The 283,694-nt window shown below is 50.3% G+C and overlaps 3 protein-coding genes across 9 annotated transcripts; 1 reads left to right on the top strand and 2 right to left on the bottom strand.

The window, feature by feature from the left end:
- Nucleotides 1-1,255: 1,255 nt before the first annotated feature.
- Nucleotides 1,256-20,635, bottom strand: CCDC92B (coiled-coil domain containing 92B). The gene is made up of 4 exons (XM_012740812.3): nucleotides 20,527-20,635; nucleotides 9,730-9,882; nucleotides 4,925-4,972; nucleotides 1,256-1,845 (listed from the first exon to the last, which is right to left on the bottom strand). Exons 2-4 carry the CDS (start codon nucleotides 9,857-9,859, stop codon nucleotides 1,256-1,258), a joined length of 768 nt encoding a protein of 255 aa, XP_012596266.3. The 5' UTR covers nucleotides 9,860-9,882; nucleotides 20,527-20,635.
- A 26,891-nt stretch (nucleotides 20,636-47,526) lies between these two features.
- Nucleotides 47,527-261,203, top strand: RAP1GAP2 (RAP1 GTPase activating protein 2). 7 transcript variants are annotated; one of them, XM_075994247.1, is made up of 25 exons: nucleotides 47,527-47,699; nucleotides 66,953-66,988; nucleotides 147,516-147,600; nucleotides 198,659-198,694; nucleotides 202,263-202,307; nucleotides 203,035-203,067; nucleotides 203,457-203,669; nucleotides 204,876-204,979; nucleotides 217,276-217,354; nucleotides 218,460-218,513; nucleotides 221,472-221,555; nucleotides 226,497-226,597; nucleotides 228,686-228,815; nucleotides 231,000-231,155; nucleotides 235,945-236,016; nucleotides 237,013-237,099; nucleotides 238,503-238,637; nucleotides 246,367-246,504; nucleotides 248,488-248,606; nucleotides 254,460-254,573; nucleotides 254,815-254,932; nucleotides 255,337-255,463; nucleotides 259,020-259,096; nucleotides 259,350-259,388; nucleotides 260,215-261,203. In XM_075994247.1, exons 2-24 carry the CDS (start codon nucleotides 66,966-66,968, stop codon nucleotides 259,356-259,358), a joined length of 2,139 nt encoding a protein of 712 aa, XP_075850362.1. In that variant the 5' UTR covers nucleotides 47,527-47,699; nucleotides 66,953-66,965; the 3' UTR covers nucleotides 259,359-259,388; nucleotides 260,215-261,203. The 7 variants fall into 7 exon arrangements, 6 of the variants coding, with proteins under 6 accessions (XP_075850362.1, XP_075850359.1, XP_075850361.1 ...); XM_075994244.1 differs by lacking the exon at nucleotides 47,527-47,699 and adding an exon at nucleotides 63,049-63,189; XM_075994248.1 differs by lacking the exon at nucleotides 47,527-47,699 and adding an exon at nucleotides 63,268-63,424.
- A 12,216-nt stretch (nucleotides 261,204-273,419) lies between these two features.
- LOC105878827 (olfactory receptor 1D5) lies at nucleotides 273,420-276,433 on the bottom strand. The gene is made up of 2 exons (XM_012778590.3): nucleotides 275,445-276,433; nucleotides 273,420-273,591 (listed from the first exon to the last, which is right to left on the bottom strand). Exons 1-2 carry the CDS (start codon nucleotides 276,383-276,385, stop codon nucleotides 273,420-273,422), a joined length of 1,113 nt encoding a protein of 370 aa, XP_012634044.3. The 5' UTR covers nucleotides 276,386-276,433.
- Between the last annotated feature and the right edge of the window lie 7,261 nt (nucleotides 276,434-283,694).

Raw genomic sequence — 283,694 nt, 5'->3', positions numbered from 1 at the left:
GCATGGCGGCTCTAGGGGTTGTGTTTCTTTCTAGGCCGGGCTTGGGGTGGGGGCAGGGAGCTGGACTGAAACTGCACCTCTTCCCTGTCGGGGCAAGGGAGCTGGGGACAAAGGGACTTAGGAGGTGGGGCATCCCACTCTCCATTTCACCACTCCCCAACCTGGACAGAGCACGAGAACCCTGCCACTGCCAGGTTCTGACATGCTTGGGGGCATCCCTGGATGGGGGCGAGGCTGGGGACTAACCTGTGCGCCCACCTTAACCCAAACCTCTCTCTGTCTACTAGCTGCCACTTCCAAGAAGCCAGGCCCTCCTTATTCCCACCTCTGGGTGCAGCCAGCCGATTAGGAAGCTGGGCAAGATTAGCACCAATGAACAGTCTTAGGAAGCTCCTGGCCAGCCTCTTGGCTCCCTGCTACCTCCTGAGCGAAGTGCAGTTTCTGCCCTTCCACAAGCCTGGCCCGGCAGCTCGTCTCCGCTCCACCTGCTTCCCCAGCGCGCCCGGTCTCCCGCACACCAGGGGTGGCAGAACTCAGCCGGAGACCGCTCTAGACCAGGCTCCGCCACCAAGGCCCTTCTGGAATCCTCTCTAAAGGGGTCTATGCATTCTATCTTCCAGAAGTTTAACTTCCGTCACGCCACACTTTCCCCACCAGGGGCTCTGGGAGGACGCGTCTTCTAAAGTGTTCGGTGCTCACCTGCAAGGACCTATTAACGGGGTAGGGGTAGGGGACACACGGCTTCGGAGTAAAAGGACCATCCCCTCGCCTGAGCCTCCCCTCAGAGGAAGAAGGCTCGGCGGAAGGCCGTCCGCGCGGGGCTCGGGGAGGCCGGGAGGGGCGCTGGAAGGCCTAGGGGTGCCAGGTGCCACTCTGCGTTCCTTTCCTAGGCCAGCCCAGCCCCCCGCCCCCTAAGGATTGTCAGCTTTCTCAGGGCAGGGCGTGACCCCTGCCGTCTCCCCTCCCGGTGGCACGGTGGGGACCTGATAAGGACCGGTAATGCGAGTCCTCTCCACGAGACAGGTGCGATCGCTCAGCCCCGCAGAAGCGCTCCCTCGCGGGAGGGGAGAGCTCGAAGCTTGGAAACGTTGGGAGATAAAAAAGGCGAGGGCGGCTGGGGCGGGTGGGGGCGCTGGGGCCGCCTCGGCCTTCTCCCCGGAGGAGGGGCGGCTGCCCTCAGCCCCCGGGACCTGCCTGCGGGGCCGGAGCTGGGCCCCAGCCTCCCTTCCCCGCACGACCCCCGCCACCCCCGTGCCTACTCCGGGTCCCCCGGCGCGGCGGGCGGGCTCCGGGAGGGCGCGGGCTGCGAGCTGGCTTGGTCCGGGGGGTCCTGGGGAGGCGGCTGGCGCGGGCTGCGGCCACTGGGCCGCAGGGGCCTCCGGGCGTAGAGGAAGAGCGCGGGGTCGGGCATGGGGTCGGCGTCGTCCAGGGCGCGGGCCGCGCGGTCCCAGGAGGCCCAGTCCCGGCCGGGGCCCTTGGCGGCGGGCTCGGCGGGCGGGCGGCGGGCTCGCTGTGCGCGCCGGCGGGGTCGGGGCTCGGCGGCGCCGCCGGGGCCGGGACGCGGGGCCTGCAGTCTCTGGCGCGCCGCGTGCAGCTGGCAGGAGAGGTAGGCGGCCGCCTCGGTGTGCTTCTGCAGCTCGGTGCCGAGCACCGTGGCGCGGTGGCTGCGGCGACGCAGCTCCTCCAGGAAGCGGCGCTCCTCGGTGCGCAGGCTGCAGCGCAGCGCCGACACCAGCGCCTCGCGTTGCGCCACCTCCCGCCGCAGCTCGGCGTTGGCCGCGGCCCGCGCCGCCAGCTGCGACTCCAGCGCGCGGCACTTGCTCTCCAGCTCCCGGGACGCCGCCTCTAGAAAGGGGACACAGAGGCGCAGGTGATGGTCGGCCTGGCTGAGAACAGAACCTGGGCAGCTCCTCGGGCCACACAGCAGAGCCCTGCTCCTCCCCGCCCCGCCACCTACACGTTCCGCAGCGCTCCCAGTCGCCGCCCACGCATCGGCTGCAGCGGCCTTCCTGGTTCTTCCTCAGGGCCCTGGCACCTATCCTTCCCTCCGCTTGGCCTCTCTAGTTCTTCAGGGTTCAGCTTAAATGCAAACCCTTCCCTGACCCTTTGTTCATTCCACAATTTGTTGCGCCCTGCCTATGCACTGTGTTTGGCGCCAGAGATGTGGTGGCTAATAAAACGGTCCTCATGCAGCTTACAGCGCAGTGGGAGAGGGACAGTAAATAATCACAAAGAAATGTGAGATTGCAACTGTGACATGTGCCGGGGAGAAGTAAATCAATGCTATTATGACTGTAACCAGAGAATGTGACCTAATCAGGGAATGCTTCCCGGCAGAAGAGACAGACACTTGGGCTAGGATCTGAGGATGAGTAGGAGTTAAGTAGTGGAGAGGCGAGAGAAGGACGCTTCAGACAGAGGGAACAGCTTGTGTAGAAGCCTGTGGCTGGAAGCCATGCCAAGCGCAAGGGACTGAGAGAGTTGGGAGTGTACACAGGAAGGGGGAGTGAATGTCCTGGTTTCCTTGATAGAACGTTTATCACATTTTGCAATTTTTTGTTTATTTGTCATTGTCAGCCTTTCCCACTGACCAGGTTTCAACCCTGGATACACACTGGATATACATGGAGAGCTTTAAAAAATCCTGTTTCCTGCCCTACCAACTGGATCAGAATCAGAATCTTTGGGGTTGGACCTGGGAACTAGCATTGCTTCAATCTTCCCAGGTGATTTTAAGGTACAGCCAGAGGCGAGGACCCCTGCCTGGTGGATCCTGAGCTCCATCTCAGCAGGACCATATCCTAGGATGTGGCACACGTGACACAGGTAGTTGAAAGTGGCAAAAGGTGACCCTGGAAGGGACATAAACATCACGAAGTGATAGGAGGACAAAGAGAGCCCATTGAGAGAGAATATAAAAACCAGGACATTGGAGTAGTGATTTGAGCTCAGATGACTCCAAAAGCCCTTTCAGAGGAAGAACAGTAGGTGGGGTGAAAGCTGCCGTTGTCACAGAACTGTCCTTATCTGGTATCTGGGATGTGTGCTGCCTTTCTCCAAGCACCCAGGCACCAAGAGGTCACTGATGGTTGCCATATAAAGAATTGGGCAGAATTAGTGCAAGTCCATAAGTGTTTAGATGATCCCTAGCTGATCTACATGCATGAATACATAAAGCAATCTGTAGGGCTCCTAACATTTTAGCTTAAACTTACAGCCTTCCCTGTCCCCAACTCTTGGTCATGTAGCTCTCCAGCTATAAACAACATAACAATATGGAGGGAGTCAGTCCATTCTTTTTTTTTTTTTTTTTTTTGAGACAGAGTCTCACTTTGTTGTCCAGGCTAGAGTGAGTGCCATGGCGTCAGCCTAGCTCACAGCAACCTCAAATTCCTGGTCTTCAGCAATCCTGCTGCCTCAGTCTCCCGAGTAGCTGGGACTACAGGCATGCGCCACCATGCCCGGCTAGTTTTTTCTATATATATTAGTTGGGCAATTAATTTCTTTCTATTTATAGTAGAGACGGGGTCTCCCACTTGCTCAGGCTGGTTTTGAACTCCTGACCTCGAGCAATCCCCCCCCCCCCCCCCCCCCCCCCCCCCCCCCCCCCCCCCCCCCCCCCCCCCCCCCCCCCGCCTCAGCCTCCCAGAGTGCTAGGATTACAGGCGTGAGACACCTCGCCCTCAGGGAGTCCATTCTTAATAACTCTTCTGACCAAGAAAGATTATTTTTGTGATTCATTTTTAAGCAGTTACTGAATCCCTCCACGTTAGGTAATGTACCCTGCACTTCAAAGGCAATGAGTAACATCCAGTTCCCATTCTCAGAGATTCTATAAGCTGGTGATTAAGATCTCAACAATACAATCCTCCCTACCATTTTAAAAACTCTTAATTGTGGTAAAAAAAAAAAAAAAAAAAAAAAAAAAAACCACACATAACAGAATTTGCCATTGTAACCCTTTTTTTTTTGAGACAGGGTCTCACTCTCTTGCCCAGGGTAGAGTGCAGCGGCATCATCATAGCTCACAGCAACCTCAAACTCCTGAGCTCAAGTGATCCTCCTGCCTCAGCTCCTCAACTAGCTGGGACTATTTTTTTTTTGTAGAGACTGAGCTCACTGTTGCTCAGGCTAGTCTTGAACTCCTGGCCTCAAATGATTCTCCCACCTTGGCCTCTCAAAGTGCTAGCATTACAGGCATGAGCTACTGCGACCAGCCAATCATAACCATTTTTAAGCGTACAGTTCAGTAGTGTTAAGTATATTCATGTTGGTGGGCAGCAGATCTCTAGAACTTGTTCATCTTGCAAAGCTAAAAGTCTATACCTATTGAACACTTTCTCCCTAACCCCCCATTTTATGGGTGGAGTAATATTCTGTAAACAAATATTTTAGTGGAATTGCTACAACAGCAAGAAGTCATCTTTTTGTCAAATGCAGGATTTGCTAACATGTGGGTGTCTATTTTCTCCTCATCTAGACGAAGTTTCTTGAAGTCAAGGACCCCATCCTGCCATCGTGTTGCATCTTGACACTCACCCTTGACACGAGAGGGTGTGGACACAGACTGTGTGATCCTTGTGCAAGGATGGGAAGGACTGGGGAGGTGGGTCACAGAATTAAGTGGGCCAGATGGAAGCAAAACACATAGCCATCTCCTTCCTGCTTTCCTTTCTTTCCCCTTTCCTTTGGACAGACATGGATGCAGGCTACTATGTGTGGTGGTGCAGGCTGTTCACTGCACAAGATGATCCAGCTGAGCGGGCAAGTGGGGCTGACATACTGTGTTCTGCTCAAGAAGCCAAGGTGTGGCTGTCCCCAAGTCTAGGCTGGGGACATAGAAGGCTTGTGTACTATTAAGGGTTGGGGAAAACTCTGCCTGTTGGGCCCCATGCCACTTCCCCACCAGCAGTCTTTCTCTTACCTTGCTGGTGAGATTGGGCCTCTCTCATTTCCAGGTCATGGGTCAGTTCTGGGGAAAGAGAAAGAAAAAGGCAGTTTTTTTTAGTGTGCGGCAATAAGGATTTTTGTTTTTTGCTTTTTGACAGAGTCTCACTCTGTTGCCCGGGCTAGAGTGAGTGCGGTGGCATCAGCCTAGCTCACAGCAACTTCAAACTCCTGGGCTCAAGCAATCCTCCTGCCTCAGCCTCCTGAGTAGCTGGGACTACAGGCATGCACCACCATGCCTGACTAGAATCCTTTTTTTTAGAGACAGGGTTTTGCTCTGTTGCCCAGGCTGGGCTTGAACTCCTGGGCTCAAGGGATCCTTCTGCCTCAGCCTTCTGAGTAGCTGAGCCTTCAGGCACATGCTACCGTGCCTGGCTCAATAAGGATCCTTAGAAACTATCTAAACCACCCCCATACCTATTTTACTGCAGCCCAGTAAAGGGAAGAGATGAAGAGACGTGCCCAAGGCATAGCTGGGTCTGACTGGCTTGATTCAAAGCTCAGAGATCTTTCCAGAATGAGCTTTGAGCCTGGGTTTGAAGTTCAACCCCTGTGGGACTGGGCAGCCTGTCTTGTTTTGGGGCTGGGGGAGCATTTGCCCCTTCCTAGGGTGATGTGCCAACCAATCAGGGAAATTCTGGAAGACCCTTATGGAGTAGGGCTGGAATGTCCATTGCTGCTTGGGGGCATTGGAGGTGGCGGCTACTTACCAATCTGGACACATGCATTTCACAATTTTAACAGCCAGTACTGCTGTGCCTATGTTATTATCAGAACATCAGCACAGACCCTTCCCAAGCCCCAGTTCTGCCATATTCCCCAGGGCAGGAAAGGTTGGTGGGGTTCAGGGAGGGCAGCGCCACCTAGTGGTGGGAACCCTGCAGCGGGCCTGGATTGATCCTGAGTGGGTGGGGCGGGCAGCCAAGGAGCAGCTCAAAGCCACTGGAGCAGCAGCAGCTTCCTCCTGGGTGCTGGCGGCCCAGCCATCACCTCTCTGCCTGCCTGTCCTCCTGGTCCCTATTCCTCAGTGGCCAAGATGTCCCATCTCAGCCCAGCTGAGACTGATAATTTTTCCAGCCCCATTCCATTCCCCCAACTCCACCAGAGCGCAAGGACTGGGAACCGGGCAGAAGGGAGCCAGAAGCCACAGCCGCCTGCGGTGGAGGAGACCTACTCAGGAGCACCTGTGTGCACCTGCGGGGACAAAGTCTGGTGCCCAAAGGGAGAAGGCGTGAACCTGGGGTTGGGGAAGGTAGCGCATCTCTGGGCCACCACCTCGCAGTGCCTACAGAGCCTTGTGGCCCCTCTGCCTGCTGCTTCTCACTGCCCTCCCTGGGCTCTTCTAGAGGCTTTGCGAGAGCTGCCTTCTCTGGGGAGGCAGCTGTTACTAGGAGACAGACAGCCCAGGATGCCTGCGCCTTCTGCCATGACCGGAGCCTGAACCTCTTTCCTGGGGCCCCTGTGAGGATTCTCCTGCCTCCACCCCCCAGGGATTCTTGGGACCAACTTGGCCCTCCTTCAAGGCATTGTGATGCAGCCCAAGGGACCCTGGACCACGTTCAGAGACTTGGGAGTGGGGAGATCTGGGTCTGGGCACTGCCACTAACTCGCTGTGGGCTGGTTTCTCTTCAGCCCTTAACCACCGGATTTGGGGACGGGGGAGACAGAATCCCAGCTGGGCTCCATTCCCCCATCTGGAAAATCCCCCTGCCCATCTTCTGGCCAGAGTCCCTGTGGTCTACATGAGCATGCAGAGAGGTCAGACACACTGCGTGACCTTGGGCCAGTAACAGCACCTTTCTGAGGCTCAGTTTTCTCATCTGGAAAATGGGAACAAAACAGCACCTCCTTATAAGGGACTGTTGCCAGGGTTAAGTGGGATAAAATGAACACAGGGCTTGGCTCAGGGCTGCGTTGGTGCTGAATAGATGGGAGTAGTTCTTGTATGTCCTGCCACCCCAGGACACACCCACCAATCTCTGGAGCCTTTTATTCTGAGTCCTCACCCACCTTCAGCCGCCCCCAGGCAGCCTGTGTTCTGGGCTCTTACACCAGCCCCCTCCTCAGCCCTCCCCCCAGCCCCTGGGTCCCTCTCTAATTGCCTTCCCCTTATCTCCTCCTTTGTTCCTCTCCCTTCTCCTCCTGCCACCTCCCTCTTGGGTCATCTCCAGCCCAGCCCAGAGTTATTTTTATCTCCTTAGTCGATAACCAAGAGGCTGAGGGCCCATACCCATCTGAGACGGGCAGTGTGGGCCAAGGGCCCTCTCTTCCTGCCAGTTACACTTTTTTGGGATCTATGTCCTGAGTGGAGGGACCACAGGTCCTCAGAGTTCTCCATTTTCCTTTACTCTTATTGCAGTGAAAAAGTGGCATCAGGCACGGGAGAGTCTGTGTGGGCCAACCCTGTCCCCTGGGCTGGCCTTTGCTGCCAAGTGGCCTTTGGGGGAGACTGCAGTGAGCTGGCCTTGGAATGCGCAGCAGAACCTGTGTGTGGAACGGCAGGAGGCCGTGGTGGCCGAGAGTGAGCACTGCTGGCTGTCCGTGCCACAACGTGAGAAGCCAGGTGGGTCACTCAAACCCTCTGGGCCTCAGAGCTTCCCTCTGGGCGGTGGGGAGCCTCCCATGAGCAGGGGCTGGAAGGGAGGTCGTGGTCTGAGCGTCTTGGGGAGGACCTGCAGAGAGATGCAGAGGGACTGGGAGTCTGCAGCTCTGGTTTTTTTTTTTTTTTGCATGGTGGAGAAGTCTAGGCTTTTAATTTACCCGTCACCTAAATAGTGTACGTGGCAGAGCTCTGGGTTCTGATCCTGACTCTGCCACTAAAAGACTGTGTGACTCTCTCTCTGGGCCTCAGTTTACCTACTTGTACAATGAAGAAGTTGGGCCCTCCCAGGTAAGATGGTCTATGAGCCACTGGCTGTAAAGCCTGTACTTGGAGACTTGGCCTCAGGGAGCATTTGGGTCAGAGCCAAGCCTCTGAGAGGCCCAGACAGCTGAGGCCCCAGGTCCAAGAGCAGAGGCCAGGCCGGGCCTGGGATTTCACTGCATCTCTGGTGCCTCCCTCTGCTCAGCTCACAAATCCAATCAGTGGCCGATAAGTCCCTTCAGCCTGTGTCCCCCTGGTCCTCCCCTTTCCATCCTCTCCATCTCTGCCCTGGACCATTCATTGGCTCTGCCACTCGTCTCCCTGCCTCCCTCTCACACCAGCTCAGCTTCTATACAACAGCCAGACTGGGTTTCTTAATACAGTATAATGCTGATCGGGCAGCACTCTGCTGCTCAAAAACCCTCAGTGGCTCCCCACTACCCAGACCAAACTCCTTGGCTATCCTGTAAGGTCTTCTACACTCTAGTACCACTGGACTTCTCACCAGTCTCCTTTAAGCACAGCTTTATCCAGTACAATAGAACTATTTATGAGCTTTTGGTTTCCTACCTCCTGGCCTTTTGCTGTTCCCTTCATTTGGGATGCTTTCTTCACTCCCTTCCCCTGTAACATCTTAGTGTGTGTGGTTTTTTTTTTTTTTTTTTTTTTTTTTGAGACAGAGTCTCACTCTGTTGCCCAGGCTAGAGTGGCATCAGCCTAACCCATAGCAACCTCAAACTCCTGGGCTCAAGTGATCCTCTTGCTTCAGCCTCCGGAATAGCTGGGACTATAGGCATGCACCACCATGCCCGGCTAATTTTTTATAAATATATATATATATGTTTTAGTTGTCCAGCTAATTTCTTTGTATTTTTTTTAGTAGAGACTGGGTCTCGCTCTTGCTCAGGCTGGTCTCGAACTCCTGAGCTCAAATGATCCCCCCGCCTTGGCCTCCCAAAGTGCTAGGATTACAGGCGTGAGCCACCATGCCCTGCCAGTCTCACTCTTGCTTAGGCTGGTTTAGAACTCCTGACCTTGAGCAATCCGCCCACCTCAGCTTCCCAGAGTGCTAGGATTACAGGCGTGAGCCACCGCGCCCGGCCTATCTCGGTGTGTTTGCACATTACTGGGCCTTCTGCAGGCTGAGTCTCCTCCTCCATCACCTGCCCCTCAAGCTGGACACCATCCTGCCCATGAGCTCTTGCTTTATTCTCTGCCACATCTTGGTATGGTGTGTGTTGGTATCACACATTATCTGTTGGTATGTGCGTCTCCCCAACCAGACTGACATCTTCTTGAGGGCTGGGAGGTACTCCAGAAACAGTGACTTGAGGACAGGACTCCCCAGGAATTGTCAGGCTTCCCCCCACCACCTAACCAGAGCACTTTGTCCCAAAACTTTTTTTTTTTTTTTTTGAGACAGAGTCTCGCTGTGTTGCCCAGGCTACAGTGCTGTGGCAGCAGCCTAGCTCACAGCAACCTCAAACTCCTGGGCTCAATCGATCCTCCTGCCTCAGCCTCCCGAGTAGCTGGAACTACAGGCATGCGCCACCATGCCCGGCTAATTTTTTCTATATATATTATTAGTTAGTCAATTAATTTCTTTCTATTTTTAGTAGAGACGGGGTCTCGCTCTTGCTCAGGCTGGTTTCGAACTCCTGACCTTGAGCAATCTGCCCGCCTCGGCCTCCCAGAGTGCTAGGATTACAGGCGTGAGCCACTGCTCCTGGCCTGTCCCAAAACTTTTATCTCACCTCCCCAAGTCTCGGTTTCCTCATCCAGAAAAGGAGGAGGCAGGATTGGTGTGAGGCGCACAGCGGCTCATGGTGGGCACAGACAGCAACTGTGATGGTAACAGTGACCCTTCCCTGCTCCCTGCACTCCCCCACCCCCAGCCTTTGCAGCCCTCCTGGCCTCACCTGAGCAGCGTTTCTGCAGCCTCAGGATTTCCAGGTGCAGGTCTCGCAGCAGGGCCATCTGCTCCTTTTTCAGGAAGCTGATGTGGCGTTGCACGCTCTGAATCTGATGCTCCAGGGACATGGTATCCATGGCAACCCAGGCCTGGGCCCCACCTGGGGAGGACGACAAGGTGAACCCGCATCTTTGGAGCCCATCTGCCCTGACCCGCCCTCAGATCCCTTGTTGTCTTCATCTCCTCCACTCTGGGGTCCTGTTGCCACCAGGTAGACAATTCTGCTGCTGTCGTTTCCCCTCTAGTTACTCACTCGAGCTTCACGAAAAGCGGGTATACTGGCAGGAAAGTATAATTATTCCCATTTAACAGATGAAGAACCAGAGGCCCAGAGGGAAATGCCCCACTCTCCTGCTCCCATGTAACTTTAGTCTCTTCTACTTCTTAGGGAGGAAGACACACGGAGCAGCCGAGTCAGCAGACAGACGTAGATGACTCGGGCTCCAGCCTGCCTCCGTCACTGGCTGTGGGACTTGGGGCGAGCCCTCTCCCTCTCTAGGCTCTTCGTTTTCTCATGGTAAAATGAAAGACTTGTGGAGTAAAGGACCCCTGAAGTCTCTTCCAGCTCTGACATCCCACAAGTCCGTCAGCTCCGCGCACAGCCCTCCCCATTCAACCTGCTCCTCCCACTCGACTTCGCCCCAGGGCTCTGGGCTCCTCCAAGTCACAGAGGAGGAAGATCGGGCTGCAGGCAGGTGGTACAGTCCCTCTATTTTTCTTTTTTTTGAGACAAAGTCTCACTCTGTTGCCCAGGCTAGAGTGCTGTGGCGTCAGCCTAGCTCACAGCAACCTCAAACTCCTGGGCTCAAGCGATCCTGCTGCCTCAGCCTCCTGAGTAGCTGGGACTACAGGCATGCACCACTATGCCTGGATAATTTTTTCTGCATATTTGTAGTTGGCCAATTAATTTGTTTCTATTTTTAGTAGAGACAGGGTCTCGCTCTTGCTCAGGCTGGTTTCCAACTCCTGCCCTTGAGCGATCCTCACGCCTCGGCCTCCCAGAGTGCTAGGATTACAGGTGTGAGCCACCGCACCCGGCCGGTATAGTCCCTTTTTAAAAGAGGAATAGGACAGGGTAAAAAGGACACCTACACAGTGACTCCCATGGTGGAAACTGGGATGGGATGGGGCGGTGTGCACCCCTGAATCCTAATGATGGCCCGGCTTTCCAGCTCTCCTCCGGGCCACGCCCCCTTCCCAGGGAGTCTCTTCTGTGGTCAGCAGCATCGTGGACAGGCAGAGGCAGAGAACAAACACGGGAGGCCCAGGCCGCTGCAGCCCAGGACTCAGAGCTCCTGCCTCCTCTGCCAGGGACTCCCTAAGCTCTTGAAGGACCTGCCTCCCTCTGACCCGGGAATTCCCTGGGCAGTGGGAGGGGGAGACCCGTAAGAGGGACAGTTCTTTTTTCTTTTGAGACAGAGTCTCACTCCACTGCCCTGAGTAGAGTGCCATGGCATCAGCCTAGCTCACAGCAACCTCAAACCCCTGGGCTCAAGTGATCCTCCTGCCTCAGCCTCCCCAGTAGCTGGGACTACAGGCATGTGCCACCATGCCTGGCTAATTTTTCTTTTTTCTTTTTTTTTGTTTTTTTATTTTAAAGTGTCTAAGTGAATAATTTTTCTATTTTTAGTAGAGACAAGGTCTCACTCTTGTTCAGTATGTCTTGAACTTCTGAGATCAAGTGCTCCTCCTGCCTCGGCCTCCCAGAGTGCTAGGATTTCAGGCGTGAGCTACCGCGCCCTGCCAGAGGGACAGTTCTATTCAGCAAATGGTCCTCTCCAGACTGGCTTCCATGTAAGTCTCTGAAGGTCCATATTTTCATTTGTAGGCTCACATCAAGCAGGTCAAGCTGAGAATCTCACATCCTCAGAGGCTCCTCTCTCTGGGCCCCTTCCCTGGTACTCCCCCGACTCCCCTAATCCAACCAAACAGGCCTTGCATTCCAGCAAGGGCGGCCTTTTGGCCTGTGGGGATCACTGGCTGCATTCCGTGACCTTCGGTGATGTTCGAGGCACTTTATACACATGGTCTTACTTCTGCCCCCCGCTCCTCAGTAGGTACTGCCACCCCCATTTCACAGACACAGAAACTGAGACTCAGAGCCAAAGGCACGTGTGCCAGCTCATACGCTCAGTAAGCAGGGGCAGACCCAGTTCTCCGACCAAGTCCTTAGAATCCAGAGAAGGGAACAGTCCTGGGGTTGAATCCTGGCTCTTTCAGTCACCTGCTGTGTGACTTTGGGCACAAAGTCTCTGAGCCTTTGTGTCCCCCGCCATACAATGGGGCCGTGAATAGTAACAGTCCTAGGGGTAGCCGTGAGGATTCATCGAGATGAGAAATGTAAAGCACTTAGCACCGGACCCGGCTCAGTCCATGCTGCATCCCTTCCTCCTCCTCTTCTCTGTCCGTTTAATATACGAGTAAGTTAATTTCTGTCTTTTTCTTTTTTCTATTTTTAGTAGACATGGGGTCTCACTCTTGCTCAGGCTGGTCTTGAACTCCTGAGCTCAAGCAGTCCTCCCTCCTCGCCCTCCCAAAGTGCTAGGATTACAGGCGTGAGCCACCACACCCAGCCAATTTCTGTCTTGATTTGCTCATTTTTTTCATTCATTTATTCAATGGTCTATTATTGCCAAGTGCTGCGCTGGGCGCGGTGGCTCACGTCTGAAATCCTAGCACTCTGGGAGGCCGAGGCAGGAGGAGCACTTGATCTCAGGAGTTCAAGACCAGACTGAACAAGAGTGAGACCTTGTCTCTACTAAAAATAGAAAAATTAGCCAGGCATGGTGGCACATGCCTGTAGTCCCAGCTACTCAGGAGGCTGAGGCAGGAGGTTTGCTGGGCACGGGGACATGGTGATGAACACAGCAAAGTCCCTCCTCTCAGGGGGCTCAGGGGGCAAAGAGAGAGAAACAAATAATGTGTCAAACAAAAACGTATATAGCTGCAATCTGTGATAAGTGCCACGGAAGAGACCTACAGTGTACTGTGAAAGAATATAGAGTGGGACCTATTAGTTTATTTTATTTTTCTGAGATTTTACTGTACTTGCAAAGGACCTATTTTAGATTTGGAGTCAGGAAAGGTCTCTTGGAAGAAGTGACTTTGAGGCTGGGACACGGTGGCAGGCAGAATTCTAAGATGGTCCCCAAGAATCCCAGCGCCTGGTGTCAGGGTTCTCCTGTCCTGTGCCTCCCACTTGAGAGTGGGTGGGACTCTGGATATGGTGGGTGTCACTCCTGTGATTAGGTGACGGGATTTACAGATGTGATTAAGGTCTTCAATCAGTAGACTTTGTTTTTTCTGGTTTTTTTTTTTTTTTTTTTTTTTTTTTTTTGAGACAGAGTCTCGGTTTGTTGCCCAGGCTAGAGTGAGTGCCGTGGCGTCAGCCTAGCTCACAGCAACCTCAAACTCCTGGGCTTGAGCGATCCTTCTGCCTCAGCCTCCCGAGTAGCTGGGACTGCAGGCATGCGCCACCATGCCCGGCTAATTTTTTATATATATATCAGTTGGCCAATTAATTTCTTTCTATTTATAGTAGAGACGGGGTCTCGCTCTTGCTCAGGCTGGTTTTGAACTCCTGACCTTGAGCAATCCGCCCGCCTCGGCCTTCTAAGAGATAGGATTACAGGCGTGAGCCACCGCGCCCGGCCTTTTCTGGTTTTTTTTTTTTTTTTTTTTGAGACAGAGTCTCGCTGTGTTGCTCAGGCTAGAGTGAGTGCCATGGCGTCAGCCTAGCTCACAGCAACCTCAATCTCCTGGGCTCAAGTGATCCTCCTGCCTCAGCCTCCCGAGCAGCTGGGATTACAGGCATGCACCACCATGCCCAGCTAATTTTTTGTATATATTTTCAGTTGGCCAATTAATTTCTTTCTACTTTTTAGTAGAGACGGGGTCTCGCTGTTGCTCAGGCTGGTTTCGAACTCCTGACCTTGAGTGATCCTCCCGCCTCGGCCTCCCAGAGTGCTAGGATTATAGGTGTGAGATACCTCGCCCGGCCCAATCAGTAGATTTTGAGTTAATCAAAAGGGGGGTTATTCTGGGTAGTCCTGACCTAACTGGGCAAGCCATTCAAAAGAACTCCGAGTAAATGACCCAGCTAAAATGTGCCAGATTCTTGGCCCTTAGAAACTGTGAAATAAATTTATTTATGTTGTCTTAAGCCTCTAAGTTTACGGTAATTTGTTACAGAGCAATAAAAAACTAACACAGACTTGAAGGAGGGGTAGGAGTTAGTCAGAAGAGTAAAGGGAAGAGCATTCCAAACAGGGAACGGCATCTGTGAAGGCTCAGAGGCAGGAAAGAACTAAGTGGTGATAATGATAAGTTACATTTACTGAGCGCACCTACTACTGTCCAGCTTTGTGCTAAGTGCTTCGCATGGTCTGTTGAGGAACCGAGACGTTGCCACTGCCAGTGAGGGCTGAAGGGTAAGGTATTGGCGGAGGGTCGCAGGAAGGGAGGCTAGCAAGGGAAGGATCGCATGGGGTTATTGTAAACTATGTTAAGAATCTTGGATTAAGACTAAGTGAATTGGAAGTTACTAGAGGATTTTAAGCAGGGGAGGAATATGATATGATTTATATTTTTAAAAGATTACTCTTGGCTGCGGCGGGGAGAGCAGACTAGAGCCGGCAGAATGGATGCAGGGAAGTCGGCTGGGAGAAGGTAGCAGTAGTCAAGGCGATGGTGGCCGGGACCAGGTGATGGAGGTGAAGAGAGAGAGAAGTCCCAGGTGTATTTTAGAGTTAGGATTGGCAGGACTTAGAGATGGATTAGATTGGCATGGTGTTGGGGCGGGAGATGTCCAGGACGTCTCCCAGTTTTTTGGCTTGAGCAACTCAAGTATAAACATACCTTTGCTGGATCTTTCTCTGTTTCCTAAATTTTCACTTGGATGTCTTCTTTATCTGTAATCACTCCCTAAGTGATCTTGTCCCATCCCATGGCTGTAAATATTATTTACATGCTGCTGATCCCTAAAATAATTATCCTCTGAATGCTAGACTGGCTACCTGACACCTTCATTTGCATGTCCAGTGGGTCCCTTCAAACTTACAAGTCCCATTGCTGGACTCTCACGTTCCCTCCTGCAAACTTGCTCCTGCCCACTGTTCGTCATCTTGACAAACTGCACTGCTATCTGCCTACTCAGTTGCTCAGACCAAAAACCTGGGAGTTATCTTTGATTCATCTCTTTCTTTATATTCCATAGCCAATCCATCTGCAAACCCTGTTTGCTCTACCTTCATAATATCCCGAATCCAATCACTTCTCACTGTCTATATCGCCATCTCCCTAGTCCAATCCACCCACGTCTCTCTGGTGTACCGTTGCAGCAGCCTCCTAACTGCCTTCTTGCTTCCGTGCTTGCCCCTTGCTTTCCATGCAAGAGCCAGAGTTCCTTTAGCAAATGTAACTCTGATCATGTCTCCCTGTCCCAGACTCAAAACCCTCCAATGGCTTCCCCTCACACTAAAACCAAACCAAACATTCTTACCAGTCCCCATGCAATCTGCCCAGCTCTCTCTGCCCTCACTTACCCTTCTCCCCACTGCTGGCTCCTTCCCAGCCACTCCTTGCTGTTTCCAGAACCTGCCAAGCACATTCTTGCCTTAGGGACTTTGTATGTGCTGTCCCCTCTGCCAGGAATGCCCTTCACCAAGATATCCTCATGGCCTGTTCCCTTCCTTAACTCAGGACCCTGTTCACATGTCACCTCCTCAGTGCCTTTCTCTGATATCCCTATTTATTTATTTTTAGAGACACAATCCACTCTGTTGCCCAGGCTAGAGTGCTGTGGTATCATCATAGCTCACAGCAACCTCAAACTCCTGGGCTCAAGTGATCCTCCTGCTTCAGCATCCTGACTAGCTGGGATTACTCAGGAGGCTGAGACACCACCACACCCAGCTAATTTTTTGTATTTTAAAATTTTTTTGTAGAGACGAGGTCTTGCTATGTTTCCCAGGCTAGTCTTGAAATCCTAGGCTTAAGTGATCCTCCCACCTTGGCCACCCAAATTGCTGGGATTACAGGTGTGAGCCACCTTGCCCAGCCTGATCCCCCGATTTAAAATAGAAATTTCTGCCACCCTCTACTCCCTTAACCTGCATTATTTTTCTTTCAGGTACTTATTACTGCATGAATATATTAAATTTTTGTTTATTGTCTGTTTTACCTGCCTGATTGTTAGCAACATAAGATGAAAAACTTTGTTTTGTTTCCTCCTATTCCCTAGTACCTAGTGCAGTATCTGGCAAACAGGAGGTGCTCAATAAATAACTGCAGAATGTACAAGTGAATGAATTCGTAGGGATGAGGTAGATTGATGGAGGGGCAGATTTACAGAGAAGGTACAACCAAGACTGACACATGTTAGGTTTGACATGCTCAAGAGACCTCAAATAAGGAGAAATAGATGTCACATAGACAGTTGAATATGCTGGTGCGTAACTCAGGAAAAACAGGTGAGCTCTATGTCCGTGAGACTGTGTGCCTGAGCTGGGATGTGTGTGCTTATATGTCCGGGCATGTGCCCGAGACTGTATGTGTGCACGTGTGTTTGTGTGTGTATGTGTGTCTTGCTTTTCTCACATCTGTGTGTCTGCCGTGTGTACACCTGGGGAATGAAGGTGTGTGGGCCCATGCTCAGGACAAAGAGAGAAAATGTCTGTTCCCAGCCGCCGAAATGCAAATGTTTCTGAAGAATAAAAGCCCTTCCCTCCCACACAGCCCTGGAGACTGGACCCTGGCCACGGAGAGAGGCTGAGCCAGCCAGCTGTTTCTGCGCTTTCCCAGAAGGACTTGAGGATTTGCTTCCAACTAGGCAGGCTGCTCTTCGCAGGGCAGAAATTTGGGTCACAAACGATCTTGGCAAATATTCTTTCTCAGACGATATTGTTTAGTTTGTTTGCGGGAGGGTGGGAGACAGAACAGAGGAGGGAACTAGGGGGAACCTCTCTGTGTGGCTGGCGGGTCCCAAGCGCTTCAGGAGACCTGAGCCAGGAAAATGCCAGGTTCTCACATCAGAAATGCAGTCCCAGGACCTCTGGGCTTCAGAAGCTTGGGCCTGAGGGCTTGGTCCAAGCCAATGGCAGCAGCTCAAGGGTTAGAGCCACCAGGGCCACCTTCTCCCCACCCCTGGCCCTCATGCCCGGCCTCAAGAGTGAACTTGCTCAGTGAAGAGGGTCCCTCGCCTCTGTCCATTGTCCTGACCACCTCAGGGCCTGCATTGTTTCTGCCTCCCTCCTTCTTCTGGTGCTCCTAGTTCTTTTTCTTGTTAATTTTCTAGCTTAATGAAAATTTAACAAAAAAAAATTCATTAAACAAATTGTCACCAAGAATAAAAAAAGTACTTGTAATAAAGGTTCACAACTTATAGGGTTACTTCCAAGTACTTTTTTTTTTTTTTTTTTGAGACAGAGTCTCGCTGTGTTGCCCAGGCTAGAGTGCTGTGGCGGCAGCCTAGCTCGCAGCAACCTCAAACTCCTGGGCTCAAGCGATCCTCCTGCCTCAGCCTCCCGAGTAGCTGGGACTACAGGCATGTGCCACCATGCCCGGCTAGTTTTTTCTATATATTTTAGTTGGCCAATTAATTTCTTTCTATTTATAGTAGAGACGAGGTCTTGCTCTTGCTCAGGATGGTTTCGAATTCCTGACCTCGAGCAATCCAACCGCCTAGGCCTCCCAGAGTGCTAGGATTACAGGCATGAGGCACCACGCCTGGCCAATTCCAAGTACTTTTGACATGGCTCTCGTGTGTCTGAAAGTTACCAATATTTTCCACCTTGGGGAAATTGGTGGGAGAAGCCTTCTGTGCTCATGTCCCCAACTATAGGCAAAGTGTCAAGCTCAGGAACCTTCTGACCCGGGCAAAATTCTGAGGCCTGGGTTTCTGATTCCTGAAGGTGACCTCATTGCCTGCTTGTCTCTTTGGAGAGTCTGAGGACCCATGTTCCTTCACAGCTATCTGCCTGCAACTTGCAAGTAGGAAATTGTATTTCTCTCCCCTCTTCAGTTCTTACAGCTCTTTGGGTTGAAAGAACCAGACAGTACAGGATCATAGTACTCAAGGCTCAGAGGGCCTTCAAAATCAACTCAGTTAGTGGTTTTCTTTCTTTCTTTCTTTTTTTTTTTTTTTTTGAGACAGAGTCTTGCTTTGTTGCCCAGGCTAGAGTGAGTGCCGTGGCGTCAGCCTAGCTCACAGAAACCTCAAACTCCTGGGCTCAAGCAATCCTGCTGCCTCAGCCTCCCGAGTAGCTGGGACTACAGGAATGTACCACCATGCCCGGCTAATTATATATATATATATATATATATATATATATTAGTTGGCCAATTAATTTCTTTCTATTTATAGTAGAGACGGGGTCTCGCTCTTGCTCAGGCTGGTTTTGAACTCCTGACCTCGAGCAATCCGCCCTCCTCAGCCTCCCAGAGTGCTAGAATTACAGGCGTGAGCCACCGCGCCCGGCCAAGTTAGTGGTTTTCAAATATTGCTCTATAGACAACCAGAATTCTGCAGAGGGGTCTCAGATATTGCCAAAAGGATTTGGGCCTAAGGCAGGACTCAAGGCTTTGCTTTTTTTTTTTTTTTTAACCCTTCTTTTATACGATGGGCTTGTGCATACACACTCACAGGGGAAAAGGCTTCTGCTAACCAACAACCTGAAAACCAGGTTCATAGTCCACTCTTTTCTTGGGTGTCTAAATCCCACCTTCTCCGTACCGCTTTAGTCTGTCAGTGTCCCCATGGCCTCTGCTGCCCTCCCCTCCCCCACAGGCAGATGAGGTGGCTGGGACAGGAACCGGAATCAAGGCTTCGTGCTTTCTGCTTTGCATGGAGTTCGCATCTCCTGCCACCCCTCACTCCCTGACTGAGTCTGTTGTCCCAGTTTCAATTTCATTCTTAGTGTTTCTTTTCTTTTTTGGGACTGAAAATATTTATTGAGTCAACAAACATCTCTGCACCATTCTGAACAGTTAATACCCGTGTTCTGTTAAAATTCTTTAAGTGCGTATGCCTTCTTGTTTCAAGGAGAATGTTAAACTTATTTTTATCATTCTTATAACCAGGGCAGGTATATTAGGACAGGCACAGTAACGAAAGAATACATAAATGAATCAATGGGATTTTTACTTTTGTTAGTCATTGTTCCTCTTCACTACCTGACTCAGAGCCTGGGGCAGTAGGAGAGCAGGAACTCAAGAAGCCTTTCTCAGATATGGCATTAAGGCACAGGGTAATAATACTTAATAGCAATAATACGTGATCGGCACTGTTCTTAGCATTTTACATACACTAACTCATTTATCTGAACCACCACCCTACATGGAAGGTTTTGTTAGTATGTCTGCTCCATAGGCAAAGAAACAGGGGCTCACAGAGGTAGAGTGGTTTGCCCAATATGCACAACGACAGTGCCTGGCAACTGGGAGCTCCCCAGTGGGGGCCTACCTTGGCATTTACAGCACTTTCTAAACACAGTCCACATCTGCAGGTTGCCCTCCTCCTCTTTTTTTTTTTTTTTTTTTTTTTTCACAAAAACACTGAATTGCACTTGGGTGCCCTCCTTCTCTTTTTGATTCTACTTCTTGCTGTTCTCATGATAAACTCTCCCTGTAGCCACAGACATCCCCTCCCTTAGTATTCCCTGCCCTATCTCTGCCTCTTGAAACCTGACCCGTCCTTCAGGGCCCTTCTCCGATGTTACCTTTCCCAGGAAGTCTCCTCTGATCCCGCACCAAACTGGAATGATTCTCTCCCACCTCTGCGTCCATCAGACAATTTACTGGAATGGGCTGGCAGCTAGCACCACATTCTGCCATATAACCTCTCTTCCTTCTGTGTGTGTGTGTGTGTGTGTGTGTGTGTGTGTGTGTGTGTGTGTGCACAAACACCTGGCTTCTGCTCTAAGTCAAAGCTTCCTGAGGGCAAGGCTTTGTCCCAGGGAATCCCTTGCAAGGAACGGGCACACCATGAATGTTGGTGGAACAGGGAGAATGAGCGGAGTCGTACTGGAAATCACCAGGACACATAAGTACATGTATTAAAAAACAATTACGCTGCCTTCCTCTCCCAAAGTCCTTGGCTCTCCTGGGTACTTGAGTCTGGAAGGAAGATTCAGCCTTTGACAAATGTCTGTTACTCTGTCTGCAAGGTGGGGCTGCTTGGCCAGTGGTGGAGCCACGTTCCCCAGGGACCTTGTGGTCCTCTCCACTCCAGGGCCCCTCCTCCCCTAACACCCCTCAACTCCGACGCCCCCTCCACTGAAGATCGCAGGACCCCAGCCTCAGCAAAGCTGCGGATCCAGTCACACGGGAGTGGGGTGTATGGGGAAACTGGAGCCCCCCACCCGCTTCAGGCTTGATATTCTGCCCTGATTATGACTCGAGTATGACTCCCAGAGAAGGCAGGGGTGGTGGGGATGTGGAGACTACGGAGGACGGGGACGAGAGGTACCAGAAGGCAGGCGTAAAGAAAGGTGTGTCTGGTGGGAGGTGGCGGGGGCTCGACCTCGGGCCGCTCCGGACTCCCCGCCAGCACCAGGAAGGGTCCGGGTCTGGGCGCTGGAGGACAACTTCTGCCAGCAGCCCGCCGCGAGTCCTGTCCGCCTCCCGCGCGCTGCGGTGCCCAGCCCCGCGCCAGCCCTCCCGCGGGAGCTGGAGCCCGGCCGCGCTGCTCCCCACCCGGGGCCACCCCGGCTCCCACCCCCCCATGCCCACCGACCGGCCTCCTCACCTTCGGGACCGGAGGGAGCGACCGGCCGGCGGGGGCCTGGGTCTGGGCCGGGCTGGGTGCGGGAGGCGCTCTTCCCCCCGCGCTAGCTGCGCCCGGGGTTCCGCAGCGCCCGCCCCGGCTGCGGCGCCATCAGCTGCTGCGAGGCTGCGGGGCGGTCGGGCCGGGGCTCCGGGGGGCTGTGGGGCGCCGAGGTGGGGGGTCTGGGGCGGGCTCGAGGCGTAAACACCCAGCAACGTGACCGGAACTGGCGAACGAGCCGGAGGGGGGCGGGGGGGCGGGAGATATGAGGGGGGAGGGGAGGGACCTGAGACAGGCGGGGAGGGGCCGTGGGCGGGGCGGGGGGAGGGGAAGCTGGCGGCGCGCGGTCGGGGGAGGGGGAGCCCTGGGAGCCCCGAGAGCCCCGGGAGCCGGGCCTAAGGACCCCGGCGGGCAGCCGGACTCGCAGAGCTGGCTTCGGCTGGGAGCTGGAAGGGGAGCCCGGGCAACCCGCCGGCGACTTGGCGAGCAAGGGCGCGGCGGCAGATCAGCACCGCGGACAGCGCCCAGGCTGTCAGGCCGCGGTCCGCTCCGCCCCTCTGCCCGCCCCGGCGTAGGAAGGAGAGACGGTGCCTGCACCCGCCCAGGCAAGAGTGGGGTGGAGGACGACATAACCAGGGGTCTGGAAATCTGCCCCGAATTTAGGTGGCAGTAAAGGAGCCTCAGACCTCTCAGTAGCTGTGCGACCTTGGGTGAGTCGCATCACCTCTCTGGGCCCCAGTTGATAAGACACCATATTTCCACCTATGTGAGGGTCCCAAGAGCCAAGGGAAGATCCATTATAAACTCTGAAGTTCGGAACAAGTGCGAGGCATTGGTGTTGATCCATTTTCACTGCACATGGAGGCTTCCACGGTCTCACTGCATGGCTTATCATTCTGGCTACACCACTATCTTCCTCCTCCCTGGGGCTTGGCCTCCTCATCTGTGAAACGGGGATAATGATGATCTATGCAGCTCATACAATTTGTGGGTTGTTGTGAGCATTAAATGAGTTAATACATGTAAAGTGTTTACAACAATGCTGAGTGCTCCTTAGGCCTTCGTGCTCATGACAAGGGACCAGGTAGCACTGTGTGAGCAGTAGGGTGGTCATTGCTCGGTGCTCCCTCTGGGTAAATCATCCTCATCCCTGCCTGGAGAGATAGAGGAACAGACTCAGTGGACTCAGACTAAAGGGCTGCTCTGGCTTTTCCCATTCCATTGCCAGCCAAATACTCCCTGGCCTTTCCTCCTGGGCCAGATTTTCAGAGAAACGGTCTACTGTTGTTTCCAGAACTGGGAAACCCACACCTGCTATGAGGACTTTGGGGGAGACCTCAAAGGCACCCTGCCTCTCTATGGGTCCCTTTCCTCCCTGTCCTCCCCAGTCAATGTCCAAGGCTTATCTGGACTTGGGTGTCAACAAATAAAAGCTTCATCTGTTCCTGACAGATTTGAGGACTCAAAGAGTTGAAGGAATTACTCTCTTAGGTGGTTTGACAGGCAATGGAGTTCGTATTATGCTCAAAGGCCTCTCAAATCCCACCTTGTAGGACCTCTAGCTTTGAGCTGCACTGCTGGTGGCTCCTCTTCATCCTGCCTGAAGAAATTTCTGGGAGAGGAGCAGAAAGGCCAGAAGAGTCCTGCTTCCTAGCCCCTTGCTGTCCCTCCTAGAGGGCAGTATTCCTGGGCTGTGCAACTCCTCGCCCTGCATGTCAGTTTCCTCAGCAGCAATAGGAGTTCGGATGAACCATCCATAGCCTCTCAATTTCATGAGATATCAACAAGAAGGATGAAAGGTATGTTTTGTGCCCCAAAAGACATGCAGTATGAAGGAGCCTGAAAACCTGGGCTCGATCTCTGCTCTGTCACTTACTAGCTGGGTGATTCTGGGCAAATCTTAGCCTCTCTGAGCTCCAGTTCCTTCTCAGTAAAGTGGGAAGAGTAACATCTATTCCACCAACAGGACCCTTGTGAGGGTGTCACAAGGTACAAGTGAAGTGGTTTTGTAAAGCACATGTGGATAAGATTGTTATGACCAAGTCCCAAATGTTTTTCTCCTTTCTCTGTTTCAAGAGGAATCCTGTTTTTCTCCTTAATCTGAATCCAGGAGGAACTATTTGCTTTAGCTTCTCACCAGCTAAAGCAAACGCAAACGGTCCCAGACACCTGTCTGGAGGGTGGCTCTGACTGTTCATGGGGGACTCCAGCTTTGGCACAAGAAGTGCTTCTTGCTGAATCCTGCGCCTGACCAAGTTCCTGGCTGGGCACGAAAGGCCTCTAAAGCTGCCCTCAGGAAATTTGCTACATATTTTGCTGGAAAATATCTGTATGTGAAATGACAAGCAGCAGGGACAGCGCACTCAAAGAACAAGTGAAAGTGACTCAGCCAGCAGAGCTGAGAGATTGCCATGCGAAGGCAGAGCTAGGGCCTGGACGTGGGGGCCAGGATACTTACGGCCACCTCCTTGGAGGAGTTTTAGAAATCAGTAAGTCAATACACAGAGTAATATTGGGCATAGACGACTGCCCAGCACTGTACCTGAGGTTGTGGGGAGACCAGAGACATATCATGAAATGAGACCTCAGAGATGATGATATTGATAATAATAATGAACATTTATTAAGCACTTTGTATGTGCAGGCAAGTTACTAAATACTGTTTAAGAATCATTTCTCTATTTTCAAAATTAAACTTGTAATGAAGTAAAACTAAAGTGTATGAAAAGCATACCTTTTGCCTCAGATGTAGCCATTATTTTGAGCTCAGCCCTTTACCCACATAACCTCACTTATTTTATTTAATTTTTAATTTTAATTTTAATTAATTTATTTTTTTAAGTCAAAGCACCTCGTTGAAATTATTTTTAGAAAGCAGATTTTCATTAAATGTATTTTCCTTGGTATGCACATTTGGGGTCAGAGGAATATATGCTTTGAGAATGTGTACGTGTGTCACGCGTGTGCACACATTGGGTAGGAGCGATACTGATTTATCCGCCTTGTCACACTAGTTCTTTTTTTTCTTTTTTTGAGACAGAGTCTCGCTTTGTTGCCCAGGCTAGAGTGAGTGCCGTGGCGTTAGCCTAGCTCACAGCAACCTCAAACTCCTGGGCTCAAGCGATCCTCCTGTCTCAGCCTCCCTAGTAGCTGGGACTACAGGCATGCGCCACCATGCCCGGCTAATTTTTTCTCTATATATTAGTTGGCCAATTAATTTCTTTCTATTTATAGTAGAGACGAGGTCTTGCTCTTGCTCAGGTTGCTTTTGAACTCCTGAACTCAAACCATCCGTCCGCCTTGGCCTCCCAGAGAGCTAGGATTACAGGCGTGAGCCACCGCGCCCGGCCAAAAAGGTTAAATTTAACATCACACAGTTTGGAAACAGCAGAGCCAAGATTCAAACTCTAGCCTAGCCTGAGCCAGAGGGAAGCTTGTAGCCACAGCATCATCGGGCCTCCCGGAGAGGAAATGATCCCGCCGTGCCTGAAGGCGCCTGCATTGGTTATGAGCTTTAGGGGAAGGTGAGGGCCAAAGTGTGCAAGGCCTTGAATGCCAGCTCAGAGAATGAGGTGTCAACGGCAGAGAAGGCCTAAAAGTTCCTCTATCTCTTATGACAGCCAGAGATTCTGACTTTCTGAGTGTGGTTTGGGTTATAGTTCTGTACCAGTCAGCATCCTCACAGGGAACAGATGACACATTTAAAATGGATGGTTTGGAAAGGGTTAAGGAACTATTTACAAAGCTTCGGACAGAGTTGAAGGGGTAGGAGAGCACCATGAAGCTGAGCTGTCACCGTCTTTATGCCTGGAGGGATAAGTGAAGTGGGCAGTCATGGGGACTCAGACAGGTGAGGGCTCAGGAGAGGGCTTTCTTTAAAGGGACTTAACCTGGCAGGGAGAGAGTTGAAGAATAAATATGCCAACCTCACTCCCCACCTGCTTCCCTCCTTCCAATCCCCTGCTGGTGTTTTCTCCGCTCAGTCCTAACCAGAAGGCAGAAGTTGAGGGAGTCCATTGATACCGCCTGTACAGGTTGGCTTCCCAAGGTACAAGCAGGGCTGAGAAAGGTGGGGACAGGTCTGCAGGGATGAGATATCTGGCATAACCTTTCTCACCAGCATGGGCTGCATTTGCTGTCCCCTGCCAGGCTGCTGCCCATTGGATGCTCCGGCATTGGTGGGCACCAAGACCCCCTCTCCATCCATCCTACACTGTTACAGTGGTGGCCTCTTTCCTTTGTAGACTTGGCCATGCCATCCTGGCCTCCTTAGCTCAGCTCAGGGCCCCCAAAGACTGCCTGATCTGAGTCCCTTGGGATTCTGTGGCTAGAGGGATAGTGCGTGGGGAGCTCTGGGACTGGAGAGGCAAGCTGGAGATCACTGTGGGTAAGCCTCAAAGCCAGCTCACTTTCTGAACAAAAGATCCAACTGGGACGAGGCTATATTCTCCTCGGAGGTGAAATGCCTGAATTGGACAAAATGGTCCCTTAAAAATCTTAGCTCTGTCTTTCAGAGTCTTTGTTCATTCCTAAACCACTAGCATGGCAACAGAAGATAAGGAATGTGTGTGTGTGTGTGTGTGTGTGTGTGTGTGTGTGTGTGTGTGTGTGTCTACTAGGCCACAATTTGACCTCAGATATATCTCTTCTGCCTCAATCAACCCTGCCCACATACTCGGCCATCTAGGGCAGAGGGCTGGCGAGCTCACCTGACAGGTATCATCTAAAGGATTATCAGGGGTTCCACTGCCTGTTCCCAGAATCCCTCCATTTCAGATCAGTTTCCATAATCTCGGTCAACTGGCTCCCAAAATCTTTGGTGATAGGGCTTAACTGTGGCCACTTTTTTCCTTTATTTTCCCATAACTTAATTATTTTATTTTATTATTTTATTTTATTTCTTCTTTCTTTTTTCTGTGTCCTCTAACTTTATATTACCTTTTTTATGCATAATGCTGTACATTTTGCCTTAAATGTACCACTTCCTACATCCAGATATATTTAATATTATGATTTATTAGAAAAGTATTAGAATTATACTTCAGGAAGGTTTGTAAATACAGTAGCAAAAATGTCCCTGTAATCCTACTGTCCTAATGCAACTAGTATTATTTTTGTGTATTATCTTGTAGTATTTTCAGACACATGATGATTTACATTGTTTCCATGGCATGACTATCTGCTTTTTTTTTTTTTTACTTCATTGTATTGTAACTTTTAAAATTTTAAAAAATATTTTATTTGCTGGCTGGGCACGGTGGCTCACGCCTGTAATCCTAGCACTCTGGGAGGCTGAGGCAGGTGGATCGCTGAAGGTCAGGAGTTCAAAACCAGCCTGAGCAAGAGCGAGACCCCATCTCTACTATAAATAGAAAGAAATTAATTGGCCAACTAAAAATATATAGAAAAAAAATTAGCGGCGAGGCATGGTGGCACGTGCCTGTAGTTTCAGCTACTCGAGAGGCTGAGGCAGAAGGATCGCTTGAGCCCAGGAGTTTGAGGTTGCTGTGAGCTAGGCTGACGCTAGGGTACTCTAGCCTGGGCAACAGAGTGAGACTTTGTCTCAAAAAAAAATTATTTATTTTTTGAGACAGAGTCTTGCTCTGTCGCCCAGGCTAGAGTGCCATGGTGTCAGCCTGCCTCATAGCAACCTCCAGCTCCTGGGCTCACGTGATCCTCTTGCTTCAACCTCCTGAGTACTTGGGACTATAGGTAGGTGCCACTGTGTTCAGCTGACATTTACCTTTTAATTTTATTGTGTTTTTGTGATGTGCAAATATTAAACACTTATATTTTAGTCAAATCCATTAATCTCTTCCTTTCTATGGCTTCTGTCATTGATATCATGGTTTAAAAATCTACCCTCACTGTAATATAATGAAAATACTTACCTATGTATTTTTCTAGTCCTTTATATGTATTTATACACTTACATTTATAATGTATCTGAAATATATGTATATATATATATATATTTTTTTTTTTTTTTGAGACAAAGTCTCACTCTGTTGCTCTGGCTAGAGTGCCATGGCATCAGCCTAGCTCACAGCAACCTCCAACTCCTGGGCTCAAGCAATCCTCCTGCCTCAGCCTCCCGAGTAGCTGGGACTACAGGCATGTTTCACCATGCCCGGCTAATTTTTCTATTTTTTGCTAGAGACGGGGTCTCGCTCTTGCTCAGGCTGGTCTCCAACTCCTGAGCTCAAACAATCCTCCCACCTCGGCCTCCCAGAGTGCTAGGATTACAGGCGTGTGCCACCATGCCCGGCCTGAAATATATTTGTTGATGTAAAATAGAGACCTTTCTTCCCCCCACCCTTAAATGATTGACTAATTGTCCCATCACCATTTCTTCACCAATTTGAAATACATATATTACACACACACACACACACACACACACACACACACACACACACACACAGGGTTGGGGTGGGGGGTGGGGGGGCAGTGGTGCCAGGGATGTTCCCAGACCTTCTCTTTCCTTGGTCTCTATGTTAATTCTGTTCGGGAAGTTTGAAAAAAGGGTGCTGAAAGGGAATTGCTAGCTTCAAGCTAGATGCTCCATTTAAGGGTCAAAGGTGAGCTGCCAACCTACCTCCTGTGTCTCTTTCCCCCTTCTCCTTCACAGGGTCCCTCCCTATTGGATACATTGCTCATCCCCACTTGCTTCCTGTCACTTCTTCAGCTGAGACCTAGTGGAAAGCCCAGGTGGGGATCCTTAGGATTTATGTCATCTTAATTTTTTTTTTTTTTTTTTGAGACAGAGTCTCGCTTTGTTGCCCAGGCTAGAGTGAGTGCCGTGGCGTCAGCCTAGCTCACAGCAACCTCAAACTCCTGGCTCAAGCAATCCTCCTGCCTCAGCCTCCCAAGTAGCTGGGACTATAAGTATTCGCCACCATGTCTGGCTAATTTTTTGTATATATTAGTTGGCCAATTAATTTCTTTCTATTTATAGTCAAGACGGGGTCTCGCTCTTGCTCAGGCTGGTTTCGAACTCCTGACCTCGAGCAATCCGCCCGCCTCGGCCTCCCAGAGAGCTAGGATTACAGGCGTGAGCCACCGTGCCCGGCCTCATCTTAATTTTTGTTGAACACTAGACAGGGCACCTATGGATACAATGACAAATGTCAGTAGCACTTCCATTCCGCTGGGAGCTCTTCCAGTGCTCCTGGGCGTGGGCCCACAGTTCCCACAAGGAAGCCGAGCTCCCAGGATCTCCACGTTGGCAATTCAGTTTGTTCCTCTCTGTGCATAAGTTTCCCTCCTGCAAAGGATGTGGGTTTTCCTGATACGGAAGGCAGGTATTTGGGAGGGCGACGTGCAATATGTGGACAACTTTATAAATGTTTTCAAAACTCAGCTCCTTCAAACCAGGCTGGGGATGCATGCTCCCCATGATGTTGTGGGCCAGGCTGGTCTCTGCTCCACTGCAGAATGAGCAGACTGGGGTGGAAGGTGGGTTGGAGGCCTGGGTGGGGCTGGTCCTAGGGCTGGGCAGCATGCTAAGCTAATGTCATACTGTTTTAATTACTGTCTCTTTAAAATAGTCATTCACAGGGCACATCAGTTTTTATTTTAGGTATTTATTGTCTTTTTTTTTTACTGTAACCTACTTGGTTTTGGATGAATTATTTTAGGTATTTAGAGTAGTGTAATATTTTTTATGCTTAACTTTCTGGGTAGGTAGAAAAAGATGCTGTTGTTGTTATTATTATTATTATTATTTAAAGACAGGGTCTTGCTCTGTCGCCCAGGCTCCAACTCCTGGGCTCAAGCGATCCTTCTGCCTCAGTCTCCCGAGTGGCTGGGACTACAGGTGCGCACCGCCACGCCCGGCTCAATTTTTGAGTTTTTTGGTAGAGACAGGGTCTGGCTCGTGTTGGCCAGGCTGGTCTGGAACTCCTGGCTTCAAGCGATCCTCCCGCCTCGGTCTCCCAAAGTGCTAGGATTACAGGCGTGAACCATCGCACCCGACCTAGGACAGGTTTATGAGTGGGTAAGGCACCGGACATCGCGCTGGGACAGGTTTATAAGTGACATAGCACTAGGACAGGTTTATGAGTTGGTAAGGCACCGAAAGATGAAATGTCACTCAGCAAGTCAGATTTCTGTCTCAGTGAGACTTGGACAGCCTGACTCCTCGACTAGTGCTCCCGCGAAAGCTGGCACTTCGGCGCGGGGAAGGACGTGGAGACGAGGCTGCGGTCCCAGCCGCTGCTGCGGGGCGCGGTGACCCAGTGCAGCCGGCTGTAAGGGCGGGGCCGGCGGCCGCACGGGGCACGAGCGCCGCACCCTCCGCACCGCCCGGGCTCCGACCGAGCCGCGCGCCCGCGCCGCCCGCCCGCCCGCCCGGCCCCGCGCCCCGCGCCAGCGAGCGCGCCCTCGGCACTGGCCCTGCGGCAGCCGGCGGGGAGCGGCCGGACGGCGAGGCATGGCGGGCCGCCGGGCGCCGGGGGAGAAGCGCTGGCAGCTGGTGCGCTGGTGAGTGGGCACCGGGCGGCCGCGGGGCCTGGTGCGGACGCGAACCCGCGCGCGCTGCGTCCCGACACCCGCCCCGCGCGGGAAGGAGCGGGGGCGCTGGCCCAAAGTTTCTTCCCGAGCTGAGGTTGCGGGGCTGGGTGTGCGGAGAGGCGCCGGGCTGCCTGGTCACAGCCACCCGGCGTCCCCGCGCCGGTCTTTGCGGCTCTCCAGAGAGATCCGCGCTGGGAGCCGGACCCTGTACGAGACGTCAGGCTTTGGGGAGAGCCCGTCCTCCTGCCACTGGCACACCGGAGGAGTTGCTCTCCTTCCCTCTCCCCCCAACTCAGCTTTCCCATCCGTGCGGTGGGGGCCCTCGCCCCCGCCCCGCCTGCCTCCATTCCTCCTGCTGCCCGCGCTCGGGCCCTGGACTTAGGCCCCAGGAGGGCACAGCCTACACCCCCCAACTCCCGTGTTCAACGAGATGCCTCAGCACACCAACACAGGGTCCCTGGGGGTGGGCACCTTGGGCACGGGGGCTTTGAGAAGGGGGCTGGGAGGGAAAGAAAGGGGCAGGGGTCCCTGGTGTAGTCGAGTAGTTGCCCCTTCCCCTACCGCAGTGCCGCCGGGCTGGGAAATCAGAGCCTGCAGTGTCAGGTTACCAAACTGCAGGCTGAGAGGGTTTCGGAAGCATCGCAGTCAAGTCAGCTGGGCTGGGGCCCTGGAACCTTGTCCCGGCGTCCAGCCGCCCCAGAGGGCCTGACCTCTGCTTGGCTGGACTTAGAACGCAAGACAGCCCACTCAGTATACCCCGGACCTCAGGGGACTCCAAGATTCAAAGAAGAATGTCGGGCTGAGACCCCTCCCCACCCCAAACCATCCTGCCCACACCCAGGGTCCGAAGGCGACTTTAAAGTTGCTAAAGTTGCGTTCCTAGACACATCTCACAGGGTGTGTTCCGTAGCCTAAATACGAAGAATAATAATAAGATCAATGATAGCAACTGAGGTTTCCTGAGCACTTCCTACAGCTCTGTAGGAATCAAGATTCAGACACTGACTCACTCTTTGGGGACTCAGAGGAAGGAATTAGCACCCCCATTTCGCAGATGAGGAAACTGAGGAGCGGAGAGGGAAAATGATTCGTAGCATTACCTAGCAAGCACATAGCAGAGTCAGGGTTTGAACCCAGGTCTTGCTCAGAGGCTTAACTGTGTCTCTGTTTTGCTTCTTATTTCCTAGGTGGTCCCACTGGGCCTGGCCACACATCCAAGTTCACATTGTCAGAAAATCCCAGCATGGTCAGAGCAGGAAAGGTCAATGGGCTTTCAAGTTTATTATTTAGCAGTGGAACCACTCTTCAAAGGAAACTCCAATATCTAAATCAGATAAAAATAGAGTCATTCTACTTTTGAAGAACTGGTGGGGGGGGAGGGGGCAGTTACTTAGTGCCCTCTTCCTTGAAATGAGGCACCACCACCAGGACTCTAGAACCTTCCAGATCCGTTCCTCACTTCACAGAGGAAGAAACAGGAAGAGTTTTAAAAGGTAGAGCTTGGATACCTGCTTTGACTCATCCCCCCAAGTCTTGTCCCTGGCATTGTCTGGCTGGATTGTTTCTTGGGCTGGACCTCATGATGCATGAAATGTTGTTAGTGCCCTCGTTGAGTTTTGGGTCAACCCTCACCCCCAGGTAAAAGCACATCTGTCTGAGAAGGCCCTGAGGATGTGACTTGAGTGGTCGAGCAGCCTGGCGGGGAGCACTCCTGAGGGCAAAATACCCTCTGAGCCAGTACCGTGCTCCAGACAGGGGCAGCCTTGGCCCTGGGTACAGGACTTCACACTGAGTCAGTTTACTTTCCCTGTAGATGAGTCAGGATTCTTTCACTTCCAGCTTGTAGAAATCAACTCAAAGTGGCTTAAAAGAAAAAGGGAATTTGTTAGCTCACTGAACTGAAAACTCCAGGAACTCTTCATGTTTCAGGCACAACTGGATTCAGGAACTCAAATAGTGCCACCAAACAGTGCCTCTTTACCCTCTGCTTTCCTCTGTTCCAGTTTTAGTCCTCGGGGTGGCAAGGTGGTCACCCGTAGCGGCAGGCAGCCCTCCACATTGGAAAGAGAAGCTTCCTTTTTTTCCAAGAAAGTGGTTCCAGCCCAACTTTCTTGATGTCATCTCATTGGCCTGACCTTGGTCACATGCCCATCCTTGGGCCAATCACTGTGGTCAGGAGATGGATAGCTCTGATTGGCCAGGCTGGGCCATGTGCCCACCCATGGACCTGGGAGCTGGGGTCAGTTCTCTCCAAACCATACAATTTTGAGTTGGGGAGAGGACAGTGAATGGTTATTGGTTAACAAAAACAACAGGAGGGTCCATTTAAGCTCGCAGAGCAGCCATCTTCCTTTGCACTCTCCTCCAAACTCTTCACAAAGTACCAAAACTAAATTAGAGTTTGATTGGAGTCATGAGCTCAACTTGTTAAATATGTATGATTTTTTGGCATTTCCATTATGTCTGAGGGGCTGTGTTGTGCTCTGCCCAGTTTCTAAAGGTGGGGGCTCAGAGTCTAGGAGAGGGAGCTGATGGAGGGTAGAGGCTAAGGTTGTGTGAGTAGCTGAAAAGTGGTGCAGAGTGCTCAGGTTAATGTTCTTTTTATGGGCAGCAGAGTATTCCATTGTAAGTTTGAACCATGATTTCTTCCTTCCTTTCTTTCTTTCTTTTTTTTTTTTTGAGACAGAGTTTCACTCTGTTGCCCGGGCTAGAGTGCCTGGTTGTCAGCCTAGCTCACAGCAACCTCAAACTCCTGGGCTCAAGTGATCCTCCTGTTTCAGCCTCCTGAGTAGCTGGGACTACAGGCATGCGCCACCATGCCTGGCTAATTTTTTCTATATATTTTAGTTGTCCAATTAATTTCTTTCTATTTTTTAGTAGAGATGGAGTCTCGCTCTTGCTCAGGCTGGTCTTGAACTCCTGACCTTGAGCGATCCTCCCGCCTCAGCTTCCCAGAGTGCTAGGATTACAGGCATGAGCTACCATGCGCAGCCCATAATTTCTTTACCAAGTCTCTACTGATCTTTTTCTCTTAGAAACTTTTATTTATTATTACTATTATTATTATTATTTTTAGAGATGGGTTCTCTCCATGTTGCCCAGGCTGGTCTCAAACTCTTGGGCTCAAGCAGTCCTCCTTCCTCAGCCTCCTGAGTAGCAGGGAGTAGAGACATGCACCACCATGCCCGTCTCTCTTCTGATGATCTTTTAGGGTATTTTGAATATTTTGATACTACAAACATTGCTGCAGTGAATATCCTTGAACCTGCATCTGTGCACAATTGTGCAAAGATAATGGTTGGATATATTCTTTGAAGTAAAATTGCAGGGAAAAACATGAGCATGTTGTAAAAAATACAACATGCCTAATTGCCAAAGAAATTGTGCCTTTTTCTATTATGTCCAGTGGTGTGTGAGATACAAGTTTCCCCAGAACTTTGCTCACACTGAAATTAACAAACTTTTAAATTCTGGCCACCTAAGTCTCTCATTGTTTTAATTTTCATCTCTTATAAGAGAAGTTGAACATTTTTTCATGTTTATTGGTCATTTGTGTTTCTATTTTTGTAAACTACTCATTCATTTCCTTTGCCCTTTTTGTTCTTAATTGTTTGCTCTTTGTATATTGTTATGTTGATCTGTAAAAACTCTTTGTTTATGGTGGGAATTAGTCCCCCCGCCCCCGCCCTTTTTTTATTTTTAGTAAACCTTATATTTTATGCTAAGTGAAATAAGTCAGCCATGGAAAGACAAATACTGCATGATCTCAAATGTGAAGTCTAAAAAAATCGAATTCATAGAAACAGGGTAGAAGGGTGGTTACCAGATGTTGGAGGATTCCGGAAATGGGGAGATGTTGGTCAAAGGGTACAAAGTTTCAGTTATAAGATGAGTAACTTCTGGATGTTTAACATACAGCATGGTAACTATAATTAATAATTTGTGGTATATTTGAAATTTGCTAAGAGTCAATCTTAAGTATTCTTATCATGCACACACACACAGAGGTAACTATGTGAGGTGATGGATATTAATTAGATTTATTGTGTTAATCATTTCATAATATATATGTACATAAAAACATCACATTGTACACCTTAAAATATACAATTTTATTTGTCTATTATACCTCAATAAAACTGGAAAAGAACTTTATATTTTAGAACAGTTTTAGATTGACAGAAAAGGTGGGAGGGTAGTACAGAGTTCCCAATACCCTACGCCCAGTTTCCCCTGCTATTAACATCTTACATTAGTATGGTACATTTGTTACACTTGATGAACCAATATTGATGTATTATTAATTACAGTTCATAGGTTTATCAGATTTCCTTAGTTTTCCTTAATTTCAGCAGTCCCCAACCTTTTTGGCACCAGGGACCGGTTTCATGGAAGACAGTTTTTCCGTGGACCAGGGTGGGGGAGGGGATGGGGTAGGGATGGGGAGCAATGGGGAGCAGCTGTAAATACAGATGAAGCTTTGCTTGCTCATCCTTTGCTCGCCTCCTGCTGTGCAGTCTGGTCCCTAACAGGCCACAGACTGGTACTGGTCCATGGCCTGGGGGTTGGGGACTGCAGGCTAATGTCCTTCCACTGTCCTAGGGCCCCATCCAGGATACCACATTACATTTAGTTGTTAGGCTTCCTTTGGCTCCTCTTGTCTGTGAACATTTCTCAGACTTTCCTTGTTTTTGACGACCTTGACAATTTTGAGGAGTACTGGTCATATTTTGGAGAATGTCCCTGAAATGGGATTTGTCTGGTGTTTTTCTCATTGTTAAACTGGGGTTATGAGTTTTTAGGAGGAGGACCACAGGGATCAGGTGCCATTTTTATCATGTCACATCAAAGGTGTATACCCTGGTCTCTACTTGTCTTTGAGGGATTGGTTTCAGGATCCCTGCAGATACCAAACTCTGAGGACGCTCAAGTTCTTTATAAATAGTGTATAGTATTTGCACATATCTTAGTACATCCTCCCCTATGCTTTAAGTCATCTCTAGATTACTTATAGTACCTAATACAATATAAGTGCAATGTGAATAGTTGTTATGCTGTATTGCTTTTTATTTGTATTTTTTATTGTTTTTGGCATTTCTTTCTTCAGGAGAGTTAGATTCAGATTGCCCTGAATGCAACCTCAACATGACTCATCACTGTTGAGGTTGACCTTGATCACCTGGCCGAGGTGCTGTTTGTCAGGGTTCTCCACTGTAAAGTGACTGTCCCTTCTCCCCCTTTCCATACTGTCCTCTTTGAAGGAAGTTACTATGTGCAGCCTACATTTAAGTAGTGTGGAGTTTTGATCAACCTCCTTGAGGGCAGGGTATTTGTGTAAGTTGTTTGGAATTCTTCTGTGTGGGTGTCTCCCTCCTTTGTGTAGTAATTCAATCATATTTAGATTGGTATGCACTCGTGATATTTATTGTTTTAAATAACAGCTCTGTTGAAATATAGTCTCATACCACACAACTAACCCACCCATTTAAACTGTAAAATTAAATGGTTTTTAGTATAGTCACAGAGTTGTGCAACCATCACCACAATCAATTTTACCACATTTTAATCACCCTCAAAAGAAACCCCAGAGTCTTTAGCAGTCTCCCCTCATTTCCTTCCAACCACCCCCAGTCCTAACCAGCCACTAATCTACTTTCTGTCTCTATGGATTTGCTTATTTTGGACATTTCATATAAATGTAATCATACAGTGTGTGGTCCTTTGTGACTGTCTTCTTTGACTTAATGTAACATTTTTAAGCTTCCTTTATGTTGTAGCATGAATCAGTACTTTGTTTCTCTTTATTGCTGAGTAATATTTCATTATATAGATACCCCATGTTTATCCATTCATCCGCTGATGGGCATTTGTGTTGTTTCCACTTTTTTGACTATTATTAATAATGTTGCTACGAACATTTGTATACAATTTTTTGTGTAGACATATTTTCATTTCTCTTGGGTATATACCTAAAAGTGGACTCGCTGGTTATATGCTGACTATGTTTAATGTTTTGAGGAGCTGCCAGACCGTTTTACAAAGCAGTTGCACATTTTACATTCCCACTGGAAGTGTATGAGGGTTCCAGTTGCTCCACATCCTTGCCAACAGTTGTTATTATCTGTATCTTTGATTATTGTCATCCTAGTGGTCAATCTCTTAACCTTCCTGCCCACTTCCAAACCCTCCACATCCTCTGGTAGCCACTGTTCCCACTCTCTACTTCTATGAAAACATTTTAGGTTCCATGTATGAGTGAGATCACGTGGTATTTGCCCTTCTGTGCATGGCTTATTTCATTTAACATAATATTCTCCAGTCTCTTCCATGTTAACTGCAAATGACAGAGTTCCTTTCTTTTTTATGGCTGAATAGTATTCCATTGCATTTATATACCACATTTTCTTTATGCATTCATTCATTGATGGACATTTAGGTGGAGTCCATATCTTGGCTATTGTGAATAGTTCCAAGGAGCCATTTCAAATTGGAGAATGGTATTAGAAACTAAGATTTGGTTGCTAGTTATGCTCAATCCTTTGGCTTTTAAAGCTGCCAGTATTTTCTTCAAATTTGTCAATTCTTTTAATATATGGAATGTATACATTTTGAATGCTCTTTTGTATTTAAAAGCCTTCTGGAAGGATAGTATTTTGGCAGGCAGATAGGTGGTGGTACGGGACATTCCAGGTAGAGAAGACACATGGAGGCTGGGAAGTGCAGGATGTATTTGGAACAATAAGAGCTGATGGTTTTGGCTGAGGGATTCAACCTGTGTAGAGAGGAGTGTAAAATAGGGCTCAAGAGAGATTAGAGCCACGTGGTGATAGGGCTTGAATGCCAAGCTAAAGAGTTTATATTTAATTTGTTCAACAGTGGGAGTCATTGAATGTTCTTGAGCAGGGAAGGATCCTCAGCAATATGGTTAGTGGGTAACAAGGAGATTTTCAACTCCTACTAGGCAAGTGGCTCTCCTAGTTGATACAATATTGACCTCAAGGGATACTGTTTAAGTTGAAATTATTTGGTTTACAGGTGAAAGAAACCTGCACCCAAACTGGCTAAAGCAAATAAAATTTAAAAACTACCCCCATCACCAAAAGCCTCAAAACTCATTAGTTCATTTTTCTTTTCTTTTCCTTTCTTTTCTTTTCTTTTCTTTTCTTTGAGTCAGAGTCTCGCTCTGTCACTCAGGCTTGAGTGACACTGCGTCAGCCTAACTCACAGCAACCTCAAACTCCTGGGCTCAAGCAATCCTCCTGCCTCAGCCTCCTGAGTAACTGGGACTATAGGTGTGTGCCACCATGCCCAGCCAATTTTTTCTATATTTAGTGCAGATGAGGTCTTGCTCTTGCTCAGGCTGGTCTTGAACCCCTGAGCTCAAGCGATCCTCCTGCCTCAGCCTCCCAGAGTGCTAGGATTACAAGTGTGAGCCACTGCTCATGGCCCTTGGTTCATTTTTCTGAACTGCCCTGCCCTGGGAGTAATGGCTTTAGGCATGGCTTGATCCAGAAACTATTTTCCAGGCTCTGCATCTTCTGGATTGGCACCACCAAAGGAGCATCAGGGAAATTCTGATGGACACTCTTCAGACTTTTCAAGGTGTATGTCAGAAGAACTGCTGCAACCATGTTTGCTGTTTTTTTTTTTTTTTTTTTTAATTATGCACCTTTGATATACGTCTCCTTTGGCCTTTGGAGCTTGGCTTCTGGAAAGAGTACTGACCTGGAAACAAGAATCCTCACTCTGTTACTTAGGAGTTCTGTGATCTGGACCAAATTACTTCTCCACTTGGGAAAGTCTCAGTTTTCTTATCTGTGAAAGGGGAGAATTATGCCTGCCTGAAATCTCCCAGGGTTCAACTGAGAAACTAGGTGTAGCCTGTAAAGGGCCCGACTCTCTTCTCTTTTGGCAATGGGCTGCACCCTGAGGGAGCTGCCACCCATGCCTAGAGCCTGGGGCCTGTTTCTGTGGGTGGCTCCCACCCTTCCCCTTCTCTTCTCATTCCCACCAAAATGTCCCCGACTATGCCAGCTGTCTTAGTCTGTTTGAGCTGCTATTACAAAATACCATACTCCAGGTAGCTTATAAACAACAGAAATATATTTCTCACAATTCTTGGAGTCTGGGAAGTCCAAGGTCAAAGAACTGGTAGATTTGGTGTCTGGTGAGGGCCTGATTCCTGGTTTGCAGGTGGTGCCTTCTTGTTGTGTCCTCACATGGGAGAAGGGGCTAGCTGGCCCTCTGAGGTCTCTTTTATAAGGGCACTAGTCTCATTCATGAGGGCTTGGCCCTCATGACTTAATCACCTCCTAAAAGGCCCTATCTCATCACTTTGGGGTTAGTATTTCAACATATGAATTTGGGGGGGGACACAAACATTCAAACCACAGCACCAGGTCTCTTCACGTCTACTCTCCCAGTGATAATCTGATAAAATAGTTCTTGCCAAAGCTTTAATAGCTGATAGTGGCTTAAAAGCTTGGCCCTTTGTGTACTAGCTCAGTGGCATTTCAGATATGTGGCGGGTTAATAGGGAGAATATTTGGGGATGGTTGGTTTGTTTTTCCTTATGTTCGATGCAGTCCAATTCAGCAAACACATTTTACTAAGTTAATACACTCCACTCATTAATGGAGGTAATCAACACAGGATCATTCCCAAGGATGTGATGAGTTAATCACTGTTGCTGTTGTGATTTTTTTTTTTTTTTTTGGAGACAGAATCTTGCTTTGTTGCCCAGGGTAGAGTGAGTGCCATGGCGTCAGCCTAGCTCACAGCAACCTCAAACTCCTGGGCTCAAGCAATCCTGCTGCCTCAGTCTCCCGAGTAGCTGGGACTACAGGCATGTGCCAACATGCCCAGCTAATTTTTTCTATATATATTAGTTGGCCAATTAATTTCTTTCTATTTATAGTAGAGACAGGGTCTAGCTCTTGCTCAGGCTGGTTTCGAACTTCTGATCTCCAGCAATCTGCCTGCCTCGGCGTTCCAGAGTGCTAGGATTGCAGGCATGAGCCACTGCGCCTGGCCATTGCTGTTGTGATTTTTACTGCAGGCTGGCTGAGAAGACCAGAGGGCTGTGTGAGGATGTTGCAGGATTTCAGAGATGGATCAGACACAGTCTTTGCACTCTAGCGGGGAGACAGACAGGCACATAAATAACTCATGTACAGGCAAGCACAGAGAAATGTGTGATCAAGGTAAGCAAAGCATCCCGGGAACTTCTGCGCTGACTTGGATTCTGGGAGGCTGGGGACAGATTCTAGAGGTGGTGTGGGCTGAGTGGTTAGAGCAGGTGGGCAGGCTTGAGATAGGAATGGGGGGAGGGGAGACCAGCTAGGAGCAGAGCCTGAGCAAAGGCCCTGAGGTTAGGAAAGGCAGGGCATGCTTCGAGAAGGACTCACAGGTCAGGAGCACAGGGGCTCCCCCCCCACGTGTGAATGGGGGGGCAGCGTGTCATGGTGGGAAAGGCTGCAATGGAACGAAGTGGGGAAGGATTGGATGTCTCAGCTGAGCAGTTTGGAGGCTATTTGATATGCACTGGGAAGCCACCGACCTTCTTGGGCAGGGGAAGGGCTGACAAGATCTGTGTCGGGAGGTGGGGGCTGGTATGGAGGGGGGAGAGGATGGGGTGGATGGGGGACGGGTTAGGAGGAAACTGGATCCCAGGGGCTGACGGTGAAAGGAAGGCCTGGCCTTTGCTGCTTCCTGCACGTACGACCTTGGGCAAGTTCCCTTTCCTCCCCTGAGCCTCTTCTTCCTCATCTCTAAAATGGGACCGCCCAGTTCCACGAGGTTTGATGTGAGCTTAGAGGAGAGGGCGCAGGGGTGGGTCTGCTGTCAGTGAAGGCGCAGGACTGCAGGAGGCCGATGGGGATGGTGGGAAGGGAGGGTGGAGATGAACATGTGGTGTTATGTCATTTCATCCTCCCCCAAACCCTTCAGAGTGGGTATTATTATTAATATCATGATCGGGGACTCACGGCGGGAAATCCCTCCCCCACAGCTGGCGGGGGGGACCAGGCTGGGGTCTCGCAAAGCCAAGGTAGCCGCTTTGCTGCAGGGACAACAGTCGTTTCCACTTGCCTTTGGGAGAGGAGTGTGGGGGCAAAGGGGAGGGGAAGGGAGGCTGGGGTGGGGTGGGGCAAGGAGGCGGAGCTGGCGCTGGTGGCTGAGGTTGTACCCACACAGTAGCAGAGTGAGTGGGAGTGAGGGAGGCTGGAGAGGGGGATGGCTCCTGAGTGGTCCTACTCTTCCCTCTCCTGGGGCCTGTGCGCGCCTGGTGTGTGGTCTGTCGGCCGGGAGGGTCCCTGTGCCTGCTCTGGGCCTCATGTCCTTGTCTATAAAATAAAGCGGTCAGACCAGATGAATGACTTCTTGGGATTTGTTTTGGCTCCAACAACCTATGACTTCATGATTGAAAATTATTTACTTTTTTTTTTTTTGAGACAGAGTCTCACTCTGTTGCCAGGGCTAGAGTGAGTGCTATGGCGTCAGCCTAGCTCACGGCAACCTCAATCTCCTGGGCTCAAGCGATCCTTCTGCCTCAGCCTCCAGAGTAGCTGGGACTACAGGCATGTGCCACCATGCCTGGCTAATTTTTTCTATATATATATATATATATTTTTATGCCCTTTTTCTTTTTTTTTTTATTTCAGCATATTATGGGGGTACAAATGTTAAGGTTACGTATATTGCCCATGCCCCCCTCCCCCTTTTTCTCTATATTTTTAGTTGTCCAGCTATTTTTTTTCTATTTTTAGTAGAGATGGTGGTCTCACTCTTGCTCAGGCTAGTTTTGAACTCCTGACCTTGAGCGATCCTCCCGCCTTGGCCTCCCAGGGTACTAGGATTACAGGTGTGAGCCACCTAGCCCAGCCGAAAATTATTTACTTTTTGAAAACACAATATGGTCACATAGTTTGAACTCAAAGGCGACCAAGGCAAGTTACAATGCTCCCAGCCACTGGGTTCCCTGCCCTGGAGGCAACCATGTCACCAGTTCATCAGTGTCATCAGCTCCTCCCACAGAGATGGCAAGAGCATGTCACTCAGGGCTGAATCCTGAGGAGCCCACGGTAGGGAAAGACAGGGAAACTTGTCTTCAGAATAGAACGGGATTAATCAGGGTGGGCTTCCTGGAGGAGCCAACTTTCGAGCCATGTTGTACAGAAGGGGAGTCATCTTGGGGCAGGAAGCAGGTCACAGAGGCGGGTCATGATTGTCTCTCCCGAAGCTGTCCTCATCTGGCATGAATGGCTCTGTGGCCAGCCATCTGCACAGACCAGGAACTGGGGGACAGCTGTGTGACCTGTCTTCCCCCTGACCCACGTCCACCCAGCGCCACCTGCTTAGCTCGCTCTCGAGTCTGCCTGTGTCTGCCCATCTCCACACCTCCCCTCCCAAACCACCCCTGCAGCTCTCCTGAGCCTCCAACCTGGCTGCTCTGCCCTTTCCCGCCCAGAAGCCAGATGACCCTCCCCAAATGCCCATGGACCACATTGCAGAGAGCGAAGGGAAGCAGGCGGGGCCAGACGCTCTGGTTGGGGGGCCACAGGAACGGGGAGCCCCGTGCTCTCCAGCAACCTTGACTTCTCTCCGCTCCTCGAGGGCCCCATGCTTCCCCCTGACTCCGGGCTTTGCCCGTGCTGGTCCCTCTGCGGTGACATTGCACTAGACTCCCTTCTCCCAGTGAGGCCTTGGAAGGGACTGAGTGTGTGTGTCCCTCACCAATTCCGGTGTTAAATGCTAATCCCTCCAGGAGCTGGTTTTTGCAGGTGGGGCCTTTGGGAAGTAGCTAGATCATGAAGGCGGAGCCTCCATGAATGAGATTAGCGCCCTTATAAGAAGACACATGGGAGAGATGGTCTCTCTGCTGTGTGAGGGCCCTCCCCAGACACCGCCCCCTTGATCTTAGGACTTCTGAGCCTCCAGAACTGCGAGAAACAAACTTCTGTTTATCTGAGCCATGCAGACTGTGGCATTGTGTTATAGCAGCCCGAACTGATGAGACCATCCTCCTCATCCATTAGTGCTCAGCTCAAATTGCATCTCCCCAGGGAGGGCATCTGCAAAATCCTTTCCCCCAGCAAATAGCCTGTGGCCCCTCGGGCAACATCAGAGCAGCTGCACACTTTTTCTCTTGGCACTGTACCCAGTGTGTAATTACACACACACAGACACACACATTTGGAATAGGTAACATCTCACCTGTATGAGAAGATACCTTGTTCAAAGGTCACTTTCCCATGCTCTCATCTGCCCTGCTCCCTCTTCCCCTCACCTAGGCAACGATTTTTATTAGCTTTTGTGTCTCTAGAGTTTCTATATGTAAAGATAAGCAAGTGTGAATTTCTACTTTATTCCTTCCATCCCTTTTAATGTAAATTACATGTATTGTTCTGCACTGGATTTTTTTTTTCTCTTAACAAAGTATCTTGGAGATCTTTGCATGAGAGCACACAGAAACACCCTCATTTACAACGTTTTTTATGGCTGCAGATGATTTTATTATATGGATGTACCATAATTTATCTAACTATTCCCCCCCCTCCTTTTTTTTTTAGAGACAGAGTCTCACTCTGTTGCCCAGGCTACAGCACAGTGGCCTGATCATAGCTCACCCTGCAGATAACCTTGTCCACAAGCTGGAACTGTAGGTAAACTCTCCAAAGGCGGGATCGTTGGGCTAAAAGGGAAATGCATTTGTCATTTAGACAGATGTCGTCAAGTCTTCCTCCAGAGGGGCTGTACCAGTTGCCATTCCCACTGGTAATGCATGTATGGGAGTGCTCATTTGTAATGATTTATTTATTCATGTGGCTATTGGATGGTTTCTCTCCCCACAGGGCTGTAAGCCCCAGGAGGGCAGGGACTATGTCTGTTTTGCTCATCATCACAGACACTCGATAAATCTTGAATTAATCAATAGATTCATGGTTCTACTGAGAGGGGTTGGCCAGAGTAGGAGGGAGCCCATCTACCCTTTGTGTTCACCGTGCCCAGCCCAGCTTCCCTGATCCTTCCGGAGGGCAGCTGGGACCCTGGGAGAGAGCCTGTAGGTTCTGGAAGACCTAATGCTGATGGCTGACTGCTGGCCCCACTCCAGAGTAGCCCATCTCCTACTGTGAAATCATGGAGTCCAAGGCTGGGCGTGGTGGCTCATGCCTGTAATCCTAGCACTCTGGGAGGCCGAGGTGGGCAGATTGCTCGAGGTCAGGAGTTCGAAACCAGCCTGAGCAAGAGCGAGACCCCGTCTCTACTATAAATAGAGACAAATTAATTGGCCAACTAATTTGGCACATGCCTGGTCCCAGCTACTCAGGAGGCTGAGGCAGGAGGATTGCTTGAGCCCAGGAGTTTGAGGTTGCTGTGAGCTAGGCTGACGCCATGGCACTCACTCTAGCCTGGGCAACAAAGTGAGACTCTGTCTCAAAAAAAAAAAAAAAAAAAAAAATCAAGGAGTCCAGTGTCTTAGCCCTGTAAGGGGTCCTAAAGAATAGACCCTTATCTGATGCATGGACCCCCTGCCGCCCTCTGTTGACATGTCTCCAGTGACAGGGAACTTACCGGTTCCAAATGACTCCTTTCAACTTCCGACAGGTAGCTTTTGGAAAGCTTTTCCATCTATTGCGTTGGAACCTGCTCCCTGTAGCTGCCCCTCTTTAGGGAATTTTAATTGTGGTCCTCTGGAAACAGGGCACCCTGGCAGACGAGCAGGAGGGATATTCGGGGACAGGTTCCCCTCAGCAATCTTTCTCCAGCAAGTGGGGCCAGCTTCCTGAAGGTGCTCTGCAGAGCCCTGCCCGCCTCACTCTGTCCTGTCCTGTCCTGCCCACAGGTACGTGCAGGAAGGGCGGTTCCGAATCGAGGAGAGGACGCTGACAGCCTTCCAGTGGCTCTACAGCCCACAGCAGCATCGCATTCTCAGCCGTGCGGACCTTGAGTCTCCCTCCAGGTAAAGGGACCTGCTGCTCTTGCCCTCATTCTGGGTCCAGGCCCCCCAGCGGGTACTTATGCAGCCAGCCTCACAGGGGTCCATAAATCCACAGTGGGGAACTTTATCCTGGAGTCATGGAGTCACCTCCTCCCAGAGTCCTGGAAAGTATTTATCAGCCTGGGCACCTGCCAGCCTGGAATGCACTGAGTAACTTGAGGCAACTCACTGCCTCTGCTTTCTCTTCTGTAAAGTAGGTATGATCATATTTTTCCTGCCTTCTCTCATGAGGTCATGGGTCTCCAGTAAAAGGATGCCTACAAGATTTCTGAGGCCTGGAGATCAGCTGGTTCAGCTTTAAGAGGGAGAGAGGCTGGTGAATTGGCTGGGCAGTGCCTGCTTTGTCCTGGATGGAGCCAGCCCTGCCTCCGTTGTCTGCCTCCTTCCCCACGCTAGAGAATCCAGCTCTGATCCTGAGTGTGGGTGGGGGGCTGGGAGGGGGGCTTTCCCCAGTCACAGCTCCAAGGCCTCTGCCTGCTCCTCCCCCACCATCGTGGACACGTGTGGCCAGCATTAGCGGTCTTCACAGAGGCATCCTGGCAGCCACACCCCTTCCCAAGGCCTCTGCCAGACCTGACCCTGGGCCTTTCTTTCTATTTTTCCTTTCAAAACCTCTTTGCACTGGACCTTCACAGCCAAGAATGAACAGGGCTTCCCTTCCAGGGGTGGGTGAATGGAAGTGATGTCATTTGCAGGGTGTGTCATGGGCTGGCTGAAATGAGAACAGGCTTGATGCTCTTAGTGCAGCTTCCCAAACTGGCCCCAGGAATAAGGTTTAGCAGTGATGGGACACTTCACCTCCCCAGCCATCTGCCAGGAGTCCTTCTTAGCTAAGAGCAGTGCATCTGCTCCCTCCCGTCTCATCGACAATTTCAGAAGACACAGGAAGCACCAAGGCAGACAGCTAGCCTGGGCCCAGGTCACAAGAATGAGCAAGAATTAATTGAATGATGATGTGGAAGTGACAGGAACCCTGGGAAAGGGGACTCAGGCCACCTGGGAGTTCTTGGTATTTAGGGAATGGGTGGTCAAATGCCCTGGACTCCAGGGAGCGGATTTCAAACAAGGTGGAGAAAAGACAAAATCCCAAGAACTTGAAGCAAGGGCATTGGGAAGTGTGCAGAGATGAAATTCTGATTGTACGGTTGTAAATGCTTGCAGGGAAAGGAAAGGGGCCAGTGTGGCTGCCCTGGGAGCCTGCGAGTGAGACATGGACTTGAAGGGCACTTGGTCTGATGTAGTTTCAGTCAACCTGCAGAGCCCTACTGTGTGCCAGTTGTCGTCTGACATAAAGTAGCTTCTCCCTCACCTTTTTTTATTTCCTTCAAAGATGCCAGCCTTTCCTGACATTATCTCATTTGTCTATTTGTTCATCGTCTGTGTCCCCTGTAAGACTGTAAGCTCCGTGGGATGGGGCCATTTCCTTCTTGTTCTCTGCTGTGGTCTAGCACGGTGCCATTAAAGGCACGGAAATTATAACAAAGGAATATAATGCAGGCTCTGAACTTGTAGGAAGGCAAGCTCACCTGGGCCAGCTCAAACTGCCCAAGGTAATAGCAGGGGAAGAAGAGGGTGAGACATCCTGCCCATGCTGGTGGTCACAGGCTAACGGAGCTGCTCTGTTTTCTGAACCAAAGAACAAGAATGCTCTTTGGAGTCACAGAAGCAGGACTGAGTCCTCCAAGGGGGAATGCAATCATAAACCGGATGGAAACATTTGAAATAACTTCAGATTTCCAACTCGAGAAGGCTACATCCCCAGAGGATTTGAAGAGGAGTTTGCCATAGCTCAGTGATTGTACTCATTTTCGTGATAGAATAGTTATTTTTTCAGTGCTTATTATGTGTCCTGTTGTAAATGCATTGCAGGAATAAATTGATTTAATCTTCATGGCAATGCTATGATCTAGGTACTATTGTTCTCCCCATTTTTCAGATGATGAAACTGAGGCACAGAGGTTAAGTAGCAGTAGGGAGGTGGCAGTGCTCACAGCCACCTGCCTCTCAGTATGAGGCCCATACCTGAAGGCAGGAAACAGGGAAGGAAATTTCTATTATTACAAAGAGCAAGAAGGTGATGTCCACAAACCATGAATGGGTGGACTTAGCATCAGTCCTGGTCAAGTTTCAGAGTCTGTTATCAAAATGGAAGGTTTGGGGACACTTAGACAGGGAAGAGGTGGGTGATTCTTATTAGCGAGTGAACTTCCTGAGAACACACCCTGCTGGGGGAAGCTTATTGCTTTTCTGATTAGTTTCTAGACTTGAAATAGGATTGGGGGTGGTGGAGCAGGAGACAGTGGTTCTGAGTTTCAGCAAGAAACTGTTCTTTTCTTCCTGTTCAAAGCCTTGCAGGTGACACAGAGGAATGTGGGCTGGTGGATGGCGCAGCTAAGGAGGTTAATGAGTGGGCTGCCCTGGGCTGAGTCCTGCTCATCGTGTTTTTCGGTGATCTGATGAGGGAGGACGTGGATGGCATGCTGGTGACATTACTCGTGGCAGGAACCCGGGCACCATCTCAGCAGATGAGATGGCAGAACTGGGGCTCAAAGTGCCCTGGAAGTGAGACTCCGGGTCCAAGTCTAGTAGATATGATTTAACAAGTATAAAGAAGAAAAACCTTTTGGCCTCTAATCCTACCTGCACCTGGGCAGCAGGGTTACGGAGTCAGAGCTGGCCGAGGAGTTCCCACTGAGTAGAAGCTTGGGTGTGGCCCCATGCGTTAGGTGTTTACCAAAGAAAACACTCGCATTTTGGGGCTGCAAGAGCTCAGGGCAGAGTCCAGAGCAAGGGAAGGGAAGGTCCTGCGGTCCTGAGGCTCAAACTCTAAGAGGCATGTTCCTTTGTTTGCTCATTTATTTGGAGGACAGCAGTTTAACACCTTCCCTGTACTCTGGTACACTGTGCCAGATGTCACCCTTGAACAGCTGAGCAGGTGTATTTCTGGGCGATGGGCCAGGCTGCCGAAGGGTCCATAAGCTGGCCACCCCTGCTGTCCTTTCTTCCTTCCACAACTGTCCACTGTGGTCCTGCTCTGGGTCAGGCCCCTGGGGTACAGTGGTCCTCAAGGCAGACAAGGGTTTGCCTCCAAGGGACACACATTCTAGAGGGAGAGACAGGCAATGAACATGTCAACACAGAGACAAGAGAGTTTCCCAAGGTGATCAGAGTGCTGAAGAAACTAAAACAGGGCATTGAGATAGTGAGTGGCCAGCAAGCGTGTGGGGACTTTGGAAGAGGTGGAAGGCCTCTCTGAGAAAGTGACATTTGAGCTGAGTCGTGAAGGGCACAAGGGGCAGCCATACGGAGGAGCTGCTGGTGAGGGGTGTTGTGTGGATGGGGGTGAGGGGGCACAGGACATGGGGTGGAAGAGTCTTTCTGCAGGGGTTCTTGCAAGTGCAAGAACCTAGGTATGTTCTAGAAGCAGATAGCCAATGTGGCCAGAGCAGAGGGAGGCCATCACCAATGGAAGGGAAGGTTTCTGTGCAATTAAAGGAATGGCTTTCTAGCACTTAGTGCTGCCCAAGGACAGCGTGGGCTGCCCCTGAAGGAGTGAGCTTCCCAACACTGGAGGTGTGCGAGCCATAGTCAGCGCCCACCCTCTGTGGAGGTCGTGGAGGATGAGATTCAGGCAACCCACAGGTTGCTACAGGACCTTTCATTCCTTCAACCCCTTCAAGTTCGGGAGCATCCTTGCTTTGGCAGAAGCTGGGAGGATGTCTGTGGAGAATGAATGAAAGCTCTGGGCCACCAGGGTCAAGACAGGGGGCAGATTCAAGGGTTTTTTAGCAGTCTTTGAAGGTCGCCAGCCACTTCCGAGTCCCGATAGCACTGTGTCACCTCCCCGGTCCCACCCAACGCGGAGCTGGAGAGAGCCCCAGAGCGCCTTCCTCAACAGACCAGGAGCCCGTGGATCTTTCCGCACCCCCGTTCCCCAGGGCCTCGGACCCCATTCTCCAGGAGCCTCTGTGGGCAGGTGGGCTACTCCCTCCTCTCGCCCCCGGGTCCCCTGGGCGCGCCTGCCCCGCCCCGCGCCTTTGTTCTGAAGGAGCCGCTTCGGGCAGTCCTCTGGCAGCGGCGACACGAGCGTCCCCACGGCGGGCGCAGCGCTCAGGACCCGCTGTGCCCCCACACCGCCCGCCAGGGCCCGCTCCCCGGGGCCGCCCCGCCGCCCCTTCTCCGGCAGCTGCGCGGCGCTCGTACGGGCGAGCCCGGAGCGCACCGCCAGGACCCGGGCGCGGCGCGGGCGGCGGCGTCGCGGCGGGCGGGAGCGCCAGGTGGGCGCGGCGGGCCGGCAGCCGGAGGACCCCAGGCCGCGCCGGCGCGGGCTCCGGGCTGCGCGTGCGCGGCTGTGGCGGCGGGGTCGCGCCCGCCAGGTGTGCGAGCGGCCGCGGGCGGGCGGAGGGCGCGGCTTTGTGCGCTCCGAGGCGCGGGCCCGGTGTGCGCGCGCGCGCCGCGGTGACGGGGCACGCGACTGGGCGGGCTGCGAGGGAACCCCGCCGCCCAGGAGGAGGGGGCTCGGGTCCGGATGGACAGGGGCGGACGCCGCCGCTGCCGGCGCGCTGGCTGGGCGAGCCGCCGGGACGACTGTTGACATTCCGTCGGCGTCGGGGAGGGAGCCGCGGGCGCCGGCGTCACAGAGGTCAGTGGCTCCGGGTGCTGTGTAATTCCTTAGCCAGCCTGGACCGGGACGCGAGTCCCGGGGTGACCGAACGTGGAACGGGAGTGCGCGTTGTGAGAGGTGCCGGCACGTATGCGCCGCGCGAGCCGGGGCTGCGAGCCACTGAGCCGCTCGGCGTGACGGGCTGTGCTCGGGAGGTGGGGGACTGTCCTCAGATATCCGCGCGGGTGGGGCGCTGCACACACATCCACGTACGCGGGTGTGCGTGCTCGAGTGGCATCCGATGCAGCCCCCCATCTCCGGCCAGAGTGGCCTGCAGAGGCGGGGAGGTCAGAGGTGCGGTGTTTACAGGTGGCAGCGGAAGGAAAATGCCACAAACCCCGGGAGGACCCTGTAGCCAGGCGCGGTTGGTTTGCTTTTTTCCCAAAGGGGCATAAACCCACCCCAGCCTCGCTCCAACCTGTGCCTGTTGCAGAGAGAGGAGCTAGGACGGGCAGTGCTGGCCGAGGGGCCTGTACGGGTCTTTGGGGCAGGGCCAGCTTCCAGCCTGGTGCTCATTTCCAGAGGCCATGAGTGGGTGCGTGGGTGCCGGGGTGCCGGCCCTGGGTGGGGGTCCAGGGCAGGTGTGTGTTCAGGAGACTTCAGGAGTCCGCGTGGATTCCACTGTGGTTTTGCCACCGCCAGAGGCTGTGTGTCTGGACCTGGGGACTGGTTGGGGGGTACCCTTCTTTCCTCTCCTCTGTTTTCCCTAGCTCCCCCTACACCCTTCTTAACAAACCCAAAAGGCATTTACATGCAAGTGGGGTTTGGGCTCTGAATACCCCCATCAGAGCAGCCTCCACGGGGAATAATAGGGTTGTCCTGGGCTGGGTGCCAGGGCTCTCAGGATCTTTTCATGCTTTGTGACCCTGGGGCCGTCCCTTAACCCCCTAGGCCTCAGTTTCCCACGAGGAGGGAGAAGGCACTGCCCTTCCCTGTTCTTCCTGCTGAAGGGTGAGGAGTAAACAGAAAGCTCACACAGCCTCCTGGGGCTGGGAGGCTGGGAGTGACTCAGGGCCTGCGAGGTCCTGCGCAGAGATCACCTCCAGGAACGTCCCAGCACATCTTTTTGACTTGGGCATGAGTTGGAAGAGGCTGTGTCCTCACCTCCGAGCTGTGGTGCTGGATTTTCTGAGTCCAGGGTGGGGCGGGTTGGGTGTCTGCATGGTCTGGCTGCTCAGGCTTCACGAAGCTGCCTCAGATCCTTCCTCCCTTCCCAGATGTTGAGGGGCAGGGGGCGCTGGGGCCTGGGGGTGTTGGTAGCAGGTGGATGGGGGACTGGAGTTGAAGAGCTGCAGCAGTTACTTTTGGCTCCTGTCATTGATGTTTTTGGGAAGAGGCAGACACCAATTAGGGTAAGGCCAGGACATGGCTAGGTGGGACTCATGCTTAGCCCAGGGTGTGGAGGTGATTTGGTGGGAGGTGGTCTCAGTTCCAGAGAAGAGGCTGCTCCTGGGGCAGGCACCCTTGATGCCCTCCCCTCCCTTTTCCCCATGACCCTGTCTGATGAGGTGTGGCTGAGCCCCGAGGGAAAGGGACCCTGGCATGGACGGCGTGGTGGCAGCGTAGCACAGTGGTTAAGCATGAAGGCTTGGCCATCACTCAGACCTGAATCCCAGCCCCAACACCCACTCGCTGAGTCTCCACCTGCTTTCCCTGCAAAGCGGAGCCTCAGAGAAAGGCTTGCATGCAGCAGTTTCTTTGGGAAGTGACCTCAGGAAACAAGGGTGGGGGCAAGGAGTACAAAGGAGAGAAAGGGAAACAACACAAGGATGCACTATTTCTGTCATCACCACCACTCTCTCCTGGGTGGTCTTCTGAGGACCCTCATAGACTGCATGTCAGAACTTGTCTGTTGTGGAGAGAAACTGGGAAGCATTTACCATTCCCCTGTCACCCGCTGGACAAGGGTGGCTCTGTGGGCATGAACTCCTGTGTGCTTCCAGACTGCACATGTGTGAGGCTCGGGTGGTTTCCTGTGGGCATCCCACAGTGCACCTTCAAAGAAGGCCCAGCGTGGCCCTACCTGAAGCACTGCCACGTCACACCTGTGAAATGCTGCTCAGAGCCTGCAGGGAACTGCAGGGGTCCAACACACTGCAAGACCTTGGGTAAATTTCCTTACTTCTCTGAGCCTCAGTTTCCCCATCTGAGTGTTACGAATTTTAAATAAGATATTTACTGAATTTTTGAACATGGTGATGGGGTCATAGCAAGGGCTTCACTAATAGAGTATTTCTTGGTAGCCAGGAAGACCACATGCTGGGGGTGGCTCAGATATTCATTCACTCAAGTGACACTATGGAAGGTGACCTTTAAAGACCCCTCCTGGGCATGGGATCTGGGCTCAAGGGCTAGATTCCTGACACAGTCAGTTCCTCTGGGGCCACAGCCCAGTTTCCCAGACCTCCTGAATGCTTCTGTTTTGCAGTCTGTGAGTTGGAGCCAGGGATGTCCTGCCCCTGGGCTGGCTGCTCAGATGTGCTTCTCCCTGGTCTCTGACCCCAGGAGGACACGGGAGCCCTGCAGTGGGCAGAGGAGGACGAGGGGAGCAGACAGCTTGGAAGCAGGCGTCTGCTTGGAAGAAGAGTGGGAGGAGTAGAGGGAGGGCGGTTGCAGGCATTTGGAGCTGGCAGATGGTCGTGGTCACTGGTCTGGGCCATCGCAGTCAGTGGGGAGACAGGGCTGGGGGGTGAGGGAGGGCTGGAGAAAGGGCTAGAGCAGGAAGAGAGAGGAGAGCAGGTTGGCAGAAGGTGGCCAAGAGTCATGGAATTGCCAGGGCTGGGGGTGAATTGGGCAGCCAGGTGCGTGGGGATTAGCGGTGTCTGGGGTGGCAGGGACCAAGTAGGAGAGTGATGGGGTGGCACGAGGCAGGGAAGGCAGTGGCTGAGGATTAGTTTGGGAGTCCCAGGGCGTAAGCCAGGGCAGGCTTCATATTTCAGGGTACAGCACCCATAAGCCTCCTCATTCTTCTTTTTTATAATGTGTCCACCTGCCCCTCCCAGGCCACCACCCCCTTTGACAGGGGAGGCACTGTCTGCAGACACTCAGGTCCTATTACAAGTGGCGACTGGAGAAGGTGCAGCTGTGCCTCTGCCAAGGCCTGTTGCCATGGTACCATGGTGGCCCTTGTCTTCCTACCCTCTCCCCTCTCTAAGCAACATGCTACCCGCTCTGGGAGAGGTCACAGGATGGGGAAGGTGTCCAGCTGCCTCTTGCTTGTGCATGGCCAGCTCAAGCTGGCATCACAAAGGTCACGTGTCCATCCCTCTGCCTGTAGGCAAGGTCATCCCCGCCTAGGCTGGGAAGGTACAGCAGCCGGTGTGTTCATGTGCAGTCATTTAAAGACTACTCTGACCTCTGCGATTTGTTTTTAATAGGTTTGGTAAGAAATAAAAACAGTAATGCCAGCCCGCCCCTCTACTCCCCTTTTAATGAGCACATTGTGTAGGTGATATTCTCTTTTTGTCCACCTCTCCTAATGTTCTGGAAGTTCTGCCTCACATCTGATCTCAGCCTCCCATGCTACACTTGTGTGTGTGTGTGTGTGTGTGTTTTGTGTGTTTGCTGTTCTCTATTTGCTGCAACCCTTCAGGGCTTCCAGATGGTTACAGGGGGATTCCTGTCCACCTGCTCACGATGCGAAACAGCAGTAGGGGCTCCCAAGACAGGTGCGATGCCAAGGCAAGGATTGAGACATGACTCCATCCTTGAAGCTGAGCTCCCCGCCCTGCCTGTGCTCCGGTCCTGGGCTTGTGGCTTGCTCTCGGGGCCAGCTGGTATCCTGCCCCTTCCCTTGTTCAGATCCAGGGTTGCCAGTCTCCTTCCTGGGTCCTTCTGGGCCTGCTGGCTGGGCCTTACTTGGTCTGGCTCAGCAGATGGCAGCAGGCATGGGTACCTGGGGGACCCTGGCACAGCCAGGGCCTGCTGATCAGAGGGCTAGTAGTGAGCAAGAGCAGGAGGGTGGTGATGGCAGTCAGGCACACTGAGGTTGCCTGTGTGTGTGCACATCTGTGTTTGGTGTGCACGCATGGCCTTGGAGGGCTTGTTGCTGGATTGCTGTGTCTCTGTAGCTCTGTGTGGCTATGTGGGCTTCCTCTGAGCATGTTTGTGTGTGCACAGTTGTGTGCTCCAGTTTGTTCACGGGTACTTTTCCCTGGGTATGTGTCTGGCCACCCACTGGGTGCTATCCAGGGTCCTCAAGGGTGTGCCTGTTTGGTGGCAGGTGATATTTCACCCCAGCAGGATTTCCTGGCCCCCTGAGGCTTTCTGAGTCTTCTCCCCTGCCCAGTTCTGCCCTCTCTCGGGGCTTCTTTACTCCGTCCCTCCCTCTGCCTGGAGGAAGTTGCTTCTCCCCCTCTGGCTGTGTGGGTGCCCACTGCCTTTTGGGCAGGGCCTGGGGAGGGACAACCAATCCGATCTCTGACTCCATCTCCTGAGCTCTGAGCTGAGGGTGATGAGCATGAGCCCTGGGTTGAGGAGATGAGTCAGGGATGGCCGGAGGGGTGGGGGGAAGCGTTCTGTGTGTCAGCATGCTGCAGGCAAGTGTGTGCGCTGCCCCCAGCCACCTGCCCTGCCCTCAGTGGCCCGGGCACCGGTGCAGCCATGAGAAGGCCCCCTGCCCAGGCTGTTCATACTCTTCCCCAGCAGCCTGGGTTGGCACGGGTTCCTCATGGGGAGCAGAGTGGTCTCTGGGGCTCCAGACATCCCACTGGGGGCCTTGGCCTCAGCATAATTCATCTCACCATGATCATGGTCACTGATATTCATGAAGCTCTTCCTGCACCAGGCTCCGGACCACACGCTATACTTGTATTAGTGCATTTATTCCTCAGAACAATTCGGTCCTATGAGGTAACAATCCTATGAGGCGGATTCTAAAATCGTCTCCATTTTATGAGGAAGTAGATGGTCAGAGAGGTTGGGTCACTTCCTCAAGGTCACACAGCTAGCAAATGATGGAGCCAGGTTCTGAACCCATGTCTGTTCTTTGCAATTGCTGCTGTTCCCCCTCTCTTCCCAAAGCTGCATCCATCTCACCCTGGCAGTCTCCCTCAGGCTGTTACAGATCATCCCCTCTACACACGTCTCCCCACCCGTCTGGTCCCCTTTGGGTCATATGGCCCTATTGTAAGTACCTGCATAAAGGTATCCCTCTTTTATCCTCTACCTCCTCACCTTCCACCCAGAGCAGGGATCTGTCCTGTTCACCAAAATATCCTCAGAACTAGCAGAGAGCCTGGAACACAGCGATGCAATAGACATTTGATGGATAAATCAATTAATGAAAGAAGACAGATCTGACTCCAGACCCAAGCTCTAAAACCTTCCTTTGTACCATCTCTCACTCAGCAGGGACCACTGCAGAGTGGCCCAGGAGGACAGACTCTGGAGCCAGCTCGCTTGGTTCAGATTCTGGCTCTGCCAGTGTTCTGGTTATCTAATGCCGCATAATAAACCACCCAAAAGCGCATGGCTGGAAACAATTTTTTTTTTTGATTCAAGGTCTTGCTCTGTCATCCTGGGTAGAGTACAGTGGCATCATCATAGTTCACTGCAACCTCCATCTCCTGGGCTTAAGTGATCCTCCTGCCTTACCCTCCCAAGTAGCTCGGACTACAGGCGTGTGCCACGATGCCCAGCTGATTTGGCTAATTCTTCTATTTTTAGTAGAGATGAGGTCTTGCTCTTGCTCAGGCTGGTCTTAAACTCCTGAGCTCAAGCGATCCTCCTGCCTCGGCCTCCCAGAGTGCTAGGATTACAGGCGTGAGCCACCGTGCCTGGCAGAAACAATTTACTTTCATATTTATTTTGCTCCTGAATCTGCAATTTGGGCAGGGCTCAGCAGGAATAACTTGCATCTCTACTGAGCGTCATCTGGGGTGCTTCACGGTCCAGGGGCTGGAATCATCTGAAGGCTCAATGGCTCACATGTCTGGCGTTTGATGCTGGCCGTTGGCTTGGAGATCTCCGTTCCTCTCCACATGGGCCTCTCCATGTGCTCCCTCCGTGTGCTGGTTTGGGCTTCCTTCCAGCGTGGTGGCTGGGGTAAGGGGCAAGCATCCCAAGAAAGAGAGCTAGGCAGAATTGATTTCACCGTTTTTTGATGTCACCTCGGAAACGATGCAGTGTCACTTCTGCTGTAGTCGTAGGCCTGCCCAGATCCAAGAAGAGGGAACACAGACCCCCTCTCTCGGTGGAAGGATGTCATTGTCACGTTGCAAGAAGAGCACACGGGAGGGGAGATATAGTGTGGTCATCTTTGGAAGGTACAGTCTGCCATGGCCACTCACTAGGAGTCTGACCTTGAGCAAATCACTTAGTCTCTCTGTCCTCCCATGTCCCCATCTGTAAAATGGGGACACTGTCAGCCCATACCTCATCAGGTCATTCCTTTACCAGTGATGACACTTGTGCCCATGGGTCCCCCTGGCCACAGGTAAGGCGTTGGTCCAGGTTTCCCCAAACTACAGGGTGTGTCCCCAGTTCCCACCCACTCTCACGTATTACAGGGGGCAGCTTACTGTGGGCCCTCCTGGGGGTGGGGCCTGTGATGGGGAGAGAAAGGGGAACTTGAAGGGAAGAGGCCTGTTCTGTCTCAGTTTGTTCTGTCATTCCAAGTCAGCCTTTCTCCCTTCAAAGGGGCACAGGCCCAGTGTTGGTGGTGGAGGTGCCACGAGGCTGGGGCTCTGAAAGAATTGCTCTGGCCCCGGGGGTGGGTGGGGTGACCCCCATCAGGACCACCGTCTTTGACCAGGGAAATCAGGGTGAATGCATCATGAACATGCTGTGTTGTGGGCTTTTACAAAAAGTGCCTGAGGGAGTTCCCTACCTCTCCAATGCCCCCCCCCACCACCTAGCTGCTCCTCTGCCAGAGGTGTGAGTCCCTCCCCCCCTCCGGCCACCTTGCCAGGTCCCAGGGAAGCTCATCCTGGCCCAGGTTGGGGCTGCTCCTCTGCTGGGCATCTGCAGGGGCCCCAGGAATAATCCTGGGGCCTGCTCAAGCCCCACCTGGCAGGGTCTGGCATCTAACCCTGCCTTCACTTGGGGCCTGCTCTGCTGCAAGCCTTCCTAAAGGAAGAGCAAAAGGGTCCAAAGCCAAAGTCTTGAGTTTGAATCCTGCCACTGCCACCTTCCAGCCCTGTGACCTTGGGCAAGACGCTGAACCTCTGTGAGGCTCCAGTTCCTCATCGGGAAAGAGGATACGGTTGTGGCGAGGGTTTAATGACATACCTTTTATCTGGCTCATGGCTCGAAAGAAATGACTGAAATTATTCTTCACTGATGAAAACCCTGAGGCGGAGGGAGTTTAAGTAGTTCCCCTACAGCTGGGGCTGGAGCCCATGCGTTCTGACACCAGGGAGTTGTTGCAGAATCCCCCACCCCAATCTTTGCCAGCGGGCAACATGGCTGTGTCTTAGAACTGGGAACGAGACGACTGCCCCTTTCCTCCCTGCACCACCCGAACTTGCCTGCAGAGGGCGTGAGTGCCCACCTTCTGGCCCGTCTCGGGGCAGCAAGTACCCAGTTACTTCTTAGTAGAGGAGGCTTGGGAGTGACCCAGCTGGATGGGGGTGGGCAGATGGCGGTGTGTGTGGGGGGGACACAAAGAGCTGGCTGCGTGTGGTCTCCTTTAGTGAGACTGCCCCCTTCAGACAGGCGGCAGTGCACAAGCCTTTCTGCAGATAATTCCAGGGCCACCAGTGATAGTGGGAATATTGTAGTGGATTTCATTCCAGTGTTTCTCACTGGATCAGAATCATCTGGGGAGTTTGTGAAAGATGCAGATTCCTGGTCCTGCCCGAGAACAACGGGTCAGAATTTCAGTAGTCACACCAGCGGACAGGGCGACAGGTCTGTGCCAGGCACTGCTCTGCAGGCTAAACACGTGCAAACTCATGGACCCCTCCCAGCAGCCCTGTGAAGGAGGTGCTATTGTTATTCTTGTTTTATGGATGGGCAGGCTGAGACCTAGACAGATAAAGGACCTTGACCAAGGTCACACCACTGTCAAGCAGCAGGGCTGGAGTTAGATGAAACCCATGCTGTTCAGTCCCTAAATGGCTGTCAGGCCCAGTACATTTGAGAACCTACGTTATAACCCTCCGCCTGCCCTCTTTCTTGCCTCCTTTTGTGTTCTTTTAATTTTCATTATTTTAAAGGGTTTTTTTTTTTTTTTTTTGAGTTTCACTCTGTTGCCCTGAGCAGGGTGCCATGGCGTCAGCCTAACTCGCAACCTCAACCTGCTGGGCTCAAGTGATCTTCCTGCCTCAGCCTCCCAAGTAGCTGGGACTACAGGTGTGAGCCACCATACCTGGGTAATTTTTTCTTTTCTATTTTTAGTTGCCCAGCTAATTTTTTCTATTTTTAGTAGAGATGGGGTCTCGCTCTTGCTCAGGCTGGTCTCGAACTCCTGTCCTCAAGCGATCCTCCCGCCTGGGCCTCCCAGAGTGCTAGGATTATAGGCATGAGCCACTGCGCCCAGCCTAAGGGGTGCTTGTTGAGTTTTTCTGATTACAAAAGTAAGGCCTGTTCATTTTAGAAAGCTTAGAAAATTCAGACAAGCACAGAGAAGAAAAAGAAATCATAATCCATAATCCTACCTCCTGAACAATATGGCTCTGAGCATATTATTTAGCTTGTTTTATTTGCACCCTGAAATTTACTATGACTGTTTTCCCACATCACTGTGTGGACTTCTGCACCTGCTTTATCTTGGCTGAAATGTGCTCTGTTGTTGGGAGATGCTATATTTCTGTAACCTGCCCTCTGCCGTTGGATACTGAGGTTGTTCCCAGTCATGACAACCGTGTGATCGAGACCTTGAAAATACACCTGTGCAACATTTCTGAGTTTTCCCCCTTTGGATGGAGTAGAATTGGAAACAGAATCGCTAGGTCAAAAGGCATGCATACTTAAAATAATCTTTTTACTGAGGCGTAATATACATACAGAGAAGTGCACATATTTTAAGTGCACAGGTTGATGAATTTCCATAAACTCGACACACCCATCTAAAACCAACATCCAGATCCCCAAACCAGGCTGTGACCTATCTCTACAAGCCCCCTTGGCATGCACATTTGGAAGGATTCTGATTCATATTGTCAAATTCCCTCTAGCAAAGTTGTATTTTGGTCTCCTTTTGTTTTTTGTTTTTTTTTTTTTTTCTTAGTATTGAAGCACAAATTCTTTGCTTAAAAGCAGAGAGGATGGAAGAGCCATCTGGAGTCAGCAGTGAGAGACCTTGGTCCCCCCTGTCTGAGTTAAGACAGACTTTCCCCTCAGGGTAGAAGGGTGGACCCCGGGCTGGAGTCAGTGGTCAGTTTGAGCTCTAAACCTTGAGTTTAAAGTTTTTAAAAAATGTCTTTCTCGCCCAGGGTGGAATAATACAGTGGTGCAATCATAGCTCAGTGCAGCCTTGAACTCCTGGGCTCAAGTGATTCTCCTGCCTCAGCTTTATGAGTAGCTGGACTATAGGCATGTGCTACCATGCTTGGTTAATTTCTTATTTTTTGTAGAGAAGGGGTCTCACTATGTTGCCCATGCTGGTCTCAAACTCCTGGCCCCAAGTGATCCTCCCACTTTGGCCTCCCAGAGTGCTGGGATTGCAGGCATAAGTCATAGCACCTGGCCTAAAATTTTGATAGATTGTATTAGTTGGGGTTTTCAAGAGACACAGAACCAATAGGATATACAGGTAGGTAGACAGAGATTCATTATGAGGGATTGGCTTACACAGTTATGGAGGGCGAGAAGTCCCACAGTGTGTAAAGTGGAGACCCAGGAAAGCCAGCGGTAGAGTTCCAGTCCAAGTCCTGAGGCCCAAGAACCAGGAGCACTGATGTCCAAGGACAGGAGAATATGGATGTCTCAGCTCAATCAGAAAATGAGTTTGCCCTCCTCCACCTTTTTGTTCTATTTGGGCCCTCAGCAGATTGGATGATGCCCACCCGCATTGGTGAGGACGATCTTCTTTACTCACTCTGCCAGTTCACATGCTAATCTCTTCTGGAAACATCCCACAGACACACAGAAATAGTGTTTGCCAGCTGTCTGGGCATCCCTTAGCCCAGTCAAGTTAACGTATAAAATCAACCATCATGTATATATTGTCAAATATCTACACATAAATGGGATGCCTGTGTCATTGTACCCTTACATCATTATCAAGGTGTGTGTGTGTGTGCGCGTGTGTGTGACAGAGTCTTGCTCTGTTGTCCAGACTAGAGTGCAGTGGCATCATCATAGCTCACAGCAACCTCAAACTCCTGGGCTCAAGCAATCCTCCTGCCTCAGCCTCCTGAGTAGCTGGGACTACAGGCATGCGCCACCATGCCCAGCTAATTTTTTTCTATATATGTTAGTTGGCCAATTAATTTCTTTCTATTTATAGTAGAGACGGGGTCTCACTCTTGCTCAGGCTGGTTTCGAACTCCTGACCTTGAGCAATTCGCCCGCCTCGGCCTCCCAGAGTGCTAGGATTATAGGAGTGAGCCACCACGCCCGGCCTAATTTTTCTATTTTTTTGTAGAGACAGGGTCTCCAGCTCCTGGCCTCAAGCAGTCCCCCTCTCTTGGCCTCCTAGAGTGCTAGGATTACAGGTATGAGCCACTGTGCCCACTCTCAAGGTTTTTATAAACTTTATTGTTGGGTGGATAAAAGTGATGCCTCATTATTATGTAAATTTTTTTAAAAAAATGAGATGAGGTCTTACTCTTGCCCAGGCTGGAGTGCACTGGCGAGATCATAGCTCACTGCAGCCTCAAAATCTGGAGCTCGAGTGATCCTCCCATCTCAGTCTTCTGAGTAGCTGGGACGACAGGTGTCATCCACCCTGTCTGGCTATTTAAAACTTTTTAGCTTCTTTAGTCTGCAGCCACATATTGCTAGCAGCTCTCTTGGTAGAGGGGCCTTGCTGAACAGATAAGGATAAATTATGCAATCATCCTTTGTCTTGGTCTTGCTCTTGGAACCCCTTTTTCACAAGTACTGTGCTTGCAATCTCTCCTTATCTTGCTTTTCAGTACTTGTGTGGTGGGAAATTCAGTCTGGCCTTTGAGATAGTGCGGGGCAGTGATCTGTGCATTGTAAATCACTATGCAGGTGCTAGATGCTGTTTTATCTTGACCCCAAGGTGTGAAACCCTAACTGCTGTGGGGTTGCTGGCTTGGAATGCCCACTGTGCCCTGTTTCCCTGGAGATCAGAGTGTCTTTCTCTGCCATTGTCCTTCCATCCTCCTTTACCTTCACCTGGCTTATGGAGCAGAGGCCAATCTAAGTCTCTCTTTTGAGGAATGGTAGATTGAAGCCTCAAAGAGTAGGTGACCTGTGCACAGTGACTTGGTGGTGGAGCTGGGATGAGAGCTGAGTTCCATGGGGACAGTACTGGTGCCAGCTCACACTGTAAGGAGAGGGTCGATGTAGGCTGGAAGATCTGGTGCCTGCTTCTCTGGGGGCCTCTGTTTCCTGAACTTCCTGTAACTGCCTGGCTCCTCCTGTCTTGAAAGCCTGTAAGAGCTGGATGGGTTCCCTGGGACTCTGCCCTGGGGTTGGGGCTCTCGCTGGGACTTGCCCCCAGGCTGGTCCTCCAGGAACACCCACGGCCCTCGTGACCTGTGACCCAAAGCAGGCCCTGGGAAGGGTCGAGGAGCAACATGGAGAGAGGATCCCATCTGGTTAGGTGTTGGGAAGACCTGGGCACTTGCTCTTTCCTACTTCGTCATTGTTCTCTCTCCGTGGTTGAGCTTTCCTTTCCGGGCCTTATTTTTCCCATCTGTAAAATGGGCACTGCATGAATTGTGCATTTCTGTGGGCTCCAGAATCAGTGGGGCAGCTTTGAGCGGACAGCCTTGTCAAGCTGGGTGGGTTTTGTCAAGTTCTTTAACCTCCCTGAGCCTCACTGTCCCCAGCTGTACAATGGGATAGCAGTGGCACCATCTCAGAGGAGGTTGTGAGATGAGATGAGCTAAGTCGTTCGGCCAGCACTGGCCCACGGTAAACTCACACATGCGGGTGCTGCCCCAAGCTCCCTTGTCCCCCCAGTTTGTCCTTGTCCCTGCTCTGACCTCCCAGCTGGCTGCCGAGTCAGCAGAGCTCTGGGAGGAAGCTGGGCGGTGGTGGGGCCAGGGGGCTGGGCCTCCTTGCAGAGCGCTTCCCTTTTCTCTTGACTGATAGCCTGATAGCCTTTCCCAGAGAGCCCACGGCCCCTTCGCTGCCCACCCCGCACAGGAGAGGACCCAGGGCTCAGAGCCGGGGGTCAGGAAGCTGAGAGGGTCTGAAGCAGGGGTGGAACCCTAAGGGGCAATAATTATAACAGCTCCCATCAGGGTGTGGTAGCCCCTGCGAGGTGCTTACGCTTACTGGTAACTTGTGAGGTTGGTGGCAGCCACCACGCATCATAGAGGGGAAACCCGCGGCCTAGAGAGGTCTCAGGGCTTCAAGCTTGAGAGGCTGGAGCTGAGAGAGGGAGAGCGGAGAAGGCTCTAGAATGGCTCTCACCACCCTTCCAGAGCTCACGGAGTAAATGAAAAGCCGTCTGGGAAGCTCCCTGCTCTCGTTCCAGGCCCTCACTCTGGGGGCGAGGGGGGTGCTGGGTGCTCCTGGCTTCTCCAGGGGTCCTGGATGCTGGCGGCATCGAGGCAGCCCAGGGGGCCGTGAGTCCTGTGCCTGCTGACTGCAGCCAGGCTACCGCCGCTCCTCGGCCGGGTGTCCGGGTCCTTTCGTGGCTGCCAGGAGCTGCAGTCCCAGCTGGGGGAAGCTAGCCTCAGGGTGGCAGCAGCTGAGGCCTTGAAATGCAACCGCTGCCTGGTCCCCAGGCTGCCCTGCTGCCCTTCAGAGGTTTGGGCCTGGGCCTGAGTCCTTCCTGGTCCAGATGTCCATCCCTGGGTGTCTGCCGGGACCATGAAGCCCCGTATGAGAACATCTGTCGGCTTTGTGTTCCCCTAGAATACGCGCGATGGACAGCATTCACACGTGGTCAGTGTGGGCGGTGGGGTGCGCCCTGGTGTGGTGGGGCTTTTACCCCACCTCTCACACGTGAAAGCACATCAAAGCCTGCTCCAAAGGTGTGCTCGCCGTCAACTCCCTCTAATAGATAAAGCAGCGAGTAATTTGCAAAAGGAATTGTGTTATTGGCAGCTCTCATGATGCCCACTCCAGCAACTTTGGGGTGAGGCTGCGAGCTGGGTCTGGCTCACGCTGGTGCCTTCTGCACCTGGCCTGGCACGTGGCCTAGAGCAGGAGTCAGTGTGGCGGGGGCAGAGGGGAGAAGGCAGAAGGGACGGTGGGCCCACCCTTCTCCCTTGCATTCATTCTCTCATCAAGCTCTTCTTCCTAGTGGAGACTTTCTCAATGGAGAGTGAGAGATCCAACTCATGCTGGCTCTAGGGACGCAGGGACGTATTGCTTGCCTCTTCTCTGCCCAGGGGTCAGCTGGCTTCCGGCGCAGCAGGGTCCACGAGCTCAGATGATAATCTTAAGACCTGATCTCTCTCCTGCTTCTGCCTCTGCCTTTCTGCAGGTTGGTTTCACTTTCCTGCAGTCTCCACAGCCCCAGGCTTTCATCCTGTGGTTTAGCAGGGGAAGTGTCCCGGGATCCAGTCCTACTGGGTCCGCTGAGGTCACTGCAGCCAGGAGAGTGGGAGCCCTGGTTGGCCGGGCCTGGCCAGATGCTCCGTCCTGAGCCCGGGGCGGGTTGAGTGCAGAGGGCTTCTTCTCAGAGGGAGGCCACATGGAGGCAGGGCAGGTAGGACCCCAGGCGTGCACGGCACCTGCTGAGCACCTCCTGGGTGTGGGTTGGGTGTGGCGGGGTGAGAGGCACATGTGGCTCTCTGGAGTGGATTTCCAGTGGGAAGCCAGCAGGCTGAAGCCACCCCGAGAGTGAACCACAGGATCCTCCTTTCCTGGGGCAGAGCTGGGGGTGGAGGGGGAGCCTGAACCGAGGACCTCCAGGCTCCTGCTGGGGCCAGCTGCCTTGGAGGAAGGGAGCCACCTCCCCAGCCCTGCGCTGGGCCGGGACCCCGAAGCTGCTCCCCCAGCCCACCCAGGGTGCTGCCTTGGGGCCGTGTCGTGTCCCCTGCTGCAGAGGGGTCCAGGAGATAGAAATCCTTGTGCCCTTTGTCCACAGCCTGTGGTTGGCCCCCGGCACCTCAGCACGGAGTCTCTGACTTCTGAGTGTCAGCAGGTCCTGGACAGGAAACTGCGGCGAGGGCTGGCCAGAGGGAGAGGCCAATGGAGGCAGCTCAGTTCCCTTTCTCCACTGCCTGGGGCGGGGCGGGGGCCTGGCGCCTGGCTGTGCTCACCTACCCCAGTGTCTGCTATAGTGTTTGTGCCACTCCCCCCTAGGGTCATCATTAGTAAGCGCCTGCTGTGTACCTGGCATGGTCAGCACTGGTGCATGCAGAGATGAGGACTCGCACTGTGGTTCAGCTGGGAAGACAAACATGCCTGCACACAGATGCCGCCCTCCCACCCCCACTGTAGGCGCGGGGCATGGCGCTGCTCTGACCTCTGCCTAGACACTCCTGGGGTCTGACAAGTTCACATCTGTACCCGAGTATGTGTATGGATACGTAGGAATACACCTTACAGGTGTGTGTGCGGTCTGAGTGTGTTGATGTGTACATGTGAGCACATGTGTCTCTCTGTGTGTGCATGTGTCCATATGGGGATTTGTAAGCACATGACAGGTGTGTGCAGGTGTCTCTGTTAATGCCTGTACATACCTGCATGTGAGTGTGCATTTGTGTGCATGAGTGTGCAGTGCCTGTGCTCACATGTATGCAGGCACATAATGACATGTATTTGAGCATGCATGTACTTGTATACCCAGTGCATGTATATGTGCCTGTGCATGTGTATCCCATGTGTCCCTGCACACTGTGTGTGTGTGTATACTTATGTCTATGTGTGCTGGTGCGGTTACATGTGTGTGGCTGGTTTATCCGACACTCGTTGAGCCCTGTTGGAGCAGGCAGGTGAAGGTCCCTGCCTCAGACAGCCCCTGGGGAGCTCCCTGAGGCTCCCAGCCAGCCCCCCCTCCCAGGCATGGTCGTGGGAATCCTCGAGGCTCCTTTGGGTTCCAGGAAGCCAGGGCTGTGTGGGCCGAGCTGCCAACCGGGGCTGTGGAGCAATCTGCCAGCCGAGCCCCTTCCGGAGCTGCGGGTTCCTCTGGGTGTGGGGAAGCTGCCCTCCACACCCTCCCCTGCCTGTGTTGGTGCCTCCCGAGGGCAGGACACACCTCCCACCCCTGCAGCCTCACCCACAGGAAGCTCGGGTTGGGGGACAGGCGAGGTGGGAGGCGCCGCGCTGGGCGCCCCGCCCTGTGCTGGCACTGACCCTGCTGCACCACGGACGGACGGACGCACGGCCCTCTCGCCGACAGCCCCGGGGCCGAGGCTGGGACCCGGGGCCGGGTGGTCACAGCCATGTTTGGCCGGAAGCGCAGCGTCTCCTTTGGGGGCTTCGGATGGTGGGTGACAGATGGGAGGGCGGGTGGGTGGTGGAAGCAAACTTAGAGGTGCAGTCCTGTCAGGCGCCTGGCTGCCTGGGGGAGCAGAGGGGCCGGACTGCGCCTGAGAGCTGGGCCCGCAGGTAGAGCTGGAGGATCCTGGTGGGGACATCAGCAACTGTAAGCTTTGCTCGCTGACCAGGGGCACCAGGGAACGCAGAAGGTCGGAGCTGGCTGCCTGTGGGCAGGTCGAAGCGTGAGTGTGTGTTGACTGTCGTTGAATGTGTCTCCGTCAGTGGGTTCCCGAGTGTGAGTGTCTGGGACCGTTTGTGAACGTGTGTGCATGCACCTGAGCCTGCGTGTGCAGGCATGTGTGTGCGACCGAGACTGGCTGTCTTTGTGACTGTGTGTGAGGCGTGTGCCCATGCATGTGATCACACGTGCACTCCGTGTTTCTGAGCAGGTGCCCATCTGCAACTCTGGTCCTCTGTAGCCATGTGTGCTCGAGTCTGTGCTTGTTGTGTTACGCTCCTGTCTACGCCGTTGTTGTCACCGCGTGGCGGGGGAGTCTGTGGCCCCCTGGACCTCCAGGCTGCCTGGGCTCCGGGTCTGAGTTGTGAGAGGAGGGGCAGGCCCACCTGCGAAGGCCCCCTCCCCCCCGAGAAGGGAGGTGCTCCTCCCTTCCCAAGGGGCCAGAAAGTGGGGGAACTGAGGTCAAAGGCTTGTCTCTGGTGACCAGCTGCTGGCAGCTTCTCCCCAGCTGGGGAACAGAGTCTAGTGGTTTTCATTATCGGTTTCCTTTCAGCGTCTGGGCCTGGGGCGTTGTCAGACTGGGAGAGGGTGCTGGGCGAGGGCAGCCAGAGGGTGTCCTGGTGTGGAAAGTGGTGGGCCATTGGGGGTGGCATGGAGGGCGAGAGAGAGGGCGGGAGGCACAGGAGGGCTGGGGAGGGCGGCCCTGTTCCTCGGGGCAGGTCCTCGTGTCCATCTGTGTGCAGCTTCGTGTTCCCTTTCCCCCTTTGCCGTCCGTCCTGGGGCAGGCAGGGTTATGCTCGCTCCACGTTCGGGAGGTGGGACAGTGCGGATGAGGTATGCCAGGTGTGGCACCGTGTAGCCTCGTGCCTGCTCATGGGCCATCCTGATGCCTGGGCCAAGGCGCCACCGTCCCGAGGGTGTCCGCTGTCTGGGAAGCAGCCGAGACCTGCCTTCCTCTGGGAGGTGTGGCGCAGACAGAGGACGGCCATCGGAAAGCTCCCTTTGCAAGGCTCTGGGTCTCCAAATGAATCCCTGTGTATCCAGACCGCTGCTCCAGAGCCTTGGGAAAAACCCAGGCCAGGTAAGGGGGAAGACAGGAGTGTGGCCACCCAGGGCTGCCCGTGAGGCAAAGATGAAGGCAGGGCAAGGGCCCTAGTATGCCCAGCAGACCCCCGTGTGCCAGCCACAGTGTCCACTGGTTGTGGGTTCCAGGACGGCAGGAACCCTCCGCTATTTGCCGTGGTCTCTTGGATGCTGGGCACATCACACGTGCTCAGCAGGAGCTGGGGCACTAGCTAAGTGGGGTGTTTTGCACCCAGCAGGCATTTGGTTGGGGCCCCATGAGTTGGAGGGGGTGGCAGGGCCTTGTGGTGGGGTTGGAAGGTTGGTGCAAGCAATAGCGCTGGACTGGAGTTTGGCATTCTCTGGGGACGGTTGTCAGCTAGGGGGATATCACAGATCCCTGGAGCCCTCCGGACACGGACCAGAATCTCTGGGGTGGTGTTTTCAAAGCTCCATTGGATGCAGGGTGGATCACCCCTGGTGTCAAGGGCAGACAAGGTGATGAGGGTGAGGGGGAGACCCAGGGGAGGGAGGGGTACCCAGGGACGTGGGCGCCCTGAAAGAGAAAAGCCCCGCAGCCACCCTGCCCCATCTCCCATCTCAGCCTTGCCCAAACCACAGGCCCCGCCCTGCGGGGGCCACACCCCTGCGTGGGAACCCTGGTGAGTGTGGACTGGGCTCGGGGCCAGGGGCCACTGTGACCCAAGGAGCTGGCAGGCGACGTGGTGGTTGGGGCTGACCAGACGGAGGTCAGGAAGGCACACACCAGGAGTCCGGGGGCTCGTGTTGACCCCACCTTGACTATTGAGGAACTCGAATGGGACACTTCCCCTTGCTGGGTCTCAGTTTCCCCACGTGTCAGCTCAGAATTTCTGCCTCACCCACAACACAGAGACGTTGTAAGAATTAAAAGAGAACCTTGAGAAAATGTAAAATGTAAGGGCTTATTATTAGGGGTTACCAGTGGGGGCAGCTCTGGGTTACAGATGGTCCACAGGATGTGGGGGGCTGACTCCCGGTCAGATCTGGGGATCTGGTGGGCTGCGTGGGAGAGGAGGGGGGTCTGCATGCCAGAGGGGGTTGGGGCCCAGGGTGAGAGCCTCAGGGACCCGTAGTGGAAGTGCCAAAGAAAGGGGCGCAGGAGGGAGTGTGGGGAAGAAACCAGAAGGGATGTGGGCCAGGACGCCAGGGATGCAGCTGGTGGGGGCTGCAGCCGGGTGCGGGGAGCTTCCTCAGCGGGAAAGATCCCGCCCCCCCAGCTCCAGGCCTCGGGGCTGACTTGCGGGGGGGTGGGGTGGGGGGGCGGCACAGCTCCCTGTCCTCACCATGTGGCCCGACACCTCTCCTCTCCCCCTGTCACCATGTGTTTGGGAAGCTTGAGGCAGAGCTGAGCTGGCTAGACAGGGTTGCCTGAAAGAACTTTCCAGGATTTTAAGCGTCCTGGAGGCGGGGGTGGTTTTGGTGGCACTGACAGTGGCACAGGTTTTGGCACTGATAGTGACAGTGACACGGATTGTGATGATGACGCTGGTGATGACACTGCGGGTGGTGACCCTGTCAGTGACGGTGGCACATGGTGACATGGGTAGTGATGGTGACACTGACAGGGAGGTGATACGGGTGGTGGCAGCACTGGTGCCGGTGGCACCGGTGGTGACACTGGTGGTCCTGACCCCTACACAGGAGATGCCATCAGTGGGAATCCGGCCCACCTTTCTGTCCCTGGAGAGGGAGGAGGGGCCCCTTAGTAGCCGCCATAAGGGCTGGCATATGCAGGGGGTAAAAATAGCAGCTCAGCAGCGCTGGCTCCTCTCCCAGCGAGGGTGGGCGCAGGCTGGGGGCGGAGGAGCTGGCTGCGGGGACAGTCTGCAGCAAACGTGATCCTCCCGGCTCCAAACTCCTGGGTCTGAGGGAACCCACCTGCCAGTTCTCCCTGGAGCCTACTGTCTGTCGGGTTCTGTCTCAGCAGTGGGGTCTGCCTCCCCGGATGGAGGGTCCCTGGTGGTGGGGATGCTTGCATCTTCCCTTTCTGGTCTTGCAGAAGCCCAGAAAATAGTGATGTCCACCTGTTATTGACCCATGAAGCTGGGTTGCAGAGTCTTCTTGTGGGGGTAGCAGTAATGAAGGGAGAGGCCGCATGCAAAGTGTTTAAGATCCTTGGGTCTGGAGTCAAATACCTGGATTCAGACTGGGCCAGTGATTTTGCCCTCTGAGCCTCAGTTTCCTCATCTCTAAAATGGGTCTAATAATGGTAGTCATCTCATAGGGCTTTGTGTGGGCCCAGCCCTCCCAGAACTCACAGTCCTCCCTTCCTCAACTTGCAGGGGGGACCTGCCCCCTGTAGCAGCTGTCCCCTGCAGAGCCCTGCTGGTCTGGTGGTCTGGGCTGGCCTAGGACCCTCTCCCCTGCAGGTGCTGTGTGGGAGCCTGCAGCCCCGGCACTGACCGAAGCCTTTGCTTTCTCTTGGCAGGATCGACAAGACCATGCTGGCGAGTCTGAAGGTCAAGTAAGTAGCCACTTCCTGTTCTGTGAAGGTCAGAGACGATGGCAGACCGGAGCTCCTCTGGGGCCCTCGTTCCCCCGACGTGGGGGAAACATGAGAGTGGCTGTGGCATTTGTCAGATTTCAGTCCGAGTCTGTGGGGCTTCTGGGCTGGAGGAGGCTGGACCAGGCTTTTGATTTTTGGGGTGTCTGGGGAAAGGCAGAGGCGGGAATGGAAGCAGCAGGGACCAGCATGGTGGGAATGTGCGGTAGCAAGTGTGACTTTCAGACCGCAGACTTAGGAGTGTAAGAGAGACAATTTTATTTCCTATCACTTTAATTTCTATGTGAAGTCACAACCCTATCACACTATCATTCTGCCATTCCCCAGGGTGTGTGTGTGTGTGTGTGCTGTCAGCTGCTCGTTGAGTCATCTGTTACCAGACATATGTCATGTTGGCCAGCCTGGCCCTTGGGGCTCTCTGAGGCTTCCACACCAGACTCAGGGTCTGGGAGTTGTCTGCCTCGGTTTACCATGTGTTCCCAGGTCTGTCCCAGCACACCTCTCTCCTGGAACCTCTGACCCCTCTTCCCTCACCATCTTCTTGCCTTTTCTTCTTTTATTTCTGGCCAAATCACTTTGTCTGCATCCTGATCCTCTTTCTCCTTGTTTTTTAAGCAAAAAAAAAAAAAAAAAAAAAATCCCCTTTACTCTGTTTCTCCGTTGAGACTTAAGAGTATCGCCTACTTCCTTCTGCATCCTTCCCTTGGGGCAATGAGTACGACTATCACCTGCTCCAAATGAATGAATTAAGAAGGAATTTCTAGGAGGAAAATAGCATTGGCCACTGGTTCAAAGTCTTCTCCTGCCACCTGTGACTTAGCTCGTGCGTGAAGAATGCCTGCAATGGGTTGCCCTCCTTCAAAGGCAGCTCCTTGGGGCCGTCACTCCCCCATCTCAGAGGAAAGGTTTTCCTGGCTGGTCTCCCTACCACACCATTCAGCTGCCAGCACTGACTGTCTGTTTCTGGACATAGGTCCGGGGGCAAAGCACAGCCAGTCTTGAGGGCTGGCAGACATAGGGGTCAAAATAAGAGGCTTCCCACCCTGGTCTGTGTTGCTCAGAAAGGTAAGGGTGGGCGTTAGCAGGGCTGGTGTGGAGGACAAACCATTCCTGCCCTTTGAGAGCTTTCGGTCTCTCTGTAGAGCTGACACCAGGAGTGCCTTGGAGCAGTCCTAGAAGACTGCTGGGAGGAGGTGGCTTCTAAAGCAGCTCTTAAAGGTGGGGCGAGACAGTGGGCCCCCCGTGCCTGTGCTGACTTGGCATGATGTGTGCCTCAGCGCAGCCCAGTGCTCAGGGCAAGTCACCCCGGGCAGGACGCTTCCCTTCCCTGGGCTTGTTTCCATATCTTTTGTCCAATGGGCATAATAATGCCTGGCCTTCCTAGAGCTGCCCAGAGCACGTCTGCACATCGAATGAGATGATAGATGTGAGGGTTGCTAAGAGGTATGGAGTGGTAGGAGTGCTCTTTTGGTGCTGTCTTGGGACATCTGGTTTAATTTCACAAGCATTTATTGCGGATCCGTTTGTTTGAACAGATAATATTTACCATATAATATTTGTAACCTGGAAGGGAACCAGTTATGGACTAGGGTGAAGGGGGGGGGGTCATGGGCCAGTGTTGACATTGGGACCCCAGTGGGGTCTCTGGGTATCTGGGGAGGTGGCGTTGAGATGATGGTTTGGGACAGTGTGTAGCACTGTGTTCCTAGTTTTATTGGTAAATATTCTTTTGATTGCAAGAAACAAAACCCCAGTATAATCTGGTTAAACAAGAGATGGAATTTATGGAAAAAGTATCCAGGTGCCTTAGGGAACCCAAGGGGAAGAAGTGGAGCGACAGCTCAGGAGAGGTTGAACCAGGAACTGGAAACCCATGACCCTTTCAAAATCCCAGCTAGCTTCTTTGGTTGGTCCTAAAATTCATATATTCAAGGATAAAGTGGAAAAAGAAGAACAAATTTGGAGGACTCACACTTCCTGATTTCAATACTTATTGCAAAGCTACCATAATCAAGACAGTGTGGTACTGGCATAAAGATAGACATATAGATCAATCCAATAGAATTCAGAGCTCAGAAATAAGCTATCACATTTATGGTCAATTGATTTTCAACAAAGATGCCAAGACAATTCAGTGGAGAAAAACAGTCTTTCAATAAATGGTGCAGGTACAATGGCATATCCACATGCAAGAGAATGAAATTGGACCCCTCTCTTATACCATATACAACAGTGAACTCAAAATGGGTCAGAGACCTAACTATAAGAGCTAAAAATAATAAAACTCTTAGAAGAAAACATAGGGGTAAATCTGTGTGACCTTAGAAAAGGTGCTAGTTTCTTGGTTGTGACACCAAAAACACAAGCAACAACGATAATAAGAAATAGATAAATTGAACTTCATCAAAATTAAAAACTTTTGTGTTGGAAAGGATACAGTCAAGAAAGTGAACAGACAACACACAGAATGGGAGAAAATATTGCAAATCATTTATCTGATAAGAGACTTGTATCTGGAATGTATTGATATAAAGAACTCTTACAACTCAATAATACAAAAACAAATAACACAAAAATATAGGCAAAAGATTTGTATAGACATTTCTCAAAGAAGATATATAAATGGGCAATGAGCCTGTGAGAAGATGTTCAACATGATTGGCAATCAGGGAAATGAAAATCAAAACCACAAAGAGGTACCACTTCATACCCACTAAGATGCTATAATAAGAAAGACAGATAGTAACAAGTTTTGTTGACAATGTGGAGAATTGGAATCCTTCTACACAGCAGTGGGAATGTAAAATGATGCAACTGCTTTGTGGAAAACAGTCTGGTGGTTCCTCAGAAGGGTTAAAACGTAGAGTTACCATACGACCAGCAGTTAAACTCAGGTATATACCCAAGAGAAATGAAGACGTATATGCCCACACAAAAACTTGTCCATGAGTGTTCATAGAGGCATTATTAATGACAGCCCAAAGTGGAAACAACCCAGATGTCCATCCACAGATGAATAGATAATTGAAATGTGGTCTAGCCATACAGTGGAATATTATTTGGCCACGAAAAGGAAAGGAGTACTGAGACATATCATAACATGGATGAACCTTGAAAACATTATGCTAAGGGAAAGAAGCCAGACACAAAAGACCACGTATTGTATTATTCCATTTCCATGAAATGTCTAGAAGAGGCACATTGACAGAAATATTGTAGATTAGTGGTTGCTTAGGGCTTAGGGGCTTGTTGGGGGAGGAGTGGATTGTAAAGTCTTTTTTGGGGGATGATGGAAATGCTTTGGAATTAGATAGTATGTAATGATAGTAGTAATGGTCGCACAACCTTGTGAATGTACTAAAAACCCTTGAATTATATACTTTAAAGTGGTATATAAATTACATCGCAGTAAAGCTGTCAAATAGAATCTGGTCTGGCTGCTGGTGGTGCGTAGTCCTAGTTCAGTCAGTATAGCTGGAGAAACGGGGTCATATGGATGAAACCTCGCTGTGTGGGAAGGGTTAGTTCTCAGGGAAGAAAGATGGGCTGTGGGATGGGCAGACATCGTGAGAGATTTTATCGAGCCACCCCAATACCCTTGGGACTAAAGGAAGATCAGTTCCCACCTCCCTCCCCATTGGCAGCACCTAATATAGAATTCTGCCCAGATGCCCGGGGTGTGGTTCTGCTCACTGGCAGGTCAGTTAGGCAGCCAAGTGCACACTGCTGGGGCTCCCCCGGGCACCAAGAAGCCTCCTTCCTCTGACCTCTGCTCCCCAGAGCCATCTTTCCTTCTACTGGTGCAGCCCGTGGAGTTCTGCGCTGAGCAGTGGACATTCCCCGGCTGTGGCTGGTGCTCCCTGATTGCCGTGGGACCTGGTGCTCTTGACATGAAGACAGTCAGCCATGGAACGGCTGGAGGTGCCCCTGAGGCATGCAGCTCTGAAGATGGGGGCTCTGGTCTCACCATTATTAAGCACTTACTGTGTGCTAAGCTTTCATTGTTTTCCCGAGGCTTTGCAGCCATCTCATGAAGCAGGGACCATTACTGTATGCATTTTACAGATGAGGAAACAGAGGCTTGGAGAGTTCAGGAAACTTGTTCAAGGTCTTGGAGTTGGGCTTTGAATCTGGGTCTGTGCTTTGTGGCTGGTTCCGTCCAGGCTGGAGCTGAGTGGTTCTCAGCACCTGCCTCCCTGCCCGACTTTCCTACTTTCTTTTCCCGGTGTGCTCCTGGGCTGTGTTTATAGAGGCCTTGGCCACAGCTTGCACCCCTGCCTCACAACACCGTGGGAGAGGGTGCCCCTGGCTTCCTGGGGCTTATCCCCCTGCCAGAGGCCCAATAAATTATGTCTGTGGTGCCTGGATGAAGAGGACCCCTACAGGCAAGAACTTACTTAACTGCAGTGGGGGGACAGGGGCCATGGGCCATGCAGGAGCACTGGAGGGGGTGGCGGCACGACCCTGCAGGAGAACGAGGCTTGCAGTGTGTGTTGGCAGGCCCAGGTCATAGCCCCAGGCTAACAAATGAGCAAATCGTTAACCTCTCTGGGTCTCAGTTTCCCCATCTTTAAAGTGGGAGGGTTGGGCTAATATACAACCTCCTCTCTTCCAGCCTTGACATTCCAGGAGTTGACATTGGTGGCTTATGTGCTTTCGTATTGCTCGCAGGTCCCTGGCGATAGTGGGCGCTCGCTGTCGAATACACCCGTGTATTCTGCGCTCGACGTCTGGGAGCGCAGGGGCTCCGCACGATTCCCCTCTGGCCCCCAGGGGGCTGACACAGAGCTTGGCACAAAGCAAGTTCTCGGTCCATATTTGCCGAGTGATTCAGTCATGGCCGTTGTGCTCCGCCTGTCACAGGCAGGTGGAGGGGTGCAGGGAGAGAGGCAGGCTTAGCCTGTGGGGCTCCCCCTTCTCCAGTCTGCTCTGGGTGCTGGCTCGGGACAAGGACCTCATCCGCAGTATTGAGTCAGACTAAACTTCCTCAGAGGAGGGCCCGGGTTGGTGGGACCGGGTGTCCGAGGGGTGGGACCGGGTTTTCTCAGGGGGGTCCTTGAAGCAGCGTCCAGAGGGTGAGGACCTGAGCAGGAGCCTTGAGACTTTTTGCTCTGCTCCGTTTTCTGCCCCTGCCCTCCCTCCTTGGAGACCCCTTTGCTAAAGAAAGAGGGGTATATCTGTGTGTGCGTGTCTGTCTGCCTGGCTGCCGGGGGGGGGGGGGCTCCAGCCACCTGAGACAACCGTCTTACACAGGGACTGGCCATGGCGGGATGGAGTGAGTGCGGTGATAGTTCAGGGCATCCTGTCCCCACTGCTGGGGGCACAGTGCTGTGCATGCCCCCATGAGTAGGGAGGTGAAAACCCATTGCCTCGTAGGAAAAAGAATCCACCCCAGGTCTTGGTCCCTAGAAATGGCGTCTCTGGTTGGGGGTAAAGCGTGTAATGGGGCCTGGGTGTGATGGTACCCTCTGATCTCTTCCCCGGGAGAGGGACGGAGGGGTGTGCGGGAGCCCACGCCTGGCTGCGGGCAGCATTTCCGCTGCACCGTGGTTTGGCCAGAGACACCACACAGTCACCCCTGTTCTAAGGTTCAGGTTTAGCCAGCTAACAATGCAAAATCCCATTAGAAACGTGGTGGCCACACAGGGTGGGAGCAGACAGTGTCTCAGTGTAGCTCCCCTTGGCCCCTGGAGCCCCTGATGACCACGGCTGGAGACATTGTCCCTGCAGGACAGGGGCTGCCACTTGCTCTGCAGCAGCCCTTTTAAACTCAGGCCTCTGTCCCCATTCTGTGAGAGTTACGCGCCAGATCTAGGTGATTATCTTTGCAGACATCTCCTCTCCTGGCTCTCTTGGCGTTAGCGAGCACATTCTGGGCACCACACCTGTGTCTCCAGCTTTCAGCCTTCCTCCCAGAAACCCCATTTCTCTGCAGTTCACCCCTGGATTCCAATGCAATGGCTTTTCCATGCCCTGGTTGAGGGCCGTGATCACCAACTCATTTCCCCACCTTTGGCCGCCGCCAGGTCTCTGTTTATTGTAGATTACAAGAATCTTGGGGCACCACAGAGATGTTCTAGAACCTTCTGGGGCTGACTCATCTTAGTCAGCTCCTCTCCTACACATCTAGGGCGTCTGCTGAGTTTGCTGGGGCTGTCAAGGACAGGGGGAGCTTGAGGTTTTGGGGGGTAGAAAGCTGAGTCAGCTCAGCTAACATTTCCTGGGCACTGGCATTCCACGGGGGACAGACAGTTGCCATGGGATGGGACTAATGCTCAGATGCCCTTCCAGAGGATGGAGAGGGGGTTCCTGGAAACCTGGAGATGCTGAGCTGTCTCCAAGGGTGTGTAAGGTCGGCGGGGAGGGAGAGGCAATCCAGGCGGCAGCAACTCTCACGCACGCAGGAAGGCAGGCGGTGGGGCGTGAAGCAGCTCTGGCAGGCCGGCAGGACCTGGGAGCTGTTATTATCACCAGACAGAAAGTGGGGGTGGGAGTGTGGGGGCGGGGGTGGGGGCGGGGGGGGGGCTGGGCTTGATCCAAGGGCTTAGAGCCGGGAGAGTGACAGGGTCCGACTGGAGTCTGAGGGCCCCTTTGGCTGATCCGAGGGGCCAGGGAGGAGGTGGGCAGGCTGGGGAGGGGGCAGTGGGGCTGGAGGGAGTGGACTTCCTAGCCTGGCGCTGGTTTGGACGTGCGGAGGGCGAGGAGGGGGTCTAGGTGATGACTTCCAGGTTCCCAGGTGAGGCCTGGGTGGATGCTGGTCCCATTTGCAGAGATGGGGAACAGGGGAGTTTGGGCAGCTTGGGGGAGGGGAGGGAGGAAGGCTCTGAGTATAGAATCTCCCCTGCTCTCCCACCCAGACTGTCTTCCATCCTGACCCTCACACCTCCCACCCCACCGAAGGGGGCCGGGGAGAGGTGTCTTGAGGGCTGTGAGAGTCAGTCTGTGGCCAAGGGCTGCGGTGGCCTGGGCTCTGGCTGCCATCCTGCTCAGCGACCGAAGTGCCTTTAGCAGGTGGGCTCCAGGTGAGCACCAGCAGACGGGGGAACTCAGTTTCGAACGTGCTCCAGGTGGGGCCGCGGGGAGCCTGCCCATGTCTGTCTCGAGTGTCAGACTCTGGCTCATTCATTTGTTCAGGACGGGCCCCGAGCCCGAGAGCAGCGTTAGCGTGTGCGAGCGTGTGTAGGCATGCGTGGGCGTGTGCATGCACGCCTGTGCAGGTGGACACGAGCTTTGGGGGCCCATGTGGGTGCCTGTGTGGTGCCTTTTTTGGCTTTGGCAAGTTCCTATGGTAACCACGAACATGTCTGTTTTGGGATCTGAAGTCTCGGGGCGTGAGTGGCTACAGGGAGAGGCAAGGCAGGCGGGCGCTTAGCTGGCAATTAGGCTGTGGCTTGATTTCATTACCAGGCACTGGGGCTGCACCTGGAGGTGCCATTTGCCAGGCAGCCAGGTCTGCAAACTCCAGGGACCCGTGTGCTCTGGGCCTTCACCCCAGCTGGTCCCCACCATGCCCAGGAAGCCCTGGTGAGTCCCTCTTCTGGTTTCTCGGTGGACAGACAGCTCCCCTGGACATGGCCAGGTCTGGCAGGTATCTGCTGGTGGGCAGGCAGGGACCCGGCTGGTGGCCATGGCCCACAGATACTAGGAATTGGGGCTCTTCGGAGATGGGTGTGGGGTGGTGGGCAGGAGGGGTTCTGCTTATTCCTGAAGCCTGTGAGGGTGTTTCCCTGCGGCTGGTGGAGTGGAATGTTCCTTGTTGGTCCCATGGGATGGGGCTGTGTTAATGTGGGGAGTGAAAGCAGGGATGCAGGAGAGGAAACTGCAGGTGGGGCAGCCTGTGGCCCACCAGCCCAGGCCCAACCATCCCTGGGGGGCCTCCCGCACCCCATTCCGCTCCTTAATCCTCGTGGACCTCCAGCCTCCCGCCATGCAGTGGGGCTTCCTCACAGGTCTCCCCAGGCCTAGAGGCCTGCTGGCCTGGCCTGGACGGAAAGGCTCAAGGGCCTGTGGAAAAGGAGGCTGGAGGACTGTCCTGGTTCACCAGAAGCTGGATTTGGCCAGGGCTGGGGAGGAATTGCTCCCACTGGCCTTCAGAGAAAGGCTCTTGATTGCTCAGATTGTATATCCCTTGCGCTTCTTGTCCACATACTCTCCAGCCTGAGCTTGGTTACCTCTGGTGATGGGGAGCTTATTACCTCCTAAGGATGCCTATTTTATTGCAGTACAGCTCTGCTTGTTCAAAGCTGACCATTATTTTCATCTGAAGTCTCTGTAACTGCCACTGCTTAGTGCAGTCTTATCCCTTGCCCCCTATACCCCACCCCTAAATAAGGCCAATCCCTCTTTCTTCTGAGAGCCCCTCAGATGCTGGAAGGCTGCTGTTGGGCGCTGAGTCTTCTCTTCCCCTGGCTGGTCATCCCTGGCCTCTTTGGCTGTATTTTGGGTGCCTCACTGCCTGGGCTGATCCCTGTTGGAAGGATTAGGTTTTCCTGGCAGCCTTCAGGAGCCCTGTGGACATGAGGATGGACAACTAGAGACCACGAGCTTCAACCTCCTGATTTACAGATCAGTAAACTGAGGCCCTGAGCAGGGATGTTCCTGGCTTGAGATAGTGTGGCACCGAGGCGGTGGGTGCAGGGTCGGGTCGCGGGAGGCCAGTGCTCTGTGGGTGTGATGGGCTGCCCCCCGCCGCCGCCTGTCCACTCCTCCTCCTTCGCTGCTGTCTGACTTAGGACCTCATCCCTTCTTTCTGAGGACAGAGCCGGATGCCTGCGGGGACCCGACAGGACTGGATACAACTGCAGGGAGGGAGGGGGTCTGGGCACTGGCGGGCACGTGCCTTGTCCGGAAGGACCTGCATGACCCGGCGTTGGGCACCCTGCGAGAACGCTGGCCTGTCTCACCAGATCTTGCGCTCCACAAGAGCAGCTGGAAATCTGGAGTTTTAGCAAAATCTTGACAACTAACTCAAGAATTTAAAGGACAGAGCTGTGTGTGGTCCATCCTGCAGAGCAGATTCAGCCCGGGGGGGGGGTCACCAGTGCCACCTGTGCTCTGGGAGAGCCAGCCCCTTAGGTCTCAGCTCCTGCTTCTCTGTGGCTGACTCCCGAATCCTTCTCCCTGGTCACCCCCCCCCCAGCGGTGTTCTCGCGCCCCCCCCCCCCCCCCAGCTGCTGGCGGGTCATTTCCGGCTCTGTTTCCAGACTGGACTCACTCTCAATTAACCTTTCCTCGCTTTCAAATCCAGTTCTATCTCTGTCACGGGTTGAGAAGCCTCTGAGTCATGGGGGGGGGGGTTGGTCCTCCTGCCTCCCGGTTCTGGCCATTATCTCCCGCCCAGACGGTGACAAAGGCTGTCTAATTAACCTCCTCCTCCGGTCTCTGCCAGCTCTGACTAATGCCTCATCCCTAACACCGGCCCCAGCTCGGCCCTCCCCGCTCCAGGGAGGCTGAGACCGGATGGCAGCCCTTGTTAGTGCTGATTCCACAGGGGTCTCTCGTCCCTAGGGTGCTAGTGTAGGGACGGCCCCCACCCGGCAGCTGGCGGGCGACTGGGCAGTCGTGCGACTGGGTTTACTCCCCAGTGACGTCTCTTTATGGCATCAGCGTCCACTGTCTGGGGCCACAGCAAATAGTTTGCCCCCTTCTCCCCTGCCCCAGCGCGGCGGTTCCCAAACTTACCTGCCCTTAGGTATCACCTGGGGGAGGGCTTTTCAACATTCCGATGCCCAGGTTGTACCCAGTTCCAGTTATGTCAGAACGTCTGAGGATGAGACTCAGCATCCGTCCTTTTTAACAATCTCTGGGCGGTTCCAACGTGCAGCAAAAATTGGAAACCAAAGTCCCAAGGGATTAATAAACAAGTGTGATGATCGCCAATGGTTCAGGTCTGGCCGGATGTTAAAATGGGCTGGGGGAGGTTTGTGTGTGAGCCACTCCAGGCCAGGGTTGCTACTGACATTTTGGGCTGGATTCCTTGCCGTGGGGCGCCGTCCTGTGCGTTTGTAGGGTGTTCAGCGGCATCTCTGGCCTCTGCACGCTAGATGTCAGCCATCCACCCCTAGCTGTGACAATGAAAAATGTCTCCAAACATTGCCGTATTTCTGGGGCGGCGGGATAAAATCTCCCCCACGCCGCTGAGAACCACTGGTCTAGGCCTAACCTAACCACTAGGTCTTAGGCCTAATCCACCCTTACAGCGTTTTCAAAGACAAGTGCAGAAGAAAAGGACACCACCGGGGAACCTCATCTTACTATCTAATTTGCATGCTTTGGAGTCCGGCAGCCTCTTATTCAATCCTGCCTCCATCCACCAGCTGGGTGACCTTGGGCAAGTTACTTAACCTCACTCAGTTTCTGGTGTTGTTTTGTTTTCTCACACAGGCCTGTTGACCTTTAGCTCCAGCCTGAGGGTGAGACTTGCCATTCATTGCCTGACATTTTTGTCATCTGTATCTGTGCTTGTGCCGTTCCGCCTGTGTGGAACATGCCTTTACCCCACCCCCCTCCGCCCCCTGCATCAGTGTCTGCATCCTGTGCATCCTCCCAGGACCGGCTGAGATGCAGCTTCCCCCATGCACGCCCCTTCCCCATCAGAACGGAGCTTCCCCTTCCTCCTGTCCCCGGAGCAGCTAGAACCCCGAGGGTCACATCTAGCTCCTCCTGTGCTGTGGTGGTCTGGTGGTTTCTGTCTACGTCCCTATCCTCTTGAGATCTGAGACCATGGGAGCTTCTAGGGTGTTCAGCAGCATCTGTCACCGTTTGTTGCCCAGGTGAGGTGACGGTCCCCTCCCTGCCTCGGGCTGAGCCCTGAACCAGCAGGTTACCGCAATGCAACCCCTCCACACCCCACACCCGGCTCATTCTGAGAGGGTGGAGTAGGCGGAAATCCGTGCCTGGTAGGCCACAAAGCCACATAACTGACTTTTGGAGCCCTACCCTGGGGGAGTGTGTGTGTGTGTCTGTGTGTGTGAAATACAGCAGCCACTGCCCCTTTCTTGAGTGCTTTGCTGCTAGCAGCGTCTGCATTCCTGGAATTGGGGAGCTTTTGGTCTGTGGACTTTTCCAGGAACAGGACTCAGGAGACACAGCCCCTGTCTCCACCATGCCACCTCCCCCCTGTTCAACCCTGTTTGCCAGCTGAACCCAGGAGGACCGATGGCTGCCCACCCTGGCTGCAGTGTAGACTGGCCCTGGGGGAGTGTGTTAAAATGCAGCTTCCGGGGCCCCACCCTGGGAACTGGGGATTCTGCTTCATCAGAGCTGGGTGGGGCCCAGGAAACCTGTGTGTTATCAGTGCGGAGCACGAGGCAGCTGGGGCTGCAGCTGCTTGGGAACCAGTGCCATTTAAAGCGCTTTCTCCCCGCAGTGCAGACTCGGTGGTTAGGCTCATGTACTCTGGGTGACCTTGGGCATGCTACAGAACCTCTCTGTGCCCCAATTTCTTTATCAAGGGATAATAATAGGACCTATACATAGGCGCCCTTGTTGTGAGCTTTAAATGAGATAATCCCGGTGAAACATGGAGCACAGTGCCTCGTGCATACGTAGTGCTTGGTAAAATGTCACCTGCCTTAATGTTTCCGACCTTGTTAATAACAGTCCCGGGCTGTGTGGTCGCACACATGTGACCGTGTGACCTGCCCACAGGCCTGCAGGCGTACTCCCCCATATGCACACGAGCAAACTGGATCAGTGTGCACCCAGAGCCCAGCCTGCCTGCTGAGGACAGACGTGTGCCAGTGGCGTTATCACTGCGGGCACACGCGCGGACACGCGGTCACTGGCTAGACGTGGTCAGGAGGGCAGACGTGTGTGTACACAAGGCCCAGGCAACTGGGCTTTGATTTTATTCATGCTCTGACATTATTCCTGGAGTTAGCAGCACCTGGGCTGAGCTCTGGGAGCCTGAGGTGCCCCTTGTTCCCATGGCAACCACAACGCAGGAAAAAGAGGAGGAGGAGGGAAGAGACGGAAAAGGCCCGAGCCGGCTGCAAGGGACATCCTGCCTGCTGCGGGCCTGGTTTCCACATCCTCGTCCCTTCTGAGGTGACATGGCAAACCTCCGGGGACTCAGGACCCAGAATTGACGGTTGTTAACATTTCGTCTCATTTTCCTCAAACCTCTTATTGTTATTTTTTATAAATATACAAACCATAAAATTTACCATTTTGACCACTTTTAAGTATACCATTCCACGGCATTAAGTACATTTATAATTTGTGCAACGGTCACCACTATTTCTAGAACTTTTTCACAATCCCCAAACTAAAACTCTGTGTTCATTAAGCAACAACTCACCAGTCCTCCTCCCCCCAGCCCCTGGCAGCCACCTTTCTACTTTCTGTCTCTGAATTTGACTACAAACTTTGCATAGATGAAATCATACAATACTTGTACTTTTGTGTCTGGCTTGGTTTCACTTAGCATGATGTCTTCAAGGTTCATCCATGTGGGAGCATGTGTCAGAATTTCCTTCCTTTTAAGGCTGAATGATATTCCACTGTGTGTGTATATCACATTTTGTTTATCAGTTTTATTCATTGGTGGACATTTGAGTTGCTTCCACCTTTCGGCTGAACGATGCTGCAGTGAACATGGGTGTTTTGAATCTCTGCTTTCAATTCACTTGGGGTGGAATTGCTGGATCATATCGTAATTCTGTGTTTAATTTTTTGAGGTTTTTTTTTTTAATTAAAGAAAAGAATCACAGATAAAGTTAAGTTCTTGCAATCATTCCTTCTTGGCCCCATTCCCTTTCCCCCATCCATAGGGGCGACCACTATCAGGAATTTGGTGCCTTTTCTCTCAGCTCACGTTTTTAATACTGTCATACCCATGCACAGGTATCAAGAAACACGTTTTTTTGTGTGTATTAAAAGTTGACATACAGCCGGGCGCGGTGGCTCATGCTTGTAATCCTAGCACTCTGGGAGGCCGAGGCGAGTGGATCGTTTGAGCTCAGGAGTTCGAGACCAGCCTGAGCAAGAGTGAGACCTCATCTCTACTAAAAATAGAGAGAAATTAATTGGCTAACTAAAAATATATATATAGAAAAATTTAGCTGGGCATGGTGGCGCATGCCTGCAGTCCCAGCTTCCTGGGAGGCTGAGGCAGGAGGATCGCCTGAGCCCAGGAGTTTGAGGTTGCTGTGAGCTAGACTGATGCCATGGCACTCTATTCAGGGCAACAGAGTGAGACTCTGTCTCAAAAAAAAAAATTGACATACAGCCAGGTGCGGTGGCTCATGCCTGTAATCATAGCACTCTGGGAGGCCGAAGCAGGAGGATCACTTGAGGTCAGGAAATTGAGACTAGCCTGAGCAAAAGCAAGACCCTGTCTTTACTTAAAATAGGAAAAATTAGCCAGGTGTGGTGTCCTGTGCTTGTAGTCCAAGCTACTTAGGAGGCTGAGACAGGAGAATTGCTTGAGCCTAGGAATTTGAGGTTGCTGTGAGCACTCTAGCCCAGGTGACAGAGCAAGACTCTGTGTCAGAAAAGAAAAGTTGACATACATGACGTGTTTTTGGAATTTGCATGAGGTGGTGTTCTGGTGCCAGACTGCCTGGGTTCAGATTGTGGCCCTGCCGCTTAGCAGCTGTGAGACCTCAGGCGGGTTACTTAATCTCTGTATGCCTCAGTTTCCCAATCTGTAAAATGGGACTAGTAGTAAAACCTAAAACCTACTCGTAGGGTTATTTTGGGGATTAAGTAAGTTTAGAACAGTGAGAGGATGCAGTGTGCACCAGATGTGTTAGCTGTTACCATCATAGTTCTGCATTTGTGCCCCTCCACGTGGTTTTTGGAATCTATCCATGGTGTCATAGATAGAGCTAGTTCCTTCTTTTTAATTGCCGTGTAGTATTTTTTTTGTGCAAACATATCCCATTGTATCCCTATTGCTAGATACGTAGATCATTTCCATTTTCTGATATTGCAAGCAGTGTTTTCAGTGGCTGTCCCCTCACTTGACCCTGTGTGCATTTTTGTGAGAGGTCACAGGAGGGGGAGGAGGGACCTAGAAGTGGGGCTGTTGGGTTGCAGGTCTCCTGGATGTTGCCAGATTGCCCTCAAGAGAGCGTTTACAACATTTACACTCATGCTAGGGGTGCTTGAGAATTCTACAGGAGTCCTATTCCCCATGTCCTCACTGGTATTTAATTTTCACATCGATTTGAACAAGAGCACATTTTATTTCATTCTTTACTATACAAACATTAATGTAACTCTGAATAAGCAAATGAAAACCCTCCCGGCTCAAGTGTCAGACTACAGTGTCCGGGTCCCTCTCCCCAGGCCCCGGGGATGTGCTGTATTCTTTTCCTTCTGTGTTAAATCACAAGCATTTCCCCATATGGGTACAGTCTTTCTTTCCCTTTTTAAAAATAGCATTTTCCCTCATTATAAAAATAGTATATGCTCACTGTAGAAGATTTAGAGAATACATACAAATACCCAGATTAAAAAAAATAAACCACCATCTTTCAAAATGTTATCATTTTGATGTGTTTCTTTACAGTCTTTTATGCTTCTTAGCTTCCCTTTAACATTTATTATAATATATAATGATAGTTTTCAACATCATTAGATATTTTTTAAAAACATGATTTAAAATGTTGCGTACTGCCTATGATTAGAAGGTTCTGTAATTTATTTAACCATTGCTTTATTTTTAGATTATTAATTTTGTTTTCAATTCCTGAGTATTTGACAAATAATGCTCTAAAAATATCCTGGAATATAATAAATTTTGTATGTCTCTTGACCACCATGAAGAGTAGATGTTTCACATGTTTATTTATAATTTTGTTGAGAAAACATTTCTGAATGACTCTTGCCCATTTTTCTTTTCTTTTCTTTTCTTTTTCTTTTTTTTTTTTGAGATAGAGTTTCTCTCTGTTGCCTGGGCTGGAGTGCAGTGGCGTTATCACAGCTCACTGCAGCCTGCAACTCCAGGGCTCAAGCCATCCCCATGGCTCAGCAGTCCTGAGTAGCTAGGACTACAGGAACCTGCCACCACACCTGGCTAACTTTTTAAAAAATTTTTTTTGTAGAGACAGATCTTGCTATGTTGCCCAGGCTGCTCTCGAACTCCTGGCCCCAAGCAATCCTCCCACCTCGGCCTCCCAAAGTGCTGGGACATCAGCAATGTCTGGAGACAGTTTTTCTTTTTCTTTGTTGAGACAGAGTCTCACTCTGTGGCCCCAGTTAGAGTGCAGTGGCGTCATCATAGCTCACTGCAACCTCCAACTCCTGGACTCAAGCAATCCTCCTGCCTCAGCCTCCTGAGTAGCTGGGAATACAGATGCACCCCACTACCCCTAGCTAACTGGCCACCCATTTTTCTTTTTTCTTTTTTTTTGAGACAGAGTCTCACTTTGTTGCCTGGGCTAGAGTGAGTGCCGTGGCATCAGCCTAGCTCACAGCAACCTCAAACTCCTGGGCTCAAGCAATCCTGCCTCAGCCTCCCGAGTAGCTGGGACTACAGGCATGCGTCACCATGCCCGGCTAATTTTTTCTATATATATTAGTTGGCCAATTAATTTCTTTCTATTTATAGTAGAGACAGGGTCTTGCTCTTGATCAGGCTGGTTTCAAACTCCTGACCTCGAGCAATCTGCCCGGCTTGGCCTCCCAGAGAGCTAGGATGACAGGTGTGAACCACCACACCCGGCCTGGCCACCCATTTTTCTATTGGAGTCTTCATCTTTTTCTTATTGATTCATTAGAGCTATTTTCTTATCAAAGCTGCTGTCTCTTTGCTGTTCATTTTTTATTTCCAAATAATCAATCTCGGTTTGTCCTTTGTCCATAAATTTGATTCTGTTGTTTTTTTTAGTGAAAAAAAATTTGACTCTGTTGTTTTTAGGTCGTAAAATCTGTCTTTTCATTTGTTACTTCTTTTATTTTATGATTAGAAAAGTCCTTCTCCAACAGCAAATTGATAGTTGCCTGTGTTCTTTTTTCCCCCCTCCTTTTAATAGTGTTATTTCTTTTTAAATTTAACTCTTGAATGCATCTGGAATTTAGGGAGAGATGAGAAATAAAATTATAATTTTATATTTTCCAAATAATCAGTCAATTGTTTCAGCACTAGACTTTAGCAAATATTTTCCATTTCTCCTATTATATTCTGCATATCCTAAGGTCTGTCTCTGGGTTTCTGTTTGAGTCCATTGATATATCTGTTGAGTCTTGTATAGGCGCAGAGGTAAAAAAAGAGCACGGTGTACTCAGGTAACATGGGGCAAGCCTGGAGTCCTGGAAGACAGAGGAATTGGGTCCAAAGGGTGGGGGGCCTGAATTGTGGCGGGGGGCCTGGAAGGTCAGGCTTTGGAGTGCCTTTAGTTTGTGGAGCTAGGGGGAGACAGTTGGAGGTTGTGAGTGGCAGTGTGGAGGGCTCCATCAGCTCTCTTGGAAGGTCACTTCCTAAAGAGTGGCCAGACCCAGTAGAGTCCTGTTACAGGTGGATGGACAGGGACCAGCTTCTGCTCGAGAAGAAGGTGGCTTCGCGTGTGGTGTGGAAGCAGGCAGATGGCTATCGGATACGGCTGGGTAGAGCCTGTACAACGTGGAGGCTGGCACACTAGGGCTGGGAAGAGAGTGGGGAGCCAAGGCGTACGCCCCAGCGTGGCATCTGGCTGGCCTAGATAATTGTTCTATGAACCAGGATTTTTTTCAGGTTGTAAAAACTTACATGATGGTGGTTTAATATAAAGCTGTACAATAATAATGCGAGCAAACTGTGTGAAATGCTTTTATATGTGTTATCCTGATCCTCACCCCCTCCCTGTAAGCTATTTGCTCCAATTCCTATCTGACAGGTGAAGAAAATGAGGCTCACAGAGGTTGTCACTTGCTTAAGGTCACACAACTAGTAATCTGGGAATTGGAGCAGGTTTGTCTGTGTCCAAACCCACACTTGTGTCTGTAGCGGAGGCATAGAAACGTCCTCGGTGGCTCCTCGGTCATGCTGGATCCCAGCTCTTCTAGGGTTGGGGTGTCCAGAGTCCTGGAGGACTGGTGCACTGCCTGGGACCTGGTGGCCTCTCCAGTGACCTGGTCCCTCTCGTCCTTCCTAGCAGGTATCTGTTGCCTCCTGTGGCCTTCTCCGAATGCGTTCTGTGTTTGTACTCCCTAAAACAGGATCCTGTTGGTTAGTTGGTCATCATATGATTGTCGGGACTCTTTGTGGAAGTTGCCAGAACCTACTTCAAACCAGCCTAAATAAAAAGGGGGTGTCCTGGTTCCTGTAACCAGGAGGTCCAGGGGTTTGGTCTATCTGGCTTGAGGCATAGGGGAATCCCGGGACTCAGACAGTCCTGCAGACTAGTGCCATCTAATACGGCAGCCACTGGTCACGTGCGGCAATTTAATTTAAGTGCAATTAAAAAAACTCAGTTCCTCAGTTGTACTAGCCACATTTCAAGTGCTCAATAGCCATGTGTGGCTAGTGGCTACGGCACTGAACAATGATATACAGAACACTGCAGACCATTTCCATCATCACAGAAAGTTCTGTTGGGGAGTGCTGCTTGAGACTGAAGGCCAGACTCCCCTGGGGGCCTTGCAAGGCCTGGATGAGCCCAGAGGTTCTACGAAGTCTGTGGCTTGTCACATGCTGCAGAAATGCTCCCGGACTCCCACTAGGTGGCGCCGAGGAGGCGGCCACAAGCAGGTATCTTGGGCAGCTGGGGCTCAGACTCCCCGGGGCTGGTGCACAGGAGCAGAGAGAACTGTCACCTCAAGAGATTCCTGTCCCACAGTGGACATCCAGTTCAAATGTAATATGATGCGGGCCCTGGCATCTCTTGCATTCATACACACGCAGGTACATATGTTCAGACATGAGCATGCAGGGTCACTTAGGGTCACACACACACACACACATACACACACATGCAGTTACATTAACTCTCAGAAACACAGCCCTCCAAAAAGGCACCAGTGTGCTCAGGGCCACATTCCATTGTAACAGCAGCACAACTAGCTGCCAGTCCCCTGCACTTGCCGCGTTGCCTCGTTCCATCCTCGCGCCCGTCCCGTGAGGTGCTCCTGCTGTCGGTACAAGGAAGAAACCCAGGCTCAGGGAGGCTGGGTGGCCCGTCACACACGGGGACGAGGCGGAGCTGGCATGCAGCCGGGGTGGGCAGCCCCCGCAGGCGGCGTCATTCCGTCGTGTCCGTCACACTTAACCCTGAGCACGGGCACCCTGGCCCAGGGCCACGCGCAGCCCCCGCAGTTCCAGGCGCGGAAGGACGGACTCGTGCCCTGCACTCGCATGGACACTCACAGTAGTGCTGCTGGTCCCACTGAGGCCCGATGCTGGTGCTGGGGGAGGGGTGGGTGTCCTAACAGAGGGGTCGGGTGTGGGGAGAGGTGACTGCTGCCTCCCTGGGGTGTGAAGCTCAGATGTGCAGAAAATGTCTTGGTAAAGTGTAAGTTGCTGTGAACAGGGGTGGTCCTGCTGGGCCCAGTGTTATGGGGGCGGGGGACGGGTGAGGCTGCCTTCCTGGTACCTGACCTCTGACACGTTCTCTGTCTAAACTTGAACCCAGGACTTCCAGGTGCTCTTGTTGAAGCCCTTTCAGCCAGGGAGTAGGATGGGTCCCCTCTTTTACCCCGGCTGTTTGTTTCTGTCATGCGAGACTGGGAGGGCTGTGTCTGATGTCTCCCACCCTGGACCTAAGCTCCCCAGAGTAAACTGGGACCCAGCCTTTGTCTGGGGAGCCCCAGCGATGTATGTCTGCCCCCACAGACGGTGTGGGCTCGGGAACGTGTTAAGTGTTAGAGAAAGAAAACCCATTAGGATTCTGATTCAGTGGAAAAGCCATTTTTCCTTTGTTTTTTTTTTTTCTTGGTGTCTCCGGGATCCATTCTCAGTCCACCCCAAGTACTGAGCATACACCATTGTCTCTGCAGTGGAGGTGGCCCTGGGACCTACAGAGTAATGTGAGCTGTGTGGACTCACAGCTCACCACGTGCCCATCCACTCGAGGTCAAAACAGGCGGTTCCTGAGTGGCCCTGTAACCAATACGGCAGCTGGAAAGAAAGAATGCAAAGTAATCATGGAGCAATTACTGAGCAGACAGAGAGGGGGACCAGCAAAGCTAAGTAAGAAATAGTGCATTGGTCACGAATTCTGTTGACTGAGCAGAAGTAAGGAGGCTTGGCAGAGAGGAGGAGGAGGAAGAGGAGGAGGAGGAGGAGGAGGAGGAGGAGGAGGCAGGTGGAGATGGCCAGTGGTGGCTCTAAAGGGAACACCTGGAATCTTTGAGGAATGTCTGTGCACGGTGTCCAATTTTACCCCCAAACTTACCATGCTGCCCTCCCTTTGAAACAAACAAATGCTGATCAATAGCATTTCTGTAACCTGTCACAGCGGGGCGTTTTTGGCTGGCAGTTTGGGCAGGAGGAGGGAGAAGAAACTCTGCTGTTATAACTGGGTCAGAGTTGGAGTAGAGTGCTCGTGCCTCTGACTGAGCTGTTGACAACACTGAGGTCAGAGGCAGGGGAAATGAAGCCATTTGTTTATCTAATGAATATTCATTGAGCTCCTACTTTAAGCCAGCCACTGTTTCAGGTGCCAGGGATCCCTTTGTTGAATCCTGGCTCTGCCACTCAATACTGAGGTTCCCTTGGGCAGACCCCCGAACCTCTCTGAGCCTCTTTCCCCACCTAGACAGTGAAGATGACGGGGGTCCCTATTGCATTGCAGGGATATTTGAGGATTAAATGAGACAATGCAATGAAAGCACTTGGCACGGTCCCTGGCACAGAGTTAGTGCTCATGACCGCAGGTGTTCCTGAAGACAGAGTGGCTAGGTGTGCAGAGGGTCTGGTCCCTGCATCCAAGGAACTCACAGTCTCTGGAGGAGACACATTTAACAGTCATCTGCAAAGCACGAGGCAATGCAGTAGAGATGTGGGAAGAGCAGTGAATTCTTCCTGGTGGCATCAGGGAAGGCTTCCTGAAGGAGGTGGCCTTTGAAGGTTAACAAGGATTGCCGGGGAATTTCAGACTGAGGGAACAGCAGGGGCACGGGCTCGGGGTGGGTGGGGAAGTGTGTGGAGCCGTGTGGGAAGCAGTGAGTCGGGGTCCAGAGAGGGATGGAGGGATGTGGCAGAGAACGGCACAGAGGCGAGTTGGGGTCCGCATGTGGTGCTGAGGAGGTGACGGGCACCCCGGAAGAGTGGGCTGGGGAGCCACGTGTTTCCTCAGTGCCTCGAGAAAGTAGCTTTGGGAGTCCTGGGGATGGATAACCCCAGGAGGAAATGGCTTCCGTGTTCCTGAGGAGGGGAGGGCCGTCGCCAAGGTGGGCTGGGGCTGGAGGGAGGCCTGGCCGGGGCCCTGGGGAGGCAGAATCCTCAGACAAGGAGTCTGGGCCCATTTAAAGGGGTCTTGTGGAAAGTGGGGTTTCATGCCTGGAGGGGGGGGGTTGCAAAGTCCTCATGTGGGTCGTGCAGGAGGGAAACCCAGTTTGCAGGGGAAGACAGTGACTCCGGCCTTGAACACGCTGAGTTCGAAGACCTTGTCAATCACCTCTCGGAGTTGGAAGTCGGGGTCTTGGCGCGCTCGGCTGCAGGAATACGGAATCATTCATTCAGCAGTACTCGGAGCCAAAGCCTGCTCTGAGTGCCAGCGAACAAAAGGGGACATCCTGCCAGGGGCGGTGGCTCACGCCTGTAATCTTAGCACTCTGGGAGGCCAAGGCGGGCGGATTGCTCAAGGTCAGGAGTTCGAAACCAACCTGAGCGAGACCCATCTCTACTATAAATAGAAAGAAATTAATTGGCCATCTAATATATATAGAAAAAAAAATTAGCCAGCATGGTGGCGCATGCCTGTAGTCCCAGCTACTCGGGAGGCTGAGGCAGCAGGATCGCTTGAGCCCAGGAGTTTGAGGTTGCTGTGAGCTAGGCTGACACCATGGCACTCACTCTAGCCTGGACAACAAAGCGAGACTCTGTCTCAAAAATAAAAGGGGGGGGACATCCGTCAGTCACCCTGTGGGGCCTCATGTGGGGGAGACGGGAACAGAGTAGCGCACACGGATGGTTGCAGGCAATGCCCAGTCCTGTGAGGGCAATAGGGCAGTGCGGTCAGGAGGGTGTGGGCTTGGGGGCGGCTTGAGGTGTGTGGTCAGGAGCGGCCTCTGCATGGAAGTGACAGTGGAGAGGAGACCCAAAGGAAGAGCAGGAGGCGGCCGTGCGGGTAGCTGGGAGAAGAGCATTCTAGGCAGGGGAAAAGGCTTGGCTCGCGTGAAGAAGGCCCTAGCAGCAGGCGGGAAGGGCGGGGATGGGATGGGCCGCGGTGGAGGGGTGGGGGCCGGCCCCGTGGTGTGCAGCGTGGGAGCGCAGGCAGTTCTCCGCTGTGCCAGCAGGTGGCGCCGTTAGCCAGGACTGCCCGGCGTGGCGGGAGAACAGATGGGACCTCAGGTGCCTTGACCTCGGGCTGGCGCCTCCCGCCGTGGGCTCCAGATAGGCGCCGCCCCGACCTGGGTGGGGGGCTCAGCCCTGGTCTGGGGGCAGAAGGGCATCTTTTTTTTTGAGACAGAGTCTCGCTTTGTTGCCCAGGCTAGAGTGAGTGCCATGGCGTCAGCCTAGCTCACAGCAACCTCAAACTCCTGGGCTCAAGCGATCCTCCTGCTTCAGCCTCCCAAGTAGCTGGGACTACAGGCATGTGCCACCATGCCTGGCTAATTTTTTTTTCTATATATATTAGTTGGCCAATTAATTTCTTTCTATTTTTAGTAGAGACGGGGGTCTCGCTCTTGCTCAGGCTGGTTTCGAACTCCTGACCTTGAGCGATCCGCCCGCCTCGGCCTCCCAGAGTGCTAGGCAGAAGAGCATCTTGTTTTCGGTGTTTCTTTGCTCACCTCCTCTCTGGAGGTGACTGTCCTACCCCCCCCCCCCCATTTGGGGATGTCTGTATCTTTCTCCTCTCCCTTCGCTTCCCTCCTTCGCTCTCCTTCTCTGCTCCTCCGCGGCGTCCTCCCCCCTGGCAGCTGCTGCCTGTCTCCGAGATTAATGACTTGCTTTCCAGTTGTAGTTCAGAGGGAGGGGTGGCGAGTTGGGGTCAGGAAGGTGCCGTTTCTTATCTCAGCGCCCACCCCTCCATCCTGTGGCTTTAATTCTCCATGGAAGGCCAGGGCTGGGGTAGCGACCCCGCCAGCAGAGAATGTTCCCAGGGACCCTTCGCTCCAGGACCCCAAAGACCCACCTCCCAGGGCCGTGCCTGGGTCCCCTCCAGCACCTCCAGTGAGCGGCTCTGGCTTCACTGCATCCGGGACAGCGCCAACCAGGCCTTGAACTGAGAAGGGAGAACTGGACAGAGAGCATAAAGCAGCAGAGGAGCTCACCTAGGGATTTTTTTTTTTTTGAGACAAGGTCTCATTCTGTTGCCCTGAGTAGAGTGCAGTGGTATCATCATAGCTCACAGCAACCTCAAATTCCTGGGCTCAAGTAATTCTACTGCATGCGCCACCATGACTGGCTAAATTTTTTATTTTGGGTAGAGACGGAGGTAGGTGGGGGGGTTGCTCTTGCTCTTGCTCTGGCTGGCCTCAATTGATCCTCCTGCCTCGGTCTCCCAAAAGTGCTAGGATTACAGGCATGAGCCACTGAGCCTGACCTAGATCGTATGAAAGGATTATTTTAGTTGACAAAGATAAAGCTTCTGCCCTATACCCAGTGCTCTGAATTATTTGTCAGTGGAGACCAAACTGGCCCGAGCCTGGTGTTGGCTTCCAGGCTGTTAGATGTCAGGGTTAAGGCTGTAGTCTGAGGGACCATTGGCTTTGGTCTGTGAGCAGCACAGTGGCTAAGAGCTTAGTCTCTTTATTTTATTTTACTTTACTTTTTCCCATAAATTAAAAGTTTACAGTGTTTTATTGTGATGAGAACACATAACATGAGATCTACCCTCTTAATAGATTTTTTTAAAAGTGTTGACTATAGGTAAGAGTTTAATCTCTTAAAGTCGCCTGCCCGGTAGGAAGTCCTGCTCTACTCATCGCCAGAGGGTCCTGGGCAAATCACTGAACCTTCCTGTCTCTCACCTTCTTCATCTGTAAAATGGGGATAATAACAGTAACTACTATGTAGATTATTGTGGAGATTAATTGTTTCAATAAGTGTAAAGTGCTTCAACATACACAAGGTAAATACAATGAAATTTCTTGCTATTTTTATTATTTAATAATAATAACATATTTATGAAATATTGATATTAATAACAGCAATAGAATAGTAACATATTATTTCTTTTTCTTTTTTCTTTTTTTCTTTTTTTGAGACAGAGTCTCACTCTGTTGCCCGGGCTAGAGTGCCATGGCCTCAGCCTAGCTCACAGCAACCTCAAACTCCTGGGCTCAAGCAATCCTCCTGACTCAGCCTCCAGAGTAGCTGGGACTACAGGCATGCGCCACCATGCCCGGATAATCTTTTCTGTATATATTTTAGTTGGCCAATTAATTTGTTTCTATTTTTAGTAAAGACGGGGTCTCAGCTCTTGCTCAGGCTGGTTTCAAACTCCTGACCTTGAGGGATCCTCCGGCCTGAATGTTGGTGGATTTCACCTGCGCCGCCAGCCATCCCACCTGGCCACCTGCCCCACGCTGTCATTGTCCCAAGACCCATGTCTGACCCCTGCATGTAGGGGTGTGGCGTGCAGCGGCATCTCTAGGCGAGCAAGCCCATGGACTGCTCGGCAGCCTTGTCTCCAGAGCACAGATAAATGAACCGATCCCCTGTTAGTGGGCATTTAGGTTGCTTCAGATTCTCCACTACCAGAAATGCCAGTGGAGCAACCATCTTGGTGCATGTACTTCCTTGTGTGAATTTATTTCCTTAGGGTATATCCCGGGAATGAGATAACTGGCCCAAAGGTTATGGCCTTCTGTTTTTTGTCACTGTTGCTAAATGTTTCCGTGATGCGCTCCATCAAATATTGTCATTAGACTGGTGCTATTTATTTATAATTTATTTTGAATAGTAAATATATTTACATGGTTCAAAAACCAAAACGAGGCTGGGCATGGTGGCTCATGCCTGTAATCCTCCCAAGGCAGGAGGATCGCTTGAGGTCAGAAGTTCAAGACCAGCCTGAGCAAGAGTGAGACCCCCGTCTGTACTAAAAATAGAAAAAATTAGCTGGGCGTGATGGCGTGCAACTGTAGTCCCAGCTACTTGGGAGGCTGAGGCAGGAGGATTCCTTGAGCCCAGGAGATTGAGGTTGCTGTGAGCTAGGCTGACACCATGGCACTCTAGCCCAGGCAACAGAGTGAGACTCTGTCTCAAAACACAAACAAACACCCCCCACCCGAATCCCAAAATGATTAAAAATGTGTATGGTAGGAATATTTGCTTTTACTCCAATCCACCCTGTCTCTACCTTCTGAAATCTACTTATGAGATTCTTTCCAGTGCTGCTTTATTCATTATAACATGAACATATATCCTTCTTATCCCCTTTTGTTACGTAAGAGGTGATATCCTACACAACACTGTTTTACATCTTGCTTTATTCACTGGGGAATGTATCTTGTAGGTCTTTTCACATCTATTGAAAGCCACTGCTGCTGCTGCATCCCCTCCTCCTCCTCCTCTTTGAAAATAACTGCATAGTATCTATCCTTCGAAAGTGGAGAAATAAAAAAATAAAATAACTGTATAGTATTTCACTGTGTGTATTAACTTTTAGAGACTGATGACTCTTCTAAGAAATGTAATTTCATATTACACAAAGTTTAGATTACATTTTTCTTAAAACAAAAATCAGAACATTAAATCTGTACCCCCATAATATGCCTAAATAAAAATAAATAAATAAAGAAAAAAAAAAGAAAAGAAAAAAAAAATCAGAACATTAAAGTCTCCTGTGGCCATCAATGCCAGTCCCCTTCTCTCCTCCCCAGAGTAGCCAGTGTTCAGAGCTTGGTGCACATTTTTCGAGATGTTTAAAAGATATCTAGATGCCCACCCATACAGATTTAGCTCGTTCCTTCTAATCACTGTATAGTGTTCAGTTTCTGACTATGCCGCACCTTACTTAATGGTTTCTCTCTACGTGGCTGCTTCTGGTATTTCTGACTCTTACAAAAACATCTTTGTGCTTGACTGTATACACGTGCAAGTGTTTCTCTAGACTAGAGTACATTTCAGAGGTGAGATTGTAGGGCAATAGGGAGGCAACTTTTTGTTTTGATAACACTATGAAATCGCCCTCCGATTTCTACACCCACCGCCAGCAGGAGTGCATGTTTTGGTTGTCTGTTGGGTGAAACATCCTGTCTCTTTGCCATGGTTGCATCTCCCTGGTTTCTAGTCCTCTGAGCTCCTCCAGCTGTGCCCTGTCTGCTCTGCCTTCTCCCCAGACAAGCACAGTCCTCTGTGAGTCCGGTGGACTCTTGCCTCTGAAATTCCTAAACCCACCCAGTCTTTGCAGGATGGTCTTTTGCTGAGATATCCTCAGACCGTCCCCTTTTCAGGGCCCCAGGAATCCAGAGGGCTTTACTGACCAGGGAGGTGGCTGGAGGTGGCTATGGGGCTGACTGCATTGACTTCCCGGCCAAATTCTGGGTGGTGGGCATTGGTTTTTCATGGTATTGCAGTTCTTAAGATGCAGGTTCTGCCCTGAGGGCCCCTGGGGGGGAAGCCACAGCTTGGAGCCGAAATGCTTTTCCTTTGTTGATTCAACTGAGCCAGCCCATTCTCCTTGGGCTGCCGAGGGGGTGATGCTGCCTGCCAATCTAAATCCAGGGTCAAGTTCTAAGAACTGGGTCCCTAGGGGGGCCTAGAATCCAGCAGTTGGGTGGGAATGGGCTTCACCATGGAGACAGTTTCTGTCACCTACACCTATCTCCTGTGAAAGAACCTTAAGATAGAAAGGACCATGTCATATGGGCCTTGGCCTTCAAGGCCCTTCCCTATGCCACTTAAATCCTTCACCTTCCACCTGGACCTTTATACAGCATTTGGTGGGTGTGTACAGAAGCTTCAGGCCTCATTTTACAGCTGAGAAAACAGTCTAGGCAAGGGATATAGCAATAAGGACAGGACAGATATGTGCTAGAGGCTGGTTCACCTGTCTCCCAGACCAGCACCCTTCACACACTTGTATTCTGTGTCCCATAATGCATGTGTGCATGTGTCTACATGCATGGTTGCTGCACGTGTACACAGATATACGTGCAGGTCTGAGAGCAGGTATAGGCAAGGGTGGTGTGCTTTTGTTTCCAAAACAAAGGGTGATGTGCAAGGGTGATGTGCTTTTGTTTTGTTTTTTGCTTTGAATATTACCAACTTGCACAAAATTAGAAGACTAGGACAGTGTAAACGCCTGTATTCAGCGAGGCGAGGTGGCTCACGCCTGTAATCCTAGCTTTCTGGGAGGCTGAGGTGGGCAGATGGCTCAAGGTCAGGAGTTCGAAACCAGCCTGAGCCAAGAGCAAGACCCTGTCTCTGCTAAAAAACAATAGAAAGAAATTAATTGGTCAACTAAAAATATATAGAAAAAATTAGCCAGGCATGGTGGCACATGCCTGTAGTCCCAGCTACTCAGGAGGCTGAGGCAGGAGGATCGCTTGAGCCCAGGAGTTTGAGGTTGCTGTGAGCTAGGCTGATGCCACTGCACTCTAGCCTGGGTAACAGAGTGAGACTCTGTCTCAAAAATAAATAAATAAAAAATAACACCTGTATTCACTTAGATTCACCACTTTTCACATTTTGTCCCAGTTCTTGCTCTCTTTCTCTGTGTAAGAGATGGTAAGATAGAGGAAGTAAGTTGTGGACATCCTGGCACCTCACACCTAAATATTTCTGCAGGTGTCTCCCCCAAATAATGTCATTCTCTGACATAACTGCAATGCTATTATCACATAAAAGAAAATGTGTATTAATTTAATAATGTAGTCTATTATACAGTCCGTATCCAAATGTCTCCAGCTGTCCCTGAATTTGAGTATGGACTGTATATCAGGTTATATTATTAACTTATTGTTAATGGACACTCATTGTACTTGGTTGACACGTCTCTTTTGTCTCTTTAAGTATAGAACAGCAGACCTGGCAAAATTGTTTTGTAGAATGTCCCACATTTTGGATTTGTCCGAATGTTCCCCGCCCCCCCCTCCGTTTTCCTTGAACAGTCCTTGACTTTACTGAAGACAGATGAAATGAGTGGCCTGCTTGCTGACAGCAAAGAAAAAGGGAGAAATTCCTGTTTTATCTGCAAGGGCAGATTTGTGCCACCTCTGCGTTCCCCTTGGGTAGGGTGTAGAGGACTCTGCACAGGCTGTCCCCACGTCTGTCCCATGTGGGGTGTGTTGGCACATCTGGGTGTGTTTGGTGTTGGGAAGCAGCTCCGGGGGCTCCTGCCAGGAAGATTTCCTTGTGGTCCTCTTTGGGGGAGGCTCCCCTGGGTGAACGGGTGCTGTGGCCTTCTCATTTGCTGAGAGCTGTTATTCCGCTCCCTTGTGTGTTTCCCTGCCCATCGTGTTAACTAACTAGGTTACCAGTGGCAAGAACCTGACTCTAACTGGCTTAAGGGGGACAAAAAAAGATACCAAAAGGAAAACTGAATTCCAAGAAAACTCTTGTAATTGATGAGTTTAAGAAAACTGGCTTCAGGAATGGCTGGATCCAGGTGGGTGAGACAGTGTCATCAGCCAGTCTGTTTGTCCCTGTCTCTTGGCTCCACTTTGCTTTGCATCCATGTCATCCACCGGCACCTCTCCTCTCATGTTACAAGACAGCCCCCGGCTGCTCCAGGCTCCCACTTTGGAGTACTCAGTGGGTGTCATTAAGCTGCTTCTTTCCATGGTGCCAGTAAAAGTTAGGTGTTCACTCTCTTCGGACCAGCTAGGTTTATGTGTCCATTCCTGAAGCAGTCGTGGTGGCCTGGTGCATAGAACACGGGGATTGGCCAGGCCTGCACCAGGTATTCACCCCAGGGCTCAGAGTGGCTAGGCTGAGACAGGGACAGCCCCACCTAAACCACAAAACCAACGGTGGTGTCAGGGTGCTCCCTAAGGGAAAAGCTAGATGCTGTCAACAAGAGGAAGGGGCCTGGGTACAGAGCAGGCAGAAGAGCAGATTCTGTTTCATCTGGTGACAGGCACGGTGAGCCTCTGATCGGCTGAGTCGGCTCCGAGTCCCCTGGGGTCTCCAGTCCTGTTCATTTTGGATTTTGTGGGAGTCAGTGTCTATCAGGACCCTTTGTGTCTGGGGCTTAGCTCTGCATCTTGGTAGCTGTGTGATCCTAGACAGAAGAATGAACCTTTCTAGGTCTCAGTTTACTCATGGAGCAAATGAGGATGATATTCATTTTCCTTCCTTACGGGGCTGGGAGCATGCAGTGGAAGAGCAGGTGTGAACGTTCTTGCACACTGTGAAATGTTTAGCCAAGGCGTTGTGTTCTTTGCTCTGCAAGGCGATTCTTCTGCTTCAGAGTGAGCAGGGCCTGCCCTTGGAGTTGTTCCTTGGACAGGTGGGGTGGTGACCTGTACTGGGCCACGGACTCCTTGGGATTGCTCTGCAGATGACCACAGAATGGGGCAGAGCACTGTCCCACAAAGGGACCAAGTGCACCCTTTGCTTGTTCTCAGAGCTCCAGATGAGGAAGGGAGGAAGGTGGAAGTAGAAGGATGGGCTGGTGCAGCGATTCCCAAATTGGAACTGGGAGAGGTGACATTAGATGGTACAAGGACCAGCATTGCCTGACACTGGTCACCAGAAAGAAAGCTGCATAGCTCAGACTCCAGAACATATCACCCTCCCTGCTTGCTCTCCCTCCCTCCCTTCTTCCTTCCTTCCTCGCATATTCCTTCCCCTCCTTCCTTCCCATGGCATTTACTGGATGATGGTGGCGACTAGGACATGCCGGAGCTGCCTCCATAGAGTTTGCATTCCACTTGGGCAGACAGACCAACAAATGAGCACACAGACAAATTAATTTAAAAACTCCCCCAAACCCTCAAGCTGGAACAATTATCATGAAGGAAACACACCAGGTGCTAGGTGCAGAATAACCAGGGGGGTGTACTGTAGGTGAGTGGTCAAAAAAGGCCTCTCTGGGGAGGTGATGTTCTTTTGAGACAGATCTACAGCTAGGAAAACAGCTCAGGTAATTTCCCTGTTGGATGGTTCCATTACTTACATTGTCATTTAAATGCCTACCTGCAGGTGACCCCTTTGCATCCCACTGTCTCCCAGGGCAAGGGGGTGGGTTGAGAGTGTTTCTGGTTCAGGTTCTCTAAGAAAGGCAAGAGCTTTGCTTCCCAGGGTCATGAAGAGAGCAGTTCCCACCACTGACATGGGGCCATGCTAAGGTCCCTGCTGGCCTTGCCTGGGGACAGTCTTAGACACCCCCTCCCCGTGCGTCCCCTGCCACGAAAGTGTGACGGATCGTATTTATGCCGCAGCTCGCTCTGAACGTTAGAAATGATCTGATGTATTCAAAAGAAGGAAATTATCGGCACACTGTGGTCCTTTAGTTATCAGCTGTGACCCGTCATTTGTGACCCAGGAGGCCCCTGATCCTACCTTGGGACCCCCAGTAAGCGAGAGGGTGGGATGGGGACAAAATGGGCGAAAGCAAAGAATTTGGAGGCTCAACGTGAAAGGAAAATGGCTAGCGCAGTTTTCTGAAGCTGCTTTGGGACTTAGGCGAGGGTTGGGATTGTGGGAACTGAATGGGAACCGAGTGTTTTTTTTTCCCCTAAGAGTGGAGAGGGTGTTGCTTACAAAAAAAAAGAGCTTTGATTACACAGGGGTGACGCAGGCTAGACAGCAGGAAGAACTTTCCTAATGGCTCGGGTGGCAAGGCCCCAGAAAGCAAACATGATAGAAATTGCAAATTGCAGACATGCAGTCGCTCGGCGGGAGGCTCAGAGCTCAGGGCTGGGCAAAGCTGTGTCAACAATGAAGATAAGCTTTGTGTTTGCCTTTTAGGCTAAAAGGACTTAATGTCAGGGTGGGAAAGATCATTAACACATCAATGAGTTAGAGTCCGGAGTCTGCAGCGAAGGAAGCTGTCGCAGGCTAAGCAGGAAGGCCTTTTTTTTTTTTTTTTGAGACAATCTCGCTTTGTTGCCCGGGCTAGAGTGAGTACCCTGGCGTCAGCCTAGCTCACAGCAACCTCAAACTCCTGGGCTCAAGCGATCCTCCTGCCTCAGCCTCCAGAGTAGCTGGGACTACAGGCATGCGCCACCATGCCCAGCTAATTTTTTCTATATGTATTAGTTGGCCAATTAATTTCTTTCTATTTATAGTAGAGACGGGGTCTCGCTCTTGCTCAGGCTGGTTTCGAACTCCTGACCTCAAACGATCCGCCCGCCTCAGCCTCCCAGAGAGCTAGGATTACAGGCGTGAGCCACCGAGCCCAGCCAGGAAGACTTTGATTATACCTGCCAACAGGGGCATTTTCCCGCTGGAAAGGAATATCCAGCCCAGAGTTCTTTAGGGACTGGTGGAAGAAAGAGATGAGTTCGGATAACGGGGAGATTAATTAGAATCTATCAGGAATCGGGTGGAAAGGGCTCCAACCTGTGAATTCTCTGGTTGACGAAGTCTGTGAGCCCCTGCCAGTGTCTGCCGTCCACACGGCGGTCTGGTCTGCGTGGGGTCGAATTTGAGGGTGTCCTGGCCTCGTCTAGCCCCTGCTTGCCGGGTCTGCTTGGCACCCCCACGCCTCCACACAGACAGCTCTGGCCACTCACAGGTTACGCTCAAGGTGCTTTCACATGCATTCTCATTAAAAATTTTGGATAATACTTATCTTTTTGTTTATAAAAATAGTACATCGTCCTTACATAAAATTTGGAAACGGAAGAAAAATACAAAGACCGCAATAAAAATCAATTCCAACCTTTGTTTCCACTATGAACATTTTCTTTAATCTTTTGCTATGGAACTTGTCCAGCACACAAAGTAAGTAGAGCTTCCCCCTCCTTCAGCCTGAGCAGTAACCAACTTTCTGCCATTCTTATTTTATCTATGCCCTCTACCTGTTCCATTCTCACTCTTGTATTGTTACTATTATTTAGTAGTTTCAGCTCTTTTTCAGAGGTAGAATTTATATACATTGAAATGCACAGGCCGGGCGCGGTGGCTCAAGCCTGTAATCCTAGCAATCTGGGAGGCTGAGGCGGGCGGATTGCTCGAGGTCAGGAGTTCGAAACCAGCCTGAGCGAGACCCCGTCTCTACTATAAATAGAAAGAAATTAATTGGCCAACTAATACATATATAGAAAAAATTAGCCGGGCATGGTGGCGCATGCCTGTAGTCCCAGCTACTCGGGAGGCTGAGACAGGAGGATCGCTTGAGCCCAGGAGTTTGAGGTTGCTGTGAGCTAAGCTGACGCCACGGCACTCACTCTAGCCTGGGCAACAAAGTGAGACTGTCTCAAAAAAAAAAAAAGAAAAAAAATGCACAAATCTTAATGTTACATTTTCGACGAATGCATCCCCTCCTCCCTGTAGAGCATTTCCACTCTATCCAGAAAAATCTCCCACATCCAGAGGCAGCCACTGTTCTAATTTTTTTTGTACCTTACATTGTCTGTTTTGAAGCTGCTCGTAAATGGAATCGTATAGTCAGTGTTTTTCTTTTTTTTTTTTTTGTATCTGGCTTCTTTCACTCAGCATCATGTTTTTGAGATGCATCCAGGTGGCTGCTTGTGTCAGTGTTTCTTTCGTTCCTTTCTATTGTCGAGTGGCATTCCACCGTGTGGATAGAACCCGATTCGCTGATGGACACCTGGGCTGTTTTCAGACTCTGGCTATTTCGAGCAAAACTGCTATGAGCATTAACACACAAGTCTTTGCGGAGACCACGTCTTCTCATTTAATCCTTGCAATAACTCCAGGAGCATGGCACTGCTGTTATCCCCATTTCGCAGATGAAGAAACTGAGGCACAAAGAGATTAATTCCTAGTCCAAGGCCACACAGACAGGAAAAGCTGGAGGTGGGATTCTAACCCAGGTCCCCCTGACTGCAGGGTCTCTGTTTTTCTTCCCTCACCGCCGCCGTGGTGTCTTTGCACCGCAGCTGCTTGGGGCCATTAAGTGTAGGGACAAAAGGGTGTGTTACTTCAATGGCCTGTCAGTTCAGTTCTGCATTTTGGCTCACTATAGTCATTGATATTGATAATAATGGGTCTGAGTCACCAGGAAAAGCTTACATCAAAACTGCCTTTTTAAAGGACCACAGTATGCAAGACATTTTAGAGAAAATTTCCAGCCATTCCAATAGCAGCAAGCTAGCAAGCAAAAAGTTTTGCTACTTAAAGCTCTAGTTGTCTGGAAATCTCACAGAGTTGTAATTCGTCATCTCCCAGAGAAGCCAGGCACAGAAGGTGTTAGTGGATATATAAAATAGTATATAAATAATACATGTATAAGAAGCCACTCTGTTCTCTGTAGAGCCAAACAGAAGAGGTTTTTGGAGAGTCTGCTGGTTCTTGCTTTGAAAGATGTTGCTAAGCAATGTTGCTAATATTATGGAAAGACGGCTTTCTTCCCAGCGTTTCCACTCAGCCCCAGAAAAACCCTAGAGATGGAAGTGGCTTCATGGGTAGCAGCAGCTGGGGGGTTTGGTTGTCACTGAGGTGGGGGCCAGGGACCCTTGGTTGAGAGCTGGACGGTGCTGCAGGCTACTGGTCCTCAGCCTCTTTGGCTTCTGATTCTCTGGAGTGACCTTGGGCAGCCCTCATGCAAAACACACTTCTTCATGTTCCTCATGTTCATCAGAAATTTCGCACACAGAAGAATCCTTTTTTTTTTCTTTTTTTTTAACAGACACCAAACCAGATCCAGGAAGAAGAATCGTTTTGAATGTGGGAAAAATTATAGTCGTGCAGCTTAGCAAAAATTCAAAAATCCATAAAAATAAACCTCCGAAAAGGAAAGAAATATTTTAAATACCTTGAGTAACCCAAGCAGCATATGAAGAACTCCTTTCTTCCTCCCTCTACCCGCTTTTTGTAATCCCTGATCAGGAAATCAGCAAAGTTGGGATGTCGCGTTGCAGGCTCCCCCTTGGTGGCTCTGGGTACCAAATGATGTGCGGCCCGTGGGCTGGATGCCTGCCACGGAGTGGGATCTGTGGGTTTCTTCGGCCTGGTTTCCTTTCCCTGGAGCTTGGAAATGCCACACAAGACACCGAGATCCGTTTCCAAAATCCGAGCCAGTTTACCGTCAGACCCTCTGTTTAATATGATGTGTGTGGCTCTAGGAAAGTAGGGCTGAGCTGAGGTTCCCGACTCTTGTCTTTGAGGCCTCCCAGCCCTGTCTGGGGACGTCCTGGCCTGTTGTTGTCACCGGAGGACCCTATTGTTGGAGGGATGGACCCCTTTGGGGGCTCATCGTGGGCTCTGGGGAGCAGATGTTAGGAGCCGAGAAGAGAGTCAGTATGTTGGCAAAGGCTCTTCCCGCATCTCTGTCTTAAAAAGAGAAACTGTCCTCCCTACCTCAAATGACCTTCTCAATCTTTCCCTTTCCTCCACCCTCATGTGGTGGTGTCCCAGAGACATAACTGCTGTGTCCCGGCAGGGGGCGCCCGTGCACCTGCCAGGAGTGAACGTCAGCCTGTTTCCTGACAGGCACAGGTGTACGCACGGTGCTCAGAAGTGTGAGGTGTGAGAGGGGGCTTCTGGGTGGTTTCCCCAGGCTGGTGTGTGAATGTGTGTACCCCCAAAGCAAGAAGAGAGGAGGGGTGCCGGCCGGTCCTTGTCTGAGGTTGCGTGTTTATAACCTTGCATTGCTCCGAGGGCTGTGCGATCCAGGGAATGGCTGGGGACCTCGCCCCTGCAGAAGGGGAGGGGGCAAGGCGTCTGACTGACATCTGGTTTTCATAAAAGGCCCCACCCTCCTTGCTCCATAGCCTCTCCTGCTCCCATCAGCTCCCAGCCCTAGCTGCCCTGCTGTCACTCTGCAGTCACTTTGCAGAGCAGCGGAGGCACTGGGAGTCGGAGGTCAGGTGGGGCGAGGAGGCAGCGTCTGCGGCAGGCTCTCAGACCGCGGCACTGGCCAGAATCAGCGGGGCTGATTCCTGGTTTCACACGAGTGTGTCTCCTGGAGCGGGTTCCCAGGCACACAGAAGGCCCTTTTCTTCAGGACCAGGCATGCGTGTCTGTCTGTTTCAGCCCACTGGCCCCTTAGGAATGGGCTGCGGCAGCTGTCTGCCCTCTGTTCATGATTAACTTTCCTGTCTCCTCCCTGACTCCAGACTCCCGCCCAGGCCCCCTCAGCCTTTGGGGTTCCCCTGGGTTGGGGCAGAGACCCCGGCTGGCAGCTGGCTGGCACTTGGTTCTCAGAGACTGTGGGGCTCTGGGGTCTGCAACGGGCCTTTCGGGTCCCGAGAGCTGGGCCACTGCTTGCTGGGCACTAGTCGTTGGGTGGGATGGGGTCTGGAAGAAGACCCCTCCTCTGGCTGCTGCAGTCCTCCCCGACTGTGCTTCCTGTGGGCTGTGTGTGTCCAGCTTTCTGGGTCCACCCCAAAGCGCCCCACGGATGTGGCCTTAGAATACCTTTGAGTCACGAATGTGAAAATTGTTCCCTTTCAGTTCTCTTTCAAACCGTGATTTCTTCAAGGATAGTGTTTGGTGCAAGTGTGTCGCTAACACCTAACACTGCCTATTTTTCTTTTTTAAGGAAGTTGCTTCAGGCTAAGAGCCTTCCTCAGGCTGATCAATGTGTATTTGTTTTCATGGTCTGAATGGCAAGTGATAATGGATTTTCATTCAGGGTAGTGATAATGTTTTCTTTTAAAATTAAGTAAAACAGTGGGTTGATTTACTTAAAGCAAAATAATAAGTGAAGAACAGAGTTACATGACATTAAGACAGAAAATTGTGAAGGTGGTATGGGAATGGCCAGACTTTGGGAGGCTTTGGCCGAGCCAACTGCATACGCTACCCGGAAATGGTCTCGTTCTGTGGTTTGGGGTGTGTTAGCCCTGTTTATTTGGGCAAGGGGAGTCTTCCGTTTCTCTCTCTCACCCTAGTCTCTTGCACAAAGCTGCACAAATGGTGGAATGAGCAAGCCCATCATAGACAGTTGTCACATTCTCTGCCATCAGTGAGTTCTCTTGCATTTTGGTGGTCCCTCGGTGGGGCCTGGGTGTGATGGGCTGTAGGGGCTGGGGTAGCAGTTAAGCAGGAGAATCTGGTCTGTGCTCCAGGGGTGGCCAGGCTTGTGGGACAGGGCCAGAAGGAAAACTTCTAGCTCTTAGGGACCCAGGAATCAGGGTCTGAGAGGTTATGGTCTTTTGGAGACAGGCTCGTGTTTTCAGCCACATTGGGTTTGGAAACATGGTGGCTGTGGAGGAGCTGAGAGTGTTTGGAACCCCAGAACATGCATGCATAATGGAACCTGCCTGGTGGAAAGATTTCGTGTTATCATTCCAATGCCCTGTTACCCACTGTGACCTGAACTAGCTTCTAGGCAGTGGGAGATGGGCAGGAACCACTCACATTCTCACCCGCCGGGCACAGGGTCAGGTCTTCCACTGAAGTGCAGCCTTCCCTGGTGTGTGTGGATAAAGTACACCCCATGCTGGGCTAGACCTATGGCCAGTGCCACGGTCACCCTCTCTGCCATCGAGTTGAAGTAGTCCATCAGCTACCTTGTCTGTACTCTGTGCTACCTCGGGTAAGAGAAGCTCTGGCTGTGTGCTGGGGTTCTTCCCTCCTCCCCACCAAGGACACTCATTTCCCTATTCTTTTTCCAGACCTATTCTCAAGTGACTACTGGCATAGTCCTTGCAGCCTGCCTAACTGCCAGTCCCAGGAGTGGGGCCTGGGTCACTCAAATCTCTGGCTATAAATAGATGTCCATGGGTATATCCGTGATCTCCCCCCCACTCCGGGTGGGGGCAAAGCCATTGCTAATGGATGTGTCATAAACAGACAAGGTGCATTTTTGAACCACCCTGGTGTACCCCAGAGAGGCATGGCTGCCCCACCGCGGGCCCGTGAATTATTTGCAGCCCCTTCTCCCTCTCCTGCACCGTCCCCTTCCCTGCCTGGGTTTTCTGTTTGCTTGAACACCAGACTGTATAAAAAAACAAGGCAAATTGCTTCAGGGACCTCTTTGGCCCCAACAGGGCTGTTTCCAAAGATGGACTAATTGGCTTGTTTTAATTCCCCCCAGCCCCCTGGCCGCTTGCCTTCCTCTAGAGGCAAAATGGTTAGTTATGCGTCGGGCGGAGGGGGCTGGGAGGCTCGACAGCAAACGGAAGTGGATGAGGAGCTTACGAGCACCGGCTCCCCCATAGCGGGGACCGGGCCACGGCCTTATCCCCAGGAGCTGGTGTGACCTTATGTCCTGCCGTTCGGAAGTGGAGACGAACCTCGCACACGGTGCGCAGGAGGCAGGGAAGAACGGACGCCGCGGGTGTGCCCTGGCCAGCGCTGGGGCCCCGGTGCCGGTACAGCGGGGTGGGGGCTCCCCACCTGCGTCTCCCTGGCAACCTGGCCCGCGAGGAGGAGGTGTAGTCGCGGAGAAGTTGATCATTGACCCTGTATTGTGTTAAACTCCCCGAGCTGGAAAAGCAAACATTAACGGGGAGCTGACCCCAGCCCACTCCTCCATCCCCCACGACGATCCTTTCCTTTCGCGGACTCCGGGGGGAGGTGGGAGGTAGCAGTCCCCCTAATCAACACGCCCCCCAACCCCGGGCCCCGGCCGGCCGGGGAGCTCGGAGCCAGGAGAGTGGGGCGCCGGGCTGTGGGCACCAGGTGCCCCTGGTCACCGGGCAGCCTGGCCCTGGGGCGGGGGAGGCCCGCGGCGGTGGCCGAGCGCACAGGCAGTTTCGCTTGGACAGAGGACGCGTGTTTCCTCTCCGTGCATGTTTTTTCTCCCTCTGTTTTAAAGGCAGTGACAGCATCGGAGAAGTATCCCGGCGGGCCGGGCTGGAGAGTGCGTCAGCCGCCTCTGCCTGGGGCGGGAGCCCGCAGCCGGCCGGCGGGGGCGCGGGGCCGGGGACGCGGGAGCGCAGGGGAGGGGACGAAGAGGGCGAGGGCGAGAGAAGGGCAGGGGCCGGGCAGCCGGGCTGGCGGGGCGAGCACCTAGGAGAGAGGCGAGGGGCGAACGCGGCGCCGAGTCCCCGGGAGCGCCGGGCGCAGGGGGGCCGTCTGCCTCCCGCGGACGGCGGGGCAGCCAGAACCGCCCGCGCCGCCGGTGCCCTAGGCCGGCCGAGCGCCCGCGGCCGGGGCGGGGAGGCGGGGCCGGGGCGGGGTCCCGGCGCGGGCGGCGCGTCTGAGCGAGAGCCGGGAGCCGCCGGCCCGGGCCGCGCCCGGAGCGAGCCTCGGGAATGCCTGCGCTGGGGGAGCGGCCGCCGGCCGCCCCGCGGGCCCCGAGGAGAAGCTGAAGGTCGCCGGGAAGTGAGCGCCCAGTCACCTGACCCCCAGGGCGCACCTAGGCGGGGCGGGGCCCATGAGAGGCGGGCGGCCGGGGCCGGGGCGCGGGCTCGGGGGCCGGGTGCGGGCGGCGCGGAGCGCGCGGAGCCAGGGCAGCGGGGACGCGCGGCGGGCGGCTGAGGGCGCGGCCGGGCACCGCGGGCGGCCTCGCCATGTCCCAGCCGGCAGGGAGGATGCATTGCCGAAAGGCGGGGATCCGCGCCGCCGTGGTGCTCATCGGACTCCTGCACAAATCCCGAAAACAGAATAAAGAGAAAAGGTAAAGCCCGGCAGCGCCGGCTCCCGCTTCCTTCTGCTCTCGTGCGAAATTCCAGTTTTCTTTGGGGCGGACTTTTCAACGGGCATTTGGCTCCGGTTTGGATGGAAACAAGCCTCCTCTCCGGGCGCCGTCGTGGGGAGCGAGTTCGGAGCTTAGCCCGGACAGCGGCTCGCCCGAGGAAACCCAGGCAGGACATTGGCTGAGTCCGAGGGCGGCTGGGAGGACCATCGGGACTTATACCCCGCAGAGGGTCACCAAGCCCTTCGCCCCCAGACCCTGCACCTGCAGATCGCGGCGCCCTTGCCAAAGCCTGCAGCTTGGGTAGCATTGATCCCGCCCGGGCGGCAGTCCCTGGCTCAGCTCGAGTGGCTCAATGCGCCGTGTTGCCATTTGCTTCTCTGCAACTTGGCTGAGCCCGCGAGGTGCCCGCCTGGCTGAAATCCACTTGCTGTGCGCTCGGTGGCTGCTAGCAAGGAGCAAGTTTGGGGGTTGCACACTCCACCGCCCCCCTCCCCCCCCCCGTTTCTGCTGGGCTCTATCACCGTGTCTCTGTTGTTGGGTTTTTCTGTCTTTGACTCTTCACCTTTCTTCTGTTTGCTCCTGGGTGTTGAAAATCCGTTTTCTCGACACTTTGGACGACTTGTGGGGTGAGAGGTGTGGGATTTGGGGTGGGCAAAGGAGGTCCTAGGGTAGCTTCCTGGGTTCCAGCCCCTAGCTGCAGGCCTGACATCCACCAGACCCCAGGGAGCTGCCCGTGCAGGTTGTTGGCACAAAGGCTTCCTCTTCTGCCAGGGTACGTGGCACAGCCTCTCAGCAACTAGGGCAGGGGCGGAGGGGGGGCATTGGAGCTGACCCCACAGAGATGGTGATGCCAGGATTTGGTGGCCCTGCTGGATCCTAATTTCCAGGGGACTTTTGGAATAGTTAGTGTTGCACTCTGTATAAGACAAAGGCTAAGACAAGGGCGGTAGAGCCAGAGACACCTAGGTGGTGACCAGCAGCCCCTGGACTTGCCCAGAAGCTGGATGTACCTGGGGGAGGTGGCGGGCAAGGAACAGGAGGGACTTTAAGAAGCTGGCATGGATTGCCCTTATGGTGGGTTGTCTCCCATCCCGCTCATCCTTCCTTCCCATAATGTAGTCTAATAAGATGTTCCCAGTGAAATCTCCAGTGAAATGACTTAAAGTGGCTAAGCATAAAATAACGTTGAGTCACCTAGTGAGAAAGTTCTTCCCGTTTCACTTCTCTACTAATTCTTGTGATTTCTTCAAGGGTGAAGTTTCAGGTTGGTGCTAGTCTGGCTTTGACACATTTTAAAAACACTTGCTAATCTTCCTTTTGTAACAAAGAGCAGACCTCTGGCTCAGGCCCTGTAAGTGGGGAGCAATGCCTGCCTAGAGTTTAAAGGTTGTTGTGTTTTTATACTGTTGAGTTTTAGGATTTTTCTCTTAGTCATGGCCAGTGGTACTGATTTTTCCACTTGTGGTAGTGATATAAAGCAGTGGTCCCCAGTCCTTTTGGCACCAGGGACCATGTTCATGGAAGACAATTTTTCCACGGAGCAGGGAGAAGGGGGATGGTTTGGGGATGATTTGAGCACATTACATTTATTGTATACTTTATTTCCATTATTATTGCATTGTAATATATAATGAAATAATTATACAACTTACCATAGGTTGAGGACCCCTGATATGAAGCGTCACTATAAATTAAACAGATGAAGTCATAAGAATGAATCTATGTAATAGAAATAGTAATAATAATAGTACAAGTTGTATCGAATATGGCAGAAAGCCTGCAGGTGCTCTGGGAATGGCTCATGCTAGGGGGACATGTCTAGCAGAAGAAGCTGCCATCAGAACTCTGGAGCTCAGGTCTGGACCCCATTTTCCCCTGGGCTTGGATTCCCTTCCATTCCTTGCCTTTCAGAATTTTGTCTGGAGAGTAGGGATGAACAAGCCAACTCCCTAAAGTTAGAAGGATGCACAGGATAAAAGTCTGAGACAGCTTGGGTCTGCTTTGAGGGATGAAAAGGCAGATGCATCGGACTAGTTTCCCGGCTTTGAGTCCAGGGTGAGTGGTGGGGTGGAAAAGTCCTTGCACAGAGAACTAGAAGTGTTAGTCCTGGCTCATCTGTTGACTATGATGGGATGATATAGATTTAATCTCCCTGAGCCTCAGTTTCTGCCTCCACACAAAGGGCTTGCGAGGCACAACTGAGATAATGCAGGGGAAGATGCAACTGAAGGGTATGAAGTGCTGCACAAGCATGTAGGGGGTTTGATCAGAACTGCTCCCATTCTTCTCTCACTGGGCCTGTGCCCTGGTGATCAAGGTAAGATGTCTGGTGGTGACACCCCCACCAGTAGTAGGCAAGACTAGCTGTGCATGGGCCAAGGAGGCAGCCAGGTGGGCCTGGGGCCTGGGCAGAGATAGTCTCGGGGGATGCAGTGAGGCACAGGGAAGGACCCGAACAGGGACAGGGGTTGGTTGGGACCAGGGTGCCCCAGTCCCATGGCGTCTTGCTTTTCTTCCTGGATGACTGTGCTCTTCCCTGCAATGCAGGCAGACACTGGTGGCCTTCCCAGCCCTTGGCTTCATTGCGTTCTTCTGTTGCTCCAGCCATTCTGAAGGCTTTGGCCATGGACTTAACCTACCCAAGGAGACAAAGGGATTGTTTTTTTCTTGGTCCTAAATCTAGATGATCTTTGCTTCCCTTGCTATTTCTGGAGTTTCTTTGTCTTTAAGTATCTGAAATCAGTGCAGGGAGCACTATTGACCCTTGCTCTGCGGGCAGTGGCAGCCACAGGGCAGGGGAGGGAGGTCTGGAGCAGGCTGCAGCTGTCAGCCTCTCCTAAGCATTCCCCAAACTCCATGCTGGGTGTTAAATTTGCTGAGTTCTTCCTCCCAATCTCATCACAGGGTCAGGCCAGATTCAGGTGCCTCCTCATCCTTCCAGAAGGCTTGATCATTCCATCGATCTTCCCAGCACCTCTAATTGACAGGCATGGGCAGATAACACTCTTGGCTCTTAGCCTTAAGGGTTGAAATGGTTGTGTGTGGCTTGCAGCGACTGCCCCGTGGTCCTTGTCAACGTCCTGCTCTCTGTAGGCCACTTGGAAATACTGCATATTAGGGGAGAGGGAGGTGTGTCAGGGAGGGTGGTAATGAGGCAGGTATGAGATGGGTACCCCATATACCTGTCCCCTATAGGCCCAGAACCAGGAGACCCCCAGGCACTCTTGGCAGTCCCTGAGAACTATCAAAAAGCTGCAGTCTCAGTTTGCCTCTTGGAGAAATGGGTGTGGTGCTCACCAGCCTTGACTTGACAGCTTTCTATGGGAGCCATGGGGCAACCTGGAGGTCTGCCTCTTTCTGGCCATCGTGCAGGGTTTCTGTGAAATGGGATCTTGCAGAAGCAGTGGCGTGTCTGAGAGGGGATTGGGTTGGAGCCTGGTTCCCAGGAGGCATCTGAAGGAGGCCTTCCTGGGGGACTGCAGTTTGGAAACCACTGCAATGGAGAGTTCCTTTAAAGCGCTTCAGTGTTAACAGCCTGCTTTCTTATAGACATGGCAGATGAGGGTGAGGTCCCGAGTGCCCCAGGTTAGGTAGGGAGCTCGGTTCCGCTGAGGAGGAAAACAGGCACTTTCAGCGGGAAAGTTGGAGGCAGAGGAACACAATCAAAATGTGTACGTTCTGAAGGATGTTGAAAGGTGTGGATAAAGTGGCCTTGGGCGTGACATTCTGAACCAGAGAAAGGTCAATTAGCATAAAAGGAAAAGAAATCCACTTCTTATGGGGGAGCTCGTTATTTTGGGACAACTCCCATCATGGGGTTTATGAGAAGGAAAATTTAGACTCACTTATCATTCAGCAAGTACTTACGGGCAGCCTCTGGGGGAACAATGAGTCTATCAAAGATGATCCTGACGCTGTGGACTGTCATGTCTGTGTGAGTTATTAGAAAAAGCTCATCGTGGCCAATCTTGTTTCATTTATTTATCAGCCCACCCCCCCATAAGATTATTTTGAAGTCAATCCCAGACATAAGATCATCTTATTCTTAAATATTTTAGTTTGCATCTTAAACATAAAAATTCTTCTTTTTTTTTTTTTGTGACAGAGTCTCACCTTGTTGCCCAGGCTATAGTGAGTGCTGTGGCGTCAGCCTAGCTCACAGCAACCTCAAACTCCTGGGCTCAAGCAATCCTCCTGCCTCAGCCTCCCGAGTAGCTGGGACTACAGGCATGTGCCACCATGCCCGGCTAATTTTTTCTATATATATTAGTTGGCCAATTAATTTCTTTCTATTTATAGTAGAGACGGGGGGGTCTTACTCTTGCTCAGGCTGGTTTCGAACTCCTGACCTCGAGCATTCCGCCTGCCTCGGCCTCCCAGAGTGCTAGGATTACAGGCGTGAGCCACCATGCCTGGCCTAAACATAAAAATTCTTTTAAAAAAACATAACATGACTGTTATACCTCCCCAAATTAATAATACTTTCTTAATATCATATCCAGTAAGTATTCAAATTTCCCCAGTTATAAAAATTTTCAAAAGTGTTTTTGAGTCAGATTTTAAACAATCCAGAGTGATTGGTGATAGGTCTCTTAATCTGTAAGTTTTCTTTCACCTGTCTTTTTTTTTTTTTTTTCCTCCTTACAATTCATTTATTGAAGAAACTGGATTGTTTGTCTTATGGAGTTTCCCACATTCAGGACTTTGTGGATGGTATCTGCCATTACACATGGTCTGTCCCTCGGGTTGCCTGTAAATTGGTATTTAGTTCTAGGGGGCACCATCAGATATGGGTTTGGTATACACACACACACACACACACACACACACACACATACATGTTTTGGCAAGACCATGGTGGCATTTGTAGTTAGTCTGTTTTGTGATATTGGCAGACACTGACTGATTTGTTCCTAGGGTTTGAACCTGGTACCAGGGAGGATACTTGTGTTCTGCTGTTGCAGACAGCGCTACAGGCTGGCTGGACGTGAGCTCAGAGCCTGTGTGCTGTCCAGGAGTTCTGGCTTTGGAGTCCCAGAATCACAGAGCTGGAAGGGGCAGGAGGCGGGAGTCGATCCACTCCCGGGCATCAGAACAGATGGCTGCTTGTTCTCTTCTTAGGAAGTGGCTGGGTCCTGCCCTTTCTGGAAGGGCCTGTCTCCTGTCCTTTCTTGTCTGATGTTTGAATGCCACCCGGTTGGCTATCATTGCTTTAAAGAACAAACATCTCTCTTTAACCAGCTTCCCATTAGTAGCCTCACTGAGGGTCTGAGGAGTTAGACCCTTAGAGTTTAAGAGACAGAATTTGTGGCATAAACGAGTTTATTTGATTGCGCTTGAGCCACTTTTTAATCTCCTATTGTGTTTCTTGGCTTCTGGGTCCCCTTTTCCATTCTCCTTACGGTAGCCAGAGTGGAGTTTAAAAAATTCAGATAGGGTTAAGTCTCTGTGCTGCGGAAGGCTCTCTGTGGAATTTCCATTATACTTTAAATGAAATCCAAACTCTGTAGTTGGACTGACAGCCCTTGCCCAGTTCTCTGGCCTTCCCTCCTACGTCTTCACCCCTCCCTCACCACGATCAATGGGTTTCTGCTGCAGAGGCCTTCTCTCTGCACCTGGCACATGCCACGCTTGTTTCTGCCTCAGGCCCTTTGCACTTGCTGTTTATAGTGACTTAACTGGCTGGTGCTTCCTCATCACTAAACTCTTAAATCGATGTCACCTCTTCCAAAAGGACTCCCCTGACCATTCTATCTAAACTGCTCTCTCTGGTCCACTGTTGCTTTACCCTGATTTATTTCCTCCATGGCACTTAACACTCAGCGATACTATCTAGTTTGTGCAATAAATGGTGTATTGGCTGTTCATCCCCTAGCAGGTGAAATGTAGGAGAGCAGGGACTTGCCGTTTTCGCCTCGGGGTCCGCATTCCCTGGAATGGGAGATGCTCGGTAAAAACTCATGAATGAATGGGTGGATGCCCAAGAGACTCACCGGCTCCCCCAAGTAGAACTCGCTCATTGCCTGTTCCCACCAGCCCCAGGCCCTCTTAACACTGCAGTGCCCTCTCATATAGGTTTCGAAGTACCTTTTCTTGTTGAGATTAGGGAATCTCTCCCTTCCCTTTCCTTCCTTCCCTTCCGGAAGAGATTTTGGAGAGAAACGCACACGACCACTCGCACAGGTGTCGTTCTTTTGTTATTCCTCTGAATCCCTTCCCTGTCTCTGCGTGCTTTTGGAGATCCGTAGACACGAGGGGCAGGCTCCGCCCTGACCATCCTGAAGCTGAGGCCAGGCGCCAGGAGGGTGCCCCACTCCAGGTTCCTAGATCTTGAGTCTTGGAGCTGCTGCCCCATAGGCAGAGACAGGCTCTCTTCATTTGTGCCAAATAGGGCCAGTGGGCATGTGAATTGGTGAACAGTCGCCATTAGCCAATAGATATTTTTTTTTTCTAAATGAAGTTTTATTTCTTTGGAACCCGCATGGTGCACAGATGGCTGCTTATCAGGATGTTGCCAAATAGAGGGCTTGTCAGGCCTGTTCGGTTAAATCAACGCAAAGCACTCCTGTTCAACCGGGGGCTGCTGAAGGCCCAGGAAGTCTCTCCGTCATTTTAAGCAGATGAGCCCACCCCCCTTCCCTGCCCCCACTACCCCTCCAACTCAGTTTCTTTGCCTACTGAATCCATGAAAAGTAAATGAGGTAGGCAAGACGATTTCAGGTGGACAAGTGCTTTTTAATAGCTACTTTAAAAAATGAATGCTGGCAAGTGATGCTGGTTTTCCATGTATGATAGTTATATAATAACACTTTTAAAAAACAAATTCGTTTTAAGCAAGAAATTGCGAGTCGATTTAAAGAAAAGTGTTAAGAGAAGTAATAGTCAGGTGGAGCAGAGGAATGGGAACAGTTGGGAAGATCATGCGAGAATGCCTGAGGTTTAGGGAGCCGCTGTTGGAAGAGGGGGGGCCCATTCATTGCGCATGTGTCACAATGGGCCCAGCACCACCAGCGTCCGGGGTTGTTGAGGCTTGGGCGGTTGAAACAAACCAACACCTTTTGAGGCTTGCTGTTTGCTAAGCCCTGGACTTACATGTGTATCTGTCTTTTTTTTTTAAATGGAGATGAGTCTCCACCCTGTCACCCAGACTGGAGTGCAGTGGTGCCATCACAGCTCACTGCAGCCTCAAACTCCTGGGCTCAAGCCATCCTCCTGCCTCAGCCTCCCGAGTAGCTGGGACTACAGGTGCATGCCAACACTCCCGGCTGCGTATCTGCCTTAACTCTTATCAGTTATTATCTCTGTTTTCTAGCTGAAGAACTGAGGCGCAGAAGTTGTGGCATATGCTGGGGGCAGAATCAGAGGAGAAGGATTTTTACCCGGGGTCTTTTGAGGTCTAGAGGCTGTGTTCTTAACTGTGATATTACTCAGAGCCCAAGATGAGCACTGGTGCAGGGCCTGGCTTGTGATAAGTGCTTGATACACGCTGTTGCTTTTGTTATCATCGGTGTATCGAAGTGTATAGATGTTAAGGGCACAGCTCCGTGAATTTTCACAGACGTGTCCACCTGCGTAGACCAAGATACAGGCTCCAGTAGGGCCCCTCGCGTCTCTCCGCAGGCCAGTGATAATGAAAGTGCAGCCAGGCCCATCCCCTTAGGGTCCCCACCAGGAGTGTCTGCGTGGTACCCGGGTAGCCTTTACACCACCCAGGATAAAAGGGAAGCGCATGGCTGGTATTCGGGAAGCTGGGATTTCTGAGTGGGAAGTCCTGGTTCAGCCCTGCAGAGAGGATGGTGTCAAAGAACCCACCCTGATTTCCAGGGCTGAGTGAACTTGGTTTAACCTTCCCTTTTCCTTGCAGGCACATTTAGTGGGAACCTGGGGCTGGTACTGTGTTTGTTCGCTGCCCTTGGAGCCAAGGGTAGATTGAAAAATTGTCACTTGCTTTTAAACTTATCAGTTATAGGGGAGGGGGTGAAAAAAAAATAAAAAATAAACTTATCAGTTATGAACACTCCATATCTCGAAGGCTGGAGCTGCAGCCAAGTCCTTCCTGGAGTCCCCAGGGTTGGGCGACCCGGCTTGGAGCTGGGGATGTCTCTGGAGACATGTTGGCCCCATGTGTGTCCTGAGACAGCAGAGCCTGCCAGGCCTTCTGGTTCGTCCACCTCTCCCCAGGCGGGAGGGCGCAGGCCTGTCGGTTAGAGCCGCCCCTCCCTTGCGCTTTTCCCGTCCCCTGCTTTTTTCTGTTTCTTTGCTATAAAGACCTTTACCACCCACACCGAATGCCGTGCAGTGGGATCAGGGTGCTATGATGATACCTGTTGTCACAAGAACAGCCCCACGGGGAGGTACATCTCTCTTCCTTGGTGTACAGACCGGGCTGTGTCATAGAGTCTAGGAAGAGTGGAGGCAGGAGGAGCCCCTGGGATTTTGCGATCATGTCCATACTGCATCATGCCGTCCTGTCTCCCAAGAGTGGGGACAGCAGCGCCCTGCCATCCAGGAGTTTGCAGTCAGAGGCAGAGGTCGGAAACTGGCCCCTGCAGAGTCCTCAGGCCTCTAAGCAGCCAAGTGTGTTCTCTGGGCCAGACTCTGTTCTAGGGGACAGGGACACAGCAGTGGACAGCACAGAGACAGAGCCCTGTCCGACTGGAGTTTCCATTCTCTAGGTCCTTGGTTAGGCCCACATACTTTTCTTTTCCTTGCAAGCTGATATTTTAAAAAATTGGAAGATTCTGCATTACGCATCTGGTTTTTGATCTTCTCTTGAGAAATCGGAAGCTCTGGCAACACTGGCATGGCCCGCCTTCCCTCATCACACCTAGACTGCCAGCTACCTGCCTTCCTGCTCATTGCAGCCCCCGACATCTGGCCACACCTGTGCCGCCTGCCCTACCCCTGAAGGATGGGATGTACAGAGTGGGAAGCAGGAGGCCCAGGGTTGAAAGGTGTCACTGTCTGAACACAGAGGCTAGGGGTTGTGTCCTGGCCCCATTCATCTCTTGGGCCCCATCGTTTTGGGCAGGTCCATGTGATCAGAAAGGAGGTGTCCCGGCAGCCCTGCTGGGCTCCCCATAGGAGCAGGGCTGCAGAATGGCCACTGTTGATTTGCCTTCAGATACTCCTCCTCTGATACTCTTCTGACTTTCCCCCAAATGCAACATAGAACATGGGAGGCTGTGCATGACAGCGTAAAACCTCAGGGATTGTAAGAGAAGAGTCGGAGAGGGAAACAGGCATGAAGCCCTGGGCATGCAGTGGGCTGGCACTTCAGCTTCATTTATCTCATTTCCTTCTCTGCACGACACCTATTATCATCATCTCCATTTTTCTTAGAGGAGAAGCTGAGGTTCAGGAGGGGTGGTGGCATCTCCAGTGTCACCCAGCTTGTGTAGCAGAACTGGGATTTAAACCCAAATCTCTCTGCTACCAAATTCTATTCCCCACCACCAGTGACATGGTGAGCCTGGCTGAGCTACTTAACCTCTCTGCACCTGACTTTCGCTGTCTGGGAAGTGGATTGTAATGCAGCTCAGAGGAGACCAGGTGTATGAAAAAAACTCCAAAACAATGAGAACTCTGGCACCTTAGCATGTTCTGGTTATTTTTTAAGGAAGGGACCTGATGGGTCTCTGGGGCTTCTTTTGAATTCTTGGTCTGGGCTGGGGGGACGATGGATCCTCGAGTGGGGAAGGGGTCTGTCCTGTCAGGCTGCAGATAAGCTGAAAGGTCTCCTGGCTGCTGTCCTCACTCATGAGAACAGAAATTCTCACTTCTCTGTGTGACCGGGAATGTCCAGGCTGCAGCCCAGCCCCCTCCCCCCCCTCCCCCGCCCCCGTGCCATCTGTATTTTAACAGAACATTTATTTTAATAAGATATTTGATCTGAGATGCAGAGGCAGAACCAGTGTGTAAATCAAGAGGTAACTGAAACAGGCCGTCTGAGACCTAGATCTGCCAATGTGCCGGGAAGGGCTGTTGAGAGTGACATCAACAGAGGCCAGTTACCGATAGCTGAGAAGGTCCCCCAAGGGCATAGCCACTGGAGGTAGGACGCGGGCTGTGGTGCAGGTGATGGGAACAGGGACACCTGGCTCCCACGTCTCAGTTCCTCTGACCCCCCATCTCCCCTGCCTGGAAAGGGCTGGCAGCCGTCTCTGCAGCGCTTGCCCTCTCTTTCCCCTCCATAAATCCAAATACAGGCCGCAGTCCTGCTTATAAATGGGTTGCGTTCCAAGCGTTCGTTTGCGCTCTGTTTCAGATCACTTCCATCAATATTTGTGGGGCGCCAGGTGTGTGCCAGGCACTGGACAGCAGGGTCCTGGAGGAGAATAAGATGTTGTCCTTGCCCCGAGCAGCCTGTGCTCCAGAAGCAGAGACCAGCCCTGTGATGTGAGCCTAAGACAGAAGAGGGGAAGTGCTGGGGAAGGGGTGCAAGGTGCCCCGGAGGTCAAAAGAAAGCGGGGGAGACACCCAAGGAAGCCTGCATGCAGTTGGTGGCATTTGAGATGGGTTGTGGAGACTGAACAGGATTACTTTTATTTTTCTTTTTGAGACAGAGTCTCACTCTGTTGCCTTGGGTAGAGTGCAGTCATTGTAGCTCACTGTAACCTCAAACTCCTGGGCCCAAGCAATCCTCCTGTCTCAGCCTCCTAGAGTGCTAGGATTGCAGGTGTGTGCCACTGTGCCCAGAAATCCTGGACGGGATTTCTGGAGGGAGAGATGGAGCGGGAAGTACAGCCCAGTTAAAGGACACAGTGGAAGCAAAGGAGCGGAGGTGGGAAAGGCAGGGGCCACGCTCAGACCCTGCTTTGTGGTGTGGATTTCACGCTGGGGAATGCTGGGGAAAGAAGGGCAGGTGAGACGACAGAGGGTTCTCTGCTCCCTGCCTCTCCTGGACGCACATGGCAGTTTGGTGTCCCAGTGAGCATGCAAATCACAATCAGTCAGTTTTACACTCGACACAGAGTTCGGTGGCATTTGTTTTTTATTACAATTCTATTAATCAGGGGTTTGGGGCCAGAGAGTCTTTTGTGTTGGAGGGATGGTGGGTGGTACCCCCCCCCCCCCCGCCCCAAAATGAGTCTTCTGAGTAGTAATTTAGCTGAATTAGTCAGGAGCCTCTTGGTCACAAGTGACAGACCCCATTTCAAATTAACGTAAAGAAAAAAGTGTTTTGGTGAAGGTAACTGGTTTAGGTAACTGGAACCCATCAAGGAGGATGGGTTCAGGCATGGCTGGATCCAGGGCTCGAATGGTGTTCTTGGACACTGGTTCTCTCTCCTTGTCTGTGGGCTGTGCTTTGCTTTGGGTTGATTTCATCCTCAGGCAGGTTATCCACGAAGATGGACAGTGGCTGGTCTAGTCACACAGTCTGTCAGTTTAGCAACACCAGCAGGAAGGGCAGGTGTTTCCCAGTAATTTCAGCAGGAGTCCCAGGGATGGCTCACATTAGACATAGGGTGAGTTACATACCCATCCCTGAACCGTGGCCAGAGGGCCCAGATACCCTGATTAGCCAAGCCTAGGTCTTGTGCCCACTCCTGACTCCAGGGATACAGTTGCTTGGCTGAGAGAGTAGGAGGGATAGATCACTTAATGAAATTTGATGTGTTGCTATCAGAAAGGCAGGGGATGGAAGCTGAGAAGTAAAGAAACCAACGACTGTCCACTGTGCCAGCCCCTGGCGGTTCAGTTGGTACTGCTCTTGGTGTAGCCTTGTCAACTCGGCTGGTGGCTGCAGCTGGGGGCACCCTCCAGATGTGAGGATGCCTTCCGCTGCCCCTGCTGGGTGTGGTGTTTGTTCTTCCTTGCTGGTGCAGTGTGTTGGGTCCCCAAGCCTCCTGCAGTAAACACACGCCCTGGGCTCTCTTTTCCCGAGTCCATCCCGAACATCGAAGCAGTCCGACACGTGACTGCATAGCCTTGCATGAGAGGACAGTCCGGCCTTGCTCAGGGTTGGCCCTCAGCTCTGGGGCTGGAGAATGCGTCCCCATCCTCCTTTGCTGGTGCTTTGTGGGGGCCCGGCTGCCCTTCAACCCAGAAAGTCTGGATGCCTTGAATACAGATCGCTGCTCTTTCCAGCCGTCTGGCCAGGGGATGCTCTTGGTCACAGTGCTCTGGCTGTGAGTGCGGCCCGCTCTCTGTGATTCATCCCTCTGCTGGAGGGCCAGGCTCAGCGGAAGTCTCAAGGGTCACAGGGATAAGAATCTCTAGATAGCAAAAACGCAATTGTAGAAGGGCAGAGGAGCAGTCTAAAGCAGAAAAACCCAGGGGAGGCAGCAGCATATATGATCTTGAATGTATATGGTGTTAAAACTGTGGCCTCAGTTCCGCTATCTGTGAAATGGGACTAAGACTAATGAATGATTTGCATTTGTTCTTTAATGGAATTTTTCATGTAAACAAAAATCTTACTCAGCAGTTCCGCTCCTACATATATATCCAAAAGAATCGAAAGTAGGAGCTCAAACAGATACTTGTGCGTTATTGGTCATAGCAGCCTTATTCACAATAGCCCAAAGTGGAAGCAACTCAAGTGTCCTCCGACAATGAATGGATAAGCAAAATGTGGTATATCTACACAAGGAAATATTGTTCAGACATAAGATGGAGTGAAATTCTGATGTAACGTGGATGCATCTTGAAAATGTTACGCTACGTGAAATGAGCCAGACACAAAAGGACAGATCCTGTGTGATTCCACCTCTGTCTTAGTCTGTCCAGGCTGCTGTAACAAAGTACCGTAGACTGGGCGGCTTAAAGAACGTTTATTTCTCACAGTTCTAGAGGCTGGGAAGTCCAAGTTCAAGGTGCCGGCAGCCGTGGTGTCTGGTGAGGTCTTATTTCCCGGATGATGTACAGCTGTCTTCTTGCTGTGTCCTCACGCGGTGGAAGGGCCGAGGGAGCTCTCTGGGGTCTCTTTATAAGGCATTAATCCCATTCATGAGGGCTCCGCTCTCACAGCCCAGTCACCTCCCTGGCCCCACCTCCTCACACTGTCACCGTCGGGGTTAGGGTTTCAGCATATGAATTTTGAGGGGATGCAGACATTCAGTCTAGAGCACACTTATCTGAGGTACCTAGAACAGGCAAATTCATAGAGGCAGAAAGTAGACTAGAGGTCACCAGGGGTTGGAGGGAGGGAGGGAGATTTACTGTTTCATGGGTTCAGAGTTTCTGTTTGGGATGATGAAAAAGTTCTGGAAGTGGGTAGTGGTGATGGTTAGTTGCACAGCGCTGTGAGTGCCCCTGAATCGCAAACTTAAAAAATGGTTAACGTGGTAAAAACCAAATCCAAACAAACCTTATTCAGAACCTTAATATGTAAAGTAGGAAAAGAAGGCGTTTCTCTGGTTGAAGATGGGGCGGGGGTGGGGAGTGGCTACAGCCTGTTCCCCATGAATGCTGAGCTGCGCGGGAGCCCGAGTGCCTTGGGGACTCTGGGGAAGCAGCAGTCCCCCCCACCCACCCCAATAGTCTGTGTTCTGAAGGTGAAGGTCCCTAAGGGCTCTGTCCTGCCCAAGCCCACGCCCCCCACCGGTGGTCACATGCTGCTGGGGGGAAGGTCAGGCCCAGGGACAGGTGCTGGAGGCACTGGGCCACCTCCTGCGAGCTCTCCTCTCACCCCCACACTCTCCCAGCTGCAGGCTCACGGACAGCCGTTGACAGGTAGGTGCCTTACGGGGCTGTCCTAGGAGGCCGATGCAGTGAGTGGGCACTCCTGGGGGCTGAGCGAGGGGCCCAGGAGGAGTGTGGAGAGGAGCATTGGCTCTGAGCTACCCGAGCGGAGGGTTTGGGTTTTGTGACCACAGCGCGGATGTCCTTGGAGACCTGCCAGCCTGCCCCGAGACAGGCAGCAGTTCCCCAGGGCGTGCCGACCGCGCGGCGTGGGTCTCTGGGGTGGCGATCTGTGCACCTCTGACCACCGCGCCCGCTCGGAACCTTCCTCTGAGTGCGCTCTGGGCTGCTGCTTGCCAATCTCATTTTTTAAAGACGTGTTTATTATATTTTCAAAATCCGTGTTCCTTGCAGAAAATTTGGAAAACACAGGAAAGTACCAAGACTAAAATAAAAATCATCTGCAATCCCAGATGGGGGATTGCAGAGATAACCGCTATTAACATTTAATATGTTTTCTTCTGGTCTTTTTTTTTTTTTTCCTCTCCAAACACACACCCTCCCACGAAATATATTTTCATCTGCATCTGTTTCTTTATATTATAACAAAATTGGGACCATACTATATGTACAGCGTATTAGTCAAGACCCTCGGTGGCAAGTGACAGGAGTCCAGCTAGAATCAGCCAAACAAAATAGAGGGATTTATTGGCTGGCATAACCCATCTGTGGAAAGGGTGGGCCTCAGGAACAGCTGGATCCAGGACCATCCACAATATCCTTTTCCTGTCACTTGTCTCTGTGTGTCTGTTTATGTTGGCTTCATTCTTTTGTGCCATCTGTCCGTACGATGTTGGATGTGTGGCTGTAGACCACCGAATGGTTTACAAACATTTTGACCCTATTGCTTCCAGAGAAGAAAGAAAGCTCGTTTTCAACAGCTCCACTCAGATACATTCCAGGGAGGATTTCTGATTGGCCTGGATCACGTGTCCATCTCTGACCCAATTCCTGGAGTGGCAGTGGGGAGCAATGGTTGGCGTAGTGTGAGTCAGGGGTTCACTCTGGCCTGAGTGTGCTATGACAGTCCTATCCTGTGGTGGAGGAGCAGTTCCCTAAAGTGAAGGTGGGGAGCTTGCTGCGTACCAGAAGAAGAGGCAAAAGTGAGCCCGGCAGGCAAAAACCACAGACAAAAAGCTGCTTTGTCGTTGGTTCCAGCCACGGGGGTCTGTCTGCATGGTGCGACCCTCATACCAATTTAATGGGAGTTCAGTTGGTACCATCCCATAAGCGGTACAGTTTGGCAACAGCGATCACCATTTATACATGCATATCCTTCTTGGCCCGGTGAGCCGCCTTTGGGAATTTATCCGACGTGCATATTTCCACACACGCGGGATGATGGAGTGTGAGGTTATCCACCGCGGTATTATTTGAAATGACAAAACACTGGAAACAACCAAATGCCTATCAATAGGGAACTAAATTATTTCACATTCATGCCGAGGATTACTACTGTGGGGGTGAGGGGACACTTCCTCTTCCCTCCGGAAGGTTTGTGGAAAGATCAACTCACGCGAAGGCAGACTTATAGGAGAAAGAGGTTTATTTACTGTGCGCACAGGGAAAAATCACAGTGTGATTACCCAACGTCCCAGTGGGGCCCAGAAGTTTATATGCCCTCATTTTAGAGGGGAGGGGGAGATGAGGAGTTTTCTGTTTTAGGGGCAATAAATGGTTACTAGGCAGGATGAATAGATACTCGGGAGAATGAATGGATGGGGGAAACAGATTGACTTGTAAATGATTCGCTGTGGAAATTATAACCTGAGAGAGAGGCAGGTATTATCTTTGAAATGGATTGGGCCAGGTCTGGTTGCATTCTTGATCTTTCCTGCAATATATTGGGGTAACAGGGAGGGGAAGGAAAGGCAACTGTACTTCCCGATGGGTCTGTCTGGTTTTATGCATAGAAGGAAAGCCCCTTCCAACACCTTTTGATCTCTAAGGGCCATTATTATTTATTTATTTGTTTTTGAGACAGAGTCTTGCTCTATCACTCCAGCTAGATTGCAGTGGTGTGATGACAGCCGACTGCAACCTCAGATTGCTGGGCTACAGCAATTCTTCTGCCTCAGCCTTCTGAGTAGCTGGGCACAAGCGTGTGCCACTACGCCTGGCTAATTTTTCCTGTTTTTTGTAGAGATGGGGTCTCGCTCTTGCTCAGGCTGGTCTTGAACTCCTGGCCTCAAGCGATCCTTCCACCTTGGCCTCCCAGAGTGGTAGGATTACAGGCGTGAGCCACCGTGCTCAGCCCCTCTAAGGGCCTTTGAGTAAAAATATTCTTTATCCCAAGGAGTCATATTTTGGGGTGAAATTCCCTGAGCTCCTTTGCTACCTTAATTAAAAAAGAATGGCGATGCTGTCTCTGTACTGGGTCAGGCTAAAGTGAGTGACAGAGAGGCGGATTCTCCAAAACAAAGAGTTTATTTGGGAATAGCAAGAGGTTGCAATTGCAATATATGTGAATGCTGTGGCAGACCACGGGTGCGTCTGAGGGGGCCTGGAGCAACGGGAAGCTTTTAAAGGAAAAAGAAGTCCATGTTAGCTGTTTTGAAACAAAGACCATTGGTTACAGAGGCTTATCGCAGGAGGGCTTGCTCATGGGTGGTCCTGGCTGCTGCTGGCAGAGGATCTTCACAGAAGTGGCTCAACTGGAAAGTTCTAGCTGGGAAAGCCCTTCTTGGCAGTTTCTGTTGTAGACATTTATGCCTGAGGGCTTTTCCTTCATGGGCCATTTTTGTTAGAGTTTGACATAGTGACTCCATTCTGGTACTGACAACTTCAACTTTCTTTCTTTCTTTCTTTCTTTCTTTCTTTCTTTCTTTCTTTCTTTCTTTCTTTCTTTCTTTTCTTTCTTTTCTTTCTTTTCTTTCTTTTCTTTCTTTTCTTTCTTTTCTTTCTTTTCTTTCTTTTCTTTCTTTTCTTTCTTTTCTTTCTTTTCTTTCTTTTCTTTCTTTCTTTTCTTTCTTTTCTTTCTTTTCTTTCTTGGCAGAGTCTTGCTTTGTTGCCCAGGCTAGAGTGAGTGCCGTGGCGTCAGCCTAGCTCACAGCAACCTCAAACTCCTGGGCTCCTGGGCGATCCTGCTGCCTCAGCCTCCCAAGTAGCTGGGACTACAGGCATGCGCCACCGTGCCCGGCTAATTTTTTCTCTCTCTATATATATTAGTTGGCCAATTAATTTCTTTCTATTTATAGTAGAGACGGGGTCTCGCTCTTGCTCAGGCTGGTTTCGAACTCCTGACCTCGAGCATTCCGCCCGCCTCGGCCTCCCAGAGAGCTAGGATTACAGGCGTGAGCCACTTCCGCCCGCCCTGGTACTGACAACTTTCACGGCTGATTGAAAGCCTTCCCAGGATATTTTAAATAGAGAAAGTGCAGAATGGAATGTACAGATATACTACTACCTTTTGTGTAAAAAAAAGAAAAAGGGGAAATAGGACTCCCTCTTTGTGTTGGCTTGAATTTGCATGAAGAAGCTGCAGAGGGGTGTGTGTGTAAAAACCATCTCACAGGCTGGATCGGAAGTGGACAGATTTGGGTGAGACGAAGTAGACCTTCTAATATGAATAATTTTTAGCTTTTGAACCACATTAATGTATTCCCCATTCAAAGGTCAGCAGACCAATTTCCTTTCGAGATGATGAACTAGTTCTGGAATTAAACCGTGGTGATGGTTGCACAGCACTGTGGATGTACTCATGTTATGTTCAGTTCTTGTCCCCAAGGCCAAATGAAGAACGAGGACAAGTGGTTTGAGTAAAAGGAGAGAGAAATTTGTTAATTTGTGGACAAATAAGGAGGATGGCAGACTGTCCTCTAAAAGAACCGTGTTTCTGTGGTTTAAGATACTAGAAACAAAGAACAAAGAACACTGGTCCCTCCCTCTGATTGCTGGCCTTGGGCAGGAATGCAGGTTTTAATTCCTCAAGAAGGGTGAGGGGTTTTAAAGAGACAACTCCTAAAACATTTTGCCTTTTTTCAGACTCTTACTTCTGTTACACTTAATGCCACTGGGTTGTATATTTTAAAATGGTTAAGATGCTAGATTTTATGTGTCTTACCATAATTTTTTGTTATTTATGTATTTATTAAAACTGTTATTTTAAAGATGGGGTTCTTGATATGTAGCCCAGGCTGGGCTCAAACTTAGGAGCTCAAGTCATCCTCCCACCTCAGCCTCCCACGTAGCTGGGACTACAACAGGTGTGTGCCACCATGCCCGGCTACTATAATTTTTAAAAAGTGAAAAAAAATCAACAGACCAAAAATAAAAGTTGGGAGAGAGGAAAAATCTAAAAAAAAAACACAAAAAAAACCAACAGTGTGAGAGCCCCCTGGAGTCATACTGCCTGGGTACAAATCTAGCTTTCTCATTTTCTGGCTCTCTGACCTCGGACAAGTTACCTGAATTCTTGGAGAATCAGTTTACTTATGTGTAAAGCGTGGCTCCTAAACAAATCTGTCCTGGGGATTGAATGAGAAGTCCAGGATCGAGAGGTCATGCCTGGGTAACAATTGCCACCGCAGCCTGGCTTCCTGTCCTCTGTCCAACTGGACAACTGCAGTTAAATGGAGCCTCTTGAGGACTAAAACCAAAGGGAGGAATGGTTGGAATTTCAGGAACTTTCATAGCTCCTATCTGGTCTTGGTGTTTACTGGGGAGTTAAGCTATCAGGGTCCTCACCTGTGGCCCTGCTGGACGTGTTGAGAGCTTAGGAGAGACCGGATGGGACGTCCTGTCTATAAAGGGGGTTGGAACTGAGGTTGACAGAGCTGGAATCAGCTGAGGGCCCCAGGCTGAGGCCGGAGTCTGCAGGAAGTGAGATGGTGGGTGCCACATCACCCACAGGGAACACAGGAGCAGCCACCCAGCCAAGATGACCCCCATGCCTCCTGCAGCCCTGTGCTCTCTCTACCCTGCTTTACCGCAGACTTCTAGAAGACTCGCCCTGGCTTTGCCTCTCACCACTGCGGGGCGGCTGCTCTTGTGACCAAGCCGGTGGTCACCTCTGCCCTCCGCTTGGCAGCATTTGACACAGCTTCGTGCTCCTTCTTGAAAGGCTCTGTTCATTTTGCTCACGACTGTCGACCTTAAGAAGGAAACTGAGGCACAGTGAACATAGTGCGTTTATTTGGGCCAAGGTTGAGGACGGCTGCCCGGGACACACTTCCAGGCTCCCTTGGGGAGCGCTCCCTTCGACTTTTATTACAAGCAGGTTTTTTTAAAACCTTTAGGCAGGAGGGCCAAGGAGTGGGCCGATGCAAAGTAGTTTGGCAGGAATTCTCCCTGGTTTGCGGAGATAACGCTGGTTAATGATTGGCTGGTCACTGTTGAACTATAGGGCACGGGTTGTTGGTGTCCGGCGTGTGGCACTTTGTGGCCACGTGGCGTCAGTTAGTCCAGAGCCTACCTAGCCGGTGGCTTCAAGGGGTCATTATTTAGCTCTTGGGGGGAACGAGAGTGACTGTCGTTGCATTTCAGTGCCTCTCTGGGCCTGATAATCAAAGACAAAAAGTTTCTTTTCTTTCTCAGGACAGTGACAGCTGGCCCCCTGGTTTCCCTCGGTCTCCTGGCCTGTTGGCCACATCTCCTCCTCCTCCTCCTCCTCTGCTTGACTTCCCTGTGGTGTTGTGTCTGGGCCCTTTCCTCTTCTCGCCTCCCTTGGTGGCCGCTGGATGTCTAACAGGTGTCCCATGCGGAACATGTCCAGAGTGGAGTCCTGGCTCCCTGTGCTGGCCAAAGTCACCCTTCCTGTGGCTGCCACCACCCCCCATCTCAGTTGCTTAGGCCAAAATTTTGGGAATCATTCTTGACTTCTCTATATTGTTCTTTTTTTTTTTTTTTTTTTTTTGAGACAGAGTCTCGCTTTGTCGCCCAGGCTAGAGTGAGTGCCGTGGCGTCAGCCTAGCTCACGGCAACCTCAAACTCCTGGGCTCAAGTGATCCTCCTGCCTCAGCCTCCCTGGTAGTTGGGACTACAGGTATGTGCCACCATGCCTGGCTGATTTTTTTCTATATATATTAGTTGGCCAATTAATTTGTTTCTATTTATAGTAGAGACCGGGTCTCGCCCTGGCTCAGGCTGGTTTCGAACTCCTGACCTCAAGCGAGCCGCCCGGTTCGGCCTCCCAGAGAGCTAGGATTACAGGCGTGAACCACCGCGCCCAGCCTCTATATTGTTCTTATTCCCCAAATCCAATTGGTCAGCACGCTCTTTCTGTTGGCGCTACCTTCATAAGGCATCCAGAGTTGGCCCGCTTCCTGCCATTGGCTCTCACCTGGGTTGTTAAGGAACCTTTTAACTGGCCTCCCTGCTGACACGTTTGGCCCCTTTACAGTCTTTTCTCGACCATGCAGTCTGTGTGGTCTGTGAAACTGTGGGTCAGATCACGTCTCCGCTGTGCTTAAAAACTTCCTTCCGTGGCTTCCTGTAGTAAGAGCCAAAGTTCTCACTGTGGTCACTGCCCTGCGTGACCTGCCCCCTGTGACTTCCCTGCTCTCCCTTGGCCCCTGTTCTTTAGTTGTTGCTCCTGCACTAGCCACACTGGCCTCTTTGCTCTTCCCTGACCATCTTGGGTTCCTACCTCAGGACCTTTGCACTTGCTGTACCTTCTACCTGGAATGGTTTTGGATAGCCTCATGGCTTCCTTCCCCACTTCCTTCAGGATTTTGGTAAAATGTCACCTCATTAAGGTGTTCTCTGATGCTGATGACACTATTTAAATCGGCAAGCTTTTTCTCTGCTGTATTTTTCTTTATGGCATTTATCACCATTTGCCGTATGTCGCATTTGAGGTTTTTACATTATTCGGTGTTTAATGATCTCTTTTCCCTACTAGAAGACGAGCTCTGTGAGGGCAGGGGTTTTGTCTGTTTTGTTCTCTGTTTTCCTCCAATGCCTGGATCAGCATATGCCTAGCTCAGTGAGGATGGGGGGGGGAGGTGTGCAGTTTGGTCCCCATGCGGAGAGTAACGGGAAGACAATTCCAAGGCCTTACACAGGGGACTCATCAATTGACATTTTGAGGGGTCCCTCTAGCTCCTGGGGGAGACGTTTTGGAGTGTGACAAGAGTGGGATCATGGGGATTGGCTGGGAAGATGTCAGCGCCTTGGAGATGCTGGGGGAAGGGGCGTTGGGGGGGACACTGAGGGACCCGGGAGAAGTGTAGGAGGCAGAACGACAGGATTGTTGATTGTCAGAGCTGCGCTTCTCAAACCTCCCCGTGCACACAAGTCACCCGGGTGTCTTGTGGAAATGCAGATTTGCACAGGGGAACAGTGGGCCTGGGGGGGGTCCCCAGAGTCTGCGTCCAGGTGGGACCTGGGCCGCTGGCGTGGGACACCCTTTGAGCAGGAAGGGTGGGGTGTCAGGGCTACGGCGGGAAGAAGAGTTGAGACTACTTTGTGCCTTTAATTGAGAGACAACCCCCAGGAGACGGAACAGGTCGGGGAAAATGGGGGTAATTTTTGGACACGTTGGGTTGGAGGTGCCTATGAGGCCGGAGGTGGGGGTGTCCGGGTGGGCTGCGTTGTCTGAAGCTCAGCGGAGACGTCTGGGCAGGAGGTGGAAAGAGGACAGTCGTCCTAGTGAGGCTGAATGGGGAAAGGGCACGGCGGGGACACTCAGGCCTGTGCGGACCCCTCTCCCTTTCTGAAACCCAGTCACTGGCACGAAAGATCCAGCACCAAGGGAAAGGCCTGGGCTAGGACGCCCAGTGGTGCTGGGGCAGGTGTTTTCTTCACTGGCTCGTTGAGGCCTGGGCTCGCCGCTGCTGGTTCAACAGCCTGACTGAGAGAATGAGCTGGAGCCTTTCTCCTGGAAGGAGGAGGCCACCCTGGCAGGGGAGGGAAGGGGGGCAGGGAGCAGGGGGCACATTCTCCGGTTTTGGTGCAGCTGTCCTGGGGGGGCTGTCCTGGTGCATTTGGTTGTCCCTGCTGCCCAGGAGCCCTGCCGAGTGCTCAGGCAAAACTAGGCCCAGATCTTACTTAGCCGCCTGGCAGCTGGGGGACCTTGGGCAAGGCACCTCATCTCTCTGGGCCTTGGTTTTCTCATCTGTGTGATGGGGTAATAACAGTGCCCACAACAGTGGTGGTGAGGGTCACAGGATGGTGAGCCCAAAGGCTGAGCCCAAAGGCTGGCGGTGGCAGGTGCTCAGCCAGGTTGTAATAGTATCTCTGGAGGGCATGGCACAGTCTGGATGGGCTCTGGCCTTGCTCAAGGCTCTGGCCTTGCCCACTTCTTCCCTTCCCTGCCTGCTGCGCACACCTTGCTTGGCCCCACCTCCAAGCCCTTCTTACGCTGACGGTCCCTGCTTCCTCCTCGGTCTCTCTCCTTGCCTTGGACCCTCTCCCTCCGTTCTGCTCAGTGCCCACTGATTTCTGTTGCTCCGAGTCCCACTGGCACCCGGCATTCAAGCTTGTCTCTGTCCGTTCACCCTCCCCTCCTGAGCCTGACCGCAGTCCCCGGGGTAGGGGCAGTGTACTCAGCTGTCCCTCTGTGTCACCCCCATGAGACTTCAGGGTCCTTGAGGCTGGGTAGGTGCTGAGGATCTAGAGGGGTCGAGGTGGGCCTGATCCCTGCCCTCCTGGAGCTCACAGGCCGGCAGGGAGGATGGGCATCAAGCACAGGACCTGGGAATGGAGTGCAGTCGTGGCAGAGAGCACGGGGCCGGGACATTTAGGGGATAAATAGGACACAAGTAGACAAAGCCTGGGGTGGTGTGGGAGTGTGGGCCAGGAGAAGGGTCTAGACAGAGGGAACAGCATGTGCCAAGGCCCCGGTGTGAGTGAGAGGGAGGCTCACAGGGGGACTACTGCCCGAGGCCGGATGGGCTGTTGGGACGAGTGGCCCCGAGGGCACTTACAGGGCTGGGTTTGAGCCCTCGTGGTCATGGGGAGCCCTTGGAAGGAAGACGGCACAACCCACTTCACAATTTTTACCTTCTTTTTTTTTTTAAATCATGGTAGAATACGTATCACATGCAACTTGTCCCTGTAACGGTTGTAAAGCGTACAGTTCAGTGGCATTAGCTACATTCACAGTGTTGTGCGACCATCACCACCCTTCTTCTCTTGAGCGTTTTCATTGTGCAGATGGAAGGTCTGCACCCGTTAGGGGTCACGCCCTGCAGCCCTGAGCAGCCGCCAGTCTACCTTCCGTGTCTGGATCTGCCTGTTCCGGCTGTTTCATAATACAGGTTGAGCGTCCCTTATCTGAAATGCCTGGGACGAGGTGTTTAGGATTTTGGAATTTTTGCATTATCCTCGCTGGTTGGGCATCATATACTCGCTGCCCTGCCCTGAGATTCCAAACTCCAGAGTGCTGCAGTGAGCCTTTCTCGCTCAGAAAGTTTCAGATCTTGGAGCATTTCAGATTTCGGATTTTTTGGGATTTGGGATGCTCAATCTATAAATGGTGGAATCATACAATGAGTGGTCTTTTGTGTCTGGCTTTTTTTTTTTTTTTCCACTTAGCATAATGTCTTTAAGGTTCATCCATATTGTAACACAGTACTTTGTTCCTTTTTAAAGCCGAATAATGTTCCATTGTGTTGCTGTACCACGTTTTGTTTATCTGTTCATCTGTTCATGGACATTTTGGGTTGTTTCCACCTTTGGTTATGGTGAGTGGTGTTGCTATGAACATTCGTGTACACATTTTTGTTTGAACACCTGTTTCCAGTTTTTTTTGGAGTGGAATTGCTGGGTCATATGGTAATTCTACGTTTTAACTTTTTGGGAAGCTGCCAAACTGTTTTCTACAGTGGCTGCACCATTTCGCGTTCCCACCAGCAGTGTATGGGGGTTCCAGTTTCTCTCCATCCTTGCCAACACTTGTTATTATCTGTATTTTTTTTTTTTTTCAATTATGGCCATCCTAGTGGCATGATCAGCTTTTCATTTCAGAATGGTCACCGTGTCTCCTTCCTGGGGAATGGATTGGGGGGGGGTGCCATGAATGGAGATGGGTTAGGGTGTGGGGGCCCCTGTCCAGGTGAGAGGTGGTGGGGTGACAGTGACAGTGTGTAAAGAGGCTGGGACAGATTGGTGAGGTGGTGAGGACTCAGTGATGCCCTGGAGGTCGAGGGTAGGGAAGGAGGGGCTCAAGCTCATGTGTTCTTGCCATGTCCCCCGTGGCGGGTGCTTTGTAAATACTCACTGAACGAATGCCAGATCTCCAGGGAGAAGACATGGGGATGTTGAGGTTCTTTGTGCCCTTACCGAGGGCCCCTCTCCTGATGGCTCCTTAATGGTCTTGGCGAGGTGGGGTTAGGAAAGGCTTTGGGCAGCCCCTCTTCTGAGGGAGGCTGCAGGTGACATGGCTGGGGTATGAAAGGGGGAGGGTGGGCAGCAGAGCAGCCTCTGAGGACCACTTCCATCCTTTCTATTCCAAGATTTGCAAGCCCGGGAGCCCCCCCCCCCCAGGGCAGTGCTGGGGAGCTGGGGAGAGTGGCCTTGGGTGGGTGTCTGAAACCCGGTGGGGGTCGACTGAGGCTGAACTGGCAGCTTTGAGGGGCAGTGAAGCCATTTCTGAGCTCCCCAAGGCTGGTGTAAAAGCACTTCCCGGCTGCAGGTGGGCCTGGGACGCCAGGCGCAGCCCCCTCAAGGGAGCTTCCTCCCGTCAGGGATCTGGGAGGGCCGGGAGGACCTGGCCAGCCCTGTGCGGTTCCCGGTTCCCGTTACCCATCCTCCCACAGGCCTCCGCCTGCTGGGCCTTCTCCAGCGGGGCAGCCTGTCAAATGATGGATTTGGGTCTTGATGGGGAGGGAAGTGTGTTCGATCTAAAAGCTTCCAAAAGCTTCTTTCTCACTTCCTCCTCTCTCCACCTTGTCCATCTTTCCTCTCTCTCCTCTCTCCCTTTCTGTTCTCTGCTCCTGTTTCCTTCTTTTCTCTCCTCTGTTCTGTAAATCTATAAAACAAACTCATTTAAAAATTTTTTCATTTATCTCTTTCATCTGCAGCCCGGAGCAGGATAAAGCTTTAACCGCCCCTCAGAGTTGGCTTTTGAGCCCTGGGCATTCGTCAGCCCCGTTTCTGGTGGCCACAGGTGGATCGGTAGAGAATCCCAGGCACCTGCCTTGGGGCCTAGGGCCTTGCCAGCCGGGCCTCAGGGGCTCTGACCCAGATAGGCGGGTGGGCGGCCCTTTCTCTCTGCTCTGTGCTCACTTTCTGGTCCACAGAGGGACCCAGAGAGAACAGGAAGGGGTCTGGGAGACTTTATTTGTTTTCATTATTCATTTATTACTTTTGTAGAGAAAGGGTCTTGCTCTGTCGCCCAGGCTGGAGTGCAGTGGCATGATCTCAGCTCACTTCAGCCTCCAACTTCTGGGCTCCAGCGATCCTCCTGTCTCAGCCTCCCCCGGTTGTTAGGACGACAGGTGTGAGCCACAGTGCCCAGTGGGACTGGGAGACGTTCGCCAGTCTTTGAGCAATAGCAGAAACTAGACAGGCCACTGCAGTCGTCCACCGGTCTGTGTGGACTGTGGCTCCTGGCACACTCCCCCTCTGCCTGCTCCCCTGTCTCCAGGGGGAACGGATGTGGCCTTTGCTCGGCCAGTTGGGAACTTACTGCTCAGCACTGTTGGAGGCGTGTGTGGAGGGGGAACGTCAGGGGTGCAGGATGTGGTCCCGGGAAGCTTCTTGTTCTCACTAAAACCAGAACCGTCCTCACATGGCAGGACCCGAGCAGGGAAAACTAAATGCACTGAATCCGTGCTTTGCTGTGTGCTGTAGGGCTGAGAGAACTGCCCGCTGCTGAGTGCAGGGGGGCCGCCGCGGCCCTTTCCTCCATCCTCCCACCTGCCCCCTCCGTAAATGGGATAGGTCGGACCCCAGGTCTTGGAGTCAGAGCTCTGGAGTCCGAGTTCTGTTTCCTCTGCTGCCTGGCGTGTTCCCGTTGGCAGATCACTCAGCCTTTCCCAGGTGTCAGCTGATGCATCTATATATAAGATGAAACCATCACTCCTCGTCCCAATCACCCTCACAAAATTGTGCCTGGCGGAGAAGAAGGCCGTCATCAACGTCACGGCAGATTGTTATACACACGTAAAGGCTTCGTAGGAACAGACAGTTCTTGAGGGCCTGCAGGGCAGGAATGCTGCCCTGGGCCCCATGAGCCACGTGGAGATGGGCCGGACAGTCCCTGCCCTCAGCGAGGTTGCAGCCTGGTGTGCAAATAGGCAGATTTCTTGGAGGATTGCTGGAAGGTTCTCAACGTGCTTTCTCCTGGGGCACCGACCCCACAGAGCCCCTGAGTGCTCCAGCTCGTTCAGCAAATAGTCACTGGTGTCCACAGGAGCCGGGAGGGGAGCGGGGAACTGGACCAGTGGGCTCGGAGTACGAGCAGAGGTGAGGCTCAGCTGCCCCACCAAGTCCGGAAGTTGTGCCCGGGCTCCTCGAGCAGAAAGAGGCTCACTTTGGCCGATCCCCGAGTCCCAACCACCCGCACTAAGTTTGAGTCCAGGGGCCTGAGCAGCGCCTGTTTGCTTGGATGGTTTTTCTGGGAGTGGCCTCTTCCTGCCACCATGTGATTTAGCAGACTGGGCCTGGGTGTGCATCTGGGAGGGAGAGACGGAGGCCCTGGGCAGAGACCCTGAATTCTCAGTGGCTCCAGCTGCCTGCCGGGGCCGCCTTCGTGCCTCCCGGGGACAACAGTGCCGTGTCCGTGGATAGACCCTTCCAGCGTTGCTGACACTGATGCATCATCCTGTCCCTTAAGCGACCAGGGCAGCTGGAAATGATTCAGCAGGAGGGCTGAAATGCCAGCCTTTCTCAGCCCTGATTCCCTGCGGCAGGTGCCGGGTCTGCTCCCTGGGGCCCATCGCTCTGGCTTGACATGTCACATCGGAGGAGCAGGCAGCAGATGTGGCAGGGCCCCCTGTACCCAGTCCGCTGCGCTAGACGCCGCTGGAGTGTCTGAGCTTTTTTCCCACTGAGTACCATCGGGAATATATGTACTGACATTTACGGTAAACATTTAAAAATTAGAAATAGCATGATAGTCTCTTACCCAGTGGTGTCCTTCGAAACGATCCAAGAATGGGTTGTTTGCATTTAAAAAGGATATTTTTTTGTGGGCATTTAGCAAATGAAAAAAATAACTTTCTCTCAGAAGAAATAATACCCATCTCAGGTGCTTCCCTACGACCCTTTCTCCAACAGAGGGCTTAGGGAACGATCTCAGTGCCTCTGCCGGCTAGGGCTGCTGGGCTGGGGGGTGGGCCAGAGGTCAAGGTCTCTGAAGCAGGAGTGCAACAGAGGGCGACCTGCCAGAGCTTGCCCTCCCTTAGAATCCCAGCTCTGCCACTTTCTTGCTGTGAGGCCTTCTGCAAATCACTTAACCTCTCTGAGACTTGGTTTATGTTATTAATTTATTAGTATTTTTTTTTTAGAGACAAGGTCTCACTGTGTTGCCCAGGCTGGAATGCAGTGGTGATCATATAGTACGCTACAGCTTCTTAACTCCTGGGCTGAAGCAGTCTTCCTGCTTCTGCCTCCTCAAGTAGCTGGGACTACAGGCATGCCACTGTGCCCAGCCGAGCCTCAGTTTCTTCATCTGTCAAGTGGGAGAATAATTCTGTATCTACCCTATAGGGTTGTTGAAAAGTTTAAATGAAATAATGTATATAAAGAGTTTAGCATAGTGCTAAGTAAATATTTGCTGATATAATGATGAAGATGATGATGAATACTTTTGTTTTCTCCACTTTCTATGTCCAGAGGGGGAATCTAAGGTCAGGAGCAGAAATTAGTTGCCAGAGAATAGCATGAGTTTAGTAACAGATCCAACCGGTGGGGAATGTGTTAATAACTCTGTTTCTGACTCTTATTTTTTTGCTTTTATTATTTATTTACTTACTTATTTTTGAGATGAGGTCTCTCTATGTTGCCTAGGCTGGTCTAGAACTCCCGGCCTCAAGTGATCCTCCTGCTTTGGCCTCCCAAAATGCTGGTATTACAGGCATGAGCCATTGTATAATTATTATTATTACAATTTTTTTTTTTTGAGATAGGATCTCTGTCACCCAGGCTAGCGTATAATGGTGTCATCATAGCTCACTGCAAGCTCTAACTCCTGGACTCAAGCAATCCTCCTGCCTCAGCCTCCCAAGTAGCTGGGACTATAGGCACATGCTATCACGCCTGGCTAATTTTTCTATTTTTAGTAGAGATGGGGTTTCACTCTTGTTCAGGCTGGTCTTGAACTCCTGAGCTCAAGTGATCCTCCCACCTTGGCCTCCCAGAGTGCTAGGATATCAGGCGTGAGCCACTGTACCCGGCCTTATTATTATTTTTAAGTGACACATAATAATCATACATATTTATGGGGCATAGTGTGACATTTCAGTACATGTATACAATTTGTAATGATCAGGATAATTAGCATACCCATCACCGCGGACACTTATCATTCCTTTGTATTGGAAACATTTAAAATCTGCTCTTCTAGCTATTTGAAAATATACAAAAAATTATTGTTAATTATAGGAATCCAACAGTGCTGTAGAACACTAGAACTTATTCTTCCTATCTGGCTGTAATTTTGTATCCATTTACCAAATTCTGGCTCTCCACTTCCCCTTCTTAGCCTGTAGTAACGACAGTTCTACTCTCTACTTCTATGAGATCAACTTTATTAGCTTCCACATAAGAATGAGAACATGCAGTATTTGTCTTTCTGTGCCTGGCTTATTTCATTTAACATAATTTCCTTCAAGCTCTATCATGTCGCCTTGAATGATAGGATTTTTTTTTTTTATGGCTGAATAGTATCTCATTGTGTATACACACCACATTTTTTTAAATTTATCTGTTGACGGGCCCCCTTAGGTTGATTCCACATCTTGGCTATTGTGAATAGTGTTGAAATCCACATGGGAGTACAGACATCTCTTTGACATGCTGATTTCAATTCCTTTGGACATACACCCAGTAGTGGGATTGCTGGATCAGATGACAGTTCTGTTTTTAGTGTTTTTTAAAAAAAATTTTTTTTATATATATATATATCTTTCACCATATTCCACCAGAAGATATTTTTAGTGTTTTGAGGAACCTGCATACTGTTTTCCATAGTGGCCGCACTAATTTACATTCCCACCAAGAGTGTCTTTTGAGCAGGGAGGAGAGGTCAGTCAAAGCAGCTTGTAGTGAACAGACCAAATTGCATGGAGATAACGACAGCCCAGTGCAGGCTCAAGTTGGCCCTCTTAGCTCTTAGGATCTGTGAGTTTTCCATTTGTTTACTCAATTTTTCTGTCCATTCAGTGCCAGGCACCATGCTGGGGACAGGCCAGTGGTCAGGGTGCATGTTAGAGACCAGCCCGAGGGGAAGGCAGGGGCCTCTGTTCTCACTGGGTTGGAACGTGAGAGTGCTTACTTGGAGATCTTGGTTGTGCAAAGGAGCTCCAGGCTGCTGAGCCCTTTTCCTGAACCTTCCAGCCATGACATACCGCAAGGGTCACGGCCAGAGTATGGCCCTGGAGGCTGTCACAGTTATCCTACCTTTCCTAATGTCCCAGAGAAAGAGGCCAGCGTTGGGAGGAGGCAGGAGGTTTTGTTGTTATTGGGTTTGATTAATCTGTGGTGGTTTTTGCAGGTTGGGTTAGAGCATGTTGTTGCTGAGATGAGATCACAAATCTGGTCCCTGAGGGCCAGGTCAGCTGTGCTTGTTTGCCTGACTATGGGGCGGAACCCCCTGTCCTGGGCATTCATCTTCCACTGATGGGCCATGGTCCCAAGCAAGAAGGGGCAGGAATGAGGATGAGCCAGGTGTCTTGTCTCAGTGCTGGAAACAGCTCCAACCATTTGCCTTTCTTTCTTTCTTTCTTTCTTTTTTTTGAGACAGAGTCTGTCTTTGTTGCCCAGGCTAGAGTGAGTGCCGTGGCGTCAGCCTAGCTCACAGCAACTTCAAACTCCTGGGCTCAAGCAATCCTGCTGCCTCAGCCTCCCGAGTAGCTGGGACTACGGGCATGAGCCACCATGCCCGGCTAATTTTTTTTCTATATATATGTTAGTTGGCCAATTAATTTGTTTCTATTTATAGTAGAGACAGGGGTCTCGCTCTTGCTCAGGCTGGTTTCGAACTCCTGACCTCAAACGATCCACCCGCCTCGGCCTCCCAGAGTGCTAGGATTACAGGTGTGAGCCACCGCGCCCGGCCCAACCATTTGTCTTTCTAAAGAGTGAAACTTTCATAGACAAAGAATAACATTATGACAGTCATTGAATAGACCAGACAGATTGACCCTGAAATGCTGTGTCTGTCCCCACCAAGACTGTTATTTAGTTTGAATCAATATTGAAAACCTCTAATCTGGTATGTTACTGAGTAATACCTTATTCAGAAGAGTTAAGAGACTGAGTCTTAGCGTGCAGTGGAGTGAGGGCTTAGCTGGGAGCCAGCCGGCTCTGTGCTAGGGTGGCTGCCAACGCTTACGGACTGTTCGGTGGTTTCTTAGCGTGGATGGTTTAACACAGCCCTGCACTGGGCCTATGAGACGGGTCTTCTCTCCTTGTGTTTACCAGGAATTCAGCCAAGACATGGGACCCTTTAGTACACAGTGAGTGAATCCTTCCAATGGCACCATTTTATGTTTAAATTCAATAATGTGTACTTTTTATGACTGTGTAAATGTTGTTTATTGTTGAGTTAAGGAAGGTTACTATTATTATGTTTCCTTCCTTAAATAACTTTTCAATTTTCCTGGAGTTAATCATTAACTCCTGTTTCTACCATTAGCATAGTTTTCTATATACCTATCTTTATCTTTCTATTTTACTATTTTAAAATTTTTCCTACCATAATTCCATGAATAGTCCCCCCACCCCCAAGCTTATACTCATTAGATGTCCTGTCAATTCCGTTCTTTCCACCAGGAGATCTGACTTCTAGAACCTCCTGTCCTTTAAGGGACTATTGCTTTTTAAAAGTAGCCTCTCAAGAAAGGGTGAAAGGGAGTAAATTTTTTTGAGCTCTTGAATTTTTTGAGCTCTTAAATTTTTTTGAGCATATTTCGGAATGTCGTTATTCTACTCTCACACTTGGTTGATAGTTTGCCTGGGTATAAAATTTTAGGTTGAAAATAATTGTCTTTGAGAATTTTGAAGGTTATTACATCACTGCCTACTAGATTCTAGAGTTGCTTTTGAAAAGTCTGATGATACACTGATTCACATTCCTTTGTATATGGTGTATATTTATATTTTCTCTCTGGAGTCATCGAGAGTCTTTCATTTACCCAGGTGTTCTGAAATTTCCTGACAATTTTCAGGTGGATCTTATATCATTCATTGTGCTGAGTGCTCAGTGGACCCAGAGACTTAGGACCTTCAGTTCCGGCAAATGTTCTTGTGCTGTTTCTCTGATAATTTGTTCCTCTGGTGGTGAAATAACCATTTTATTATGCTCCGATTCCGCAGGTTAGGAATTCAGTTAGGCACATGAGGATGGATGGCCTGGCTGTGCTTTCACAATGTCTAGGATCTTATTCTGGGTGGCTCAGATGGCTGGAGATGGCTGGGATGCTCAAAGGGGCCATATGTCTGGGATCTTGGCTCTGTTGTCCTCATAGCATCTGCTGGGACTGAAGTGTCCAAGACGGATTCTTCAAGCATGGACTGGGGTGTCTGGACCGTCTGGGCATTTGTCTGTGCAGCCTCTCCATGTGGTTAGCCACAGCATGGCAATCTCAGACTTTTTACATGCTGGCTTGCTTTCCCTACAGCAAGTGTTCCTAGAGATCGAGGTGGAAGCTGCAAGGGTTCCTATGACTCAGCTCTGGAAGTTGAGCAAGATTACTTCTGTCCCGTTCTATTCGTCAACTCTGAGTCATAGTGCCAGACCAAATCCAAGGAAGGGGACCACACAGTGGCATCAGTATTAAGAGATACAGCCCATTAGGAGGCCAACTTTGGATAGTAGTTACCACAAATTCCCTCCCCTTTCTCTATTACCTCTTTCTGGAAGCCTTATTGGCCAGATACTGGATCCTCTGATGTTTCTATCTTTTCTATTTTGTTTTCCATATCTTTGTGTTTTTGTGCTATGTTTTAGGAGACGTCCTCAACTTAGTCTTTCCATGTTTCTAGTTTCTTTTCTGTTTTTTTTTTTTTTTTTTTTTTTTTGAGACAGAGTCTCACTGTGCTGCCCGGGCTAGAGTGCCATGGCGACAGCCTAATTCACAGCAACCTCAAACTCCTGGGCTCAAGCCATCCTCCTGCCTCAGCCTCAGCCTGGGACTACAGGCATGTGCTACCATGCCCTGCTAATTTTTCTATTTTTGGTAGAGACAGGGTCTCGCTCTTACTCAGGCTGGTCTCAAACTCCTGAGCTCAAACAATCCACCTGCCTCAGCCTCCCAGAGTGCTAGAATTACAGGTGTAAGCCATCATGCCTGGCCCATGTTTCTAGTTTCTAAGATCATTCCTGTTTTTTTTTTTTTTTTTATTTCGGCATATTATGGGGGTACAGATTTTAAAGTTTCAATAAATGCCCTTCCCCCCTCCCCCCACAAGTCTGAGTCTCCAGCATGACCATCCCTCAGATGGTGCGCCTATCACTTGTTATGTATACCTGCCCCCCTCCCCCCCCTCCCCAATACTCTATTACTGTAGTACCTATGTGTCCACTTAGGTGCTACTCAGTTAATACCAGTTTGCTGGAGAATATATCTGGTGCTTGTTTTTCCATTCTTGGGATACTTCACTTAAACATTCTTTCCCAGTATCATGAATATAAAATCTTATCTTATCTCTCTGAGAATATTAATTTATAATATTTTTTGAAGTTTCCATTGGTCCTTCACATTGTCTATTTCCTTCAGGTTCCTATTGTTCATTTTGGACTCTCTCCCTTATATTGGAAGCTCCTCAAATGTCTGGCCATCCTTGGCTTTGTCTGCACCCAAGAGCGAGACACTAGGAAGAGGATTGGGAGTACTGGGGGCTTCCATGCAGGGTGATGGTGGCTTGGTAGGTAGCAAGCCGCTCTTTCCTTTGGATGAACCCAGATGCTACCTTTTCTCAAGCATTGTTCAATTTCTCCTGGTGGTGGGGATTGGAGGGGTCATCTGGCTGGTGGGGAAGTAATGGGGGTGTCAAAAGGCTCCGCATCTCAAGTACCAACACCACCCCTCTGAGATTTCGGCCCTTCATCTTAGGTGTGTTACCAAAAACTCTGTACTTGTCCACAAGGCCAAATCAAAAGAACCAACACAAGTGTTTTGGGGAGCAGGAAAGAGATTTACTTTGCTGGCAAAGGAGAAAAATGGTAGACCTTCTCGTCTAGATAATCCAAATTTCCTGAACATAGGCAGAAATACAGAGTTTTAAAGGGAGGGCCCCTCACTTCTAGACTATTGTGGTTAATTAATCTCCCGTCTCTGCCAAAGACAAAGCCTGTGAACTCTTCCAGATCCCCCCATCTGGGGGGGGGGGGGCTGGGGCCACCTGGGCGTTATTTCTTTTAACAAAAGACTTAACCTGCCTCGAGGATGCAGGCCAGGCTGCAGTTCCCAAAAAGAGTGAGGAAAGTTTTAAAAAGACAGAAAAAAAAAATATATTTTTCTTCTTCAGGCCCTTCCCTCTGTTACAGGTGCAGAGACCAGGAACCTTCTGGGGTCCTGCGAGTTGGAACCTCCACTTTTCCCACTACATCCTCCCGTGCATAGGCGGTAGCTTCTGCCACCCTGCAAAGACAGCATTTGTCCTCTGTTCACTGCCCACCTTCCAGGGACCTGCCATCTCCCGTAGGCTGAATTTTCCTCTTCTGTTACACCTTGTCCTGTCAGTTCACACTTCCCCCCTTACTGTTACTTTAAGGGGCTTCAGAAGAAGCGGAATAAACGCATGTGGTCAGTCTGACACGTTCATCGTGCAGTCTCAACAGGCTTAAGAATATCTGTGTCCCTCTCTCCTAAAGGAAGTGAGGGCTCATACTTGTCACTACTTAAAAAATGACTGTTATTGTGATAAATGTCATGCATTCGAACTGGATGAATCATAAAATGAACACTCACGTCCTGGCCTTCCAGGTAAAGAGACGCTAACAGGTTGGGAACAGGCTCATCTCCCGCACCTCTGTGCCTCCGTGGTTTTGCGAGGGTGATTCTGAAGCCGGCTGAGGCCGCGACCTTGCGCGCTGGCTGCCTTTGACTGACCATGGTGCGGCTCCCTCGGCTGAGGCCATCTGGGACCAGGGGGGGCTGCTGACCGCCGGGTAGTTTCTGAGTGGTGCACAGGCACTTCGGTTTGGCGATTTCTTTAGTGCTGGGTAAATGGAACCTCTGGTATAACGGGTGACTTGCCGCCACTCCGTCCTCGGCGCTCGCCCCTTCCCTGGGCTCCCCCTCCACTCCATCCCGGCGGGCCTCCGCTCTCAGCTCTCCTTTCCTGCCCCCTCGCAGGGCTCCTGTTGGTTTTTGCTTTGCAGAAAGCCCTGCGTGTTCTGCACGGCCTCATCCCCACCTCTATTCCTGTGATACCCGTCTCTCTGCTTAGGTTTCAGTTCTCTTCCCATCCCGCTCCGGTGTGCCAGGGGCCCTCGACTCGCCACCTGTCCGGAACCAACGCTTTATCATCTGTCTCTTGTGAGGCCGGCCCCCCAGTCTGTGTCGCGGTTGGAGCATCGGTCACTCTGTGTTCCGAAACACGGGTCTCTGGCGTGTTCAGCCCTCTTCCTCCATTGCCTTCAGTCGCCGGGCTGTCTTCATCTTCCCTCCAAAGTGCCGTACGAGTGCGACCCTCTCGCATCACTTCTCTGGCCACGAGCACGGTGGAGGCTCCCATTTTGTTCCTCCCTCTGGCCGCTGCTTCCTCTCTCTGACCCCCGTGAGTCCTCCAGCGAAGCCACTCGGGTCAGCCCCGCCCGCCTCCCTGTCCTGCAGGACGGGGCTGACCTTGCTGAGCGCCTGCCGGTCCTCACACCCTCTTGCTGCTGCTGTCACGTCCGTGTGCATTAGCTAGTTGACATCTTCCTTTAACTGGCTCAGTTTTTAAAACCTTAGTGGACTTGTTTTAGAAGGCAACTTGATGTCACTACCTTAAAAGGAAAATCAGGGTGGCCCGCCACAATTGGGGGTTCACTGTGGAAGGTCAGCAAATGACTCCTACAGTGAAGACCACCGCAGATCACCACGCGTGCCGGCAGGGCTGCCTGTGCCCCACCCTGGGACGCAGTGTGATGTGGAGGCTCCTTTTCTTCCTCAGAGGCCGGGTAGTACAGTGGTTAAGATCATGGACTCCTGAGTCCAACCCTTCCTCTGCTACTTTCTAGTAACGTGACCTCAGGGAACTCCTTTAACCTCCCTGAGCCTCAGTTTCCCCATCTGTAAAATGGGGCTAATATTTCCTCCGAAGGCCTGTGGGGAGTATTAAGTGAGACAGCACAGTACATGTGGATCACTTCAAACCGTACCCGGTACACAGCAAGCCCTTGAGGACTGTTTGTTGGACTTGCCTTTCCGTTTTGGGGGCCTGCCATGTGGCCTCAAGTGATGCGGTGGGGTTCCCCTGTGTTAGCGAGCCCCGCTGGTCCGTCACGATGGGAGTCACTGCCCTCTGTGCCTCTGCCTGCTGTCTCTCTCACAGATAAATGCCGGCCTTTCCCTCTAGCCTAGACCGGCTGTCACCTCCCGTGTGATCCCTTGTGTCCCCCGGCGAGCCGGCCTTCTCTTCCCTGCGTCCCCGTGGCTCTTTATTCCGAGTCTCTGTTTTAACCGGTAACCCACAGTTAACGTGTGGCAGATGGGTCTTTCGAGTGGGAGTGCTATGCCTTCGGGATGGTTTCTGCATTTCCACTTCTCCTGCCCGGATGGTCGTCTCAGGTGCTTGTCAATAACACAGATGTCGCCACCCACGCTAAGACGCAGCCCCCGTCTCCAAGAACTCATGCTTGAAGGACCTGAGGGCATGCCGGCCAGTGTCCTCTCGTCTCAGCCTACCCTGGCACGTGGGCCAGGCCAAGCTGGCTTTCTCATTGCGATGGAAGGAGCAGTGGAATTGGGGTCGGAAATCTTGGGGTCGAGGTCCAACTCTTGCGTTTCCTGACTCTGGGACCTCAGGCCCATACCGGCCCCCTCAGCAGCTCCGCTTTTTCGGGTGTAAACTGTATGGGCTCCACAGCTGCGTGTTCAGCAAAAGCTCATCTTCCCAGGTGGGGTGCTTTGCCCGTGTGGGTGGGTCGGTGCGTCACTCTGGGACATAGGACAGGCCCAGGCTTCCCCCACCAGGGGCCGAGGAGGGTCTCCACGCTGGTTCCCCTGTGTTGTCCTGTTGCTCCTGGCCCCTGCCCTTTCTCCTACACCTGGCCCACTTTAGGGGTTCAGGGTCCTCCAGGGAAGAACAGGGCCGTCCCCACCCAGCGTACCCAGAGAGAAGCCAGAGTGTCCTTTGAAGTTGCAGCCACAGAGGACGGCCTCAGCCTTCCCGCGGTCCCCACGAGCGGCCACATCTTGCTGCTCAGGGCGAGGCCTGCGGCAGAGGCCACACCTGGCTCACCTGCACAGCCAGGCCTGCGCCATCTGTCCCCTCCTTATAGGGGACCTGTAGACCCCTTTGACCCCTCTCTTGCCTCTCCCCTCGCACAAGGGCCCTGGCACTCAGTAGGTGCTTTATACATGTTTGTCAGCAGACTAGTTGTGCGTCTTAACAAGTTCTTCCTGGAGATGCAGCCGCTGCCTTCCAGCAGGCCTGGCCTGAGGGGCCTTGGGAACTGCGCCTCTTCCTGGGAGAAGGGGACGGGGCCTGCTGTGGGACGTGGCAGCTCCCCCGGCTCTCTGGGCCTCTGCGCCCTTCCCTGTCTAGTCGGGCTATTGCATGGCATCTGTGGTTTCTCCCAGGGCTGCCCGTCTCTGCGTCCATGAACCTGGGATTGAACTGGTGCTCTGAATCTTGGGGTCCTCGTAGAGTATGCACTGGGGTGGGCAGCGACACTAGGGTCAACCCTGCCATGGGCTCACAGGTGAGCAACACCTGTTCCTTCCCAAGGGGCTCTTCCAAGGACCATCGGGACGCACTCATTCCACCTGTCAGAGCCTCTCATTACTGAATCCCATATCCCCTCCCTCTCCCTCCATCCCTCACCCACCACCAGGTCTGCTGGGCTCACGCCCTTTCTCCTCTTCCACATTGGCCCCAGCACGGGGGCTTTTCCAGCATGAGCTCTCAGCCTCCACCAGCCTGGCTCCCGCTGTCCCTCCCCTGGCCCAGCGTGCCCAGTGGCCACACCATCCGCTGCCACCGTGGGGGCTGTCTGAGATGCTGGTCACACAGCGGAGTTGGGCGTCAGCCCCCCCACTCTGCAGAGGGGAAGCACAGATCTGAAGGTTCCCGCGGTCCAGCGTGTCGGGGCTAGAGCTAGTCCTGACTTCTGATCCACTTGTGCTCCTGCTGCATCTGTTTCTTCTGATGGTTTCTCTTGAAGCTGTTGACTTTATTTTTTAACCCCTTCCTTCATGGTTTAGTTGGTTGTATAGGATGTGGAAATGTGAAGAGTTAGAACTCTAAAATCTCTCCAAATGGATGCCTGGGCAGCAGGCGCGTGAGAGTGCGGGGAGTGGGAAGAAAGGTGTGGCTTTCAACAGGTGGGAAAGGTGAGGAAGCCCCACGCAGCACAGTGCGTAGGGGCCACCACTGCCACAGAGCGAGGACAAGCACGCAGCCCAGGCCCTGGGGCTCCATCGGCAGCCGAGAGGAAATTAAGCCACGGGAAGGCTGGAGATGGAGCCTGTTCAGCCCATTTCTTGTTGCTCTTTCAAAAATTGAAATCTGACATAAAATTCATCCCTTTAAAGTGTGAATTCAGTAGTTTTTAATATAGTCACAAAGTTGTGCAACCATCACCAGGATCTAGTTCCAGAACGTTTTTATGACCTGCAAAAGAAGCCCCGTGTTCATTAGCAATTGCTCCCTGTCCCTCCTCCCCCCAGCCCTTGGCCACCACCGATCTACTTCCTGTCTCTAGATTTGTCTGTTCTGGACATTTCCTAGAAATGGAATCACACAGTATGTGGCCTTTTGTGTCTGGCTTCTTTCACGTAGCTTGTTTTTTGAGGTGCATTCGTGTCGTAGCTTGTATCAGTGCCTCATATTTTTGTGGCTGAAAAACATTCCATTCATTGGCTGATGGACACTTGGGTTGGTACCACCTTTTGGCCACTGTGAACCATGTTTCTTGTTCCTTTCGGCTTGGTTCTCCTGAGAAGCTCGGTGTCCAGCTGTAAGATTCCTCTAGCTTGGCTATTTGGAAAGCCAGAGAAGGCGTGGCTGAGCGTGGTGGGGTTTCTGGGGAGCTGATGTGGTGAGAGGCGCAGAACAGGGCGGTTTGAAGGTTTGCAAGAACCGTCTGCCGGCGGGAGGCCTTACCCTGGCCCCAGAGCCACCTGCTGCTTGCTAGGTGGGTGCTTTCCCTGTTGTTGATTATTAACCAACGGTTATGATCCTGGGAGTCAATCCCCAGGCTAGAACTGGTGCTTATTTGAGATGCCAGATATGTTTTCCAAGACATTTAAACAGCCCTGGACCCTTGGTTCTCTGTCTCCACTTGGAGACCAGATCACCCTGTTATGGGTTATAAACCATTATCGTCATCATGGTCTACATTTGTGTTAAGGGCTTCGTGTTTTATTTCAAAGCCATTACTTTTAATTCCTTAGGTCATTCTTACTCCCATCTTGGCAAGTGAAGGAACTGAGACAACAGAGAGGTGAGGCGACTTGACCGAGGTCACACAGCAGGGTGGCAGCCAGAGGCACACTTGAACCCTAGGAGGAATGCCTCGATCCCATTGTAGGGCACTCTCCACGGCAACGTGCCAGAGATGGTGGTTGCGGTGACCTCAGATGACATGGGGCAGAGCCGTCTGAGGGTGGGGTGAGGACACTGGAGGCCTGGGTGCTGTAGTGGGGCCCTCCCCCGGGGTGAGTCCGGCCCCATCTGGGAGGGCCATCCTCCCTGCGTTCGCAGCTTCCACTCCTGGCCCCTGTGATCGCTTCCTCCTGACATTTGCATTTGGCTAGGACCTCTCCTGGCCTCCCCGAGTCCTCCCAGCCGCCCCAGGATCTCCCACACTTCTAGGGGAGGAACCCCACGGTGGGGAACCTCCAGACGGCAGGCAGCGGTGATGCCGAGTGGGCGGCGGCTCCAGGACTCCCCAGGTGGAGGGGACTCCCTTCTTTCAGCTGAGCGTGGGATCTTCCTCGTCCCCTCCTCTGCCTGCTTTCCGTCTCTCTTTCCCAGGCTTCCCCCATCACCGACCCCTCCCGTGTGGGGTCTGGGACCCCTCAGGGCTGCACGCGAGTGCTTGGCTGGGTCGGTGGGGGCAGAGTTTTCAACCTCGGTGCCACGACACATGGCAAGATCACTGTGGGTCACAAGACAGTTGTCATCTCCGCTGAGGCTTTACCTGTTGGTTATCACAAATGAGAGCACATTCAAGGTTATCCCTTGATATAATCACATCGCTTTCCCCTACTCACGTGTGATATGTTTGCCTGAGTGGGCGAGAAAGGGCTGGAAGTGCGCCGAGCACTGCCGCTCTCCTCTATCTTATCTCGGCACCAGCTGGTGGCCGGGCTGGGCCTGGCTGTCCTTGAGAGGGTGGCCCACACGCACATGTCACGGGTTGCGAGGGCTGGGGCAGGATGGGGTCGGGCACAGCTGATCGGAGCAGGGTGAGGCAGAAGCAGGATTTCACCCTCCTTATGTTTGGTTCTCCAGTCGCAAGGCCGAGCCTGGAACTGGGGACTTGGGCACTGCAGTCATTACCCAGGACCACAGAGCGTGGCTTAAAGCAACAGCCATGTCTCGATTCTGGAAGCGAGAAATCCAAAATCAAGGTGTCAGTCGGGCCATGCTCTGGAGTTTCTAGGGGAGAATCCCTCCTCACCTCTTCGAGCTTCTGGGGGTGGTGGCCGTCCTTGGCGTGCCTTGGCTTGCTGCGGCATGGCTTCAGTCTCTGCCTCTGTTGTCACGTGGTATATTCGCTGTGTGACTGTGTCTTCACATCCCATCGTTCTTAGAAGGACACTGGTCATCTTGAATTAAGGGCCTGCCCTAATGACTTCATTACTTGATTATGTTACAAAACTATTTCGAAATAGGCCGCATTCATAGGGACTGGGGGTTAGGACTTCACCATATCTTTTTGGGGGGACATGAATCAACCCATATCAGGCATTAGCTCCTAAAGAGGAGGTAGGGCTGGGTCAACAGTGGGGATGGTGCACTATGGCCTGTGTCCCCCCATAGGTGCCACTCTAGGCCATCTGTATGCCAAGGCAGGGTAGATTCTAACTTGTGACCAAGCGCCTGTGTGTTCTCTTAGTTCTGATCTTTTTGAGGGCAGCAGTCATGTCCTCTTCCACCCTGGCATCCCCTCTGGAGTCTCGGACACAGCCCTGGAGCCAGCATGAGGCTGGTCGCCACTGTGCTCATTCCTGCTCCAGCACCTTCCAAGCTCCCAGCATCACCCAGGAAATCCTTCTGGCCGCATCTGCCCTGTGCACCCCTGGGAGTCCCCAGGAGCTTATCCAACATTCAGGGGAAATGGCAGAGGGGCTCAGCCCAAGGAGGGTTGGGTGCTGGGGTCCCTTGAGCCTGACTCAGGGACCTTGGACGGTAATCACATGTGCTCTGGACCCGTGGGCATGGGCATCTTGCACCTTGTGGAAAGAAACAGGCAGCGTCCTTTGTATGTAAGTGTCCCTTGACTGGTGGTATTAGAGACCAGCCAGCATTGTTGTCCTCTAGGGTATGTGTCCCTGGAGAGCCAGGGCTGCTGTTGGTCAAGGTGCCTGCAAGCCAGCTCCAGGGGAGTAGGCCAGAGGTCCTCACCTAAGCCCAGAGCAGCAGCCCCGTAGACTTTGGGTGGGGGCTTACCTTCCTCCCTTCCTGCATGCTTTTCCCTTCCAGGCTTCCAGCCCCCTAGGGGAGCTGTCCTCACCTAGAAGACCCAAGGGTGGCATCCTCCATCCCTGGTCGTCCTTTCTCCCTTCTTTTTCCCCCATTGTGGCTCTCGGGGGCCAGGACCATTGGGGAGGAGCAGTGGCAGCTTGGGAGGGGCCCAAGTGGTGGGAGGGGGCGAGCCTGTGCTGGGCTCAGCTCTCTTGGGTCCACAGGCAGGTGCGGGGCAGGCAGCCAGGCAGGACCCCACCGGGGTAATGTCCAAGACCGTAAACAGCACGGAGGCTGGTGGCTCTAGCTGAGAGGTAGAAGGAGCGGGTTCATTATTTCACGAGTGTGTGTGTGTGTGTGTGTGTGTGCGCGCGCGCGTGTGCACACACGTATGTGCTGTCTTGGCCCTGATGGTTCTTGTGCCACTTACAGTCTGGATCAGGAGGGAGGGGACACCCTCTCCAGCTGTCGTGGGGTACATCAACAAGGTCCAGGAGCAGAGAAGGAGGAAGGCAGATGGCGGAGCAGAAGAGGGGGTTGCCAGGTCGAGGTTCATGGGGTCACGGGGATCCTGTGCCAGGCCAGATATGCGTTCACCAGAGTCCTTACCTGGCTGCTTAGAGGACAGCGAGGGTGGCCAGCTGCAGGGGCAGGCAGGGTTGTTGTGTCAGGGTAGACACAGCCTGTCTCGGGAGGTGTCCCCAGACTGGCCTGCCCCGTGGGCCAAGGGGAGCCAGGATGGCAGGGTGTCTGGGCCCCAGGGCAGGGCTTCCTTCCGTCCACAAGGCTGGAGGGCTGGGCTCCGGAGGGAGGGTGGGCTTCTCTCACCAGGGAGGCTGGGGCTGGAGTTCTCACTCTGCTGGCAGGCTGTGGGCTGAGAAGAGCTGCAGAAGTGTCCTCTCAAGATGGCAGTAGGGGCCGGGAGCACTGGCTCACGCCTGTAATCCTAGCACTCTGGGAGGCCGAGGCGGGAGGATCGATTAAGGTCAGGAGTTCAAAACCAGCCTGAGCAAAAGCTAGACCCCGGCTCTACTATAAATAGAAAGAAATTGATTGGCTAACTAAAAATATATATGTAAAAAATTAGCCGGGCATGGTCACGCGTGCCTGTAGTCCCAGCTACCCGGGAGGCTGAGGCAGGAGGATTGCTTGAGCCCAGGAGTTTGAGGTTGCTGTGAGCTAGGCTGATGCCACGGCACTCACTCTAGCCTGGGCAATAGAGTGAGACTCTGTCTCAAAAAAAAAAAAAAAAAGATGTCAGTTGGGGCCCTTTGGTCATTGGAGCGGGACCCGGCTGTTGGGCAGACTCTCTTGGCTGCTTCCGGGTGGGGCTTTGGGGAAGGAAACATTTGAGACATTGAGGGCGCTGACCGCTCAGCTCAGCACGGTCTTCTTAGGCTCATAATGCTGTTATCTGAGCCTCCCTGTCCCCTCCGGGAAATAGCCGGGCCACATCCAGGACACCAGAGTCCCTTTGCCTGGGGACTCCCCAGGCTCTGCCCAGCTGGCCTTGTTGCGTAAGGGTTGCTCTGAGGGCTTATCTCACCCTAAACAGGCTGCCTGGTGATGGGACTGCAAACAAGCACTCTCTGGTCACCGGCAAGGGCCAGATGGAAAGCGGGGAGTGTGTGAGCGCAGCGAACCTGTTGCAGTCCTGTTGCCATGGAGACACAACTCTGTTTAGCTGCCTCTCCCTGGTCCTAGCCCACATGGACTAAAATAAGTTTTACCTGCGGCTCGCACAGCAGGCAGCCCTGTCCTCCCAGGGTCAGCTCCCTGGCTAGGGCCTGTGTGTGTGTGGACAGAGGGGCCCAAGGGAGAAGGAATCCCTGGCATTTACCTCTCTCCCCCTCCTCCAGCCCCAGTCCTGTGTCTCTCTAGACCAGCGGTCCTCACTGTGCATCAGTCGCCTGGAGAGCTTGTTAAAAATACAGATTCTTGGGCCCCATCACTGGAGACTCTGATGTGCACCTGAGAATTTGCATTTCTAGCAAGTTCCCAGGTGATGCTGGTGGTCCAGGGACCACACCCGGTGGCACCGCTTGAGATTTCAGTACATTGCAGTACAGAAAATGCACCCAACTCTCGTCTTCTGCATTGTGCGTTAAACTGTGTCCCAAAGCCCAGCCACTCTTAGGGGGAAAGAGGGGACGGCACATGCAGGTCCTCACTCACCTCTTCTCTGTTCTTTGTCCCCTTCGCAGGAAGCAGGAGCTGGCCAACAGCTCGGAGGTGAGCCTCCCGGACCGGCCTCTGTCCCCTCCTCTCACTGCGCCGCCCACCATGAAGGTAAGAGGCTTGGATTCAGTCAGCGGGGAGGGGAAGAGTGTCTGGGGAAGTCTCCAAGCCTTGCTGTCGCCTTGGCTCCAGGCCCAGCTGCTCCTGCCCCTCGGGGGCCGTGGAGTGCCCTGGCGTTTCTGGAGGCAGCCTCCCATCAAGCTCACCAGTGTGGGAGGAAAGTGTGACCGGGAGACTGGGTGTCTGTGCCAATAGGCCACGAGGAAATAGGCTGGGGCTGAAATGGGGTTGGCAGCACTCTTGGTAATGGGTGAGAGGCCTTGTGGACTGGTGAGGTGGGAGAGCGAGGGGGCCCGGCAGGGGGAGACAGGGAGAGAGAACGCAGCTGAGTGTCTTAGGGGCTGCTGCCCAGAAGGGCTGCCTGGGGCTCGGGTGGGGGCCTCTTGGGACTTGAATGGCACTTGAATGCTGGTCTGCCCGCCTCTGCCTGGCCCTCCTGGGATGGCCGTGACACCCCAGTCCTGGAGGTTCTGGGGGTGGCGGTCCAGTAGTTCTTTTCCTATCAGCACTTCATTCTTAAGCTTCTCTCCTGGGGAGACCATATCCGAGGGCCTGAGGCTGGGAACCCTCCCATTTCTGGAAAGGGGCTGAGGGGCAGTATCCTCCCTCCACCATGCCCTTCCCCCTTCACTTTTCAGTCCCTCTGGCAAAGCAGAGCCACACAGGCCTGAGCCAGCCCTCAGGGGCACTTTCAGCTAAGCCAGCGTTCCTGCCTAGGCTGTCATGCTCCTCCCTCCCTCCCTCCTCCCTTCACAGTTTGTGGGGTGAGTGAGGACTAGCTCTGAAGAAGTCACCTGCCTCCTGAGTCAGCTGAGGGGACATCTAGGCCAGCACCTATCTCTGTCCTGGGGCTCTGCTCTGAGGTGACTCACAGGGAAATAATTAGGTATCTCTTCCTACTGCTCCCTGTTGCCTCTTCTCTTCCCTGACCTAATCTGTTGCCAGGTGACACCCCCAAAAAAAGCAGCAGATAAAAACCATCCTTCTTACTGTTTCCATTCTATATTGGGGGCCCATGGTGCACAGAGCCCTGTGATAGACAGTGAGGAGTGTGTATGTGGAATGGCAGCCAGAGCTTGCCCTGGGTGGGTTAGGAGTTCAGCAGTGGGCAGGGGGCTGGGACAGAGTGCCGGGCTGACGGACGACAGCTCTATTCTCCCCGTTTTTGAGTACCCAGGGGGCATTGAAAGCCAGTGCTGGTATCTGAGCCAGGTGCTGGGATGGCTTATTTGCACAGGGTAATGCTAAGAGGCATGTCACCATTCTGAGTGTTAGCCCCTTGGTCTGCAGAGCTGGGTGTGGGATCCTTGTCTCCGTCCTCATGGGTGGCGGGAGTTTGCAGGGAGAACTCTGACAGTCTCCAGGGAGTCGCTGAGTTCTCTTGGCTGACCTTATTCAGTTTTGTGCTCATTTAAATCATTCAATGCCCAATATTTATTTGAATATGGTATTAGTCAGGACTCTTGGTTGCAAGTGACAGAAACATAACTCACTTTGGCATAGGCATAAAAGAAAATTTTTTGCCTTTCTAATGGCTAGTATAGATGCCAGATATGGCTGCACCCATAAAATCTGTCTCATTCTTTCTTCTGCATTGGTTTCCTACTTTGTCAAGCTCTGCCTCTGCAGTGGCAGGATGGTGACAGCAGCTCCTACCCACTAAGTAACCCGAGTGCAAAGAAGTTTTCCTTAGTAGTTCTAACAGAGTCCCAGAGAGGAAGTTCATTGGCCTGGCTTAGGTCACATGGCTATCCCTGAACCAATCATTGTGACCAGAGAGATAAAAAGCTCTGATTGGCTAGACCTGGGTCTCATGACCACCCCTAAAACATAAGAACTGAGAGCAGGGGAGGGGTGTCTCCTCAAAGGAAACTTGAGGTGCTACTATGAGAAGAAGGAGAAATGGATTCAGGGCAGGTGAGACCATAGCTTTTAACCGCATGTGCTTTCAATATGCCAGGCCTAGTGTTGGCTAGTGGGGACCTCGTAGCGAACAAGATATCATGATCCCTGCCTTTCTGGAGCTTGTAGTAGAGTTAGGGAGCCAAAAGCTGAAAAAATAATGTCAAGAATGAGGGATGGACTTAATCTTTCTCATGTCTATGAACATTCAAAACTAAAGTCACTTCCGGGAGTCAAGATGGCAGAACAGAGAGAGATACCAGCTGCCAGATCATCGCAGAAAGAAAGAAAAGTTTCAGATGAAAAAGAAAAACAAATAAACAAACATAGATAGAGTATAATTCCAAGGGAAAATATGCCAGAACTTACCAGAGATTCCACGGGAAGAAGCTGTGGAACAGGACAGGAAGGAGCAAGGTATTGGCAGAGATCAATCCCCAAGAGGCTTGGAGTCCCGTGAGAAGAGGTGGAGAGGTTTGTTTCTTCCACCTTGCATCTCTGATGGATGCAAGCTGCTGGAGAGACCTGCCCACACAAGCCCAGAAGCTGCTGTCACCAGTAAGCTGGGAGCTTCTTGTGGATAGGGCACCAGGCTCCCAGTCTCCCTCGGGTGCTTCCTGCCCCACAGACCCAAGCTGGGATGGCAGGTACCATATTGCTTCTCTACCCACTATGTGCCTTTTTCCTCCCCAGCGGGCTTCAGCTCCTCAGGTTTCGTCTCACTCATTCCCACAGAGACATTTTCCAACTCTGGCCTAGACTGCAGAAGCCACAGGTTTCCGGTGGGTCCTAGGTGACCTGTGTGATTCTAGTGTGTGGACATTCTGGGTGGGCGGCCTCCCATAGGGAGGGATGGGCATGACAAGAGTGCTAGCTTTCCTCCATCTAGACTCTTTTTCTCCCCTTCCCCTCCACCACCCGTGGCTGCCAAGAGAGACAATTGAGCCACCGCACTGAGGTTTCCAAAGAGAGTGGGGATCAGACCTTTCCTCTTGGAGTCCTGCAACAGACTGAGGGGTGCTCGCAGTGTGAGCTCCCTGCCTGTCAGCTCTCTCTGGTGCTGCTTGCCTGGTGACTCCATCAGAGTGGGGCACACCCCACGGCAGAGGAACATGGAACCTACTTGGTCACCACATGGACAACTCGGGACCAGCACGTTTCTCCCTGGCACAGTCAGGGATTGATCTTTAGGGACCCAGGGATGGACCCTCAGGCCAGATCCCATACCCCCAGGTCTTGATGGCATTGCTTGGGGACAGGGAGAGGAGATTTGTGAATTAGTCTCGGGAGGTGAGAGAGCCCTCATGGGCAGATCAGAGGGGAGAGTGCAGTGTGGCTCCTAGCTGCAGTGTGCTCACAGGGCACCCATCCCCCCACTGGAGGGCTGCACTCTCAGCTGAGGCTGGAATCCTGGGCAGGGAACTTCCTAGCCTGCATCACAGGCATGGGGGAGCCAGGCTGGTTTGAGCTCCTGCCTGCTGCCAGACACCAGGGGGCAGAATACCTCAGAGCATGGGAAGGTGGAGAAGAGTGAGGCCTACTCCAGACTGTCAGATTATGAATCTCAGATGATCCCACCTCCACAAGCAGACTTTCTGGTTGGGTGGGGCCACTTCAGGCACTCCCAGGTGGCTTTGCCCAGAAGCTAGGAGCAGACCTTTGACTCCTTCTGAAACAGATGCCTTGACAGCTTTTGTGCACCCTGAGGGCAAGCTCACACAACCCAGCACTATCCAGCAGCACTCCCCTGCCTGCTTCTGCTGTGGCAGAGAATTAGGACTTACCTGAAGTTCTGGGTCCCCAACCACCACCTGGGGAATTCTCACTCTGTTGCCCAGGCTAGAGTGCCGTGGCATCAGCCTCCCTCACAGCAAACTCCAACTCCTGGGCTCAAGCAATCCTTCTGTCTCAGCCTCCCGAGTAGCTGGGACTACAGGCACACACCACTGTGCCCAGCTAATTTTTTTCTATTTTTAGTTGTTTGGCTAATTTCTTTCTACTTATAGTAGAGATGGGGTCTCACTCTTGCTCAGGCTTGTCTTAAACTCCTGAGCTCAAGCAATCCTCCTGCCTCGGCCTCCCTAAGTGTTAGGAGTGCTTCTTGTGAGGGACTAGAGCCAGTCACAGGACCCCAAAACAACACTGCAGCTTGTTTCTTCTGGCAGGCACCAGCTACTGACAGGGAGTTCAATTTGCATGTCCTCACAGCATTTTCTGACTCAGTCATACAGGGTGTGGTTGATTCTCACTCACAAGCACCACCTATTATCTCTGAGATTAAACTGGGCATGACATTATCTAAAAATAGAAGCAACAGCTGCTCCAGATGTGAAGATATCAGTGAAAGAACTCAGGAAGTATGAAGATTCAGAGCAAAAGATCACCTCCAAAAGGGAACACCAGCTGTCTAACAATGGATACCAACCAAAATCAGAATATTGAAATCACAGATAGAGAATTCCAAATATGGATTATAAGGAAGCTCAATGAAATACAAGAGAAAATGGAAAACCAAAACAAAGAAACCACACAGAAAAAATTCAGGAAATAAATGAAAAATTCACTAAAGAAATTGAATCATTAAAAAAAAAAATCAAATAGAACTTCTGGAAATGAAAAATTCATTCAAGGAAATGTGAAACTCAGTGGAAAGTCTTAAAGATAGACTAGACCAAGCAGAAGAAAGAATCTCAGAGCTTGAAGATAACACCTTCAATTTAAACAAGTCAGTCAAAGATAAAGAACAGAGAATTAAGGGGAGGCACAAAACCTATAAGAAATATGGGTTGATGTAAAAAGGCCAAACATAAGAATTATACACATCCCTGAGGGTGAAGAAGAAATCACCCAAGGGTTGGAAAAACGATTTGAGGGAATAATAGAGGAAAGCTTCCCTGGTCTTGCTAGAAATTTAGATATCCAGGTAGAAGAAGCTCAAAGGACACCTGGGAGAGTCATTGCAAAGAGGCAGTCACCACAACAATTAGTCATCAGATTGGTCAAAGTCAACACAAAGGAGGAACTCCTGCAAGCCATAAGGTGAAAACATCATGAACTTACAAAGGAAAACCCATCAGGCCAATTGCAGACTTTTACCTGAGACCTCAGAAGCCAGAATGGATTGAGGCCCCATCTTCAGTCTTCTTAAATAAAATAATGATCAGCCTCAGCCTCGAATTTTATGTCCTGCAAAACTAAGTTTCTTATATGAGGGAGAAATAAATACTTTTACAGACAAGCAAACACTGAGGGAATTTGTCAAGGCCAGATCTGCTCTGCAGGAATGACTCAGATTTGCATTATACATCAATCAGCACAACAGAAACCCACCAGTGTAAAATTACCCAACAGCTAAGCCCAGAGCCCATATAAAATAATGGCTCAAGAGGTAAAACAAAGCAACAAGGTTCTACTCAACAGGATGAACAGGAATGAATCCCACTTATCAATCCTTTCAGTAAATGTGAATAGCTTGAATTCCTCACTCAAGAGACATAGGCTGGCTGATTGGATAAAAAAAAAAAAAAATACAAGCCAAGTATTCTCTGTCTCCAAGAAACACATCTCACCTATAAAGACTCATTCAGTCTCAAGGTAAAGGGATGGAAAAAAATATTACATGCAAATGAAAATCAAAAGAAAGCAGGTGTAGCCTTTCTTGTATTAGATAACATAGATTGCAACTCAAAAATTTAAAGAAAGAAAAGAGGTTGGCTGAGTGCGGTGGCTCATGCCTGTAATCCTAGCATTCTGGGAGGCCAAGGTGGGAGGATTGCTTGAGCTCAGGAGTTTGAGACCAGCCTGAGTAAGAGCGAGACCCCGTCTCTACTATAAATAGAAAAAAATGAGCTGGACAATTAAAAATAGAAAAAAATTATCCAGGCATGGTGGCACATGTCTGTAGTCCCAGTACCTGGGAGGCTGAGGCAGGATAATCGCTTGAGCCCAGGGGTTTGAGGTTGCTGTGAGCTAGGCTGACACCATGGCACTCTAGCCCAGGCAAGGGAGTGAGACTCTGTCTCAAAAAAAAAAAAAAAAAAAAAAAAAAAAGAAAGAAAGAAAGAAAGGAAGAAAGAAAGAAAGAAAGAAAGAAAGAAAGAAAGAAAGAAAGAAAGAAAGAAAGAAAGAAAAGAGGTTCATTATATAATGGTAAAGGGAACAATTTATCAAGAAGACATAACAATTCTAAATATTTATGCACCTAACACTGGTGCACCCAGATTCATAAAGCAAACCCTGCTAGATTTAAACAAAGAGATAAACAGCAACATTGTCATTTCTGGAGACTTCAACACCCCACTGGCAGAGGGACAGATCCTCTAAGCAGAAAATAAATAAAGAAAGACTGGATTTAAATGGGACTCTAGAGGAAATGGGCCTAATGGACATTTATAGAATATTCTACCCCAAAACTTTTGAATATACATTCTTCTCATCAGCACATGGAACATTCTCTAAGATAGATCACATCTTAGGCAACAAAACATATCTCAACAAGTTAAAAAAAATTAGAAATTATACCATATATCTTCTCAGACCACAGTGGAATAAAATTAGAAATCAACTTCAACAGAAATACTCAATTCTACACAAAGTCATGGAAATTAAACAACCTACTGATGAATTTTTATTGGGTTAAGGAAGAGGTTAAGGTGGAAATCAAAAGATTCCTTGAGCTAAATGACAAAGGGGACACAAGTTATCAAAACCTACGGGGTTCAGCAAAAGCAGTCCTAAGGGGAAATTCATAGCCTTAAACGCCTACATTCAAAAGACAGAAAGATTACAAATCAACAATCAAATGAATCATTTCAAGGAACTAGAAAAGGAATAGCAAACCAAACCCAAACCCAGCAGAAAAAAAGAAATAACTAAGGTCTGAGCAGAACCAAATGAAATTGAAAACAAAAAAATAATACAGAAGATTAATGAAACAAAAAGTTGGGACTTTGAAAAGATAAACAAAACTGATAGACTCTCACTAGATCCACCAGAAATAGAAAAGACTCATATAAGCTCAATCAGAAATGAAAAAGGAGGTATTACCACCGATACTACAGAAAGATAAAATATCATCTCTAAATACTGTTATCTGTATGGACATAAACTCTAAAACATTGAGGAAATGGACAAATTCCTGGAAACACACAGCCTCCCAAGTTGTGGTCAGGAAGAAATAGAACTCTTGAACAGATCAATTATGAGCAATGAAATTGAGGCAGCAATAAAAAAGTCTTCTAACAACAAAAAAGTACTGGACAGCTGATTTTATCAGACCTACAAAGAAGACCTACAAATTGCAGAAATTATTTCATAACATTGAGAAGGAAGGAAGCCTCCCCAACTCATTCTGTGAAGCCAGTATCACCTTGATACCAAAGCCAGGAAGGGACACAACCAAAAAGAAAACTACAGACCAATATCCCTGATGAATATAGATGCAAAAATCCTAAATAATATTCTAGGAAACCAAATTTAGCAGCACATCAAAATATAATCCACTAGGCTGGGTGTGGTGGCTCACGCCTGTAATCCTAGCACTCTGGGAGGCCGAGGTAGGCAGATAGCTTGAGGTCAGGAGTTTGAAACCAGCCTGAGCAAGAGTGAGACCCCGTCTCTACTATAAATAAAAAGAAATTAATTGGCCAACTAATATATATAGAAAAAATTAGCTGGGCATGGTGGCGCATGCCTGTAGTCCCAGCTACTTGGGAGGCTGAGGCAGTAGGATCGCTTGAGCCCAGGAGTTTGAGGTTGCTGTGAGCTAGGCTGATGCCACAGCACTCACTCTAGCCTGGGCAACAAAGTGAGACTCTGTCTCAAAAACAAACAAACAAAAAAACCCCAAAATATAATCTACTACAACCAAGTAGGTTTCATCCCAGGGATGCAAGGATGGTTCAACATGCATAAATTCGCAAATTTGATTCACCATATAAACAGAAGCAAAAATAAAGATCATATGATTATCTCAATAGATGCAGAAAAAGCATTTGACAAAATTCAGCACTACTTTATGATAAAAACCCTTAACAGAGTAGGCTTAGATGGAATATACCTCAAAATGATGAAGGCCATCTCTGACAAGCCCACAGCCAGCATCACACTGAATGGGGAAAAGTTGAAAGCATTCCTGCTCAGAACTGGAACAAGATAAGGATGTCCACTGTCACCACTTCTATTCAACATAGTGCTGGAAATCCTAGCCAGAGTAATGAGGCAAGAGAATGAAATCAAGGATATTCAAATGGGGAAAGAGAAGGTCAAACTATTGTTCTTTGCTGATGATAATGATCTTATATCTAGTAAATCCCCAGAATTCTGCCAAGAGACTCCTGGAATTGATAAATAAATTCAGGAAAGCCTCAGGTTATAAAATCAATGTACACAAATCAGTAGCATTCCTATATGCCAACAACAGTCAAGCTGAGAATCAAATCAAAGACTCAATACCTTTCACAATAGCTACAAAGAAAATAAAATAACCTAGGAATATATTTAACCAAGGAGGTGAAAGATCGCCACAAAGAGAACTCTGAATCACTGCAGATGATGTAAACAAATGAAAACACATATCATGCTCATGGATCGGCAGAATCAACATTGTTAAAATGTCCATTCCACCCAAAGTGATTTATACATTTAAAGCAAACCCCATGAAAATACCAACGTCATTTTTCACGGATTAGAAAAAATAATTCTACACTTTGTTTGGAACCAGAAAAGAGCCTGACTAGCCAAAGCAACCTGAAGCAAAAGGAAGAAATCTGGAGGCATCACTTTACCAGACTTTAAGCTATATTACAAGGCTAGAGCAACCAAAACGACATGGTACTGGCACAAAAATAGAGACATAGACCAGTGGAACAGAACAGAGAACCCAGATATAAAACCATTCACATATTTCCATCTTATCTTTGACAAAGTAGGCAGCAATATACACTGAGGAAAAGAATCCCTATTCAATAAGTGGTGCTGGGAAACTTGGTTAGCCACGTGCAGAAAATTGAAACAAGATCCATATCTCTCACCACTTACAAAAACATTAATTCAAGATGGATGACATACTTAAATCTAAGACATGAAACCGTAAAAATTCTAGAAGAAAATGTTGGAAAAACTCTTCTAGGTATCGGCCTATGCAGATAATTTATGAAGAGGATCCCCAAAGCAATCACAGCAACAAAAATAAATGGGATTTGATTGAATTAAAACCTTCTGCACAGCCAAGGAAACAATCCATAGCATAAATAGAAACCTACAGAATGGGAGAAAATATTTGAATGCCATACATCCAGTAAAGAGCTAATAAGCAGAATCTACAAAGAACTCAATCAAATCAGCAATAAAAAAAAATCAAACAACCCGTTTAAAAAGTGAGCAAAAGGCATGAATAGAAACTTTTCAAAAGAAGATAGACTATTGGCCTAAAACATATGAAGAAATGCTCAACATCACTAATCACCAGAGAAATGAAAATCAAAACCACAATGAGATATCACTTAACCCCAGTGAGAATTGCTTTTATCAAAAAGTCCCCAAACAATAGATGCTGGTGTGGATGTGGAGAGATAGGAACATTTATACACTGTTGGTGGGACTGCAAACTAGTGCACCCCCTATGGAAAATAATATGGAGATTCCTCAAAGAACTAAAAGTAGACCTACCGTTTGATCCAGCAATCCTACTACAGGGTATTTAGCCAAAGGAAAAAAAGTCATTTTATCAAAAAGATTCCTACGCTAGAGTGTTTATCACAGCACAATTCACAATTGCAAAGATGTGGAATCAATCCAAGTGACCATCGGTTCATGAATGGATTCATAAAATGTGGTATATGTATACTGTGGAGTACTCCTCAGCCATAAAAAGATGAATTAATACCTTTTGCAACAATTTTGATGGAATTGGAGACCATTCTAAGTGAAATTCCGAAAGAATAGAAAAACACCACATGTACTCACTATTAATTGGAACTAACCAATCAGCACTCATGTGCACAGATAGAAGTCAAACTCAACGGAAATCATGCTGGTGGGAGGAGGGGGGAGGAGAGGGGTGAAATCATACCTAATGGGTACAATGTACACTATCTGGGTGATGGACACACAACTTTCACGCTGGTTTCAAGAGTGAGACCCTGTCTCTACTATAAATAGAAAGAAATGACCTGGACAATTAAAAATAGAAAAAATTAGCCAGGCACGGTGGCACGTGTCTGTAGTCCCAGCTACCCGGGAGGCTGAGGCAGGATAATTGCTTGAGCCCAGGAGTTTGAGGTTGCTGTGAGCTAGGCTGACGCCATGGCACTCTAGCCTGGGCAACAAAGTGAGACTCTGTTTCAAAAAATAAAATAGGCCAGACGCGGTGGCTCACACCTGTAATCCTAGCTCTCTGGGAGGCCGAGGCGGGTGGATCGTTTGAGTTCAGGAGTTTGAAACCAACCTGAGCAAGAGCGAGACCCCGTCTCTAATATAAAATAGAAAGAAATTAATTGGCCAACTAATATATATAGAAAAAATTAACTGGGCATGGTGGCGCATGCCTGTAGTCCCAGCTACTCGGGAGGCTGAGGCAGAAGGATCTCTTGAGCCCAGGAGTTTGAGGTTGCTGTGAGCTAGGCTGACGCCACGGCACTCACTCTAGCCTGGGCAACAAAGTGAGACTCTGTCTCAAAAAAAAAAAAAAAGTTAAGTCATATCTATATTATATTTTTAATGTAATTAAATAAATAACTCAGTTCTTTGTTTTTAAAAAAGGAGGGATGGACAGTTAGATGTGATGAAATGTTCTAAAGGAGAAGCACAGCATAGCTCAGGGAGAGTGTGGGGTTAGGGGGTGTGGGACCCTAACCTAGTCTTGGAGAGGGTCAGGTAAGGCTTCTTTGAGGAGAAGATATTTAAGCTGAACCCTTAAGAGTTGGATAGGAGTTAGTTAGGCAACGGTGGCATCAGAGTGGAATAGAATGTTCTAGATCCTTGCTATTCAAAGTGAGGCCAAGGGAGCAGCCTCACCTGCACCATTTGGGAGCTCCTCAGACATGCAGAATCTCACGCTCCATGCCATACCGCCAAGGCAGAATCTGTATTGTACCAACACTTCCAAGCGGTTGGTATGCACATGACAGCACATGACAGCGTGAGAAGCACTGCCATAGGAGGTGTAAATGCCCTGAGGCCACCAAGACAGAAGGTTGCACCAAGAGGAGCTGGAAGAAGACCAGCGTGGCTGGTGCCTCCAAAGTTAGGGTTGCAGAGGCTGAGCTTGTAGGTGGGGACCCAATCAAACAGACACTTGGAAGTTTTGCTCAAGAGTTTGGAGTTTATCCTAATTAGGGCACTTAAGTCATTGAAGATTTTACCCAGAGGATTAAGATGGTGGCACTTTGGAAAAATCACGGGGCTGTTGTGTGGAGGATGCATGGGGAGGAGAGTGGGAAGTAGATGAGGGGGTGGCCCTGCAGGAGTCCAGGGGAGAAGACAGAGGCCTGACTCGAGGGTCTGATGGGGTTATTTCAGAAGTGGTCTGAGCTCAGATTCCCCAAGTAGTAAACTAATGAAGATGTGAGGATTTGGGGTGCCAAAAGGAAAGAAGCCAAACTCTGTAAAATAATTTAAAGAGGTTTATTATGAGCCAAGGTTGAGGACCATGGCCCAGAGGCACGCTCAAGAAGACTTGGGTACATGGACTGCTTGTGGTTGGGTTACATTTCGGGGAGACAGGGATTACTCTTAAGGTTGTAAATCAATGGAAGGTGTACATAGGTTTGGCCCTAAAAGGTGGGACATCTCAAAGTGGCCCTAAAAGGTGGGACATCTTAAAGACTCTTTGATTTGTAATTTGCTAAAGAAATGAAGCTTTGGCTAAAGGCTAGGAGTGTTTCAAGATTAGGAAGTCTGTTAATCAGAGATAAGCCACAGGCCTTACACCTGGTCTCAAGTGATTTGTTGTATAAATTGAGGACCTGCAGGTTTGTCTTGCATAGCCTTAGGCCTGAGTTGCAAGGCTCTCCAAGAAGGGAGGGGGGCACAATGAGGCTGGTCTGACCTCCCTTCTCCTGGCCAGCAACTCAGCTGTAGGCTATTTCTGGGCTCCTCTTAGCCCAGTAGGGGTCCATTCATTCAGCAAGGGGGGCTTAAGATTTTATTTTAGTTCCCAGGGCCCAAGGAGAAGGCAGGAATGGCCCTCTGGGTTTGGAGCAAGTGGATACTGGTGCTGCCATTCTCTGAGATAAGAGGTAGCCCTGGGAGGTGGGGAGAGGGTTAAATTCTAAGCCCCGAGTTGGATGTGCCTGGGGCATGAATGGGCTGTCAGTGAGCAGACCGGGTGCAGAAGGAAGGTGTGGGCTGGAGGGAAAGGTCTGGGAGTCTTTGTCACAGGGAAGGGAGCTGGAGCTTTGGGATGGGTGAGCTCTCCAGGGAGAGGGTGGAGTGAGAAGAGGAGAGGTTCTTGGGTGGCACCATGCGGGGGTCCCCCAGGCAAAGGCTGGGCTGGGCTCTCTGTGGAGGAGGCTAGACTGAGATAGGGAGGGAGGGGTGGGCAGCTGGGCCACCTGCTGCGGAGAGGCCAAGTGCAATGTGGCCTGCACTGCACAGCGGCTACTGGGCTCAGGGCCTGGCGGGTGCGGGGGGATGCAGCTCAGACCAGTCCTGGGGAGGGATGGGGCAGACAGCGGATGGCAGCGTGTTGAGGAGCGGGTGGAGACGGTGCAAGTCAGAGGGTGTAGACGTCACTCCTAAGATGGGGAGACTTGAGTGTGTGCAAATGTTGAAAGGAGGGAGCCTGGAGGGTCCAAGGTGATGCAGGCCAGAGAGCAGGTGGTGAAATTCAGACCCCAGCAAGGGATGGCCGGTGAACATATTCGAAAAATGCTTTGCTGGCCTTGCGTGGTGGATTACACCTGTCATCCTAGCACTCTGGGAGGCCTAGGTGGGAGGATCCCTTGAGGCCAGGAGTTTGAGACCAGCCTGAGCAAGAGCAAGACCCTGTCTCTACCCAAAATAGAAAAATCAGTTGGGCATAGTGGCGAGCACCTATAGTCTTGGCTACTTGGGAGGCCGAGGCAGAAGGATTGCTTGAGACCAGGAGTTTGAGGCTGCAGGGCCTCATGACACCACTGCACTCTGCACTCTAGACAGGGTGACAGAGTGAGACCCTGTCTCAAAAGAAAAAAAAAAAAGAAAAGAAAAAGGAAAGAAAACCACTGTGTGAACATCCCCTGGGTTCCTGTCCCTGCTCTGCGCTGGCCACCACAGGCTGTCAGGGAGGGCGCTTCAGGCAAAGCCAGAGCAGAGCAGCAACCTTCAGGGAAACCTCAGTGACCCTCAGCCAGAAGACCTCCCTCCCTGCCCCCAACACCCCACCAATGCTCTGTCCTTCTCTTTGAGCTCAGTTTAGGGATTTCCCAGCCTGTGACTTTACCCCAAGGGCAGGGCCAGAGCTGGGAACTGAGGCAGATATGAGGGCTTGTCCTGGGGACTCAGACTGGGTTGGGACCCTTCTGTGGTTGCTGTTGGGGGACAGTGTGTGTTGTGCCCCGACTAAGGAGTCTCTTTGTGACTGTCATTGGGGTGTATCCTGTGGCTCAGACAGCCTGTGGCCACAATTAGGCCTCTATCTGTGGCTAGGACATTTTTTCCCCTTTGTGCAACGCTAACTGCCCATGAGGGATTTAAAAACCACAATCCTTACCTTACACCAGCCTGCCCGCCTGCAGAGGGAGTGTCTCTTTTGTGTCTGCACTTATCAAATAGTATCGCACCTCCGCATGGCTGGTTGTGTGACTCTTCCCCTTACATTGAGTTCCTCGAGTGCAGAGACTGCGTCCTGTTCTTTGGGTCCCCAGGCCCTGGCTTGGGTGGGTGCCTGGGAGATGTTTATGGCTGCTGACTGTACGGGACATCTGGGTTGGAGGACCTTGTTCCAAGATTCTGGCTTTGTCTGAATCTGACATCCCAGCAGACCTGGGCTCCTGCCAGCCATGCCCGTCTCTGAGTGTGGGACAGGCATGTGCGTGGTTGACACCTCCCAGCCTCTCCAGGTGGCTGTTGCATACGGAGACCTGAGACGCCCTGGGGTGGAGACTGGACTCTGTCTGAGGTCCCCGGCTCTAGGGGGTTCATGCATCGGTTCTCCACCCCCCCGAACGTTGGGGCAGGAGAGGGCCTCACCTGGTTCCCTTGGCAAGGCAGGCTCGGGGAGGGGGCTGCAGGAATACCCCTTTGGTTGATTAGCTTGGGGGTCACAGAAGGTCAGGGACGGACAATCCACTTCCTTTCTAGATAAACTGGAAGCCCAGAGGTTGGCAATGGCTCGCCCAAGGCGCCACTGAAGCAGTAGAGAACAGAGCAAGTTAAATTCTGAGACCCAAACTATTTCTGGTGAAATACTCATCTCATCTCACCCCCACACACCCGGGGCCAGCCCCCTCCCGTAGCCAAGCACTAGCTGGCCTCCCCCGAGAGCCTCCCCCACCCCCACGCCTGCTGCCACTGGGCCTCTACACACCCTCCCCCACCTCTTTGCTGTTTGTGTTTTTCAGGGGGATTTTTTTTTTTTTCCTAATACGAAGTTGATAAAAAGGCAACCAAAGAGATGCTGAGCAGATGGGCTGAATGAGAGCCCAGTTCCCAGCCAGGGCTCCAACTGGATGGCGCAGGGCGGGCTGGGAGAGGGGCTTGGGGCTGCCTCCGTGGGAAGGCTGGAATTGTCTCCAGGCCCACGTTTTCCACGAATCCGGTTTGCATGCCCAGATGGATCAACAGGCATTCAGGGAAGGCCGACTGTGTGCCCAGAATCGTGCTAGGTCCCGTGGGGTCACACCGAAGCTGCAGGCCCCCACCCTCAAAGACCCTGCTGCCTACAGGGGGCCTTGACTGCGCAGAAGAAACCACACGGCTCCGCATGTGACAAAGCTCAGATGTGCAGTGCGGCTTCTCGGTGGGGTGGAGAGGAGTGGGGAAGGCTGTGGGGGGGCGGGGGGGGGGAGTCGGAAGCGTGGGGCTTGGGCTGCCCCGAGGGTCCACAGACAACAAGCTTTCCAGGCTTCCTGAAGTGAAGGGGTTTGGGCCGACCCTCGATTGTCTCGAAGCTCACAGCGTGCACACGGGGCATTTCGTAGAAGTCGACTCTGCTGGGACTTGATCTGACCTTGATTGGAACTGTCAGGCTTGTCCCTGGAGTCCCACCAGGCCCTGTGCTGGCTCAGGCGGCTGGGAGGTGGCCCTTGCCCGGCTTCGTCTACCCCTCTTTTTTGTGAGTCTGAAGGCAGCCCCATCTCAGACCCTCTTTCCAGAAGGGGATAGCAGAGGCTTGGGTTCCCACTGTCGGGGTGAGCAGGAAGTCGTGGTCCTGCCCTGCTCCTTTAGTGTGTTGCTCTTCCAGACCAACAGATGCCCCCGAGACCCTCCGAGGTAGGTGAGGCAGGTGTGCAAGCTCCCTGTGCCAGGAAAGAGAGTGGAGACTGGGGAGCCTTCTCCTCTCCCTCTCCGTCCCTCGGGGCAGAGCTGGGCTGGGCTCCCCCTGGCCCCTGCTCCAGCTCGCAGCTCTGCCCCGGGCCTGGTTCCAGCTCTTCTGTGTGCTCCTGGTTCCTGTCCCCTCTCTTCTGTCTGGGCTGGACGGGGAGACTGCCCCTCTGTCAGGGTTCAGTGCGGGGGTGTCAGGCCCCCTTGGATCTACCAGTTTTGTATGCAGGAGGGAGGCGGCTCCTGTGGGAAGGATGTTGGATCCTTCTTGGCCCCCCCCCCCAGGACATCAGCAGGGAGGCTTGGTGTCCCTTCTTCCAGAAAGCTCTGCAGTGGGGACAGGAGAGGACAGATATTTATTCCCCCATAGCCACCTCTGGAGGGAGGTTCAGCAGTGCTCTTGTCGGGGCTCTGTGGGTCCCGGGGAGCCGTCTCTGGTCTCCACGTAGACCCCACTCACGTTGCCTGCTCCAGATGTGGCTGGGACACACGCCATCTCCTTGGGTGTCACCGCCCAGCAGCCCTTTCACTCCATCCAGTGGACAGGGAGCCCCAGGGCAGCGCACGTCTGATTTAGGGCAGACCCCAGGAGGGACTTCTTTGGCCACTGAGGGCGGGGATGCTTCCTGGGCGGCTGCAAGAATGGGGAGCTGTCTGCGTGCGCACCTACCTGCAGGAGCCCACCTCCTCGTGCGTGCACACCTGCGAGTGTGCATATTTTCCCGGATTTTGGTCACGTTTTAGGGCCGACTAGCTTACGCTTCTTGCAAATAACTGTCTAGGTGTCACCAGATTTTAGAAAATTTCCAGTCATGGAAATGCACAAATCTTAACCATATACCTCTACTAATGGATACACCCATGCCACTTATACCCTGATCAATTCTACCACTCCAGAAAGCTCCCTGTACCCTTACCTGGTCAGTCCCAACCACCTCCTACAGAAGCAACCAGTGGTCTGGCTTCTTTTTTTTTTAAACCATAAATTTAGTTTTGTCTGTTCTAGAACTTAATTGAAATGGAATCATATACTAAATACTCACTCGTGTGTGTCCAGCTCAGTGAGATTTACCCATGCTGCCGCATGCATCGGTACTTTGCTCCTTTTTCTTGCTGAGTAACGATAGTCTATTGCATGAGCACACCACAATTTGTGTCTTCTCCTGTTGAGAGGTATTTGGGCTGTTTCCAGTTTTTGGCTATAATGAATAGTCAAATGCTATGAATATTTCTGTGTTAAGTTTTTGTTGTTGTTGTTGTTTGTTTGGACATTTGTTTTCATTTCTCTTAGGTAAATATCTAGGAGTGGAATTGCTGGGTCAGATTAGCATGTGACTGTTTAACTTTTATGAAGCTGCCAAAAATGGTTGTGCCATTTTACATTCCCACCGGCAATGTCATTATCGGTCTGGCTGCTCCACATCCTCGCCAATATTTGTCACTGTCAGTCTTTTTAATTTTACCCACTTGAGTGGTAGCTCATTGCAGTTTTTTTTTTTTTTTTTTTTTTTTTGAGACAGAGTCTCGCTTTGTTGTCCAGGCTAGAGTGAGTGCCGTGGCATCAGCCTAGCTCACAGCAACCTCAAACTCCTGGGCTTGAGTGATCCTTCTGCCTCAGCCTCCCGAGTAGCTGGGACTACAGGCATGCGCCACCATGCCCGGCTAATTTTTTAAATATATATCAGTTGGCCAATTAATTTCTTTCTATTTATAGTAGAGACGGGGTCTCGCTCTTGCTCAGGCTGGTTTTGAACTCCTGACCTTGAGCAATCCGCCCGCCTCGGCCTCCCAAGAGCTAGGATTACAGGCGTGAGCCACAGCGCCCGGCCTGCAGTTTTAATCTGCATTTTTTCTGATGACTAATGATGTTGAACACTTTTTCATATGCTTATTGATTATTCTTATTATTCTTTTTATCTGTCCTCCGCCTTCAAAGTTGGGTCGTCTTCTTGTAGGCATTCTTTATGTATTCTGGATATAAGTTCATTTCTTGACAGTGCCTTTGATGAGCAGAAGTTTTGACGAAGTCTAATTTATGGATTTCTTTTCCTTTTATGTCTATAAACTTTGTGTATTCTAAGATCTGTGCTTACCCCAGCTCAAAAAGATTTTCTTCCATCTTTTCTTTTAGAAGCGTTATAGTTTTAGCTGTGGGTCTAAGATCCATCTCACTTTAATTTAATAGTGTATGGCATGATGTAGGGTGCTAGGTCCATTTGTCCCCTTATAGATATCCAGTTGTTCCAGTACTATTTGTTGAAAAGACTTTTCTTTTCACCATCGAATTGCTTTGGGACCTTCGTCAAAAATCCACTGGCTGTATACGTGCTCCCATGCATTTGTATATCTGTGTGTATCTCTACCAGCATGGTGTTTCTTTCTAGATTAGGGATGGAAAATATGTGACATCTGTGTCATCACACCGCCCTTCTGCCCCTGTGGCAGATATTAGCGATTGATGGTGGCACTCTTTCCCAAGAGCTTAGATGGTGGACTCACAATCCTGTCCAACAAAGCACTGCAGGCAGCCACTGACAGTCATTCGGAGTTGTCACTTGAGATAAATTACTTCTGGCATCTCTGATTGAAGTTGTCACAAGAGGTTGAGTTATTTGCTAGCGGTCCCATAGTGGGTGAGTGGCAGAGCCAGGATTTGGACTCAGGTCTGTCTGTGCGCCTCTGAGGCCTGTGCTGTCTTAACCCACTGCTCCAGACTGCTTTGCATGGATCATTTGATCAAGTCACTTAATCCCCCTCACCTCTAATCTCTTTACCTGTCTAATAGGAACAGAGGCCAGTGGGTGTGAGCTTAACGAGGTAATCCCAGAAGTATTAATAGCTAATGGAGTGCCCGACACATAGTAGGTGCCCAGTGATTGGCTGTGATGATAGTGATGATGGTTTAGATGCGGTCTTGCCCTTGAGCAACACACAGTCTTGTCTTCTCTCTAGGGAACCCAGAGCCGCCAGCTCATGCAAGTCCCTTGCCTGTATCTTTGGGCCCCTAGCCTTCCGAGCTGGAGGGCCCAGAGGGAAGCCCAAGCCGCAGGCCTTGGCCTGGGCAGCTGGGTGGGAGGAGCAGGCTATCGGGGCTCTCAGAATCTCTCTGTGGGAACCTTCTTCCCCTCTTCAGTGATTCTCCAGTCCATCCCTTTCCTTCGGACTGGCCCCGTGATCTCCCCTGCCATGGAGGCTAATCCAGTTCCTTTGACCTGGCGGTCCCAGATCCCTTTGAGGTTCTTTCTCAAAAAGTGGAAGCAACATAGAGTAGTAGTAGTTAAGAACATGATTTCTGGAGCCAGTCTGCCTGGGTTTTACGTCTTCCCCATGTCTATAGCTTCTCTGTGCCTCACTTTCCTCATTTGTAGCACAGGGGTAATAAGCGTACCTGCCTCGTGTGGTTGCAATGAGGACTAATTGAGATAATGTACATTTGTCACTTAGAACAGAAGTGTGTAGCGTGTGCTCCATAAATATTGGTCATTATTATTCCTCTAAAAATACTTCGTTTATGCAATATGCAGAGAATAGCAATGGGTAGAGAGAACGTCTGGAAGGAAGCACCCCAGTTTTTCTGTTGCTGGTGTGGTTTATCCTCAGGACTCCTGATTTCTGCCCTGCGAGGTGCCCACAGCTGAGGGGCCTATCTGGGTGGGATGAACAAGAATTGAAATTGCATTTCGTGTGAGTGGCCCTGTGAGAGTCTGTGTGCCGGAACCCTGCCTGACGCATGTGGACGACACAGTGAGGGGATGGGAAAGTGCCAAAACGAGGATCCAGCCCAGTGGACTGAGACCGACCTGGAGCAGGGGTGTCCTCCTGGATTGTGCTCCCAACAGTTGTGTCCCTGACCTGAACAGGGGTCACAGCTGGTCCCCATGGTGACGAAAAGGACCTGCAAGGCCAGCATCCTCATAAAGGTTTTGGGGATTGGACTGAGTAGGGATGTGGGTAATTCAGGGCTATGGAGAGTCCCGGGGTTGGCCTTGGAATGCATTTTATGATCTGTTTGTCCCTGTCAGAGGTTTCCTTCCTAATTCCTTTTGCCTGCAGCTCATATTAAAATGAGCCTGTATTTCTGGGGCAGATGTTGACCTTGTGGGGAACATTGGAAGGCAGCGGGGGCCTAAAACCAAGGGAGGCCACACAGGGTACAGCTGCCCTTTCAGCCTCAGTGTCCTGTTGTCTGGGTGGGGGGGGGTCTGGGCTGGTCATGAAGGTGCTCACTTGCCAGGCCTGTCCCTTGGTCCTACGACGCTTTCCCCTGCTCTCTGCCTGTTGATCAAAGCTCGGGTCTGACCCACCTCATTTGCATTCATGGTGTCTCCCCAGGATGCTCCCAGGGTGCCCTAGCCTCAGTCGTGCCTTTGTGCTTGGAGACCTGGCCAGCTGCCCCAGCCCAGAACTTCGCACCTGGTTCCATGACATCCCTGCTTATTCCAGGTCCTGCCTACCCCGACAGATTGTGCTGGGTCTGGGGACAGAGCCCTGCTCCTTGTCCTGAGATTTAGTAACCAACCGTGTGACAGTGGGTTCAGTTCCCCTGATCTAGGAACCTCAGGTTCTTCATTTGTAGGACTGAGCTTACCCCGTAGGGTTGCTGTGAGGATTAAAGGAGGAAGCGGTCAGTCGGGCAGGGGCTTCGTGAAGCGCCGGACACCATACTGGTGTCACATACGGACACGCGTGGTTGTTATCACGGTCAGTAAGCCCAACGCTCATAGGGTGGTTTCACTGATAATCCCACTCTTCTCTCCCGGCTGCCGTAGACGCTTCTCCCCTGAGACCGGCTTGGCAGTGGGGTGCTGCTGGGTTCTGTGCCCCACCTCCCTCCCCCCGGTGTGTGAGTGTCACTTCCTGACACTCAGGCCTGGTGTGTCTGGGGCTTCAGGGGCCGGTGAAGGGTGGGGTCTGCGTGTTCCTGACGGGACGTCACTTGCGCAGCTCTGAGCCTCAGTCGGTACCTCCTGCGTGTACCCTGGGCCCCCTGCAGACACCCTGCTCTCGGCCGAGTGTGGAGACGTGTCTGATTTTCTAGGGCTGCTGTAACAAGTGACCACAAACTTGGTGGGTTAAAACAGAAGGAATTTATTCTCTCGTGGTTCTGAGTCCAGAAATCGGAGATGAAGGTGTCAGCAGGGCCGGGCTCCCACCGCAGCCTCTGGGGGGGGGGGATCTCTGCTCCCCTCCTCCAGCGTCTGGGGGCCCCAGGCAGTGCTTGTCGTGGGGCTGCCTGATTCTGTTTTCTGTCTCCATCCTCACGTGGCCTTCTCTTCTCCCTGGGGGGGGGGGTCTCTACTCTGTGTGCCTCTTAGGAAGACACTTGTCATTGGATAGAGAGACCACCTGGGTAATCCAGGATGTTTCATCTCAAGATCCTTGTCTTAATTATAAAAATCTGTTATCTCAGTCCGTTTGTGCTGCTGTGTCAAAGTTTATTTCTGACGGCTGGGAAATCCAAGATCGAGGCGCTGGCAGCTCTGGTGTGTGGTGAGGGCTCGTTCTCTGTCTCTAAGGCGGCACCTTCTTGCTGTGTCCCCACGTGGTGGGAGGTGTAAGGGCAAAAGGGCCTACCTGGTTCCCTCCAGCCCTTTTGTGAGGACATTAATCCCATTCACGAGCGTGGAGCTCGAGGCCTAATTTCCTCCCTAAGGCTGCCGCCTTCTAATACCATCACCTTGGGGTTTAAGTTCCAACACGTGAATTTGGGAGGGACACATGCATTCAAATCATAGAATCTGCAAAGATAACTTTTTCCAAATAAGGTTGCATGTCACAGGTTCCTGGGCATGCACATATCTTTTGGGGGGCCACCACTCCTGGGTTTGGGGTGCCTCTTCCCAAGAGCTCCTGTAGGGAGCTTGGTGAGGCCCAGGGCTCTGCCAGCACCTGCTCGGTTTAGTGTAGTTAGATGTCATTCAGGTGTGACTGCCAGGGTGCTTGTGTGGGGACAGGGTGTTGCAAGGCTGGGAGAAACTGGCTCGTTGCAGCTCCAGCTCACAAAGAGGGAGTGGAACGTGACCTTCCTGTCCTTGCTGCTGTGGGACCTGGCATACAAGGGTCCACAGTAGGTGGACCCTACACACTTAGTAGTTGGTGCTTAATAAATACTCACCATAGTTGATTGATGAATCCTCATTGATTGATCCAGCCTTAAGAATGTGGTGATGAATTTTAAAAAGCCCAGTATTATTAAGACTTTTTGGGCAAGTAACTAGCAAAAAACACCCCAAACAAACCATTTTTATGAAATGATATATGCTTTTATTATTAAAAGTTTAAGCAAGGCCGGGCGCGGTGGCTCACGCCTGTAATCCTAGCACTCTGGGAGGCCGAGGCGGGCAGATTGCTCGAGGTCAGGAGTTCGAAACCAGCCTGAGTGAGACCCCCGTCTCTACTAAAAATAGAAAGAAATTAATTGACCAACTAAAAGTATATATACAAAAAATTAGCCGGGCATGGTGGTGCATGCCTGTAGTCCCAGCTACTTGGGAGGCTGAGGCAGGAGTATCGCTTGAGCCCAGGAGTTTGAGGTTGCTGTGAGCTAGGCTGATGCCACGGCACTCACTCTAGCCAGGGCAACAAAAGTGAGACTCTGTCTCAAAAAAAAAAAAAAGTTTAAGCAAGTCTAAAGTTCGAAGAAGTTAAAAAAAAATGAATAATGCCCTAATAATAATCCTACCATCCAGAAATATCCATTCTGACCATTTGCTAAGTGTCCAGACATCTTGGCATCATACACAAAGACAGGCATACATAAATGAGATCACGCTGTTTGTTCTCCTTTGTAATAAAAAGAGTTAAATTCAATTTTCCTTGCATTTAGCCAATGAAGAAAAAAAAGCAAGTCGTTCAGAAGTTGCTGAAGTTTAGAGAAATGTTTCCTGTCTGTAAGAGACATTAGTTTCTGTAAGAGTTCTCTAAAGACGAGGAAAATGATTATTGTAAAAAGAACCAAACCTTTGGGGTAGAGATACTTATTTTTTTTTAAAAATAAATTATTTCAACTTTATACATTGTGTTTGGCTCCCTGCTTTGACTATGAGAACCAGGCCAGTTTGGAGGAAAGATGGTACATCCTGTGAAGTTGGAGAGTCTGTTTCTTTCTTTTTTTTTTTTTTTAAAGGAAGTGCTGCTCTCAGAACAAGGGGCTGGGTTAGCAGGGTCTGCACCTCCCGCTATGCGGAGGGAATGTTCCAGCGCCCGGGCTGGGTTACATGTGGGAATCGAGCTGAGTCCATCTTGGGGGTGAATCGGGATTGTTAGCAGAGGAAATGGCTGAGCTGATTTGGTTTGGCAGCAGGACGGAGAAGTTTCTGGAATGTCAGCTGTTAAGAGGAGGCTGATTGGTTCTTGATGGGAAGCTGGAAGTGGGGGGCAGATGGCCCAGTGACACCACCTGCTGTAGAGGAGGAAGAGAAGAGGAATCTAGGAAAAGGGAAATGGGTGGGGGAGAGGTGAGGAGAGGGAAGGAGGGAAAGAAGGTGGAAGGAAGGCCAGTAGATGAGAGAAAGGGAGGGGATGAAGGAGGTGAGGTTGAGGTGCTGGGTTTGCTTCACTGAGGATCATGCACTGGTCGGCCTGGGCTGAATTTGTCCCAGGTATGCTTTGTTTGGCCAAATGATGGTCATAAATTCATTTCAGTACAATGTGGGGAGATGTGCCCACTCCAGTCCTCTTTTGTCTTATATCTTCCCTGGCTCTTAAAGGCGTCTGGGTTCATCACCTTTGCCAGATGATGATGGGTCTTTCTACAGATCTTTCTTCCAGGGGCTAGTCCTGGTGGGTGGCCCAGGCTCAGAGGAGACCAGAATTGCCTCTCAGCCCAGAAAGGCCATGGGGATCAGGATACTTCTAGAATCAGGTTAGATCCCCTTGTGACACCCTGACCTCATCCCACTGTGGACGTCCATATGGGTTATAGGACCGTGTTTGAATGTCTCTTTGGGTGGTTGGGGGAGCAGGGTCATGGGAGACAGGAGACAGGAGCTGTGGCTTATTATTACTGCGTGGCCTCCTGCTTGGTGACTCTTGGTGGAACTGGGAAGATAGGGTCTCTGTTCTCTGTGGGCATGATGACTGTGAGGAGGCAAGAACCACAGAAACCACCTGCTAAAACTGACACAGGATGGGCCACAACCTCAGCTGAGTGGTCCAGTGGTCCCATGGGTGTTGAGGCCAGGGAGGCCAGGGTGAGCTTTTACAAAGGCAAGAAATCCTTGGGTGATGCTCTTCTTATTGCTTCTCTAATAGGGGATTGATTCTGGGCTCTGGGAATCTCTCAAACACCAGACTAGTAAAGCAGATAGCAGGTCAGGCACCATGGTCAGATCTGGGCAGCAGGAAGGTGGGTCTGCAAAGCCTGGGAAGAGTCTAGTAAGTGTTAGGGCTGGGCCAGGATTAGGAACCTTGCCAAGAGGAGAGCAAGGCTGAGCCGGGCATTCAGAGCCCAGAGACACCTGAGGTTAGTGCTGTCAGTGGAGGTGGGAGCCAGGAAGCTCCGGCCTCCCAGGCCATCAGTCCAACTTGACTCTGTGTGGACAACCCCACCTCCCCAGGCAGTGCCCCAAGCCCCGTTTGCATGGTGTGGTCTTCTCCAAGCCTTTCTCGTTGCTGCTTGAGTCCTGGGCCCGGCGGACACTTGGTTTCCCGAGGAGCAGCTCAGAGCTTCAAGGCAGTCATCAAAATAAAGCTCAGCCCAGACTGTGAATAGATATCACAGAGCATTTCAGTTTTGAGGAGTGGGGCTAGGCGACCAATTCAGAGGCACGGAGCCAGAGCACCATAGTTCCTCCCTCCTGGCAAAGCCAGATTGGATTTGTAGCTGTCCAGAGGTCTCTATTAGTTTTTTATGGCTGCTGTAACAAACCACCACAAACCTAGAGCTTTAGACAGCACAGATTTATCATCTCATAGTTCTGGAGGTCAGAAGTCTGAAAAGGGTCTCTCTGGGCTACATTCAAGGCGCTGGCAGTGCTGTATTCCCTCCACAGGCTCCAAGGGAGAGTCTGTTCTCTCGCCTTTTCTAGCTTCTAGAGGCCACCTGTATTCCTGGCTTCTGGCCCCATTCCTCTGTCTCCACAGCCAGCAACACTGGGGCAAGTCCTTCTCACACTGCCACCTCTCTGGCCCTCTCTCTCTCTTCTACCTCCTGTTAATAATTATGAAGACACTTCTGATTTGGGCTGGCCTGGGGAAAACAGGCTTCTTTTCCCATGTCAGGGTTAGCTGATGGGCAGCCTTAATTCTATCTGCAACCTCTGTCAGTTCCCCCTTGCTGTGTAAGCTCACATGTTCACAGGTCCCGGGGATTAGCGAGGGGGCATCTTTGCATGTGTGCGTGAGCATTACTCAGCCTGTCACACGGAGAAGCTGGGTTTTGTTCCGAGCTGGGTTTCTTATCTGTAAAATGGGGATCTCCGCCTGCTTTCTAGAGGAGACGCTAGATGGCCAGCACATAGTAGGGCTTCTTCCTGTGGGATTCCGTGGTTCTGTGACTGATTCTCCACCTGCCTGATTTTGTTGGTTCCTGAGCCGGTGGTTAATGTCCTCACCCTGCGCTCACAGGGTGAAGGGTAGGTATGTCGTCCATCCCTGAGCTTTTCCACACAGCACTCTTGTTGTCAGTCTAGAGCCGAGATATGACCTTGATTTTGTTATCTTCAGTCAGTAACTTGCTGATCCCCTATCCAGGGAGAAAGGGAACCCCTCCTTGAGGGGGAAAAAAAAAAAAGAAGACAGAGCTTTGCCCAGCTCTGATTTGGACTTGTCCAATCTTTTCTTGAAAGAAGGTGCCATTGTCTGCTTGCAATCACACCTTCTCATCTTCCTCCCGTCTAACCTGAATCTTTCTTGCTGCGGTTTCAGCCTGCCGGCTCTCAGTGCGGCCAGCAGGGAAACGGCCAACCTGCCCGCCAGGTTGATAAAGACACATAATTCCTAGATCTGCTTCTCTCCTGTTCTAATAACAACATCACTTCTGTTCCAAGGACCAGGACTACCCTCTGCTTCTCCCCAACAGCGAGGACCCCAGGTCTGTGGTGGTCAGTGTGTGGGTCTGGGGCCACCTGGGTGGGGAGGGAGACAGGGAGGGGAGGGAGGCACTTCATTATGCTCAGGCTAGTGTGCTCAGATAACCCTCCCCAGGTGACCTGCCTGGCATGCAAAGTCCCCCTCCGGATCCCCCAGGCCGGATAGCGTTGCCTGGCTACGGGGCAGCCAGCGAGGCTCCAGCAGGGAGAGCAAACAGGCACACATGTTAAAATCCAATATCACTGGCGGGCAAACACGGTGGCAGGGCCTTCCCGCCCACCGATTATCTCTAGTTCTCAGCACTGGATGCATGGGGCAGGGCGTGGATGTCCCCAGGCCCAGATGGTCCCTTCTGGGAATTGGACATCAGCTGTTGTGAGGGATGGGGAGGGGTGGGCCGGTCACAGCCTCCGCCCCATGAATGAGGACTGTCACCTTGATCACTCTGAGCAGACTCCCGAGGGACCCTGGGGGTGGCCTGGACTCTGAGTCTGGATGGGCCTTCAAGGGCAGGGGGCTTTGGGGGTGCTTGTCCAGGCTTCTGTCTGCCTTGGGCTGCAAAGAGATGGTTGTATGGGGGGGCAGGGCCCATGGAGCGTGTGCACAGGGCCCCCAGCGTGGGTGATGAGCGAGGGCTGGAACCTGGCAACTCACTGTTTGAGTGAGGGGCGGCATCTGTCCAGAGGAAGGGGCACCGTGTTCTACTGGTCCACCCGGAGGGGTGCCTTTTTCTCATTCCCACCAAGGCACTTGGTAGGCTAGCCTTGGTCCTGGTAAGGGGAGACCCATTAAATCAGCTGAATCCCAAAGAATCGAATGTGGGATGCTGCTTGTTCCCAGGCAGCTTCGTTTCCTGCTGAGGCAGAGCAGGGTCCGAGTGGCTGGTAGGGAAACGGGGGAGGTTGGCAGACCCACCCCATCTACACAGGGAGGGAAGCCGCAGCCTCCTCTCAGCGGGAGGTGCACACATGGCTGCTTGGGGCATCTCTGGAGCTACTTGGTGGGATGGTGTCCTAGGAAGTCACCCCTGGCGGGGATCATTTGCCATAAGCATGGGTGGTCTAGAGCAGGTGAGGTTGACTGTTTCCCCCATGCATGCTTCATGCTTACACCTCCTCCACTGCTCAGGCCTCTTCCTTTCCCCGTACCCCATAGCTTCCCCCCTTTCCAAACCCCCTTGCTCAGAGACCTCCCCCATGAAGCCTTCCCCGAACTTCTCTAGCAGGAGTTTGCAGTGCTTGCTCTCCTGCACAGGAGCACCTGACACACGAGTGCAAGAGTGAAACCCTTCATTCGCTTTGCAAATGTTTACTCAATGCCCACTATGGATTAGGGTCTGCTTCAGGGCCTGAGGATATGGCAGTGGACATGGCAGACACATTCCTGCCCTCCCGGAGCTCACCTCCCAGTGAAGGAGTGGACTGGAAGTCAGAAAACGGTCCAACAGCTGCAGCTTCTGATAGGTGCTTTGGCAGAGAGACACAGACATGGTGTTTTGGTGGTCATGATTTCAAGGGTGCTATTGGAGAATATTGGTGTCCAGGGGAGGGAGAAATGGCTTTCCATGGGGGCCAGGGAAGAGCCCCGAAGGAAGTGACATTAAGCTGAGCGCTGAAGGCTGAGGAGGAAGGGCCATGTGATGGCCGGGAGTGTGTCTGCACGCAGGAAATGACAAGTGCAAAGGCCCCAAGGCGCCTTTGAAGAGCAGACTGGAGCCTGGGTCCGTGCAGTGGCTTGTATGAGGGAGGTTGCAGAGAGGCAGAACATGCCAAGTCTGTGGACCTCAGGAGGCAGTTTGGATTTTAATCAGCAAAGTGATTCGATTTACATCTGGCTGCCGCATGGAGACTGGACTGTAGCTCAGCAGAAGTGGAAGGAGGGGGGTCGGTTAGGAGGCTGTTGCTGGAGTCTGGGCAAAAAGCAGAGGGGGCTTGGACCTGGGGGCACTGACGGTGAAGAAGGTGAGGCGTGGGTGGACTCAGGTGATGTTGAGGTCGGGCAGTGGGAAGGGCTGACGGACCGGATGTGGGAAGCAGGAGAGAGGGAGACATCTACACGCTTAGTTTTCCTAAATGGGCATTGAGCAATGAGTAGGTTTTAGTCCTGTTTTTCGGAGATGGAGATGCCTGGGGACGGGAAAGTTCAGGAGGACAGGAGAGCTTGATACTCATGAGACAGCTGAGGGGGAAAATCAGATATGCATTCGGAGATGCTAATTTGGAGCTCCAAGGAGAGGTCACGGTTGGAGAAATTCACGTGGGGCAGTCAGTGTGGAGATGGTATTAAGTCCCAGGGAGTGGATGGGTAGCTTGGGAGGACGGCACAGACAGGTGAGGAGGGCCCAGGCTGAGTCATTCAGAGGTCACACAGAGGGGGAGAAGCCTGCAAGGAGGGCTGAAATGGAGCTAGGAGAGCTGGGCTGTAGTGAAAGCCCAGAGGAGGGAGTGGTGCTGAGAGGTGCAGATGAGGGCAAAAGTTCGTGTTGGATTTGGCAGCGTGGAGGTCATTTGGTGACCTTGACAAGCACAGCGTCAAGGGGTGCTGTGCGGCCAGATTGATCAGCTGATGGGAGGAGGAAGACCCTGTCTGTTGCTTAAGGTGTGTAGAAATCCTCAGAGCTGACCAGGGTGGCCAAGCCACTGGAAGACTGAGACTCCATGTGCTCCAGCAGGAGGGCAGAGATGGTCGTCCATGTTCAAGGCTGGGTCATCCCCCTGGTAGCTAAGATCCCAGGACTTCCTGCTTCATGAAGTCGGTGGGCTCCTTTCACAATCTGGGTACACTGTTTCCTAGAGGCAGCCCAGGTCCATGCTGCCTGACAGTTCCAGGTGAGGACAGTCGTGAGGGTGAGTGCCCAGCCTGTGCCTCACCTTGCAGGTTCAGCCCAAATCGCCCCTCCATTCTCCAGTAGACACATCCCATCTTCTGGGCCTGGGAGAGCAGGGTCATGACAGCAGACTGATCGATCACTCCCAGGGCTCTGGTTTATCCTTCTCTCTGAATAGCTGTGTGGCCAAAGGACCTCCCAGTTTAGTGAAGACAGGGTAGTGCCTTGGGGACAAGTTGCACCACCTGCCCTTTGGGGAGCTAAAAGGATCCAGGAAGCGTGTCTGGGACTGTAAGAGGCCAGCCCTCTCTCTAGAGGGCTCTGCTTTGCAATTAACTGCCTCAGCCTCATCCATCCATGTCCCTGGGAGGTGACTTGGAGCTCCAGTTGCCCCATCTGTGAGTCTGGACCTTCCATATACCTCACCAGACCCCCTTGTGGCCAATGCCCATGGCTGGGGCTGGGATTGAAGGGTCTAGGAGGGGTGCCAAGTGCACTAGCTGCCCACTCTGCCTGCTGGGTAGACCTAGGGGGTCAGGCTGCCAGGAATGGGGGCTCCACCACTGTGTCCACTGCCAGCCTTGCCACTCAGGGCCCCCAGGAGATCTCCTTAGACCAGGGGTAAATGGGGTCTGCAGCAGCACCCTCACTCAGAAGGGGGGCTTCTGCTTGGTCCTGGCTTCTGCTTGGTCCTGCCTTCCCTGCTTCCAGGCTTGGCTGCTGTTTCAGTCCTGCCCAGCTTATAGCTTCAGGCCAGAGCCTGGGAGGTGGCTCCAGTCCTTGGAGCCAGGCACCGGCCACACTACAAACTCATGCGCTGGAGGCACCGACTTCTTTTGGTAGGAACAGAATTGGCTTGTGAGAAGACTGAGGTCTCTGACTTTGTCCCCCTTCACTCTGCGTGCCCCCCGTGTGGTCAGTGTGCTTTCCAGTGGGGGACCACTGGGCAGGCACGGTAGACACAGCAGCAGGTGAGGACTGTCCATGGCAGGAGGGCGTGTGCAGCTGGTTATCGGTCTTTGCCTTTGGGCCCATAAAGCTCCCTGAGGATTAGGTGTGCGTGTTTGCGGTGAGTGTTTACTATGTATGTGTGTGCGTGGGGTGAACGTGTTTTGGGTAGCTCTTTTTTTATGACCCGTGTGTTTTGGGTGTCTGTCTGGAGTGGGTGTTGTGGGACTCTGCGCTGGTGTGAATGTATCTGTAGCTGAGTGAGTCCCCCAGCCAGGACAGCTGAACCCGGGAAGGGCAGCCAGCGTCCCTGCCCCAAACCTTGTTAGGGGCTCCGTTTGCCCCAGCACCCCATGTGTGGGCCCCATCTGGCAAAAGGGGGCGGGGCCATCGTGTTATTTGACATATGGTTTATGGGGAAGAGAGCTGTTTAGCATCAAAGTCCCCATGCGGTTGTACATGTATAATTAGGCTGTTGGAGCCCAGGGACTGACTGTTAGAATCACTCAGGACCAGAGCACTTATTTAGGTAATCATTAACTAGAAGACTGGGAAGGAACAGAACATGCAATTTGCCGATGTCCCCCTTCCTGCAGGTTAGCCTGAAATGAAGCTCCCGGCAAGGGAGAAGGCCGGAGCCCCTCAGCCGTCCTCCTGCCATCTCCCACTGGGGAGGGGAAAGCTGGGGTCTTTTTGGGGACTGCCAGGGCTGAGTTGGGATGACTCAGACGGCATCTCTCAGGCACATCAGAAGCACGAGCCCCCAGAGTTACCCGTTTCCCACGGCTTCTTTTCTAACATTTGTCCTTTGCTCAACCAAACCCAGTGGCACAAAAATATATATTGACTTATTCAGTTCTCTCTGGCACATTCGACGAACACCTGCTATGTGCTCCAGCAGAGTCCCAGTAATCTGTCGTCCTGGGTGGAGGAGGGTGTTAACAGGAAGAGCCCAGATCATTGAAATTCTGGTGTTGCTAATCTCTAAACCTGCATTTGCCACTTGCTGACAGTGCTGGTGTGGGCTTGGGGAGTGAGACACCTCGCTTTTCTTCTTTGCTCTAAAGCAGAGGGTGCCCAGCTGGAGCATCTGTAGGGCAGGAGGATGCTGGGACTGCAAAGCTCTGGGGTAATTAACGGTGGCTACGGGGGACAGGGCACCTAATGGTCTCTCTGGGGGGACAACTGCAGCCCCTATGGAGGGGAAAGGAGAGCAGCCAACTGCATATCCTGTAATGAATGTGGAAACTGAGGCACAGAGAAAGGAGAGGGAGGAAGGCTTGTTGGTATATGGTATATGTCTTGCTTTGTGGCATCTCTTGCTTTAGAAACGGTGTGAGCTTACATCCTTAGACTCAGTCTTCCCCGAACAGCCCTGGGAGTGAGTCGGGCAGTGGGAGTAGGACACGTCTTTATTTTGGAGATGAGCGAAGTGAGCTGTGGGTCCCAGCCAAGGTACTGGCAGGACTCGGACACCTCCCCAGGGGTCGCTGATTGAGTTCATGGTTCCCTGAGATGATGCTGGACTCTGTCCGTAGGGGTAGGAGATGGAAGGGGAGCTCCGGCAAAGGACAGCTTCTGAGATAAGGGAAGCGGAGGGGAGAGGTCCACATCTGGCCTGTGATGGCTCCCTCTGAATGGGCAAACCCAGATGGTTCTTCAGCCTTTTTCCTCCCCCGGGCACAAGTCAAAACCAGGACGAGAGGGATCGGATTGGAACCAGGGTCTGCGGTGCTTGGTTCTCAACGTGTGCTTGGTGGCGAGGGAGGTGGAGAGGCTTCTGCTGCCCCTGGTTCCAAGCCCGGAGTCCAAGTGTGCAGGGCAGCCTGGCTGCAGTTTCCATTCTCAAAAGCCAGCAGGAAGGTGGGCAGGAGGGAGGGGAAGGAAGAAGGGAGAGGGGAAGGAAGTGCAGTAATGTGAGAAGGTGAGTAAGTTGGAAAGCGCCCTGGTTTGTGGAGGAACCTTGCCTGGGGAACAGAGACCACCGTGGAGTGAGGGAGGGAGCCAGGCATGGCTCGGACACAGCCAGACACCCACCCACCAGGGCCAGTTAGGGGAGGGGACAGGCCGTGGAGTGCAAGGCGCTTTGTCTTTTCCAGGGATGAGGCAGCGTGAGGGAAGCAGAGATTTTCCGGGAGGCAGTACCACCCTCAGGGCCTCTTTCCTAACCATTGCTCAGGGAGAGACATGAGCGGAGAAGACTAGGCCACAGGTATGGCCGCTGGTGAGGCCAACACCAAACTAGCCTCCTGCCCACTGTCCTGCCTCTAAGCCTTTGCTTAGGCAGTTGCCTCTCGTAGAATCCCTAACCCTCCCATTCACCCTGCTACAGACACCAAGTTTCTCTCAAATAACCTGATGAGATTTCCAGGGTTGTTTTTCTTTTCTGTTTTTTTTTTTTTTTTTTTTTGAGACAGAGTCTCACTCTGTTGCCTGGGCTAGATTGAGTGCCGTGGCTTCAGCCTAGCTCACAGCATCCTCAAACTCCTGGGCTCAAGCGATCCTCCTGACTCAGCCTCCCAAGTAGCTGGGACTACAGGTATGCGCCACCACGCCCGGCTAATTGTTTCTATATATTTTTAGTTGGCCAATTAATTTCTTTCTATTTTTTTGGTAGAGATGGGGTCTCGCTCTTGCTCAGGCTGGTTTCGAACTCCTGACCTCGAGCGATCCTCTGGCCTTGGCCTCCCAGAGAGCTAGGATGACAGGTGTGAGCCACCGCACCTGGCCTCCAGGGCTGTTTTTCTAATTCCCCCACTGCAAGGCTTAGACCCGAAGCTGAGCCCCACTTTGAGGGGAAGACTGAAAGTTTCAGGTCACGGACTGGATCAGAACCAGGAGCTCTGCCAGCTGACACCCCAAAGCCTGGCTTGGAGAGTCTCCGTGGTGAGACGCCTTGCACTTTAACCAGTGCTGGGCAACTGGGAAGCAGACCCTAGTTGTTTCCTGGAAAATGGGACTGATTGCCTCAGGACAGCCACACTCTTACAGTGCCCCATGCAAACACCCACAAGGTCACCCAGCTCACTCATAACCACTGAGAGTGTCCATCATCTGTTCTTCATCTTCATCCTGTTTATAACTTAGGTTGGTACAGTGCTTTCTAGTTCACAGAGCACTGCCTTGAACTCTTCTGGTTCTTGCATCCACCCTGGAAGAAAAGAATTATTTTTCCACTTTTCAGATGAGAAAATTGAGGCTTAACGAGATACATGAGCTGGCACTCTGGCTGTACTCCCAGCATTTTGAAAGGCCAAGGTGGGAGGATCTCTTGAGGCCAGGAGTTTGAGACCAGCCTGGGCAACATATTGAGACCCTGTGTCCACAGAAAATACAAAAAGTAGCAGAGCATGGTGGGGTGTGCCTTTAGTCTCAGCTACGAGGGATGCTGAGGCAGGAGGAGGATCAGTTGAGCTCAGGGGTTTGAGGTTGCAGTGAGCTATGATGATGCCATGGCACTCCAGCCTGGGTGACAGACTGAGACCCTGGCTCAAAAAAAAAAAAAAAAAAAAAAAAAGATAAATGAAGCACTGTCTTTAACCAGCTGGTAAGACATAAACCTGAGTCTTGTGATTTCAAGTTCAGCGTTCTTTTCACTATTCGGAGAAATAATTACCAAGTATAAGTAATTACTAAGTATCTACTACTGTATTTCATTGTTTCTAAGACACTTTCCCCTCCTATCTTTTAACAACTCTGAAATCAGGATGTATCTGACAAGCAATTGCATGCCATAGTGTTTTTGCTTTTTTCTTAGTGGTACATAAAATAATGTGCACCTTACAATGGATGTCACTTTAGAGTTCATGAAATCTGGTGTCTGAACAACTCTGGTATGTGTGGATCTCATTTCTGCCTGCTGGAAGTTTACAGTTTGGAGGAAAGATCAGTCCTAGCTATTAATGTGAAACAGAAGATGATATCTACCAAAACCAAATCAAGTGCCATGGGAATTCTGGCTGAGGGGCTTCAGAAAGGCTTTAGGGACAGTGGGTGGCATTCAGACTCTGAACATCTGTCCCCCTGTGCCAACCAGCTGATCCAAACGACACACCAGAGCCCCACCCTATTCGCATGGAGGTCCACAACTTGGACCCGGGAGGCTGGCTGTGGGTTTACATTGCCGATGCTGCCTGTTGACCTAGTTATTTAACTCTCAGCCTCAGTTTACTGAGCTATAAAGTGGGCGTAAAGGAGTACCTGCCTCACAGGTGATCATGAGGATTAGCTAAGAGAACATACGTATTTAGTCAAGGGTCTGGCACATATAGTGAGAGCTCAAAAAATGTCAGCCCCTCCCTGCCTCCCCCCCCCCATCGTGCAATTAATTCTATAAATTCAACAGATTTCGAGCTGACAGATGTTTGTTGGTCAATTGCTGTTGCTATGTGTCAGGCATGTAAAAACGTTCACATTTGTCGTCTCATTTCATCTTTGGGAATATGGGGGAGGGGGCTGGGGGGAGGGGTTAGGGATCATTGTTCCAGTTTTGCAAATGAGGCCCGAGGTCACACAGCTGACAGTGGCTGGGCTGGGATTTGGGTGCTGGTCTGACTCTCTGTCCAGCGTTCTTTTTGCTGGACTACAGCTGCTGGTGAGGAATCACAGGCAGGGAAGGAAACACTGCTGATCTGGTGGACTCGCTTCAGCCAGGGCATTTTATAATCGAATTATCACCGTGGGGCTGGTTTAAAAGGAAGAGAGGTCTCATTCAGAGGCTCAGGAGGCTAATTTGACAGAGGGGAAATGTGTGCAGACCTAAATCTCCTCTCCCTGTCTCCACCTCCAGTGGCTGGCGGCCAGCTTTGCCGCACAAGAACCGCTGTTTGTCTCCCCAGCCCTCGTGCCTTCTTCTGTGCGTGGCTGTCCGGGGCTCCCTCTCCTGGCCTGTGGGCCCTCCCCCGGCCCTGGAGGGATGTCAGGGTGGAGCCATGCTGCCACCTCTGCTCACGTCCCTGCCAGGGACTGTGGGCCCCCCCTGGCCAGCCAGGAGTCCCCTTCCTGCCCTCGGAGTGTGACACAGACAGACCCTCTTACCTTCTCTCCACCCTTGCCCCCCTCTTCCTCTCCATCCTCCCCATCTCAAACCTCTTCCACCCAGAACACCTGGCTCTTGCTATTAACAGGCTGTGTGACCTTCAGCAGGCAAAGTAACCTCTCTGAGCATTAGTCACCACCACCCCCAAACGGATTATCGAGAGGGTCAAGTGGGATGTGGTGTGAAGGAATCCCGGGTCTGGATATTGATTCCTGTTGCGCCGCTGTGTATCGTAGGTGCAGAACTTGATTTCCTTTGAGCTCTGTGGCCTCGTCTCCAGCATGAGAATAGCTCCCTCTGGAACGTCCCCACCGACCCCCTTCCTAGCCGTGCGGCCGTGGCCCCCACCTCTGTGTGTCCGTGCAGGCGTTGGCTTACCTCTGTTCCTGCTCCTCTTTAATTAGGTTGTCATTATTTGCCCCTGTGATCGTCTTAGTCACTAGACTGAAGTCAGTTCCTTTATTCAGTTATTCACTGAGCAAGTATTTATGAGTACCTATGTGCCAGGTGTCGAGGTTACAAATGAATGGGAGAAACAGACAGTTAAAGAAGACATTGCAATGCAGAGGGATGTGTTTTGATAGGGCATGTGCAGGATGGGAGTACCGCCTGGGGGAGGGGTGGAGACCAGGAAGGCTTCCTGGAGGAGGTGATCTCCAACTTAAGGCTTAAAGAACGAGTAGGAGTGAACAAAATAAAGTGGAGTGGGTAGGAGGAGAGGGAGGGAGGCTGATCTTCCCAGCCAATGCCTGGCTCAGAGGAGATCAGTAAGATCAGTAAGTTCTCATCTCTCTTCCTCCTCTGTACCTCTGAGTGCATCCCGGCACAGAGGCAGGAGCTTGGATCACACACAGGTTTTCTGGACCCTGGAATGCTGTGGCCAAGGAGGTTGCAGAAGTGTTGTGGGTATGGCGTGCCCTTCCAGCCCTGGCCATGTTCCTGGAATGGGCATGGCAGGGTGGGGTGGGGCGGGGGCTCTGCTAAATGACTCATCGGCTCTGAGTAGGAATGGGGTTGAGCCAGAAGCAGGTGCAGGAGGGAGCAGGCAGCATGTCGAGGATGCAGGAGCCTTTTCCTGGGTCCATTTTCCAGAGGAAGGAGAGAAGGGAATGGGACAGAGAGGCCCATGAGCTTGGCCGAATTGCTTCTCCTAAGATGGTCTTTTATGTCAGAGTTTTAAGAGTAGGAAGGGACATTGTTAGCTCTCTCTGCAGCTGGGGTTCCCTCAAGCCGCAGTTCCTCCAAATGAAGGAGGTGCCGCTGTTCACACCCTAGAACTCTGTCCCCTCCTCCCACCACCCCTTCTGACCTCCAGTGTTGTTTCAAACCCCCGGGGGATGGACCCATGCCAAGGCCTTCTCTGCCTGGCCTCAATTGAGCTCTGCCCTCCCCCAGCCCCTGGGGACATTCCCTGGCCTCTCTGTTTTCCCTTGTTTCTGGAGCTGGAGCAAGCGCAGAATGGGGCCAGCTGGAGAGAGGAGATGGCTGTGTGTTTGGTGGCAGGCTGGGCAGGACCGGAGAGGAAGGATGAATGATCAGCACAGTTTCCATTTTCGGAGGGTATTTTGTGCCTCGCCTTGCCCTGAACACGACATCCACACTACACCCTATTCTACAACCGCCTTGCAAAGTGGGTTGCATGTCTCCCATTGTACAGATACAGCAACTGAGCCTCAGAGGCTGAGTGAGCAGCCCACATGGCTTGGCAGCAGAAGCAGAGTCCCGAGTTGGTGGCTTGCCTGCCTGCTATACACTAGGTCTGGGGCTGTTACTGCCGTACCCCACTGCCTTGTTTTGAGTGATTTAAAAGTTCATTCTTTTCCTTCCGAGCTGGGGACCTTGCTTTCCTCCCGAAGCTGGAACGGGACCGGGGCCTTGGACGGGCATGGAGTGTGACGTGTTTATTAGTGTTGGAAAGAGACGGTGAGGCCCCGGGGAGCCCTCGCTGAGCTCCGGGCTGGCTCCTCCCTCCCCACACTTGTGCTCCTTCGGTGCCTCGGTGCGCTGGGCCCCAGCTGGAGCTGCAGCTATGAGTCTCCCCGAGCCATTCCCTTTATTTATTTTTAATTTTCTTGTGGGGCAGCCACAGGGCATGAGGACTGCTCTCTTTATTTAAAGCACATTGAAAATAAATTAAAAAAAAAAAAGAGTAATACGATTCAATGGATTAAAAAAACATCCAGGCTGTTCCTGAAAGAAAACAGTTTCCTATGCCCCTGCACCCCCTCCCACAACCCTGCCCCCTAAGCAACCGTTTGCTCTTTTAGCTGTTTCTTCTGACCTGCCAGGCGCTGTGAGGTCTGCAGGCATGCCTCTGAAGATGCAGGCGCTCATCTTTCTTTTACTTGGTTTTAATTTTTCTTGCACCTACAGCTTCCCAATTCACAGATGGGAAAATCGAGGCCCCAGCCAAATGGGTCCGCCTTGAGCCCCACAGCACACCAGACACTGGGTCGTCCTCAGGCTTGGCGCCGTGGCTGGCTTCCTGTGCCCCAGCCCCGCCTCCCGCCGGCCTCTCGGGCATGGAGAACTCACTCAGGGCAGGGGTAGAAGGGGAAGAATGCTTGTCACCCCTTTATCTCCTAGTCCCAATGGGTGTCCTCTTAAAGCCCGCTGGCATGGCGCCTCTCCCTTGGGAGGGACCCCTTGCCCTTGTGACATATGATGGGTGGCAGCCCCACCAGCCCTGGGCTCCCCAGAAAAACAACACTGGCAGCGGCAGGGTCAAAGGTCAGGGCTGGTAAATGTGGACTAACAACTTCAGGCGGACACCCAAATCCTGCAGTTCCTTGTTTGATCTTAAGGAAGTTGTCCAGCGTCAGCGGCAGCAGCAGCAGCAGCTGGCGCCGTGGTGGTGGCAGCGGCAGCAGCTGCAGTGGCGCTAAGGCAGACAGGCCCCGGCTCGCGGGCACGGGCACTGGTGGAAGATGATGGATTTCCTAAAGAACCTTTTGGTGAGTGTCCGGGGGCTGTGGAGGAATTCCTGTCCAGGCCCTGCCGTCTGGAGCAGGTGGGACACGGAGTCACTCCTACTGTCACCTGGCCGGGAGCCCCTTGTGGCTGTCTGCCTGTTGTGGGTCATAAAAGCCACCAGTCACTCAGAGGAAGGAGGATGAGAGATCAGGGACAGAGGGGACTCTGTTGGGGGGCGCATGGGAGGGCAGGGGACAGAGTCGGGGCCAGGCCTTTCCTCCCCGGCCTGGAGGTTTGAGGTGGGCCCCGACGTGGGATTGGAGAGAGCTCACCTGTGTGCTCCTCTGAGACGGCTTCTTGGCTCCGTGTCAGGGCCTGAGGGGACTCCTTGCCGAGAAGCAGGTGGGAGTTTCCAGGGGCAGAGAGGGAGGGACTCTTTAGCTGGGCTTCCTTCCGCCTGGCTCAGACGCCGGGAGCTGGCCAGGCCGGCCCGTGCGCCCCACTCCTCTCTTCTTTGTGCTCTGTGTCCTGTCACAGAGCCTCAGCGTATGGCCAGTGAGAAACTCAGTGCGGCGGCTCCTGTCCTTTGCCGCCAAGCCAGGTTGTCCCCGGAGGCTCTGTAGACCCCCCTCTCCCAGCCTTGCCAGGCCCGTGGTGCCCACTCCTGGTGAACACGGGCGGGGGCTGCCCAGCTTGGCCAGGTCAGGACTGCTGGGCTCTTCCTCATTCCCACCCCTGCCCGCTGCTAGCCGGGCGCTGTCCTCTTGTCCCCCTCCCCCTCCTTGGCCGTGCGTCTTCTTTTCCTCTAGGGCAGCTGTGGTGACAGTTCAGGGATGGGTGTGGGGAGTGACGGGGCCCTTGTTTGGAGGGGTTGGACCAAGGAGTTCCCCGGTCTTGGGCTGTGCCACCACTGGCCCCGGGACTGGGATGGTGGACTGGTGACCTTGGGCTGGGGGACTGGTGACCTTGTGACCAGACAGAAATGGCCTCTCTGGAGCGTGGCCGGGGGTGGGCAGAGGTATATCAGAGGGTTTTCAGCCGGGGATTGATGTCATCTGGTTTATCATTCAAAAAGACCAAGTGACTGTCGTATGGAAACTGATTAGAGAGGGGGCAGGCGGGAGGCAGGAGCCTGAGGAGGAGGCTGCTGCGTGGTCCAACCGAGGCACGATGGGTGCAGTGGAGGTGGTGAGAAGTGGTCAGACTTGCAGGAGGACTGGATGTGGGGGCTGAGGGGTAGAGAAATCAGTGACGACTCTTAGAGTTTTGTCCCGAGCATCAGGATGGGTGGAGATACTGCTCAGTGAGATGGGGAGACTGGCTGGGGTAGAGGAAGGTTTTTGAAGGGAAAGAATAAGAGTTCTGTTTGGGGCTTGTTACATTTGAGACGCCTATTGAACATGCGTGTGAGATGTTGAGTGGGCAAACCCCCATGGATCTGGATTTGAGTTCTGGTTCTGCCCTTACTAAGTGTGTTCGCTTTGGGCAAGTTGTATAACCACTCTAAGCCTCCCACCCTCTAACCTCCCCTCTCTGGGCGCTTGTGAAGCTTATGGGGTGGCATTTGTAAAGTGCCTGCTTTAGTGCCCAGTGCCTGGGACATCACAGGTGCTCAACAGAGGATACTTTGGGATTTCCTAAAGCTTTGCTTTTATCATCTCATCTTCCAGCTCAGGAATATTCAATGGCTCCCTATTGTCCAGAGCAGAGCTTGAAATTTGTGTACTGGGGGCTAATTAGGCTCATAGGATTATTGTGTTTGGTCCACATAGAGATTAAAAAAATATTTGAGTTGATTATCAATATATAAAAATTGGGAAGGCTCACATAAAATTTGGATTTCTGGCTTATCTTGAAAACTTGAAAATACCAGCAACGTTGACCTTGCATTTCTGATTGGCAGCTTGGTTAGAGGTAAGCAGCAGCTACCCCTTTTGGAATGGGCGTGTGCCGTTCAGTTCACCATTGTCTCACTCCTGTGCTGGCTTTTTAAAATTGAGGTGAAATTTATATAACATGAAATCAATCAGGTTAAAGTGAACAAATCCATGGCATTTAGTACATTCATAGTGTTGCCCAGACACTACCTTTATCTAGTTTCAAAATATTTTCATCATCCCCTAATAAAACCCCATTAAGTATTTTCTTCCTACTCTCTCCTCTCCTTCCAGCTCCTGGTAACCACCAGTCTGTTTTCTGTCTTTATGGATTTGCCCATTCTGGATCTTTTATATAAATGGAATCATTATGCTTCTGTACAGCAAAGGAAACAACCAATGGAGTGAAAAAGGCAGTCTACAGAATGGGAGAAAATATTTGCAAACCGTATATCTGATAAGGGGTTAATTTCCAGAACATATAAGGAACTCTTACAGCTCAATAGCAAAAAAAAACCAAAAAAAAACACTACCCTGGTTAAAAAAGTGGACTAAAGTAACCTGATTAAAAAAGTGGACTAACCTGATTAAAAGAAAACTAACCTGATTAAAAAAGTGGACTAAATGTCTACTAATGAGTAGACATTTCTCTAAAGAAAGCATGCAAATGGCCAACAGGCATATGAAAAGATGCTCAATATCGCTAATCATCAGGGAAATGCAAATCAAAACCACAATGAGATATTACCTCACACCTGTTAGTATCAAAAACACAAAAGATAACAGGCATTGGTTGGGATGTGGAGAAATTGGAATCCTTATAGCATTGTTGGTGGGAATGTAAAATGGTGCAGCTGCTATGGAAAACAATATGGAGATTCCTCAAAAAATTAGATAATTTAAAAATAGAACTACCAACTTCATTCTTTTGCATGTGGGTATTCAGCTTTTTCCTGCATCATTTGTTGAAAAGACTGTTGTTTCTCTAGGATTGGTCTTGGCACCCTTGTCAAAAAATAGTTGGCCATAGATGTGCGGGTTTATCTCTGGACTCTTAATTCTCTTCCATTGATTTCAATGTCTACTCTGATGCCAGTACCGCACTGTTTTGATCACTTAGCTTTGTAGTAAGTTTTGAAATTGGGAAGTATGAGTTCTCCAGCTTTGTTCTTCCTTTTCAAAAATGTTTTGGCTATTCAGGATGGAGTTTCTATATTAAGTTTACAATCAACTTTTCAATTTCTAGAAAAAAAAGACATCTAGGATTTTGATAGGGATTATATTAAACCTGTAGGTCACTTTGCATGGTATTGCCATCTAAATGATATTAAATCTTCCAGGCTGGGTGCAGTGGCTCACACCTATAATCCTAGCGCTCTGGGAGTCTGAGGTGGGAGGATCACTTGAGCTCAGGAGTTTGAGACCAGCTTGAGCAAGAGTGAGACCCCATCTCTACTAAAAACAGAAAAAAAAATTAGGCAGTCGTGGCTGGAGCCTGTAGTCCCAGCTACTCTGGAGGTTGAGGCAGGAGGATCACTTGAGCCCAGAAGTTTGAGGTTGCAGCAAACTATGATGTTGCCACTGTACTCTGGCTGGGGCAACAGAGTGAGAGACTGTGTCAAAAAAAAGTTTCCAATCCATGAACATGGAATGTCATTTCATTTATTTAGGTCTTTAATTTGTTTCAGCAATGTTTTGTAGTGTTCAGTGTATTAGTCTTTTGGTTAAATTTGTTCCTAGGTATTTATTTATTTTTTTGATGCTATTATAAATGGAATTGTTTTCTTACATTTTCTTTTCTGATTGTTTATTGCTGGTGAATATAAACACAACTGATTTTTGTACTCTACAATTTTGCCGACTTCCTTTGTCAGCTCTAGTAGGGTTTTCTTGTGTGTGTGTGTGAATTCTTTGAGGTGTTCTATATAGGATCGTGTCATCTGAAAATAGAGATAGTTTTACTTCTTCCTTTCCATTGTGGACGCCTTTTATTTCTTTGCTCTGGCTAGAACTTTCAGTACATTGAATCGTAGTGGTGAAATTGGGCTTCCTTGTTTTGTTCCTAATCTTAGGGGGATAGCATTTAGTCTTTCACCATTGAGTGTGATGTTAGCTATGTTTTTTTTCAGTGCCCTTTATATGTTTTTTTTTTTTTTTTTTTTTTTTTTTTGAGACAGAGTCTCACTTTGTTGCCCAGGCTAGAGTGAGTGCCGTGGTGTCAGCCTAGCTCACAGCAACCTCAAACTCCTGGGCTCAAGTGATCCTCCTGCCTCAGCCTCCTGAGTAGCTGGGACTACAGCCAGGTGCCACCATGTCCGGCTAATTTTTTCTATATATATTAATTGGCCAATTAATTTCTTTCTATTTATAGTGGAGATGGAGTCTTGCTCTTGCTCAGGCTGGTTTTGAACTCCTGACCTCGAGCAATCTGCTCGCCTCGGCCTCCCAGAGTGCTAGGATTACGGGCGTGAGCCATGCCCTTTATATGTTGAGGAAGTTCCCTTTCATTCCTAGTTTTCTGAGTGTCTGTATCATAAAAAGATTTTGTCGGGTGCTTTTTCTTTACCATATAAGACGATCATGTGAGTTTTTTCCCCTTTATTCTATTAATGTGATATATTACATTGATTTCCTTATGTTGAACCAAGCTTGCATTCCTGGGATAAATCCTACTTGGTCATGGTATATAATAATATGCTGTTGGATTTGGTTTGCTGATATTTTTTTGAGGATTTTTTTTCCCTCTATATCCATGAGGGATATTGGTCTGTAGTTTTCTTGTGGTTCCTTTGTATGGCTTCGGTAATCCTGGCCTCATAGAATGAGTTAGGAAGTGTTTCCTCCTCTTCTATTTTTGGAAGCGTTTGAGAAGGACTGGTGTTAGTTCTTCTTTAAACGTTTGGTGGACTTCCCTATGAAGCCATCTGGTCCTGGACTTTTCTTTGTTGGGAGGTTTTTAATTACTACGGCTTCAATCTCTTTACTTCTCATCCCTTCACTCTTTTAGGATGCTTGCCTCGTGCCTGTAGTCATTTGCATCTTCGAGTCCTGTCTTAGAGATTTAAATATGAGTCTGCCTAATTTAAGATGCTCTATAAAAACCCCGCCATCTTCCCACCCTTCCCCACCTTGCCCCGTCTCTGCTCTGGCATCTGTGCTCAGAGAGGGTCCCCCTCACATACCACTGGCCTTAAACATGATGAACCCCATAGGTCAGTGGTTTTCAAAGTGTGAGCACCTAGGAACTTGTTAGAAATGCAAATTCTCTGGCCAAGAATCGGAAGCTCTAGGGCTGGAGGGTAGGAAGCTTGTTTTAATAAGCCTCCCCGTGATTCTATTGCATTCCCACTGCCACAGGTAGTAGAGAGCCATTGCGGGCTCCTGGCCCCAGGTGACATTGTGAAGCCAGTGCCTCAGAAGGACGGTAGCAGCAGAGGAGCTGTGAGCAGTGGGAGTGGGGGGGACAAGAAGGGGAAGAGGAGCAAGCAGGCTGTTTGGCAGGGGTGGGGGTGGGGAGACTGGGAGGGGGTGGGGAGACGGGTGGGGGCAGGACCTGATTCTGGAGGGCGGCTTATCACGGGGGCCCTCACCTGGCTGTCCAGCGTGAGGTGTGCAGTCTGCAGCCGGGGAACAGACGGCTTGTACTCTCTGGAACGCTGGCCTGTCCAGCCCTGGCTCTAGCCAGCCCCTGCCACTCCCAGGCCTAAGACTCGGGCGTCACTGCCTGCTTCATTCTCATCTCGCTCATTAGAATATTCAGTCAGTCTTTCAGTGAATGTTTCTTGAGCATCTACTACGGGCTAGGCAGTTGTAGGTCCAAGGATACCACCGTGAACACGATCAACAGAGAGCCCTGCCCTCGGGGACCTTCTATTCTGCCGAGTGACCCTTCCGCAGCCAGGCTGGCGGCCAGCCGGTTCTCGTCCTGCCTGCCTCGCAGCTGGGGACCTCTGAGCCTGCAGCGGAGCTGCCGGGGGACTCCTGATCTAGCTCCTGGAGGGGGGGGGGGCATGTGCTCTGGGTTCCTGGTTCCCCCAGCTTTCCAAAAACCTCTTTATAAAACTCCCCGGAAGGCACTTTCTTCTGTGACGTCTTCCTGCTCTGTGGGGACGAGAAACTTGCTCTGATCCCAGTTTTCCTCCTTCCCCCTAGCACTGGCCGGCCGGCATTGCCACCCCACTTTCCTGGGACCTACGTAGGTGGAAAATACCTTCTTCTCCGTGCTTGTCTTGCAGCATTTCTGGTTGCTGTTGACGTGCCTTTGTCCCCCTGGTGCGTGTCCTGGGTTGAGGGGGGCAGGGATAATGAGACAGTCGCCGGGGTGCTATCGAGCGATCTGTGTGGCCGGGGCGTGGCAGGCTGTGCACACTCTGCCCCTGTGGTCCTTCCACAGGCGCAGGCTGCTCAGACAGCATTGTCCCGTGCTGTGGGCGGCAGGTGTGTGGCGCGTCCTGGGGGCGGGGTGCCTGGCAAGGCTGCTCACACACAGACACACCCCTGCCCCCACAAGCGGAGAAGAGCCCAGAGCTAGGGACTCGGCAGGCTGCAGGAGGGTGGCAGTGGGCGTCACTTCTCCAACTAGGGTCAGAGGAGGGGGAGGAGGAGAGAGAGGTGAGTGTGTTGGAGGGAGTCTCACAAGCTGGGGCGAGACAAGGAGGAAAGACCAAGTGGGCCACCTGTCATCCACGTGCGGATCTGCTGTGGACCAGAGGGGGATGGGACAGGTGGGCGTGGGAAGGGCACAAGGTGGCGAGATGGGCAGCAGTGGCCCTCCTGTGCTTGCCCAAACGTCATATTCTTCCTTTGCTTCTACTTTGCAGCCTGGGCAGTGGGCTGGCATCAGAGCGGCAAGTAGGGACTTTGGGAAAGGTTTCTCAAGGTTTCCCAAACCTCAGTTACTCCTTGCGGTTCCCGTTCACATCTGTTCCTGCTACCTGGGACCTCCTCCGGCATTCTCTCCCCAAGGAACACCAGGCGGTTTCCATCGCAGGCGGTGGGGGGGACGGGGACTGAGCACGGAGCAAACCTCAGGACCGCGGCCGAGCACTGGCTCTGTGTGGTTGTCACGCAGCCCACTGGACTGGCTGGCAGAGCAGAGCCCACGGGGAAATGCTGGCCGCCGCCCTGAGCTGGGTGTCGGCAGCTGTTGCTAATAATAAATTAGACAGCTGAGCCGAGGCTGCTATTGCGTGGAGCCGAATTAACATTCCTCTGTGCAAATCCAGTGGCTTCCTGATGGAGGGAGATCCCCTTCCTAAGGGTGCCCCGGGCAGGACACGGTCAGTCTGCCCTAGAGGGCCTGTGTGACGATGCCAGAGAGTCAGCGAGCATTTATTGAGCGCCCGCTGTGTGCCCTTGGCTGCGTGTGGCGATCTCAGGGTGTGTGGACAAGGGTGGGTCGGAAGGGCTGGAGCTGCCGTTCCAGGCTGGCCTGAGTCACCCTGCCTCCGAGTGGAAAAGGAGACTCGCTCTCTGCCAAGGCTGGAAAATGTCCCGCTGGAAAGTTCAACGAGTCACTGAGAAGTGGGGCCAACCTGGCTGAGGCCAAGTTGCCACTGGCTGATGTCTGCTCCCCGGCACGGTCCACGCATGACTCACGCCGAGGCTGAATCACAGCCCTTCTTCTGACCACCCGCGCCGGCCCCGAGGCCAGGGGCATATTCATTCGGAGACACGGATCTGTCTTTACTGATGGTCTAAACACAGCGTCCCTGGGCAGGCCAATGACGTCAGCAAAGCTAAGTCTCCTAAAGCGAGACCTTCTCCCAGCAGGACAAGGGCGTTCCCAGGATGAACTTTCTCATGGTTCTTTCTAGTAGCTACCATTGACTGAGCATTTGCTGCAGACCAGGTCCTCGCTGTTTTTTTTTTTTTTTTAAACATAGTTAACCCATTTATTATAGGGGAGTGATGTCTGAAAACGCAGAGCATACAGTGGTCTGCCAATTCCTTCAGTCTTCTGGCGGTGGACTTGACTCTGACCACGGAAGGGACACTGTAGGTCCCGGCACCAGCCGCGATGTTTCCACGCAGGAACCGCAGCGCCGGCGCCCATAGCTCGTCTCTGCGTCTTGGTTTCGCCACGGAAGGAGCAAATGCACTTGGAGTGCCGCCTGGTTTCACCTTTTGTCACTGTTTTCCTGCCGGAGGCACCATAGTGGGTCCCGTGTGTGCCGACCCTGCTGACCTCCCTGGTCTGCTTGGCCGTGTCGCCGCAGGCTAGGTCCCAGCCCAGAGAGGACGAGAGCTCCTTACAGCTGTCCTCACTTCATCCACGTAAGAGCCCCGAAAGTCAGGGATGGATTCGGTTTTCAGGTGAGGAAATGAAGCGAAGATCTGGGAGGTTTGCGTGCCTCGTGCCACACAGCTGGGCAGCAGCGGGATGGCCACTCCCCGGGCCTGGGCTTTGGCCGCTGCGCCCTCCTGCCCCCTGTGTCTTCCTGCTGCCCCCAGACCTAGGTTGCTCTGCACTGCCTTGCTGGTTAGGCCGGAATTCCTGGCATTCAGCCTCTCTCAGGCCCGGACCCCAGCTCTCCTTTGCATGCTGATCTTCAAGGTGTCTGAGCCGGAGGACAAGGTCTGGCGGGCCGATCCACTTGCCATCTGTCAAATACATGTCGTGTGTCTTCCCTTCCCACCTTCGCCCACGTGGCTCCCGCTGCCTGGGTGCCACACCCTCTTCATCCCTCTTTATCAAGTGGTTTCTCTTTATCATGTAAGGTCTACCTGCGATGCTGTGTTTTGCAAGAAGCCTTCCTTGACGTGTTGGTTTTAAGATATGTCCCCAAATTCTTTGATACTTCTGCCTTCAAGAGGTGGAGCCCAGTTCCTCTCCTCCAGTCTGGGCTGGACTTGGGCACCCACTTCTAATGACTAGGATAAAGTGGGAGTGAAGGTGTAGGATTTCAGACGAGGTCATAAAAGATCTATGGCTTCCTCTCTGTGTGCGTGTGCGCTCTCTCTCTCTGTCTGTTCGTTCTGGGTTCTGGGGGAAGTTAGCTGCCATGTTTTGAGGTCATTCAAGCCTCTCCCTGTGGAGAGGCCCATGGGATGGGGAACCAAGGCCTCCCGCCAATATCCACTTGATGCGCCACGTGGGTGCTGCGGCCCCAGGTGAGCCTTCAGATGACAGCAGCCCCTGCTCACATCCTGATTGCAACCAGGTGGGAAACCCCGAGCCACTCCTAAATTCCTGACCACAGAAACTGTTTTCAGCCACTAAGTTTTGGAGTAATTTACATAGCACTAGAGAATTGCACTTGGCCTCCCAGCAAGAAGTGCTTCATGCCCTCTCAGAACCCGCTGTGGCACTGGCCATTATAACATAACCTGTCTCATAATTAAGATCAAGTACTCTAGAAGTTGGTCCCTTGTCTCATACTTACTTCCAGCATCCAGTTCATGCCCTAAAGGTGCGTAAAAGGGCGAGGTTATCTGATTGACCAGCGGAAGTGCACTGTCTTAAGAATATACCTAAAAAGACTTTTCTGATGGCCAGTTTGCATGGATAACAGAGTGAGCTGGATTTGGGGGTGATTCAGGGGAGCTTCTTGGATACACTTGGGAATGAATCGGCCTGCATATCCAGGGGCTGTCTGCAGGCCCAAAGTCTGTGTACCTGAGTCTCTGGACCCACTCTGTTATGAATTGGGGGAGGCAAAGACAGGACTGCCAGGGCCTCCCCTTACGTGTCCAAGTCTTAAAAACATTGACTAATTGCAAAAATAATTTATAATTATTGTGGGAAATTAAAATAAAATACTAAAAAGCAAAAAGGGAGAAAAAAAATCATCCTTACCCTTTACCTCATTTTGCAGATGTATCATTCAAGATATTTTTCTCTGGAGGGGTGATACATATATATTCATGCGGTCTTATATGTATAAATGCAAACATGTTTTTATGTTTAGTTGCAAAAAGTGGCATCATCTTATTTGAAACCCCATTTTTCTCACTTAGCAATGCATCGTGAATCTTTGTGCTTGCATAATCAACACAGATCTCCTCTCATGTTGTTTCGTATGGGCATGCTCCCTGGCATTATTTACTTTTTCCCCTCACTGGTGGGTACTTTTTCCCCCTACTTTTTGGCCTACAAATAATGCTGCGACAAACATCTTTGTATGTGTGTCCTTGTGCTGTTGCCCAGATATTGTTTTAGGGTAAATTGCCTAGAGCAGGTTCATTGGACCAAAGGATGTGAAAATTTTAAAGGCTTTGGACACAGTGCCAAATTGTCCTTTAGAAAGATTGTACCAAGTGTACACTTACCTATGGTTCCTGTGTCCTTGCCAACATTGGCCAATCTGATGGATGAAAGATGTTGTCTTATTATCTTAATTTCTTAAATAGAGAGGTTGGGCATGTTTCCATGAGTTTATTGGTCATTTCATGTTTCTCTTTTAGCAGTTTGTTCATGTCCTTTGCACGTTGTTCTTCCTCTGTCACCTGGGCTAGAATGCAGTGGCATCATTGTAGCTCACCGCAACCTCAAATCATCAGCCTCAGCCTCCTGAGTAGCTGGGACTACAGGTGCCTGCCACCATGCCCAGATACCTTTTGTATTTTTTTGTAGAAATGTGGTCTCACTGTGTTGCTCAGGCTGGTGTTGATCTCCTGGCCTCAAGCAATCCTCCCACCTCAGCCTCCCGGAGTGCTGGGATTATAAAGATGGGAGTCACCATGCCTGGCTCACATTTTTCTGATTTCCTTAGAAAACTTATTTATTTTAATTTAATTGTGCAAGTAATGTGGTCTACAGATTTCTGAAGTAGGCCTAATATATAAAGCAAAACCCCCTTCACCACTCTTGTCTCCTTGATATAGTCACTTTTTGATAGTTTGAGGTGTTTTCTTCCAGATCATTTGCTATGCATTTATAGATATGGATGTAGGTAGCTATAGGTTTTGTTTTTAAAGTTGTTGTTATAAAAGTGGGATCATATTGAATATATTATTCTCTGATTTGCTTCCCCTCCCTGCAACTCATTATGTGTTAGAGAGCATCTTATATAAATAATATAAATCTCTTGCTTTCTTTTTGAATGGTTGCATAGTTTTTTTGAGAAAGGGTCTCACTCTGTCACCTAGGCTAGAGTGTGGTGGCATCATCATAGCTCACAGCAACCTCAGACTCCTGGGCTCAGGTGATCCTTCTGCCTCTGTCTCTTGAGTAGCTGGGACTACAGCCAGGTGCCACCATGCCTGGCTAATTTTTCTATTTTCTGTAGAGACAGGATCTCACTCTTGCTCAGGCTGATCTTGAACTCCTGACCTCAAATAATACTCCTGCTTTGGCCTCCCAGAGTGTTAGAATTATAGGTGTGAGCCACTGTGCCCGGCTGCATAGTTTTTTTTTTAACAGCCTTATGGAGATGTAATTCATATACCATAAAGTCACCCATTTGAAGTGTACAATTTAGTGTTTTTTGGTATATTCACGGAGTTTTGCAGCCATCACCACAATCAATTTTAGAACAGTTTCAGTACCTCAGAAAGAAACCCAGTACTTTTTAGCTATCACTCTCCAATCCTCCATACCCCTCAGCCTAAGCAACCACGAATCTACTTTCTTCTCTCTATAGATTTGCCTATTCTGGACATTTTATATAAATGAAATCATATAATATATTGCCTTTTGTGTCTGCCTTCTTTCGCTTAGCATAATGTTTTCAAGGTTCTTCAGTGCTGTAGCACGTATCAGTACTTTGTACTGTTTCATTCTTTTATGGCTATATACCACATTTTGTTTATCTGTTCATCAGTTTATGGACATTTGGGCTGGGTCCACCTTTTGGCAAATGTGAATAATGCTGCTATGAATATTCTTGTGCAAGTATTTGTTGAGTACCTGTTTTCAGCTCTTTAGGGTGTATGCCTAGGAGTGGCATTGCTCAGTCACATGGCAACTCTATGTTTAACTTTTGGAGGAGCTGCCAAGTTATATCCACAGCAGCTGTACTAGTTTACATTCCTACAAGCGATAGCTGAGGGCTCTCATTTCTCCTTGCCAACACTTGTTGTTTTCTGCTTTTTGATTATAGCCATCTTAGTGGTATGAGTGGTATCTCACTGTGGCTTTGATTTGCATTTGCTAATGATATCGAGTGCCTTTTCGTGTGCCTGTTGGCAATCTGTGTTTCTTCTTTGGGGAAATGTGTATTTAGATCCTTTGCCCATTTTTTAAATTGAGTTGTCTTTTTATTATTCAGTTGTAAGAATTCTTTATATATTCTAGATACAGGTCCCTTATGAGATTCATGGTTTGCAGGTATTTTCTCCTAGTGCATGCATTCATTGTCTTTTCACTTTCTTGATAGTGAGTGTGAGGAATTAGTGTTAATTCTTCTTTCAGCGTTTGGTAGAATTTACAAATGAAGCCATCTGGGGGTAGGGAGGTAAAAATAATAAAAAATAAATAAAAAAATAAAACAAATGAAGCCATCTGGACCTGGGCTTTTCTTTGTGGGTAGTTTTTAGATCATTAATTCAGCCTCTTTATTTGTTGTGTGTCTTTTTTAGATTTTCTGTTTCTTACTCAGCCAGTTCTGGTAGTTTGTGTTTTTTCTAGGAATTTTTCCATTTCATCTAAGTTATCTAATTTATTGACATAGAACTGTTTATAATAGTTGTATGAATGTAGCTTATTTTAACCAATTTCCTATGGATTGCTATTTAAGTTGTTTCCATTTTTACCGTTGTAAACAATGCAGTGGCCATTTGAGCGTATCTATCTTTGCGCACACATGCAAGTGTGTTAGAGCACGGATTATTAGGAGTGGAATTGCTGGGTCAGAGGCTTGTGTATTTACAGTGTTGATTGTTTTTGCTCCATTGTCCTCTTTCTGCTCATCTTTCTATCCATATCGATTTGTATAAGCTCTTTATGTTGGTAATCTTGGTCTCCTAGAGACTGGAGTTGGTTAGAACGCAGGGTGTGGGTGGCACATTTGTACCCAGAGTGAGTGGGAAGGGTTAGCCTTGGGATCCGGGTGTTTGGGGGCTGCTCCCGGTCAAGGGTGTTGGATGTGGATGCCCCACGCCCACCCCTGTGCGGTCACACCTGGGGTTTCCAGACCCTGGATCCCGAAATGCGGGCGGGTCAGAGGCTTTTTTGCAGGGTTGTGTCTCTCCAGGTGGCTCCGAGAGTAGCGGGAGCTCGGGGCAGTTCTGGCCCACTGGTGCCCACAGAGGAAGGGAGTGTTTGGAGGCTCCACCTCTGCATGAAGAAGGGACCGTGAGCACTGGGGGACTTCTGAGGGGCCCTGCGTGTGTTTTGTCAGCGCAGAGCTTGCAGCCCCTGGCCCCACCATTCCACTTCCTTTTTCTCCTTTTTTGTCTTAACTGGAGTTTACAAAAGTGGCACCAAAGTAGGTTAAAGGTTTGGACAAATGCAGTTTGAGATCTTAAAAATAATCCATCCAGGGCCCCGGAGGCTGCAGTTCAGTGGCTTTCAGGCTCTGCTTCCCAAGCGTTAGGGTCCCAAAGCGGTGCCCTGCGGGCAGGGGACAGGGACAGGCAGAGGTGGCACATCCGGGGCTCAAGCCCTGCCTGGCTGCTCTGGTGGCAGCGGCTGTGCTGTCCCCAGGCTGCTACAGCCAGGTTCTGAGTGAGATTGTCTATGAGGAGACAGAAGGGCTGCCCTAGAAGTTGGAAAACTACCTGTGCTGGGCGTCTTGGCCCCACTGTTGGGCTGAGAAGATCCCAAACCCAGTTCCTGCTGGAGGCTGAATCCTGGGGCTATCCGGCATTTGGGGGAACTTGGTTTTTCCCAGGGACCCCCCCACCCCCCTTCCTGGACAGAGACTGAGCGGCTGCTCTCCCCTCGGCCGTCCGCCAGCCCAGGCGTGTTTTATTTCTCTTTTGTCGTGTGGGGTGTTCTGGCCCTCCAGCCCTGCAAAGGCCAAATCAAATTATCTTCTCTCTTGATCCAAATGAATTTTGTCCCTGGGGAAGCCCCAGGCTCAGCTTCCAGACGGTGGAGGCTTTCTCGGCCAAGCTCCTGGCTAATACCCGTCTTTCTCTCCCCACCCTCTTTGTGTCTTTCAGTCCGCGGAGTTCTTCGAGATGCTGGAGAAAATGCAGGTGAGTGTGCATCCCCAAGGCAGGGGGAAGCTGAGCCCCAGTTGTGGGTGCTGGGGGGCAGAACGCAGGTGCCTTGGAGGGAGGGGCAGAGGAGAGACAAGCACAGTCCCCTGGGCCTGGACTACCTGAGGCAATTTTGCTATTGAAGGGCACAGAGCACTTTGGGAAGATTCCTGCCTGCAGGACAGGGAGGATAAAAAGCAGAACTTCCCCAGCAGAGCAGCCGGGGGTTCCATGAACCCCATGGATGTGGCAAGGGTTTGACAGGGTGTGTTGTTCCTGGTATGAGTTGGAAAACAAACCTGAACAAACTAGCCACTTCTTAGAGGATGCATCTGAGGTAGGGGAGGCAGATCGGCAGGGTGGGAGGCAGACCTGGGTTCAAATCCTGCACCACACACTTACTAGCGCGAGTTCCGTGCCTCTTCTAAGCGTCTGTAAATAAATAAGAATAAAAATACCCACTTATACGGTGGTTGGGATAAAACAAGATAACATATGTAAAAGTACTTGGCGGGCGCTACATAACAGTCGGTTTGCAAGGTGGGAGTTCTCTGTAGTTACTCCTCACCAGGGTGAGGGCGCCCGGGTAAGAGCTGCTGCCCCAGGGCGTAGTGCAAGGTCAGAACTGACACGTGTGGGAAGAGTGGGGAGAGGAAGCCGGTAATGACATGCGTGTTTCAGACACTTCTTTGGGCTTAGAGACTGACTGGCATTATTTCTTCCCAATGAGGCCCTCAGAAGTAGTATGTTATTATTATCATGCCCATACCAGAGATGAGTAAACTGAGGCACACAGCTGTTAAGCAAAGCACTTAAAGGTGCACGGCTCCTTAAGTAGCTTCAGAGCCAGAGGCTTTGGCCATTGTATTATGATACTTTTCACCCTAAGTAGATGCCCCAGGGTCAAGGGATTCTGTAGTAATGGTCCGGAAGTTCTAGGAAGAGAGGCAGATACGGTGTCCAAGGCAGATCTGAGATACAGGTGAAGCGGCCAGGTCTCCTGACGGTGGGGCGGGGAGGGGCTGTTTGGAGGAAAAATATTATTAGTGGTCGTGTCATTACCACAAGCAAGTTATTAAGATCCTCCTCCACACCCAGCAGTGTGTGGACTGCATACGCACACACTTTTAGGCAATTTATAATCAAGTTGAAGAAGCAAGGGTGGTGTGTGTGGTGACAGCAAGTAGTAGGGGACAATGTATAATTAAATGCTCCATTGCCGGGAGCAAAGCTGGGGTTTCACCTCCAGTGACTGGGACCCTGGCACTCTGGGGAGCTGGCAGGGCTGGGGGTTTGCTGCTCACTCTGCCCTCTCTCTGGTTGTCCCCCCATCCACCCCTCCTCACCCCCAGCTGGAGTCCCCCGCCCCCACAGAGGGTGTCTCTGTTTGAGCACATAATTCAGCCCTACTTAACTGGCTTCCTATGGGTCAGTCTGTTGTTTAGAGGCTGCTGGGCATTGTCTTCTCAACTAGCTTGGGGGCTGCTGGGGGCCAGGGGGCTCGTTTTAGTCTCCCTCTGCGTCTCCACCACAGCTGGTACCTGTGGGCAGGTTCCCGTTCCGTCTCAGCTGAGACCGCTGAGGCCAGACTCCCCAGTGTTACGTATTTGCCATGTGCACTGCTCTTCCTAGAACGCCCTGCTTTGCAGAGGGCTCATGGTTTCCAGCAACTCTGTAGGAAGCTCTCAGGTGACGTCAAGTGACGGTGACGAAGTGTGCTGCGTGGTCCTGGGTGTGGGCTCTGTCTCTCCTCCCCTTGCAGTTGTGGAAACTGAGCCTCAGAGCAGCTGGGTGGTCAGGTCACTCTGCTGGTTGTGCAGAGCTGAAACTAGGATCGGGGACTCCTGGTTCCCCCGCCCTAAGAGTCTAGGAATTCGGGGGAGGGTACAGTCCCTGTGACACCGGAGCGTCTAAGTGCACAAGCTTTGGGTCCTTTCAGTGCTGAGGTTCTGTTCTGACCCTGACGCTTTCTAGCTGAGTATCTTTGGGGAAGTCACTTTCCCTCTCTGAGCCTCAGTTTCTTCACTGGGGAGGGAGAAGTCGAAATAAAGGTGATACCTGTTGCAAGGGTAACGCACAGAGGAGGGGAGTGCCCAGCTCGGCAGTGGCTTTGTGTGCAGGAGGGAGTGGAATGGCAGGGGGGAAGGGAGGAGGTTTGCTCTCCTGCCCTAGGGCTGTTCCCAGACAAGGGTGACTAATGCAGGACAAACAAACTCCTGACATCACTCCCCCACCCCCATCTGCCCAGCGTGCCAACCTGGACAGGGTCTGCAGGGCCACCCAGGTGGCTTTTCCTCTGTGTGTGAGAAGAGCACCTGTCCGGTGGGAGGAGCCCTCCCACGCCCTCCTGAACAATGTTGCGGGGTGACTCAGTCTGGAGAAATCCCGAGGGGCCGTGTCTAAATCCACCTGGGCATCAGGAGCCCTGGCGCCCGAGGTGTGCGGGGTACGGTGGGCAGGTGACCTGGCTTCAGAGCCAGGCCCTGCCGCTCGCTGGCTGTGTGACCATAGGCAAGCGGCCTCCTCCTGGGGGCTGGGTTTCCTCCCTGGTGAAAAGGTGCTGTGAGTTTCAGAGGAGACCGCAGAGGGAGCTCACTTTGGAAGGTTAAAATCCTTAGTGGCTCGGGCGGGACTGCTTCAGAATGCTCTCTGCTCCGGAGGGGAACTGTTTCTCTCCTAGTTTGTCCACCGTCTCATGCCCTCACCTGATTTATTCAGATGGTCTTGGGAATGCCATGTGTTTCCACCTTGCACAACCCGGTTAATTCAGAACTCGACTACGGGACCACTGGACGAGGGCTTGCACCTGCTGCTTGCAGTGGTCCTCGCACCTGTGCAGTGGAGGGGGGTGTTATAATCCTCACTTTATAGATGATGCCACGGAGGCTCCGAGAGGCTGAACTTTGTCAAGGGTCGCAAATAGTAAGCTCATAGAGGGATGAAGCCCAGGCCCGGGCCTCCTGCCTGTCTCTGCAGGCCCTCCCGCCTGGGAGAGGCTGGAGCTGGTTGATGTGAGGCCCAGAGGGCTGGCTCTGACACCGACAGACGGGGTTCCTGCCTTTCCCCTTTCCCCAGTGGCTCTGTGAAGACATTTGAGCTCCAGGATGGTGTGTGACTGCCGACCTCACCGTGATAGCCAACAACAACCCATTGCATTTACTCTATACCAATCAGTGATCCAAGTGCTGACATTATTAACTTTCAACCTCGACTACATTAGTAGGTTCCATCATCATGCCCACTTTACAGATGAGGACACTGAGTCACAGGAAGGTTCCTGTGACTTGCCCAAGGTCATAAGGCCAGTAAGAAAGTGGCCGTGTTGGGATTTGAACCCCGGTGGTCTGGCTCTTAACCCAGCCACCCTGCTGCCTCTTCCGAGGCTGCTGGGAGGGCTGCCAGGGGCCAGGTGTGTGCTGCGCAAGGGCTCAGCATGTGCCGGCTGTTGCTGCTGCTGTTATTACTAACCCCTGGCGACGCCAGGTGCTCAAGAGACGCCTCGCTCTGTTTGCCCCTTTGTGCGACCTTTGCTTTTCTATGGATCCTCTCTTCCTTGTTTCCGCAGGGGATCAAGCTTGAAGAGCAGAAGCCGGGACCCCAGAAGAACAAGGTGGGCTGGGTGGGTGAGTGGCAGCCAGGAGGCCCCGGCGAGGGGCCAGGGTGCGAGCAAGGCAGGAGGAGCAGCCCGGGTGCTGGGGCCATCTGTCTCTCACCCGCCTGACTCTGACCTCCACCCAGGGCCACTTGGGTGACCGCACCCTTGTTAGGCTGGCACATGGGGAGTAGCACAGGGGGCCCTGGCTTGATGCCATTAGGGCAGCTTCAGAGCAGGCTGGGACCTCAGGCTTGGCGGCCCGGCCCCACCTCGCCCGTCCTGCGCGTGTTGTGCACAGCGTTTGGGGCATCAGGCTCGTGCTGGGCCCAGGCTCCCGTGGGCAGTTAGCTTTGGGTTCCATTCCCAAGGCCCCGGGGGTGCAGCCCACTGCTCGGAGGTCAGCCCCCTTGCCTGGAGCGGGGTGCTGGGTCAGACTAGGAGTCATCTTCCTGTTAGCATTCTAGGGTGAGAAGCTCAGCACCTTTGTATACTGCGTCTTTCCTTCTCTAGCAGGGTTTGTGTTCAGGTTCTGTCCATTTAGAGAATAGCTCAGGGGATGGCAGATCCCAGAGCTGCTTCTAAGCTGTGTTCCCATCTGCTGTTCTTTACCTCAAAGCCCTGGTGCAGCCTGGCAGGCCCCCCAGTGCCCCCCCCCAACATACACACCAGACCTGGAAGAGGGAAATGGAGACTTTCTGGGCACTGCCGGGACTAACAGTGGTGTCCTTGGTTTGTCTTGCAGGATGACTATATCCCCTACCCCAGCATCGACGAGGTAGGAGCCCCGCTGGCCACTCTGCAATCTGCTCTGGGTCCCATTCCTAGGGAGGTGATGGTGACGATGGTGATGGACCCTGCCTGCCCCACACGGGAGAGAACCTTGGGCCTGGGGCCTCTTCCATCTTTGCCTACGTGACCTTAGCGTTCTCATGTTTAAATCTGGGGTGTCCATCCGGGCCTTGCAACCCTGGGGCTACAGGGTCAGCGGCTGCAGCTGGAAATGGCTTAGGGGAGGGGTCTGTGTTACCACCTTTGGCCTCAAATACTAGGCTCCCCTCCTGGGGCAGTCTGGAGGTGGGTGGGAGGGGACACCACCACTGCCATCCCTTCCTCCCCTGCAGTCCCAGGGTCAGCTGCAGCGCAAGATCCCCCCTCTGCCTCCAGGTTGTGGAGAAGGGAGGCCCGTACCCTCTGATCATCCTGCCCCAGTTTGGGGGCTACTGGATCGAGGATCCGGAGAACGTGGGCACACCGACTTCGCTGGGCAGCAGCATCTGCGAGGAGGAGGAAGAGGACGGCCTCAGCCCCAACACGTTTGGCTACAAGCTGGAGTGCAAGGCTGAAGCCAGGGCCTACCGCAGGCACTTCCTAGGGAAGGTGAGGCCGGGGCCCTGGGCGAGAAAGGCTGCTGGAGGGGGGCCCAGTCCTCCCTCCAGTGCCCCCCCACCCGTCCCCAGTTCTGTCCCTCCATGGCTCCTGGCCCTGTCTTCGTGGGAGAGGTCAGGCTGGCTCTGTCCTGGGGGCAGGGGCCGGGAGTGGTGCAGAAGGCAGGGAGGCCCAGCCTGAGGGTCCTTGTGCGGACCGCCCCCAGGAGATGATGGGATGGGTAGTGTTTGGGGTGGAGGAGGGCGGGGTGGAGTTCAAGGAAAAATATGTTCTCACGCCGACATGGAAGTCTCCATTTCCATCTAAATAGTGTGAATCTCTCTCGTCCTCATTCAGGCAGGCCCGGAGTCCTTGTACTGAACGGTGTGCTGTGAGCCTCTGGCTGCTTGCAAGTGGCAGAGCTATTTCCTTAAATACATTTCTGCCCTTCAGACTCACCAGATTCCTGGTGTCCTCAGGGCAGATTCCGGAAGTCCCTAGCTTAAGGCGGCTTTGTGGCCTCCCGTGGGAGGAGGCTGCGTCTGAACCCCCAGGGATCTTGCTACCATGCAGATTCCAGGGCCCCCGCTCTGAGTCAGCGGGTCTGGGGTGGGCTCCGGGGTGGGCGGCTGTGTGTTCAGACCCTGTGCCCTGATCTGGGGACAGGCCGCTGGGCCGGAGTGCCCCTCCGCTCCCCGTGGGAGCCAGGGTGCCAGGTGCCAGGGCTCCTCCCAGCTTTCTTCCCTGAAATCTTCTGAACTGGTGAGGGCTGCCCCTGGGAGTGAGAACATGAACTCAGTATCTTGTGGTGAAGAACTTGAACTTCGGAGTCAGGACAGACGTGGGTTTGAACCCCGGATCTGCCACTTGCCAGCTTTGTGCGCCTGGGCGGTTACGTAACCTCCCGTTGCGCTGGTTTCTCCATCTGTGAAGTGGGGACAGTGACATGAGCTCCTGCAGGAAGCTGTGGTTAGGATTAAAGGATACGACAGGTACTAAGCCCTTAGCACAGTGCCCGGCACAGCCCGAGGCCTCAGCGCTTGGCGCCTGTCACTGTGGCCAGCGTCATTGTCATCATCTTTGGTGGCAGCCACAGCAGTGGCCACCTTCCCTTCCTGGTTGCTGTGGGGCTTCTCACGCCCCGTGGGGGAGAGGGTTTTGGGGCACAAGTCCGGAAGTCTCCCTCTTTCCCGGCTCACACCGGGTTTCTCTTTCTAGGATCATCTGAACTTTTACTGCACGGGCAGCAGCCTGGGGAACCTGATCCTGTCCATCAAGTGCGAGGAAGCTGAAGGGATCGAGTACCTTCGGATCATTCTAAGGTGGGGCTGTTGTTGCCCTGTGCAGGGGCCATGCCTCTTCCAGGCAGGGCTGCCTTAAGTGGCGGGGGACCCAGAAATACCAGTCCGACCAGTCTGGGGGGCAGGCTGGCTGGACTCCTGGGGCTGTCTGCAGTTGCCAGGCAGGGAGACCCAGCGGCCAGCTGGCTGCATGCCCCTCTGGCTGGCGGATTGGTATCCTGGTCTCAAGGTCACCTGGATCTCAGCCCTCCTGCCCCTCTTTCTTGCAAGGCTGTGGCTCCGAGGAAGTTGGGGAGATGAAGCAGGGTGGCTCTGTGTGGCTCATCCTGCTGAGACACAGCTCCGAGTCCTGGGAGAGGGTTAGCCAGCGCGCTCGCTGCCTGTGGTGTATATCTGGTTGGGGAAGATAGGTCACCAAGCGTCTGTGGTCTGTGGCGTGTGCTGGGTTCCCTCAGATGGAGTGACATTCACAGCAGGAGCGCTGATTTATAGCTGCAGCCAGGGCACCTCTCTCTGGACTGTGACCTCTTCAAGGGCAGGAACTGGTTCGCTCTTGGTTCAACTAACATGTTTTGTAAAACCTACTGTACCAGAAACTGAAATAGGTGCTGGGGATACAGGGGTGACTTGAGACGTGGTCTCCGTTTTCTAAGGGCTTACGGTCTAGCATGAGAGAAAAAACAGAATTTTAATATGCTGTGGGAATTATTTTAGCGATATGCCCAGGATGCTGGGGGAGCGCAGAGGAGTCTGTGTCTTATTTATCTCTGTCCCGGTGGGAGGTGGAGAAGCCAGGAAGGCCGAGATCTGGTGCCTAGCAGGGTGCTATGAACCTGTCACGCTCTCAATCCACATTTCTCTAATCTAACTGGAAGTTCTTAAAGCTATTTGGAAAAGAACAATGGCATTTTTTTTTTCTGCCCAAATTTTTGAAATACACATGGGAGGGAACAAGGACACATCACCTTGCCTTGGGAGAGGTAGGAAGGGAGGTGGCTTGAGGAGGTTGTCAGCATCCATCCAATCTTCTCATTAAGGAAGGAAGCAATTTTCTTTACCGAGGTCCACTTGACTGGAAATCGTATTTGCAAGACATAGAACAGTCAATTAAATAGCTAGAGCCAATTTTCTGAAGGGTAATACCTGGATCCCCGTCTCCAAATAGGATTTCTAGCTATTAAAATTGCTTCCCTTCTTAATAAAAAGCAGACCAAGATTGGGTAGGATTTCTGCATAATATGACAACTGAACGCCAGGATCTAACCTCCACCCCTGCCTTTTTCTAATTCTATATCCTATCTGAAATGCTGCTTCAGGGCTGGCAGTTGGAGAAAGATGCCAGGCACACAACACATGCTTTGATGGTTTTGTGTTTTTGTTTTGTAGTCTATGGGACAGTTAGAACTAAAAGTAGGTGATAATGAGAGTTGGAACCCTAGTTCTCCTTCCTTGGAAAGCAGTGTACTATGGGAATGTATGAAATTGGAGATTCTAGAAGAATGCTGAACTCTTTAGGGTAAGACAAGCCCTGGAATGGCCAGGGATCTTTTCCCATAGAACCACTTTTGTTATGGTGGGTAAGCAGCATCAGTTGAAATCAATTCCCCCAGGAGCCCAAGGGCAAGCTCCAGTGTGGCTCTCCCAGTAGCAAGCCAGCAGGCAGGGTGGCGGAGAGAAGCCACACACCAGCTAGGAAGTTGGACAATCATGTCATGTACTTGGAGTGAGTGCCAGGCCAAATTGGAAACCAGACATAAAAAATTGGCTCCATGGGTTAGCAGCTTTACCAGACACAGAGAAGAAATTATCCAGAGATGAAATTCTCTGCTGGCAGTTGACTCCTGTCCCAGCCTCTTCCTCATTCCCCACAAGCTTCTGGATTATTTAGTTGATGTCCCAAATTTGTAACAAACCAGCTCTCCCTCCTAAAATCTGAGTATTCTAACAGCCTCTGTGTATGTCATGAGAGTAGCCAGGAAGAATCTGTCCACAGCTGGAAGACAACAAGCTTGTGTAGATTTCTCCTTTTTCAAGTGAGGATATAAAAAAGAAGAAGAAGAAGAAAATCTCTTCTTCTTTAGGTTGTAAAAGAAAAGGTTCTGCATCTAAAAAAGCATAAACTAGCTAGAGAAATAACAGAGCTTAGAAAAGTATTTACTTTTACAGAAAGCCAGGTAAAGTTGAGATATTTATTAACTTTGTATTTTCTACAAACTTCTAGAAAAAATGAACACTATGAAAGAAAAGATGAGACAGAATCAGCCAACAGAGTGAGATGAAAAGGTTGCTTGATAAGTTAGGGAGATAATAGAAAACTAAAAGTGGCCACAGGAATTTTATAATGGCATATGAAGCAGTAAAAAGCAGAATCTTCTTTGTAGAAAATCCAGTTAGTAATATGGAGAATAAGCTTAAGAAATTTGCACATAATTCAAAGGAAAACACAACCACTTTAAACTGATGAGCAAGACTATGCTGAATATGGTAGTGAGCAGGAATTAAACATGTGGATAACTGATGTTCTTAAGCTGAATGAAGACTTACATCTGCAAATCAAGTGACTCACCCAGTAACAGATGAAATCAGTGAAAAGAAACTGATAGCTGGACATATTTTGGCGAAAATTTATATTTCATAGATATAAAATCACTGGTAAAAGAAAAACATTCCAAATAATACAGGAAGACAAAGAGTACACACATACAGAAAAAGAAAATAAAGGAATCATAGATAAATATGATAGAAGTATGAGTACCTAAGTGATGATAATAAATTTAAATGAATTGAATTCCATTAGTAAATAGCAGAGATTCTCAGTTTGGGTCATCCTTCCAAACAAACCCCACAAATCTTTCTATCTGTATTTTATTAAAGAAAGTAACTCAGAATATTTTAAAAGAAAAGAGTTAAGAAAAAGTTAGAATAGTCAAATACAAAAAGAAAGCAGGGTTAGCAATATCAACATAGAGAAGTATAATTCAAGGCAAATAAGCAATCCGTGTGATAAAGAGTGCTACTTGTCCATTCATAAAAGGAAAAATCTTATATTAATAAGATAACTTATTAATATAAACCTTTATATGATAAATAGTGTGTATTATAACATGGTATACATATATGCACATATGTATATAATTAAAATGTGGAGAAATTCACAATACAATTGTAGTGGTAGATTTTTAACACATATCACTTGACATATCAATACTAGGGTAAGAAATGAAAGGATATGGAATCTCAGTAATATTATTTATGTCAATTATATATGTTTATATGTATCTATTTCAAAATTTGATCCTCTAACAGATTTTTGCTGCTTTTCAAGTGCCTAAGGAATATTTACACACATTGATTGTATAGTAGATCATTGGTTTTTTGTGGACCTGCTACATCAGAATCATCTTGGATCTTTAAAACAAAGCAAACTTGAAACAAGAAAATCCAAACAAAACCAAAAACTTAGACTTCCAAGCTCCAATCCAACTATTTAAAACATACACACATAAATACAGAAGATATGTAAAGATGTATAAATAATACTGTGTATTCTTATTTTTTCCCTTATTTTTTCCTCATTTCTGTAACTTTTTATAGAACATACTGTTTTGTGACTTGCTTCTGTTAATATGTCTTAGAGATCTTTCCATATTAGTGTATAGAGAGTTTTCTTAATTTATTTTATTGCTGCATAGTATTTCATTGCATGGATGCAAAATAATTTATTTAATAGATCCCCTATTAATGACCACTGCCAATTTTTTGATATCACAAGCTTCCATGATTAACACTGTACAAATATCAATTTGTATGGATTAAGATAGTTTCTCAGAAGTGAGATAGCTGGGTCAAAACATAAATGCACTTGTATTTTGGTAGATAATGTCTAATTGCCCTTTGTAGGGGCTGTATAAATTAGAACTTTCGATGTAGGAGACTGCCTATTTTTGCAAAGCTTTTTCAGTAGAATGTATTGTCAAACACTTGGATTTTTGTCAATGTGGTAGGTGAAAATGGTATTTTAGTGCAGTTTAAATTTAAAATAATCTTAATATGAATCATGTTGGGCATCTCTTTATATATTTAAGAACCGCTTGTATTTATTCACTGTGAACTGTTCATAAGCTTTGCTCCTTTTTTAATTGGAGTGTTATTTGAAATTTTGATTTTTAAAAATCTTGTAAGTAATGCTTGATTGCGGGCATATTTAGGAACTTTTGAACCACAAAGTAAATCTAAATAAATTTCAAAAAGCAAACACTCTGCTGGATATATTCACCTACAATTTGACAATAAAACTAGAAATTAATCACAAAATATTTTTAAAAACCCACCTAACCATTTAGAAATAAGGCATCTCTTAAATAATTTTTGGACCAAAGAGCAAATCAAAGCTGCAGTTATAGAATATTTATAAAGTAATGACATTTACAGTATTATACATAAAAACTTATGTGTTATATTCAAAGCTGTACTTACAAGAAAATTCATTGCCTTAAATTGTTTCTTATTAAATAAGAAAGAATGATATTTGAAGTTGTTGCTATTCGTGGTAACCCCTCTATGCCTCAGTTTCCTCATCTGTGAAATGGTGATGGTTGTATCTACCTTAAAATTATTGAGTGCTTATATGCCCTGGTGAGTCAGGGCCTCATATTGTAGCTACTTAATAAAGGGTAGCTACTATTATTATTATTATCATCAATATTATTACCTAAAGAAAGTAAGATAGGCCGGGCGCGGTGGCTCACGCCTGTAATCCTAGCACTCTGGGAGGCCGAGGTGGGTGGATTGCTTGAGGTCAGGAGTTTGAAACCAGCCTGAGCAAGAGCGAGACCCCGTCTCTACTATAAATAGAAAGAAATTAATTGGCCAACTGACATATATATAAAAAATTAGCCGGGCATGGTGGCGCATGCCTGTAGTCCCAGCTACTCGGGAGGCTGAGGCAGCAGGATCGCTTGAGCCCAGGAGTCTGAGGTTGCTGTGAGCTAGGCTGACACCATGGCACTCACTCTAGCCTGGGCAACAAAGTGAGACTCTGTCTCAAAAAAAAAAAAAAGAAAGTAAGATAGAAGAATGAATTAACAAATATTAAAGCAGAAATAAATAAGTTAGAAATAAAACGAACACAAGATTATTGATAAATTTAGGCCTCTTTTGGGGGAAACAAAACAACAAGAAGATAGGTAACTAGCTAGTTAAATGTAGATAAAAAAAGAAAATTAAAATACACAAAATTAGGCATAAAAAGACATATAACCACAGATGTGAAGAAGGTTAAATGATTACTAACGGATGCTGTGCTTAACGCATGCTATTAAATTGGAAATTTTATTTGAAGCAGATGCCTCTCTGGGAAAGTAAACCTTACCAAGTACAACTTAAGATGAGGTTAAAAACCTGAACAGACTAATAACTACGGAATAAGTTGAAAAAGTTCTGAAAGAATTATGTTTCCAACTGGTTTAGACCTAGCTGGTTTTCAGGTAGGTATTTTAAACTTTAAAGGAACAGATTTCATGTTATTTAAATTGTTCAAGATTAAAGAAAAATATGGAAAGCTTCCCAGTTAATTTACTAATGCTTAAAAGATCCTCATGAAAAAAACCAGGCAAAAGAAATGAAAAAAAAAAAAAACAAAAACAGAAAAAGTAGGGGCTAATATTCTTTTTTTTTTTTTTTTTTTTTTTTTTTGAGACAGAGTCTCGCTTTGTTGCCCAGGCTAGAGTGAGTGCCGTGGCATCAGCCTAGCTCACAGCAACCTCAAACTCCTGGGCTCAAGCGATCCTTCTGCCTCAACCTCCCGAGTAACTGGGACTACAGGCATGTGCCACCATGCCCGGCTAATTTTTTATATATATGTCAGTTGGCCAATTAATTTCTTTCTATTTATAGTAGAGACGGGGTCTCGCTCTTGCTCAGGCTGGTTTTGAACTCCTGACCTTGAGCAATCCGCCCGCCTTGGCCTCCCAGAGAGCTAGGATTACAGGCGTGAGCCACCGTGCCTGGCCGGGGCTAATATTCTTTATGAATGTAGAAGTCATGTTCTAACTAAACTATTAGTCCAAGAAACTCAAATCTAAGCAGACTATTAAGAATAATTCACTATAATGGCTGGGTGAGGTGGCTCATGCCTGCAATCCCAGCGTTTTGGGTGGAAGGAGGATGACTTGAGGCCAAGAATTCGAGACCATCCGAGGCAACATAGTGAGACCCTGCCTCTACAAAAAATAAAAGTAAAAAAGTTAGCCAGGTGTAGTGGTACACACCTGTAGTCTCAACTACTTGGGCGGCTGAATCAGGAGGATCTCATGAGCCCAGGCATTTGAAGTTGTATTGCGCCGTGATCATGCCACTGCACTCTAGCCTGGGTGACAGAGTGAGAACCTATCTCATCATCATCAACATCATCATCATTCACTATAGTCCAGAAAGTTATTTCAGTGTAATGCAAGGATGGTTAATATTAGGAAATTCATTTCTTTATTCAGTGTTTGTTTAACCAAGACGTAATAAGTGCCAGACTTTGCCTAGCTGTAGGGATACTGTGAGGGATTAGCTCTTGTTACTTGGCCAAAGAAAAGATTCAATACATTTTAGATATTCTTATGCCTGTTCTTAGTCTTACTCACCATCTTCTTCTTATGGACCTGAATCATTATAAGCTAGTGAGGGTGGTGCAAAAGGTAGTAGGGGAGAACTGAAAGGAGTGTGGGAAGTGCATCCGAGTGTGGTTGGAGAGATTATTCTATAGAGGCAAGAAAAAGCTGGATAATGTATAGTCAACGTTCAGGAGCTTGAATTTTATCCCAAGAGCAAGAGGAGAACTACTCAAGCGAGAACGTCATGATCAGATTTGCACTGTAGCACGATCACTGGGGCTAGAATAAGGAGAATGGCTTGGAGGAAAATCAAGGCTAGAACCAGGAAAGTGAGACAGGAGGCTGCTGTGATGAGCCAGGTGATTATCACAGGGGAGGATCCAAGCCACCAGCTTGCATAATGTGAATGGTATCCCTGGAGCTGTGCTAACCAACAGCCGTGGTGGGAACTGAACCAGGGTGACTTGCACTGAGAATAGAGAAGAGTGGGTGGAAAATTCCAGAACACCTGGGGAGACCTGACATTAAGAAAGACATCCAAAAATGTCAGCAAATGGGAGATGGATTTACTGCTGATGAAATGCAAATAATGGTACACTTTCAAAATGACTTAAAATAAATATATTTAAGATCTTAAACAGATAAAGAATGGATAGCATTTATATAATGGATAAATTGTGATACAGAGAAATGAACCAAGAACACATGGGTATAAAAGGAAAACAATTGGAATTATTATAAATAAAAAAAAAATAGTTGTTGGGGATAAAATCTTGTCTGTTCAAAGAGTGGATTTGTGAATTGGAAAACAGTTCCAAGGAATTCACCCAGAACACAGAACAGATAGAGATGAAGTACATGAAAAAGAAGATAAGATATGTCGATAACAGACTGGGAGGCCCCAGCATTTGTCTTAAGAGAGTTCTAGAAGGAAAGAAAAGAGAGCCTAGTGAACAAATATCCAGAGAGGTAATAGCTTTGAGAATGTTTCAGAATTTAAGAAACTAACTACACACCATGCTGCTGAGCACAATTTTAAAACAAAACAATACTTCTGGGCACGTTGAAGTGAAATATCAGAAATCAAAGATTTAAAAAATTTTAAAGCTACCAGAGGATAAAGACAGATTATCTATGAAATAATGACAGTTCTTAGCCATGATAATTGTTGGAAGACAATAGGACAATATCTTTAAGGTGTTTAGAAAAAGAAAGAAAAATAACTCTCTTAACCTATAATTCTCTACCTAGAAAAATTATCAGCAAACACAAAACTGTTTTCGGACATAAAAAATGAGTATTGTACTTCTCACAGATTGTCTCTGAAAGAATTAATAAAGGATATACTATGCCAGAAGAAGAGAACCCTAAAGATAAGATTTAATTAGAAGTGACAAGAAATAGGTAAACTCTGTTGATACATTTAATTACTGACTGGAAAAAAAGTTATTTTTTGCATGTTTAAAAAGAGGCTGAAATCCTAGCACTCTGGGAGGCTGAGGGAGGAGATTGCTTGAGGTCAGAAGTTGGAAACCAGCCTGAGCAAGAGCAATACCCATTCTCTGACAAGAATAGACAAAATTAGCTGGGTGTGATGGCACATGCCTGTAGTCCCAGTTACTCAGGAGACTGAGGCAGGAGGATCGCTTGAGCCCAGGAGTTTGAGGTTGCAGTGAGCTATGATGATGCCATTGTACTCTAATCTAGGTGAAAGCAAGACTCTGTCTCAAAAAAAAAAAAAAAAAAAAAAAAAGGCTTGAACTAAATTTATAAACCAAAGTAGCAAGGACCAGCGGGGAGGGAAGAGTTCAATATAGATAAAGCTTACTTCATTTTTTCTCATTTACCCCCCTCAGGAGAAAGATTACAATTTTAGAGTTTGTTGGAAAGAAAAATTTAAATATGTGTATTAGAAGATATAGAAATAAAATCTGTAGCTCTAAGATTAGCAGAGTGATAAAAAAAAAAAGAATAAAAAAAGAAAACAAAAAATCCATAATTTTATTTAGTCAAAAGCAGGAAAGGAGAAAAAAAGAAAAAGGAAAGAAAACACAGGGAATAGAAAATGTAAAATGATAGATTAGAATTAATTCCAAATATGTTAATAATTGCATCACATATAGATTAAATTAGCCTATTGAAATATCAAACGATCAGATTGAATTAAAAATACAGCTATATTCTGTTTACAAGAGCCATAACTAAGGAAAAATATGTGGATGGATTCAAAATAAAAGAGTGGAAAAAGATACACTGGGAAAATACTAACCAAGAAAGCTGGCATAGCAATATTAATATTAGACAAAACAGAATTTCAGGACAAAAGTCTACTTCTTCTGCACTTGTGATGTTTCCTGAAGAGTGGAGGGAACACTTTTGTGTAACACCCCAGCTCTCCCTGTCCTCTCTGATTGGTGCGTTTGGGAGCGGGGACTTATTCTGTCCCCCGCAAAGGATCTCTTGTACTAGTCTCACCTAAGCAGCCCTCACCGGAGGGGGCTTGCCCCGGCCCAGCACTACCTGTGACTGGGTAGGTGTGTTTGGCTAATTCTGGGGTTTAGTCAGACCCATTTCATCTTCGCATTAAGCTATGTGCTCCCACTTGATCTTTATCAGTAAGAAAGGAGTTATTTTGACTCCCAACACCTTACTCTGTCTTTTGTTTGTTTGTTTGTTTCTGAATTTGTTGAGAACCTGGGCAGGGGAAGGATGCCTTATACTAGGCTGCCTCAGAGGCCACAGCCTACATGATGATCAAGAATCATTACACCCAGGCCAGGCTAGGTGGCTCACGCCTGTAATCCTAGCACTCTGGGAGGCTGAGGTGGGAGGATTGCTTGAGTTCAGGAGTTTGAGGCCACTCTGAGCAAGAGCGAGACCCCATCTCTACTAAAAATAGAAAGAAATTAGCTGGACAACTAAAAATATACAGAAAAAATTAGCCAGGCATGGTGGCACATGCCTGTAGTCCCAGCTACTCTGGAGGCTGAGGCAGGAGGATCGCTTGAGCCTAGGAGTTTGAGGTCGCTGTGAGCTAGGCTGACGCCACGGCACTCTAGCCTGGGCAACAGAGTGAGGCTCTGTCTCAAAAAAAAAAAAAAAGAGAATCAGTACACCCAGATCTGACAGTGATGAACTTGTATTTAGTAATAATGGTCTTGAATTTAAAAAAGTAAAACTGACAGAAATATAAGGAGAAGTAGACAAGCCCTCAGTTATAATAAGAGATTTTAATAACATCTCTCAGAAACCAATGGATTAAGCAGGAAAAAATTATGAAGATGTAGAATATTTGAATAATACAGTTAAGTTTCATCTTGTAACATATATTCCTGCTCTCAACAAAAGAAAAAAAAATACATTTTTAAGCCTACTTGGAATGTGAAAAAAATTAAAAAGTCCATGCACTAAGTCAATAATTTTCAAATAATACCATATAGATTATGTTCCTTGAATAGAAAACAATTGAATTATATAAATCAATTTAAGATACTGAAGGAAAAACAATCTCATATTGGGAAAGTTAAAAAAAATCCTTTGGAATAACTCATGGGCTAAAGAGGAAATCACGAAAGAACTGACAAAATATTTAGAACTAAATGACAGTGAAAATAGTACCTATCAAAATGTGTAGGATGCAGTTAAAGTGGTATTTAGAGAGTTGTGTAGTTCTAAATGCACTTGTAAAAAAGAAGAAAGATTAAATGAGTAAGTATGTAGGTCAGGAAGTTAGAAAAAGAATAGTAGGGGAAAAAAAAAAGCCCTGATTGAAAATAGAATGAAGGAAATAAAAAAGACAAGAGCAGACTACAAGTAGAAAGCAAAAATATAAAAGAATAGATGATCAACACAACCAAAAGCTGTCTCTTAGAAAAGACTAGCAAGATAGGTAAACCTCCAGCTAAGACCAATTAAGGAAAAGTCCTAAGAGAATTCCCCAAACAATTTTGTATCAATGTCTTTGACGGATACTTTTGTAGAAAAACATAAATTACCAAGATTGACCCAACAAGGAGTTGAAAACCTAAACATTCACCAGTAAAGAATTTGGATTGGTAGCGAAAAGTATCCTCCCATTAAAAAAATAGTAGGCCCAGAGATGTCACAGAGGGCTTTTAATGGACCTTTGGGGAGTGGACAATCCCTGTTACACAAACTATTTCAAAGGATGAGAAGCTACCCAGCAATTTTACAAGGCTAGAATAACACCTTGGTATCAAAACCTGGCAAGGGGAGTACAAGAAAAAAAAAAAAGGCCAGTGTTGTTTTTGAACATACATATGAAAATTTAAATAAAACACATTAATCTCCCCTTATTCGTGGGGGATACGTTCCAAGACCCCCCAGTGGATGCCTGAAACCTCAGGTAGTCCCAAAGCTGACTGCCGTCAATTGGAACACATATCTGTTCATGTCTTCCACCCACAAATTAAGTGCTTTTTCCATAACTAAGTACTTATGCATTGTGGCTGTAACTTTTGTAGTTTTGACATGTGACAGCAAAACCAGCACGAATTCCTTTTCCCTTCTTCACAATTTAAGATTCTGTCTTACCGTAGATCTTAGCAACCTCGGCATATGAATCCTTTTTCCTTTCCTTATTAGGTAGAGAACTTTCACCTTTTCACTTAAAGGAAGCACTTTACTACTTGTCTTTGGCATATCTGAATTGCTGGCATCAGTACTCTTGGGCTCTGGGGCTATTATTAAGTAAAATAAGGGTTCCTGAACACAAGCACTGCCATACTGTCACAGCTGATCTGATCAGTGAGACGGTTGCTAAGTGACTAACGGGCAGGGACTGTGCACATACAGCGTGCATGCTTTGGACGAAGGAATGGTGCACGTCCTGGGTGGGATGGAGCAGGACAGAGGGGGGCGACGTGAGATTTCATTATATTACTCAGAATCGATGGCAATTTAAAACTTGCGAGTTGTTTATTTACGGAATTTTCCATTCATTATTGTGTTTGCGGACCGTGGTTGACCATGGGTAACTGAAACCGTGGAAAGAGACACCCTGGGTTAGGGGGGACTCCTGTATTAATAAATTAAATTCAGCAGGATATTAAAAACAATACATCAAAAGCAAGTGGAGTTTTTACCCATGGAATAAAAAGATGGCACAACAGAAATGTAATTCACCAGGTTAACAGATGAAAAACCATATGATTATCTCAGCAGATGCAGAAAAGCATTCAGTAAAATTCAACACTTTCATAGCGTGCGTGCTAAATGAATCAGGGCGGAACAGGCTAAATTTAGAGTCTCACGGTGAATCCCTTTATAAAGCAAACTCCATCCTATTCGTGTTTTGAGTAAATCCATATTTTCAAATATTAGTTTCTTTTCATAAAGGTTCATTTGTGTGTCAAAACACAAATATATCTGGGAGCTGTGCCCAGTTCTTTGGGAGAACACAAAATCCTACAAAAATAATGGTGACCTTGAAGGTGGCTGTTTGTATTTTTCAGTGGTGGACAGATTGACCAGGCATGTTGTTGAAATATCCACTTCCACTGGGGTACCTAAGTGGGATTCCATTTTCCCACCAATTGAGTAGTGCCCAACACATGGGTTGGGTGAAACAGGGCAGTTCAGACCCCAGGGATACCTGAAGCAAGTGCCCCTGTCTGGCGTGGTCTCAGCCACCTCCCTCATTCACTCCTCAGTTTCTTGTGACTGTCCTTTTCTCACCCTTATCCACATGCGCAGGTCCAAACTGAAGACGGTGCATGAGCGGATCCCCTTGGCTGGACTGAGCAAGTTGCCCAGCGTCCCCCAGATTGCAAAGGTAAAAACCAACCCAAGAGCGGGTGCCTTCCTTTATCAGCCCAGGGCTGGCCTCTGCATTGGGGGTGCAGGCTTGTCCTGGGTAGGTGCTGCCCTTGGGGAGGGGGGAGCCACTTTACTCTTTGGCCCTTGACTGCATAGATGGGGGTGGAGGAAGCTGTTGGCAGATGCCTCCATCTCTTTCCTACACTGTCCCCAGCTTGTCCTTGCTGCTGAGGCTGCTGCGGGAACAGTGTAATTCATGGTCTCTGCCCCCAAGAAGTTCAGAGCTAGTTCAGGAGACAGGAGAAGTGGGAGGACAGGGCTGGATAAGGCGAGTGCTATAGCAGTTCAGAGGAGGGGTGGGGAGGGGTGGCCAGGGGAGCTGTCACAGCAGAGGAGGACCCCTAGTTGGGCTGAAGGATGATCCAGATTGAGCTCCTCCTTGAGCAAGGAGCTGTCAGCCGGTGGAGGGGCCCATGTCACTGCTTTGGGAACTGAGTCAGCAAGGTGGGGTGAGAAGGATGTTCAGCTGGGTTGGGTTAGAATCCAGGGGATTCTCAAACTTTTTATCTTTTTTTTTTTTTTTTGGAAGGTAGTTTAAGCTGTGATCAAACTTTTTAAACAGGGGACTAGTTCACTGTCCCCCAGACCATTGGAGGGCCGGATTATAGTTTTAAAAAAACTATGAACAAATTCCTATGCACACTGCACATGTCTTATTTTCAAGTAAAAAAACAAATGGGCAAAAACACCTGCATGTGGCCCACGGGCTGTAGTTTGAGGATGCCTGGGTTAGACCCTCACTCTGGGAGCAGGAATGCTAGGCAGAGCTGTGCTGAAATACCCTGGGTGGAAAGAGGGGGTGGCTGGTTTTTTGGCATTGTCTTCAGGTCAGAACGGAGACAAGTCTCAGGCTTCATTTTGTCCCCCTCTCACTTTATCAGGAACCCCCAGAAAGGTCAGTTGACTTACCTGGGCATACGGTAGTGAGCAGCAGAGCCAGAATTTGAGGGCCAGACCAGTGTTTCTTGCCCTCCTGTGCTTGCATTCCCGCGGGGGGTGGAGGAGCCCAGGTGTGCTCTGTGGATGTGGTCCTTGAACTGTGTGTTTCTCTCCCTGCTCAGGCTTTCTGTGACGATGCAGTGGGGCTGAAATTCAACCCTGTCCTGTACCCCAAGGTGAGAGGACCTTCATGGGCTCTGCAGCCTGGCATGGATTCGCACACCTGGGGCCCTGTGGGGAGTTCTCTGCATCATGGTGGGGTTTTGTAGGGTCTCCACAATGAACCTCCATATCTCCCTCACTTCCTGCCCACCCCTTTACAGACTGGTCCACTGGGAACCCATCCTCAGCCACGCTAGGTCTCCGGCCCAGTTGAATTGGTCCCCAGCCTGTTGTGAAGGTGGCAGAGGGCAGCAACATTACACCTCCTCCGCCTCCCCCCCGGCCGTACCTCCCTGAAGCCAATGCTGTAGCTGGGGACTGGCGCACATGCAGTTTGCTGTCATGGAGCCAGGTGCGGCTCTCGGTGGCCCATGTTCCTGCATCTCTGAGGCCTTACAAGCCTCCGCCCAGCCTTAGTTACTGCAATAAACTGGCTGGTTCTCGGATATCGGTTTCCTTAGGATTGGCCTGATTTTGATCCCCTGTTCTAATATGGGGGGGTGTGAGGGTGGAGAAGTGCAGTGATCACAAAACAAACCAACAAACCCACTCAAAGCAATTACGGTACGACAGGACTTCAGTCACTCATGGATGGTGAATTGCTCGAAATTGGCCACAGGGAGAGACCAAGTGCACCAGCTGTTTCTTTGCGAGCCAGCAGGGTCCGGAGAGAGGAGACGGAAGCAGGGCTGTGCTCCTGGGCTTGCGCTGTGGCAGCCGTGGCGTGCCGGGCGGTGTGCGGGCTGGTTCTGTCCATAACGAGATGTCTCGTGGGGGAGAGAGGCCCCGTTCTGGCTGAGACATCCAGAATCCCCTGGAATAAATGTCTTACATGTTCCCCATTGGGCATGATGCTCTTAGGGACACTGATTTACCCATCTGCGATGGCTTAGCTAGTGGCAGAGTCCTCTCCTGCACAGGGCCCTTCTCTCAGATGTCCCCCTTAACCAGTTGGCATCTGTAGATACTTGACCAGGAGTATGCCACACTCTGTGAACATTTTCTGTCGTTCAGACTGACCTCCCCTTTGTAATTAAAACTGACTTAGTGAGGTTTAACCGAATATTAAAGCCCCATCCTAAAGGCCCAACTTAACTACAGGTTTGGCAATTTTTGTTGTCAAATCCTATCTACTGCGAGAACCAGTGGTGTTTATTTGCATAGTTCCTGTATAACTTGGAAAAGCCTCCGGCTTTGGTGCTAACGGAAGAGCAAGCTGTATTTTCATGTTTTCTGTCTTTGAAGGACTGCGGAGTCCGGCTGGGGTGGTCATCTGGCTGAGATGCGTGCATGTGTGTGTTTTTAAAATTCGCAGAGTTTAGAGCATCCCTTGGAAGGTCTTCACTGGCCTGGTGCCTCTCCATGGCAGGGCCGCCGTTTCTCCCCATTGACCATCCCGGGCAGGAGTGGGGGCCCCCCTAAGGCTGGTCAGCAGCACCCTCGCCATGGGAGCCGAGAACCTCAGAGATCAAGTGGGTGGCAACCTAGTATGGGCCACATATTCCCACCAACTAGTCATGCCTGGTTTATTCTTTCCTAGCATAACTCGTGGTTGAATCCCTCCTTTTTATTGCAGAGGGTGTCCCAGTGGTGTCCCCCAATATCCTTCTCTTTCTCTATAAGCTGGTTCAGCTCTGATCTTTCTGGAGGGTTATGTAGATGATGATGAAGATGATGTTGACGATAGCTGCTCTGGGCTCAGCACCGTATGTGCCTGATCTCGTTGAATCTTCTCATAACCACACATCTCCATTTAACAGATGAGAAAACAGGTGGGGCCCAGGGAAGTGAAGTGGCTCCCTCAAAGCTAAGTAGGTAGAAGCCGCCAAGCAGCAGATTCAAAACCAGAGTTTAGTGTTTCTTTTGACCCTCCCTGCCTCCCCCTCTTCCTTCCTTCCTTCCTTCCTTCCTTCCTTCCTTCCTTCCTTCCTTCCTTCCTTCCTTCCTTCCTTCCTTCCTTCCTTCCTTCCTTCCTTCCTTCTTCCCTTCCTTCCTCCCTCCCTCCCTCCCTCTCTTCCTCCCTTCCTCATCTCCTTTCCTTCCTTCCTTCCTTCCCTCCTTTCCTTCCTTTCCTTTTTTTTTTTTTTTTTTGACACATGATATCACTGTGTCACCCAGGCTATATTGCAGTGGCATCATCATAGCTCATTGTAACCTCAAACTCCTGGGCTCAAGTGATCCTCCTGCCTCAGCCTCCCCTGTAGCAGGAACCACAGGCAAGCATCACCATGCCTGGGTGATTTTTCTGTTTTTTTGTAGAGATGGGTCTCACTGTTCCTCAGGCTGGTTTTGAACTTCTGGCCTCAATCTATGCTTCTGCCTCATCCTCCCAGAGTGCTAGGATTACAGATGTGAGCCATCACACCTGGCCCTAGAGTTTAGTGTTTCTGACCCCAGACCTCAACTCTATGAAGCATAGTGGAAAATTACATAGACCCAATGGTTGGGTTTTTCCTTTCTTATTTGCACATTGTGTTAGGGTATGTTCCTGCTTAGAGTGGTCTTCTTAGAGACTTCTCATCTTATGGGTAAGGGATTGAAGTCTGGCAGGAGCAGTGCCTTGCTCAAAGTCATACTGCTGATTAGAGGTGGAATTAAAACTGCGGTCATCCTTGCTGAATGGTTTTGGGATTCTGACTTCACTTTTTACACCACAAACAAAACACTGGGGTAAGGTCAGTTCCCTGAGTCCTGCAGGATTCATGTGCCCAAGCCTTGGCCGGCACATCTGGATGGAATGGAAAGGATGATACAGAGGTTTGCTTACTCCTGGGGAAGCCCAGGTGTTGTTGGAAGCTAGCTAAGACCTTTGGAATTACATCCTGTCTCCTTATTATTTCTCCCTTTCTCTTCCTCCATACATGTGGATGTTTCATACCAGGAGGTACATTCTCTACCTAAATGGGTGTGTCCCCTTCCATTTGCTTCCTCATTTGCTTCCAAATGTTTTTTTTTCTTCCCATGTTTTCCAGGCCTCCCAGATGATTGTGTCCTACGATGAACATGATGTCAACAACACGTTCAAATTTGGGGTCATTTATCAAAAAGCCAGGCAGGTAAGCAGCATGAGTCCCTACTGGTCATGACATCCTATGGTTTTTCACTGAGGACTCTTTTTTTTTTTTTTTTTTGCCTACCACTAGTGAACTAGGTCCTCACACATTCTGAATACAAGTGTCACATTTAGAGTATGAATTAGACTGGAGGTGGCAGAACCTTCAAGGAAGGTCACTCCTTACAAAAAGGCCTGCACATCCTTTAAACGGTGATGTAGTTTTTCATACAGTAAATTCCGATTCTTTCTGGCTACCTCAGCTTCTGTTCTCTTATCCATGAGCTGTCTGTTGCAAGAAAAATCAGGCTAGGGATGTGTGTGTGTGGGGGGGAGATGGATTAGAACAAGCCACTCTCTCCTTGCCCACCATTCTCCCCACTGGAAATTAGCTTTTTCTCCCAAAACTTCAGGGGAGTGATGGAGCCAACTGTGCACATCTCTTCCCAACTTTGTGTTCGGTGATGTCATGTTGGTAGCTTAAAATCAGACGTAGTGGAAATATTTACACCATGGAAATTGGCAAACACAAGGGTTTCTGTTTTCCTCCTTGAGAGAGCCAATTGCTAAAGAACTTACCAGCACGCCACTGGTTCACCCTCCTCTGTCTCCTGCATCACTCACGTGCTGCTTTGAAGTTAGTTGGCCAGGATAATGTTCCTCAAAGTATGTTCCATGAGGCACCAGTCTGGTGATGTACCCTGTGAGCAAATGGCTTGGGGAGGGGTTGTCACTTACATGGGAACATTTTAAAGGCTCTAAGAACCCCTAAGGTAAACTCTTTATAACTTTGTTAGACTTACTGTTTCCTATACTTATTTGGCCACAAATTTCCCATCTTCTCTACCTCTTTCCTGTCATGAACAATTTGTTAACATCCTAAGCAGAGTGATTGGCTGGACACACTGAGGTTTTCTCACCTAGGTTCTTTGAGAGAAGGTTCCACACCCAGTTCATCTGTGTGTCATCCAAGAGCCTAGCATGTCAGTGAGCTTTATGTAAATACGCTGAGTTGTTATGGGAACTAGTGAATGAATAAAACTTTTGGTTCTGCTAATGGCAGGTCAGTAGTATCTTCTGATGTTATCTGTGTTTTTGTTTTTTTTTTTTTTTCCTAAACGATGGTGTCTTTCTTGGCTCTTTCTTGGCTCAATGACACCTGATTTCCATGTCTGAAAATATCAGACCACAAGAGACATGCATTTGCGTAAAAATACTCTAATTAGGTGAAGAGTTTAGAATCTGCAAGACCAACACTGATGAATCTTATAATTTAAGGGAGATTATTCAGGTAGCCGCTCTAATTATTTTCATATATTACATTTTTATTTTGTACAGCTCTGCTAATATAACCCCTCTAATTAAAGTTCTTTGCTTATGAAACTTACCATAGCAGATCTTACAAGGTGATTATAACCCAATGTTCCAGCAAAGTTGTAATTACTGAACATTAACTATCTGCCTCTGAGAAGGAATCTGTGTGTTGTACCTGATGCTGCTATGGGGGAAAAACCAGGAAGATCAAATTCTTCATCTTTTTTTTTTTTTTTTAAACCTAGACAGATTGTTGTTTTGAAGACCTACAGCTGGGGGACATTTAATGTGAACATTTGTTGCAGAAAAGCCCTATGCTGGTGTTTGGATATAAATAAGCCTCACCTAACTCTCCCGTTGTCTCGCACTTTGCTGAGCGCTCTGGGGTGCATTGATGACTAAGGCCCCCTCCCTGAATGCATGGTCAAGCTCAAGGCCAGTGTAAAAATAATGACAGTGCTAATACCAGGCTGGGTATGAATCCTGGAAGAGAGGCACATGCCCCAGAACACCCACACAATTCTTTTCCTAGTAGGAGATGTAGGTTGTCTAGAAGCAGCTCTTCTCCCACCCTCTGGCCTCATGACCTGGGGCAAACAGGACTCTTGGATAGAGTTGTGATGCCTTCATGGCACGCCATAGATCAGGGACTGGCAAACTTTTTCGTAAAGGGCCAAATAGTAAATATTGTAGATTTCGTGGGCCTTGGGGGTCTCTGTCACAGGCCACTCAACTCTGCCCTTGTAGTGCAAAAGCAGCCATAGACATTACATGAATGTGTTGGCCTGGCTGTGTTCCAATAAAACTTTATTTATAAAAACAGGCAGCAGGCCCAGATAGCCCATGGGCCATAGTTTGCTGACCCCTGCTAGAGAGCGGTATTTCTCAAACTTCAGACACCCATAAACCATATCGAGGATCCGTATCACATGGTTTGTTCCACTGTGTGCCACTGTTACCGTTCTGTCATACCTGTACTGCTAATTACTTAACAGTTTCTTTAAAAAGTTTTTTTTTCAAACTTAAATACATTTATTTTAAAATTTTATATCACCTCTTTCAACTGGAAAAACATGATCACTTACCATGAAATGAAGGTAATTCTAAAAAGAAATACTATAAGTAATAAAGTTACTAGAATCTATTAGACTCTAGAGTCTGAGGTCTGCTCTTTTTTTGTAATAAAGCAGGTGTTAGGGAGGTGTTAAAGAATAAGCTGTTGGAAACTTTCTCCTTGAAGTGACTGGGCAGGCTAGGTCTTTTGTCCTCTGCAGCCATTCATTGCAGTCTGTGAGTGTCTGCAGAACCTTCAGCTGTTTGCAGAGCCTGCCACTGTGGGTAGAGCCTTTCAATCAGTCAGGGCAGTCTTGTTTTAAACTTACTGCTGTTTACAGAACTTGTTACTGTTTTCAGTTTTGCATTTTTAAAAATTATTAAACTATTTTTAGATACTTGCAGATTCACATACGATTATTAAAAAAAAAAAAACTGATACAGAGAGATCTTGTGTACCCTTTACCCAGTTTTCCCCAAAGGTAGTGTCTTATAAAACTATAGCACAATTTCACAACCAGGATATCAACATCGATACAATCTACAGATCTTAGTCCAATTTCCCCTAGTTTTCTACATACTCATTTGTGTGTATTGTGTGCGTGCATCTTTTGATGTATATAATTTTAACATATGTGTAGGTTCTACAGCCAAGATACAGAAGAATTCCATCACTGCAGGGGTTCTTTGCGTTGTCCATTTATAACCATCCTCCCTTCTGCCTCCCTCTCCCTTCCTCCAGTCCCTCACCCCTGGCAACCACTAATCTGTTCTCCAATCTAAAACTTTGTTATTTCAAAAACATTATATAAATGGAATCATACAGTATACAACCTTTTGGCTCTTTTGCACTCAGCAAGATTCATCCAAGTTTTGAGTATATCAACAGTTTGTTCCTTTTTATCGCTGAGTAGCATTCCATGGTATAATTGTACCACAGTTTGTTTAAACATTCACCCATTGAGGGATATCTGGGTTGTTTCCAGTTTTGGGCTATCATAAAGAAGGTTGATATGAATAACTTCTACAGATTTTTGTGTGAACATAAGTTTTCATTTCTCTGGGCTACATGCTTAGGGGTACAGTTGCTGAGTTGTGTGGTAATTATTTGTTTAGTTTTTAAAAAATTGTATATACGTTTCATTTTGATAGAAACTGCCAACCTCTTTTCTAGAGTGGTCGTTGCCACCAGCAATTCTGAGGGATGCAGTTTCTCTACATCCTTGCTAGCATTTGGTATTGTCACTGCTTTTTATTTGAGCCTTTCTGATAGATGTGGGGTGATATTGCCGTAAGGTTTTAGTTTGCATTTCTCTTGTGGCTAATGATGTTGGACGTCTTCTCATGTGCTTTTTGCCATCTGTTTATCCTCTTAGGTGAAATGTCTGTTCATGTCTTTTGACTATTTTCTAAATGGAATTTTTTTTTTACTGTTGAGTTAAAAAATTTTTTAATAACAGCTTTATCGGAGCATAATTCTCATGCCATATCATTCACAATGACATGTGATTTATATCTCAATTCATTGGTTTGTGGTATAACAACAGAACTGTACAACTATCATTATCTAACTCCAGAACTCGTTTATCATCTCCCAGAAGAAACCCCATACTCACTTGCAGTCACTCCCTGTCCCTACTCCCTTCAGTCCCACTAATCTAATTTCTGTCTCTATGGATTTGCCTATTCTGGACTTTTACAAATGGAATCGTATAATATGTAGCCTTTTGTGTCTGCCTTCTTTCACTAAGCACAATGTTTCCAAGGTTCATCCATGTTATAGCGTGTATCAGTACTTTATTCCTTATTTAGGGCCAAATAATATTCCCTTGTATGAATGGACCACATTTTATTTATCCATTCATCATTCGATGGACATTGGGTTGTTTCTACTTTTGGGCTACTATGAATAGTGCTGCTATGAATTCTCATGTACAAGCTTTTGTGTGGACATATGTTTTTATTTCTCTTGGGTCTATATCTAGGAGCGGAATTTCTGGGTCATATGGTAACTCTGTGTTTTAGCCTTTGGAGGAACCACCAGACTGTTTTCCAAAGTGGCTGTGTCATTTTACATCCCCACCAGCTGTGTGAGAAGGTTTATGATTTCCCCGCATCCTCACCAACACTTGTTATTGTCCTTTCTTTTTCATGGCAGCCATCCTAGTGGGTGGGGGTGAAGTGGCATCTCATTGTGGTTTTGATGACTTTAGAGTTTTGAGCGTTCTTCGTATATTCTTGAGACTTGCCCTCTGGTGGAAGTCCCGTAATCAGTGTCTTATGCATGGATCATGTTTTTGAATCAAGTCTGAGAACTCTTTGTCTCAGCTCTGCCTTATGTACTGACCAGCAGCCTTTGCTCCAAGAGAAAGCCCTTGTTAACCAGCCCTGAAGATCCAGCTCTGTCGAGCGAGCTCTGTTAGTTCCTTCCTCCTGGTGAGGACAGTTGGGGCACATGTGTTGAGAGCTAGGGAGAAGGGAAGAAGAAAGGGACCGGGTGTCTGGACAACCATATTCCTTCTCTTGGCATCAAGGAGGATTTTTGTAACTCCTGCCCCTGTTCCTGTGTCTCTTTCAGACCCTGGAGGAGGAGCTATTTGGGAACAACGAGGAGAGTCCAGCCTTCAAGGAGTTCTTGGACCTTCTGGGAGACACGATCTCACTGCAGGACTTCAAAGGGTGGGTTTTAGCCGAGTGACGGCTCCAGCTCCATGGATGAGGCCCGAGAGGAAGGCCAAGGGGCAGATGGCTCAGTCCTCAGGGAGAGCGTGTGAAAGTCAAAAACACAAGAAACGTGGGGTTGTTTTCGACATCGGATCAACATTCCCTGGCCTGCATTCCTGAGGACTCAGTGGTCCGAGGAATAATCCAGCACGGCAGATTATCTGGTGTTTGGCCTTAGGATGTGCAATGAGATTGCTACAGATTTGCCTTCCTAATTGCATTTGGCTCAGACTGGGAGTGAAATGAATCCACCTTCCCTACCACTCACCTGCCAGGCATTCAGGAAAGAGAGCCCTGTGCGGTTTAGGGGTGGAAATGACCCACTTTGGATAACACACAAGGAGTGGATAGTTCAGAGTTGATGCAAATATAATAATTTCCAGGCTGGAATCCGTATAACAGCCTGTGGTTTTTTTTAAGTGGACAGTAAGATAGAATATTGGGGCTATTGCTTGGGAGACTCTGGCTCTTGATTTTTCCTTGGCAAAGGAAAACTCATCTTTTGGGATGATGAGTTCAGACCCAGCCAGCCTGTTCTGTGCTTGGTGGCTGGCACGTGGCTGAGGGCCCCAGAATTCCCCATCCCAGCAGCCAAATTAACAGGTGCTCCTAGCATCATGAGTGAGAGCACTGGTGCCTGGCATGCAGCAGGTGTTCAGCCACTGCTTTCTTCCTCTGCTTCCTTCTCTCCCCTTCCTCCTCCTCTTCTTTTCTTTCCCTCTTCCTCCCTCTTCTCCCCACTTCAAGGTCATCACTGTTGTCTGGAGTCAGTCACGCCTGTGTTAAAACCCTAGCCTCACTGATTATAAGCTCTATGACTTTGCACAAGTGATTTTTCCTCTGCAAGCCTCAGTTTCCCCATTTGTAAAAAGGAGGGTAAAGGTAATATGGACCCCATAAGGTTGCTGGGGAATTAAAATAGATAATGCACGTGAAGCTCTTAAGCTGGTGCCGTGCACTGGTAGTCATTGTTGTTATCGTTCTTATTTTACCATCTTTCCTCGACTTTGAGATGCCATCATTATAAGACCCATCCTGAATTTAGTGGTGTTACAATGTGGGAAAAAATGTGGGTCTTGGAATAGATGAAACACAGGATATTAAATCCAGAAGGACCTCAGAGATCACGTAATCCTATCCCATCCCTGTATTTTATGGAGAAAGGAAACTGAGGCATAGAGAGATGAAATGATGTGCCCAAGGTCACATGTTGACTTAGTGGCAGAAGCAGGTCTAGAACCTGGAGCACCCAACTCCCGTCCAGGCTGAGCGCATTTTCTGGCTGTATTATGATGCTGAGGGCTGACATCCGGGGTCCATGTGACTTCATTTTCTCAAAGGAACCTGCACCTGCATTCTCTTCCCCCTGCTGAAGAATATGCTTCACACTGGCAGCTGTGTTCTATACAGTCAGAAGGGAGAGACAGCTCCTGGAAGCCCACCCAGCTGCTTAGTACTTTTCTTTCCTGCCTGCGAGGAGGGAGCCAGAGAAAGACCTTCCTGGATTAGCCCCAGCTGGGCGTTGCAATTGGGCCTCCATATCAGGGACTGGCTGGGTAGAAGTCACGTTCCCGTCACCTGTCACCTCCCCTGCCTGACTCTGCGTTCTCCTGTGGGGCTCATCCCCATCCGGCAGGGGGGCCGGTTGCCCTGGCTCTGGGCCTGGGACTCAGACATGGCCTTGTGCAGAGCAAAGGCCTGTGCCCAGCCTTGGGGCCTCTGGCACCTGGGACGGGCGTTTGTGTGGGATTGCGGGTGGACGGCCTCCCTTCCCGCGTGACCATCCGGTGTGGAGGGGACACGGCCAGCGCTCGAAATGGAGGTTCAGCCTTTGTCTCTCACACAGTGGATTTAGGGGTAGAATGCCAGGGCTAGTCTGGCATTTCTCCCTGCGTTTCCTGCACCGCAGTCTGCTCTGCTCTCGGCTCCCCGTGTCCTCAGGCAGTCCCGGCTGCATGTCCCTGGAAAGGTGGCACCAAGCTGCCCACTCTTTCCCTCACTCTCCTTCTCTCCCCTGCTGCTCCTGCCCTGTTTTGCTGACAGTTTCCGAGGAGGCCTGGACGTGACCCACGGACAGACAGGGGTGGAATCCGTGTACACGACATTCCGGGACAGGGAGATCATGTTTCACGTCTCCACAAAGCTGCCATTTACCGAGGGAGACGCCCAGCAGGTAACCTGGTAGGGGAGGGCAGCGGGAGTCCGGGCTGGGCGAGGTGAGGGCCCACGCCTGCTCTGACCCGCCTGAGGGACTGCGGCCCCCGCCCCCTTTTCATAGTCAGGAGGCCGGTTGTTCAGCCAGGACCTGCTCTGCCGTGTGATCTCAGCAGGCCCCGCTGCCGCAGCCACTTTGGGAGGCAGCGCAGGGCTCCTGGCTATCCCCACTTGGACCGTCTCAGGGGGGAACTGCAGCCCAGGGTGGTTAAGCGGTTTGGCTTTCCTGAGGGTTCTCAGTTGATGAGGGGCAGTGCAGGGAGAAAGCCTGGGAGCCTTGACCAGGGAGGGTGGTGGTGGAGCGCATGGCGGGGTCTGCAGATGGGGCCCGAAGTCAGCTTGGCCCATGAGGGGCATGTGACTCTGGGCAAGCTGGTTAACCTTGGCGCCTCATTTTCTTCATCTGTAAAATGGGGATAACCCCGCCTACATCAGAGTGTGGCTGTGGGAGTCATAGAGCTTTCTGAATGCAGGGCTCATAGGACGCCTGACTCGTGGCTAGCTCCCCACACAGTAGCTGTTGAATGTCTGTCCAGTCCACTGGTCATTTCGTCCCCTTCCTGCCCCAGCAATGCAAAGCTGGTCATTGTGTGAGAATCCCCACCAGCCCCCACCCGCAGCCTGCCCAGGCTCACAGCCTCGTCTCTCACCACACCTGCGGGATTTCAGCCTTCACCTTGGCCAGGTTCGCCTGGATGAGCCCTCTGATTCCAGCATTTCCTTGCTCGCTCTCCAATCTGCTGCTCTGACAGCAACCCATCCCCAGGGAGGCCTGGCTCTCCTGAAACCGGCCCGGCCGCCAGTCCCTGGTGGTTGCAACACCGTTTGCCCCTTCCTGTCTGTTGTCTCTTTGCAGTCTCTAGGAGAATAAGGAAGGCAGGTGGGCCTGTGCCCAGACTCTGACCTGTTTGTTTCTGAGCAGGGAACCGGGGAGGCAGGACAGATGTAAAGTTGTAAACACAGTCCCTGGCTGCTTAGGAAAAAAGGAAGTTGGCAAATTAGATTATGATTTGGCTCTAAAAGAACTCCTGAATGTTCCAGAAACAAATGGGAGCAAGGTTCCTTTTGTATTCAAAGTGGCTTTTGTCTTAGAGGTTCACCTTCAGTCCCTTGGCTCCCTGCAGGCCCCTCTTACCTGCCCGGGGCTGAGGCTTGTTCTGTCGGGGCCTCTGTCTTGCGTGTGTCCGTCGGGAGGTATACCTTGGCTCAGAGCTTGGCTCTTGGCAGGGACTGATTAAATGTTAATTTTTTCCTCCTGAGAAATGGGATGATGTGTGTGGAGTGAGGGAGGTAATTTGTGCAAAAGTGCCCAGCACGGTGCTGTGTGTATAGCAGGTGTTCAGTAGATGAGCATAGGGCCTGCATGCAGTAGGTGCTTAATAAAGGAACAAATGCATAGGCAGGCACCTAACCAGGTTGTGTGCACAGGAGAGGTTTGACATTTGAAGTCAGTCATGGTCAGCCCCGCATGGTTCCTGACACACGGTGGGTGCTTAGTGACTGGGGTCACGTGCAAAAGCACCTGGCACTGCTTGGGATACTGAGTCGAGGTTGGGTTCCCCCCTCCACCTCACCTCCACCAAACCAGGTGACCAGTGCCTCTCTCGGCATGGCTCTTCTCCTCTCCGATACAGTGATCCACCCCCTCATCCCTCTCATCCACATTTCCATCAAGACCCCTCCCCTGTCTCCTCTTCCAGGAAGCCCTCTTGGGTTGCTATCGGGCCCTCTGACTTCACCCTCCTCTGTTCCCAGGGCTGTCCGGCACTTCACGTGCAGCAACTGATTTAACGCTTGCTGGCTGGTTTTTGTGTTTCTCCCAGATCAGTTATAGGCTCTACCAGGGCAAGACCCGGCCTCACCTTTTAAATAGACTCCCCAAGTTCAAAGTCAGGGCCGTGTTCTTTGTAGAGGTCCGTAAGATGCTTGCTAGCCTCCACCTAACACCTTGAGCGTCTCCCCCGTGTTTTTTCTTTTTCGTGGCTTCTAAAGATTGAAAGGAGCAGCTCCCCGGAGAGCTCGGTCTCAGAGTTTCAGGGTTTACATATAAAAGGTAAAATAACGAGGAATTTCCCGTGCAGCCCCTGGGCTGTTTTCGGGATGTTCCTGACTGGCTCGTAACAATTGAACACTTTCTGCTTAGCTCCAGAGAAAGAGACACATTGGGAATGACATCGTGGCCATCATCTTCCAAGAAGAAAACACACCGTTTGTCCCAGACATGATCGCCTCCAATTTCTTACACGCCTACATCGTTGTGCAGGCCGAGACCCTGGCCACGGAGACCCCATCCTACAAGGTAAGGAGAAAGCCGCCTCAGAGGAAGTGGTGAGCCCGGACACCTACCTCACCGTACTTTGTGGATTCGGTGGCATCACTAGTTCTTGGCAGGAACAGCTCTTCCGTGAGTTCCCAGGTTGCTGGGATTTGGAGCTAGACTCTTGGTGGAGAGCACCTTCTGAGGTCATCCCATCCATCTTGCTGTCCCCAGGCTCGGCAGCGTCTGACTCAGGGGTTGAGAAGCCCCCGGGGGTTGTGTTTGGAATCTGGGAATGACTTTTGCTGGAGCAAGGCAGAGCCAGAAGAGTGGAGAGGAACTGTCAGGAAAGGGGAGAGGAAGAAGAGTGATAGCAAAGGGAAGAGAGAAAAGGGAGGAAGGTTTTATGGTGAGAGGGCTGAAGACGGGGGGGCCTCGTCGTAGGTCCTGGCCACCGGGCGCACCCCCTGATCTGGCCGTTCTGGGCAAAGGACTGATCTTGATGACTTTCCAGGGAGGCGGGGTGCGGTCGTCTGGGTCTAAGCCTCCTGACCAGCAAGTGGTGTGGCTCAAAACCCTGATTAGTGCAGATGAGACCAAAGCCCATTTTTCTTGTAGCTCCTCTCTCCCCGCCAATCCTGGTGGCCATGTTGCTAATCCCTCCCCTTTCTCCACCGGAAGCAGTCTCGACCTCTTGGGCGGCAGTGTCTCTGTGTCACACTGGTTTGGGGGATGTGGGACCCCGGGAGACAGGCTAAGGTCAGGGTCAGGCAGTCTCTGAACCCCATGCGGATATGTGCAAAGTGCTGAATTTTTGTGTTTCCTGGGAAGACTGGTCATAACTCAAGTTCTCAAAGGGCTCCCTGCTCCAGAAACTATCAGGAACCATTGTTCTGAGGGAGAAGAAAAATGAGCTGTCTCTGCTCATGGGAAAAACAGCGAGGCCTGGAAATGTTTCCTAAGTAATGACTTAGGCCAGTGCCGATTCCTGGAGTTCACCGTGCCATAAGCGCTTCAGCCCAGATAAGTATTAAGTGCACAGTTCACATCAACTTTTAAAGCCAAATGTGAATTATGAAAGAAATAAAAATAAAAAACACAACAGCCCCCCTAAACAACTCTCCTGTTGAGGTGAGCTGATTCCTTTAGGTGCCCATGTTCATACTTGTGCTCTCTCTGGCACCGGGCAATTTGTGCTGAAAATTCGGAGAAGGTCGGTGTGGGCATTTCCTTGAAATCACTTGCTTTGACTGAAGTGGGCATTCACTTCGAAGAGCTGCTGGATTAATTTGCTGGTGGGAGCAAGTCGATTCATTCGGTGCCTATTGCGTGCCAGGCGCCGTGCTGGGGCGGGGTAGGTGGAAGCCACGTACAGGATCAGCCTTCGAGGCCTTCCTGACCCCAGATATGGGACAGAAGAGGCAGTGAGTGCACTTCAGCCAAAGAGCTAACTGGTTCTTTTAATAGCCAGTGGAAGCAGTAGCATTGCTGAGAAGGATCCCAGAAATAAAACTGTGAGATAGGAGGGCGCCCAGGCCCTGCCAGGCTGTCATGTGCGTGAGGCTTGTCTGCTAGCAGGATGAGGCCTCTTGTGGATGGTTAGCGTTTGCTTTTCATTCCTAACAGGAAATGGATCTCAGCTAACTTCTCCGTGTTCCCAAGACCTTAGTGGAATGGTGCACCCATGCAGAGAAAAGTCAGAGATCCAAAGAAGTGTCCCCCCACCTCCAGCTTTGATGCTTAGAAGTCTTCCAAGCCACAGTCTGAGATCCAGGACAAACCACTGTCCTCAGAGAGGTGGCAAGAGGCAGGGCCCCTGGGAAGAGCAGGCTGAGTCCCCAGGTGTGGGACCTTGAAGGACTCCACCTGCCAGGTGGACGCTGCAGCTGGAAGGCAGGACACGTGAATGGGACAGGGAGGCAGAGGGCAGGGGGGGAGAGCCGCTTCCAAGGTGCTCCCAAATCGCTGTCCACCCACACCCCCAGCAGCACCCAGGCAAGGGGCAGACTGCGAGGAGGACCTGGCCAGATCCCGCAGGGGGTCTGGGTGAGACAGGATCTTAGCTGACTCCTGCAGGCTTTAGGGGCTGTGGCAGAGGAGGCTGAGACTTCCTCAGGGGCGGGGCACTGCCCCCAGCAGCAGGAAAGAAGAGCGTGGCAGGACAGGGTTGGCTGTGTGCGGGAAGGAGTCCTTCCTTTCTGTGGAGGGACCTGGCAGCCTGGGGTTCTGGTCCTGGCCCTGCGTCTGCTGTGTGACCTCGGGCCAGTTCCTTCCCTGTCTGCACCTGTTTCCTTCTGTGTCAAGTGAGGAAGTTGGAGTAGACAACCTGTGAGCTCCTGGCCCTGACATGCTGTGGGAGGGGAGGAGGGGTAGTCGAGAAGGAGTGTTGGGGTGTGTGTGGGTTGCAAAGTGGTTGGGGGGTGACCCTGCCTATTTCAGGTGCCCTGTGTTAGGGGCAGGTTAGCAGGGAAAGTACAAAAGTCCCGGCTGATGCTGGTCACCCTTGCTGGGCGCTGCTGCCAGGCACCGTGCCAGGCCCTTAGGAGCATGGTTTTCTTGAACACTAACAAGCCCCTGGTGGGGCAGGGCCTCTCGCTAGCTGTGCCTTATAGGGGAGAACTTGGGGCTGGGAGCTTAACCCACTGAGAGCCCGAGGCCACAGGCCCCGGGAGCCGTGGAGCTGAGATTCCTACCTGGGTCTGCCTGGGGTCTTCGTCCCCGAGCTGTCGGGGCACGTGGGAAACTGAGTCCACAGGCCGGGGTGTGCGAGGAGTGTCACCCTGGACTATTTCTCAGAAACGAGTTGGGTCCTCATCCTGCCAGACTGGAGGGAAGTTCCAGCTCAGCCCTCACTGGGACTCCTCGTGCTCCCTCTCTGGGGTCCCCTCGCCCCCATTCCTGAAGTCCCACTAGGTTCCAGTGCTGTGGGGGTGGGCCCTGCCTTTGCAGCCCCTCCCCTCTCCCACAACGACTCATTGGTTGCTCCAGCACTTTCCATGGTCCTCCAAGGCTCCAGGCCACACTTGGGTGTGGGGACTATGTCAAGTTTCGAGCCCTCTGCGGCCCCCGGTGCATCCTACGACCCACACCCCCAAGCTCCTTCCGCTTTCCAGCCCCGAAGATGCCCTTCCCCAGAGTCACCTGCCTCTGCCTGCCGCCCGCCAGCCCTCGCTGGGTGGCCCGCACTGAATTTAGAAAACAGGAAGGTGGGGTTGCGTTCAGGCAACTTCTGCTTTCAGCCCAGCAGCCCAGATGTCCCCAAGGGCGGGAACAAAGGCCTAGCCGCCTTGTCGGGACGGGGTCGGGGAGGGAGCTCCGTGGGGACGGAAGATGAATGGCCGGACAGCATGAGGAAGGATCCTGCCCCTGCGTTTCCGACACGGCTGCTGTCCGGCTGGATGGATTGAAGAGCGTGTCTGAAGCCACTTACCCCGTCAGCATAGACGCTCTAATGCAGCCTGGGAAGGAAGGGGGGGAGTCGGGCTGGGAAGGAGGGACCGGGCCTGCCCTCCGTCCTTGGTCCCAGGTGCCTCAGCAGCCTCTCAGCGGCCTTCCCACCAGCCCCTGCCCCAGGTCCTGGCTCTGTGGGTGGAACTCTTGACTTGGGCCCCTGGTGCGTGGTGGGTGGTGGTAGGAACCGTGTTCAGGGGCTGGAGCCAGCCAGGAGTCACGTCAGTTGAACATGCACCATTTCCTGACACTGGTTACTGCCGTTTGGGCCTTTGCAGGTGGCCTTGAGCTTGGGAGCCTGGGGAGAGAAAGCCCGCGTGGACCAGCTCTCTCCCGCTCTGTTTCCCCTCCGGCCCCTGGCAGGGCCTGGCCTCGGCCCGGCTCCGAGCTGCCTGCTCACCCAGTCTGGCAGACTCTCCGCATCTGCCCTACTTCGCAGGCCGGGGAGGCTGGCGGCTCGCCAGGGCTGGGCTCACGTCAGCAGGCGCTGGGGGAAGGGAGAGGGCAGTCTCCCGGGAGCCCAGCAGCCTCTCGGGCTGAGCACAGGTGAAACCAGGGCACCTCCGTGCAGAGAGGAGGTGGAAGTGTGGAGCCTGTCCCCAGCCTGGGAGACGCCCGTGCAGAGCACCTGGGTGTTCTCAGAGTTCAGGCCTCACTCAGGTTGGCCAGAGGCGTGCACTTCACCCAGAGCCGACACAGGCCCCCTGCCCTCAATTCCCAGCCTGGACCCAGACTGGCTGACTCTGTGTGTGGGGCCAGGGCTCCCAATGCTAGTCCCTCAGCTGCACAAAAGCTCTCAGGACCTAGAACTTCCTATTCATTAGGTTTGGGGTGGAGCCCCTGCAGTGGGTATTTATTTTTTAAACACTTGAAGCGATTCTGACGTATGGCCAGGCTTGAGCATCAGAGTGGTGGAGAAAGAACCGGAGCTGGGCTGGGAGAGGTCTGGATCCTCTGTTTCTGTCAGGTGCTAGTCACCTGCGCGACACCTCTCTCCGAGTCTCTGGGCATATGTTTCCTGATCAGGGATGGCAATTCTCACCGTGCCTTCTCTGTAGGAGTGGCATCACAGTCAAGCGAGGCGATGAGATGACATCTCCTGGGCACTTGTACTGCGTTATAGTTAGGGTCCCAGGCTGCTCCCCAGCCCCATCCAGTCATCTTGCCAAACTTGCCCTGGCCCGCGGGGACAGACACTGCCCAGCCCCACTTCTAGGACCGGTGGCTCAGGGCCTGTGCGGCGACACTCACGGGGACATTTCATTTGTGTTCTGGGAGGGAAGTGGGGAGAAGGTGAGCAGATTGGCTGTGAGCAGTGTGGCTCCCCCACGGCCTGCGCTCGTCTCTTGTCCCTGACCCACCCGGTGACTGTTCCATTCAGGTCTCTGTCACTGCGCGAGAAGACGTGCCTGCCTTTGGCCCACCTCTGCCCAGCCCCCCCGTTTTCCAGAAGGTGAGACATTCTCCTTCCTACTCCTCTCACACCCAAGACCCCGGGTTTCCATTCTTGACTGGCAGTGGCTGAGTCGGGGGCGGGGGGGGGCTGGGAACATTGGGGACACCCTTTTGCAGGTTTTAGGGGAATCCTCCTAGTTGGAGTCTCTCCCCACCTGTCCTCACACCGCCAGTCTGGCCCTGTGCAGGGCCGTTTGAGGTGTTTGATGCTGGGGTTGCCTTTCTGCTAAAAGAAGAGTTTTTATCCCGTGTTCTATCTAGTCCAGCGGTCCCCAACCTTTCTGGCAGCTGGGACTGGTTTCATGGAAGACAATTTTCCCACGGACAGGGAGGGAGATGGTTTGGGATGATTTAAGTGCATTACGTTTATTGTGCAGTCAGAGCTCTCTGCTAGTGATAATCTGCATTTGCAGCCGCTCCCCAGCGCTAGTATCACCGCCTCAGCTCCACCTCGGATCACCAGGCATTAGACTCTCCTAAGGAGCATGCAACCTAGGTCCCTCGCATTCGCGGTTCACAGTGGGGGTTGGGCTCCATGAGAATCTGATGCCTCCACCGGCCTGACAGGAGGTGAAGCTCATGCGTTAATGCGAGCGATGGGGAGCAGCTGTAAATACAGGTGAAGCTTTGCTCACTCACCCACCGCTCACCTCCTGCTGTGCGGCCTGGCTCCTAACAGGCCACCGACTGGTACTGGTCCACGGCCTGGGGGTTGGGGACCGCAGCCCTAGTCCCAGGAGCCCGGGGCAAGAATTGCCTCCAGTCATGGAAGTGCCCCTGTGTGGAGGGTTGATTTCCCAGGACCAGGGAAGCTGGTTTCCGTGTTGGCCTGTTAGCAGGTGGGCTTGGCCTGGGCTAGAAATGACTAAATCTCAGAAGGGACCTTTCGGGGACTCCCCCCCAGACCCCTCGTTCTGTCTGCCTGTTAGCGTGGCTGAAGCCCTCTGGCCGCAGCTGAAGGTGGGAGAGTTCCAGGTCATCTTGTCTGTTCCAGGGCCCGGAGTTCAGGGAGTTCCTGCTGACCAAGCTCACCAATGCAGAGAACGCGTGCTGCAAGTCGGACAAGTTCGCAAAGCTGGAGGTGAGCGTGCGGTTTCTGCAGGTTTTCCCCCTGCCCTCCGGCCGCCTGTCAGCCGGCCTCTCCGGGGGCTGTGTTCTTGAGGGCTGTTCGGGACGGACGCGCTGTGTTTGCCCCTCCGAGCCCTCGGCCTTGTGTCGATACAGGGACTCTTTCTTCTTGTGGAAACTCCATCCAGGCCTCAGGTCTTGTCAGCCATGCACCAGTCATTTATTGAGCGCCTACTGTGCGCCAGGCCCTGTTCTGTTCCCTGGGGTGCAGGGATAAGCGAGAAGGTTTCTGCCCTTAGAGAGCGCACAGGCTGGCGGGAGGGGGCCGTCACCAAAGGGACAATTGCAGCACGGTGTGCCAGCACTGCTTGGAGGATAGTGACTGCTTCTGCCTGTGGGGGACTGAGGGTGTGTTCAGGGAGGGCTTCCAGGAGGAGGTGGCTCTTGAGCTGCTGGATATTGAGCTGCTGCGGAGCCTTTTGCCAGGGGGAAAGAGTGGGGAGGGTTATTCTGCCATGGGAAGCAGCGTGAGGAAAGGCCGGGAGGAATCAGGGCCTGACTCGGTGAGGGAGCTGCTGGGGGTTTGGTGTGGCCTGAGAGGGGGATTTTCCGGGGCTGGGATGGTGGGAGACTCGGCTGGAGATGCGGGTTGGGTCAGATCCAGAGGGCTTCGAGCTAGAGGGGGTGGGAGCTAATGAAGTCCTTAGGCAGGAGAGTGACGGGTTTGGTTTGCACATTACCGGGATTATTCTGACAGTGTGGGAGGGCGGATGGACGGGGAGGAGGTGCAGGCAGGTGGCCAGTTGGAAACTATCAATAAGAGTCCAGGGGAGACGATGAAGGCTTATATTGCACAGGAGGGAATGGTTTGGGGTTAGGGTCGGGAAGACTTGATGGATTCCTGGAGGCAAAGGTGGGAGGGACGTGGGATTGTAGGGTGAGTCTTAGGCCTTTGGCTTGGGCTCTTTGGTGACAGGGCATTGACTAGGAGACAGTTCTGTTGGGACCGGCTGATCCAGGGGTGCCTGCAAAGGCTGGGGTGCAGAAAGGGCTGGTCCTGGCCTGTGTGCATGGTGTCCCTGGGAGCTGGCCCCTGGGTAGAGAGGAGCAGTGGGCAGTTGGGCACATGGATGTGGCGTGGGCAGGGATCTGGGCTGGGATTGACCAGGGTAGAATGGTGGGAGTGATGGGATGGCCCAGGGAGGAAGGGCAGAGGGCTGAGAGCAGGAGGCCGGGCCAGAGCCTCAGTGTTAATTGCAAACGTGTGAATGTGAACTCATCCTGGCTATGGGTCCCCACTGTCACCAGGGTGGGTTGGGAAGGACAGTAGTCCTCAGGTGAGGTGTCATTAGCCCATGAGGAGAGGCTGTCTGTACCCGCTCCTCTACTGTCTTTCCCCGTCTTCTTCCTGTCTAGGACCGGACCAGGGCTGCCCTCCTGGACAACCTTCACGACGAGCTGCACGCCCACACACAGGCCATGCTAGGACTGGGCCCGGAGGAGGACAAGTTCGAGAACGGGGGCCACGGGGGATTCCTGGAGTCTTTTAAGGTAGGGGCACAAGCGTGACTGGGGGTTGCTGTGGTAGGGAGAGGTGGGGCAGAGAAAGGAAGCGGTCTGAGGTCCTTGGGTTCCTGATCCCAGCGCTCATGTGCCAGCCAGAGGTGACAGGACCAGTAGGGGCATCACAGGTGTTTGCAAAGGGCAGGGGTGCCAGGAAGTGTGGGAGGTCGGAGCAGCCAGCAGTGTCTCCCACTTCCTCCATGTCCTTCTTGATTGGCTGGTCTCCCCCTGGCCCCAGAGTCTGAAAAGCAGGGACAGGCATAGGGGCAGCTCCAGGAGAGGAGCCAGAGCAAACCAAGAACATCATGGCTTTCATCGCCTCCTTCTGGGGTTGGGGAGCCCCGGGCAGAATGACAGAGCAAGGACACAAGCCTTCGTGGTCTTCACTAGCGAGTGTGGGTGCTTGCGATGACTCTTCCCAGCTGGCAGGTCATTAGAGGACCTGGCAGGGCCAGGGAGATGGAGTCACAGGCAGGTCCCTTTGGCCTTTGCAAAGGGAGGAACTCTTCAACCAGAATGAGCTGCTAAAGGAAGCAGTGAGCTCCCTGTCCCTGGAAGTATCCAAGTGGAGCTCGAATCCTGAACTGGCGTGGGGTGAAGAAGGTTTATCATCTGATGCTTGCTGAGTGCTTGTCGGTCCTCACACTTACATCCGACGCCTGATTTGAGCCTGGCTGTAATCCTGTGTAGCTGGCTGAACGGCTTTTGTTATTTCCGTTAATGCATAGGGGACAGGCTGAGAGAAGCCACAGGTCTGTCCGAGACCTTACGCCTCAGAGTTGGAACCTTGTTTCTGATTCTCAGGCCAGCGTTCTGCTGGGTTGTGTGTTGGACGGTGATTTATAAAGCTCCCATTTGGAGGCAGTGTGTGTAGGGTTAGGGTTAGATCTGCATTCACATCCTAGTTCTGATCCTGGGCATGGTCTTTAAGGCTTCTAAACTACAGTTGTTTGTCAACAAGACAGGGATGATAAACAGGACCTCTGTTGTGTAGAGTTGTGAGAATTCATTTAAACGATGTCGGAAAAGTGCATATTGCCAGGAAATGCTTGAAAGGTTAGCCATTATTATTGTTGCATAAAGTGAAAACTTCACACATATTATCCCATCTTAAGCCTCCCAACTACCCTCAGTGTCCTATGGGAAAGCTATTATTATGGGTATAATAATTTTGGTATAGTAATTGATACTCAATTTTAATAATTATGAGTATAGTTTCACATGTAAAGAAACTAAGACTCAAAGAGACAAAATAATTTGTCCCAAGTCACCCAGCCGATGGAGTTGAATCCAGGTCTACAAGATTCTCGAGCCTGGACCTTTAGCAGCTACGTTATGCCACCCCCAGCTTCCGACTCAATTAAGGTTCCACCCACGCTGGCCTGGGCCTGGGCAGGCCTGGGGGCAGTCCCTCGCTGCCCGGCTGGACCGCAGAGAGCAGGGCATGGCTCTGCTGGCCCTCGTCGGGGCCAGCTGCCGAGATTCCTTCTAGGGGCGGGAGAAGGAGCCGACTGCTTGTCCAGGCTGGTGGGAGATTCCTGGGGCATCTGTTTTAGTCTGATGGGTGGGGGCGGCCAGGGCGAAATAGCAACTGAGAGATCGAGACAGAAGAGGGACGAAAGAGATGAGGAGCAGGAGAGGAAAGAGGGAGCCAGGTTGGAAAGCCCAGCCTAGAGAGGGTGATGTGAGATGTGATGAAATAGGAAATGGGGTTGGGTCTGGGGAAGGCAGGTGAGTGGGGCCACGTAAAGACCTTCATGGGCTCTAGACTCTTACATCTGCGGGTTCCACCCTGCTCATACCAAGTGTGGGAAAACGTTCACCATCCCACAGTAAACGTAATTTACATAGAACTGTAAGAGTTGAACTCCAGCGGACTAGCTAACAATGTTATATTTTGTAGATGTTTAATGAAGCATTTGTTGCTTTGAGTTGTGCAGGTTTCTTTCAGTAATTTGGAATTATTAATTATTTTCTTTTAGGTTTTAAGTATTTTTATATTCTAGGGAAGCCTGTAGGCTCTGGGCACTCTGCCCATGGTGCCCAATGGAGAAGGGAGTTGCAGGTCCAAAGGGGAGTGGCCCGAGGCCATTGTGTCCAGCCCCCTGCCTCTGGCAGGAGTGGCAGTTGATCTGTGTTGGACTCCCGGGGGTCTGACATGTCCCTAAGGGAGTTTCCAAGAGAGGAGATTCTTTGAGACTTTGTCATGATCCAGGAATCCAGGGGAATTCTTCTCAAGCCTAAATCCTCAGAACTGTAGGTTGAAGACAGATCTTCTTCCACGTTCTGCTTTTACCTGTCTCCAAGGCGGCACGTGGGGTGAGGGAGGCACTGTCACAGTCCCTCGTGCAGACCTCTGACAGTCGTGATCCGCGTTTCCTCCTCCCAGCCGGGGAACTTGCGCTCTTTCTCCTTGTCCCTTTGATCACTGTCCTCCCGTCTCCCCAGCACGGAGGCCTGAGCTGGGGGCAGGCTGGGCTCACCCGCTCGGAGCCCAGTGGGAGGCCTGGGGGGACGGGATTCGGATGCTTAGGCCGTGCCTATGGCCCAGGTCTGGCGACCGTCTCTAGTCTTGGTATTTCATCACGGGCATCTTGGGTGGTGCCGTGGTGTCAGAATTATCTGCATTCCCTGTGGGGGTCACCCAGACCCACTGGGTCCCTCTGGGAAGAACTGGTACCTGAAATGACTCCAGGAGGAAAGTGGTGTGTTTTATCTCCTTCCTGTCAACGTTCTCATCTCATAGGCAGATGGGAACCTAATTGAGAGTCCCCAAGAGCCAAAAGCGACCCCAGAAAGCGATTGCAGCCACCCCTTCCCTCGCCTTTTATCCAAGCTGTGACCCTCTGTCTGTCTCCCTAGAAGCAGACCACCCCCCACTCCCCTAGGCTGTGCTGCCTGGCGCTTCACACGCCCAGCCGTTCTTCACACCTGGCTTCCGTTCTCCGGCTGTAACGGAAGCTTTTCTTCCACAAGACACAGAACAGTTGGTTTATGGACATCTAGACCTACTTTCACACTGAGCTGCTCGGAGATATTCTCAGGAATCTGCTAGTTCTACAAATACTTTTAAAGTTTGCATTTTCACTTAGATGATCTAAAAAAATATTTCCAATTATAAAGGCTAGACTTTTGCCGTGATAACTCCCAATTAAAAGACATGTGTATGGCATAAATAGGTCAGGTATGGAGTTGGCACTGCACATGCGGTCCATGGGACCACTGGTGTTGGGGGTCTGTGGACATATTCCTGGGAGTCTTGCAAGAGCGTCTTTCTTTATGAGGGAGCTGTACATCACTCACCCGACAACAGCCTAGAGATATTGATCAAATGCCATCCTCAGTCACTGCCAGCCATTAATGAGGTTTTTAATTGGTCCGTAATGCAGTGAGAAGAAAAAGTGACAATACTAGATGTACCCACTTGATATGGACCAAAGCACATGTATGCCACATTTTGAGAAACGCCAAGTTAGCCCAACCCTCCAGTGACCCCATCATAGAGAGGTGGATAGAAGACCAAGAGGAAGAAGGCCACCCAGCCGGCTGTGACAGCAAGCGGGGAATGTTCAGGTTAATTTTTCCCAGCCTTTGAGGGACTGTGGATAGTTAATGCATGGGTCTGACCTGACCCCTAGTGGCAGGAGAGGCTGCAGAGATCCAGGCAAAGCTTTCATGGCCCCGAGGTACTTGCAGGCAGGGGCAGCCAGGCAGTGTCAGCCTTTGGCATCTCTGCCCTTCCCCTTCCCCGAGGCAGGAAGCTACGATGTCCGATGGCCGCACTGGATCGCAGGGCCGCTGAGAGAGAGCCGGCCTCGCACTTGGCTGTGCTTAGCTTGTGGGTCGGAGCCGTGGTCTGTCCAGGTGGTGACGTCAGCTTCCGTCCTGTATTTGCTCTGCTAGAGGGACCTCTGAGTGCTCCCTGATTAGGAGCCATCTCAGCAGGCAAGAAATTAGTGTCACTGTCCCCAAGCGCACCGCACCTCTATCTCCTGCCTGGCTCTGACAGGTGTGTCACCTGTGGCGCTAGTCTTCTTGTTTCATGTCCCTTAAGTTGAGTTTGTTAAATTGAAACAACTCACAACAGCCACTTGGCAGGAAGTGAGGGGTCTGGTTGGCAGGGAAGGGAATTGCTCCCTCTGTGACGCTAACTGGGGCTCAAGCCCCCAGCAGAGATGAGGTGACATTAACAGATAATGAGAAAGTGACATGGCTTTCTCACTCCTCCAAGGAGAACCCATTCAAAGGAAGGCAGTGAAGTGTGCCGTGGGTGGTGGATGGAAGCAGAGGTGATTAGCCGGGAGGAGCGCAGACTCTGAGGACAGCAGGGGGCAGTCGGGGGCAGTGATGGCGTAGACTGCGCGGGACTCCTGGGTCTAGAAGTGGTACGATTTCAGCTCAGCGTGCAGAAGAACTTTCCGAAGGTCAGGCTGTCCACCATCAGAACAGGTAGCATTGGAAGCAGCATCGAAAGTCCCCTGCCTGTCCCTGGGGACTCAGCAGGGGGGGGGTGAGCTGCGTCAGGCGGGTTCAGGGGCTGAGTGGTCCCTGGAGACCTCCTCAAGCTGGTGCAAAGCCTTCCTGCACCCATCCTTTCTCCTGCCCTCCTCTTCCCCGCCACTGCCCTCCTTCCCTGTCTTGGTCTCGGCCGAGTCTGCTGCTGGTTTGGGAAGGCCAGTGCTGCTGTCCATCTCTGTGTCATGTTGGAACAGGGGCTACTTCACTCCTCTTCCCTGGGCAGCTTCTTCCAAATCGAGCCTCATTTTAGGGCTCAGAAGTAGCTGTCACCTCTCTTCCCTTTCCTAAGAAGAGGGAGGAGAGCTGTCCCTGAGCAGGCAGGTCTCTGCCAGTGTGGGACACACCTGTCTTGTGTGGTCCTCACGATGGGGACCATCCCCACACTGTGCAGACAGAGCCTGCATCTCAGGTTCGTGCACGGAGCAGTGGGAGGAGCCGGGTTTCAACCCCTTCCTGTTTGCTTTGAGCAGCAGCTGCCGCCTGCACTCACCTGGAATTCCCATCAGCCCACTGTCCCCTCAAACCTACCTCGCTGACCCGACAGAGCACCAGCGCTATTTGAATAGCTGGTGTATGTCCTCCTGGACATAAGCCTCTGAAATGTTCTTTTTTTTTGGTCGGGGCCCTGAAAATTCCTGGTTTCTGGTCATCCGTAGTTCATCAACCAGCTGAATTATATTTTCAATCCAAACCACTTTTTGGTTTACAGGGACCATTCCCTCTGCAGCCCAGGGTCCTGGGTTTGAGCCCTGGCTCCGTCTCTTACCTGCTGTGTGGCCTTGGGCAATCATTTACCTCTCGAGACCTTTTCCAGCCCAATGCCTGTCCTCTCTGCATCTCAGAGTTGTAAGGACTCAACAAGTCATGCATACGAAGCTCATTAGACCAGACACCATCACACAGGGCTTATTACCCACATCAAGTCCCTTCTGAGAAAGAGACAGCGAGGGATACGGACATTGGCACTTAATGACGGGGCTGCGTCCTGAGAAATGCGTTGTTAGGGGACTGGTTGTCGTGTGTACATCATGGAGTGCATTTGCACAGGCCTGGACGGTGTAGCCTACTCCACGCCTAGACTACATGGTGTAGCCCATGGCTCCTGGCCTACACACCTGTGCAGCGTGTAACTGTCCTGAATCCTCCAGGCAAGTGTAACACAGTGGTGAGTAGTCGTGTATCTACACGTATCTAAACATAGAAAAGGCACAGTAAAAATATGGCATTATAATCTTATGGGACCATCGTCGTACATACAGCGTGTTGTTGATCAAAGCATCGTTAGGTGGTTCGTAACTGCATATCAGAATGTAAATGATTAGTTTGGAATGCCATTGTTGATGATGCCGGTGGCCAGACATGAGGGCAATGAAGGAACGTAAAGGTGCTGGGGTTTCTGGAGCACTGAACTCATTATTCAGGGAACCTCGCTGCTCCCCCAAGGGTGGGTGCCTCAGTGTGCTGCCACAGGTGTCCTGCCCTCTGCTGTCCAAAGGGTGCGTGACTGTATGATGCTTGTGTGATGGGGTGAGTAGAACGTGCTGGCTGTTCCAACCATGTCGCAGGACACCATTGCTAGGTGACTCTGCTCTGTGGTCTAGACAGGGAGTGAGAGATGATGTCCTCAAGGGGCATCTTGACTCAGACAAGAGAGCCAAGGTGATACTGGGGTACCGGGCTCGCGCCTGGTTCTCAATATCTCATCTCAGGGGCTGTCGTGTCTACAAACGGCCTTCTTTGAACATGTGTCCTTTGCCATTCCCAAGCCTGGAGAATTCCTGGCCTTGAGAGACCCCAGGGAGACCTGTTAGGGTTGGGAGTGACACTCAAGGTGTTTTCCTGCGACCACCTTGTCGTAGACTGAGCTCTTCCTTGGGTGCCTCAAGGGAGGGAGGGGGCTTGTTCTTCCACGTGAGACATCGTAGGGTGGCCCACGGGATGCGTAAGCCAGCACACATTCGTACGCACACGAGTGTGGATCCAGAGAGGAAGGGCCCACACCTTAGTCCCCTGCGGCAGTTTTCTGAAGCCAGAGTTGCGATTACACCCTACTGCTCGCTGCTGGCTTGCGCCACGATAAGGAAAATCCATTATTAGCTCAGGTGGCAGGAAGACCTAGGTGACTCGTGGCTCAGTTGGTCAGTGGTGTCCAGATTCTTTCCCTCTTTCCCTTTTGCCATCCCCGGCTTGACAGCTGTGCCCCTTGGGCTTGGCCTCGCATGGCCCCAAGGTGGCTACTGTGGTTTCAGGTACAGACATGTCACACCTCTTTGGGGAGACATCGAGGAAACCTTTCCCCAGCTCCCCTAGCAGACACCCCTCATGTTCCACTGGCAAGGGGAGGGGTTAAGCAACCGCCTTAGACGGATCACGACTTACTCCTGTGTTTCATGGAGGAGGAGGAGACTGTAGCTCCACCCGTGAGGGGTTGGGGCCGTGTCTCTCCTCTTTCAGTAGCTGTCAGACCACAAGTTTGTGATGTAAGCGTGTCATGAGGTCACAAGCATGAGCGATGGTGCACTGCGTGGTTGATGCACGGTTGGGTGAGAGCTCCTCACACGGTCTCTCCAAAGGGAGTATATTCCGAGGCGCACAAAGCACACTTTCAGATGACAGCAGAAGGGGTAGTCCAGGGTGTAAATATAGAAGGAAGCGTAGTTTTCTGGAAAATAGGGTCAATGTGTGGTTAGGCAAGTTTAATCCCCACCACGATCCCGTGCAGAACATGTAATTCCCATTTTACAGATGAGGAATCTGTAGCTTAGAGAGGTTGGTAACTAGACCAGGTCACATGGTTAGGTGAGCTCCAAGCCTCACTTGCCTTACCTGTAAGGTGAGAATAACAACCTCAGTCCACCCTGCAGGGGAGCTGGGGCACTGGCCCCTCAGACCGCCCCGGCTGGCGCCCTGCCTCACCTCCTGCCCAGAGCACGGGACAGAATATGGGAGATTCCCTGTAAACTGCAGCAGTGGTAGCGTGGGCCTCTGCGACCTCGTGTGTGTGCACGCGTGTGTGTGTGCACGACTGTGTGTGTGCACGTGTGTGTGTGCACGCGTGTGTGTGCACGAGTGTGTGTGTGCACGAGTGTGTGTGTGCACCTGCTGAGGACTGCGTCTACAGACCCCACGCGGAGGGCAGGGTCCCCTGGAGGGGCCAGGTGCTGACTCTCTGGCCCTTGTCCTCCCCCCTCCCCCGCAGAGGGCCATCCGCGTGCGCAGCCACTCCATGGAGACCATGGTGGGCAGCCAGAAGAAGCCGCATGGCGGGGCCATCCCCGGCAGCCTCAGCGGGGGCATCTCTCACAACAGCGTGGAGGTCACCAAAACCACCTTCTCGGTGAGTGCCTGCAGGCCCTGGTGCAGCACGTGGGGCCCAGGAGGGTCCCCCCAGACCTATAGGGGGCTGGGCGACTACCACAGGGCAAGCTGGATGGTGGAGGGAAACTGAGGCTGCTTGGGGGCTGACCCCAAACCCTGCCCTCTGAAAGTGGTCCTTTGGAGTCCCCATCCCAGACGGCACCCGGAGTTGGCCCATACGAGAAGACCTCCTGTTTTGTTTGCTGAGTTTCTTCAACAACTAGCCTTCCTCCTTGAGCTCAGCCTACAGAACTGTCCTGGGGCGTGTTTCTCTGCCCAGGGGCCATGATTGTGGAGGGGTGTCCCTGCTTTTTTGTTCATGATAGCAGTAGCCACCCCCACTTGCTGTGCGCCAGGCACTGAGCTAAGTAATCCACAGGCATGACCTCACCCGATCCCCACAGCAGCTGCCTGAAGCGGCCGCTGATGTGTTCTCCAGCCACCCCTTGAGCAAAGGGAGGCCCAGAGTGGTTAAGTAACTTGCTAAAGGTCACCCAGCCGAGCTGAAGAGCAGGGATTTGAACGCAGGTCTGCCTGATCCAAAGTCTGTGCTCTTCCTATAGTTGCCAAGGAAGGAGGGCCTGGCAGTTCTGTGCTTCTGGCCTTGCTGACTGGCACCAGGAGCTGGGGAGGTGAGGGGACCATGCAGCCTGTCCTTTTTTTTTTTTTTTTTTTGAGACAGAGTCTCGCTTTGTTGCCCAGGCTAGAGTGAGTGCCGTGGCGTCAGCCTAGCTCACAGCAACCTCAAACTCCTGGGCTCAAGCAATCCTCCTGCCTCAGCCCTCCTGAGTAGCTGGGACTACAGGCATGCGCCACCATGCCCGGCTAATTTTTTCTATATATATTAGTTGGCCAATTAATTTCTTTCTATTTATAGTAGAGACAGGGTCTCGCTCTTGCTTAGGTTGGTTTCAAACTCCTGAACTCAAACGAGCCACCCACCTCTGCCTCCCAGAGAGCTAGGATTACAGGCGTGAGCCGCTGCGCCTGGCCAAGCCTGGCCTTTCACAAAGCAAAATGGCTTTGGATTTGTATAGACTAGGATTTTCTTTTCTTTTCTTTTATTTTTTAAATAGTAGCTCAGACCCACTGTGATACTAATGATTAGTGTTATAAATGGCCTTGCATAATTAATTCAGTAAATATTTTCATAGCTATCACCTTGTTCCTCCCAGGAGGTCCCTGAAGTGAGCAGAGCAGGGCCATTATCTCCTCCCTGGGCATGGGGATACAGAGGCAGGGTCTCGCCATCTGCCCCTGGTTGCACAGCTCGTGCGTGGCAGAAGGTGGGGCCTGGGTTAGAAGCCCGGTGGGCCCTAAAGATTAGCTCCAGGCCCCCATCCGCCCTTCCCCCCGTGAGGCAGGTAACTGTCCGAAGCAGAAACCTTCTCAGCTGGCTTCCCCTTGCCTTTGGGTGCATGCAGACCTGGCCCTGCAGCCCTCATTCTCTGTTATTATTGTGACACCTGCGTGGGTCCATTTATTCGTGAGCAACAGATGGAGAGTCAGGAGCCCTGGCTTCTTGTCCTAGTCCTGCCAGTGACTTGTTAGATGACCCTGAGGAGTCTCTTTGCCTCTCTGGTCTTCACTGTCCTCATCAGTAACATGAGAGGTTGAACTAGGTCACTCCAGGGGCTGTCTAGTTTTGTGGTTCTCGGCCTGCGACCCCTGAATCGTCCTGACCTTCTCAGTTTGTGAGGCTCCCCTGACGGTGGCCTTGACCTCCAAGAATTCTGGTCTTTGGTGGGTTGTCACCTGAGGCCACGGGGCTTGGCTTAAGAACACGGGAAAAGAGCCTCGGAGTCTCAGCTCCTGTGACATAGGTTCCAGCCTTCCCAGCTGTCTCGTTATTTTCTGGGGTCTCCTCCAGAGCAGGAGCCATCTGTAGACCCGTGGGGGGGGGGATGAAGGGAAGCAGACCTGGGGTTAGGGGGAGCACTCACTCTGTCGGTTTCATCGGCAGCCTCCGGTGGCGGTGGCAACGGCAAAGAACCAGTCGCGGAGCCCCATCAAGCGGCGGTCGGGGCTGTTCCCCCGCCTGCACACCGGCTCTGAAGGCCAGGGGGACAGCCGGACTCGATGGTAACTCTTGGGCCCCCCCTCCCCCCGCTGCACCCCGACTGTGGGGTCTGTCAGATGCCCAACCTTGGGGAGAGCCGTGCCCGGCTTTGCAGATGGCTTCCCTCGATTCCCGGCCTCCACGCCTGCATGTCCCCTGTCACTCGCTCAGCTCTCTGTCCATGGAGGCCCACGTGGCCGTTCTCCGCGTGGGACCTTCCACAGCGGTTCTGGCAGCATTTTGACCCCGGCCGGAAACACTGCTCGGGGTCTTGTCTTTCTTTTCCTCCTTTTTCAATGTGCACCCAAATGGCCTGTCTTACAGAAGCCTTCCCCAATTCTGCCACACAGAATCAACTAAATCTTCCTTTGTGCTTCTAGAATGTTCTGTACCTCCTCCCCCTTTTTTTTTTTTTAAATTTTAGCAATTCTCATATATCACATCATATTTAACCTGTTCTTGCTAATTGTCTTTTTGATTCTTTTTTAAAATTGATACATAGCAGTTGTATGCATTTTGGGGGTGCATGTGATATCTTAATACACGCCTACAACGTATAACAGTCAAACCAGGGTAATTGGGATAGCTATGCCTCAAACATTTTTCTTTTTGTTGGGGACCTTTTAGCTATTTTGAATTATACAATACATTATGTTTAATTATGTTAATAATTACCCTGCTGTACTGCCTAATGAATGTTAGATCTTATCCTACCTAACTGTATTTTGTCCTCATTAACCAACATTTCTTCACCCCTCCCCCTTCCCTGCCTCTGGTAACTGCCGGTCAACTCTCTGTCTCCCTGAGCTCCACTCTTTTAGCCCCGTATATGTGAGAGAACGTGCAATATTTGTCTTTCGGCGCCTGGCTTATTTCACTTAGCATAATGACCTCCAGTTTCATCTGTGTTGGGGCAAATGACAAGATTTCATTCCTTTTGTGGCTGAATAATGTTCCGCTGTGTATATGTAACACATTTTCTTCATCCATTCATCTGTTGATGGACACTTAGGTTGATTCCATATCTTGACTATCGTAAACAGTGCTGCTATGAGCATGGGCGTGCAGGTATCTCTTTGACATACTGATTTCAATTCCTTGGGATGCATGCCCAGCAGTGGGATTGCTGGATCACATGGTAGGTTCTATCTTTAGCTTTCTGAGGAACCACCATATTGTTTTTCATAGTGGCTGTGCTAATTTACATTCCCACCAACAGTGTATGAATATATTCCCCTTTCTCCCCATCCTCGCCGGCATCCGTTATTTTTTGCCTTTTTGATAAAAGCCATTTTAACTAGAGTGAAATGATATCGCTCTCTCCTTTTTTTTTTTTTTTTTCACAGAGATGAGGTCCCACTCTTGTTGCCCAGGCTGGAGTGCAGTGGCACAATCATAGCTCACTGCAGCCTCAAATTCCTGGGCTCAAGTGGTCCTCTCGCCTTAGCCTCCCGAGTAGCTGGAACCACAGGCGTACATTATGATGCCTGGCTGATTTTTGTTATTTTTGCAGAGATGGGGGCCCAGGCTGGTCTCAAACTCCTGGCCTTAAGTGATCCTCCTGCCTTGGCCTCCCAAAGTGCTGGAATGTTTTTACAGGTGTGAGCCACTGTGCCTGGCTGAGATGATATCTCATTGTAGTTTTGATTTGCATTTCCTTGATGAATTAGTGATGTTGAGCATTTTTTCATATACCTGATGGCCATTTGTACATCTTCTGAGAAACGTGTATTTGGATCTTTTGCCTATTTTAAAATAGGATGATGATTATTATTACTTTTGCCATTGAGTTGAGTTCCTTATACATTGGGGTTATTAATCCCTTGTTGGATGGATAGTTTGCAGATATTTTTTCCCATTCTTGTAGGTTGGCTCTTTATTTCATTGATTGTTTTCTTTCCTGTACAGAAGTTTCACCTCAATGTAATCCTATTAGTCTAGTTTTGCTTTTGTTGCCTGTGTTTTTAGATCTTACCAAAAAGTCTTTGTCCAGGCCAGTGTCCTGAAGCATTCCCCCAAAGTCTTCTTCTAGTAGTTTCATAGTTTCAGGTCTTAGATTTAAGTATATAATACATTTTGATTTTATTTTTGTATTTGCTGAGAGATAGTGTCTAGTTTCATTTTTCTGCATATGGATATCCAGTTTTCCTAGCACTGCTCTATTGAAGAGACTGTCTTTTCCTCAATGTATGTTCTTGGCACCTTTGTCCATTGGCTATAGATGCATAGGTTTATTTCTCGGTTCCCTATTCTGTTCCATTGGTCTCTGTGTCTGTTTTTATACCAATACTATGCTGTTTTGCTTACTTTGGCCTTGTAATATAGTTCGAAATCAGACAGCGTGATACCTCCAGCTTTACTCTTCTATTCAGGATTGCTTTGGCAATTTGGAGTCTTTTGTGGTTCCATACAAATTTTAGGATTGCTTTTCTATTTCTGTCAAGAATGTCACTGATATTTTGATGGGGATTGCATTGGCTCTGTAGGTCAATTTGGGTATTATGGACATTTTAACAACATTAATTCTTCCAGCCCATGAGCATGCGTTAGCTTTCTATTTTTTTGTGTCATCTTCAGTTTTTTTTTTTTGTCAGTGTTTTATAGTTTTGCTTATAGAGATCTTTCACTTCGTTGGTTAACTTTATTGCTAGGTATTTTGAATTTTTTTCCATAGCTATTGTAAATGAGATTGCTTTTTCGATTTCTTTTTCAGTTTGTTGACTATTGGTATATATAGATGCTATGGATTTTTGTATGTTGATTTTATGTCCTGCAACTTTACTGAATTTGTTTATCACCTCTAATAGTTTGTTGGTGGAGTCTTTATGTTTTTCTAAGTATGATATCATGTCATCTGTGAACAAGGATAGTTTGACTTCTTTCTTTCCAATTTAAATGCCCTTTTTGCCTAATTGCTCTGGCTAGGACCTCAGCACTATGTTGCATAAAAGTGGGTGAAAGTGGGCATCCTTGTCTTGTTCTAGATCTTAGATGAAAAGCTTTCAGTTTTTCCCTGTTCAGTGTGATGTTAGCTGCGGGTTTGTCATATATGGCTTATCATGTTGAGGTATGTTGCTTCTATTAATATATCCAGTTTGTTGAGAGTTTTTGTTGTAAAGGATGTTGAATTTTGTCAAATGCTTCTTCAGCATCTATTGAAATAATCATATGGTTTTTGTCCTTAATTCTGTTAATGTGTTGTATCATATTTATTGATTTGAACCATCCTTGCTTCCCTGGGATAAATCCTACTTGATCGTGGTGAATGATCTTTTTTTTTATCACAAGTATTATTTTTAAAATCTTTTCAACATTAATACAATTAAACCAGATGTTGAAAGGGGAAAATAGTAATCCATAATTATTCCACTAATGTTTACCTTTTTTTTTTGAGACAGAGTCTCACTCTGTTGCCTGGGTTAGAGCACAGTGGCGTCATCATAGCTCACAGCAACCTAAAACTCCTGGGCTCAAGTGATCCTACTGCCTCAGCCTACTGAGTAGCTGGGACTACAGGTGTACATTACCAGGCCTGGATAATTTTTCTATTTTTGGTAGAGATGGATTCTCACTCTTGCTCAGGTTGGTCTCAAACTCCTGACCTCAAGTGATCCTTCTCCCTCAGCTTCCCAGAGTGCTAGGATTACAGGCGTGAGCCAACACACCTAGCTTCTATTTAGGATATTTCTTTCCAATCTTTTAAGGGAATTTTGCATTTTTAAAAGAATATCTATATACTTTTTTCCCAAATATTAAGGGGGTATAAATGTTTTTGGTTCATGGATAGCTTTTATAATGCTTTAGTCAGGGATATAAGTGTGCCGATCACTTGAATTGGTTCATTGTACCTGTTAGGTAGGTTCTTGAATGATCTTTTTAATGTATTGTTCAATTCTGTTTGCTAATATTTTGTTGAGGATTTTTGCATCTATGTTCATCAGGGGTATTGGCCTGCAATTTTTTTTTTTTTTTGTATATGTGTCCTTATCTACTTTTGGAGTCTTTCTGATTCTTTAATTGGTGAACCCATTTGTTCTTTATTCAGCAAGCAGTGTTTATTGAGTATCTGCCATGTGCCAGGCACAGTGCTGAGTGCTCAGACAAGTGCTGCAAAAGTACCAAGCAGGTCACAGTCTTGTAGGAAAAAGGAGGCATTTGGTTAACTTCGAGGTTTCCAAGTTGTCTGGGCCGGGCGCGGTGGCTCACGCCTATAATCCTAGCACTCTGGGAGGCTGAGGTGGGAGGTTCACTCAAGGTCAGGAGTTTGAGACCAAGTTGTCTGCCTGTACCCCTGAGTGGTGGTACCATCCTCTGAACTAAGGCTTGCAGGACAAGGGACAGGTTTATGGAAGAGGATGAAAAGCTGCTTGGAACCCGAGCATGGGGGTACTTGGGGGCATCCAGTAGAGATGTCCAGGGGAGAGGTCAGAACTGCAGGTCTTGAGTTTAGGAGATAGGCCTTGACTAGGGAAGGTCAGTTAGGAGTCACTGGGGTAGATAGAGGTTCTGGTTAAAGGTGGGTTAACGACATGACCACCCAGAGAAGGTGTGTAGAGCACCACCTTTAAGGGCAAGGGGAGGAGGGAGAGCTGGTGAAGCCCACCGGGCAGGAAAGGTGAGGGAGGAGGAGGAGAGCCTGGAGAGAGGGTGGGATCTTCGAAGCCGGGGCAGGAGAAATTCCAGGCGGCAGGAACATCAGCATCAGACATGCAGAGAAGTCCAGCACAGGCGCCCAGACCCCTGCACGGTTGACAGGGGGCTATTGGGAACCTCATCCAAAGTGCACTGAGACACTTCGCACTCTAGAATGGCTATAATCAAAAAGACAAATAATAAAAAAAATATCAGAGAAGATACAGAGAGATTGGAACTGTCATTTATTGCTGCTAGGATTGGTGAGTAGCGTGACTGCTTTGGAAAACAGTCCTGCAGTTCCTCAGAGGGTCAAATGTAGAATTACCATTTGACACAGTGATTCCACTCCTACGTACGTAGCAAGGAATTGAAAAGAATCGTCCGTGAAAGCGAGTCCACTAGTGCAGCCAGCACACAGATGTTCATGGCGGCGTTATCCATAACAGCCCAAACTGGAAAGAATCCGAATGTCCATCGTTTAATGAGTGGATAAATAACGTGGTTTATGCATAAGATGGAATTTTTTTTTAGTAATAAAGAGGAATGAAGCACTGATACATGCTACCACAGAGATGGAACTTGAAAACATTTTGCTAAGTGAAAGAAGCCAGGCAGAAAAACTCTAACATATGTGTGATTCCATTTATATGAAATGTCTAGAATAGGCAAATCCATCGTGGTTGCTATGGGATGGGTGCGGGGAGGGAGGATGGGTAGTGATTGCAAATGGGCCCAGGGCTGCTTTTAGGGGAGCCAAAAATGCTCTAAAATTAGATTACAGAACTCTATGAATATACTAAAGACCATTGTATTGTACACTTTAAATAGGTGAGTTACATGGTATGTGGGTTATATTGCAATAATCCTGTTATTCAAAAGGTACACAGAGGACAGGGCCATCACGTCCCCAACAGCCTGTGTGGGGTCAACTGTGGTCACCACGCATACGTGGTCTCTGCTAAACTACAGAAGGAACCTCTTGGACCTCAGGGCTGAGAGTAGCCCTCTGCTTCCCAGCACCCAGGGCCGCCTGGGCCACAGGTCCAGGGAGCTCATAGTGCAGTCTCTGTGAAGGGTGACCCCAGGGCTGTGTAGAGGGTGGCCCTCTTGGCACCTCGAAGCAGTCCATGCGTATCGGTGCTGAGAGCTGCCGGGCAGAGGCTCCCCCCGGGCCTGGGGTTGGGGTGCCGGCTTGGGGACTGGCTCCACGGCCTCACTCCTCTCTATTCCCATTCCGTCAGCGACAGCACATCCAGCACCCCCAAGACTCCGGATGGCGGACACTCTTCTCAGGAGATAAAGTCTGAGACGTCATCCAACCCCAGCTCTCCTGAAATCTGCCCCAACAAAGAGAAGTAAGCAGGGCGGAGGGGAAGGCTGGCGCGAGCCATTCAGCGCCCTGGAACCCGCTCTCTGCCTGCAGGAGAGCTGGGAGTGACCCTCTCTTGGCTGTGGAACTCTCTGGAACACAGAGGCCAGCAGGCAGGAGCACGGGGAGCCGCCAGGGGGCCTGCCCTGCTCTGGGTCCCGGGGAGGGCCGGGGGTGGAGGGCTCTCGGCAGGTGACAGGGCTGGCCTCACCTCCTGTTCCCCGCAGGCCCTTCATAAAGTTGAAGGAGAACGGCCGAGCCAACATCTCCCGCTCCTCCTCCAGCACCAGCAGCTTCAGCAGCACCGCAGGGGAGGGCGAGGCCACGGAGGAGGGCGACAGTGGGGTAGGTGTGCCCGTCCAGCCCCCCTGTGCGTTAGAACAGCCACCATGGGCGGGGCCCCCCTTCAGTCTGTGGATAAAAGGGAAGAGTGGGGACGAGAGGTGCCCTGTCGGCCATCACCACCCCCGAAAGCAAGTGGCCTCAGAGTGCCGTAGCAGCAGCAGCAGAGGGCCAGGGCCAGGCGGAGTGGTGTCCCTGCTGTGGGTTCCTGGCTGCACGGTGAGGAGGGGCCGGTGCTCCCTGGGGCAGGTCAGAGGCCCTTCTTGGAGCAGGGGAGGTTGGAGCCAGGGTCGCAGGCAGTGGGAAGGAAAGAGCAGGTCCATGCGGGGGATGGGGGACAGCGGCTGTCCCGGGCTTGCGGGGGCCGCCCTGTGGGGTCGCCTCGCTCACCCGGCCTCTCTCCCCAGAGCAGCCAGCCGTCTACAACCTCGCCCTTCAAGCAGGAGGTGTTTGTCTACAGCCCGTCCCCGAGCAGCGAGAGCCCCAGCCTGGGGGCAGTGGCCACCCCTGTCATCATGAGCCGGAGTCCCACAGGTCAGTGGCATCCGGCCGGGTGCACGGCGTAGCCGGGACGGCAGGCAGTGGCCCGACCGCTGTCCGTGGGGCTTGCGCCCCAGGCACGCTGCACTGGCACGTTTCCGCTCCTTCCCCACCGCGTCAGGCCCTCAGCTGTGCCAGGTCGCGTGGTCCACTCGTCAGCCTTACGACGCCTGTGTTCTTACCCTCTCCCGTGTATGGGGAAACTGAGGCTCTGAGAGTTGCATGGTTTGCCAGAGATCCCCCTGGGGAGGATTCAGGGTTGTGTGATTAGAAGCCGAGCGCTTTCTACTGACCCCTGTCCCCACCCCATCGTCATGGCGATGATCCTGAGAGGACACAGGGCCGGGGGCACAGGGCCAGGGGCGGGAGAGTGTTGCTGGCGGGGAGGCAGGAGAGGGGAGTGAGAGGTTAGAGCCAGGACAGGCCAGGGCCCCACCGAGTTCCCTCGCTCTGAAGTCTTTGAAGGATCTTGAGCAGAGAAGCACCGCCGGGACTTGAGAGGGACCATTCTGGTGGCCGCAGCTGCTGAGCATAGAAAGGGTCCTGGGAGCAGAGGGTGGGGAGAACAGTGAGGGGTCATAGCGGGGTGGTGAGGGGTGACAGGGCCATGGGAGAAGGACATGTGTTCAAGAGATGTCAGGGAGGTAAAATCTAGGGGGCTCAGGAGTGGGGGCTCGGAGCGAGCAGGAGTCTTGCGGTTCTGTGGTCCCTGCAGCCGGGCAGAGGAGGAGCCCGCTCTGGGGAGAGGGGCAGGCCTTCGTGGGAGGCACTGCTACGCGGGCGCTGCAGGTGCCCACGGATCAAAGACGGGGCTCCTGCCCTCCGGGAGGGCAGCATGGCATGGGGCAAGCACAGGACTCTGGGTCCAGGTCCTGGATCTGCCGTCACTAGTGGTGCAACATTGGGCAAGTCCCTGGGCCTTTCTGTGCCTCAGTTTCTCCAAGCATAAATGAAAGGAAGGGAATAGTAGTTTGCACCTCAGAGGGTGGGCTGTGTGAATATTAAATGAATTTATGCTTATAAGAGACCTAGAACCATTAACCTAAGTGTTTGTTCAATAACTGGAATAAAATGATGCTGTAGTTAGTGGCTTTTTTTTTTTTTTTTCGAGACAGAGTCTTGCTTTGTTGCCCAGGCTAGAGTGAGTGCCGTGGCGTCAGCCTAGCTCACAGCAACCTCAAACTCCTGGGCTCAAGCAATCCTCCTGCCTCAGCCTCCCAAGTATCTGGGACTACAGGCATGCACCACCATGCCCAGCTAATTTTTTCTATATATATTAGTTGGCCAATTAATTTCTTTCTCTTTATAGTAGAGACGGGGTCTCGCTCTTGCTCAGGCTGGTTTTGAACTCCTGACCTCGAGCAATCCACCCACCTCGGCCTCCCAAAGAGCTAGGATTACAGGCGTGAGCCACCTCGCCCGGCCTGGTCAGTGGCTTTTAACTGGGGTAGTCTCGCTCCCCAGGGGCATTGGCAATGTCTGGAGACATTTTTGATATTCAGGATTACATGTGTGTGGGGGGGTGCTACTGGCATCGAGTGGGTGGAGGCCAGAGATGCAGCTAAACAGGGTACGCGACAGACCCCCTCCCCACCCCCAGCAAGATTATCAGGCCCAAATGTCAACAGGTTGAGAAACTGTAATCTAAATGATGGAAACGCAGAATGGGCCAGTAACCCATCAGGATGGCTTAAGCGTTTCTGGGGTTCTCACAGTGAAGGGGTGTTGGCAAAAGGGGATGTGCAGTGTCAGGGTCCTTCGTGTTAGTGCTTCCCGGTCGGTGTGTCAATTCACGAGCTGCTTCTCCTTGAACCCACTGTGGTCGGGCAGCTGTGGGGCTGGGCTGGAACCCTGGCTGCAGCACTGACAGGCATACCTCTCTGAGCCTCGGTTTCCTCATCTGTAAAATGGGGCAGTAATGTAAACTTTCTGATTTCTTTTTTTATAAGACTTAAATATTGAAGGAATGAATGTAACAATCTGTAACCAAGCCTGGCTCCTACATGGTGTTAAATAAATACCAAAATAAATAAGGTTTTGAGTGAGGGAGGTTTAGAGAGTGTCTGCAACTTGCTCAGGGTCACCCAGGGCAGAAGGCGACCTTGAACAGGTCTGGTAACTCTTGCCCAGTGCTAACTACATCACACGGTGATGCATCTTCTCACATGGTTCCCCCCCTGCAGTGTTGAACCCTGATGGGTGGCTTTTTGCTCCCACCCCATGCAAGTGTGTGGGGTACCTGCAGTGTCAGGGTGGGCGTGGGAAGAGCTGGAAACCTGTTTTAGACTGTTCGGCTGAGTCTGGAAAGAGGCAGGGCCAAGAGGAGGGAGGTGGCCTGACATGCCGTCTTCCATAATCTCAGATGCCTGATCACCTGTCATGTCACACCTGGGCTTGTGGGGACCCAGAAGAGGACTGGCAGGGTCACAGAGAGACGTGCTCATAGCCCTGGGGAGAACCCCTTGATCTGAAGCACCAACAATTAGCAGCCTGCAGGAGGATCTGTACTGAGCTGTGCATTCCCTTGGCCAGGGGAGAACCAGAGAGTCAAGTGGGCCTCCTGCCAGTGGCGTGGTGGTCAGTGTTTAACAACTGGCTGTCCCACGACACACGTGCAAACACACGCGTGTGTACACACACATGGTCACACACGTTTGGTGTAAATTTTAGTGGCTCTGAAGCACACAGTTTACAAATAATATTAAAATAGGCAATATTCTTTACTATAAATCCCGTATGTCCAGTTGATTCTAGTAAAATGCTTTTGTTGATATCTGCCTAACCTTTGTGTTTATAGCCAACTTAAGGCTGCGGATGATGAGTGAGTGTAATTCTGTCGTGAATGCGGATTGACACTATTGTGTCTGTTAATGAGTACTTTATATCGAGAGAACTTCATTTGTCAGTGACATAAGCAGCTTCTTTGCTGAATCGGATCATAGTCTTCAAATACTGGAAGAACATTTACTCAGGTGTTTTTCTGGTGTCCTATTCATAGTGTGATGGCTGCAGATAAAACCCATTTTCAAGTTTAATCTGCAATTGCTGTTTTCTCCACTAGTTTCTGAAGTCTAGACAACAAAACAATACATCAAGTCCTGATTGGTAGCATTCGCCAATTTCTGTGGTGTAAATACTCCTATCGTGGCTGATCTCCAGCTGCCACCGTGACGTCCCTGAACATGGAGTTGGGAAGAGATGCCCATCATTGGGTGTGTCCACTCTTTGGATACAGTAGACGGAAGAGCCTAGCTCATAGTAAAATAACTAGCAACTGAATGAATTCTGAGTATTTATTACCTTTGTTGCATATAATTTACTTAATTATGACCTTATATAACCTAACTTTTACAATGGCCTGTGTTTAACAGCCAGCTCACAACACTTCTAAAAATTTTCGAGTTGGCTCTGGGTGAGCACAGGTCAGCTGGGGCGCCCAGTGGAGAGGGGGAGAGGCCCCTTCTCCCGGCCTCCCTGATCAGTCCCACATGCAGCCCCAGTGACCTCTACAGCTCCACCCTATTTTCATGGGAGTTCTTCTTTTTCTTAGATACCAAAAGCAGAAACTCCCCGAGATCGAACCTGAAGTTCCGCTTTGATAAGCTCAGCCACGCCAGCTCCGGTGCGGTAAGGAGCCCAGAACGGCCTCCCGCATTCCACATTCCACCGGCCTCCAAAGGCCAGCCTCCTCTCCTGGTCTCCTGCTGCCGGCCCGGGGAGGAGGGAGCCTCAAACATCCCCTGGGGGACCCCCTGGAGGAGGCAGGGGAAAGAAAGCTCTTTTCAGATCTGTCCCCACCTGGTGCAGGCCTGGGGTGGGGTAGGGGGCAGTTGTGGTCTCCTGTTATTCAAAACTCTTCTGTGGATTTTTCTTGAAACAGGGTCACTAATGTGAAAGAGGAGTCCTTCGCCTGTCCGAGGTGGGTCGAGTGAGTGTGTGTCCTGCTATGGCCACGAGGGGAGAAGTGTGTTCCTTTAAGATCAGGTTACCAGTGGCCTTATAACTTAAGAGTAGCCAGAGGGATCCTGCCAGCTGGGGGAAGTCCAAACAGTTGTCTCATCCCCGAAGCCTGGTGCCAGGGAAGGGGGCAGATGGCCTTGGGTGCAGGTGGGAAGGGTGGCCCGGCAGGGTTGCACCAGACCCACTAAGCAGCCTCCCTTCTGCCTTCCATGGGAGGGCGTCTGCTTCCAGCAGGCAGAAGGGGCAGCAGCCCTGAGCCCACCTCCTTCCCTGGAGGGAGGCGTCCCTGCTTGCCCCTTGCTTCCCTGCTCTCAGGCAGCCTCCCCGCCACCCCGTGTCTTTGGCCACGGCTCTAGGCTGGGGTGTGTCCTCCCTGTAGGCCAAGAGGCGGCCCTGCCAGGTCCGCACTGTGAGGGACAGCCCCGGAGGCCCCTCCCATGTGGGGCTCCGAGGGGTGTGAGTCACGGTTGGAACCGAACCAGGGGTACAGCTGAGCCCACTTTAGGTTAAACCTGATTTATGAAAAGACAGAAGACAAAATGGGAATGTTGACATCCACCTCCCATCATGTGCTAAAGGCGCCCCTGTTCACTGAAGTGGTGATTATGCCCAACTTCCCGGGCACCCCTGTACCCGGCACCCTCCTTGTCCTGAGAGTATTCAGCAGGCGCCTGGGCGTGTGCGTTCCCCACTGTTCCGCAGTCTACACTGCCCGCGTCTGTGCTCTCCCCTCCTTCCTGTGCCGAATGCATGGTCATCGTCCCCCTCGTCCTTGTCTCCTCCAGGGAAGCCCCGGCTCTGTCCTGGAGAAGGCTCCTGTTCCAGCAGTTTGGGGGTGCCATCCACTGCTCTGACCGTCGCAGGCCTGCCGCCCCACCGGCCGCCGCCTGCCCCCCCATGCCCGCTGGAATCCCGACCCGGCCACAGCCCTGCCCACCCCTCACCAGCACACCCTGCAGCACCTCCCCACCTCTGGACAAGGCCTCACTCCTCGGGGTGCCCCTGCTCCTGACCTCCCAGTGTGACGTCTGTCTGGGCCGTTTGTCATCTTGTTCAGTCTGCAGAGGAAAGGAGAGTTGGGCCGAGGGGGTGGCGATCTGGGTCCTAGGGGCTCAGACAGAGACTGGGGAGCTGGTCTGCCTCAGAGACAGAGAGTGGGAGGTGGGGCGCAGAGGCCAGCAGCAGCACAGGGTGCCCTGGCAAGGGGCCAGCAGAGGCCGGCCCTGCCTGCCCTTGGTCACAGCGCAGCGCCTTCCTGGACAAGGCAGCGCAGTGCGTTCAGCGGTGGTGGAGGGGCTGCTTTCCAGGAGCCAAGATCCATTATCATTCTTAAGCCTGTCTGATAAAAGTCGGCTCTACCTGTGGCTCTCGCGTCTCCAGAGCTCCAAATCATCCTTCTGCTTCTGTGCTGAGAACTTCTTACCCATCTGCCAACGCCAACCCGGGGCTGCCTCCGTCCCCGCGGCTGGTGTCCCTCTGGCTGGTGAACCGTGAGCGGGGCGGTGGGGGATGACTGGACAGTTTGGTGGGTTCTGATCAGGCCGACATGTGAGGAAGGAGCACAGTGTCCCTCAGCAACTTATGTCCCTGGCATCCGTGGGGACCCAGCGCTGCCCTGGGGGCTGTTTCTAGCTACTGTGCCCTTTGGCTGCGTCCAGGGCACAGGCCCCCAGTCCTCTTCTTCCCCTCTCCAACCGTGGGGCTGTAGGCAGTTGTCACCTCTCTCTGCGATGTCCTGCAACCCAGGCCCCATCTGGGTGTGGTTTAGACACCAAGTGCCACCTGCAGCCTGGGCTAGAGCACTCTGTGCAGGATGAGCCGGACAGCTCACTGTCCGAGGAGCAGCCCCTCTGGCTTCTCGCCCGTCCCAGCCTGCAGTGCCACAGGGCATTTCTGCTCATTGGCCTCGGTCAGGTTTAAGGTGGGGCGACCTCCAAGTAAAACAGAGTCTGAAGGTGCATGTGGGGCCAGTGGCACAGGGAACTGGGGTGATGCTTTAATGAGCAGATGACAAGGATTTGCACAGGGATCTGGACCTATTCCCAAATCAAAGCATATATGAATGTTACGATTTTTTTTTGGACTGATATCATGACAATTTCGCCATTACTTTTCCCATTAGAGCAAAATAGTGATCCTTTGTCCCCCCTACTCACATGGAAATTGTTGGGTCCTGTTTGCAGGCCAAGGGGCACCTCTCCCCTTCCACTGTTTGGGAAATATGCTCACCTAAAGTACTAGCCCAGTAAAATTTATTCTAGTTAGAAGGTCAACAAAATATATATTTAGCTTTTATTAAAAGTCATCATGGCAGCACCCAGTGCTGGAGCGAGGCCTGCGGATTCTGGCAGCGTGTCGCTGGCTGCGTTCTGAAGGAACCTGAAAGGTCGAACTGCATTTCTTTAACAATTGTTGCAGGGTCCTGGCCTGCCTCTCTGGGTAGCTAGATTTGCACTTGCTTGGTGCTTGTGCCGTGTTGCATTGTAGTCTGGGGTCCTCCGGGGTTCCCATGTTGTCCCCACACCGTCCCATCTGTCAATCTCATGCCCGCCTGTTCCCACTGCTCTGCTGTTCCCCTGCAGCCCCCTACCTCCTAAGAGGGCTTTGCTCCTGCCTCTGAGCTGGTGGGCAGGATGGCTGGGCGTGTCGGGAGGACCCGAGAGGCGCAGGTGTGCCCTGTTAGAAGCATAGCTCTGAGATGTGGTTTTCACCCTTGGTTTGCTGTCGGGGTGCTCTGGGCAGGATCTGAAACATCCCTTCCCTCTGGGTCATGCCGCACCATCCCCAGAAAGTCCGCCCTGTGGCTTCCAGAGTGTGCATTTCTAGTCCACCTGAGGTCCCATTGCTGAGGGAGGAGGAGAACAAGGATGGCCCAGGCTCCCCTCTTTTCTCTGGACCGTGGCACAGGCAGCTCGGTTCCTGGAGGGCTGCTTCCCCTCCACGCTCTCCTTACATCTGCTCTGGTCCAAAATGTCTTCTATTGCTGCACCCAGTCTCGGGGCTCAAAGATTTGCTCAAGCCTCTTCCACCCTCGTGATAGACTCATCTGGATGGTGCTCACACTGGTATTTGAGGCGTTTCCACTGTGATCTCCATGAGGGGGGTGTTTCCCAGACACGTCTGTGGCTCAGAACTGCCCCACTCACTGAAGAAACCACTTTTCAGGCACTACCGGACACCCATATACCCTCAGCTCAGTTGATGCTTGAAAACACATGCAGAAAAGCTTGAGATAGAAGGCCTTAGCTAGAGTCTGTGCTAATGAATGTAAAATGGCATTTCTTGAAATACATTGCGGTCCAACTTTGTCAGCATCATCTAAATGTCCAAGTCTTCTAGCCCCTTCTAGCATCTCTTCCAACTGTGTCTTTGTCCAGATGAGAAACCTTAGCCCTAGTGAGGGGAAATAACTTGCTTGGGTCTCACAGCCAGCTAGTGGCAAAGCTGGGATTAGAACCCACAATCCAGGGTCCTATCCTCTGCACCACCTACATGGTTGGTTGAATAAGTGACTACATTTCCTGGGGCCCTGGGTTTTGGGGAAGCCATTGGCTGGCACCTCCACGCTGGCAGGGAGGTGTCAGCAGTCAGGGATGCTGCAGTCTGAGCTTTTTTTTTTTTCATCAGGAGGGACATTGGATTTTTCAGTGAGGGCCTTGGGGTTTTGGATGCAGCTTGAGCAAAGACAACATGATTCCAGTGAACTATTCCTCGGGCATGTCAGTTCTTCCACTCTAGTCTGTGATGGGGGCTGGAGGTCAGGGCAAAGATGCAGTTAGCCACCCCTTGGCATCCCTTTTCCTAAATCAAGAAGAAAAGTGGTAAAAGAAAACTCTTCATTTCTCCCTGATTCTTAAATGAAGGGGGTTAATAAAAACCTAGAATTAAGCGATGAGGAAGGAAAGAGCCTGTTTCACTTCCTTACCCTGACCCTTTAAGGTGCCAACTCAAACACTACCTTTTTCATTCATTTCTAAGTCAATGGAAGACAGGTCTGTTGTCAGTAGTCGGGGTTCAAGTAGATCTCATGGCTACAAGTGGCCGGCAGGGACCAGGCCAGTCTGCCATGCTCAGGACCCCACGGCTCCTCCTCCAGCCTCTAGGTTCGCTGAGGCGGTCCCTGCAGCCTGGTAGGGGGCTGGTTCCCACATTCTTCTACTAAGCTCTGGTATCTGTGGTCCCTTACCCACTCCAATCCCACCTCTCCCCGTCTCCCTCCTTCCACCTGGGCCTTGTGCCCCTTTGGGAGGAAGAAGAAAACCCCTGGTAGGGCCAAAGGCAGCAGAGCCCTGCCCAGCGAGAGGCTGTTGGGGCAGTGGCTCTGTCCCGTGCCTTGCCAGCCCTGGGAAGAGGGTATTTGGCTGCAAGACGGGGGTTTAATTGCCATTGTCTTTGCTTTTGTGACATTTCCGCTTGGAAGGGTGAGCCCCTCCCTTCCCTCTCCTTAGCATGTGTGCCAACTCTCCCTTGCCGTGGGTGCGACCCCTCAACGCTCCAGCTTGGGGGGCGCTGACGTCCAAGTGTGCAGAGATTCCTCTGTGTGATAGAACCTAAGAACTGTAGCTTGGAAGTGACGATCCACGTGATGACGACTTTTCTTTCTTTCCTTTTAGCGAGGAGGTGATTTGTAGACCCCATTGCCTATGTAATGTAAATAGTGTACATCTAATTTATTGCTATAGTAGCACATTGTATTTGTTAATGTATAAAACAAATTCTAAAAGGTTGACAAATGTATATTTTGTTGCTTAAATGTGTCTTTGCAGAAATTGACAATAAATAACATATTTTGTGTCCATCAGTGTTCAGACGTCTTTGCATGGGGCCTGGGCACCCCCTTTCAGTTCATTGGAGGTTGCATATTATCTGGCCTGCAGATGTGTTGCTTTGGCCTGAAAGGTGTTTTAAAAATTTTGAATTTTGTCAATGTTAAAAAAAAAAGACTGACCACAATTAACAACACCAACCACCAAAACACCCCCTAGCAATTTCACATAAAACCTGAATTCTCTGCTTCTCTTTAAAAGAAAAAAATCAGATGCTGAATCTACTCCTTAGGCATGAATTGGTCAGAGCTCTCACTAGAGTCCATCCTTTTTGGGTGGGACCTGAATACACCACAGCTCCCGAATTCCTACTGTTTACACTGGAGCATTCATTCCTTCCTTTCTGAGCTTGGTCTCTGTAGGCATCTGAGTTTGAGACCCAGCTATTCACTGATTTGTCTCCTTCCTGCAATTTTCTTCCTCTGCCTACTTTCTCCAATTCCTGGTTCACTTCCTCAAGGACTCTTTTGTGATTACATGCCCTCTCTTCCTCTCCTCGGACTCCCAAAATGGCCACGCTTCTTACACTTTGCTTTACGCTGTTTGGATGTAGATTAGAAATAATAGCTATAATGGTTTTCTTTCCCCCTTAAGAAATTTTAAGGCAAGGAACAGGTCTTTAAGTATCTGCCAGGGCTTGATTTCTTGTGATCTTGGTCAAATTAACTTCCCATGATTTGCATTTTCCTTTATGTATAATTGGGAAAATCCACATGTAAAGCATGAGGATCAAAATGAATTCATAATTGGGAAAGAGCTTTGGAAAAAATGGATGTGATTCAAGCACCAGAGGTTCGATAATAATAACAACAGTATTAACAGTAGCTGGCATTTACTGAAAGCTTGCCAGGTGCCAAACATATGTAGTCAGTTTTGTTATAACACAATGTACTAGTTCCTAAAAGTGCAACACCATGTGAAATTGTGCAACTGCAGGGCTTATGGAGAAAACGGGGTTAGGGACATGACACTCAAAAATTTTGTCAATGACACAAAAACATAAAGATAAGAACTTAATAAAAATGGTAACACAATTTTATACATGTTAAATGAATAATAAATACATAAATACTAGTACGAACAAGGCATTGTAGCTTGAAAAAGACCGGAAATTTGCTTGTGGAAGTGGCTGTTGGGAGGTTGTGAAGAGGTAGGAGAGGTTTCCTGAAACTGGATGGACAGTGGTGACCCCAGGTGAGGATGGGAGTGGCCCGTACTGAGACGGCTGGCAGATGTTTAAGGTGGGTGTGTTTTGTGTGTGTTCCTTTGCAGCTTGGCTTAGCTGGGTGCAGTGTTCTGCATTCACCCAGTATTTCTCATGCATGAGTTGCACAATCAAAAGCACAATGTGCATTAGTCTCAAATTGTTCCTTATTGTATCAAATGCATTAGACCAAATTCCCATTTTCGAAAGAAGTGGTCTAGCAGAACGGACTGCATTAACACATTCCAAACAACTCATTGAGGCATGTGTTGTTATTCCCACTTAAGGGAACAGAATCCAATTTCGGCTGGGGATCCAAACCTGATATGCTGGCCTCCATACGAAGGTTAGTTCCAGACTTGAGGGTTCCAGGTGCACGGAAACATACCAGGTAGAGGGCAGCATGGCCCAGCCCTCTTTGGTTTCCTTGCGCAGCATGGAGCACCTGTCCTGGAGTCCATTTCTGTAGCATCCTGGGCTTCTGCCATTACCTGTGTTATGTGGTGCCTTGTCTGAGCCCATGGTTTCAGCCTTATTACTATTTCCCAGAGTTTTAGATTCCATCTGTTGGGTCCCCTTGGCTGCAGGTGAAGCCACAGCTTTCAAACAAACACTCCGTGCTGGTCGGCACCTCCTGGTTTGGCTGCTTCCTGGGATCAACCCTTCTCCCTGGAGACTGGGAGGTCGCTTATGCCTGGAGCCTTTGTGGAGGTGGAACATTTCCTGTCTGTCTGGAAAGCGCTGGGGGAGGCGTGGAAGTCATTCAGCTGGACACGTTACTGTCCCTCCAGATCTTCAGACCCTCCGAGGGCCCTGGAAGCTCACCTGCTGCTCTCGGTGTCTGCATTCAGGAGGACATTCCTCCAGGTTAGGGGCTCAGTCCTAGAACTCCTGAAATCTGTTTCCCCGCCTCAGCATGGGGACACCTTGTGTGTGTGGGCACATTCCTCTGCCCATTCCTGGGAAAGCTTCCCTGAGGAGTCTGGTCCGGCTGTGCTCAGGTTTTACCCCAACCTCATTTTTTGAGTGCCTACTGTGTACCTACCACCAGTGCTCTGACCAACCCCTCTTTGCCCTCTGGCTCTAGGAACGATATTGCAGCCCAGTTCTCTAACTTTGCAGTAACCCCCAGTTATTAACACAGTCTCGTGTCAGTTCAGACTCAGCCCTGTGTGTTTTAAACTTCACATTCCATTCAAAACCCTCCCCAGCCCCAACACTCTGGGGCAGTGTCCTGGCTTGGGCTGTGGCAAGGACTCCTTCCTTGACCAAACTTTAGTCAAGCTCCTCTGAGCCCTCTTTTTGACTAGACCTGAGTCTTGACCTGTCTTTGGTTTGCCAAGCCCCGTTTTAGTGAAGAACCCTGCTAAACCAGCTTGCAACTCCCCCTGCCCTCGGCACCAGTTAAGTTGCTCTCCCTCCACCCCAATGCCTAAGTTCCTCTTAGTAATTTTCCATCTAAGAAAATGACTCACCATGACTGTTGGCTATAAATCCCTGCCTGTCCCGGTAGTGTTCAGAGTTGAGTTTACTCACTCCCTCATTGTAATAGTCTTGAATAAAGACTTCCTTGCCTGTTTAACTCTGGTGCAAGTGTTCTTTGGCTGGTGGCTGGTCTGCCCCCAAACCAGTGCAGCTCTGCACTGCTGCACCCGTGTTGGGGTGGGGAGGAGAGAGGGAGAGAGACCTCTCATTTTGAGACTGTCCTTGGAGAGGAGCACTGGCTAGTCTGGGCACTCAGAGAAGCAGACGCAAGGACAGGAATAACAAACCTATGGGGGGAAAGGCCCGTGAGAGAAAACGGAGGGCGTGGAAACTGGAGGAGGCTGGAAGGGCTGTCAGACCGTGAGGCAGGTCTCTCCCTGCGTGGAGAGATGGGGAAGGAAGGTTGTGTGGAGGCATCTTAGAGGGACTGCAGTTCTAAGAAAAGTTCATCAAGGCCACTGGGGAGTCATTTAGCCAAAGCCTAAAATGACTATTGCTATTACACTCATGAGTGGGAACAGCCTGTGGGAAGCCTGGCTTAGGTGTAGTTCTGGTCCAAACTCAAGGCCTGAGTACTGGTGGGCTGATGGTAAGTCTGAAGGCCTGAGAAGCAGGAGAGCTGGCGTCTGAAGGCAGGAGAAGAAGAAGATGGATGTCCACACAGCTCAAGCAGAGAGAGAAAATTTGTCCTTCCTCTGTCTTTTTGTTCCATTCAGACCCTCCACAGATTGGATGATGCCCACCCAAATTGGTGAGAGCAATTTCTTTATTCAGTCTACTGATTCAAATATCAGTGTCTTCTGGAAATGCCCTCACAGACATACCCAGATATGTTTTATCAGCTATCTGGGCATCCCTTAGCCCAGTCAAGTTGACACAGAAGATTAACTATCACACAAGTCACATGTTCTCCCTCTTTCGTTGAGCCTGTCCTCCCCTTATACAGCCCAGGGAATGAGGTGGGAGTGTTGGTTTTATTGTTGGTTTTGATGAAATAGTGCCTCTCTGCAAGTCTGGTGGGGCTGTATGGCTGGTTCCAGTGACTCCAATGGTTCTCTGCATTTGAAATGTGAATTTGGTGGTCACTGCTACTGGTCCATCCAGACATCTCCCCTCAACCATGTAATGGTGCATCGTGTGCTCCCATGGCAGGCCCTGTTTATGGGAACCAGAGTTAAGTTCCAGAGAGGAAGTCTGAGAAATAGTTATAACACCTAAGGGCCAGGGATCCGAGGAAGGGAACTTCAGGTCTCTATCTCTTCAGGCAGAGACGATACCTGCTGGAAGCATCAGGGACTGGAGAAGGCTTGTAGAAGGTCATCCTCAACTTTAGAACAGCCCCATACACTCATGGAACAGACATCGCTCCCACCTGGGAGGCCTTCTTCTCTAGCAGTTCAGCTTTAAGGTGCATAACAATTACCTCGAGATATTGTTAAAATGCAGATTTTAGACACTACTGCAGAGGTGAGAATTCAGTTGGTCTGGGTGAGGTCCAGGAATCTGCATTTTTAACAAGCACATGGGCTTCTGCTGAAGTCTTTCACTTTGGGAAGCACTGATCCAGTCTGCAGTCTGTATAATTCTACCTCCTATTAGAGTAGTCTCAAATTTAGGGAGGGGGAGGACAGTGAGGGTACTGGGACTTTATTTAAGAGATGCCTTGAGGGATGTCATCATCATTATCACAAATGTGGAAGGATGTCTGTCCCAGCAAGACACAGGATCTTGCAGGAAAATGAAAGGAAATCTCTAGACAGAACAATGTAGAGAAATATGCATAAAACATGATGCTTGAAAGTAGTAGTATAAGATGAAAATGGATTATGGCTACACGAAAGACAAGGGCAGCCTATAAGAAGAAACACTGGAAGAAAGATGAGCATTCTGCAGAAAACATATAGAAGGAATTTAGCAAAAAGAAAGAAACTGATAGAACTGAAAATTAAATTAAAATGAAAAATTAAAATACAGCTACAGGCCAGATACTGTAGCCCACGCCTGTAATCCTAGTGCTCTGGGAGGCCTAGGTGGGAAGATTGCTTGAGTTTAGGAGTCCAGACCAGCCTGAGCAAGAGCAAGACCCCATCTTTATTAAAAAGAGGAAAATTAGCCAGGTGTTGTGGCTTGCATCTGTAGTCCCAGCTACTAAGGAGGCTGAGGTGGGAGGATCACTTGAGCTTAGGGAGTTCAGATCAGCCAGAGCAAGAGTGAGACCCCATCTTTATTAAAAATAGGAAAATTAGCTAGGTGTCGTGGCTTGCATCTGTAGTCCCACCTACTAAGGAGGGTGAGGCAGAAGGATCGCTTGAGCCTGGGAGTTTGAGGTTGCAATGAACTATGATGACACCACTGCAGTCTACTCAGGGTGAAAGATCAAGACTCGTTCTCACACACACACACACACACAAAAGTAATAATAATGATAAAAAGAATTACAGCTAGAGCCTCTTTCTCCAAAGCAAAACAAATGATCAGATTAAAGGTGTGGTGTGAACTGCAGAAGCCTACCAGCACGCTAGGAACATAGCTGTTGGAAAGAGCCGATGCTGACACCCATGGGTGAAGTGTTCTCTATCACTAATGATGTTAAAGGAAAAATAATCTGGTAACAACCGTACAGAAACTAAAGACTGAGTTGATGAATTAACTCCATCAAGTGGAATAATAACACAACACAGCTCATAACAAAGAACTAATAAAAACAAGCTGCAATATAAACAGCACCACATGAAAACATACAAATGAACTATTAGACAGACACAAGTGAGACTATTAGAAAGGCACAGATACTTTATAAGAAAGATGGTAGAAAGCTTGCTCAAATTATTGGATCAAATGAATTTCACAGATCCCCCTGCAAGACATTAAATTTAAAAAATTAAATATAAGACTAATAAGAAAGTCTTTATGGCCTTGTGATAAAATACCAATTGCTAGGTTTTATAAGAACTTATCACTAATAAGAAATACGAGGAAAAGTCCAGGGAAAATGGATGATGAGGTTTAGATAAAATTCAGCTATACCACTTAAAGTGCAATAGTGAATATAATGGAAAATGATTTTAACATTTTTTTTCTTTATAGTGTTAATATTTTCCCAAACTTTTATTTTTTTAAAAAATTCAAAACTACAGAAAAGTTGCAAGAATAGCAAAACAAACATCTTACCCTTTATCTAGACTTACCAATTGCTGATATTTTGCCACATTTTCTTGTTCTCTTTCTCTTCACACATTTGCATGTTTACACAATTATAGAATTTTCCACTAAGGAAGAGAGTTTCCAAGAACTGGCAAGGATAAAGCTCTACCAGATACAAACAACTATGACCTATTACAAGGACTCACTAATGATAAAATTATTATCCGAGTTTTATCCAGTCATTTGCAATTGTAATCAGTGCTACAAAGAATATTCCCCTACATATGTCTTTGTGTACAAAGGCAAATAAATAAATATATAAATAGGATAAATGCCTAGAAGTGACAAAGGGTATGTGCATATTGATTTTTTTTAAGTTTTTGCCAAACTGGCTATATTAATTTATCTCTTCAAAACAACAAATGAAAATATCTTATTTCCCTCACTCCATGTTTCCTCATTCATTAGAAACATCATCTTGGCCATTTATTAAATTTGCATACATAAGACCATATCTACACTCTCTTACTCTATGCTAGCATCAATTATTTAACTTACTGTTAATATTTTTAAATATCTGGCAGGGCTGGACTCTGTTCCTTTCCATGTCTCTGATTTTCCAGATTGTTTCCTGGTTATTCTTTGTATCATTATTTAAATTAAAATGAATTAATTATAGTTAAAGGAATTAGGGACCAGTAGGTTTGAAATGAAAATTAGTCATCTGATTTCACTCATCTCTACTTCCAGTTTTCTACCAAGAGGCAATCTCTTTTAACTTCTTAAGCATTTTTTCCCTGGTGTTCCTGCCACATAGTTTGACAATGTATTTATACTGCCATTTATTGATTGATCAATTTGAGTCAGATTTATTGTCCTCTTAGGACAGATAAGGAATTTGTTCTCTCAACCCACTTCCCTTTCTTTATCTTCCCAACATTTACCAGTACTTTTAGTTATGTGGGCAATCAAGGTATACCAGCCATAATGATATGTTTTATATATATATAAAGTCATAAAGAATTTCACTGTCTTTCTTGTACAGCTTTATGTTTTCCCCAAAGTGAATAATTACCTCAATTTAAACTGGCCTACTTTCTCATATACATAGTGTCATTTTTTTCCCCTATGTTCTACTAAGGCTACTTTTTCCTGGCACTGAAGCCATTGGAGCTCCTTGTCTTTATCTTTTTTCTTTTTTTTTGAGACAAGGTCTATCTCGCCCGGGCTAGAGTGCAGTGGCATCATCATAGCTCACTGCAGCCTCAAACTCCTAGGCTCAAGAGATCCTCTCGCCTCTTAGCATAGCTGTAATCCTGAGACTTCTCTTTTGCTGCTCTCCTTCCTTAGTAAAATCTGTGATTTTCTGAATCCCATGAACTCCTTGTTCATGACTGACTTCCTAGTTTTACTGAAACTTGTCTCCCAGTAGCTTCTTTTGAAAGGGTGGGAGACAAATCTGTTGAGTCCTTTCACATCTGAAAATGTCTCTCTTTTGCCCTTACAACAGATTGTTAGTTTGGCTGGCTATTCTGGTTTGACAATATTTATTTTGAAGGCATTACTCCACTGTCTTCTAGCATCCAGAATTACCATTCTGACTCTTAAATGTTTGTAATTGATCATGTTTCTTTTCTGGAAGGATTTATGATCTGCATATACAGTTGATCTGAACTTTCTTGATGATATATCTTGGCGTGAGTTTTAAAAAAATTTGTTTTCATTATTTTGGACACTCAATGACCTTTTAAACCTTGATATCTGTGACCTTCAGGTTAGGGAAATTTTATGTTATTTCTTTGATTTTATTACAAGTTTATAAATCCATAGATCAACTTAAGATCAGCTTTTCTAGTTCCCAAAAACCTTTTTGGAATTTTTATTAGGGTTAAATTAAAGTTTTAACTTAGGGAGACTTGACATTTTTATTACATTGAATATTCCTATTCACAAATCAGGTATAACTTTTTATTATTTCAAGTTTTCTTTCTATGTACTCCAGTAGCCTATAGAAGAAAATGAAATTTCTTATTAAATTTATCCCTAGTTATTTTTCATTTTTTGCTGCTATTATACAGGGGATCTTTTTTCCTCTATATTTTCTACCTGGTTCTTTGTGTATGGAAATGCTATTCATTTTTGTATATTGATTTTTGCAACCAGCCAACGCATTCTATTCCCTTGTTACTAATATTTTTCTATGGACTCTCTTTGTGTTTCAAATTATACAATCATATCATCTGCATATAATAAAAAATTTGCCTTCCCTCTTCCAGTGAATGGGATCTTCTTTCGTCCACAACATCTTTTAAGTCTCTGATGCAACCATACGGGAACTTTATAGTTTTCTTTCTGTGTAGCCCCACACGACACATTCCACACACAAATATTTCTTTCTTCCAGATACCTAACTGAATACTCTAGTTTTTAATGTATCTTCATTTTCAAGTATAAATCATTTCACTTGAAATAATATTTTGTTTTCCTCCTGCCCTGCACCTCCTCACCCCATTTTAACTGCCCTGCCCCTTTAACGTCTTCTATCTTGCTCACGCTCTCCAAAGCATTAAATAAAGTTGGTGAAAGCAGAGATATTTGTACCATCTTGACTTTAATAGAATTGCTTCCGGTGTTTCACACAGTGTGAGATTCACTGTGGTTTCCCGAGTCTTTATTAAAATAAGGTTTCGTTTAATTCCTGTTTACTGAGAATTTCATTTTTATTTTAAAAATGAGTAATCGATGTTAAATTTGATTAACTGTCTTTGGTCGTCTGGCCATTGTTATTATGTATTGTTCTCTTAAAGTACTCCTGGAAGGCAAGCGGTATTTCACTTAGAATGCTTGCATGGAATGCTGTCTCAGATGAGAAAGTACGGCGGCGGGAACAGGAGCCTGGTGGCCTTTCTTGGGAAAGAATGACTTAATTTTTAGGAACGGGTGGAGGGTTCAGGACTATTCCGCTCCCCAGTGGGCGAGGAGGGTCGGCAGGGTCATCCTTTCTTCTGAAACTGGGGAAGGCCACGAAGATTTGGCACAGCTGGATTTTAAGTCCCTAAAAAGACGCTGGAGAGCCCTTGCCCGGCCGCCACTGGAGGGCGCGCAAAACCTGCGGAACCAGAGAGACCGCACGCCGCGGTCGGGGAAGGGTAATCTCAGCGCCGACCTCTCCAGGCTTTTCATTAGCTGGTTCTGCAGAAGGCCCGCCTTTCCGATCGCCTCATTGGCCATCGGCGCAGGGTGGGTGTGCGTCTTTGGCCAGCCCCCCCGGGGAATGGGAAATGGTCTCGGATGGACCAAGAGGTCCGGCTTTTCGAGGGCCTCCCATTGGTCAGTCAATCATGAGGCTCCCATTGGCTGCTTCCCCGAGCCGCTGCTTTATTTTGGGGGTGGCGGGGGTTCTCGGTAACTCCTGAACAGACTCGTGTGGCGGGCTCAGATGCACTCCTGGAGGCTCATATCCCTTACCACCGCTGTTTGCCTCAAACTCGCGGCAAGCAGGGCTGGACGAGATTCAGAATCTTCCAGAGAGACAGCTGGTCCTGGGGCAGGGTTGGAGGGCTCGGCAGCACCGTCCCCAGTGGCCAACAGCAGGAGGCGGGAAACCTGTCTTTTCTTGGGCTAGAGATCAGGATGGAGGCTGGGCTAGTGGAGTCCTGCAGGGGGAAGGAGAAGACCACTGTGGGCAGACCCCTTCCCCACCCTCAACCCCGCTAGAGCTGGGCAGGTGGGAGTCAGTTCCAGGCAGGATCTGCTGGCAAGAGTACCCGACCTTTAAAGGCCTCTTAAGTTCTTAGTGTTGAAAGCCTAAACTCCACATAAAAGCAAACACATTAAAAGGACCTACATCCCACAGAAGACATAATCGGCAGGTGACTCTAGAAGACTTGAGAATTGCTGTTGGCAAGTTGATGTGCTAGTTTTCGTATACATTGAGATAAATGTTTAATATTTCAATTTTGCATTTTTAGTATTTTGGAGCCAATAATACATGTTTCTTTTTCAGGATTCAAGCATTTTATTAATTCTTGGAAAGCTTGTAGGCCCAAGGCACAGGTACCTGTAGTGGCTAGTTGATAAAACTGGCTACCTGCCAACTGACCCAACAAACATGTGTGTGCGCGCGCGCGCGCGCACACACACACACACACACACATTCTCTCTCTTTCTCTCTCTCTCTCTCTCTCTCTTTCTCTCTCTCTCTCTCACTCTCACACACACACACACACACACACACACACACACACACACACACACTCCAGGTTTTCATGAAGTTTCTGGGTCCTGACTCATGTAAAACAGGCCAGTGGCTACTTAAATACCAGGAGAGGCTGCCCAGCCTCCCTGCAGAGGCCCAGGGCTGAGTCCTGTTGAATACACATATGCAGATAAAAGGCTGAAGAAACACACATCAGAGTGGGAACGGTGAAGGTCCTTGCTAAACAATAAATTGAGTATAGAAGATGTTAAGCAAGCCTGGGACGGGTACTGGTTACTGAGGCAGTGGTCCAGTCACGTGGGCTTGAGTGGGGAGGCAACGTGCTAGAGGCAGTGGGCAGTGCCACACTGGCAACCTGGCAAAAGCAGCTCCAGCAGCATGTCTTGTTAGATATCTGGGTCACTGTTCTGTTGCCCTGAATGGGGAACCATAATGATAACACCAACCCTTATTGCTATGTGTAGGTAATTTTATGTAGCTTATTTTATGATCTCATATGCAAACACAAATAGGCACAGGCTGCTGGCCCAGAAAATCTGTGGAGGAAAGGTTGAGTTTCTGAGAAAATACACATCCAACCTTAACAGTAGTTACTTTGGGGATAGCAAAGTGGACATGAGAAGTGGAAGGGTATAGACTTATTTTTTATTTTACTTTTGACACTTTTTTCCAAAAATAATACACATACATGGGAAAAATAAAAGCCATATAAATAAGTAGTAAAAAGTCAGTCTCTCCCCTACTCTGGTGTTCCCGATCCTATCCCCAGAAGGAAGTTTCTTGAGTATGCTTCACAACATAATCTATGCAAATAGGGATTATATATAAAAACTTCTTATTTTGAACTCTCCACACACTTGCATTGTTTGTTTTTGCAAGAATGTGATCCCATGATCAAGCAAGTTTAAATATTCAACTCTGAGAAATTCTGGTAGTAGTGTGACCCTATTTATTGCCAAGGCTGGTGAGGTCTGGGGGACACTGGGTTACATATATGTCTTTTCTTTACCACAAATACATATACTCATTCTGAGCTGGGGCTGTGCCCTCATCACTGTTGTATACTCCACAGGATAATGCCTTAGATGTGGTGAAGGATACTTCCAGTTTCCACTTCAATGCTTTTTTCAAAATTACCCTAATTTCAACCTCTGAAATGGTCTTCCTAGGAGTCTTCCCAGAGCCCCATGCATGTCCTTGTTCCTCAGGCTGTAGATGAAAGGGTTCATCATGGGGGTCACCACAGCATACATCACTGTGGCTACTGAGTCCTTCATGGAGTAGGTTTGGAGTGGCTGCAGGTACACCATGCAAAGTGTCCCATAGAAGAGGGAGACCACGCCCAAATGGGAGGCACAGGTAGAGAAAGCCTTGTATTTCTTAGAGGCTGAGGGTATTCGGAGGATGGCTCTGACAATGTGGACATAAGACGTGACCACGAACCCTAAGGGAGTGAAGAAGATGAAGCAGCCCGTGGCAAGTTGCACTGTGTGAATGATGTGGGTGTCGGAACATGCCAGCCTCAACAGGACATACATCTCACAGAAGATGTAGTGGATCTTTCGGGGCCCACAGAAGATGACCCTAGTCATGAGAAGAGTGAGGAGGAGGCCATAAAGGGCAGAGAGCACCCAACACAAAGTGATGAGCAAGATACAAAGCCCAGGGCTCATGGCTGTGGTGTAGTGGAGGGGGCGGCAGATGGCCACATAGCGGTCATATGCCATCACGGCCAGGATGAGGTTGTCCAAGGTCGCCAAGGATACCAGGAAGTAGAGCTGCGTCAGACACCCTGCGTAGGAGATGGCTTTGTTTTGGGATTGAAGGTTCACCAGCATCTTGGGGACTGTGTTGGTGACGAAGAAGAGGTCAGTGAAGGAGAGGTTGGCCAGGAAGAAGTACATGGGAGTGTGCAGGCAGGAGTCAGAGCTGATGGCCAGAACGATGAGCACATTTCCCACCACTGTGACCAGGTACATGGACAGGAACATCCAAAACAGGATTCGCTGCTGCTCAGGTCTCTCCGAGATCCCCAGGAGTAGGAACTGGGAGTCCTCACTTTGGTTATCTCCATCCATTTTTCCAACTTTCTGCAACAGTATCACCAACAAATGTTTAGGAAATGCTCTCAATTGAAGAGAGACATGAAGATAAGCAAAATCAACCATTTTCTTAGCAATAAAATATCTTAGACTAGATTTTAAAATAAAAACCAGCAACAAAGTAATAACAGGCAAAAACCAGAACATGGAAAGTCTTTATGGAACATAGTCATTCCAGCAACTTCAAATCTAGCATACTAAATATTATAGAAATAATGCCTAAGTCTTATTGTAAATCTTGTCATCTTCCAATGCTCTTGAAGTGCTTAAACATCAGTATGTCATGTTATGATATTGTATAGGGTTTCATTTTTATTTATTTATTTATTTTTATTTTATTTTATTTTTGAGACAGAGTCTCGCTTTGTTGCCCAGGCTAGAGTGAGTGCCGTGGCATCAGCCTAGCTCACAGCAACCTCAAACTCCTGGGCTCAGGCAATCCTCCTGCCTCAGCCTCCTGAGTAGCTGGGACTACAGGCATGCGCCACCATGCCCAGTTGATTTTTTCTATATATATGTTAGTTGGCCAATTAATTTCTTTCTATTTATAGTAGAGATGGGGTCTTGCTCTTGCTCAGGCTGGTTTTGAACTCCTGACCTCGAGCAATCCACCCGCCTCGGCCTCCCAGAGTGCTAGGACTACAGGCATGAGCCACTGCGCCTGGCCTTGTATAGGGTTTTAAATGATATTGAATATAGGCGTATGCATTATAAGAAATGGATATTGTCAAATTGGACAAAGAAGGGAAATAAAAATATTGGAAAGGAGAAAGAAAAATCATCATTATTGGCTGATATGATGATCTTTTGGGAAATCTAGGAAAATCAACTGCAATGCCATTAGGAAAAAAAAAAAGATATCAGTAAAGTGACCAATCACATAATGAATAGACCCAAACTAATCATGTTCCCATAAGCCATATAATGCAAGGGTAAAGATTGTGCTGTCAGAATTCTTGAATTCAAGTTCCAGTGCTGTCCCTTGTTAGCTATAAAACCATAGGCAAGTAACTTGAGTTCTTTTTAAAGATTTTCTGTGTATTATGATGTTTTGCTATCATTTTTTTATTTGTATAAATTTAACAGGTAAAATCGTAGTTTGTTACATGCATATATTTTGCAGTGGTGAAGTCTGGGATTTTAGTGTAAACATCACCCAAAAATGTATATTGTAGCCATTAAGTAACTGGTCATTCCTCACCCCTTCCCACCCTTGCAAGTTCCCACTGACTATTATTCCACACCCTATGTCCATGCAGACACATAATTTAACTCCCACTTATAAGTGGGAACGTCTGATATTTGACTTTTGTTTCAGAGTTACTTTTTAAGATAATGACCTCTAGCTCCATCCATGTTGCTGAAAAAGACATGATTTTCTTTTCTTTTCATTATTTTTCTTTTATATGGTTGAATAGTATTCCTGTGTGTGTGTGTTTTCTTTATCCAATTGACTCAGTTCCTTCATGTGAAAAATAGGTTGGGGTGAGGAGAAAAATAAAGTGCTTAACACAGGGGGTTGGCATGCAGTGAGCACTCAATAAATATTGCTTATTATTATATATAAACAATAATCAGGAATACTAAGCTTAAAATATAATGTGAAACAATTCTATACACATGATCAGCAAACAAATCTATGCATTAAGATGTTAATAAGAGTCAGGCATGGTCTTCAAATTCTGCAGTGAGGTATAATGTAAAAATTTAATAAATGGTTAATATTAATGGCAGACTTCTCAGCAGAAACAATGGTGGTCAAAAGACAGTGGAATAACATATTCAAAGTGCTTAAAGAAAAAACCATCAGCCCAGAGTCCTGTATCCAGCAAATATATCTTTCAAAATGAAGTCATAATAAAAAAAATTTCACAGAAAAACAACAACAGATATTGTTGCTAGCAGACCTCTCTTACAAGAAATACTAAAGGAATTTCTTCAGGCTGAAAATAAGTGGGCCCAGAGAATAATCCAAATCCAGGTGAAAAAACAGGGCAGTGGTAAAGGTAGTTATGTAAATATGAAAGATAATATATATGCATATTTCCTTTCTTCTCTTAACTGAATTAAAACCAATTGTATAAAATAATATGCATATAATGTAGTGGTAACCCTATAACAATATAAATATAACATATTTGTAATATATATGTCAATAACAGCACAAAAGAGAAGGGTAAGTTGTATTGGATCAAGAAAATGAAAACAGAAAGTAAAGAAACAATTATAAAAGCATATTGTTGGATTTGTGCCATTAATAAGTGTAATATCTATAACAATAATACTACAAAAGGTGGAAAATGGAATAGACCTATGTAGGAATCATATTTCTATATATCATTGGAATTAAGCTATTATCAATCTAAAGCTGATTCTGGTAAGTTAAGATATATGTGGCAAACTCTAGAGCAACCACTAAAAAAGTGCCTCAAAAATATAGTGAGAAAAACAAAAAGAAAAAAGGAAAAAATATATCATGAAAAAATCATTAAAGAAATGAAAATGCTACATTGGAAATATTCAGTCAATGGAATAGAAAGCAGTAAAGGAAGCACAGGGACATAAGATACATGAGACATATAGAAAACTAAAAGTAAAATGACAGGCATAAGTTCAATTATATCAATAATAACATTAAATGTGAATGGTTAAAACAATTTAATCAAAAGGTAGAGATTATTAGAGTGGATTAAAAAAACCACAATCTAACTATGGATATACCTTGGAGATACTGTAGGTTTGGTCCCAGCCTGAAGCAATATAGTAAATATTACAATAAAGTGAGTTGCACAATTTTTTTAGATTCTCACTGAATATAAAAAGTTATCTTTATGCTATACTATAGCATTAAGTGTGCAATAGAATTGTCTAAAAATGTACATACCTTAATCAAAAATACTTGGTTGCTAAAAAATACTAACAAATATTTGAGCCTTCAGTAAGTCATAATCTTTTTGCTAGTGGATGGTCTTGCCTTGATTTTTTTTTTTTTTTTTTTTTTTTGAGACAATGTCTCACTCTGTTGCCCAGTCTAGAATGCAGTGGTGTCATCATAGCTCACAGCAATTTCAAACTCCTGGGCTCAAGAAATCCTCCTGTTTCAGCCTCCTGAGTAGCTGAGACTGTAGGTGCACCCCACCTTGCCTGGCTAATTTTTTAAAATTATTTTTTTATAGAGACAGAGTCTTGCTATGTTGCTTAGGCTGGAACAACACTATAATGGAATAACACTATAAATGGAACAACACTATAAATGAAGTGTAACTAACAGATATCTATAGACCACTCTGCCCCCAAACAGAACAAGATTGTTTTCAACTGCCCTTGGAACATTCTCCAGGGTAAACCATATGCTAGGCCATAAAACAAATCTCAGTAAATTTAAAAGGATAGAAATAATATGAAATATGTTCTCTGAATACAGTGGAGTGAAAATCATAGTGAAAAGCAGGTAGTAATTAAGAAAATTCACACATTTGTGGAAATTAAACAACACATCCCCAAATAGCCAATGAATCATAGAAGAAATAAAAACAAAAATAAAAAATACTTTGAAATGAATGAATGTGAAGACATAAACATACCAAAACTTATGGTGCTTATTCAGTGGTGCTTACGGTGACATTTTTTGTTGTAAATGCGTATGTTAAGAAAGAAGGGAGGGAGGAGACAGAGCAAGATGGCTAAATAGAACCCTCCAGCGATTTCCCCCCTACGGGAACACCAAACTGAATAGCTATCCATGCAAGAAATCACTTTCATAAGAGCCAAAATCAGGGGAGCGATCACAGTACACAGTTTTTCTTTCTTTCTTTTTTTTTTCACTAGACAGGTGAAGGAACAGGACATGGTTTTAACATTCCAAAAAAGAAAGGCACTAAAGGCACTAAAGAGGGTAGGAAACACAGTCTCGCATTGCCTACGCCACCACTTCCCCATCCCTCCAGCAGCACCGCATCAGCACTGGGTGGAGGGAGAGTCTGTGCACGTGGGGGAGGGGGAGAGAAGAGATTGTGGGTCTTTGCATTGGAACTTGGGGCTGCCCTGTCACAGAGGAACACAACACAGGGCAAAATTCTGCCAGCACCCATGGAGCGAACATTTAGGCCAGTCCTGTTCAGAGAGGAATCCTCCATCTCTGTAGTAGGAAACTGAGTCCCAGCTAGCTCCATCACTGGCTGACAAAAGTGGCCTGGGGCCCGGGATAAACACTCTTTTATAATAAAAACACCCAACAAACTAGGAAAAGAAGGAAACTTACTCAAGGCGATAATGGGCATCTATTAAAAAAAAAAAATCCACAGCTAGCATTGTACTTAATGGTGAAGGGCTAGATGCTTTCTTTCTAAGATCAGAAACAATCTAAGATGTTCACTCTTGCCACTTCTATTCTACATTGTACTGGAGAGGTTCTAGCCAGGACAAATTAGTCAAGAAAAATAAATAAAAAGTCACCCAGATTGGAAAGGAAGAAGGAAAATCATCTCTATTTATAGACAACATGATCTTGTATTTAGATACCCATTAAAAAGCTATTTAAACTAATAAATGAGGTCAACAAGTTTTCAGGATACAAGATCAATATATAAAAGCAATTGTATTTCTTCATACTTGCAATAAACAATTTCAGAACGAAATTAAGAAAACAGTTCTGTTCAGAATAGCATCAAAAGATTAAGATTCTTAGGAATAAATTTAACAAAAGAAGTCCAAGTTTATACTATGAAAACTACAAAATATTATGAAGAAATTAAAGAAGATCCAAACAAATGGAAAAATATCTCATGATCGTCAATTGGAAGACTTAATGTGGCTAAGATGGCAAGAGTAATCCCCAAATCATCTGTAGATTCAGTGCAATCCCTAACGGAATCCCAGCTGACTTTTTGGTAAAAATTTTCAAGGTGATTCTGTAATCCACATGGAATTGCAAGGATTCAGAATAACCACACGTTCTTGAAAAACAAGAACAAAATTAGAAGACTCATGCTTCCCAATATCAAAACTCATTACAAAGCAACAGTAATGAATAAAATGTGTTACTGGCACAAGGAAAGACATACAGATCAATGAAATAGAAGTGAGAGTCCAGAAATAGACACATTTGTCTATAGTCAATTGATTTTTTTTTTTTTACAAGGATGCCAAGATCATTCAGTGGGGAAAAGACATTTTCAAAAAATAGTGGTGGGACAACAGGATAGCCAGATGTCAAAGAAGGTGGACCCTTCACATCATATCATATCAAAAAATTATCTGAAAATCATATCACATCATATCAAAAAAATAACTGAAAATGGATCAAAGAACTAAATGTAAAAAAATTCACATCATATCAAAAAATTAACTGAAAATGCATCAAAGAACTAAATGTAAAAGCTACAACCATAAAACTCTCAGAAGAAACACAGGAAAATCTTCATGACCTTGGATTGGGTGAAGTGTTCTTAGATATGGCACTAAAAGCATGAATATCAACAATCACAAAAATAGATAAATTGAACTTCCTCAAAATTAAAAACATTTGTGCTTCAAATGACACCACCAAGAAAGTAAAAAGAAATCCCACAGAAGGGCAGAAAATATTTGCAAACCATATATCTGATAAGGAACTTATATAGAATATGGAATATTCTTATATAGAATAAGGAACTTGATATAAATATGTAAAGAACTCTAATGACTCAATAAAAAATCCAATTAAAAATGGGCAAAGAGTCTGAGTAGACATTTCTCAAAAAAGATTTATAATGGCCAATAAGCACATGAAAGGTTGCTTGACACTATTAGTCATCAGGGAAATGCAAATAAAAAGCACAATGTAATACCACTTCACACCTACTTGGATGAATAGAATAAAAATTTCAGACAACAAGTATTTGCAAGGATATGGATAAATATGAACATTCATACTGCTGGCGGGAATGTAAAATGATGCATCTTCTTTGGAAAACTTTTTGGCAGTTACTCAAATGGCTAAACACAGAATTACCATATGACTCAGCAATTCCACTCCTATATATCTCACAAAATAAAGAGACATATACATACATGTTCATTGCAGAATAGCCACACTATGAAGCCATTATAAATAAGGATGCATTCCATATATATTTGTATTTGTGATTATTAACTTAAAAATGTAATTTAGTCTTGCCTAGTAAAATACTGATTTTCCTGATTATGCCTACCTAATAAAAGATCTGCTCTTGGTGTCACTGTGAGGATGAACGAGGCCATGTACACAGAGTGCTTAGCTCTGCCTGAGCACGAAGCATGCTTTCTAAATGACAGACCTATCCTGTATCTTCCCTGTGGTAGCTGAGCTCCCCATTTTCCCCAGAATAGCCCAAGTTCGTGGAGGTCAAGGCCTCAGGATGCCTCATTCCCAGTGGACTCTCCTTCTCTCCTCACCTTCACTCTCCACTCCAGCAATGCCTTGTGGCTTGTATTGTTCTAGAAAGCCCAAAATACTTTGCCTCTGTCCTTCACACCAGCGGTTCCTTTTCACGGAGTGTGCATGCTCCATTCTGCTCCTGCAGCCTGAGTTTTCCTCATTCAGCTCTTGTTAGCCTGGTAAGACCGACTGTAGCTCCTGCTCACACATCTCCTGGTGATGGCTTCTCCCACCCTAGAGGTAACTACTCCAGCTTCTGCCCTATTTTTGGTCTTTACATTCTTTCAGGATTGACCCATCCCACATTTTGCCTGAATGTCTGTTCTCCGTGAGACGGTGAGAGTCTTGAGAATGGCGACACTACCCCTTTCATTACTGTATCCTTAGGATCCTGCACAATGCCAGGCATAGTGGAGAGATCAAAAGTGAGGGTTGAACTGAACTGTACAAAATATTAGACATTTCATGCATTGGAGATCAAGGAATGGGGAAGAGTCATGAGCCTAAGAGCCTAAAAATGAATAAGCGACGGTATGGATGAAAATGCAGTTGCTTGGAGAACCAGCTGGTGCCAGGGAAGTGAGAAGCCTGTTCTGCAAATTCGATGTTGAACATGATGAATTTGAAGTAGCAGTTGGATGAGCAAAGGTATATGTGGGACCTGTGAGCCACCTAGAAGATTACAGTAATTTTGGAGCTGCCGGTTTTGGTGGGGCCAGGTTAGGGCATGTAAGCATTTAGCAAATGAATGGCATTTAGCAAATAAAATCTCCATTTACTGAGTTGAATTCCCAGGTATCCAGTGTCAATGATGGTAGACTGAAAGGAAATTTCGAGTCAGAAGTTTGGGTCCAAGTCCCAGCTTAACACATACTGTTTTGTTTTGTT

This window comes from Microcebus murinus, chromosome 18 (assembly GCF_040939455.1).
Source record: "Microcebus murinus isolate Inina chromosome 18, M.murinus_Inina_mat1.0, whole genome shotgun sequence".
Classification (NCBI taxonomy): domain Eukaryota; kingdom Metazoa; phylum Chordata; class Mammalia; order Primates; family Cheirogaleidae; genus Microcebus; species Microcebus murinus.
The sequence above is the reverse complement of the archived record's forward strand: the minus strand, read 5'-3'. Positions and strand labels throughout refer to the sequence as shown.

Excerpts from the sequence above, each read along its gene's own strand:
- CCDC92B (XM_012740812.3), bottom strand. The coding sequence starts at position 9,859 with ATGGATACCATGTCCCTGGAGCATCAGATTCAGAGCGTGCAACGCCAC. Across the intron at positions 4,973-9,729 it reads GCTGCAGAAACGCTGCTCAG|AACTGACCCATGACCTGGAA; the intron begins GTGAGGCCAGGA and ends CTCTTTCCCCAG. Across the intron at positions 1,846-4,924 it reads GGCCCAATCTCACCAGCAAG|AGGCGGCGTCCCGGGAGCTG; the intron begins GTAAGAGAAAGA and ends TCCCCTTTCTAG.
- RAP1GAP2 (XM_020281237.2), top strand. The coding sequence starts at position 104,603 with ATGTCCCAGCCGGCAGGGAGGATGCATTGCCGAAAGGCGGGGATCCGC. Across the intron at positions 204,980-217,275 it reads TACCTTCGGATCATTCTAAG|GTCCAAACTGAAGACGGTGC; the intron begins GTGGGGCTGTTG and ends CCACATGCGCAG. Across the intron at positions 236,017-237,012 it reads GCCCCCCCGTTTTCCAGAAG|GGCCCGGAGTTCAGGGAGTT; the intron begins GTGAGACATTCT and ends TGTCTGTTCCAG.
- LOC105878827 (XM_012778590.3), bottom strand. The coding sequence starts at position 276,385 with ATGGATGGAGATAACCAAAGTGAGGACTCCCAGTTCCTACTCCTGGGG. Across the intron at positions 273,592-275,444 it reads TTTCAGAGGTTGAAATTAGG|CCCTGCTTGCCGCGAGTTTG; the intron begins GTAATTTTGAAA and ends AATCTCGTCCAG.